We start from the raw sequence: 288358 nt of genomic DNA, 5'->3' as shown, positions 1-288358 counted from the left end.
TGTTTATTGTGTCTTGTTCTCTGACCGTCTGTGACGGCGTTGATTAGTTTACCAGCTTCTTCGCTAATAGCGGGCAAAACATACCTCTCACTGTAGCTAATCTAACCCATGAGTTGTGCATCCTTCTTCGTCTTCTTCTCCCCACACACCCTTAAAGGGCACATGGGCTGTTTTAGTAGTATCATTCACTTATCTATGGGGACTCTGTAGATTTATGTTAATAATCATCAGACTTTCCGTAAGTTCTAGCTTTACATCTTTATTTATTTTTATGTCAAGCTTTATTTGCATGGTAACAACTTCAGCAAGTCTAGCTGATAGTGCAATCTGATCCTCAGAGTGCAGAAAATGTTATTAACTGTAAGCCTGAAACAACCACACATCATCTTCTGTAAGAAACCAAAAAGATTCACGTGTTCCTAGTCTATAATCACATACATTGTCTGAAAAATAATATTTTATACATTGTGATGCTTTCCACAGCATCAGGCCCCAATGAGAACTTACACAGCCTGAGGGGGCCACACTCTCCTCACACCCAAATGCAACCGGACTGCTACGATGACATTGTGGATACAGGATAGGATAGGTACAATCGTGATCAAATAGAAATAATCCTGCCAAGGTCCCAGTCTAAATCCCCCCTTAAAACATTTCTACCGTTGTTTTACTGACAGCCTTCCCTTAGAATTCTCTTACGTTCCATTAAGACCCTTCTTCATGCCCCACACCCTTTGTGCAGCCTTGACATCGGGTTAGATATTTTTGTGTGCCTGTTTCTAACATCTTGTTCCACCCTGTTTGGTGTCTTCCAAGTTTTTGAGAGAAGCACGACACTGGGAATTGAGTGTGAGCAGAACGTCTTGCTCCAGTGGTGAAGTGAGGTGAACCACTTGCACACCTGAGAATCTGGTGGATTCTCTGGACCCCCGCGGAGTCCAGAGCACAGCTTTCTGGAGAGGGAGGAGTGGGTAGTGAAGCTGGATGGATTGCAAGACATCTCCTGCAGGGTCATACTTGAGTTCCCTCGTGGGTATCCAGTCTGTGAACAAGCCCGGGTGCAGATTGGCAGTCCTTCCCCTTGTCTACCCATCAGGAAAGATTTCCAGGTGGAAATGAGCCAGCCTAGTTCCCTTGCTTTTTCAAATACCCGCTTGCCTTCTGGAATGCCAACAGAGTCGTCCCACGATGGGAAGCATTTTTACTAGCTGCCAAACACAATCACAATCCAGCGTAAGAACCTCAAATAATTGCATGGCTCTGCTGTGTGAATCCTGCTGCTCAGCTCTGAATAAATGAACAACTTTGTTGCTCTGAGGGGCTTCTGTGATTGCCGTTGCCTGGAAAGGGGAACCTTTCCTCACTTGTCTCGTCTATGAAATTCAGTAGTCCCAGCTGAGTTTTATTTTTATCTGAAATTATGTTTGTGAGAAAGTAGCATCTATGAGAGGATTATGTCTAATGGGTGAGTTATGTGAAATGTTCATTGTGCATAGCTTAAATTTTAGCACCATGTCTACAAACATCAAAGGGATACTTCTGCTAAACTCCTCCGAAGCCACATAGATAGATATTACCACAGAAATCTAATAGTTGTGAACACTCAATGGTCACATCTATTTGATTGTACAAATGTTTTTTTCTCACTTTAAATGATCTGATATCCTTCACAAGAAATGTAAATTGTTATTCTTTATGATGAAATTATATTTTCTTAGTGGAAAGACCATGCTAGAGAGAATGCTCATGGACTGGTGGTAGAAAGAACTCCTGAGAGAATTAAAAAATAAAGATAAATGACTTAAGGCTAATTACCTTTAGAGAATTGCTAAGGAAGGTAGCTATTCACTGTCTGGTTTGGTGTATGATGCTCTTATGAACTGCATCTATTTAATAAAGAGATAATGATTCCATATATGTTTTGTGCTTATGCCATAATTTGTAGTTTGCTGCATTCCTCTGTATATGGAAATTAATTTCCCCACCCAATATAGAATATTCTTTTGTTTTTCATATTAGTTAACTACATAAGGTTTAATCCATCAAAGTACCAATCGATTCAGTCTGAATACTTACCTTCTGAGTATGACAAAAATAAAAATGAACCAAACATTCCATTAATCCTATTGGATTTCACTCACATATTTTCAATACTCATTTTTGTTGTTGTGGCATTGTTTTATTGATTTACAAGTATGTAGATGTCTTACTGCTTTCCCCTGACTCTTCACTGGTTCATATGCATGCAAATTATGCAAACATTTCCTTCTACTCTGTTTCTGTAGGATACTGAAAATGGCAGGAGCCTTCATTTGTGTTCAGTTTCCTTAGAGATTCAACCATTTTGTAGGTGACTTGACTGATGGAATGGTGTCCAGAGCACTCCTGCAGGACCTGCACAGAGCTGATTTTGATAATGGGTAGTCACCTGCAACGTTCTGGCTTGTGTAAATTATTCACATTGATCTGGAACATTGGATGATCGTCAGGCAGCACTTTCCAGGGCACTGAGGAATGCTTCACATTTGTGAGGAGAAGGAGAGATTCTGAGTTATTTCAATATTAGGAGTAACTTCAGTTCACTGGAGCAACACTTCACAAGGGCCTGCAGTCCCAGCCCGGGGGGGTATGGGAAGAACTGTAAGTTCAAGGCCGGTTCTGGGTGGGTGACAATATACTGTTCAAAACCAACAAACCTTTCTCCATAACGCTTTCTGGATAATGGTCCCTGAAAAGTTAAGCAACAAGAAATCCTCAGCTGCAGCTTCTCACTTCTACATGAAATTAACAGAATCGAGTGAAAACCTGGGGTTAGACACTGGCAAATCGCTTTTGCCTTACCTTTTCGTGATAAAGCAGTGAGGATTTCTTAACTTCTCTAGAAACAATAGATGGCAGAGGAGTAAATGTTCAGTGATTTCAGGCAAAATCAAGTCTTCTTGATTTTTCTTTAAACATCACCTCTGGAAATGCTAACACATTTAAAATGAACAGTGCGTTGAAATGGTCACGGAAGCCCAAGTTCCTACCACCAAAGAGGTTTGTGCTTCTATGCTTGGTGCAAAGTGTAGCTTTCTCTTTGCTTCCTTGCTCCCTCCCTCCCTACTCGTTCTCTTCCTCCCTCCCTCCCTTCCTCCCTATTCTCTTCATCTCTTTCCTCCTGCTCTGTCCTCTCCTGTCCTCTCTGCTCTCCTTCTCCCTCCCGTCTCCCCCAGTTCCACAAGATTCACAGGAGGGACTTGGTCTTTTACACTTGTCTCCCCTTCTTCCCTCATGTTTTAGGTCGTCCTTGCGTCTGTATTCACTGCACTGCGTGCACGTCAGGGGGTCTCCCTCACCTTCCAGACCCCTGCATCAGTGACAGCACCAGTCTCCAGACTGGAATGATTTGAGCTAAGGTGTGGCACCCACAGACGATCCTACCCTCGACATCAAACACAGCCCCCCAGGCCTGCGTGGTTTAATACGGCCATGAGCAGGTTTACCTAGCAGGCATTGTGAAGAATGGCCAGAGCATTCACAGATGTCACATGGGAAATCGAGACATAGTCAGGCTTTTCAAAGAATAAAAGGCCTTTATTCGTGCCATTTTTGGAGTGGTCTCCTCCAGACACGCGGGGCCTGTGGTGACTGCATGCTGGAGCGGAGGGCAGGAGGGAGGGCGCCAGGGTTCTCGCAGCATTTATGGCTGGCTTCAGGATGGGCTCGGCGTCGAAGCTCACAGCTGTTCAGAAGTGGCGAGCGTAGAGAGAGTGATGAAGTTTGAAAGGGTGTTTGGGCTCAGTTTGAAACCCTCATTTACAGACAAAAGTGGAGCAAACGTTGGCAGAGCCAACCCAGGTCCATTGCCTGGGGTTGAAACACAGGGCGCCCATTTAATGATTTCCTTTCACAAAAGCAGCGTTAAAAAATTAAAATCAGGACCCTCGAATCGAGCTACAGGAACCCCCGGTATCTTTCACAGAGAAGAGTGTGCATAAAGGACCCCTCGCTATAAATAAAATTTTGTTCACTGGGTATCAGAAAGGTCAGCGAGTGTGCAGACATTTTTCACAGAAGTGGAAACCATGGGAAGCAGCCAGCCCTCTAGGACTCAGGGCCGGGGAGTGGAAGAGAGGGAACTATTAACACTCCACAGAGCACGCTGGAGGCCTGCCTGGCCAGGCGGCTGGGCTGAGGGCTGGCTGGATTCTACCTCGGCTGGGCGGGTATTTCTGTGGAAGAACACAGGAAAACTCGGTTTGCAGAGCTCTAATGTGACTCCTGGGTAGACGGCTGGCTGCCACCAGACGTTTCTGCGTCAGGGATGACGATGTCTGCTAGACAGCTCCTCCAGGGCAGGGCTGAGGAATAGAAGGAACAAAGAGGTTGAAGGCCTCCCAGGCCCGCACCCCTGCACTTTCCCCATAACACCCCGGGGATCCCAGATAGGACTCAAGAGCAGTCTGTTGTGGCATGTATGGAAGTAGCATATCTAATGTGCACTGGCAGGAGTCATTTGGCATGAGAATCTCCCTGGAGTCCGTGGGATCATTAAAATCATGGTGTGTAGAGTTCTCCATTCTGGAATCACAAAGCAAGTGTTTCTTGGGGAGCTTGGGGGGCCTGGTGAGGGGGGAGGAGGGAGCCTGCATGAGGCTCTGCCCCCCTCTCTGCCGAGGTCTCTGTTGATCCCGGTTGGTTGTTGAGGCTTCTTTTTCAGCTCCACAGTTCTCATTTCTGGGGTTTCTGAAGGGGCCCCAAGAACGCACTCTTTTAAAAAGCCGTAGGGTCGTGAAGTGGTTGCACAGAGGCCCAATCACAAAGACGTCTATGAATGCAATGCATCTTCATCAAGGCCATCCTCTGGGTCGTTCTCACCACGTCCCCTCTCCAGCCCTCCCCTCACGGGTGGCCTGGGCGTCTCTTCACTTGTCCAGCCTCCTTCCCTGACCCCACCTCCTCCAGTAGCCATCTCCATGGCTTTGCTGAACTTTGGATGTTGCCTTTGGAAGAAATTAGAATATTTGTGTTCTCGCCCTGGAATCTACAGTGTTTTCATGAACACGTTGTCATACCTTTGCATCCGTAAGCTGAATGCAGCTGGCACCGGGGAGGGGGACAGAGGCCTCCCCTGTCTCTCGGAGCCTGCACACATGGCACCATGGCATTCTCTGGGTTTCCTGCCGGGGAAGATCGGAGGAGCTTTCTGGTTCTCCGCAGACTTGAATCTTACCAAAAGTCACCTGCACAATTCTTCAGCGGGGTCGGGGGAGCGCAGCGGGCTCTGCAGGGCTGGCTTCCTCCGTGTGTCCCGAATCCTCTGGGGTTCCTCACCAAAGGGCAGCCCCGACCCCGGCTGCCCGCACCGGCCGCCCTGCCCGCCCTGGCCCGGGTGTCACCGGCTGCCGGGCTGGAGAAGCGGGAAGACCTGGCTGCTTTCCTGGGAACCCGGACGGGCCTGGGCGCTGCAGGCCCTGCGCGTCTGTGCCCACCTTTCCAGGTGTCCCTGCGCACCAGAGCGCACCACCCGCCAGGCCCGTCCCTGCAGTGTCTCCAGGTCCCCATGAGGCTGTCCTCTAGACTGTTGTGTTCGGTTTTGAACAAGGTTTTCACCACTTGCTACCACCGACCAACGCCTTGGAAATCCCACCAAGTCAGTGGCCAAACCCCAGGACTGAAGACGTTCCTGGACGCTGGACTTGATGAGAAGGGAAGGGAGGTAAATGAGGACAATGGCCAGTGGAGAGAGAGCCTGCGCAGGGCCGGGAGGCGAGGTCAGCCCCAGGGAGAGGAGGCCATCTCAGGACATTCCTCACGTGTGTTTGCAAACGCTGAGAACATGAACACGGAAGAATCCAGGGCCTTCAAATGAAGAGGCAAGCCGGAGACTTACCACGACGCAGTCAAATAAAATTAAAAAAGAACACATTGATCCTACAATTTCAAGTATTAATTGGTTAGTGAATTATGTGCATCCTAGTTATTTGAGACTAAACACTGAGTCATCATCAGATTTATTGCAATTTTTCAGAAAATCTGCACTTTAGACAAGGGAACGTGTTTTAGATGTTTCTTCTTTGAAAAATATTCACAACTCCTAAGGTACTTAAATCATGAAATTAACTTCCATTTCCCTGCACAATGACAGAATTAGCTTATGTAAAAGGCAATTTTTAAATTCCACAATTTTCAGGGAAGACCTTTGCCCTACAAAACACCAGCCATTGCTCACGCAAAGAATGTCTGCCAGTTTCTGGGGTGTTTAATCTGATTAACAGTATGCCTGTATATAAAGAACACAAAGGCTTATTATTATTGCATTATTCTAAAATGCTCTTGAGATGACTGACCATTTACACTCCTAATCCACCCTCAAGAGGCTTGCTAAATAAACCTGTTGCTTCCAGTTAACCCTTGCTTTTTGGGTGCACCTAACAATCAGCTAAAGAGTCCATAAATGGTTCCTAATCAGCGGGTTGGTGTCTTATCTATTAAATTAATTTGCATCTTTACCCACTCCACTTTGAAGTTCTGTTGAATCAAATGGCCTTATTTAAAAAAATCAGGAGGGATTTCAATATTCAAATTCACAAGGGCTTTTGCTCATTAATTTAAAAGGAAGCTTGGAAAACTAATTTAAATTAATTTCATAGAAAAGCCTTTCATTGATTCTATTATTAGAAATCAAAACACTTTTAAGAATACTTTTTGGAAATAAATTCTCTGAGTAACTGACAATATTTTAGGGATGCTATCATGATGAATCCATTTTTAAGATAAGAAGTTTGTTTTCTCTTCAAATTCATATGTAAAAAAGAAAAATATTCAAATCAGGTAAGAGAAGGCGCCCCGTGGACCAGCATGGCAGAACAGTGGGAGAAGTGGCTGTACCTGTTACCAGGTGTCAACCCAGTTACCAGGTGTCTACACGGTTACCAGGTATCTACACGGTTACCAGATGTCTACACGGTTACCAGGTGTCTGCATGGTTACCAGGTGTCAACCCAGTTACCAGGTGTCTACATGGTTACCAGGTGTCTACACAGTTACCAGGTGTCCACATGGTTACTAGGTGTATACACGGTTACCAGGTGTCTGCATGGTTACCAGGTGTCAACCTAGTTACCAGGTATCTACATGGTTACCAGGTGTCTACACAGTTACCAGGTGTCCACATGGTTACTAGGTGTATACACGGTTACCAGGTGTCAACCCAGTTACCAGGTGTCCACATGGTTACAAGGTGTCTACACGGTTACCAGGTGTCAACCCAGTTATCAGGTGTCCACATGGTTACGAGGTGACTACACGGTTACCAGATGTCTACACGGTTACCAGATGTCTACACGATTACCAGGTGTCTACACAGTTACCCAGGTGTCAACCCGGTTACCAGGTGTCTACATGGTTACCAGGTATCTACACGGTTACCAGGTGTCTGCATGGTTACCAGGTATCTGCATGGTTTCCAGGTGTCTGCACGGTTACCAGGTGTCTGCATGGTTACCAGGTGTCTGCATGGTTACCAGATGTCTCCATGGTTACCAGGTGTCTGCATGGTTACCAGGTGTCTGCATGGTTACTAGGTATCAACACGGTTACCAGGTGTCTGCATGGTTACCAGGTATCTGCATGGTTACCAGGTATCTACATGGTTACCAGGTATCTGCATGGTTACCAGGTGTCTGCATGGTTACCAGGTGACTACATGGTTACCAAATGTGTCCATGGTTACCAGGTATCAACATGGTTACCAGGTGTCTACATGGTTATCTGTTGTCTACTGTTACTATTGTCATCTTCCTACTGGACCCCGGGCATACTTCCACAGTTCATCTGTAAATTTCAATTACTTTTGTACTTCTCATCATTAATTGTCTTATTCTTACTGGACAAACAAAACTGTTTTTTCCAGATTAATTATTTATGGCCTGGGATACATCTAGACTCTGAGTGAAGTCAAAATCCCAATCCCAAAACAAATGATAGAATGTCCATCTATAATAAGCTTTTCAAAGAATATTTTTCATCTACAAAGTTCACTAGCTTTGGCCTACAAAAAATTTTAAATATGTTCTCTTGAAAGCAAGAAGCAGGTTGAGATGGAAACCAGGATGTGGTTACACACGCCTGTGCTTGGGTGGTGGGGACTGTCCTGTCGTGTCTTCTTTGTCCTAAGAGGAGACAGTGCACTCACACTCCCCGTTCTCCAGAATCTAAGTGGGGAGTCATGCCATCTGAAGGGTCTGGCTGATAGGTGAGTTTATTAGCCAAGGCTTTTCTTTTTCCACAGTGGGAAATGAACAGACACATTCAATAGTCATCTGTGTAGATAGATGTGAAAAAATAGAATGACCTCCACCAAGAACTCATTGGACCTGGGAGATATATCAGATAGGTGATTATATGTATATATCCCTAAATGGAGATAAAGATGGGGGCAGCATATGACAAAGCCCTCTAGCCAGTAAGCCCTTGTTTACTAACAGTTCTTAAAGATACCTGAATCCCTACAGTTAATAAAAATCAAATGAAAAATGTCCACACTTAAAAAAGAGTCCACACTTAAAAAGCATCATATTACCTATAATAGTCATAACAGGCACACACACACACACACACACACACACACACACACACACACGCACACACACGTTACCAGGGGGATGGAAAATGGGGAAATGGTGTAAGGGTGACAGTGAAATCTTTTACAAATACTTTGTCATCAAACCTGTCCTTTGATGGAAGTGTGTTGCCATTATATAATTAAGTCCCAGATTTCACTAAGCACCCTGTAGAGTCTTTCATCATGTTAGCGTATAAAGATAACCCATGCATTGGAAGACTGGTATTGGTAGAATAGTTTCAAGCAATATTCAGACTTTACATGTCTTGGTACGAAACTATGTAGATCTAACTCTTCTCTCAATAAAGAAGAAATATATTCAATTATAAAACTAGAAATCTAGACCTCATAGCAATTAACAATGTGTTTGATTTCAGTGTCTCTAATCTATATGATAATACACAGCAACTAACTTTACTGAAAATACAGAGTTAATGAAAAACACATTACTATCATAATCCAACTTCAGATTTCATTTCAAAGCAGTTATTTTGTAGAATTACAACATGATATTGGTAAGAAGAAGTAGTCTTTAACCTATTATATTTTGGTCCACTGAACTATTAGACTACAATGGGTTCTCAATTATGTTTAACCTGATGTGAAACTGGCAAATATATTAGAGAAGCAAATAAAAGTGTGTGTGTGTGTGTACTTGCGTGCCTGATTTTTAAGATGCACAAATGAACTCCAGTAAGTCACCACTTCAATGATATTGAAAGAATGAAATTCAAGTGGGTACCTGTCAGAAACATACCATTGGGATTCCATAATGAACCCTTACAGAAATTAAATAATACTGGTTCTTATAGAAGTGAAGCAATAGGGCCGGGAGTTTGGCCTAGTGGTTAAAGTGCTTGCCTAGCATGCATGAAGACCCGGGTTCAATTCCTCGGTACCACATACATAGAAAAAAGCCAAGGCTCAAGTGGTAGAGCTCTAGCCTTGAGAAAGTCCAAGGACAGTGCTCAGGCCCTGAGCTCAAGCCCAGGACTGGCAAAAAAAAAAAAAAGATTAAGAAGTGAAGCAATAAAATAGTATACTTTATTATGTAATTGCCTTAAATTGGCATATTGAAATGATTTTCAAAAATGATTCATCCAGTCAACTCATATTGCTGTAATGACCAAGGCATATTACCAGAGCAAATGACTAGAGATGTAAGAGAAGAGCCAGAGGCACCAAACACCCTCAGAAAATTCATTTCAGCTTTCCATTAAAGATCTTTCCGATGAGAAGGAACTCCTTCCGTTCTGTATAACTAATGGGGAAAATGTCTATCTAACACGAAGGTACTTTGGAAGCAAAAAGAACAGGTGAACTGAAATAGTTTATTTTCCCCTCATTTATACAAATCTAGTCTGAAGTTGCCCCTTTGTTTATGTCTGCGGGTGTGACCCTGAAATGAGCATCTACAGGAACCAGAGAATATCCTTTCAGGGTAGGCGTTCCTCCTTCAACAATTCTTTCATAGCCCAAGTAAATTTTTGTTTACTTTAGGAAACATAAGAAATAGTTGCTTACTTAAAAACAAATTTAATCTCTAATATAATTTCAGGTGAATTTTTTACAATGGCTGAATATGCCTAATTAGCAAATATTTATATCATCAAGATAGAAGAATATATCTTTTAAAGTATTTGACAGGAGGTTTTTGTATTTCAGATATGAATTTTGATAATGATAAATAGTTTGAGTACATTAGTAACCGGCCATGCCTTTTGATTTTACTCAAATCCAAAAGCCAGGAAAATAATCAGTTTCCCTGACCTTTAATTTCTAAGTGTTGTTTCATGTGGTGAAATTATGACTTGTGTAACACAGAGTATGTGTAAAGACATTCTCTCCAAACCTACTTTTAGCTTTCCTAAGTGCACTAGAACTCTACTCAAACAAGTAATTCAGAGAACCCACTTTTTCATAATTCAAAATATATCCATGACAAGGTATTTTATTCCTAGAGTTTATGACCACTCAACTGGTTATCTAATATTATTTTTGAAACCTGTCTCATTTTTTTGTTTTCATGTTTGAAGTATTTGTAAATCATTTTATATTCAACATAAGTGTATTCGAACATATACATGCATATATATTTACATACATATATGTAATCACAAAGCCCACCGTCCTCAAGGTTATCAGCTATGTTGTATAAAGGAGAATATTTGATTGCATTTATTTGAAAACCAAAGCTAAATCAACTTGGTGTGGAAATTGGGAAAAGTGCATGAATTAAAACCACAGGACTATACTTAAGCCCCAGCTGCGGTGCTCGGGTGAGCAAGCAGTTCAATTCTCTGATGCGCTCCTCCCTCATCAGCGTCCACATGATGAAGGTCATCCTATCTCTGAGCAAGGTCACTGGCAAATGTTCCGCATCAATCCAGTAGGATGTGTTGTATTGAAATTTACCAGGACTATCTTTGGTAAACGTCACTCCCTCATTTAGATTGCTAAGGAGATACAGCCAGACACATTGGACTATTTTGTCTTATTATTTTGTACTACAACCAAACTAGGCCTACAGGTTTATAACGACATCATCTCCCTTAATCTGTGCATTTTCTCAACATAGAGATGATTTTGATGATAGTACCTACTATGAAATTCTTCTAGAATTGGCTCATTTTAAGTAGTTTGGATGACATTAGGGTGATGGTGAAATATAAATGTCACTAAAATATTAAATCGTTATCTACACCCTCCATTATAACATTCTGCATAATTTTGTACACAAAGAGAACAAAGAATTTTACATGGGAAAATCATAATTTTATGCCAAAAATTGTAACCCACTGGAGTGAAATAATAGGAATATAACTCATCTTATTTTGAAAAATATACATTGAAATATTCCACATTTTCCCTGACCAATGCTTTTAACCTCTTTAGATAGGTGGAAGAATATTTCTTTGTCTAAATCATCTATAAAGACATTAAACACTACTCATTGAAGTGTGTTAAAGCACTCAGTTTAGCAGGGCTTTTAAAAAAATTCACAAAAAAGCACTGTATTAAGAAGACAATGCTTCAGAGACAGCAATGGAGTTGAGATGCGATGCTCTGTTAATTCTCAATTTTAATTATTCATTTTTCACAACCTAAAGTATTATTAAAAGCAATGAATTAAGAAGCAATGTAAGCTCGAAGCAGTGGCTACTCAGGAGACTGAGATCTGAGGATCAAGGTTCAGAGCCAGCCCAGGCACCAGAAAACAAGAAGTGGTGCTGTGTCTCAAATGGTAGGGCAGTAGCTTTGAGCTGAAGAGCTCAGGGACAATGCCCAGGCTCAGAGTTCAAGTCCCATGATGATGAAGAAGAAGCAATGTAAAAAATTAAATATATTTTTCGCTTAAATTTGAAATGAAAATTCATGATGTGATGCATTATTTATGATTCACTGTTTATATATATATATACTATATGCTAATATAGTATAATTGATTGTAACAAGAGTGCTGGTGTACTTCTAATGTATAAGTGCCAGGATATTAGTAATTTATTAAACTATTATTTCAATAAATTATATTTCCTGGGCTTATAAAGCAGGAGTTGAGATTGTTTTCCATTGCTTTGGGGAAACTAACCAATCACTGGCATGTTCCCTCATTTCAGACCTTTAGCACAAGTCCCTTCAACCTCTGTCCATATCAGAGTGTGGAAGGAGAAGAGAAATCAGAAAACCTTTTCAAAATTGCTGCTGTCTTTTTTTTAAAAAAACAGGAGTTGCAAGCACCGATTATGGGGAACAGTTCTTCTCTTGAACAGTGGAGTTGAAGACATAAAGAATTAGAAAAGTCGCAGCAGACTTCGCCCTGCGAGAAGGGGAGGTGAGGGAAGGCCTGGGATACGAGGTAGATGAGTGGCTTGCCCTCGGCTGCTGCGACACAGAGGGTGTGCATTGGTGAGCAGGGCCCACACACATTGCCCGCGTGTGTCTGGAAGGAAGGAGGAGGTCTGGACCACACTGTGAGCTCAGGGCCACCAGGCCTGGGAGGGCAGAGGACATGGCCCTGGGGACGGCCTGGGGCTGGCCCTGCACCGCACAGGGGGCAGAGGAGCCGGACTCCAGGACGAAGCTGGGCTCTCAACCAAAGACGTCAGCTACTAGGACTTCTGTAGTGGTTTTAGAGTTTACTGATCCACCAGTAGGCACATCATTTTAATGGCTCAAAAGGCTGGAAGCCGGAGTTAAATAACAGAATTGCTTAAAGCAGATCTCTAGGCTTGGTCTTCGAATTTGTTTTTGCCAGACTTGCCTGTCCCTGTTCTAATAAATTATTTTTTTAATCACAAAGCACTCAAGGCATAATACTCATATTTCAACATAATAGATCTAAACAATTTCTCATCATGAAGTGCACCAAATGATATTACTTTTGGTATAAATTCCCTGACTGCTAATTAAGTTTTCAACAGCAATAGCAATGCATGTGACTTATTTCTGGAAGAATAATGTCAAGCTCGGTAAAAGTTATTAAACTCAGGTGTCTACAATGTAAGATGGCACCTGTACATCTCACATGTCAGGCGACTCTCGAAGGAAGCCGAAGTCTAATACAATCATTATTAAATGCTTATTAGTCATTGCTTAAAATCTCATTAATTGTATTCCAATAAAGAAACACATAGTTCCCTAACACAAACACCCGTACGTTTTGGTAATAAAGACTGAATATCAGTTTGCTTCTAGCTCATGGTAGCAAGGATTACTGAACTTACCTAGCAACGAATGTGCATTTTCAGCATTTAAGATTTCCTGTTTATATCTTGAATTAATCCATGTCTCTCCTTTAAAAATTATGCAATTGGGTATATATGCAATTGTTACCTATTCATGGAAACAACACAACAGTAAGGAATAAACTACAAGGTAAGCAAGTCAGACAAAAGAAATACATTGGGGAGGAATTTGTGCTGCAAATTCAGACCGTTACTTGATTAGTTAGAGCATATACATTATTTGTAGTTTTCCTTCCTCATGATAAATGTTCAATGATAACTAGAGAAACCTAAAGAAATACTTTGATGATGTCCTCTATGTGGCTATTATTGACCTTCGTATCAGTAAATAGCATTTAAATGTGACTCCTGAATCAAGGTGAGCGCTTTCCCTTACAGCGGCGCAGCCCTAAGTACTTCTCTGTACCTCAGGAAGGCCAGGCAGGCTGCTGGAGGGGATCCTGAAGCCACAGCCTCAGGATGGCCAATGGGAAGTGGACAAAGTGTCCCTCCATTCCTGCGCCTTCTTTTTTCTTTTTTTCTTTTATATTTTTTATTGTAATTAATAAAAGGGTTACATGATATTTGCCAGATAGATGGTGCATTAATTCACATATATTGATACCCCTTCACATGTCTTGATCCCCATTACCCTCCCCTCCACACCCCCAGGTCTTGGTTTTCCCCCCTTCCCTATCCAATTTCAAATAACCAAATACAAATAAATCCAATATATCAGATAACAAAGTGAGATGCTGTAACACTATGAGATAATCAAGGGATAGCAAAAGAGATGAGAGATAACCTAGTACATTAAGGACAACAATCATTCATTATATGGCTTTTGTTTTAATATCCTGGAGGTCTTTTCAATTAGCTTCATACTATATGGCCTTATGTATCAAGGTTTTGCTCTATTGCAGATCTCTAATAGTAGAGCCCATGGTTTCTACTGATTATGCCAAATGAGGGAAACCATTGAGCTTAAGTTCCTTTGAGTCTGGATTACTTCACTTAATAGGATTTTTTTCTAAGAATTTCCATTTCCTAACAAATGGGGTGATGTCGTTTTTTCTGACAGCAGCATAGAATTCCATTCTGTACAAATACCACAACTTGTTGATCCACTCATCAACTGAGGGACATCTAGGTTGGTTCCTTATTTTTGCTATGGTGAATAGTGCTGCAATGAACATTGTTGTGCTAGTGGGCTTAGTATGTCCTTATTTCTGGATGGTTGGGTAAATGCCAAGTAGTGGAATTGCTGGGTCATAGGGGAGCTCTATGTTTAGCCTTTTGAGGAACTGCCACACTGCTTTCCATAGTGGTTGAATGAGTTTGCACTCCCACCAACAGTGTAGTAGTGATCCCTCCTGGCCACATCCCCTCCAGCATCTGTTGTTATTCGTTTTCCTGATCCTGGCCATTCTAACTGGAGTGAGGTGGAATCTTAGAGTTGTTTTGATTTGCATTTCTTTTACGACCAGAGATGTTGAGCATTTCTTCATGTGTCTATAGGCCATTCTTATTTCTTCTTCAGAGAAGACTCTCTTTAAATCTTTGTTTGGCCCATGTTTTAATGGGATGGTTGTTTCTTTGGAGATTAGTTTTGGAGTGATTCAATTTTTTGAGCTGTTGATATATTTTAGATATGAGGCCTTTGTCCGTTGTTTGGTTGGTGAAGATCTTCTCCCACTCTGTAGGCTTCCTAATTAATTTACTAGCTATGTCCTTGGCCATACAAAAGCTCTGCAGTTTAATGCAGTCCCACTTATCCAGCCTTTCTCTGATTTGTTGTGATTCTTGGTCCTTATTAAGAAAGTTTCGATCTGTGCCAAGGAGATGTAGTTTATCTCCTGTTCCTTCTTGTAAAGTTTTCAGTGTGTCAGCTTTTACCTCGAGGTCTTTGATCCATTTGGAGTTAATTCTAGTGCAGGGTGACAAAGAAGGATCCAACTTTAGTTTTCTGCAGGTGCTTCACCAGTTCTGCCAGCACCAGTTGTTGAAGAGGCTGTCTTTCTTCCATTCTATTTTTTGGCTCCCTTGTCAAAGATTAGGTGGCTATAGGTCTGTGGTTTAATATCTGGGTCCTCAGTTCTATTCCATTGGTCTTCAGGTCTGTTCTTGTGCCAGTACCAAGCTGTTTTGATGATTATAGCTCTGTAATAGAGTCTAAAGTTTGGTATTGAAATTCCTCTGGCGCTATTCTTTCTGCTAAGAAGTGTTTTTGCCATACGGGGTCTTTTATTATTCCATATGAAATTTTGGATTGCCTCTTCTATTTCTGTTCTGATCTCTTCGATGACCCATTGGTGATTCAACAATGTGTTGTTCAGTCTCCATGAGTTACAGGGTTTTCGTTGGTGGAGATGTGTGTTCAGTTCCAATTTGATGCCTTTGTGGTCTGAGAGCGTGCAGGGAATAATTTCAGTGTTTCTGAATCTGTCCAGGTTTGTTTTATGGCCTAAGATGTGATCTATTTTGGAAAATGTTCCATGTGCTGCTGAGAAAAACGTATATTGTGTTGTTGCTGGGTGGAATATTCTGCAGATGTCTGTTAGATCTAGTTGGTCTATATAGCTGTTCAGTTCTAAGATTTCTCTGTTGAGTTTTTGCCTTGTTGATCTGTCCATAGGTGAGAGTGGTGTGTTAAAATCACCAACAATCACTGTGTTTCGATCTATGTATGGTTTCAGTGAAAGAAAAGTTTGCTTGATGAAGTTTGGAGCTCCGGGATTGGGTGTGTAGATTTTTAGGATCGTTATGTCTTCCTGGAAGAAAGATCCCTTTAGTAGTATGTAGTAATCTTCTTTGTCTTTTCTTACTAATTTTAGTTTGAAGTCTATTTTATCTGATATGAGGATGGCAACTCCAGCCTGTTTATGGGGGCTGTTAGCTTGATAGAGTTTATTCCAGCCTCTCACTTCCAAAAGATGTTTGTTTATTGGGTAAGATGTGTCTCTTGATGACAGCAGAACGATGGATCTTGCTTTTTGATCCAACTAGACAGACTATGCCGTTTAATTGGAGAGTTAAGTCCATTGATATTGAGAGTTAGGATTGAGAGATATTTATTAGGTCCTACCATTTTTAAAAGCTTTCATTAGGGCCTGTGTCTTGACAGTTCTTGTGGTCCTTAGATGGTATGATGTTTAGGTGCCATGTCTTTCCCTATATTGCATTTATTTTGGTTTTCTATGTGTAGAACATCTTTGAGAATTTTCTGTAGTGTTGGTTTTGTTGCTACATATTATTGCAGCTTTTCCCTGGAATGGAATGTTTATATTATTCCCTCAGTTATGAATGAGAGCTTAGATGGGTACAGTATTCTTGGTTGGCAGTTATTTGACTTAAGGGCATGACATATATGCTTCCAGTCACTTCTTGCTTGCATGGTCTCTGCTGAGAAATCTGGGGTTATTCTTATTGGTTTGCCTTTATAGGTTATTGATCCCTGTTCCCTGGCTGCCTTTAGGATCCTTTCTTTGGTCTCTATTGATCCAGTTCGGATTACAATGTGGTGGTGGGATGATCTTTTCTGGTCAGGTCTGTTTGGGGTTCTAAAAGCTTGTCGTATCTGGATGGGCCTGCCCTTCTGGATGTTTGGGAAATTCTCTGAGATGATTCCCTGCAGAATATTTCCAATACCATTGACCTCTTTCTCCAGACCCTCCTCAATACCAATTAGCCTTAAATTAGGCTTCCTAATTGTATCTTGGACCTCCTGAAGCGCTCTCTCATTTTTCCTAGATTTGGATTGACTCATTTTCTGTTCTTTCTCTATAAGAACTAAATTATCTTCAGCCCCGGAAATTTTCTCCTCTGCATTGTCTAACCTGCTCTCAAAGCTATCTACTTTCTTTTTCATCTCCCTTGCTTCTAATTGCTCATTTTTGATGGCTTGCATCTCTTCTTTTAGATCATGTATGGATTTCTTTAGCTCCTTGATTTCCATTTGAGTGGTTAGCTCAGTAGCTTTATTTTCTTTGGACATTTCCTGGAGTTCAGTCACCTTTTTATTTGTGGATTCTACGAATTCATCCATCTTTCTTTGAAAAACCTTTATTATGGCCTCCTTTATGGCTTCTTCTTTTTCACTTATCACCTTGTTTATGGTTTCCTCTTGTTTAGTTATGGATTCCTCCCTTATCTCTTTCTTTATATTTTCACATTTTTCATTAATGATGTTTATCAATTGCATTTGTACAGCACTTGGAAGACTCTCCTCTAGGTTTGCCAGTGACTGTTCCATTGTCTGTTTATATTGGGTTGGGGATATTATTCCTTGATTGACATTTTTCTTGAGTTTCTTGTTCTGCCCATTTGAAAATGGGAACAAGATTAATACTAAACACGATTATAGTTTTTCAGATATAACCAACCTACACCTCTGTAGCTGGCAGACACTAGATGTTCACAAGTTTTGATTGGTGTTATCACTCTTTCTTTTTGTGCACTTACAGACCAGTCTAATACAACCACTGATAAGTGATTTATGACCAGAACAATAAGCCTCTCAATCCAATCTGTATTGTATTTAAGGCCCTCTGAACCTAGAGTATAATTCAACATCTAGGTATACAGTATTGCACAACAGCCATCAAAGTGTAGATCCATGCATTATAAGGGTTGAAAGATGAACAGAGGACCAGAGATAGAAAAATAGAATGAGAGAGATCAGGGGAGGTACAAGAGGATTAACGTAGGAGTGTAAGATTATTATAGTAATGAAGAAAGGGCATAGCGTAAGGATACCTGACCTAAGTTGGTAAGTAGGTAGCATATTTGAGTACAAAGTTTGGAAAGTATTAGAGAAAACTTATGTGTTGCTGCACGCCTAGCTCTCAGTACAACCACTGTCCTCACAGTGGGCCGTGGGATGGATCTGTGAGCTTCAGTCTAAACGCTCTGGACAGACGCTTTCCTGTGCTGCTTCCAGGGTCGGCCCCCGGCCAAGGATCTGGGGTTTCCAGGGGCTCTCATTAGGACCAGCAGGAGACCCCTCTGTTCCCAGGGGATGGTCCCAGCTGAGGACGTGGGCTCCAAGGGCAGAGCCTCGCCTTTCTGATTCTCAGAAGGCCAGCTTGGCTGCTGGGCGGCCCTTCAGATCCCTGCTGTGTTTCCACTGCTTTGTCAGAGAGTCTGTGACTGTGGGGGGCCCCTTAGTGCTGTCTTGCTCAGGATTCCCAGCTGGAGGATGCCCCACTCAAGATTTGAGGGGGGGGCAGATGCTGGCTCCTATTTTCCCGCACACCCCACCCGCTATTGTAAGGCAGGGTCCCAGCGCCCTCCACTCTCCAGACCCAGTGGCCTGGGAGAGGAGTCTGATGGGTGGGTGGGAGTTGGGACAGCCCCACCTCCCTTGCTGGGGTGCTGGGTCTTAGGTAGCCCGCCTGTCAATCTCCAGTCAATGGCCTGAGGGAGGGGGCTGTTGAGGGGAGGGACAGGATTCTAAATTCCTTGCCCCCCTGCTCCCGCCAGTCTTTCTCGGGGTGGGGTGCTGGGGTCTGAGTTAAGTTCTATTGCTTGGCACCCGCTCCGCTTTCCTGATGTGTTTGGGGACGCGCTGTATTACTCACGCCTCTGCGTCCGTCTGCGGGTGCTCCACGGTGTTGGGGAGTCTTTCGCTCCCCTCGGGTCTCCACGGCCGCCTGTGGTCCGCGTCTGGGTTCTGCTGCTTGCTGTTCTGGTTCCGCGTCTGGGTTCCGCTGCTTCTGCAGTTTGCTGGCCTGGTCCTGTGCTGGTTTCTGCGGGTCGGGGCTGCCCGGCCCGGCGCCCTCCACTGCTGCCGCTTTTTGCAGCTTGGAGCCAGCAGCGAGGGATGGGGGGGGGGGTCCTCCCGTTCCGAATTCTTTGAGAAAGTTGGATGTGAGCTTTATCTGGATTTCTTTTCCGGTTTGAGTCCTTCTCCGTTGCTTCTTGAGTTTGTTGTGGTGGATTTCTTAAGGTAGTTGGCTCGTGGGACTCCCTGGTTCTCTCTTTTTGTCTCGGCGCCATCTTCCATCCCTCCTGAGCCTTCTTTACCTTCCTCCAAAACCAATAACCAAGACAGAAGAAAATGAAACAAAACAGCAACGAAGAACAAAATAAAAACCTATTGTTTCCACTTCCTACAGTTCATTTTAATAAATATCATTTTATATGGTCACATGCACAAAATTTTTGTGCTTATGTGATCCTCTCCTGAGAATATCCTCCTTTGGTTTCACTGTGTGTGTGAATGCCTAGAGACTGGTATAATTTATCATATCCAGTGTCTTTTTTTTTCTTTTACCATCCAGTGTGTTTACTTGTAGATTTATAGGCACATTCTAGTTACCACAACTGAAGGAAACCATGGAACCTACATTTTTTATTATAGCTTTAATGCTGATAATTATATAAAAGGAAACAGACTTCAAGTAAAACAGTTGAACAATGGGAGCTGTGGATCAAGAGTAAGACCCAGTCCAGATGAAGGTATTAAAGAAGAAATAAGCTAGGTGCAATAAAAAAAATCAATTTTCTTTAGATACTCCTATTCAGATTAATGAGATGAAATTTCTCTCATCCCAAATCTGAAAACCAACTCAAACTGGATTGAAATATTAACTAACAGACCTTAAATGGACAGCCTAAATGAAACAGAGAGAAAAGTTTGCACAAACAAAAGGCATGGAATAACAGCAGTTTAAAAAACTTTTCTGCAGTAAAGGAAACAATCAACAAAATGAAGACTACAGACAAAATGGGAGACAATATTTTATAAACCACATATCCTATTAGCAATGGAAATTCAAAATACAAAATTATCAACAGAAAGAAAATAAAATGTTGATGAAAAATGGGGAAAGGCCCTGCACAGACATTCCTCAACCGCGGGCAAAGGAAAGGTCATCTCCGCATAGAGGGCCTAGCACCATTAATCTTTAGAAAATATGAACTAAAGCCACCATGGGGTCTTACTTCACAAAAGTTAGGAAAGCCTTTTAATCAAACAAAGAAGCCACGATGAAGGTTTTGAGAGAAGAAATTCTTGTACTGTGTTAGTGCAAATGTCTGTTAGTCAGTGCAGCCATTTTGGAAAACAACAGAAAACTTTCTGAGAAGCTGGAAAATACAGTTTGACCCACCCTTCCTGCCACTCTGAAGAACCCACGGAACTGAATGAAAAATCCGATGAAGGAGTAATAATGGCTTACTTTCTTTCAGGTACTATCTTGGGACTTTACAACAACAACATAAAGATGGAGTAATGAGAGTTTCTACATACAACACTATATTTGACATCTTACCAAAATGGGCCACACTCCCACGGGGTCAGTATGAAAAGACTGAAGTGTCTTGTGAGCAGGTGGCTATGAGGTGGCTTGTGTGATGTGTCACCATGTATCTCAAAGCACTAAGCCTGTAGGAAATTTTAGGGAACAATGAAATTTCTCTCCTGAGCAGCATGAAAACAAGAGCTAATTCTAATCAGTCCATAAACCTATACCACACACACACACACACACACACACACACACACACACACACACCATGCTTCCAAATTAAAAAAAAATCATATGTAATTAAAATTTAAATGTTCATATAATATTTTCCACCAGGTATTATCAGTCTTCAATTAGCCACAGTGCAGATTTGAATATCTTTCATAACCATTTTTCATTTCATTTGCATTTTGTTTGTTTAGGGCCTTCCCAGGACTTTATATGTAGACTATAAAGGCAACGCCACATTAGTGAAAGCTTCACAGTGTATCAGTTCTTGATCAGTAGTTACTGTGGAAAAACAGAGCTGAATACATTAATTAGTAATCCAGAATAATTTTCAATAGATATTTGATCTATCAGAATTTATTAGGCAACTTGCAAGAGAATTTGCGCCTGGGTTTAATTAATTCTTTCCCATTAGTAGAACATTTTCTTCAGGCAGATCAACCATAGAATAATATTTCTAAGGAAAAACTAGTGAACTTTGGCATTCAAAAAAAGCACATTTTTTGTCAACCAGGAAAATATGTGCTGTAAAGAATTCTGTTTATGGTTTTTTTCCCATACTAGAGTGGACTAGAGAACACAAGACAACATATATTTCTATCAATTGTTGTATGTTAATGTTGAAGAGGACAGATCCACAGTGAAAGGGCAGTTGGGCTCAGTTTGATCTTAATTCTTTTTATAGATTCCCATTGATCTGCGTCTGTAGTAATTACTTGACAAGGACGTAGAGAATTGAAAGGGAGCTGCTCGGCTAATGACAGTAGAAAGACACTTTGGGTAAGTGGTCAGAAGCATGATCAAGGGCAATTTGGGTTGCTTTAATCATGATGAATGAAGTTTTGAATTGTCTTAATGATGATCTTGTTCCTGTGTTTTTGAGCTTCATTTTATATAGGCAAATGCATGCCCAAACCCTAACACTGAAGTCAAAATACTAAAAATATAATGATTATCTTGTCTTTTAAGTGACACAGATTTATATTCTAATGTTGTGGGAACTTCTTGGCACATGTAAAAGCTAAGATGCAAATCTGAAGGAAGCTAATATTTCAGTTCAGAAGAGATTAGAGTAAGTTCAAAAGACTGGACGTGGTTATTTTGCATTTATCTTGTTTGGAAATCTCAATGTCTAGCTACAAACTTCTGGTGGATGATGACCATAAACACTGATTTCAGGTGATGTCATGGTGGGGTACTGAAGCACGTTCATGTACAAGGAGAATTCAGGTTCACCTCCTGTGGTTGAGTTCACCCCCGGGGTGGACTCACAGCCTCCGAATGCAGAGTTCTGTGGAGATTTACACACCCCATGAAGACTAGAGCACATCTCAGTGCTCTTGTGCACTACCACATCTACCCATAGTCCTGTGCACTGGTCATAACTTGGCATGGAGCTGGGTGCACTGCAGCCCCTGAAGCATTGAATTCTCAGATGCCCAGGAAGGAGAAATTCTGCTGCTCAAAAACGTTGTCTGTTCAGGCAGCACTTAATAGGGTGCGTGGTGAATTACAAGCCACATCCAACACAGGAGGCCAACTTGAATGATACCCTCCCTACCTTTTATACATAAGCAAATAAAACGCTGACTTCTTTCCTTGAGACTTAAGATGTTGACAAAAAGGAAATGTTGTTTCAGATAACTGTGTGCTCCGTTGAATAGTTCTCACCCTGCGCATTTTAATGAGCTTTGTATGTTTTGATCGGATGCATTGTTTACCCTTGATTTAAACTGAGGCTCACTTTGTGACTCTAATGAGATGAATAGAACAGGCATCATCAATCCACATCTCAGTTCCCCAGACCCCAAAAGAAGGAGCATCGACTCCCAGAAACCAAATGCTAATTTTTATTGATGGTTTCCATTGCGAAATTAGTTAACAATGCATTCTAGGTTTCATTTTGAAGATCATAGAAAGTAAAATAATGAGCATAATGATGTTCCATTGTGCTTCCAAATTCAAGGACTATGTGACTGAGATACTTTGTAGATATCAATGGTTTTAAAATGAAATGCAAAAGAAGCAACAACGTGTAGAAGCATATTAATATTCATATACTAGTCTTCATATTTATTGAATACACATGGTATTACTGATGCTAGTTCACTATAGTAGTGTCTTATAGTGAACTTTAACTGAACATATTTTACCTTCATCCTCCTCGTATTAGTACTGTACATTTTATTTGGGTATATACCCATCCTAACATTTAATGTGTCTTTCATTTTTCCCAGTTTATTGCTTTAATCTATATAAAATACACGATTGGCTGGGCACAGTGGTAAATACCTCTAATCCCAATCCCAAGACTCATTATGTGCAGGCAGAAGGTCAGGAGAGTGGAGGCAGGCGGACAGGTAGTGGGGCCACCCAACTTATCTTCAAGCCACCTATTGGTCTATCATGAGTCCCAGGCCAGCCTGAGCAAATTACAAGAATCTATGCCAAAATATCACCCCAAACAAACATAACAGAAATGCCAATTATATTTTTTCAAACTTCATTTTGAGTAGTTTCTAGCTGGTAATCATAAAAAATAACACATTTTTAGAAAACTCCTCTGTATAAAATAGGATTCTATCACTTAACAATTAATCTGAAATAGTGAGAAAAGAATTCTCTGCATGAGACTAAATAGCCTTAGAATTTGTTTCTCAAAGTAATTCTAGTTCAGTGTCTAAGTGAATTCTGAGTAAATAAACAGATCTGCTGTGTTTTATTTTTTGTAAAATTCTAAAAACTTTTGTTGCTCTCAAGATAATTTTGTGTTCTCTTTCTCTACTGAGTGGGTATCTTTGGAGGGAAATTTAGACATGCAATCACTTAGGTTGAAAACAGCTATGGTTAGTCATTTGTATTGATGCACATTCCTTGTAAAAAGAGGTTCCATGATGTTATTTCTATACATAATGGTTTTTTACTAAATTAATTCACCCCTTCTGATATGCTTTCTTATTCTCCCTCATCCTTTTATTTATTTATTTATTTTTGCCAGTCCTGGACTTGAGCTCAGTGCCTGAGCACTGTCCCTGGATTTTCTCAAGGCTAGAGCTCTACCACTTGAGCCACAACACCACTTCTGGCTTTTTTTCTATGTATGTGGTACCGAGGAATTGAACTTGGATCTTCGTGCATGCTAGGCAAGCACTCTACCACTAGGCCCAACTCCCGGCCCCTCCCTCATCCTTTTATGTATGTATTTACCTTTGCTTTTTCTTTTTAGCCAGACTGGTATGGGTTTGAATTCAAGATTCCACATTCACTTGGTGGGTGTGCACGCCCAACTTGAGCTCTCCCACTTGACCTATGCTTCTAGAATGTGATTGATACCTGAGCATCTAGTAATTATGCTTACTCTGTGTACAGTAAACTACAACAGCATGCACCTCCTAAATCTGGTATTCAAGTTAGACAATAGCCCAGGTACTTCTTTGGATTAGGAGAATCAAAACAAATATGAAAACTTGTCTCAGTTGAATTTTTCTCACCGTGTCATACAGAAATGTATTCAGATTACATGAAGCATTTTAGTGAGATGTGGTATCGTGGGGGAAGAATTTATGTATTTCATTTCAGCCTACCAAAGCTGGAGACTCGCTTGCACTTAAAGCAATTACCACCTTCCCAGTGCCTTTGTTCTCATTCCTCACAGGTGACAGGTCAAGAAACATCATCATGTATCACGTGCGTGCATGCCACTGCTTTACGGGTCAATTATACAACACCATTGGAAATATGATTGCTGCTCAGAGAGCTGCTCCCTGGTCTATCTATTTCTAAAGTCTTCTTCCTGTATCATGTTGAAAGATAGAGTGCGAACGCTGGGTCTATGTATCAAATCAGATGTTTTCTTTCTTCCTTTTCTTTTTATCTTAAATCATTTTCAATATGCCTAAATGGAAACCAATGATCTGTATTGATGTGAAGACCAATTATTTAATTAGGTGAAATTCCTTCTTGGAGAGAGGTATGAATAACTGTTCAGGGGAGAAAAATCTTCATTCATAAGAAATAGATAGATTTTTGCCTGTGGTACGTAAATTTAGTCATTCCTGATTCTATATTTTTATCTGAAGAAGTGAAGTGTGTAAAAATTAGGACAAGATCTAGAATGAACCCTTGTTAATATCTACTCATAATGGGAAACTTTGACCTCTTCACAATTCAATGAAGAATTTGCCATAACTAAATATTCACTGATATTGGATCTCAAATTCCCAATTAACTATTTTGCTAGAATATTTAATTCTTGAACTCTCAAAGACAAATTGTCTTCAACTGCACAGAATCTAAGTTATGATTGACTCAACAAAATTACTTTCTGAGAATCAGATCATTTGAAATGACTTAGGATTATCAGCAGTTTCAGAAATAGAGCTCTCATCCCTCTTTTCTTTAGGGCACTTAAACAGATGTTACCATTTCACTGAAAAACAAATGCATTTATTTTCTTGTATAAAACACTCAAACACACACACACACACACACACACACACACACACACACACACACACACACACACAGTTAAAGTCCAGAAAAGTTTCTGCCTTTGGATTAACATAGTAATGAGTTTGACCTATTTTGTTGCCCAGGAGCTGATTGTGTCCTGGTTGTAGCAAAAAGAAACAGAGCTCAGGGCAGAACAGCTTTGTAAATTCCCACATTTGAAGACCAGCCCACTGGAGGACTAAAGGACTGCCAAAGGCTGCCCCGTGCTTCCCACTTTCCCGAGCTATTTACTCCATTGCTGGAGGCATTTCATATGATCTTCAACCTTCAGATCACATGGTACATTTCATTGAGGATATCTGGCAATGCTTTACTGGGAAACCCTTTGCTAATCACTTAACTGATGTGTTATCCCACATGAGGACTGTCTGATTTTCAGTATCTGAATGAAAAATGACAAATCAGCATAATTGGGTTCTACTCATTTATGACAATTTAACAAAACCATAAAATACAACGAAACCCACCTCACACTGGCAGACAGCACCCTGGTATTGTAGAAATCATAGCAGTCGTAAAATGTCAGCATTCTGATCTCTACTCACCAGTGGGATAAGATTCGTGCGTCTTGTAGATAGGTTTAATTAGCAAGTTTGATATGTTGTGATTAACTGATATGCACTCTTAAGACAAGATGAAATATAGAACTAAAATTTTAATAAGAAGAGAAGACTGGGGGAAAAGGGTTAGAAATCAGATACTATTGTTTAAAAATATTCTTTTGACATCATAGCTTGGCTCTTTACGGAATTCCAACAGGCATTTGGGGGGAGGGTCACTTAATTAAGACATGTCAGAAATGTACTAAGATAATATAAATATTGAACAACTTGTCATAATCAATCATAAATTTATCTGGATAGGTGCCCTAGTCTTTCTACCAGATGTCAAGGAAAGAATATCATGACATATCAATTAGTCCCTTCCATCTTAGATTCACAGAGACTCTGACAACCTAACAGGCAGGGAAGGAGAAAAGGCAAGGGGGTGGGGTGGGGTTCAGATGAACCAGCTCCATAATGGCACAGTGAAAACATTCAAAGGTTGAAATTTGGTTGAATTATAAGCTCTGGGCAAGATAACTCACATTATCACCCACCTTCTCTCAGAGCAGCACTCTGGATTCTTTCTTATCTGCCTATGTTTGCACCAGTTTTCATGAAAGAGAAAACACCCTTCACCCAATGCTAGATTCTGTGTTGAGACAGAGACTAATGTTTTTCTATTGTATATTTGTACCTGCTAAGCTTTCCTCATTAACATGAAAAAATCAATTATTTAAAGTCTGTCAATAAGTTTCATGAAATCTGATGAGGAGCAGTAAACAGTCTCATGCTTCTCCCAATCACACTCTCCAGAACGATGAAGTATGCACATAATAACACAGTATGTGGGTGGAATGAGAGGGAGTCAGTCGCCATGTTGAAAAGCTGGGAAGATGTTATTTCAAAGCATCAATTAAAATAATCTGACACGTGCTATGGCTTCTGCTCATTGAATCTACACTAGTGCATTTAGAGTAAAGCTGTAATTGTTCTGATCACAGCAGTGGAAAAAAGCATAGAAAATTATATTCAGGCGTGGTTCCAGCCCACTGACTCGGTAACCTTTATACCATGAGTGAGGTCACTCAGCTCCCAAACGAAAGGCGGAATGCCAAGCGGAGAGGTCGGCCCTTAGCCAAGCATTGTGGGTGATACGACTACAAAAAATAGATGCTTCCACTGATGATCCACTGACCACTTTAGCTTTCAGAGTAAAAACATCATCATTTGAAAGTGTTCTTTTTAAACACTGGGAAAAAAAACTCTCTAAGTTTAAATAATCCCAGGGGAGGCATGTCATCTAATGACACAGCCTGAAATGAACGGAAGCTGCAAGATCTTCCCTTCAAGTTGGGATTCTTTGTCCTCGTTGTGCAGAGTAGAATGGCCCCCGCCAAAACAAAGAAAATATCACCTTTCCAGGCGGACTCATAGTTTCATTTTCTTAACTGATGTAAACTATTTTCTTCTAGCATTTAATGTCCCCAAGAAGTTGCATAATGTTTATTCTCCTTCAGATGATATATGTGTCTATAACTTGAGCCACTGAAAAGCAGATTGCGTCATTAGATATTAGTAGTTGGGTTTTCCTTTCAGTGTAGGTACATTATTTCAAACAGAGTGGGATGGCTCATTATCGGAAAATGAGAGGAAATTGTTACCTTCTTCAGGTGTACACAGCTGCCAGGCTGGGGAGATGGGCCAAGACTGACCCTGTGGCCACGCAAAACTTCCACACGGCAAGCTGGGCAATGCAAGATATCTGGAAAGGAGACCTTGCCTGGCCGGAGGAGTGCATCATACCCTTGGTGAATTCAGCATGGACTGCTCAGTGCATGTCACATGGCAAACTCTGGAACATTCCAACATTCAAGTTCTTACTGGTTGATCATTCACTTATTCTGGTCCATTCACATTTGTAGAAAGTTTAGAGAAAGATCCGCAAAACTGTATTTTGCATTAGAGTCCTGAGTTAGAATTAGAGAGGCTCGACAGATGATATTTCAACAGGCATGCGCACCTACCGGTCACTACGTGAATGCATACCTCTTCTGTGCAAAACCAGGTGGGACTAGCATCAAAAAGATGAGATCTCCATGTGCTTCACTGTGGAACCACTGAGGCTTCGACAGTCATTCGGGGTCAGTGGCTTTCCCCCAGTCCGTGACATGAACTGAAACGCACTATAAAATAAAATAACTGCTGATGAGTAAGGATCTTCATAAAAATACAGGTCACAGTGGAAAAGTGCTTGGCTGGGGATGGAAAACAATGTTAGTGCTGAGGACGTGGGTTCAATTCCCCGCACCGGACAAACACACTTGTGTACACATTGTGCATACACACACACACACACACACACACACACACACACACACTCGTATACACACACACACTCGCAGAGTTCACATATAGACATTGTAAACAGTGGGGGATTTTTTTTTAACAAGGGATATAACTTAGCATAGGAGAATGAGAAAGGCTCCAAACATTACAAAAACAAATTTGGTGTTGTGTAAAACTAGTGGGAATATTTTTGGAGGTACAAAATAAGAAAGGAGAAAGTTCGTATACACATATATGCTTGTATACAGATACATTCCATTTTTGCACTCGTGTATTGTCGTAGTGTAGCTCTGATCTTGTGGTGAAAATCTAAGCAGACTTGGAGTAATTACATCTTGTGAAACTCCCATTCCTGTAGAAAGAATGGATGTGATTGTTGTCTTGTTTTTAAGAAGTTCTGCAGTCTCAAGTGCTTGAGAGCATACTCGAGTGGCTAAATCACATATATTATGGACATGCAAATTAGGGCTTTCTTTCCTTGAAATCCTAGTTACAAATTGGAGCTTGACCACACTAAATACAAGCAATTATGTTTCTCACTTAGTTCAACTTCAACAAATTTCTTTCCTAAAGCCAGTAGGAAAAAAAATGTAATCAGCGATGATCTTTAGAAGTTTTTTAGAAATGAACCTTGTACATTTTTAAATTAGTTTTATATGCCCAGCTGCAAGCTCTCTGCTGTGATTTCTCTGGTTGCTAAGTGCCGCTGAGCACGGCGGGGTGGCCCCACTGGCTGGTGGAGGCCGGGTCCTCGCAGAGCTGAGCACTGGGGGCCATGCACGCTTCAGCGGAGGCCGGGACTTCCCTCCAAGGCTCAGAGGCCAAGGAGGAAAAGTCCACCATTAGAGGACTGGCACCTTTGGGAGGCCTCTGTGGAGAATAGAGGTAATTATCTGGAAAATTCAGTCCAACACTTAAAATGTGGAGGACAAACAAACCTGGAAAAGAACATTTCATCCAGGCATCCACATTTGTTCCCAAATGGAACTAAGCTTCAGGTCCCACATTCCATCACATTCTTCCCAAGGACAGGGTGTGTTGCTGCAGATTATGACTTGTCTGTATGTTCTCACTCAGGCACTTCGAGTGTGTGGCTGCTACCTTAATAAAAGCTGAAGCTGGAAAGTAAATGGATGGAGCTAATTAACATTTAAAGACTATTCAGTATGAATTATTAAAATAAAGGACTTACACGTCAGGATGTTTATTATTTGATCAATCAATATAAAAACATATGACAGGAAGTCATCCTGTATCTAAAAATCTATAAGATTTTAAATGGTATTTAAAATGGTATCAAGATACCATTTTAGTGGGATGGAAATATGTAGGAGAACTGCCCTGAACACAACATCCCAATAAAAGATGAAACCAGTAATCTCTTGAAAAAAAACATTGTATTGATTCCTTGTGGCCCCAGAGAGCATATTTCTCAATGATAAAGTTGGAGCAAATATAATCAGTATGACTTTTTAATATAAATATTTTTTACTAAATTTTAATTAGGGTAAGAAAGTGTCAAGCCAAGTAGCCTAGTGATATTATAGTCCATGAATTTATTCTTTTATGACTATGTCTACTCTCTTCAAAGAATAAGATGAGAAAGAAGAAGAAGGAGGAGGAAGAGGAGGAGGAGGAGGAAGAACTAGATTTCCTTAATTGAAAAGATCTTGTATGATAAATAGAAAACCAGTGTCATTTTTTAATCACATCCAACTTGCAGTAAAAAAGAAAAGGTAGGAAGGAAAACTTGAATATCCCTGAGGAATGATGAAGAAACAGAATAGCACCAGTCTTCAGTATTTTATGTAAGCTTGCACTTACATGTGCATGCACATCCAGGGATGAGTGACATGATACTATTTCTACTGTACTCTTCAAAGAGGGATTCAAGAAAAAATAGAACAACTTTAATAAGAATTGACAGGGAATCCAAAACAGGATCAAAGCACAAGAAACCATGGTAATTATGGTTAAATATGGTCAATTAAATACTTTAAAACAGTAAGGTGTGGGCTAGAGTTGTGGCTCAGGGCTATTGTACCAGTCCAACCAGGAAGAGTTCAAGCCACATTGCCTCCAAAAATGAAAGAAAAAAAAGAAAGATGAAGAAGAAAATCAAACATTTTCCAATCAGTTGTTAAGATGCATTGCATATCTACCACTGTGGGACGGGCTGTCATGTACTTGGATACGTCAATCAAAGGCAGATTGTGGTGTGAGGCAGAGGTCGCCACAACCTTGATAACTGAAGAGAGTGTCGTGGATACCTTTCTCATTTCCACAGTTCAGGATAAGAAATGCCTGGGGAAGGAAAGCCCTGAAAGTTCTGTTTGCTCCCAAAGCTGTGGGCCCTGTCTGGGGCCTCTCAGACTACTGTAATAAACACAAAAGCTCTGGCCTCTGCGGAGTAGCTGAGATTCCTGGCCTTGAGACAGGTCAGCTCTCTCCCAGTCCAGGAGCTGGCCATTCAAGGCAGGTGACCATTTACCAATCAAAACTCTGGCAGCAATCCTATCATTCTCCAGAACACATAGGCATCAAACCTGCCCCTCTATTTGTACTCACCCATCTGTCCAGCCACAGTCTCCTCCTTCTATAAAGAAAATGAAGTCCCTTCAGTTATCCCCAACTCTTAATAAGAGTTGTTGGGTTGGCCTGAAAAACACTATGAGGCAGAGAACAAAAAAAGTAATTAACAGTGTAAAAGTTAATACAGGGTATAGAAGGAATATTATTATGGTTCAAGTGAGCATTACTTTTTCAACCAAATTTGTTTAAATGTAATGACATTGACAGATGGTAGGAGATGAGGTTTATTTTTGTGACATTTTACAATGCTCTTTTGACTGTAAAACTTGATAATCACAATATATTGAGTGGCATCATTGCAATCAAATCCTGGCCACCACTAGCTTACTTCACCTATGAAAAATAGCACTATCCTTGCACACAGGAATAAAAGTTAGGACTAATATTAGTGACCTATCCTGCATTCTTCTACCAGCGATTATTTCCATACTTTATGGGGCTTTTTATTGGGGCTGGACGGGGGTGGATGCATTTCTAGCCTGGTGATGGTAGTTCACGTGGAAATGTGTCTATCACGATGAGGTGGATCTAACCATCCTTCCCACTGAGTATGAAAATGAGATGCAAAACAGGTCTTCAGGGTTCTCCATCAGGATTCCTTGAAAGCCTCTGAGTTCGACCATAGTTCTGAGGAATTGTGAGGTCAAGATTCCAGTAGTAGGAAGGGTGCGGGGTGAAGACGGGAGCTTCGGAGGGAACTCTGGGCTCAGAAGCTCATCCGCCTTCAAGGCGAGGGAAAACAGTAGTGAAAAAAGCCGAGGGGACAAGATGAGCTTCCATCGTTCCAGGGGTTTGGATTCTAGCACCAGCAAAGGAAACGTCTCACGTGTACTAACTCTCCCTTGAACCTCATCAGCCCGCGAACTCTCCAGCACGGTTTAGATCCTACATATGGCCTTGTCAAGAGAGAGAAGCTGGCAGGACAGCTGGACAGGCATTGCCTGAGAGGGTCTAAATGAACGCATACTCCACCAAACACAGTTGTTTAAAGAGCAGTACATGAAGAAGAAGCAGAAACCTGTCCACAATACTTACCAGTGGACGCTGTGTCACAGACAGACAGAATGAAAGCTCAGGGCTTCATGCATGCCAGGCAAGCACTCCACCTGAAAGCCACATTTCCTGCCCCTCATGGGTTTTCTCTGACTGGCCTGTAACCTAGAGCTTCAGTCCCTCCAATCCTTCCTTCCTAAGCAGGTAAGAAGATGGGTGTGGGCCCTTTGCCCAACCACTTTTCTTTTTTCTTTGGATGAAAGCCTGAAAAGGAGCATTTGTGATCTTTGCTGCTCTAAAAATAACCACAAGTTCACATGGCACCTTAGTGCTAGAGAAGAGAGACAAAGAAGCGTATCTTGTTTATGTGAATTAAGAACCCGGGGCAGAATAATTATGACCCTTTATCGCCATTAGTCACATGTGTTGGTAACATAAATAAAATATATTTTGTGGATTTAGTATATTAGCAATAAATGAGAAGTTGTAAATGGTGATAAAGATTTAATTGTTAGCTAAATCATGATCACATTCACTTCACACAGGCACAATCGGAATGAGAGCAAATTGCATGGAAATGGATGGCACACTGGAGTGAAAGTGCCACCACTAATTCACAAGTGTCTCAAATGCTAGAAGATTCTATATGGACTATCTACACCAGGGAGAAAATATAAAGTTTCTCTTGATGAATCATGGCATTTAAATACATTTATGTTTATATCGCATGTACGTGATAACATTAAAAAAAAGTTTACCTTGCAACCGTGTATAAAAGAGATGTGCTAATAAAAGTTTAAATATATGCTTATATTTCTGTATACTGGTATGTGATTTTTAAGTCCCAGGGTGTTTGGAGATTTGTATTTTCTGCTGCTGGCCTTTGTGCATGTCACCCTTCTGTTCATTCTGCCTGCTGCAAGGGTTTTCGGTGCTCAGGCTGTTTTCTTGAAGCTTCCAGGCGTCTTTATCACACTTGCAGTTGTGAGCTTTTATCACTATTCGGTAACTATAGGTATCCTTACCCATAAGTGAATTCCAAAGACCATGGGTATCCTCCTAAATACTCCAAAGAAGACAAAGCAAAGCCCAGAGGTCACACATTCAGCATCAATATAAATAACTTTTAAAGACCTTGAGCAAAAACCTACCTGAAACAGAAAGACGATGCTTTTGAGTAAGTGATAACCAGTTTAAGATGATTCCCACTGCTGCAAAAAAGCAGAAGCAGAGTCAACACACAACCCCCTGCACGCACACACATTCCAACATGCACACCCCTGCACAGACTTTCCAAAATACACACCCCTGCACACATATTGAAACATACACATCTCTGCACACTCAGCAAACTCAACACCCACACACGCACTCCACGTTACCTTACATAAGTTCAGCCACATCTAGGCACCCTACAATTCTTGACTATATCCAATGTATATCACCTGCTTCTTCAGGAAAGGACCAACCATCACCAGAAGCCTGCTGATGAAAGTACCAAAGGCAGGCAGCTTTCCTTTCCAGACCCCACAGCTAAGGGAAAGCATGCCCCGTGGTTTCTCTGGGTCTGATCGCCCTCGCTTGGCCCCAGTGAGCCTGCAGCCCCAGAAGGGCCCTCCCTGCTTGTTAGGCCCAGGGGCCCAAATGAATGAAGTGAAGATTCTGTGGAGAAGAGTTTTCTCTATTGCCCCACATTATAGCAGAAGAAAGAAAAGAGTGAGGACAATATTGAAGGGAATGGTTTAGGAGGCTGGTGTGCGAATCTCTGGGAAGACAATTAGGCATAGACAGGGCTCTCTGATAAAATAAAGGCTCTAGTCATAGAAGATTGCTTGTGGGCTGAGGTGCTGCAGGAAGTACTGTTGAGAAAGAGATGTACTTTGAAGCACTGGAGTCATTATATTTGTGTATCGTTCTAGTACAATGTATAATTTATGCAAAATAATGATCCTCATTATGCCATTTTCGTGCATAACTTATCACTCACCCTGCATTCCTCTCACCCTACATGTGAGCATGCTTCAGTGAGTGTGTGTGTGCGGCTTTATTTCCCCCTGAACTGTCTTATAGAGATATGAAGTATCACTACTGAATTTCTGGGTGAGATAAAAACTACCTTGCGTGAAGAATTATAGTAATTCTCCATTTCAATATCAGATGTTTTCGGTATCCTATGTATTATTCATTGTGGAAAGGCATCAAAATATAAATTCCGAGCAGAGTGGCTATGGTTTGCACTTTAGTCTCCACCACAAGGCGTGTGTCCGTCCTGGCCCAGTGCGCTCTCTGGGTCGGCCCGGGGTCTGGGCGCGGTCAGGGCCAGCTCACAGAGGGCCAGAGGCCGGGAGGCTGGAGGCAGAGCCGGAGCCGGAGCCGGAGCCGGAGCCGGCGCCAGGCACCCCGAGCCGGGCTAGGGGCTCCTGGCTGGGCCTGTCCCGCTGGCCTCGGGGCTTGGGCAGGCTGCGCCCAGGGCGGAGCTCCAGTCTCAGGGCGCCAGGTCCTGATGGCCCCCGGCCCTGCCTGTCCTCTGCTGTCCTTGGAGCCTGTCCTTCCCTCCTTTCTTGCAGCCCACCACAGCTCACTGCTCTGCTCCACACCACGCCAGGGCCCACGGTCCCATCCTCGACCTGGGAGGCAGCATTTCGGGGTCCCCGCGCTCCTGGGCTCTGCACGCTGCCCACTGTCCACCGGGCCCCTTACCTGTCATCTTCTCGCCACACAGAGCGGCTGTGCCATGTGATGCCAGCCCTCTACGAGGTTTCCCACAAGTTACACCACGCAGGAAGGGAAAGAACCACACCTGAATGGCACAAAGGCTACCATGTATCATCTGGCGATGAAGCTGGGCACTAGGTTTCCTTCTCATCCTTTGATCTCCTCCTGGGTTTAACCGGTAAAAATGCAGTGAGTGCATTTCCACTGAGCCCTACAGGCAATAACTTCAATAGGAAGGGGTAGACGCCGTCCCAGCGGATGTTTCAGAATATGTAAGCACCCGGGGCGCCCCTCATGATGGAGTGGGAGACATGGGAGGGCAGAATGTGGATATGAACTGCTCGGAGGGGGTGTGAATGTCCTTCGCCTGTCTGTCACCTCTGTGATGTCATCCTTTTATATATATTTTTATTGTAATTAATGGAAGGGTTACATGATATTTGCCAGATAGAAGGTGCATTAATTCACATACATTGATACCCTTTCACATGTCTTGGTCCCCATTTCCCTCCCCCCACCTCCACCCCTCATCTTGTTTTCCCCCTTCCCTATCCAATTTCACATAACCAAATACAAATATATCCAATATATCAGATAACAAAGTGAGAAACTGTAACAATATGAGATAACCAAGGGACAGCAAAAGAGATGAGAGATAACATAGTACATTAAGGACAACAATCACTCATTATATGGCTTTTGTTTCTATATCCTAGAGCTCCTTTCATTTAGCATCATACTATATGGCCATATGTATCTAGGTTTTGCTCTATTGCAAATCTCTGCTAGGAGAGCCCAAGGTTTCTACTGATTATGACAAATGAGGGAAACCATTGAGCCTAAGTTCTTTGAGTCCGGCTTACTTCACTTAATAGGATTTTTTCTAAGTCTTTCCATTTCCTAACAAATGGGGCGATGTCATTCTTTCTGACAGCAGCATAGAATTCCATTGTGTATAAATACCACATCTTGTTGATCCACTCATCAACTGAGGGACATCTGGGTTGGTTCCATATCTTTGCTATGGTAAATAGTGTTGCAATGAACATGGTTGTGTCAGTGGATTTAGTATGTCCTTGTTTCTGGACGATTGGGTAAATGCCAAGTAGTGGAATTGCTGGGTCACAGGGGAGTTCTATGTTTAGTCTTTTGAGGCACTGCCACACTTCTTTCCATAGTGGTTGGACGAGTTTGCACTCCCACCAACAGTGTAGTAGTGATCCCTCCTGGCCACATCCCCTCCAGCATCTGTTATTATTCGTTTTCCTGATCCTGGCCATTCTAACTGGAGTGAGGTGGAATCTTAGAGTTGTTTTGGTTTGCATTTCTTTTATGACCAGAGATGTTGAGCATTTATTCATGTGTCTATAGGCCATTTTTGTTTCTTCTTCAGAGAAGACTCTCTTTAAGTGTTTGGCCCATTTTTAATGGATGGGTGTTACTTTGGAGATTAGTTTTGGAGTGATTCCATTTTTTGAGCTGTTGATATATTTTAGATATGAGGCCTTTGTCCATTGTTAGGTTGGTGAAGATCTTCTCCCACTCTGTAGGCTTCCTAATTAATTTACTAGCTATGTCCTTGGCCATACAAAAGCTCTGCAGTTTAATGCAGTCCCACTTATCCAGCCTTTCTCTGATTTGTTGTGATTCTTGGTCCTTATTAAGAAAGTTTCAACCTGTGCCAAGGAGGCCTAGTGTATCTCCTATTCCTTCCTGTAAAGTTTTCAGTGTGTCAGCTTTTACCTCGAGGTCTTTGATCCATTTGGAGTTAATTCTAGTGCAGGGTGACAAAGAAGGATCCAACTTTAGTTTTCTGCAGGTGCTTCACCAGTTCTGCCAGCACCACTTGTTGAAGAGGCTATCTTTCTTCCATTCTATTTTTTGGCTCCCTTGTCAAAGATTAGGTGGCTATAGGTCTGTGGTTTACTATCTGGGTCCTCAGTTCTATTCCATTGGTCTTCAGGCCTGTTCTTGTGCCAGTACCAAGCTGTTTTGATAATTATTGCTCTGTAATAGAGTCTAAAGTTTGGAATTGAAATTCCTCCATCGCTGTTCTTTCTGCTAAGAAGTGTTTTTGCTATACGGGGTCTTTTATTATTCCATATGAAATTTTGAATTACCTCTTCTATTTCTTTAAAGAATGCCATTGGGATATTGATGGGTATTGCGTTGAATTTGTAGATAGCCCTTGGCAAGATTGTCATTTTCACAATGTTGATTCTTCCAATCCAGGAGCATGGGAGGTTTTTCCATTTCCTTAGTTCTGCTTTAATTTCCTTTTTCAGGGTTTTAAAGTGTTCATCAAAAAGATCCTTTACATTTAGTTAAGACTCCAAGAAATGACTCTCTTTCCGTGGTCACTGGATCTGACTCTCTCAGACACTGATTTGTTTCCAGTACAGCACTAAGACACAGGATGCCAGAGTTGTGTTTGATAGTTCTTTTGGGGATTTTTATGTTCTTCCATTACCACAAAAATCTATTTTTAAAGGGCCTACACTAGTCCTTCAAAGTAATTCAAGAGCTGAAGTGTTTATGTTTGAAAGTGAAAGGTAGAGTGGTAGGGAACTCTGCCTATGATACAGGAAGAAGACAATATTTTCATCAACCAAGTGTAATTATGACACAAGATGGGATGTTTCTGACTGATAATTGTATAAAATGCTCCCCAAATTAATTCTTCTGCCGGATGACCTTCTGTCTTCTGTTTATCTGGTAAACCAGTGGTTTGGTTTATAAAAATCCAAGATTTCAGTTAACTTACTTGCTCATTGGTATTTCTTTTATACTTCCTTTAAAAATCATTTTCTTCTTTGTGCATTCCTTGAAATTATTTTATTGTTCCATTTCTAGCTTTGTTGACATGAGAATTTGGGTAATTTATTCTCATTCTTTCATGTGTTTCCACAAAATGCACTGAGAGCTTTACATTATCCTCTTATTTCAACCCCATGAATTCTAGTCTTTTTACTATTTGAGTATATTCAGATATATTTTTCCTTTTCATGTAAGACTGATTTAAGGGACTCTATTTCTATTTTTATAAGGTTCTCTTGACTTAGTATTCATCTTGGTTTATCTGGGCTGTGGACTCTTTCCAGTAAGATAGCAAAGCCATTAAAGATTGGAACCTTTTATTTCTAATTATTTATGAGACTAGCATCATTGTCTTAGGAAATTCAAAGAGCTCTTGCTTATGAGGTCATATTTTAATTAATTTATCATCTATGATAAAATGTTTAGCTTGTTTGGGATAGTGGTTTTACTATTTCATTGGCCATGATTTTTATGCAAATCGATCATTTGGGTCTACCTTCTTTTTTCTGTTTTTTTTTATGGCTATCAATGCAAATTATTAATTAACGTCTATTATTTTAAGAGGCAGGATTACTCTGGGACTAAATGTGTAATTTTTACCTTTACGTAAGTATCTTCTATACCATCACATGCATTTATGCATCTTTAACTACATTTAGAGTGTTAGAAGTTACTGCTACATTGCACAGGGAATGAAGTTGGTTTTCTCTTTATTTCTGGTAATCAATTTTAGAAAACAATGAAGACAATAAATTGGCATCAAGCTTGAAGAAATGACACACTTTGTTTTTCCTAATTTTTTTCACATGGTGTCTTTGGCTCCTTGTCAGCTCTTTTTTTCCCCACCCATCCCAACCAGGAGCAAAAACAGACTTGTTGACGTAAAATAGAGAGACGCAAATGTACAAAAGATAGGGTCTGAGGTCAAAACACTCCTCAATGAGTTATATATTTTTTAACATTGATCTATAATGAAGCAAGGAGTATCTGTTTCATATCATTTTTACATAATAGATTCAGTTATAATTCAATGTAATATTGCACCCGGGGTAAAATGTTTCAGCTCAAGAAATGTTTCAAATAGTCTTTAAAACACTTTTGTAACTATAAAAGCATTATAATAGTTTTCTAAAAGTAAGGATTATAGAAATTCAATTCATTCCTAAGCTAACAGATCACCTTACCATTTCCCAAGTTAGTGAAAGATGTTTAGATTACTGAAAAGTATATAGCAAGATATTTAACATACAAATTGCTATTAATAAAATTATAATGATAGCAGTGTTTTTCTCTTACAGTAATGTTACCAGTAAATTAATCTGTTCCACTCTAAAGTTTAGTTTTTTGGTTTTTTTTTTTTGGTTTTTAGGGTATTTTTTTTCTTTCTTGCCAGTCCTGGGCTTGAGCTCAGGGCCTGAGCCCTGTCTTTGGACTTTCTCAAAGCTAGAGCTCTACCACTTGAGCCTCAGCACCACTTCCGGCTTTTTTCTATGTGTGTGGTACTGAGGAATTGAACCCCGGTCTTTGTGCATGCTAGGCAAGCACTCTACCACTAGGCCAAACTCCCGGCCCTAAAGTTTAGTTTTATTCAGAAGGTAATTGATCCTTTAATCTCACTGGGAAAATGTGAAATAAAAATTGACTTTATTGGGATAAAACACTGTTTCTTCTCTGTAATGCCTTTATTTACTGGACACAAAACTTGTATTGCAAAAAAATATTGCTACACAAAAGATTGTAGGGGATTTTTATGAAAAATTGAGTTAGCATTTTATATTACAATCACCAATATTATTTAAGAACAGTCCATCGAGATGGACAACCATTTACAATTTGTTATTTGGAGGTAAAACACTTTCATGGACAGCCTTTTCTTGAAATTTCATTGGCAGAGTTAATCCAACATCTATGCTCTGTCCTCCTATCTCCTTTGCCTAATTGCTTTCAGATTCAGGAGGAATCTGTGATAGAGGTGTAGATAAAATGTCCGAGCATCGTTCTGAGTGTACCACGACCCACTGAGTGCACAGCAGACTCACGTCTCTGTGACTCCAGCCATGCTTGATGCAGAGGAGATTCCTCAGCTTACTGCTCCCACGAGGGTCACACAGCAGTGCTAGGTGCTAAGCAGAGTTAGGAAAGTCATAAAGAACATGTCACCAGCACACAACCAAACACATGTATGTTTCAGATATGTGTCCTTCTCTGAGTGTGCTCAGTTCCTCTCAACACTAACGCACATGAAAATAAAATGCTGATTAATTACACGACAGGACAGTAATGGTAGGATGCGAAAGCCCTCCTGGACATGCGTCCTCGGTGACAGCCACCCTGCATTAAATCCTTGGATTATGTTGTGCATTACGTTAAGTCTTGTGCTACATTGCAACTCTGATATTCAAATGTCAACTTCTAAACCTGCCATGGTCTTTCCTCATTGTGAAAAAAAAGTCATTTTTCACAAATTACCCTTTATCTGGACTGCTTTATGTTGTTTCATGATGTCTGAGTTAATAATAGTCATTGGAACACGGCGATCTCTGTTTTGCAGAGAATACAGGATGGAAAATGACTGCCCTTGACATGGTAGAACTGGGAAAATAGACAAAATTGATTCATCATATATAATTATGGGGCAGCAAATCAATAAATTCAAAGGTAAGATTATTTCCCTCCACGCTGAAAATGTCTCCAAAGCTAATAATAAGATTCTAACCCTGACCAATTGCTGAAACACAAAGCTCTGCCTGGCAGTCTCTGCTGCCTTTGGCTACTCTCCCCCCTCCCCTCCTCCTACCCACCCCCCTCCTGCCCCACCCCCAACCCAACCCCCCTCAGCTCCCTTGTCCTCCTTAGCACACAGAGATGCTCCTTTCCAAGAGCTCCAGTCTGCTGCTTCCTCCAGGAGAGGCTTCTGGGGCCTGCCGCCCTACCCGGAGCTTCTCTAGTGACAGCCACCACGGGCCATTCTCCTCCTCTGACTCTGGTTGCTCGCCTTCAGCGTGACCCACCACGAGCTACGAGCTGACACGCTTTTCCCATGTGGAATATTAGTGACCACCCTAACGATGATTCAACCTCATCCAGAAGCTTTCCTTAGCAAAATCGATGCACCTACACCATATTTAATAAAGGTCAGCAGCACTCATTGATGGTCTGGTTAATTGACCTGAGAGGCAAGGATAAAAAAGGAACAAGTCATCTGAAAAGAGGATGAGGTGAGGTCTTCAGAGAAGTGACAGACGGAAGTGTCTGGATTCAGGAGCAGGTTCCAGAGGGGGTCAGGTGACTCACCTGTGCAGAACAAGTTTTATTGACAAGAACAAAGCCCTCGAGTCTGCACAGACTTCAACTCTGCATGTTCAGCTGCGTAAGGAAAAGTAAATATGAGCGTCAAACCACAGAGTCCAATTCTTTCATGAAAATACCAGAAGACTGTACTTGTTGGACTGACGTTATTTTCAGATAGCAAACCTCAAGCCAGGTGGTACGTTTTTTTCACATTATTGACTTCTATATCAGAGCATTTAGGGAATAAAACTATGTCTACACTTCCAAAATAATGTCTGTGTCAACTCTAGAAGCATCTGTCACACTTCCTCTGAGATGGCAGACTTTTCATAATCTTTCCATGTACTTCATTCTAGCGCAAAGCAAGGACTCAGCTTAGCCTCTAGAGAAGCAGGCTTCAATAAACCACAGCAATATGGCCAAGAGGAGCAGATAAATGTGGAATGTGTCTTGTTAAATCGCATTTGTGTTTTTAATGGAATATTTTGTTTTTGCTGGACAGTAGTAGAATTTGAACTCAGATCCTAGTGCTCACCAACACACTTTTAATAACACAGAATGCCCTGGGTTTGAACTCAGGGACTCTATCACCACTAGAATCCTACCCCCAATCCTAGCCCTTAAAAAAAGATTTAGATTGCATCTGATATCCAGCAACTTTAACAAAGCTCTATTTTCGGCTTTTTCTTTTTTTTGTCACTTTTTTTATTGTAATTAGTAAAAGGGTTACATGATATTTGCCAGATAGAAGGTGCATTAATTCACATACATTGATTATTTGTATTTGGACAAAGCTCTATTTTCATATGCAGATTGTGCAGAAAGGCTACTTGCATAAGATGTTGGGAAGGAGATTTAGAAAGTGTTGCATTCTAAAGATCATTTAAATACAAGGTGATAGATCAATTGTCTCTGAAGTCCTAATGCATCAGATGGGGGAACATCCCTTACCCTGCTCAGTGGGAACAGTCCAGAGATGAGTTGTAGTCTGTGTTGGAATTGTTTTATTAATTTTAGTAGAGGAGAAATTGATTACTTCTCCTAGCTTACAAAAAAACACTACCATTCTCTCTCTCTCTCTCTCTCTCTCTCTCTCTCTCTCTCTCTCTCTCTCTCTCTCTCTCTCTCTCTCTCCCACCCCCCCCATGAAGAAAGCTATATTTTAGACAAAGAAGTGTTTAAATTCGATTTGTGTATGATGACAGAAGACAGCTTAAAATTAGAATCTCAGAGAATCTTGACATATATATATATATTTTTTTTAGATTCAAAGATTACACTGAAGAAGACACTCAAAGGAAATTCCTGTTGTATTCATTAACATCTGAGCACCAGACCTGAGAGAGAAAAACAAGTAGAATTTTATTCTCCAGCTATTTTATCTTTGAAACAATTTAGACACAGAAAATGGAAATCATTTCACACACACACACACACACACACACACACACACACACACACACACATATATACTATTTTCCAGCTAGATAAATCAGAGGAGAAGGCGAGAGGAGAGCCGAAATCACCAAGGGAAGAAAAGAATGGGGATCTAGCTAGAGAACTCACCCAGATTTCCAGAAATAGGTCCTCCTTTTATTTATCTTTTGGCACTTAAAAACGACATCAACCCATTATACAAGGAGGTTGCAGCGCGGATGCCCCACGTGCATAGCATGCACTTGGATGGAACTCACTCCCCCTCCGTCATCGCCTGCTCCCTTCTCACTCTGCCTCTCCCTCTCTTTCCAAACCTCAAGGAGCTTCCGTGCTCCATTTTCACCCCTGAGGAATTGCAATGCTATTCACTCTTCACGCTGGGCTCCTCCACCAGGCGCGGTGGTAAACTGAGTCAGCACAGCAGCGCTTTTCTTGATGAATTCTCTATCCCTGTTATTCATGTGGACATTCAGAAGGGGGAGAAAAAATATACCACCATCACGATGATGCTTAGGTCGGGGGAAAGCGAGGAGTTTTACCACACAGCAACCCCAGGCATTTCTTGTTAACTTTTTCTCCTTTCCTTGATGGAATTCATTTGTTTTCTGTTTCTGTTGTTGATGATGTATTTTTCTTCTTTTTATGTGGTTGTGTATCACTGAGAAACTAGTTTAGACTTATTAGCGCTGTTATTCGTGTCTGTCTGACTCCTCTAAGAGCTGGAACAATGCACATATTCATTGAATACTGGCTCTCTTCATACTCAGGGCGCTATCAAAGCTTTCCGTGACTTCTAGGAGAAACCTGAGACTGGCAGTCGGCCTGGGAAGAGGCTAAGGTACTTGGATTTGAATGCATTTGCTTACTGTCGAGCCATCTACCTGAACACACAACGCTAGCATTATTGTATATTGTATACAGTGTAATCTTAACTGCAGAAAATTCCTGGCAGGCATAAAAGTAGGATAATTTTGTGATTTCACAAATCAGATTTCTTCTGTCAATTGAGAGTTAATTGCTTCAGGCACATCATACTTTGTATTTTAAAATGCGCTTGAACATGTTTTATATTTCCAAGCATGATTGTACCCCATGATGGGGCAGCAGTGAAGAAGAAGAAGAAATTAAGTTTTCTTAACCCAACTTTACTTATGTAAAGTTCCAAACAGAAATTTCAGGCGTGCATGCTCCCACACACACACACACACACACACACACACACACACACACACACTCAGCAAACTAATTGGAGATACCTAGGTTTAAGGAAGCAAAACATCATGAGGTCTTATGATCACAGAGGTGACATTGCTATCCTAAGAAAGGTCACTCCCGAGAGAAGAGAGGTTGAGGTGGTGGTTGGACGAGTCACAGGTGAGAAGATGGACCCTCTGCAGAAAGCAGGGCCAGGGGACTGAGCAAGGCCTCCAGTCAGATGTCAACCACAGAAGGAACAGCAGAGCCATAGGGTCACAGAAGTCTACCAGAGGGAGACGTGAGACGACAACCCTGCCCGACACCTGTGTCTGACCTGGAAGGACACTCAACCAGGCAGCAGAAAGAGGTGAGGGGATGTGAACCCCGTCAGGAAATTCAGGTTCCTCCTCCAGTGACAGCTCCTTGGGGTGCTTTCCTGGAGAGCATAGTCTACAATATGCGGTACCATGCCAGGATATGTTCTCGTGCTTTCTTTTTACATTGTGGACTTCATCTTTTTTTTCCCCAGCAAGTAATGCGTTCTTTATAAAGCAAATCCACTTGTTTTCCTTGTATTTTATATTAAGTGCATCATTCCAAGTCAAATTGGCTGTCCTCTCCCCAGCCACTAAATTTTATAACTGCAGACTAACCAAGTGTATGAATCTTAGGAAAAAATATACCTAACCTTTTCATGTTTCATTTTTCCCCATTTACAATAAACTGTTGGCAAAATGACTTGCATAAAACCCGGATGTAAATATCAAATGTTTGGCTCTTGTTCAATCTTTCAAGAATTCCAAATGATATACATAAACACAGGGTGGATTTTTTTTTCAAGCCATCCTGTTACTTTTCATTTCTTCGGAGCCTTTAAATACTTATTTGAAAAGAAGAGTTTTCTATTCAAAACTTTTCAAAAATCAATTACACGACTGAGATTTCAATTTCGGAGTCAACTCTGCGATTGTGAAGGAGTTTCATTTGGAAATAAGCTTGACATTTGGGCCTCATAGTGTTGTTACCATGGGGGAGGGAATCCTCGTGAAAATACCATTTCAGCCCACAGAAGGGAAGAAAGGAACCGGAAGGCAGAGTGTGGGCTGCTGCCGAGGAATGGAATGGAGGCCAGCAGCAATTCTAACACCTTCCCAGCTTCAATTTCCTAACATCTGCAGGCACCAATCTGGAAAGGGTAAACATTTTAACGCCAGTCCTGCCTACTTATGCATTACCATTTCCAGTATTATCCCTCATTTCTACCTGGCAAGAGAAACTAAGAGGTGACAGATTGCTGTGAATGGAACAGAAGAAGAAGCCATTAGCATGCATCTTGGCCACAGCAAACCCGTGGCTTCTCTGTCTCTGCTTCTCCTGCTCAGGTTCCTCCCTGCTCTGGAAAGTTTCAGGGTCAGGAGCCACATTTTAATAATGCACGGCAGGCCCACAAGGATGCCTCAACACAACTCCACCACTGCAGCTGGTCTCACCACTTCCCTCCCTCATTCTGGTGGAATTAAGAGCAAAACCTTATCTGAAGACAAACCTATACTAAATTCAAAAATCTAACACAGAATCAAACGCTTCATTTCCCAGTACACAGCCATGAAAATTCAGAAGCTTTGATTTTTTTTTAATCACTGTTCGTAAACCTGATGAAATGTGACTAACCCGGACCCTTTTGTTTGACTCTTCTTTGTGTGTGTGTGTGTGTGTGTGTGGACGCGCGCACACATATTTCTATTATGTAGGATGTATATCCAGAAGCATCCCATTTGGAGGAAATTTCACTGTGTAAACTAAATCCATTAATGAAATTATGAAGCCTTTGTGCATATGAACTTACTCTTTTTATAAAATGGCTAAAAAAAGGGAACAGTGTTTTCTATTATTGGCTGTTTCTAAGTGTATCTTCAAGCAAATCAAATGTCACTCTGTGGGATTACAGGTGCTGGGCTGAAGTAGCACTTGTTTAGTTGGCCAAATTTGAGGTGAAAAGGCAAACGATTTTAACAAACACAGACTATTGGGAGGATGCATATGATGTCAGATTGTTCTCTGAAGGAAATTCCTCTGCTGTTTTTAGTATTTACTGAAGTATTTGAAAAACTATGTTTTGCCAATCCTGGGATTTGAACTCAGAGCTTTGTGTACATTTGGAGGGGATCTGCCACGTGAGCCATGTCCTCAGAACCTTTTGGCATTTGAGAAAAAGCAACAGTGTGAAAAGGGAAGTATCTCAGAAGGACTGCAGCCAAATTCTAGTCTTAGATAAGACTTTTGGAGATATGCTTTCTTGATCTGCCTTTTGACTTCTAAAGAAGAAAAAGGACACATTTTTCTTTTTATATGGCTCTGGGAATCAGGAACCAAGGAAATCACAGCAAGCAAAATCAAGTGCAGTACTAGCTCCTTCTGTGGCAGCTGTCAGTCAACTGTGAGTTGGGATTGACTGGTAGAATTATAACAGTGCCACTTATTCAGTTCCTGTTTCAGACAATAAATTCTATCCCAAATAAAGATGTGGTCAGGCTAAAGATGGGGCATCCCTCTTCCCACCCATATCTTATTCTAAGTCTCTAATAAAAATGCAATATGTGTTTTCACTTAGATTATGTCAATATCCAGGACTTACCCTATCTTATTATACATTGTTAAAAATATTCTACTCTTCCACAACTATGTTTACATCTGATTCAACTGAATTTAATCTAATTGTATTTACTTGTTAATGTTTAATTTTTTATTTTTTTGGTAAATCCTACACAAACCAATGCTATCTCTTCCACATAAGATAGTATTAAGTTATACCAGTCTACTTGTAAACAGACACACACTCTCCTTCTGCGTCCCGGGCTTCTCACCGAGGTTCCAGGCTTGGCGGGTCTGCTACCTGGCTTGCCCTGGGACCCTGGGCACAGCACCGACAGAATGTCAGCGCTGCAGACCATTACGGGCGCATTATGGCACAGAAGGAAAGGCTGAGAGGATGTGGAGAGGAAGGCTGCACATGCGTTAATACCGCAGTGAAGATCAATCCCAGCTTCCCATTTGTCAGAGAAAGACTCCCCCGAAACACGGTGATGGATGTTGACCTCTTAAAATCACAGAGGTGGAAAGTGTAACAAAAATTATTAATTCAGCAACTGGATTAAGTAGCTCTCTGTCAATGTACCACCACAGACTACATGCAGGAGTGAAAAATGAGGAGGCAAGTGAAATAAAACGCAAGAAGCACCAGATTCTGCAACATTCCTCATTACGTATTAAAACCATTTCAATTTACAGAGACATACACAGTTCAATTTTAAAATATAGCTCTATGGTGAGAATCCTGAAATTTTATTTACACATTTAAATAGGCCTGAATATATTGCAAAACAATGCACTGAATACCTTAAAATGAATGTTGAAAATAAATAGCACCTAAAGGTTTTCACTGTAGTGTTTTCTCTATATGCTAGAATGGGCCTCCAGCTGTGAATATTCCTGATGTCAGACTTGCTGTCTTTCCATCAAGTGTTGATTGCATTTTAAAATGGAAAACGGTTGGGCATTGAATTTGAGTTACATCATTAATAGATTTTAATACTTAGGCGTTCTTCACACAAACACTCACACACATACAAACATATACACACATGCACACATATACATACACACCACACACACACACACACCACACGCACACACATACACACACATATACACATATACATACACACCACACACACACATACACACATATACACATATACATACACCACACACACACATACACACATATACACACATGCACACATATACATACACACCACACACACACCACACACACATACACACATATACACATATACACACACACACCACACACACACACCACGCACACACACATACACACATATACACATATACATACACACCACACACACATACACACATATACACATATACATACACACCACACACACACACCACACACACACACACACACCACGCACACACACATACACACATATACACATATACATACACACCACACACACATACACACATATACACATATACATACACACCACACACACACATACACCACATGCACACACATACACACACACACACCACACACACACACCACGCACACACACATACACACATATACACCTATACATACACACCACACACACCACACACACACACACATACACACATATACACATATACATACACACCACACACACATACACACATATACACCTATACATACACACCACACACACATACACACATATACACATATACATACACACCACACACACATACACACATATACACATATACATACACACCACACACACATACACACATATACACATATACATACACACCACACACACACACCACACACACACACACACACACACACACACTAAGTGATTATGGACTTCCATGACCAACACTACCAGCCAAGAGCACACTGTGGAGCGGCAAGGGACTTGTCAATCAAGTAAAACAAGGTGATGCTGGAAGAATGTTAGTGGTCCTTACTCTGTGATTTATGTATAATCTTGGTGGGTTACTTAGAAAGAAAAGTACAGGACATGAATTTTGAAATTTTAACTTTTGACTTATTGTGCCCATTGTTGAAATCATGCTTTTGTAATAGAAAAGATGTGATTCACATATTTATTATATTAAAGCATAAGATGCTAAGGGAAACATCTCAAATTTTCACCATTATAATTCAAGCTTTCATTATGATCCTGTTATTATTTACTTTTAAAACTGCACTTGTTTGTAATTTTCTTTTCTTTTCTTTTCTTTTCTTTTTTTTTGCCAAACTCCGGGCCCCTGTTTGTAATTTTTTTAAACTTGTTTGTTAAACTTGATATTTGAAATGTGATGTAAAAATCAGTGTTAATAAAATCTTTCAATAAAAAATATGCAGGGCCGGGAATTTGGCCTAGTGATAGAATGCTTGCCTAGCATGCACGAAGACCCGGGTTCAATTCCTCAGTACCACATACATAGAAAAGAGACAGAAGTGGTGCTGTGGCTCAAGTGGTAGAGCTCTAGCCTTGAGAAAGCCCAAAGACAGTGCTCAGGCCCTGAGTTTCAAGACCCAGGCCTGGCAAAAAGAAAAAAAAAACTGCTAAGCAAAGTTCCACTTTATCGGATATTGATTTCTTGGTTTGTTTTGAAAGAGCTTTATCCATTTGTACACATGCCTTGTTCTTCATGCCTCATTTCAAAGCTCAGGTCCTAAAAGCATGCTGGGACAGGGTAACACTTTGCCGTGGATATACCAATGAAGTTATGTTTCAAGTGTTATTCCAGTTGTAAAACTGTGTGTTCTATTTGATATTACAACAGTCACCAAGGCTTTCCAGAAAGGGGTCAGATAGTAGATTCTCTTAGGTTGTAAAATCTGTGTTTTAAGTACATACAATTCTGTGGTTGTACTGTGAACTAGTTGTTTTCAGCCATAGATACACAGGCCCTTTAACACACACAGGTTGTATACATGCATTATATATACACATTACATATTACAAATTATATACATGAGTGATATGTTGGTTGTTTTCAATAGGATACAAAGATAATTCTTTTTGCTTTGGCCGCTACATGAAAGTTGACATTCAAGCTGAATTGGGCTAATAAGTGTGTGAAATTTTAAACATTTAAAGTCAACATGTAAATATATGTGCGTAAATATTGATGCTATCCTGTTGAACTTAGATAGAATGTACATTTTCTTTAATTGAATTTGTTATAAATTGTAGATTTCCCTTCCAACCTGTAAAATTTACTTTACAACAGACTTTCAATTCTAGCTCATTGGGGAACAAGGAAGTTTAAAAAGGAAAAGGAAAGCTGCAAATGTTCATAATATAACAAGATGCATTGATATTATTTTTCTCTTCCCTAATCACTTGAGTCTATAATAGAAACATTGCAATTACTTTTATGTGCAGAGAAACTAAAAATTTTAATGTAGACTTTACTCCTTTTGATTGCTCCTTTCTTACCTTGGGTTTGTGCTTGATATTGACAAAAGACTCTAGTCAACTACAAGAAAAATCTTATCTTAACCTAATGAAGTTGGGCTGAAAATTGAATGTTTATGTCTGTCTTACCTCCATCGATAGCCTTGCTGGCACTTGACCACTTTAAAAATAAGTGTGAGAGAGCAAAGTGTCTATCTGTCCCTATGAATCAATTTAGTAAGTTCCTGCAAGGGTATACAGTCAAGATTAGACAGACTTGCCTTTACTTTGCCTTCCAGGTCTCCTATCTATTACAGCCTGCGATGGTCATCTCTGTCCCCAGATATGAATTTGGGATTTTTGTGAAGCTCACTTTTTGAGATGCCTCCATTGTCCTCAGCTCAAATCTTCGCTTGGTCCTTTTGGTTTTTCGTTAACTGGGCCTTGAATTCTCACACCACCCGTCCTCCGGAGCTGCTGTTTGTACATGAGTAGACAGCATAGCACCTGCCGACACAGTTGCGTTAACCTCTTACCTTCGCTGTCTAATCATGTGGTCAGCAGAAACCCCAGCTGACTTACAAGCATCCTCTGAACTTTGCCTCCCAGACGTTGCCTTTAGACGGACGATTCGAACTTGAGAAGCAAACAGGCCCACAAGCTAGTCAGCGGACTGAAAAGTGCCAAAACCAGAAACTTTTTGAAGCACTCAACCAAACTGTTTAAACAGACCTCTCCTAGTTGACTTGTAAAGTGTATGACGTTTGTGGGGAAAAAAAAGTTAGAAGAATAAAAGGCCAAAGTTCAAATACCAGCTCATTTTGTTTAATACATATTATATAAAAAGACGAGAACTGGGCACAGTGGCTCACGCCTGTCATCCTAGCTACTAAGGAGCAAGGTCAAAGCCAGCTCGGACACAAAAAGGGCCCGAGACTCTTATCTCCAATTAACCCCTAGAAAATGGGAAGTGGGGCTTGGCTGAAGGGTAGGATGGTAGCCTTGAGCGGAGGAGCTCAGGGACAGTGCCCAGCCAAGTGCAAGCCCCATGACCCACAAAAAAAAAGAAGAAAAAGAAAGAGAAATGACAGCAAAGTATCAGGGACAAGGTAGACAAACGGAGGGGAAAGTAACACATGGAGATGGCACAATCACTACTGCTAAGAAAGAAAAATACATCCGAAATAAAAATGGTCTGACTATGAAATTAACTGATATTATTCTAGGCTAGCTTGATGGGAAACAGGACAAAGAGTGTGAGAAATTCCGAAAAGAAACCTTGAGGATTCTCAACTCGAGGAAACATATTACCATGAAATGTGCTTTATTCTTGGTCCATGAGGAATTGAGGGAGTGTAAATAACATTTGCAGCTACGAAGGGTAAAGTGCTGTCCCCTGGACTCCTGGAGCCCACAGGATGTCATCTGTCAAGGTGCAGGAAGGTCGCCCTGTCCCTGCAGAGAACCACATCCATGGCTCCTGCTCCCTGCAGAAAGGCTTGACAAAGAATACCCACAGAGGACCAGGAGAGAGGTGCAAGAAATGGACATGCAAGGAATCAATTCCATAACAAACAACACATCTTCTGCCTCCTCATAATTACCATGCATGAATAATTCCATCCAAAGTGGTAAACACTGTAGACTGGCCTGGAGCCTGCAGGGAAATAAATCCATGGAGAGGGAGAATCCTCTTCTAGTCCATACAATACAATACAAGAATAATTAGTTCCAAACAGATAAAGAGTGTGTACAATACTATTCCTGAATATTCGTCCATAATAAATAAATTGCTATGCAAAAATAATAACAGCTGTTAAATAAAGTGAGATGGTAACTAAGAAAATTTTAGAAAACTTTGATTTGATCATGGTTCTGAAAAGGGACTCTGAGACAGAGAAGCAGTGGGGAAGGTGTAAGATTAAATAGATGATAGATAGATGGATAGATAATTACATATAGATACTATAAATTTGGTCCCTCCTCCACTCTTTCTCTCTGTCCCTCTCCACATACACATGTACACACACACACACATAGTGTGTGTGTTCTATTTATATTTGCCACAAGGAAACCTTTGACATTTTAGTTGAAGTTTCTCTGATTTTTATCTCCATGATAATTTAGGTAATAATACAAGACACAATCATAATGTCGGTTCAGCCAGGCACAATACGTCCAGGCAGTTGTCCTAGCTCCTTGGAAGTGAAGATCAGAGCACCGCACTTCAAGGCTAGCTGAGGAGAAAAATAAGGTGTCAAGCTCCCTCTCAGGCAGGTGTGGATTCAGTGCCTGTCCCTATCATTTGCAGCAATGGGAGAGAGCATAAGTAGGAAGTTCACGGCTCAGACCTGTCGGAGTGGAAATGTCCAGGGCGGAGAGGGCCTGGAGGTCCCACCCGGAGCAGAGTTCTGGCCTGGTCTGCTCAGAGTCCCGAGTTCAACCCTCAGAACTCGAACAAGACAAACAGCAACAGCAAAGAGTTAGTTACCCAGAGAAAAGGAAGGTGGGACCGAAGGAAGCATGAAAAGTGCCTTTGGTTTGAATTTTGAGGGGTACTGATACTTACATCTGAAAAAGGAAAGAATTAAAATGAATTTCTCTCCTTTGAAAGCTAAAGAATCTGAAGTCACAGTGTTGAACTCGGGTCTAGTCAGAAATATTCAGGACGCATCAATGGGAGCAGAAGCGCACTGCCAGGCCTGGCAACTGTGTGTAACAGGGAGAAAAGACCATAACTCAGCGCAGGGTGGAGAGGAGGGGCCGCATGCTACACCAGGGAGAACTATAGAAAAAGATCCTGTGACGCCTGAGTGGAGATGGCTTTGAACTGCATCTTTCCATGTTAGTGGCATTTAACCAAGCGCCAGGTGTGTGAGAAAGGCCGGCTAGACAGAGAAACCTGGACAGAGGTGCTGGGACGTGTGTGGGGGGGAACAGGAGGGAAGGGAGCAGGAGGGGAGGGAGGGAAAAGGCTGGGAGGGAGAAGGTCATTTCCACGCACCCATAAATAATGGAAAGGGGAGGAGGAGAGGCAGACATGAGGGGAACAGAATATAAATAAGACAGGCAACAAATTACACTCAACCTTTCCATGAGTGCAAAGTGAAGTCACAGGAAGATTTAAAGCGGGATCTTATGATAAATTTTACATTTTGCAGGAACACTCTAGAAGTACTTCAGAGGGTCTGAAGTGGATAAGAAACAAGTGGAGAGGTATATGAATGTGGCTTGAAACTTCCCTGGAATGAGATAAATGTCTGTGTGAAGCAGGAGAAAGGGGGAGAGGAAGAAGAGGGAGAGGCTGGAGGTTGTCAGGTGCAGGGTCCCAGGCTGAGGTCTGGGGAGGTGGGAAGAGGCCCTGACCACACTGCACCTTGATGCTTTCAACACATCCAAGCTATGAGCAGTAAGACGTACCCAGGCACCTGGCCGAATTCAAAACTAGGAATGCCTTTGGCGTTCCTCTTATCAGGGCTGAACTTATTCCCATGGAAATGAATTCCTCTTTGACTTTTATGCGTTGGGTAATAGCTATCTTTCTGTTGCTAATACATTGAAGTGCATTCATTGCATCCATCTTTTGGAAGAAAAAACAAACAGTTGCCTGGGTAACTGGAAGCGAGCATCCTTCACTCAGTCGCTCCTTGTCTCCTCGCTAGGAAAATGAACACAAGCCCCGGGTCTCAACTCAGCCTTCATGTTGTCACGTACACTCTCCCTCTGTCACTGAGGGCTCCATGCTTTTGACACTTTTTCTCTTTGCTTACCCAGGTCCTCTTTAACTCTTTTGTTCCAGAGAGCCTGTTCCCAAAGGGTAAACAGAGACAAAGAGCAAAGAGTGATGCATTCCTTCAGAGTCCAAGCTCTGTTCCTGGGCACTGGCAGTGGGTCAGGTGTGGTGCAAAGTGGCTTAAGTGGTAGACTTTTCTGTCCTCTTCAGGGCTTTGTGTGTTGTATTAGGGGTGCACTGAGCAAGTGCTGAAAGTATGTGCATGCACAGGTGTCGGCATATGGGGGGGGAGAGAGAGAGAGAGAGAGACAGACAGACAGACAGACAGGGAGGGAGGGAGGAAGGGAGGGAGGGGAGGAGGGAGAGAGGAAGAGAGCATGAAATGGATGGAATTTGTGTGGATCACAGAACTGGAATAATGCCCAGGAAAAGACAGCACCAGTGTAGAGATGCAATAGTGAACGGAGAGTAAAGTGTATGCATTTATTTTGGAACAGAGTGACTCACGGTTAAGCCATGCAATGATTCCGATGCGCTTTTAAAACCTTGACTTCCTATTCATTAATAGAATTTGATAGAATTAAGTCATTTGACTTCTGTGATTATTATTTTGCACTCCAGAGTTTCGAGCTTGCAGCAATCTACCACATGGACCACAAACCCAGTCTTTTATCTTTTAAACTGGTTTTCTGGATAAGAAGCTGTGCGTTTTCCTGATGTGGCTCTGAGCCACGTTGCTCCAGTTTGTGAGTAGCTGGCATGGTGGGGTGACTCCATGGCTCTGTCACAGCTCCCGAACACGGGGCATCTTTACTTCCAAATAAATTCATTGAATTATGACCCACAATAAATTATTCCTGCAATTCCATTTCTTTGCTCTTTCTGTTATTCCTGTAATTATAGGTATTTGCTAATTTTATTTTGTCCTTCCCTTTCTCCCTCTCTGCTTCCTGTATTTCTGTTGTTCTCCCTTTCCTACCATAACAGCATGTAAAACAATATGACAGTTTTTTTTTAAATCTTAAAACACAGCCATAACAATATAAATCAATCAATAGTCTGTCCAAGAAATACGAACTTTGTCTCCCCGTGTAGGAGTCAAGCACACAATCAGAAGCGATTTCTGTGGTGAACCATCAGAGCACACACTCTTCTCTGTCTGCTGTCCTGGAGGCTTGGGCTTGAAGCCAGGTCTGAGCCCTCCTCCGCTCCGGGAGAGGAGAGGAAGGAGGCCTCCAGGGAAGGTGCCCAGGAGATGGAGGGAGAAACAGGGAGGGGGCTCTCCAGAGGAGACCCCCCTGCGGCCAGCACCGAACTGTCCTTAGTGAGCACAGACGTGCACGGAAGGAAAGCAAGCTCACACTCCGGGTGTGGAGGCCACAAGAACAACGGGGACTGTCCACCACCACTGGGCAGAGCCAAGGTCGCCAGACCTCTCCAAGACGCCCCTCCCCCTCTTCACCCCCTCCACCCCTCCACCCCCTCCATCACCTCCCCCTCCTCCCTCTTCCTCCCCACCTTCACCAACACCACCACCTCCACCCCCCCACCTCCACCCCCTCCCCACCCCCTCCCCACCTCCCCACCTTCCCCAACACCACCACCTCCACCACCTCCCTATCCCCCCACCCCCTCCACCCCCTCCACCACCTCTCCTCGGCCACCACCTGGACCTAAATGTCATCATCTGTACACATTTATGAGAGTCCTGGGTGGAGTTCATGACAATCTAGGGCAAGACTTAGACTGACAGAGTTGTTTTAACAATCGTAACATCGTTCTTCATCTTGTTTGAGAATGGATTTCAAACAAATCGACAAAATGAAATTCAATTCTCCCTTATTTTCAGATTTGGGGGTTATATGAGCCAGATTCCATCTGCTGCCGTGAGAACTCACAGAGGCCTTCTTTCTGCTCCTCCTTCCTCCACTTCCACCTGCTGTTTGGAAAGTGAATTCCCTGAAAGCCCCCTGTATGTGGCAATCCTCAATTAGTAACTGACAGCTACCGTCTGTCCTGAAAGGACCGGGATTGCTCTCGCGTGGGGAAATAGAGACCACAGGAAATGGGTGGAGGAAATTTCCTCAAGTTCATTACTTGCATCTCAAAGCAATGTAAGGAGGTCTGTTGTTTCATAGCATGTTTACACTGTGGTTTCAAGAGAGAATTAAATGACAGTTAAAATTCAAATTACAATTTGGGGGTCTTTCCATAAATGAAGAGACAGAGATTCCATGTTCTTTTCACTTAATGATTTGATTTTAATGTAAGCTACCTAGATGGACAATATTGGTTTAAGATCATTCTTTGCAGCTAAAGTTCAGAGCTTTAGTTTTTCCATAGAAGGGATTTGAAATAATTTGATTTTTCCAAACACTGAAAAAATTTGCTCCTGACATCAAAGTCAGACCAAACATACTCCTGTTGTATAATATCTTAAACAATGCAATGGGTTTGTTAATAATAATATCATCTTGGGCTGAAGTTGATCCAAAAATACAATTCTACATCTGTTTAAATCTAAGGCCTTGGCACATCCTCAGTAAACAAAGGCAGTTTTTTAAAGTGTTACATTTTCTTCATCAGTCATAAGAGAAATCGTGGTACAACTCTTTTTATAAAGGGAGCCAGGTGACGTGTAGAATATGAACACATTTATATGAAATAGACGAGTTTATCTTTCATGGCATAATAATTGAGCCCACCAAAATAGTCATTATATGTGTTTTGAGGAAATTCACTAAGAAAGTGCTTCTGCTTGTGCTCAGCCAACTCCTTGCTGGGACTTGAACTAAACATAATGAACACCCGTCTGGTGGGGGTGGAATTGCCCAGTATGAGAGGTAGGATTAAATTTTAGGGCTAATCGTGGACTTTCAGGCATGAGGAAACAGAATCTAATAGAAAAGAAATCTGCAGGTGATACTTCATACTCCAGGCCTGACTAGTCAAGAATGAGAGCAGAATGAAAATGAACCAGTGACATCATACAGATACAGCACAGGAAAACCCTGGCCTCTGCATGGTGTGAACATCTCACTAAAGGAGCAAGACAACACACTGGGCAGACAAGGAAACGTTCGTCAGCTGCTTCTAATAATATCATTACTTTTTGCTCAGCGTTTTCAAACTACTAATCAAGGTTTTGAGCATTATCGGATGTTTTATTCTAGTTTCTGCTTCTTAAGAGCAGCAAGTTTCCGTCCCCAGTCATTGATATTTTCTTTTTCTGGTATTTGGGAATCACTGTGCATTTACTAGTCTTCCTTGTCCTTGTCGGTCAAACACCTAGCAAGCTGGGTTCTCAAACCGTGATCTTTATGTACCCAAATGCCTGGAAGTACTCCCACTGACACGTCTGCACCCTTCCTCTGCTCACTCGAGTGCTGTCGTCCTACCGTCTGGATGCTCAAAACAAATTAATGAATACCAGAAACAAAAAGAACACTTTTCCATTTTCCCATGAACTGGTTTTAGTTTCTAATACATGAAGGAGTGGCAGCTTTTCCTGTGGTTACACAGACATCGTTTTTAGTACAATAATAAAGCTCCTATTATAAATTCATAAGGTGTAATCGCCGACCAAACTTTCATTGATCCAAGCCTTACCATGTATTTTTAATACACCTCTGCCGTCACCAAGTCCAATATTAAAGTCATGTCTTATCTGACCAGATGCCATTTCCAGACGTGAGCCTCGCCGCCGCCCTCCCCCCGCACGTCCAGATGGAGACCTGGAGACCGCGGTCCGTGTGTCCTGCCAGAGGCAGCAGAGACAGCAGACCTTCTCCTAGCGGCTTCGCGCTTATCAGCTCTTCGTGGCCGGCTCTCCCTGACTTTCAGACATTGATACATTGCCTTCTGGTCTTAATTGGATTTATTAGTCTCTTGTGTTTCTTTGTTTAAGATATCTGAGACCAGTCTTACCACTATTGCTTGATTAGTTTTCTTGCCTCCATTGCCAAATGAATCCTTTTGTTTTCCTCCCCTCTGTCCTTCCAAATGCAGTCCCCCTACCGCAGGTGTCTTAGCTTCAGTTCTACATTTTAGGAAAACCAATGCTCTTTCCTGCGAGTCCAGCAATGACATCAACCCTGTGCCCCCCTTCCCCCCCCACCCCCCCCACCCCCGCCTGCACTGGATAATGGTCTGCTACCCTGACCCTGTCTGAGAGAATAAGGTATGGGAGTGTCTTGTTTCTTGTCTTTGAGTAATGCTTATTCAATTTCGTCTGGATATTAACTTGGCTCAACCTCTTTCAAAGTCAAATTCCATGACATTGCGAATGGCATTCTCTGTGATTTGCTCCAGATTGACCCCACATGTACTAATTTAAAGGAACTCAACCCTGCTCACACCCTGGGGTACATTGCTGTTTTCCATTCCCGGTTCTCATTCCTGGGAAGCAGCTGGTCCCATCCATCAAGGTACATCGATTCCATAATTGGAAATCACTCCCCGTTTTCTTAGCTTTGTCCTGAATTACGCATTTTCACTTCAAGCCTCCCTTCTCCGAGATGGACTGTGGAAAAAAAAAAACCCAAACCCTCTTACCTAGAACTTCAAGCATTAATCCCCTGACCTTCTCCAATAATGAAGAAATAAGCCTTCACTGAAATCCACTGTGCACAATACATTTTATTTCTCTCTCTAATCCTCAAACATGGCTTTCATGTTATTATAAATATTTCCCAGATTATACAGCTAATCATGGAGAGATCAAGAATTGAGCCAGATGTGACTCTAGCTTACCATTTACCTAGCCGCTCTCTATCTATCTGTCATCTATCCTTATCTCTTTCTATCAGATGCTCTCCATTTTCAATCAGGAAAGTTGATTTTAAAACCTATGTCTAAGAAAGTTTCAATCAAGAGAGTATTTTAAAGCTGCTTTTCTTATCAGATTAACAGAACAGCAGTAATAAGAGAATAAAAGTAATTATCTTATTACATGTTCTTCCTGACTGTATTCTTCAAGATAATGATAGTAACTTACATCAAATGTCAATAAGAGGACAAACTCACAGTGATACTCAGAAGTTTGTTGATATTAAGAAATCCTGACCGGTGCCTCTATTTCTACAATTCAGAATTTCCATTAAAATCCATTGAATATCTGTTATTTTTGTAAAGAACCCTTCTTCCTCCTTGTTTCTCCCAGTAGTTAACGTCAACTAATATAATATCTAAGAATAAAACAATATAATTTAGTTTTGCTAAAGATATTTTAATGCTTTTTTAGGAAAGTAATTTTGGATCTCTTTTCCTCTAATATTTTTATTTTACAGGGCAATTTCCTAGGGGTAGGGATGTAGCATTTCCTGGGTTAGATCTGTGTTTTCCAGTGGTCATGTAGCATTTGCCAGTGTTGCTCATAAACTATAAAATATAAAATGCCCTCTGAAGTTGCACAGCTACACATCTCAGCCAGATCCCACTGCGGTTATCTTTGTGACTTTCCAGATAAGCAGAAATGTTTTGTTTTAAGTGAATAGCAGTGACAACTTAACCTTCAAAGCGCTGCAATTCCCTTGAAGGCAGATATTGATAACCTTTTACATCTGTTTTATCTTCAAATGACAAAAATCTCTTGCAGGGATGCTTAGTTGTCAATAGGAAGTTTCTACTGAATATCAAAATGAAAGGAAGGAAGGAAAGAATACATAGGGACCCAGAGGTAGAGAGAGGAAAGGAAAGAGGGAGGGAGCGAGGAAAAAAAGGAAGGAAGGAGGGAGGAAGGAAGGATGAGAGAGAGGGGGAGAGAAAAGGTTAAGGGGACGGAGAGAGGGAGAGAGAGGGGGGAGAAAGAAGGAAGGACGGGAGGGAGGAAGAAAGGAAGGAGAAAGGTTTATTCAATACTCAATGCATGGAGAACAATAAGCTGAGCTCATTTCAATCTTATGAAATTCTTACAGGAGAACCAAATGAGTCAGAGTTCACAGAAGGAGTTACTGAAGCAAGCAGAGAACATGAACAGGAATACCAAAAGAAAACGGTGAAGGGAGGCTCTGAAGTCAAGCCTGAAAACCTCTAAGTCCAGAGGTGGTGGCACTGTGTCCATTCGCAGCTGTCCCCAGGGTCAGTGGTTGTCCTCACTTCTCCTTAGATATGCCAGGCAGGACGTCCTCAAGTTCCAGAACTCACTAAAACCACACAACACAAAGCACCACTCACTAGACAAACAGGTCCGCTTATCTGAATATGCCTCCTCACCCTAAGTTGATTAACTGAACAGCTCATAATTAGCTTTGACACAGGGACACTTGTGCCTTAATTTCTATCAGAACCAGTTCCATAAGCTTGAGAAGATGGCTACTGAAATACATCATGGCTGCTGGGTCCTGATAATGGCAGGGTTTTCAAGCAACTTCTTCATGGAATGAAGGAATTCAAACATATACTGACCCCCCGACAGGAAGCCTGGAGACTGCTGCCTGCTGGAAGCCAGCATCAGTCAATCAGGGCGACGCGCAGCAATTAGAAAAGAGGGAGCTGTAATTGCATAAATGTGTCAGCCAGCTTATAAGGAGAGTAACAGGGGCACAGAAAGCAGCAAGATTGGAAAGCACTGCACATATTCATTAATCAAAGGCCATCTTCTTCCTGTACTCTGCACAAAAAGTTCTAAGTGATGCCTTTTGTTGGGTGTCTACACGGGCTACATGTGTACTTCATAAGCAATGTTGTACAGGCTGAGCCTTCACTCTCTTAAAACCACACTGAAATCAGCATGTTCTGCTGGGAAAACTTTCAAACAATTTTATTTAATATTTATGGAGCCTGTTGCATTGAGCATGTAATTCTTTTTTTACCAAAGAGTATATTTTCAAAGGTAGTATAAATATTAAATTTACTCTGATGAATTGAAATGAGCACATTTTATTATAGTATTAATTCTATTAGTATGTCTTTAAAGGAAATAAGAATCATATGTCAAATAGGATTGTGTATTATTTACAATTTTATGTATTTATTTATGGTGTAGTTTGATCTTGAAGATCCAAAGGTACAAAACATCAGTTATATAAAACAAATAAATCCACATATCCACAATATCAGAAAGACTATAACTATCAATTAATTGTAATATATAAATTTACAAAGAGTAGAAAGATATTTTCATCACACAAAACAGTAACTAGATATGTTTATTACCCTGATTCGAGTAATGACTTCACTATGTAAACTATATCAAAGATCACGGATTTATTGTGCTAATGGTTGTCAATCATGCATAATAAACATGGAAAGTTTATGTTCATCAAATGTGATTTAATTAGTTGTTTGCATAGAGCGCGTGGTCCCTTTTGAAAATGTGCAGGTTTTCTGAGATATGCACGAGGCCCCCCTCCCTCATCTTCCAAGAAGATGTCCAGGCGGGAAGGGGACAGTCCCCCAGGGGCGCTGGGCCAAACTGCGACCATCCAATCCAGCAGAATCACTCCGGAGGCTGAGATCTGAGGATCACAGTTCAAAGCCAGCCCGGCAGGAGAGGCCGTGAGACTTTTTATCTCCAGTGAACCACTAGAAAAACAGACGAGGCTTGAGGGTCCAAGCCCCGGAGGGCTAGCTTCGAGCACGAGGCTGAGGGGCAGCGCCTGGTCAGGAGTTCAACGCGTGAGGGACACAGAAGACGCTCAGGGCCCTCATTCTGCATCTGCAAGACTTCCTTCAGCGAGAAGGGCTGGTACACACAGGACAATTGCCACCACTGAGATGGCACCGCAGCCTGAAGAGCCAGCCAGCACAGAGCTTGTGCCAGGTGTTCTTCAAGCATTCTGATGGCGACGCGGTGACACCTTCTCTCCCGGCCATGGCACTCAGTCCATCAACTCCAGACACATTTTGTAGGCATGGCTTTCTCAGTTACTTAACTGGACAGAAGTCATTCTTCTTGTCAGGGCTGCGTGCCATTTTCTCTTCAGCCAAGCTGCTGCAGTCGCCTTCCTGCCTTTCCCCTGTTTTCCCTGTTCCTCGGAAGCCAGGGTGTACCCTGTCACAGGACTGGAGCACAGTGGGGTACTGCCATGGCTCCTGTTAGCCTGGAGGCTGCCGGCTGACTCCGCACACCCCTCCCCTGCTCTCCTCCTCACCTGACAACCATTCCAGAACTATTCAAAGTTTTAGGACCTGCATCCCTAATTTGCCCCTTAAGGCAAAAGGCTTCCCCACAGCCCCTCCCCACCCCACCCCACCCCACCCCTCCCCACCTCCTCCTACTCTAATAGCCTGAGGCAATGCCTTCTCTTTCTGAGTTTGCTTCTGAAGGACTGATCAGTGGAGCCTTAGCACCCTTCAGAGATGAAAGGGACACCTCAGCCTTCTAGTCCCCTAACATGAGTCAAGGGAGGAAAGCAGCAGCTGGTAGGTGGGAAGGAGTAAAGAAAACCCTAGAGGAGGGGTTTTTTTAAAAGGAATTTTACAGAAACTATAAATTATATTAATTCTTAGCAACATAGGGTCCTTTGTTGGTCAAAATGATTTTTGGGTGAAAAAAATTAAACAAACTATAACATTTTTAAAAATGATTTGGAAAAGTAGCTGCTTTCCTCCCCTTAGAAATCAGATGTGGACAGCCCTTGCCCATCTAATTAATTCTCTTTACTGGCCTTTAGTATTAAAGCCTACACTTAGGGAAGATCCACAAGTCATTTGTATGCTCATGTAAAGCCTTGTTATACACTTTATAAGAGTTTTGAGTTATTTCACAATACAAATTAAATGAAAAAAATCAGTAAGAAAAACGGAACTGTTAAAAAATTGGAAGTTAATAAAGGTTTTGGAAAAGTAATTGAGGAAGACAAAAGTAGTTCCCTTAAGTGAGAAAGGATTGGAAGAGTAAAAATTGCCTTAAATGTTTGTTTCAAAATGTAAAAAAGAGAAAAATTAGGACAAAGCTCAAAATGTTCAAGTACATAGCAGATGGTATGAGCATGCATTGAGCTTTATAGGCTAAAGCTTAGGAAACATTAATAAAATTGGTATGTAATTAAGTTGGCTGTGATTTAAGAACAGATCTAAATTTTTTTCCCTAAGGTTGAAATTAATATAGGAATTAAAACAAAGCAGCAACTAAGCCAGAGTTCATTTAAGTGTTTTTTTATGTCAGGGTTTTTTGAATGGTCACCTTTTAATGAAGTAAAACTAACATGCTAATGATATCCATGCTCCCCAAGGAGAGAGGCCGCCTCCCATGCTGATGAGAAAGACAGCCGCTGCCTTTGCACCTGGCAGTGGACGTAACATTCCCTGCACACACGCACACGCACACACATGCACGCACACACGCACACACGCACACACATGCACATACACACGCACACGCACACAGCACACGCACACATGCACACGCACACACGCACACGCACACTTCCAGCCTGCAGTAAGGGAGAACTCACAAATCCATCTCTGGAGAGGTTGACTCAATGGCTCTCTCTGGCTTTCCTCAAGCCGATTCAGGACTGGCCTGTGTTGTCCCCAGGACTGTCCCCTCAGCTGACAGACATCCCCCTCCCCATGCTTCTGTCCGACTCTTCCTACCCCACTCTGTCCTTTGGAATTGCAGTGTCTTCCCTACCACAGCTTCTCCCAGACTTTGCCTCCTCTTCACCTGGAGACCTAGTCTTTCTCTTTTCCTCTTGTCCCGATTTGGGTTCCAAACTGGACCCATCCTGGGTCCCTCTGTCCATTAAAGATGGCTCACCCCTCCACTCCATTCACCTTCCCAGGGGCTCATGCCAAAAAAAAAAAAACAAAAACCACGCAAGTCTCCTTTCCACTCTTTTCCTACTCCAGTGCTTGCATTGTTTCTTCTGTTTCCTGTGTGTTTCCAGCTTTCAGGGTGATAGATTTTGGATTTTTCTGGAAGCTGTCCCACAATCTGCTTGTTGAATAAGGTCTGAGCATTCTGGACTTCCATTGTGAGAGTTAAGGTTAATCTGGCTAGAAGTTGAACTGATTTTAACGGTTAGGCTAGCTAAAAGTGTCATGAGTTTAACATCCTCAATGTTTATTTTTTTTTCATTTTCTTCGTTCTCAACTTCTTATCATTGAGTTTCTATAAGAACGTTCCTTCCCAGCTTGGTGGCTCACGCCTGTAACCTAGCTAATCAGGAGCCTGAGATCTGAGGATCACAGTTCAAAGCCAGCCCTGCACTAAAATGCTGCGAGACTCTTACCTCCAATTACTCTCTAGAAACTGGGGAGTGGGGCTGTGGTTCAAGGGTAGGGAAGTGGCCTTGAGTTAAAGAGCTCAGAGACAGCACGCAGGCCCAGAGTTCAAGCCCTAATACCTCCTCCTCCCAAATAAAGAAAGAACTTTCCTTCAGATGGACTCCATCCTCTCTCTAAGCAGTGATCAACTGGTTGATTTTGCACCCCATCAAGGTGGTGGCAGGATGGGGAAGAAGAGGTGTCCTGTAACCACACAACTAATATCTCCCCATCTTTGCACGACACAAAGGCCGGCACCTGTCATTGGAACTTCAGAGCTTCACAAGTCTCAAGAGGCTGGAAAGCATGGAGGGAAAGCAAAGCTACGAAGGAGTAAACAGAGTGATCCATGCTATGGGTTGTGCATGGCACAGCGCTAGAGGAAATGCCATGCTATACACTGCAATTGCTGCTTATAAATTCTCCTTCCCCCCTTTGATTAAGAGATGAAGATTAGGTGCCATCAAAGTTTCTGAAGCAGCTAAGTCTGTGGATTCTTATGCCGATGAGGAATTAAAGTTCAGCATTCCTGCAGTATTTAAGGTGTGGGTGACAGGCACCACACTGAGAAAGGCAAGCTGAGATTTCCTCAGGAAGGGCACCATTAGCCTCTGAAGAGCAATTGAGCAGGAGCAATTGAGCAGAGGTGGGAAGGCAGACAGCTCCCCTCTCCCCTCACCGCCCCATGAAGCATTCCTGTTGCAATATTGAGACAGAATTCGCACAAGCTACTGAGAATTGCCGATTATTTCTCAAACATTTTGTAAATTAGTTTGGCTTTGTGACAATGTCTTTTATTCAGATAATGGCTATCTATATTCCTTTTGTGAAATGCTGTTTTGTTTTTAGGCCAAACTTTATGGACTATGTTTTACCCATTTTTATGGTTAATAGTTGCAGTTTCGATGCCACAACTTAAATCGGTCACTCCAGGTAGACTTCCCTGCCATGTTTTAAATGCCACTCCTTTGATGTGCAGCTGGAGTCATGAATCACTGCTATTTCCACCTCATGTCATTTTATTAATGCTTAGGGAAAGTTTCTTCATGTTGGAACCTTTAATCTTTCATTTGTGTTTACTTATGTTTTTTACATCTCTGTTCTATACCTAACTCCAAACCTTGTAAAATGTTTTGTTAAGTGATGCTATCAGTAGACTTTGCATTCATAATTACTCAAAATACCAAATGACTGAAAGAAACTTGAATCACCTTTATTCTCAGTGACTATTTAAAAATCGCCAGATGAAACAATGATATTTAAAACCAGTATGACATAAATAAAGTAGGCCATTTCTTATTCAGGTTCTGTCTCGAAAATACCACATCCCCAAACAGAAACCTTAATGAACAATTGAGAGATGTACCCTAAATCTTCTGACTGCAGTTCCCTGACCTCACCGCACATTGGCCTTCCATTTCTCTTGTTCCCTTAGTGCTCCTGTAAGACAGATGAGAGAGAGCCCTTCCCCTCACCCCAGCCACCATCACTAGCACACATCCCAGAATTCTTGGGAGAGCATCACTCATGGCTCACGAGTTTCTGGACACTCAATCTTCCTTCTGTATTTGTCAAGGGAAGCATGAAGGGCCCTAATGCAAAAATATAAATCATCCCTGCCGCTCATACATTTGACCTGAAAAAAAGTTATAGGTAATAAGCATCTCTCCTTGTTGCGTGGCGTCAGGGCATGGCTTCCTGAGAGTTCTGTTTCATGGGTCCTCTGCACATGGATTTCATAACACTGAACCTTTCAAAATATGCGGGGAGTTCTACTGTGCTAAGCCTCTTTACTGATTTATTGCTTTGTAGTTGTTACTTATTTATCGTTTCTGATAGATTTGGAAAGTATGTTTAAATCTAACTTATATGCACTTGGAGTTTTGGAGAGAAATGAATTCAACACCAAACAGTAAATCCATTCTTTCTTTTCTTTTCCACAGGCCCTGGGGCTTGAAGTTGGGGCCTTGGCACTGTCCCTGAACAAGTCTGTGCTCAAGGCTCTACCATTTGAGTCATAGCATCATGTCCAGCTTTTCTGGAATACTTCTCTGGAGATAAGAATCTCATCGCCTTTTATGCCCAGATTTGTTCTGAACCCAAACCCTCAGATCTTAGCCTTCTTAGCTGCATTTTTAACACACTTTTGGCTAATATATAACCTCATATAGTTTCTTGTTAAATTGAATTTTTAGTGGCAAAAACAGAAGCAAGCTAGATAGAACAGAAACGTGTAGATAAGGCTTCCATTAGCAATCCAGTTCGAAGCGATGGTGATATGACTGTCTTCTTCACACAGGCTGACACACACCAGCATTTTAGCACAAACACTGAAATCTTATTTTTCAGTAACCCCGGCTGAATAAAATGAAGTAACCAAACTTCTCCAAAATGATTCTCATCAATATGTCATAGAAATATTTTTGCCAATATTTTAACTACAGAAATTATCAGGAAGAAACCAAACCCAAAGGAAAGACATTCAAAGGAAGATGCAGATGATTTTTTTAAACAGGAACCCCTTCTGAGAGACAGTGGATACATTGTCCTTGAAAAAGTAAATCTGGAGAAAGATGTTGGCACATAAGTCAAAGGTTAGTTTTTTGTCAGGGGTCACTGCAAATGCTGATTCATGGTGGAATACAATTGAAATCCTTGGCTTTATCCATCAATCTTATCTGCAGTTATATATTTCTCTTACAGAATGCAAATAAAGTTTTTCAGTATTTTCCGTTCTATTGCAGTCTGTGCTTGCATTAACAGATTTATTGAGCATAATTACAGTGTGATTGTGACAAGACAAGCCTCATTTTATTTCATTCACAACATTAGCAAGACCGTCTGACGTTAGTGTTCAAGAAGCTTTATTGATGGGTCAGAACTGTACCCTAACATAGAAAAGATAAATAGTATGTAATAATAAACAATGTAATTGCAGCCTGATAACGAAGACTACGACGACAGCATCTCCGGCGACATGTGGAAGTTTTCTACAATAATCCACTTCCAGTTTGCAGTGGATACTGTGTTCAATTCAATTGGGTTCTGAGACTAACTACTCAGTACAGACAAGTCAGGGCACAGCTCACAGAAAGGCCTGCCGGCTTCAAAGGCAATGGTCAGTGGTGGATACCTGGACGCCTCCCTCACGGCAGTGAGACTTGGTGTAAGTGAGATGGCCACAGCCCTGTCATCACGGTTGATGACAGAGACAAGGGTTTCGTGTTGACTCTGTGAACCCGCTCAGGGCCTCGGGCCGCCCAGCTCCTCTCAATGTTGTGCCCTTGTGAGGTAGCCCACTTGTGCCACGCCTGCATGTCTTCATCCACCCACAGCCTCCCCACGCAGATGGCCCGAGAGCTTCCTGGGGAGTTTATTCCACAGGCCTGCTGGATTCTCCCTGACTCTCAATCCCCTTTCCACCTGAGACAAGGAGCTCCTGGCTGGGAGCTGAGAGGATCCTGTCACGCAGGATCTGCTGGTTCTGGGATCCTCTTCCCAGGTGAAGCTGTCAAAGCCCACAAGCGCCCGGCTCGTTCGAGTCAGGTTCTGAATCTGGATTATGTTCTGCACATGGACATCGCGCTGGGCTCATTAAAGAGGGAAGTGTCAACCTCTCCACTTCCTCAGGTACTGCCAGACACTGCACAAGGCTCATAAAAGCAAATGGGCCAAGCCTCTCTATTACAGGATCAGGAGGGACCTCTGTCAGGAACCAAGGAAGAAACGCGGGGAAGAAATGTATTTCTTATTGCTGTACAATGTGTTAAAATGATAACTCAATTTCCTGATTTTTCTGTTTCTAAATAAATCCATTCCCAAGCATATTTAACTTGAATCTTATTCTCTGTTTTTTCCCAATGAACTATAAAAAATAATCAACTCTAAGACAATAAATGTGCATACTATAGCTGAAGAAAGTAAGGCTCATGAATCAATGAGCTATCCATTTCAAATGTGTTTAATATCGGCCATCATCACAAAGTTGAGGAATAAGCCTGTTTAGTTACTTTCATGAAATTTCACTGGCATCGCTAAATTTTAGTTCATTAATAATTTATATTTTGTACAGCTGGAAAGAGGGCTTGGGTTTCTGACATTTCTGTTGTTATTTATGCATTTTACCTTCATGTCTGACCCATAGCAACTGAAATATTCTTAAGGAATATGCAAAGCAGATTTTCAGATGACACTTGATTTTACTTGAGAAGATCATATGCCTTTATCCCACAAGGAACCTTTCTGTCAAAGCCTGAAATAGCACATGTCATATCCGAATTCATTTCTAAAGCCTGTGAGGTTAACTTCCTTTTCAGTATTCAAAATAACTGAAATTCTCCTGAAAATATTTGTAAGATTATTGAGCATCACTTCCTGCAGGTTAGCCAAAGCTTTTCAAAAGAAGTAGTCACATTCAATCAAATAATTACATTAGGCAAACTAGCAGTTTTTAAAAAATAGTTTTTAGTTGTTTGGTCGGTCATGAGGCTTGAACTCAGGACCTGGATGAGGTCTCTGAGCTCATTTTGCTCAAGGTTAGTGTTTTACCACTTAGACCCACAACCACTCAAAATAGCATTATTAATGTTATTATCAGTAATTTAATATTGCTAGCACATATAATACAAGTTTTCCTTTGATTTTTTCCAGATGGCCTATACAGGCAAGAAAAAAACTAATTCTGTATATACTTAACACCATCAGTGTAATGGATTAGACAAATTATAGTTAAAGGTGCAGATTTTCTCCACTGTGTGTTTGTTGATGTATTGATAACTAAATCGCCATCCCTCTGAGGCAGGTACATGGCATGAAATAAAGTAGTCTAGCGAGTTTCTTGAAGCTCTGTGCTGGAGAAAGTATGGTGGTCTCCTTTCCATGAAAGAGAGTTCCTCCTTCAGATGCCCAGCAAGCTGCAGAGCAGATGGGAGGGCTCTAATCTCCCCATCAACCCCGTGCCTTCCCTCACCACTCCTGCTGTGATTCCAGATCTGTCTCTTGTTTCACTTTCATCAGTCTTCAACATGGGTTCTGAGTATCTCAATTCAATTACATGACAATTATTTTAATCAAAATTGCATCTTTCATTATTTTTCCTCCCCTTCACATCTGAATCATTCTGCTCTCATCTGTGTTTGGGCTCATGCTGGCACTTTTTTTTCTTACTTATAATTTCAGAACCAACTTTGATCTACCTAATTAAAAACTTGTGAGACCAACAAAACATAAAATGCCTGATAGGAGGTGTTCTGATGTTGTTTGAACTGACTTTTAGCATCAGTGGTGTAATGTTTCTTGGTACCCTCCCGTGTCTACAAACCAAGTAAACACAGCGGGGCCGGATGGCATGCTAATAAACTTCAGACAATGGACAGATTTCTGGAACTCTCTAAAATGTCTGTTTGTACACAAAATGACACATTTTCAGCATAGTATTTCACAGGGCCTATAATAAACCATCCTCATGCCCATTACATTACACGGCATACACTGGCTATCAGATATTAGGAGGCATTTTATCTGGGGTATTTAAACAACAGTGTAAGGAAATAGTTCCAAAAGTGTCTGTGAAATCATGTGAAGCCAATGGGGTCATAGCATGCACATCTTTATCGGGCACTATAATATCATAATACAGGGTAGATTGCATATTGACAATAATATTATTTACACAGCTAATTAAGTTAGTGACATATAAGTGCACCTTCTGTAAGTCACGTCTGTCAGAATTCTGTTGGTTTGCTATTTAAGGTTCATGTTGACCTTGTGTATGATTTTGTAAGAGGAAGACATCCATTATCATCCTTGTGAAAGTTTTGAGTGGAAACAGTTTTAATCCAAGCTTCTCCGCAGGCTGAGATCTGAGGATCATGGTTTAGAGCTAGCACCGTCATGCCAGTCTGCGAGACTCTCTTCTCCAATTTACCAGCAAAAGGCAGGAACTGGAGTGGGGGCTCAACCAGTAGCCAGTCAACTTTGAACAAAAATATTCGGGGAATGAGCCCAGGATGGCTGAGTTCAAGGTCCAGATTACCTCCTACACACACACACACACACACACACACACACACACACACACACACACAGAGAGAGAGAGAGAGAGAGAGAGAGAGAGAGAGAGAGAGAGAGAGAGAGAGAGAGAGAAGGTTATGACCATAAAATATTAAGTAAAATAATAAAAACTTATTTTATTAAATAAAATAATACTTGATGATGTTTTATGTCTTTCCCATCATTAACAAGCAACATTTACATAGACAATTTGTATAGAAAATACATGAACTTTCCTTTAGCGTCACACTGTATGGCCGTATGTATCTAGGTTTTGCTCTATTGTAAATCTCTGCTAGGAGAGCCCAAGGTTTCTACTGATTATGACAAATGAAGGAAGCCATTGAGCCTAAGTTCCTTGAGTCTGGATAAAAACAAAAGCCATATAATGAGTGATTGTTGTCCTTAATGTACTATGTTATCTCTCATCTCTTTTGCCATCCCGTGGTTATCTCATATTGTTACATTATTTCACTTTGTTATCTGACATATTAGATAAATGTGTATTTGGTTATTTGAAATTGGATAGGGAAAGGGGGAAAACAATGAGGGGTGGAGGTGGGGGGGGAGGGAAATGGGGACCAAGACATGAGAAAGGGTATCAATGTATGTGAAGTAATGCACCTTTTATCTGGTGAATATAATGTAACCCTTCTATTAATTACAATAAAAAATATATATAAGCAAAACCAAAAAAAAGAAAATGCATGAACTTTCTTACAAGTAAAAGTATTTACCTAAGTTTATTGTTCATAATACAGCTATGACAAATTAGCAAAAATGATAAAACAACTTACCTCTAATTAAAGTTTGGCTAATGTGCAGCAAAGTGATATTTGAATGTTTTTCTTCTGTATCAAAGTATTTATGAAAAGAGAAATTTAAGCCCCAAGTGTCATCAAGTCATTTATGGCCACATTTCTCTTCCTGTAACCGGCATTGTCATGACAGAACAGGACTCTTTCACTCTGGCTCTCTGTGGGAGGCACGTTGTTCATCCCATGAACAGAGAAATTACAGTCACAGCTGGGACAATTTAGAAAGCAATCAGCTGTGATTCCACATTTTTAATCACATGCTGGCTAAATCTGAATCTTTGAGAGCAAAGTCTTCATCAAAAACAATGTGAAAATAAGTGACATATACACTTAACTTGAATTTAAAGTGAAAACAATGTCTTTCAATAAAGGTTATGCAATGTTTTAATGTTTCTTTAATTCTGTGACATACTTTTTTTTTTTTTTTTGCCAGTCCTGATCTTGAGCTCAGTGCCCCTTGAGCACTGTCCTTGGACTTTCTCAAGGCTAGGACTCTACCACTTGAGCCTCAGCACCACTTCTGGCTTTTTGCTATGTATGTGGTACCTAAGAATTGAACCTGGGTCTTTGTGCATGCTAGGCAAGCACTCTACCACTGGGCCAAACTCCCAGCCCAGTGTGACATACTTTTGATACTACTCATTGCACAAAGGAACTATTAACTTTTGAATTACTTGATTTGGAGAAATGGAATTTGAGAAAGTTATCTGAGTTATTACTATTAACTATAGTAATAATCATGCAAAACCTGTTTATTGTATGAACCTGGGTCAATAATACAATATTTGTCCAAGTTTATACATTAAAAAAAATGACGCCACATGAACTTAAATAGGAAAGGACAGTCTTATTCAGAACCATGAAAGGACAGGAGACTAATTTCTAGTTGGAATTGAGTTATTCAAGAACCTTCTAATTGTTTCTGGGTGATTACGCTAGCAATTTGCTAACTTGGCCACTGAAGTCTTACAGAGACCAAGAGAGGCAGTGTTACAGTTCTAAGACATGGCTATAAAACGTCCAAAAGTTAGAAGAATGCAAGTGAACATTTTCTGAGTGAGTATTACGGGCATGGCAGGAGAAAGGTCTCTAGTGGAGATGGAGTCAAGCTGAAGAGAGAGGGAAGAGCCTGAACCAAACCCAAGGGAGAGTGCGAGGCTCCCTGCCAGCCCCCAAACTAGAACAATAAAATAAAATAAGACCACACACTCCTGAAATAAGTTACAAGCCCCTTTACACATCCGTTAGGGATGGACGAACTGCAGTAAGTGTGTATTTGGGTTTGGCTAAAACTGCTCCCAGGCTGGGAAACGCTCTACCTCAGTCCTGGACCACAGGTCCTCTAAATGCCCCAGTAAACCGAGAGCATCAGCCACGCAGACTTTCAAGAAAGGCTACAGAGAAGCATGGTAATGAGTCTACTATGCAAAAATAACTCACAATTTTGAACTCACCAAATGTCCAAAGATTTCATGTTGATGTTAAATTAATTTAATTGCTTATGTGATAATATCGAACTGATGTGCAAACAAGTTATCTTCTCTAAAGACCATATGTTTTAGATATACCCCAATTTCTAATGTGTTTAATTACAGGTTTCCTTACTTTAATGAGCCCCTGCATGTCTTGAAAACTTTATAATTGAGACTAGTACTGGATAAATAAAAAAGAATTCAAAATATTTGATCAGTTGCAATGAAGAATCCAAAGATGTTGAATCCTGTTTAGTGTTATGAAAATGGACTAGATCCCTAATGGAGGTAAATTACAGTCAGGTTTAGAGAAAAATTAACTACACCATAAAGAGAATCTACATATTTACCTATCTACCTATTTGTCTACCTATATTATTTATGTTAAAATCAGAGCTATATGTATGAAAATATTAATTCCATAATAAATTTCTCATCTTAAGATATGATGCATTTTATTTCTATTTTACTTTTACCTGTATTGGCCCTCAAATGGACTTTTTGCCATTGTTTTCATTATATTTATTTAACTTTCCTCTCGTTTATGTTTGGCTTCCTAGTAAGCTATAATTTTTTTGAAAGTCATAGACATTATTTTAAAGAAGGATATTAAATTCCTTATTATACACTTATAATTCCCACTTATCTACTACCTAAAGCTCTAAATTATATTTTCAACTATATTACCCCTACTTTATAAAGAAAGAATGATACTTTGTGTTGAAGTTCATGTGTTAAACATTACAAATATACTAAAAAACTTCTTAGGAATATACACTGTGCTTAAAATCGTTATGGTTTATGAAAAGCTCTCATTGTTTCAATATTTGTCATCAGTGTGATACCTTTTAGAAATATTCTACCCTCATTTCTCTTACTGCAGAATTCATATTCCAGAATCAAGTAATCATGTTCTGTTGATGCAGACTGCGGTGATTAATGTTCTCATACTTTCCTATCTGGCGATGCTCAGAGATAAGTCTCCTCACATCACTCACAGGTGTTGGTTCAGTGAGAAAGGGCACCACTTGATTTTTATTTATAGAAATTATTAAAATTGAGTTTATGGTATGAGACAGCTAGTTTACTTATGCCTTCAAGACATTTGCAACAAAACAGAAAGTGTAATTATGTACCTATGTTTGCCAGCATCTTAGGATGTATTTCCTGAACCCTATAAAAATTTACAAAGTTTTCTTGTATATCCTTGTTAAACTATGTAGGAGATCATTTCTACCAGTAAGGAAATTGAAAGGATTAGCAATTAAGAACTGCAAGTTAAACGAAGTCCATTTAAATATCTATGATCTTTCTAACCCGTGATTTTTCTTAAAATTTGATTTTATGGTCAGGGTGCTATATAGAGGGGTGACAGTTACATTGGTAAGGTAGTGAGTACATAATTTCTTGAATATTGTTACCTCTTCCCACTTTCCCTCCTTCCCCAATTTGTTCATTTCCAACATACTGTCTTGTGGCTTTCGCTGTTACATTGCTTTACCCTTTTTCCTTTGTTACATCATCGTGTTTTTCTTTCCCTTCCCTAATTCAAATAAACAAGTAAATGTTTATACAATACACCAAGAACCAAATCCATAGTCTTTCACATAACTTCTCTGTCCCCAAAGGGACTTCACTTACATAACTCTTAGAATGCTACTTCAGAATCCAGCACAGAAGATGAACAGCACTTTAATTTATAACCTGCAAGCTGAAAGAATACATTGCAAATGTAAAAATTAGTTGAAAATCACCCTTGTACAAACCACAGTTGACAATTATAGCCTTTATTTTGTTTGGTTTTGTGTTTTGGTCTCCATATGTGGAAAAATTAAAGAGCTTTAGGAAGGATCTCTAAATTAAGCTAATGACATACGAAGAAGTTAGTATAAATATGTACTACCTTAAATATATAAAAATATTAGGATGTTTAAGTTGTTTCATGTGAGTTGGTGTGTTTACTACTTTGAGCTTGTAGGAGTCCTTTGGTTGGTTATGAAAAATAAGGTTGTAAATAGAAGTAGAGCTATTCATTATTTGCTTATTTCTCCAGGATCAGAATTGAAATCTCTGCAGGATTCTTTTTTTTTTGTTGTTGTTGTTATGAATGTTGGCTCCATCTACTTCCCCAGAAAACCCTAACTTACCATGGAATGTTTTAAAAACTCGCTTTCATCATTCCTCTACAAATTCCTTCCATTGAGCTTTGCTTTAGTGACATTTCTGAATGTTTGGTCTTTCTTGACTTCAGGAAGGAACAAAAGAGAAAAAAGAAAGAAAGAAGGAACAAAAGAGAAAAAAAGAAAAGAGACATGAATGAGGAAAGGAGGGAAGAAAGTTAATATGTATCTAAAATAAAAACCTGTGTTAGGAAGAGAAATGGAGCATTGTATTCCAGTCTGTTTTAGTAAAGGCTATCTCCCGTATAGTATCTTGATTGCTTTTCAGAAATATCATATTTTTAAGGCTGGGATTTTGGCCTAGTAGTAGAGTGCTTGCCTAGCATGCACAAAGACCCGAGTTCGATTCCTTGGTACCACATACATAGCAAAAAGCTTGAAATGCTGCTGAGGCTCACCGGTAGAGCTCTAGCCTTGAGAAAGTCCAAGGACAGTGCTCAGGCCCTGAGCTCAAGCCCAGGACTGGAAAATATATTATATTTTTATTATCTTGAAGTAGTTGTATAAAACAGTTACTGATTCAACAAATTGGTTATAAATACAACTACATGTTGGTTGATGTCACTCCTTTACTGTGTTTCTTTTAAAATGTACTTGCATCATTGTGTGATTAAGTATGTACAGAAATAGTGATTTGACTATATTTAAAACTGTTAAAGCTAAAAAAAAAATATGTGGCTGAATTTTTGCCATTGGCTTTGGCATTTGACACCAAAATGTGGAAAAAGGTAATTTACATACCACAAGTGAGATTTCCGGGGGTGACGCCATTTTCCAGAGTGCTATACCGCTCATTGCTAAGACCCAAGCCAAGTAAAATTGCCTCTCCATCTCCCCCAGTTATTAATGTTGATACACATGAAAGCTGTGCGAAATTTATCTGTTTTCGTGTGTAAAACGGCAGGTAACTCTAGGCTCCACCTAGACTCCGAACCTCAGCCACCCAGTCATACAATAACTGTTTATTCCTCCTGTGGGCCCAGATAATCAGTCTTCTGACTACTTGGGACCAATTTCTCTTACTTAAAACCACATCCACACTTACACATCCATTGCAAACAAATCAACAAAAATAAATATATTGGTAGGAGAAGTCACATGCCTGCTTGCTGTGTGTCTCCTCGCCATCGTGTGGTCTTGAGAAGTATGGCCAAACCGAGAATCTTCATGTACGCCATGCCTTCAGAGTGAATTTTACATATAGCTTTAGTACGGAGTCCTGATGATGATGAGAGAACAGTTCACAAACACTGAAGAACGATTAAAGGCCCCTACATCTTGCAAAATTGTTCTGACTTTACAAAAAGATATTGTGTGGGGGCCAGGAGACAAATATTTTTGAAATTTTAATTTCTGAAGCAAAGCCGAAGAGATCCGCACTAATAATTAAACAACAGGTTGTCTACTTACTAACTGTAAAATATTGACATTTTTAAGTCTGTCACATAAGAAAGAGCGGTGTAAGAACATGAGCCACGGTCGCTGGCAGCTGAAACGGTGAACAGCAATGAGCTGAGACTGCTCACGTCCACACATTTAGATTAATAGTATATTTCTATGTGGTTTGTCCTGTAATTGGAGCTTAAGTAGCATTTGTACGTGTTATCTGTCAGGGAAGAAAGAGATTCAAAAGGAAGGTAGGTCATTATGCAAAAATTACTAATTGAGCACAAGTAATTTAGTAGATAATTTTCATGTTCATTTTATAAGAGAAATTATTTAGTTTTTGAGTCCTCTTTTTATTTCAAAAGTAATCTTGACCCAAGGGATTCGAGGCTGTTGAGAAGAAGCAGAAATTATTGAACGAGACATATGTTCAACTGACTCATAGAGCTTTTGTTCTGTCTAATGATTCTTCCAGCAGTGATTTCACAAGGGACCGCTTTCTTCTTAAGTAAATAATGTTCATTACCTCCTAAAGCTACTGTCACATGGAAACATTAATGCGGAAATATTTCTGCCTTCTTGATTAGTTCTCCAAGGAGACTCACCAGGCTTGAATTTATATTGATCAAACAAAACCATCATATCATCAGAGTGTTCTCACTAATGTGCAGGAATATAGGGACCAAGATTTTAACAGAGAAAACATTCATGACTAAAGCACACTATGAATAGACTGCAAGACAACCACATAAACAAGCTTCAGCCAGGCCACACAGCACCCGAGGGGTTGGCAAGGCAGGAGAAAGGCGCCAAGGTCACCCTGGGACACAGAGAGTTCAAAGCCAGCCCGGGCTCCACAGCAAGGCCTTGTCTCAAGAAGGCGAAGCAAAAACAACCAATTAGGTTGGAATTAAGTAGGTATTCTGTGTCTAGTGAGGATCGTTAGCTGTGTCTATAAATATTATTTTAACCTTTAGTTTCTTATCCATTGAATTGAATGTAGTATATATGAGTACACCCTTTCCATCTTCTCCACTCTTACGGGTTGATTATTTTAGGCCTATTACACGAATGAAACAATATATTAGTTATTTAAACTCTTTGAATTTTGGTCCAAATGACAAATTACTCATATAATTCTCTTACATATCTTATATTTTAAGTATTTTATTCAGATATATGTCTACAAATATACACAGATATTTATATAATTATGTAGCCATTTCCTTTTTCCTTCCATTATATATTTTGGCAGTTAGAAAAGTTTGAAACATTTGACTAATGGTTGTTTTTAATATTACACTTATAGAAACAATATGCCCTGATCATTTTCCTACCCTTTTAAAACGTTTTTATTATTTTTAAGTAGTTGTCCAGAGGAGTTAGTAAACAAATCAGTATATGCATAAAATGCTCTCTGTTACGTGGTACTTGGGATAGAACTCGGGGCCTGGTACTTGCTAGGAAAGCACTCAGCCACTTGAGACATAGTCAAGGCCATTGCCGGCATGTTCTTGAATTCTGCCTCTGTGGTGAAAGGTTAATATAGATGGATAGGAAATCATCTGTCTTTCTCCATTATCATAAATGTAGTATTGTGTTGCTATGGTGCATATCATGACTGTTGGAAAGGCTTATTCCAGTCTGATTTCATTTCCATTTATTTATGCTGTCGATGAGAATGTTCAAAGATTACCTTTGTCCTTGCTTCGAGGAATAATAGTTTTTCTAGAAATAGTCTAGATGGTATCCATTGTAAGTTTATTTTACCGAGTACCAGGATGTGTACATTGGATATGCATGCTTATTTTTATGTATAGGCATACTCATATGCCTATACAATTATATATAAATATATCTCTTGGTAGTTGTGGTATTCTCTTGATTATTATTTGCATTATTATTTCATCACTTATTCTTGAAGGATACCTCTTCTTTTAAAACATTTTACTGATACACATTTTGAGTCTACTCATTTCTGACATGATTAAATCTTTTTATATCATTTTATCTCATCCCATTTTAATTTTTCCAGTAGGGACTGATGTTATATTCCATCGCTCCTTGTATCTTCTGATTCTGATACAACGAGGCAAAATTCACATTTTGTGTGGCTGCTAACTTCAAATCTCGGATTCTTAGGCTGGATGGTGGATAGGAGATAGGATGGGATTTCTAAGATGATGCTATTAAGTAAATTGACCACGGCCCCCAAGAGCGGCAGTGTCACAGCAGGGGAGGAGGCACAGACATGCTTCTCCACAGAAAATGCACCATGGTGGGGGCAGAAGAGAAGGTGGCCAACCCAAGCCACAGGGAGAACGCAGAAGGGGGCAGTCGTTCCGCCATTCCAGTTTGGGAATCTGGCCTCCAGAACCATGAGAAAACAAACTCCTATTTTCTAAGGCTCTCCTTCTGTTGGGCTTTCATTTCTGAAGTCCTGGGAAGTGAACACCAATTCTGCAAGAAAGTCATTAGGTAAACATTCACGTGTGCACATCTCACAGTCCACGGATCCTCTGGCTCTCTTTCCTCTTTCTCATCTGTTTATACAAAATCTTACCCCCTCCTCCAGCATTCCCTTTCTCTTCCTTCTCCTAGCTTCTGCTAAGAGCACATTCTACGCCTGGGTAATAACGCCTGGTTTTGTTGGCCACCGCATGGCTTGCCCGCCTGTGTGTGTCACCCAGTGGGGAACGGCCAGTGGATCCCTTCCCACGCGCACGAGTGTGCTGTGCAGCCCTTTGAAAATAACCTTTCCTCTGCACTTCTACGTCCTCTGAACCCCTGTCCGTAAAGGCCTTTCAAAACCCCTTTACAGTGGAAGGAAATGGGGGAGGTGGAACTTTCCAGACATCACCCATCTGGACACACACGAGGGACAGAAAAGAGTGGGAAGCGTTCTGCAGTAAGTCCATCAGCTAGCCCTGAAGCAGGTCCGGGACTCGTCGTCCCGTCACGGCTGCCAGTGCCCGAGCTGTGTGGCAGGATTCCTTCCTTAGCTACAAACTTGGGAATGTGGCGGGATTCTCGTCTTTCAGGCTGCGTGGAGAAGGGTTACACAAAAAAGTACTGGTGCGTGGACAGCCAGCCCAGGGTGAGAGGGGCTTCCTGCATGGGGATAGACCGCAAGCTCATCTTCCTGAATCTGCAGACATGGATAGGAAAGCGACAACGGATTTAAGGACTGTGGAAGGGCTTTCTGGTTGAGATTGTCAGTGGGGTGTGTGTGGGGTGTGTGTGGGGTGTGTGGGGGGGTGTGTGTGGGGTGTGTGTGTGTGTGTTGGGGGGATCTCTGTACCAGTTTGCACACTGACCCTACTATCCTGAAGACTTACCTTCCTCTCAGGCAAGGCTCTGCTCACTGCTGGAATCCGTTCACCACTCCCCTGACCCCCGCGTCTTCCCTATTCCTAGGTCCTGCCATCGCTCAGACAGGACCCAGGCAACGCCCTGAGAACCCGCAACCAACCGAACCTGCTTCCTGACGCCACACTCAGAGGATTTACTGTCCTGAATGCAGTAACCGCACCCATCTGTTCTTCAGTTAATCAGCCAGTTGAAAGTTATGGTTCTCCCTTGCACATTCCAGAGCCCAGCCTCTGAGAGTTACAAAGCTCTGAGGAAAGAAAGCAGGGACCATGGGAAACACGAAGGGGCTGGGACAAGATGAATTTATTTCCAGAACGTTAGTCACGGGAAATAAATAATAGTAGCATAAAGATAGAAACAGAATCGAAAAACAACAAAAGGGTCAGCGATGTGAGGCCTTCTACGACACCTGGCTTTACCCTGGCGGAAGGCCCTGGATCGTGCTGAGGTGGAGAATTTACTAATGCAAGTTGAAATCAACACAAATGAGAAAAATATTATTGTACCCCTCAGTGCCATTGGCGTTTGCCAATTGTTTCTGTACAATGCAAATGTCATTTGCATAAGTACTAAGAGTGAAATATTAGTGAGCAGAGCAGTGACTAACACGAGATTATAATTTCTAACATCTCACAAGGTAATTTGGCAAAATTATGATGTGTCAAAATGGTCTAATTATAATTCTAAGATTCGGCTTATGTTCCCATTGAGGCATTTCTTTAACAAAGATTTGCTGAAATTGCTCTTCTAAACACTTGAACTTCAAGGAACTAGGGCTGGCAGTGCATCAAAGCAGGCTCTGCCTGGCACGTGCATGGCTATGAAAGGGAATGTAAGTCAAACTTATGACTTTACTGGCCAGCAGACATAAGGGAATTCTACAGAAAATGTTGATTAAAAGAAAAACAAAAAACTGGACAGGAATGAATCATGACTACTCACATTTAATGTGAGTAGCTCAATCGTTCAATAATTTCACTGTCTTTGGAACTCTGAATGTAAAAACGGGGATTTTCTTAGTATTTAAGTGAGGTAAATGTAAATAAGCACAAACTTCAGCGTTTCTCAGAATCAAAGTTCTGTTGAAAGTAAAGCAGCCCGTTGAGGAGAAACTCTTCCTTCCCTTGCTAGATGGATTCAATTCTTTCATTCAGAAGAATGCAAAAGCATTCTCCAAACCCCAAAGGCTTGACCATAAAACTCCATTATAGCTGCAAACACCCAGTCACAGTAGATGTGTGACAAACTCCGACCTCAGGACATGAGATTTCAGGATACTTGCACCCAGGCCTTAGTGGCATTAGTTTTACACACTGGGATTATTGCATAGGGGTGTGCATCATTTCGAGATTGTCTCAAGATTTATTGTTTGACAGTTATTTGCACAATTTTAGTTGCTGATGATGTACACAGCAAATTGGTAACCAGTGAGACATTCCTAGGACACATGAAAACAGTTGAAAGGAGACTACACTGAACTGAAGGTGCAAAATAAACTTTAGAAAGTTAGAAATAATTTAATATAAAGTAAGCAAGAATGGCTTTCAGACATGCTTTCTTCATTGAAATATAATATTTTATTTACTCCATGGGTATATTAGAAATTAAAAATGTTAAAAAGTGAATAGTTCAAAAATGGCATTTTTATGAACAAATTCCCTTTAAAGACTTGTGAAAATGCAAAAAGGCACACATTTGTCCCAGGAGGCATAATATGAAATCAGGAGAGACATAGGAGCGTGTCAGAGAAGAGCTGGATGTGGGCATTCAACGCTGCAGTTCCTGAGAGAAGGAACTTCTGCCAGCAGAATGGGCAAAGATGTATGACACAAAGAAATCTACAGGCTCCATATTTTGCTAGCTGACTATGAGTTCTTATAGCAAGTACTGGAAATAAGCCATTTCTATGAAGACAGAAGATCACCGCCTTACGCCTGACTGCAATTCACACAAACACTGATCACCTGTCTCATTGATTTCCTGTGCCCAGGAGAGAGAGGAGATTCAGATAGTCTGCAGATAACCTATAGACAGCTGATCAAGCAGAGCTCAAATACATGGACACATTTAGAGATTGGATTATCTGGACACACACCCTCCCCTCTCTCTCCACTCCTGACCTCAAAGGGAAAACACTTGCAACACAGACTCCAGAAGCCAGAGAAACACAGGTCGCGTGCAAGTATTATATGTATCAGAACAGATCAGTGTTTACTCAGACACATACCATTTGATAACTGAAAAGACATACTGAGATTTGTTAGACGTTTCATGTACTATGTAAACAAAAGTTTTCCTTAGAAAACGTTTGAAATGTGAACCTCTGAAAGCAACAGAAGACAATAAAGATGAATTATATAGTTATGTTTATAGATGTGACTAGAAATATATATATATAAATATATATTTTATTTAAAAAATTGTAGTCACCTAATACCTTGACAGTTTTCTGTTATTTATTTGGCAAGACTAGGATTAGATTCCAGAGCCCCCTTGCGTTTGTTATTCCAAGGGTTCTACTCCAGTTACACTCAGCCCTTTTTTGCTTCAGTTTTTATTTTCCAGGCAGGGCTGTGGCTTTGTGCCCAGGGGCAGCCTGAGACCCCATTCTCTGGCCTGTACCGCCTGCGGCCTGGAAACACACTTGTGATCTATAACACTTGCTTTTGATTTATTTTGGAGGAAATGATGGTTGACCTCTTTCTCGTCTTTGTGACCCAGGGTGACAGGAGAGCACCACTGCATCCTGACATGCTCCTCCCTGGAAGCGGGTTTACAGAATGCACCCCGGGGCCAGTCACTGAGTGACACTCACTTCCTGGGGAACTTATGTGTGGTTGGCCTTTGACCTCTAGCACTTCCCAAGTAGCTTGTATTACAGGTAGGAGCATCTAGGCCAGTTTGTACGATGAAAATGCGATTACAAAAAAAGAGAAAGAGAAAGAGAGAGAGAGAAAGAGATGAAGGAACAGGTTTTTACATTTTCACATCGCAGAACTAGGACCAGAAACTCAACACTTGGTTGTTCCTTGGAAGTAGATGAAGTACACACTACAACAGTGACGTGAACATGCCGCAAGACTTCCAGAGAGCCTTCGCAACACATTTAAAAATTGTCATTTATTCACCATTTATTAATTTTATTTCCATTCATTTTTTGAGGAAATAAGTAGATATATCTGAATGAATGGTTTCCATCTTCAAGGTTTCAAGCACAGAGAAAAGAAGACAGAAGGGAGAGTTGAACTCAGTCAACATCCTGACAGCCAGAAACAAAGCAATGCCTGGGGTCATTATGGGAACATGAAATCCAAATAATTAAAGCAATTTTGCACACACGTGATATAACATTATTTCTTTTGATTGCCCAACCTCTCTCCGTAAAAAAAGATGTGGAGAGTATACAAAGTCTAGCAAAAGCGTTGTCTGTGTAGTACCTTTGCATGCTACACTTTAAAGTTTTTCATCTTCCATAGCTTTCTGATTGATAAAAAGAGATGTTCAATTTAGAATGTGCAACGAATATATATTTATAATATTATATACGCACATATAATTTCTTCAGAAGTAAAAATGACATAATGTTTTCATTCATGAAGATTAAAGTACAATAAAAAACAAAACTTTTAATGAAATGAGAGATCTGAAAATAAGGCCACAAGAAATAAAGCAAAAGAGAAACAGGTAGCAGCAAGGGAAGAACTTTTCTTGAGTCTTTGGCATGGACAAATAGGTTACTTAAAGCAATGATTTCAATATAAAGCACCTCTTGCCTGCTTTCCTGGATGGATTTGAACCACCACATAGAAACGGCCACACCATTTATCAAAGTCTTCAAATGATCTCAGGGATACAAAAAAGTAGATGAAAGGAAGCAGAGATACAAAAATAAAACTTAGACTGGAAAAAAGTGCAAAATATATCACTTCAATTTATCAAAAAATCAGGCAGCTGGTTCCTGATTCATCAAGGCTCTGGTGAATCTTAAGGCACCATGGAGTCCAGGCGGCTGGGCAGGGAAAGGAGGAGGAAAACTCCAGAAAACCAAGACACTTACCTTTCTGCCAGCACCTGGGCTCTGTAGAAAGCACACTGAGACCCACACAGATTGTAAACAGGCTCTCTGCTGGCATTTGGCAAACAGTGAAGGCAGAGCCTTGAGCTCCTGGAGAAGAGGGATTACCCTACGGCCAGGCCAGCAATGCGTGAACTGTGTGGATAGATTAATAGATAAGGATTCGCCACGGCAATTACAACAAGGATACCTGAACCACGCGCAGCGAGCAGAAGCCAGAGCCCAGCGTTTCCTGAGGCCTGCTTGACCTTAAGCCCTGAGAAAGCCATCTAGGTTATACGCTGAAAGCAAGCTGAGTCTCCCCGTGCCAGGACATCCATCCAGGGTGAGACTCCCATTTAACGGAAGGCACTTCCATTCCTACACGTCTAAACTGTGGCTGAAGAAAAGAAGGAGGAACAGTGTCCAGAGAGAGAACAGCACTTATGGTGAAAAGCAAACTCCTGTGGAATCCTTCTTTCCGGCCTTTACAGAAATGTAAAAAGGCAGCGATATTATAAAACCAAGAGACAAGATGCGACAGAGACAAGTGATCAGCTGGGGATCTCCTGGGCACACACCCACAGAGACCTGTCCTACAGGCTGGGGATGTGGTGTCAAGACAAAGGAAGACAGGATTGCAGGGCTGGGAGGCGGTGCCGCTGCGGGGAGAGGCGCGTTGCTCCCGGGCCTTCACGCAGACCAAGAGGCTGCGAGGGGCCGCGAGGGGCCGCATCCCGTCCCGCAGTTCCACCAGAACCCGGCGTAGAGGCGGAGGGGCCCAGGGAGGCCCGAGACCGGGTAGGGCGCACGGCCCCTCGAGCCGGCCTGGGCCTGGCGCGCTCCCGCCGGCTCAGGGCCCCTGGGCCAGGGCCACGCTGACGGGTCTGGAGCCCAGGACGCGGCCATTCATCGCGGCCACGGCCCGGGCCGCCTCGTCAGGGCTGGAGAAGCAGACCAGGCCGAAGCCTCGACTGCGCCCGTCCTCCCGCGGCAGGGTCACCCTGCCCACCGCCCCGAAGGCCGAGAAGGCGGCGCGCAGGGCGGCCTCGTCCACCTGCGCGTCCAGGTTCTTCACGTAGAGCTTCGCCTCGCCGGGCCGCTCTGCCGGGCGCTCGGCCGGGCCCAGGGCCGGGCGCACGGCCACCCGCTGCCCGTCCAGCTCGCGCCCGTCCATCGCCTCCACCGCCCGGCGCGCCGCCTCGTGGCTCTCGAAGCTGACGAAGCCGAAGCCCCGCGATCTGCCCGCGCCGTCGGTCACCACCCGGGCGCCCAGCGTGGCCCCGAAGCCGCGGAAAGCCTGGCCGAGCCGCGCGTCGTCCACGCCGCGGCCCAGGTTCTCCACGCAGACGGCGGTGAAGTCCCGGGCCCGGCGCCGGAGCTCGGCGTCCCGGGCCTGGCGACTCTGGAAGGGGCGCACGGAGACGGCGCGGCCGCCCAGCACGCGGCCGTCCATGGCGGCGATGGCGCTGGCCGCGGCGCTCGGGCTCTGGAAGTGAACGAAGGCGAAGCCCTTGGGGCCGCGCTGGTCGGCGGCCACCTTGGCGGACAGGATGCGCCCGAAGGCGGAGAAGCAGCGCAGCAGGGCCTTGCCGTCGACGGAGCGGTCCAGGTTCTTGATGAAGACGTTGCCCACGCCCGAGCGCCGCAGCCGCGCGTCGGGCTGCGCCCACATGAGGCGCATGGGGCGGCCGGCCAGCTCGTCGAAGTTCATGGTGTCGAGCGCCCGCTGCGCGTCCTCGGCGCGCAGGAAGTTCACGTAGGCGTAGCCCAGCGGCCGGCGCGAGCCGCGGTCCCGGCACAGCCGCACCGACAGCACGGGCCCCGCGCGGCTGAACTTCCCGTACAGCTGGTGCTCCGTGACGCCCGCCGCCAGGTCCCCCACGTACAGCGACGCCGCGCGGAACTTGTCCGCGCCGTCCATGGCGCGCGGCGCGGCGGCGGGGGCCGGCGGGGGGGGATCCGGCGGGGATCCGGAACCTCGGGGGCCCCGCAGGGGGCGGCGCGGCGGCGGCCGGGGCCTCCGGGCCCCGCGGTGGTCCCGCCCCGCCGCCCGCCGCCGCCCTGCGCCTCCGGGGAAGGCTGCAGCGCCCGCCGCCGATCCCCAGGCTCCCCGCGCGCGGCTCCCGGACTGGGCTGGGCGGCCTGCGGGCGGACGCCGCCCTCCGGGCCCGACCCCGGGGCTCCCCGAGCCCTCCGGGCTCCGGATCCCCGCCCGGGACCCCCAGGCCCGGTCCTGCGCACGGCGCGGCTGCCCAGCCCGCGGCTCCGGGCGCCCGGAGGCTGCGCTCACTGGGCTGCAGGAACTCGCTCTCCGCTTCCTGCGCCCGGCAGCCCGGACTTCCCTTCCCAGAGCTGGCGCGGGGGTCGGGGTCGCTCTTCTCCCCCCACCCCCACTCCTCCTTCTCCTTCCCTCCCCCCGCCCCTCCCCTCGGCACGCCCTCCCCGGCCTTGGGATGCTGGCGCCTTGGCAGGCCTGAGGCCTGGGGTGGGCAGGCCTGGGGTCCCACCTCCCGCTTCCTGAGCCGGGGCGGCCCCCCCTCTCCGGGCTTCCTCCCCGCTTGGGGCCCCATGCTCCGCCGGGCGGGTCGCCCCCGCCCCCCACCGCCCCCTGGACTCTGCAGTCACTGGCTGGAAAGAGTCCAGGGCGGCCGTTCTCAGCCATCCGGACTGGGGCGCGTTCTGCGGGGACGCCTGGCTGGAGCGCAGGCCTGGTCACCCGCAGGAAACTTCTGCTGGGCCTGGGAGGGGGCGCCTCCTCGTAATCCCGGCTGCTCAGGAGGCTGAGCGCAGAGTTACAGGAAGGGCAGATGCAGAAGCATCTAAGGCCAGGCCAGCGTGAGATTAGTGTCAGGAAACGCTGGCATCACTGCTTCCAGAAATGAGTAAGATTGCTTCGTAAAGGCCCTGGATAACCTTCAAATCGGAATTAAAATGTGTTCTAGGCAAGCAGTATTAGTTACATCAACGAATGAGCTGCCCAGGTCAGTTCACTGGAGCAAATTTGGAGGTCATCAACCCTTGGGGACTCTTTCCAGCAGGCCCTGACTTGAGTGTTCAGGTTCTGGAGGCCTTGCATCCTCGCCCCTCTCTCAGCTTGGGACGGTTGATGGAATTAGACTAGATTTTGTCTAGATAACCTAAGCAAGGTTCTGTTCAATCAACAGTGTCTGCTCTTTCACATTTATTACATTTGGCTTCATGTAATCTTGCCTGTTGTGTTGTGCAGTCTTAAAGGAGAAAATTAAGTCTCACGGATTTAGATCTGTAGAACACCCCCACACACACATGCACACACACACATTAATTTGTCCAAATACTTAGACTATGAGAAATTATGAGCCACGCAAGGCAGTGCCCAGCTCTAATCTCAGCAGGCAGAATGTGGAGACAGCATTGCCAGTTTGAAACCAGCCAGACTCCCTTTTCATGTGCTGTTCTGCTGAAAAGTTCATTTTCAAAAATGTGAGGATTTTAAACCAGCTCTCATTCTTAAAATTGCACTCCCAGCATTTGTTAATATTGCAACCCCTTTAAATAATGTATCTTGCTATGGCTCTAGTTTAAAAAAATAATGTCTGCTTCCTGGGGAGACATTCTAACCCCCCAACACAAACAACAATAACAAAACTTTGAGAACTTCCTAGCTTCCAAGCCTGGCTCCTGTGTGTTGATTCAATGGAGGGTCGTGCACAATTTTTTTTTTCATATTTCAAATGACATGTCTAACAAACTAGTATTCAGGAAGGGAATCTCTATATACAATCACTGGCACTTAGATTTTAGAACATAATTAAAATTAGGCTGAGGGTTTGTATGTCATAGATACATAATAATCTATGTAATAAAACATTATGTCTATATGCTCATAAACTTTTATGTCTAGGTAGTTGTGTTTATATTTTTTCCCTAATTTATCTTGGTACCACAACTCTCCCTCCCTGGAGCTCGCTAATTAAAAGGTCTAGGACAGGAAGAAGCCTATTTCTCCATAGATAGTAAGTCCGCGGTGGGTGACTAGACACTTTCAGTTCTCGGCTGAAGTGTTGGGGAGGAGGAGGGTGGGCCATTTTGATAGACAGGCATGTTGAACTAATAAAAGTCCTTAGCGGCCTTCATGACCTTCTGGAATTTGCACACATTCGTCGCTGGAATCCTCTCCAGGTGTTCTACTCCCAGAAGAGCCAAGGGCTAATCCCAGTGACCCACAAGAAGCTGGTACTCAGGAAAAGGATGGAGGGAGAGACGCAGAAGACCATGGAGGATGAGGGGCAAGGATGGCCTCTGTCCTGAGCTGGGAGAGGTGGGCATGGAGTCCTGTCTTCGGTGAGCCAGGCAGAGCGGGTTCTGTTGTCTCTGTGAATGGTTCTACAATTGGGTTTTGTTTTCATTGGTGAAAGGAAAATTGTGACATATGCGTAATGTCAAATGATCTGACATCAGAATGAGAACAACAGTTTCTACCTCAGGAGCCAGCAGGGTTTAGGAGTGTCAAGGGAATGGTCTGCGGCAGCCATCCTTTGCTCCATCTTGTGGGTGGAGGTGGTGATCTCAGCACATTCCCAGGTTGAGCAGTGACTTTCTCATTTCACACACGGCTGGTGGACTGCTCTTTAAGGCCGTGTGGAGAAGCAGGCTAATGGGTCCCCAAGCCCTTCCTCCTGGTAACCTCCAGGCCTCCCGGGTCTCAGGGGAACACTGGCCGAGTTTCCCTCCTGTTTGCACCTTCCTCTCACCAGTCCCATTTTTAGACCTGGGACTTCTCTGTGCTCGGGGGATCCACCATCCGATGCACTTCCTGTCTGACCCGGCACTGCTGGCCTGTCATCCTCCCCAGCTACTCAGGAGCCTGAGATCTGAGCATCAGGACTGGAAGAGAGCTCAGGCAGGAGAGAGCCTGAACTCCCATGAACTGCGCGAAACAAATGGAAGGTGGTGCTGTGGCTTGAGTGGTAGAGGGCTGGCTTTGAACAGAGGAGACCCAGGCCCTGAGTTCAAACCCTAGGCTAGCATAGAAAAAACAAGGATAGGAATATCCGCATCGCTCCCCTCTTTCTGCCCCCTGTCTAGCGATCTCTCTCTCCAAGCCCAGCCTCTTCTGTACTCTACTCCTGAGTCTGAGCCTTATCACCCTCCTCCTCCCCCCTCCAGACCCTGGATAAATGGTATAAACACAAACTAGGTCAGGGCTCTCACTGAAAGACTCCCCCACTGCAGGCGCACTGGAAAGATAAAAGGCTTAGGCACAATTTCTGCTGGCACATATTGTACACGGTGACAACTTTTGTGTATTCAACTTGTTTTATTGATTTTGTGCGTGTCATGTAATTTGAAAATGTCACCAACAGCCACTCATCTAGTCTCTCTCAACATATTTTGTTTTTGAAGACGTTTTAACTTCTTGCTTTTCCTCTAGTAATCCACAATTTGTGTTTTTCTTCCTTTATTGATTATTAGTTGAGACCTTTAGTTTTATCTATGCTTTAATCCTTTTATGGTCATTGGAGTACTCAATTGAAGTGGTTCTTTATTCTCACTCATGCTGAAAGAAATACAACAAGCAAACACCATGTGCTGGTCTTTGCTTCATTCTCCTTGCTGCTGCCTCTTTGGTGGTGAGCATACTCTGCCAGGAATTGAACTCTTGCGAGAATTCTCCTGTCATATAACTTTTCTACTGACAGTCTTAATACATTTCCTTTCTCATGTCTGAATTCCTGCTTAAGGCCTTATATGCATGGTGAGTGGCTATTATAAATATTGAAGCACCACCAACATGCTTGAATTTGTAAGTCACAGCCAATTATTACAGTCAGTATGTGTCTTTGTTTATAAGCACTGAATGGTGCTTACTTTTCCTTTTGGAAATATTAACTAAACTTTATAACTTATTTATCAGTGTAAAAAGAACAAGATAAAGTCTGGGCTCGCTGGACGATAGATACTTAGAGAAGCAGAGATTTTTTAGCCTGAAAGACAATAAATAGTTTCCTAGAGAATGTTATAATTCTTTAGAAAGTGAGGTTCAACTAAATCTCCACTAAACAACAGAGCCAGTAACAGTTGTGCAAGGAGCATTCTAAAACATTTTGATCAATCACTAAGAGTCAAGTACATTACAACATAAACCCCCTGGCTTTATTTTTACAGTAACAAGTTTAAATAGTAAGCAGGTGCTGAGTAACCACTCTGTCGAGGAATGCTGAAGAGAATGCTCTGAAGAACATGCGAACACTATCTCTAGACTAAAACCTGCTTCCCTGTTTTACGGTGTCACATCCAATTTTCTGTTGCCACCAGAATCGAAACGCATCCATGGGATTTTCCATTTCCACCTGTTATTTTTAATCATCGCACAAGAGCAATGTTTGTTTTCATGTGTGAGGTATGTAATTTCCCTTCCCCTGAAGCTACTTGGTTCTGCTTTTGCCTCTGTCTGTGGAATGGGACGTCTGTCTTGGTCCATCCTTCCTCTCTCTGCTCCTCTGGCCCCCAACCCTTGGCCTCAACCCCATGTAACAACCAGATTCCTGGGATTCATTTTGTGCAAAGGAGTCACACCACTGGAATTATCCCCTGCACATTCCGTAGGAAAATCAATGTTTTGTGTAGATTTTCCAGTGGCCCTGCCCATGTCTTCATACATGATTTTCATTTAGAGCTAACTCCCATGCAGGAGAGAACTCATCCCCCCTTCATCCTTTCAGGGTGACTTGTTTCACCAAACATGATTTTTTCCAGGTCTATTCACATCTCTGTACATGATCTAAGATCTCTTCATCTTCATGGATGAGGATTCCACTGCAGGCATGGATATGCAAATATATGAATTTATATGCAATTATAACCTTAATTAGATATTTTTTAAGATTTTCAGGGCACATCTGATAAAAGTATTAGATTTATGAGTGCAAAACCAGAAATATTTTATGACATACCATAGTCTAAATCTTTGCTTCTCTACAAATTAATTATGAAGTTTTTAGTAACATAATGTAAGTGGAGAGTGTAGTTCAAAGTGGAAGATGAATTAACTATAACATTTTCTTCATAAAAGGTCATATTAGGAGTATAGAAAATACATAAAGAAGAAATAAGTAAATAGGTTTTAAAAATCAGAAGGTCGAGAAATGTAAAAAATTTGGAGAAATTCCCAGAGGAAAGCAGATGGTGGCTGACTCAATTAAGTCAATTAGTTTATACAAAAATAATATTTATAGTTATATAACTAAAAATACTGCTTACCAAAGTTTTGTTTTAGAGGGAATATAAAGAAAAGTTCTAGTTAATTAAATTGTAGATAAAGAACAAAGTATGATATGTTATATCCTCAATTGGGAAAGTGGAAAAAAGCATCAAAGAGAAAAATGTACATTGTTTATATATCCTTTTGCTTATTTGAGAATCAATATAATAAATTAAAGGCAATTATTAAAAGAGATAAATTGTGAAGAGGCAACTAGAGTAATCAGAATTTCTGTCCTTGGATGGTCATTTAACTATATAAATGAGCTATGCAGTCTGGGGAACACACCGCTTTTCCTGGTCTTCCTGAGTTTTGTACATTAGAGGAAGGCACCAAATTATTAAACATATTTACAGAATATTATTATAGGTTTCAGCTTGGTTTTACCTGCTGTAGTTCTGAGAAGTTACCTTAGAAATGTCACTATGCCATAATTACAGGAAGCATATATTGTCAGATTTATCAGAAATTTGTGGTATTATGCTATTAGTTGTAGTCACTTAATTGGAATAGTACAATTCAAATATGAAGAAGACAGACGTATTGCAAAAGGCATTGGCAAGGATTGAGAGCTAACAAAACACAATGTTATGGGCTTTTCAGGGGAGTTGGGAGCAAAGCGCCAATAGAAGAGTCACGAATGGAAAGGTAAGAAAGGATAGATGTAGTCCAGGTGAAAAGACAACAGTGAAGCCTGTTAAAACTGTTGTAAGAAGGAAGAACAAGGGATGAAGAAGAGAGAGGAAGATATAATTAAGAGAGGATCACAGAGGCACAATAACTATGTATACATGATCATGTAAACTTGCATATTTTCATGCCTGGAATATATAAAACAGAGCAATATATCTAAGCAGAATGCTTGATTTCTAAACAGCAGGCAATTAAAGAACAAAAACATAGCTGACAGGATACCTGCTTAGCTAGTGTGAAACTCAAGACTTATCATTCTTTTACAAAATCTCATTAACTTTAAAGAAAGATTACTTTCTCTAATGAAAATGGAAATAATATCAAAAATGAGAAAATGATCTTTGGAAAATCCACAAATATTCTAAAATTAAACAAAGGGGAAAATCTCTGAATGGAAACCTAAAACTAAGAGCCGAATGTACAGGAAATACTAACATATAGAAAGTGATGGGATGTGTTTAGAACACCAGAATAAACCAGTAGCCCTAATCATTATTAGAAAAGAAGAAAAATATGAAATGAATCATCATAGTCAAGGGTTGGCAAAAATTTACAGAAGTGATGCGCTAGATATTAAATAATGCATCTTGGTTTCAGTCACAGTTATGCAAACCTGCAGCTGAGAAATAAGAGAAATCTGGACACCACCAAAATAAATGGGCCTGAGTAAGAAACATTCAGATGTTATTAACCAGATGCAGGCAGAGGTCATATCTGGGCATGAATGACTTATCATTCGTCTAGGCGCCCACCACAAAGGATAGGACTTAATGAGGCTAGGAGCAGAAGTCAATTTAAAAAGAACAGAAGTAATAAACGAGCAGAGCAGCTACTTCTGCAAATGTTCTTTCAATAAGAGCAGGTTACAGGCGGCACATTTGAAGACTGCAAGGACGAGTGTCCCTGCGGAAGCCCCCGGCGTTAGAGGGGTGCAGAGCAGTCAGTGAAGGCCTCGTGTCCTCGTGACAAGGTGGACTGCAGGGCTCCATACCCCCGAGTCCAGGCCCGCAGTGACCACGGCCAGCCGCTGACCACCGCTCTGAGTCAGAACTGTGAAGGAAGATGGGCAGCTCGGAATCCTGACGTTGAAGATCCGAGGAAAGACTGGGCGCCACTTTCACGAGTGAGGGAAGAGAAGGGGACGATCGGAGAAAGAAGGCGTGGGCCAGTATTTTGTGTTTGTTTTTAGTGACGTTTTCTCTTCCAGACAGATGTAGAAGTGATTGGTTTGAATGGGTGTGACACATTTCTGGTGGGCAAAGATGACGCGGAGATTAGGCAAACCTTTCACACTGTTGAAGGCTTGCGGTAACCACACTGTAAGGAGCTCCGTGGGGGCTTCTGTCACCTCCAAAGGGCTGTGACACACCATGTCCCCCACCTCAGCCTGCTGGGAAGGGGGCTTGCCCGTGGGAAGCCCTGGAGGACAGGGAGGGAGGGCGCTACGCTTCTCCTCTCTAGCTGTGGGCTGGGGGCTGCATTCTGCCAAGGGTAGAAGGTCATTAAGGGAGCCTGGCAGATTTGCTATCTTCTTGTCTCCCCACTCCCACTCTGCACCTCCATTTTTCTGTCTTGTGATATGACCCAGTCCTGTCTCTGTGTGTGTGCATATGTGTGTGTGCGTGTGTGCATGTGCGTGTGTGTGTGTGAAAAGGGGACACTGTCTCTCCCCTGGGCAAGGCTGGCCTCAAACCTCCCATCCTCTTCCTGGCCTCTGGTGTGCTGCGATTCCATGTCTCACCTTCTTATGACAGAATCCCAACTTCTGATTGCCAGCTTCTACCATAACCCATCGAATCCAGACCACAATAATTAGATGAGAAGAACAAGACAAAGAGGGAGTTGAAATCTATTGTGTACCAAATATGACATCTTTTATGTCCCTTTTGCCCTCACAGTGTCTTACGAGATTTATCTCGAGGAGACCAAGATGTAATTAACGGTAAAGAGTTGAAGCATTTTTCTCAAAGCCTCTGCTTTTGATATTTGTCTTACATTTTACCAGCTTCTTTCAAAGGGAAACAAAACATCCTCAGCACACCCAAGAGTGTCTTGGGTTGTTGTATTCTATGGTCTCCCATTCTGCCTTTTCTGAGTTTCTTCTCACTCTGGATAGGATTATTGAACTGTATTGATGACTTTATCGTATGTCTCATGACACAGCCAAGAAATTGAGGCTGAGATGTCTTCCAGAGATACTTCTCAGTTCATCTGTGACAGGAAGTGGGAGTTAATAATGCAGTTTTCTTCTTGAAAAATGCCATACAGTAGAACAGCTTAATTTACAGACAGGATAAGTGAGGCACAGAGATATCAAGCATGATATGCCTGGTAAAATCCATAGTTTATAGCAAAATTCAGTCTCCCTGACAGTTTCTTGTCATTTCTCTGGGGAGGCCATACTGGTAATCTACAGCTATACCTTTTACCTTGTACGCCACAAGACAGACTGCACAGGCAGTGGAGAGCATCAAGGGGTAGCCCGGAGGCTTCTCTCCTCAACCTGTGCTGTGGGGCGGGGGTCAGCACAGGAGCAGAGCTGTCCTCACGGCCGTCCAGTCCTCGACCAGGGATCCAGAAGCAAAGCCTCTCAGCGGGTCTCAGAAATTGCCTCAGTGTGACTGCTCTCTGCGAGAAAGGAAACTCTCTCCCTGCTCCCAAATTCTAGGGTGGACCCCCAGTTCTCCCCAGCCCAGGAGCTCCTCCTGGAGCTGCTCTGCAGCAGACTGGATTACAGGCATTTCCGGGCCTGTTTTTAAGGCCTCTTGGCCAGTGGCCCCAGAGAAGGGGTGATCTCAATATTCAGGGAAGCAGTGTCCCCATTCACCATGTCTCTTCCTTCTCCAGGCCAGGCCGTGCGTGGCCACTTTCTAATAAAAGAGCACAAGAGGGAGATTAGGATGCAGTGTGTGTGTGTGTGTGTGTGTGTGTGTGTGTGTGTGTGTGTTATAGTTCCGGTGCTTTTTTTTTTAATATGTCAGAATCTTATCTATCATGCAGGGAAAGGTAGAAAAGCTAAAATAAAAATCCCAAATTTCAACTGTATCACAGAGCTAAACTTGTTGACAGTTAATCGTGTCTGTCTGTCTGGCAGTGGTCCGTCTGTCTGTGTGTATTTGGGGGAGCGATTGTTCCCTTGGCTCCTCCATTTTAAAGACCACAGACTGTAAGCATCCCGCGCTGACCTAGGTGACCCAGCTCAGGCGCAGCAGGGAAGAAGGGGTTTGTGCAGACATGCCTGCCTTCTGCACCTTCGTTGGAAGTAAGATTGGTCTTTTTTTTTTCTTTTGCCAGTCCTGGGCTTGAGCTCAGGGCCTGAGCACTGTCCTTGGACTTTCTCAAGGCTAGAGCTCTACCACTTGAGCCTCAGCACCACTTCTGGCTTTTTTCTAAGTATGTGGTACCAAGGAATTGAACCCGGGTCCTTGTGCATGCTAGGCAAGCACTCTACCAGTAGGCCAAACTCCCGGCCAAGATTGGTCTTTTCAACTGTCAACTACCTTCTTGCAAGTTCATCATGTGCTTACTATTGACTAAGACACGAGTTTAAAGAAAAACCCACCACCTTGCAATGACTTTCCCTGCGGCGTCTACGGCTAACAATATTTTCAGAAATAAACCCACAGTTTGTGATTTGCTAAAGCATGAGCAGAGCTGTGTCCAGAAACGTTACTGGGTAGTCTTTGGTGAACAACAAATAGGTGTAGAAGACAGCAATATTATTGTGACTCAGAGACAAGTAGACCAAAAGCAGAATTCCGTGTATACATTCTGTTCACTACGTGTTCTGTTAGCATTTTTAGTTACTGCTTTTGTAAATTTTAGTATTGAAATTAGCTGGTTAAATTTGTATAGGATGTCAAAACTTTGACACTGGAGTAGAAGAATTTTTAGAGAATTAAAATGTTGATGAGCAATACTTGAAATAGGAGACAGATGTTCTCCACTCTTTAATATACTCTATAATAGTTTTTTATATCCTTCCAAGTTATATAAAATATAAAACTATGGTAGCTTTATCAGAATATAAGATGAGGACATTTTTATGCAGGAAACATGAAAGAAAGGGAAAGCACAGCCTTAGTCCCCAGAGCCTCAGCATTTGGGCAAAAAGACCCTGAGCAGAAATCACCTCTGCCTGTTGATGAGGTAGGAACTTTTTCTCCTGGGAGGCTATAAAAAATTGGTACTTGTCACAACAGTGGTGGTGAATAATTACTTCTCCCATTATGGCAGTACAGGAAAAATTAATGTCCTCAGCTTATTAGATAAAGAAAACCTGAGCTGAATAAGCCAAAAATAAATATAGGAATAAAAACCATGTTGGCCTCTAGAACATTAGGTTGAAGACATTTTGGGACACATTTTACTGTATTGTTCTGCACAGTGAACATTCGTTGATTATAGATGCTGTCAAAAGTCACATATTTTTGAGGGTTGAATCTTTACATTATTTTGCATTGAACATAAAATTGTTGGTATCATCATAACTTAAAAATTCATAATGACAGATTTATACTTCTAACAAATTCAAACACGGTTTACCTCAATGCACACAGTTCAGTACAGATTTGTTCTATGACAGTAAAATATTAAATAGGGGAAAATATTACTTGCAGCAACACACACAATGGTTATAGGAGGGTTACTTCTGATCACAGGTGATGTAAGCCATTCACTGTATGTATAATCGCATTGCAAGTTTTAGAATATTTAAGAGAGAAATGCCAATGTTCCAGAAGTTTACCAACATGTGCATAAATACTGGGCATCAGAGTCCAAATTGCAATCTAGATATTTTTCTCTAATACAAGTTTCTAGACATGGCCTGAGGTATGTCCACAAATTTCAACATTAATCCCCAGATTAATACTGCACTTTTAAATAACAGAAAACAGATGGGATATTTGATATTCACATGGTAATGCTTTGGTTTTCATTTTTCGTGGAATTTTTGTGGTATTTGTCATATGTCTAGAATAAGCTGCTGTACATTTTGACACATTTTCCATAGCATACAGTTTTTAAAGAGTTTTACTTTAAAATACATGAAAGTTTGTCACTGGATGCTCATGGAACATATCTGGTTGGTTTCTGGGTTCTGAGCCCTGTCTTATGGATCTGTCTCCAGCTTTGTCTCTCAGATTTCACTTGGCCATTTTTTATCTCTTGTGTTGTATTATGCATTGTAGAATTGTTTTTAACTACTTCAGTAAACATAGGGGGCTTTTTGTTTTAAAAATTTACAAAAGTATTACTTTATATTGATGAATACCAATCATTTAAATTGGAAACTTACGTCATTTATCCGATGTAATAAAAAGCTTTCTTGACAGTGACTACAAATATTTGTCTACTATAAAGCTATTCCTGGTCCTTGGAGCAAAGTTAGGGAAGCAGAAACATACTGCAGAGTGATAAGCAACAAGGTAGAATTTTGCCTTATTTGAGGTGAGGTTGGTTACACTTAAACACAGCCTCTACTGAATGCACCCAAAATACCAACTCATTCAACAAAACAAAGCTATTCAGAGATCTGGAATATAGCAAAAAACTTCCACTGAAACAAAAAAATGAAATAAAATGAAGTAAAAGTAATTATGTCCACATTTAGTTAATATGATCTTTGCCAAACTATATTCATATATTCAGATATTCAGTGGAGAAGTGAGGGAACTCCAAATGTAATCTGGTGCCAACGTTTCTGGATTTTGTCCCTGATTGTGGAAGATGTGTCATGATATTGTGAACCCTGGAGAGAGGAGAGGAACGTGGAAGTGTTGCTGCCTTTAGTCATGATGTAGTTATTGGCTCCGTGGCCAGGGTCACCTGGACCAGTGCCCAGGCAGCAGGCAGGCAGCTGAAACCTGGCAGTGCATCACAGAAGACCCAGGAAGCAGAGTTTTGCCCTTGTGAACTCACAGGCCAATATGGGAAAGGTTTTCTGGTCACCTCACAAAAGGCAAGCGCACCTAGAAACCCCAAATAGTTTAGTTTTTAAATATGAATGGCAGATTTGTTATGGGAAGACGGGTTGCTAAGAGACCAATTAGGAGAGGAATGATATTCACATTTTTAGAGTAATTGTTATTCAGCTCCACACAGAGGGGAGTTTCCGGTTCTGGGTGTGTGATTCGGTGACAGCTCAGTGTACATGGCAAGCTTCACCAGTCCTGGCCACGCGTGAACATGTCAACCTCTAGAAGCTTCTCATTACCCTTCACGGAAACTCGGCACCTATGAAACTAGAATTCCTGATCTCACCCTCGCCCCGGTTCTTGGTGAGAACCGATCTACTCTTTCTTTCTAGTCATCTGAGATAAGTGGAGTCCGGGAACATTTTCTGTCTGACTTATTTAACTTAGCATGATGGTCTCGTATTACACGTGCTGGAATATTTCAGGAAATTCTTCCTTTTGGCTGAAACAGATTCCATTCTACTTGTATTCTACATGTCACTTGTCCACTTATCTGGGCCTTTGAGTGGTTGTTGCTTAAAAATCAAGGTATTATGTTTATTGAACACAGCCATGTTCTCATCCTTTGGCCAGGTACCAGTAGTAAAGCCATTAGATAACACATGGATGTATTTGTGGTCTACTGTCATCTAACCAATGCTCTCCTTAATGAAAATTATTTTTTTCCTTTCTTAGGATTATCTCAATTTGGAAAAGATGTAACACATTAAAATAACCAATTTTTTAATTTTATTTACTTTTCCCCTGAAAAATCATAGAAAACTGAATTATGAAAAGAAAAGCATGATATCAGAATGTACCTCTAGCCTTCCTTTCAATGATCATTTTATTTCTGAGATATTGAAATGTATTACTTACAGTTAGGTGCTTAATTTACCCTATGTAATGTGTCAAATCTGGCCATTCAAGCAAAATATGTTCTGTAGTTTGAGTATACTTAAAAGCTCTGGGCGATTTAAAGAGCGAGTTCAGTCGTACACATTTTGTATCTCACCATTTGCTTCCTTTTACAGGTTTAGTTTGAATTTTACTGTCCCGTCTTTCAGCAGAGCTTCTCTGTGTGTTAGAGTTCAGTGATTAGCCACTTCCATGGCTGATTTTGGGATGGGATTTAGAAAGTGCGTTCCTTTTCCTTAGCCCCTTGCCACATGAACGGGATATCCCCGACCTCTACTTATCACCATTGTCAGGATGGCTGGACTTGCAGTCTCGTTTGGGTTCATGCCAGCTCATGGGCCGCTTCTTTGCTCTAGTACTTTCAAACATAACTATCTAATCTGGCCATTCTACTTTTAGGATCTATTTCCAAATGATAGGATTTACTTAGGTGCTCAGGAAGACTGGAATCAGGCCAAGACTATGTCCTAATTTCACCGAGGTAAGTGTTGGAGGGAAAAATGTCTTTCATTGGTGATTTATGTGCCTCATCCGCCAGGATCCTGATCATTCTGGCCAGGTATCTACCCTTGCCCCATGTGGTTGCTGTTATTTTGTCTTTTCTTTCATTTCTCACCGTCTGGTGGTCCTAGAACTCTCACCAAAGGCACTGAGTTGGTTAGGCAATCAGTCTATTACTTGAGCCACTTCCCAACCTACTGTGCATTTCATTATGCTTCCTTCTACAGATTTACTCTGAAGAAAGTTTTCAAAGAAAAATGCAGAAGAAGGCGAGGAGAATGAAGAGGGAAAAGAGGCAAGTAATGTTAGCTAGATCTAACATTTAGTCATATTCAATTACATTTTCTCCTCTAAGACATAATAAAGTGTGATTCACGATAATCACATGACTACAGTCACCGTGATTGTGAGTTTCAATGTACTTTCCTGTATTCTCTAATTATTAACAGTGAGCAGGTGCCCCTCCACGGATTAGAAAAACACGTAAAAATTAAGGAAACTTTCAGCTGTCATTTAAGTAAAGCAGTTATCTGGTAAAAAAAAAAACCCTTCAAGTTCAGAATGAAGGTTGAAGAGTGTAAGTTCAGCGTTGAGAAGTTGTGTCAGCATTCTAGCTGCTAGACACTGGCTTGGCAGAGAAGTGCGATCTCCTGAGCTGCAGCAACTTCTCTGTGGACTGGGGACCACAATTTACAGCGCAGAGTGGCAGAGTACTGCCTGGCTAATGAGCCCATGTCATCTCGCTTAGACTCGCCACCCATAAATCTCAAGCCAAAGACCAAACCAGCTAATAAAAACTGTCGAATAATGAGTAATGTCTAAATTTCATAAAGATGATTTCATTGCCTCTTCTTGCATTTTTCACCAGCTACAAAACCTCCTTTGATTTGCGATTTTATAACAGGATTCATTTCCACTCCCTATTTCCTAAGTCATTGTGCACATAATGTTTAAAAACCAAGAGCAAACTTCGAAAATTACTCTATGGGTATTAGCTCCTGCATGGTAATCACTGAAAGAACTCAAAATACTGAAAATAACAAGATGATGATTAGATTCCAAATGTACATTTAATACATATAAATATTGATGAGCTTGTTAGATCACCTTTATAATCTCATCCTGGGTAAATCTTTTCATGCTTCTGTAGGCACAGAGTATGTATGCATATGCAAATATGCATATATTCCTAAATATAACTAATGCAATGTTATTGTAATTCATAATACTCAGGAAAAGAAGTGCTATTAATACAATGGTGTCACTTATTGTGTTACATCTGTAGTCATTATAGATTGTTGTATTCCTCACCTAGTAGCTTTCCAAGACATCTGCATTTATTTAGACAAGGAGATGTCAAGTACGAGGACATAACCAGTGATATTCCTTCATCTTAAACAGCTTAACTCTAAAACATCTGGAAGTTTCCCAAAGTATTTTCCATAAGAACAAGTTCAAGTTTATTTAAATGCTTTCCAAAAACTTTTGTTTAATATGTGTATAACTTTCCTCCATTTTGAAAGATGTGTATTGCATACTCACATTTTTATGAAAATAACTTTGTGATCTACAGCACTGCATTTGTCCCCAGGAAAATAATTTCATTATGAACTTCTATACGTGCTAATGATCTTTAGAGCATGAGCACACTCAAATGTATTTAATGAAATGTAGTTGCTGGGGAATATATCCTTAAAGATAAATAATTTCATGTGAAGATCTCACAATGCTTGAGATACATAACAATTGTGCATGCGTTTACACAAAAGTACTATTGCCATGTCACATTTACATTAATATTTGCATATCCGTTGAAGATATACTCTGAGCAAACATTGACAAAATAGCTAAAAGCAGGAAAATTACAAATTTCCTTGATATGGCTCAGTGTATTTGTAAAGATAAAAAAGATAAACACAAAGACCAGTCACGATATGTGTCTTATGGTCTTATCACACATAAACACATACATGCACATAGAGTGCGGGGAAAAAATACCCTCAAGTGCGGTGAACGAAGGGCATGGCCAAGCACAGTTGGGTAACGTGAAGGGAGTTCTAAGTGAAAGGTGGAACTGGAGGTGGATTTTACCAGTGGATTGCAAGTGTCTGAACTTCTCACCAAAGGGAAAAGGTCTGCAGAGATTAACTGGCAATTCAGGGAACAGATTGGTTTTCATCTGTGCTGTAGCATATGGTATGTGATAAAACCCAGACAGGGATCGAGTTTGAAAGCCATGTTGCAGCCTGCAGTGCCAGAGAGTTTGTATTTCATATGGCATGACAAAAAAAGTTTTTTTTTCTGTGAAGGTAAAGCATAATCAGAAATTCCCACACAGAAATTTGTCTTGCCGAAATTTTACATTGAAAGTCAAATAAAGAAGTCTCTCATCAAATTTTATTCTCCTATGTACACTGTTACAGATATTTAATATCTACTTACACGTATTTTTCTTTCTGTGATAACAAATGTTGAGTTCTGGCAGTCTAATTCCTTTCCCCTGAAATAGGAGTTATTCCTGGGAACACGTGAGCTCATTCGGTGTTCAGTGCCTGCTGGTAGCTCAGTGAACACAAGCCAGGTATGTGTGCTGAGCTCTCTTCTTCATTTTCTGTGATAATGTCAGCATGGGTGTGATGGCCAACAATACGACAGCCACCGACATCTGAACTATATTTGATCATTGGCATGTGCCAAACTGAACATCCAGGGAGGGCATCCTATACCTGCTTATCAGGTGAACTTTTGTTTCTTAGTTTCTGGCCTATGTTCAAGTGTATTTCCTGTCTCTCATTTTAACCAAATTCAGTGTCTACCCTACCTCGTAGGTAGTGACCCACTGCGTGAATCCCCAGCTCTCGTGACTGATCTGTCATAGGAATACGGTCTCAAAGCAGCAGTAGCAGATCTTACGTGTTCCAAATTCCCCAAGGTTCTCCCTTCCTCTAGGATAAAGAACCACATCTCCTAGCTTTACAGGAAAGGCCCTGCGTTTCCTGGCATTGCCATGGCTTTCCTGCCTGGCTTCTTCTTGCACTTTGCCCTCCAACACTAACTGGCCTCTTTGAGCTTCCTGACAAAGCTCGCACATTTTCTCCTCTCTGGGCTTCGGTGTTCAGCCATCCCGCTGCTGTCACTGCCCCCGGCAGGGCAAAGCCTGCTTCGGCCCTTGCTGCTCAGAACTCTGCTCTTTAGCCAGGACCCCGAGTGCTTCTTCATGCCTTTGCTGGATGTGGGAAGTGTTTGTTAAGCTCCTTTGCCTGATCAGGAGGAAGCGGAGAGGTACGTGGACAAGTTCAATTGTCACTCCCTGTACAGCCATTTGAGAGTTTAAGCAGGCCAAAAAGGAATTAGCTGGGTGCTGGTCGCTCATTCCTGTAATCCGGGCTATTCACAAGGCCAAGATCTGACCGGTAACAGTTTGAAACCAGTCCAGGCCTAAACATTCACGAGATTGCCTCTCAGTGAAACAATACGGCATCAGACTGAAGGCTCATTCATGTCCACGCCTGCTCATCAAGGAACCCACTAAGCAAGCCTGACAGCCTGACTCCACGTTCACACTCTGAAGATGTGTGTGTGTGTGCACGCATGCTATTACACACTCGATAGACCTGAGATAAGAGAATTGACACTTTCCCAATTCGTTTACCCTCCCTTATATTTGTTTTTAATAATAAACCTTGATTAGATTATTTTTAATGCAATGAGGAATTTATTCCATAAGAAAAATGGGCATGGAAGTCAGAAGATTGAGCTAAGTTATTTTCAAGAGAAAACTGCAAGCTGGCACATTTATATTATGGATTATTATTATTTCAGTCTGAATAATTTGCATGAAATACCGCTATGGAAAAACAAACCTTTGTATGGAAATGCAAGTTAATTAAGAAAAATACCTAGAAAATGAGGGGTTGATTAGTAGTAAATCCGAGTTTGGTTAATACCAGTATTAGAATGTTAATATACCATATTTCTATACAATAAAATATTTGATAAATATTGCATGATTTATTCAATTTATTGATTTTGCTATATGTAATTGAGAATAAATATAACTGGAAAATAGGTAATTTCAGTAGCTTTCATATATTATAGGGAAATACCATCTCCCCTTAGCCAGAACATAGTCTCTTATAATATCTCCTGCAAAACAGTTCTGTTGTTTTTAATATATAATGCAGTTAAAAAACAAACAATAAATAGTCATTTGTATTGCATTGTTTTAATTGGTGGAAAATCTTTTATTTACTTGTCTCATTATGCTTTAACTTTTTAAATTCAAGGACTATTTAAAATAAACTGCATTAAATAATTTGAGAGATGGATATATTTCAATTTTATATGAGTTTTGATTTATTTAAACATAGTTATTATGCAGAATATTATAAATTTGAGACCTCTTGAATGCTAGGTTTTTTGTTTTTTGTTTTTTTTGGTGGGTCTTGGGGCTTGGACTCTGAGCGCTGTCCCTGAGCTCCTCAGTTCCAAGTTACACCCTACCCCTTGAGCCTCAGCCCCACTTCCCATTTCTAGAGGTTAATTGGATAGGAGTCACATGTTCTTTAGTGCCCTGGCTGGCTTGGGATCTTGATTCTCAGATCTCAGCCTCCTGAGTAGCTAGGATTACAGATAGGAGCCACTGTGCCAGGCCTGAATACTGTTTTAAAATAAGATGTTTTTAAATAACTTATAGATGGGAATTTAATAGATTTTCTAACAATTTTTTTAATCTTTGAAATAAAATACTGTGGCATTAAGCAATACTATCTTTTGTTCTTCACAGTAAGTTTTTATAGAAATCAGACACCCTAGGAACTTTTGAGATGTAGCGGTTCTTATCCTCAGACTCTTACGTGCATTAAAAAAAGTTTCTTGTCATTGCTTGGTGAAACTTCTTTTTCTTTCTCTGTGCTGGCAACGGTAGCACTTCTTCTGGGTTGCTTGCATTCAATTCTGCCTGGCCATTGGCTTTGAACTTCTCAAAAGGAAAATGACATTATTATTGAGGTTCTTCACAACATAAAGTCTTGCTAGTATCTACAAGAAAAGAGAAAGTTTCTTGTAAAAGTGTTGGTAGATTCATAACTACCAGACAATTGAAGAGAATTTTGTTGTCAAGCCTGTGTATACAATCACATAGTGAGAGCAACTAATTGAATTTACACAAACAGTTCTGCAAGAACTGTCATCAAATGAACTCCCTTGCAAGTTGTAAGTTCATGTATTTATTCTTAGCCTATTAGCTAAGAAGTATTTCCTGATATGCGTTTTGTAAGGAAATTTACCAAAATACTACGATATTTTAACAAACAAGCATTTTCTTAATTACAGAGGCAGCATCCAGCATTCAATTACTTCATGTTTGGATATTAATGGCAAGAAATTGCCTCGCTCAATTTATAACAGACTTCACTGTCAAACATCGTGTCGTCTAGATTTGACTTGTCATGATTCCCACTCTTCGTGAAGTGAACGCACTGAGAACCACCAAGGAAATGACAGTCTGCGTGGAGAGCCATGTCTTGGGCACTGCGTGCAGGTTCTGAATTCTCTGCATGAAACTTAAGCACACACACTATCACCAGTTCCATGACAAGGTCAGAACAGTGGTGATTAATAAAGAAAACCTTATTTTAAAGAGATTCCTAAAAAGCCTACCAGGAATGCAAATATGAGAAACATTTCATAGTGGAAACCGTAAAACATCATGAAAGAGTAAAGAGGAATGCGTGAATAAAAACAATCATCTTTGACAGGAAGTGTCACAGTACAGTGACTTCTGCCCATCTTAAGAACAACAGAGGTCTTTTAGGCCAGGATGACTTGGCAGGCGGTGAGGGTAAGTGGCTGTGCAACTGTTAAGAATGCGTTAAAGTGTGCAGACACGGCATGATGTGCTGCCTGGCAAAGTGACCTTGTGGATGTGCAGGGGGTCTCCAAGCAGGTGTGCTGTGAAGGTCTGAGCCAAACATAGGGGCCCAGCTAGGAGGTGACTGGGTGATGAAGACCCTGACCCAGCCAGGGGACTACTCCATCCTCAGCCAATCAGTCCATTGCCAGCCCCCCAACCACCACCAGAGATGCTTGCTGACCAGGCCACCAGAAGGCTGGCACTCTGCAGATGCGGACAGTGGTGGGCCCTCTTGGCTGCTGGCCTCCTGTCCACCATGAGGTAAGCACGCTTTCTCTATCACGCATTCCTCAATTCCCAGATGGCTCCCTGGGGCCGAGGGACGATGTCTCTGAAACCACTGAACCCATAACGAAAATAAGTATTTCCTCCTTTGAATTTTCCCCCACCTTTAAATCAAGCACGTTGTCGAAGTGGCAGAAGGCACAGTAAACACAAGCATCGTGGAGCTGGCGGCACAGTCTTGTCTCCAGTACCACTGTGCATATGAATATTCCGATACTAACCTAATTACGTGTGTAAATGGATACCTATTCCTCTCTAGATTTACCCCAAACCAATGCCAAGGTTAGAGGTAGGCTCAACAAGACACATTCAAATGTAACTTTGGTTTAAAGCTTTCTGTCTTGGACTGGAAAAAAAAGCGTGTGTGTGTGTGTGTGTGTGTGTGTGTGTGTGTGTGTGTGTGTGTGTGACAGAGAGAGAGAGACAGAGACAGAGACAGAGAGAGACAGAGAGACGTCAACAGGGTAATTTATTTGTAATATGCACACAGTCAGTCTAAGATGAGAATGGTGATGGTAATGATGAGGGCTAATACGTATGGGGTCAAATAAAACTCAAATAGAAGGTTCCAATCAGCTAGCATCACGGTAGCCTGTGAAAACCAAATAAAAGCTGGAAAATCTGCTCACATTTGAAGATTATCCTTGCTGTCACTTAATAGTGACTATATTACACTTCAATATATATTAGTCGTCTGGTTAAGAGTAGCCCAACGTAAGAACTTTTAATATCAGCTCATACAACTGATAGATATATTAAAAATGCATGTCAAATGGATAGTGTTCTCTTTAAATCCAGAGGACCGTTGTAAAATAACTCTGACAAGAGTCCAATTGATTTCTGGTAACAAAAGGGAGTCAATCTTTGCACTAATTATTTTTTGTATAAATCATATCCCTCTCAATATCAGTCTACATCCCTATTGGAAAAACTCTGCAAAACAATCCCTCAGATAATTAAAATCAATAGTACATTTTTCATGCAGTCTCTGCTCTGACACAGGCTATGAAGAGTAGAAAATATTCCCACTAAAGATCAAAGTAGAAATTACCTGGAGCCATTAATACCTCATCAAGTTTATACTTTACAAACACATATCAGTTTTTTTTTTCAGAAATCAAGTCAATGGATTTGAAAAGGCAGCCTGGAATTTGCCATTAAAAACATTATGAGCATTATTTAGCAAAATACCCACACGAAACCATGGAGCGTCACAGTCCATCTGAAAGCCCGTATTATTAAAAGGGAAATGAAATAACCCAGGCCACTGAGGGAGAGGGAAGTGGGAATTACAATGTAGTAAGTGAAGACTTCGGGTGTGTTACGATGAGAGAATTCTGGAAGCAGATGGTCAGGCTGGCAGTACACATTACGAATCAGAACTGGTTAAAATAATAAACTTTTTGTGTTTTATCAACATAAAAACCATGGGCAGTAAGAAAATCAGCACACCCCAGGGAACGGCCTCTACCTGGCTCCTCCGCGCTGGCCAGCGCCCCTCCCTTCTCTCTTCATCTCGCCAGCTCAGGTGCAGGGGCATTGCCCTTCTCCCATCTGCTGCTTCTGTCTTGGCATTGCCCAGGAGCAAGGCCAGGCCAAGGCCCGGTGGAGAGGTGGAGAGGCCCTGCTGGTTCCCGCCCCGAAGGCCAGCTGTGGGCTGGGCTGGGCGCCCTGCCTCCACTGCTGCCCAGGGCCCAGGTCAGAGCTTCCAGTGCAGGCCACCCGGATCTGTTGTGGCGAGTGCATGGCGCCCTGAGCTCAGGGGAGGCTCCACTGGTGGTGTGCTGGGTTTCAAAGCTTGGGAGGACTGGAGGCTGTGAAGTGCCACAGCACCCCTCCCAGATCAGGGGTGCTGGACAGGCAGATTCCAGGGGCACCCTGTGCAGAGCCAGCCTGGCTGCAGACCCGCCTGCTGAGCCTGAGGTCAGCCGTGCACCCCAAGCACGCAGGGCTGGGGTGGCAGGTCTGCCCTGAGCTCGAAGCCCAGGGAGCCCAAGACGATGTTTGGTGTTATTCTCATCCCCAGTCTCCTTGCTTTCGCACATTTCCTTTTACAAACATACCACACTGGAACATTTCCCCCTCTAATACAAGTATTTGTATAGGGACTGGTTTATAAGCTCGGTAAAACATCTCCTGCTGTGAATTATGGGGCAATAATTCATACCGTGAGTGTTAAATAGAGCTCACCACAGCCTTATCTCTAACAATGCACACGATGAGAATTACTGCATCATAATTCACTTCCTGTTGTGTAATGCTACTTAAATTTCAACTCCTTTCCTGAAAAAAAAAGGCCATTTTCTAACCATCTATCTAATTCTATGATTTGGATCAGGGTGCATGCCAGGGCTGCAATGAGCAGAAACGCAAGACAAACTGTAATTGTGCGCTGCACAGGGCCGGACGCAGAGCTGAGATTACAGGAGGTCTATCACCACCGGCTGATGTAAGTCAAAATGGACAGCCATAAGAACAAAAGCACCGAATGAGGAAATCACACTTCTCTCATCTGTCAGGCTGCCTTCACGGCGGTCCTTAAGAAGGTATTTGTCTTCTTGCAACATGTTGAAGATTGAGGCATGGTTTGTATACAAGTTATTCAAATGTCAGAAATGTGTCCTTCGCAGACAGAGTTTTCTCAAGGTGAAGACTTCAAGAATTGTATTGAATTGTTACCCCTGGACCCACTCCCATATTTTCAGTACATTTGTCAAGTTGCAAGCAAGAGAAATCTTTCCCTGTGCTGGGACCTGGAGAGTGAGTTTTTCAATAGGTGACGGAACCCCTAGTTCTCAGGTCTAGTGAAGACATCGATCCAGCAGCATTACTAGAGTTTTTTCTGCCATGTGCTCTGGATAAAGCCTGCTTTCTGTTTCCTCTTCCTCCTCCTTTTCCTCCTCCCCTCCTTCTCCCTCCTCACTCCTTCCTCCCCCACCACCTTCCTCTTTCTCTCCCTTCTTGCAATTCTACCAGAGGAAGACATGACCAGTGGCCAGAGACCCTTCTCGGGTTCCCAGTAGCCAGCGAGGCATCTTTGTTCTTTGTAAGTTTCCTGACCTCAGCTATTCTATCACTGTACAAAACGATGGGACACGAGCTTTTGCGGTTCTGCCCATGTCTCAAATGACAATTATCCATTGGGGGAAAAATGTGAAGATCACTTTTGGAGTAGAAATTCCCCTACCATTCCTGGGATGCGCCTGTGTGGCTCGAAAGCCAATGCACAGGAGCTTTTGGTCATTTGGATGTCACAGAAGCTTTGCGAAGGAGGGGGGATTCTTACCCTACTAGAACATGGGTGACTCACACCAGCCAACTCCTGCAGAGGCTGGGATCGTGAGGGTCATAGGTAAATACCAGTCTGGACAGAAAAGTTTTCTCTACTCTGTCTTCCACACAACCACAGAGCCCACGGTGGTTCTACTGACATCTTCTCACAGAGGGAGATGCACAGGCTCAGTCACTTCCTCAAGGCCAACTCCTCAAGGAGTTGAGTCCAAGTTCCGGCCACGGGGACCCACAGCATTCCCTCCAGGCTGTGTGCAGATGCAATAGGGAATACTGCTTTGTTTTCTGTCTAAGTTCACAGAATTTAGCATCCAAAAAAATATTGACTTGTGTAAAGATTCACAGAGCATTCCCGAAAGAATGACATAGAAAGAACAAGCTAAAATTAGTCTACTTTATGTAATTGCAATCGAATTAGCTTTTCTTCACCCCAGAGGCACATCCTTCTTGCCTTACCCTTGTTTTCAAAGGGGCATTCATCACACCCTATGGTTTGTGCCTGAGTGTATGCATTTCTTAATTGCCTGATTCCGAAGTACAGTGTGCATAGTATGCTGGCATAAAATGAGAGGTGGCAGATGAGACTGCCTGACAGTCTCCTGCACCCTGACATTCAAGCAAAGATGGGTCATCTAAGGTTAATGTAGTCCCACTAATCCAGGTAGTCTGATGTGCTAATAGTAAACAGAAACAAAGACTAAATAGGCCGAAAAGTCATTTTGGAGCCAGTAATAAGAGTACATGTAAAAATGAAGGGTTATTACATTTTTTTCTATCAAGAGAGCCAAAATAATAAATGCAAATCCTCTATCACAAGGTGATGGGGCAGAGAAAGACAGGAGAAGTCTAACTGCACTATATGCTGTAATGGAATTGTGGTCTGTGTAGAGCTGATGAAGGTTAATTTGAATCCTTTCCAAAACGAATGACACCTCAGAGGTCACATGATCAATTAGTACTTCTAACTCCATACATCCACCTGGAAAAGGGAGATTGATTAGTTCTCAGAACAACATTTTAGGATGCAAATCCATGTGACTTTGTTTCCTCTAACCCTTCCCACCTGAGCACCTGTGAAGTCTCAGGATAGTGTGTCTTTCAGTGACTTCTTCTGTAAGGCTAGTAAGAAAAGAAAGGCCTGAATTGCTAAGACGTTTCCTTATCTGTGAATATTGTACAAGAAGTTCAAGTTTCCCACTTCTGTCAAAAATCATAATTCGGGACACAGAGTGCCTAGCTACCTTTTCTATTTTTATTTTTGTTTTTATTTTTTGCATTTCAGATTTTAGAGTGCTCAAGTCCTTTAAAATATGGCGTCAATTGTGGTTTGTTTAGGTTTCCTCATGGATTAAGAGATGCAGTAATTTGGCTATAGTAGTGCAGTGAAACCGGGACAAATTCAGGTCCTAATAACACATTTTTTCATCGCATAATTTAGACTGAATTGAATATTTTATGCCAACTGTATACATGCACACACAGACCTGTTTAAAAAATTCTAGACTTTAACAAATAACCAGTCAGTTTATGCGGTAGCAGCAGCCAGCTTGCTTCCTAATGACATTCTGGGCAAAGTCACCTTTCGCTGGACTTGAAGAAACTCCCCGGAACGTGGCCGATGCCGGGGAGGCAGTGCAGCCTCGCTGACAGGTGTGCTGGGCGGCTGCCTGCAGCCTGGGCAGCTGGCTGCTCCGTCCTCTGCTGGCCTCGCCTCCGCCCTGGCCTTCTGCTCCCCAGGCCTGCGCCCACCTTCCGAGGCAGGGCCTTGTCATCGCAGGGGGACACTCGCCATGTCAGCCCCAAACCCAGGCCCACCACCGCGTCTCAGTACACGGCTCCTTGCAAGGCTGCAGGAAAGGGGAGAGGTGGCCCGTGGGGAGAGGTGGCCCTTGGGGAGAGGTGGCCCTTGGGGAGAGGTGGCCGGCGGTCTGCCTGCGCAGGCTGGGCGCAGCCTGGCGAGGTGCTGAGCCCCCACAGGGAGGGCGCACGCTTACTTCAGTGGCACCCGAGGGACAGGAAAGCCAAGCATGGGGCAGGGGTGGGGGGGATTGGGGAATAGAGGAACCCTAGCAGAAGCAGTGTCCACGACTCAGAATCTCTGTCCAGAGAAGGCAGGGTGTTCTGAGCCAAGGAGACAGAGTGGGTCTCCAGAAGAGAGAGGGCTCTGTCCGCGGGGCGGGCTCTGCTGCTTTCTTGACAGCAGCTCGCCTTTGTCTCATGGAATAGGTGACTGCATTTGGCACTTGTTTGTGTTGATTCCTGTACATCTTCCCAGCTGCAGAGGCTTCAGGGCCTCACAGAAAGACAAATACTGGATGAAGCGAAATTTTCCTTAGGATGAAATGTCAGGACTGGACGGGGAGAGGTATTCCTCCAGCCTGAAGCCTAGAGCCCTGGCCAGCTGTCCCCAGGGCCCACTGCCTCCCTCTCCCTTTCCTTCCTTCCTGGGAGCCATGGCTGGGAACTTTCTGAAACCATGAATCCAAAGAAAATGTTGCAGGATAGACAGTGAGTTGACACTTCATAAAAATCATTCCTTAAAACTGATGAATAACCACCTTTAATGCTTCCCTCCCCCCTCCTCCCTCCCTTTCTTCCTCCTTCCTTCCTTCCTTTTCTCTAAAGCAGCAGGGATGGCTTTGCTGTACATTCTTCATACATGTGATAAAGAGAACCAAAAGTAGACGAGGCACACTGGACAATAAAACTTGCTTTGGAGTTCAGAAGGCCTGCAGACTAGACATTTTCAAACTGAAAAAATAATTTCACATACCATATTTTGTATATTCACTTTAAAAAATCTTCAATGTATTGAGAACTGGTTAGAGACAGGAAAGACCTCCATGTCCACTAAGAACTGAAAGGAGAAGATTGTGTCTGGCTTTAGCCACATCTTGGCCTATCTTCACTGGGATTTCTCAATTAATTTCATTAGCTTTTTATTTCTGCTCATTAGGTTGAGAGCTGTGAAAAAGATCTACTTGAAATGCATCCCCAGAGATAACTTTCTTTTAGCTACAAAGTCATTATAATGTGAAATTTATCTACTAGACACAATGCTTGGTTACAATAAAAAACTCAGAAAATATGTATATGTGTGTATATATGTATATATATATAGGTATATATATCACAAGGTAGAAAGTTTATAAGAGAGGTAGAGGTAAAGCATATACCAAGGAAAAATGACTTCATGTGGCTAAGAACTGACCAAGGAAGCCACAAGCTTAATGAGGAGTGAAGACTTAACATTTCCCACCTGAATACAGCAAAGCCTGCCATCAATGGAAGGGCTAAAAGCAAGCTGAAATGGACATGGAAAATGAGGCCCACTTGTGGCCTGGAGTCCATTCTCTGAGATGGGACCCTGACAGAGGATGCTGGAGGACAATGCCCAATCAACAGCTCCCTGCTGGGCAGATTTTCTTGCCCTGAAAGTTACTATAAGTGCTGCTGTTCACACAGCTTATTGGAAGCATACTTGGTGTATAATTATGTAGCATAACACAAAACAAATATTCTCATCATTATTTTTTATTAAGACCGCAGATTTTTGTAATACTTTCTAGCGGTAGATATAAATGTTGATAAAATACCATGAAAATACCCTTGAGCAAACAGTAGTTTGTGAATTTAAAATATTGACATCTAGTTTTGAAATATGTTGACATAAACTTGCTAAAATTAAAATTGTCACAGATGATCATCTGCACTCTATTTGCCTGAATATTTTTCTGGTTTCTTTTAAACTTGTATCCAAAGAACATTCATGACTTTTAAAAAATCTATTTCCTGTCACTTTCATTTAATAATCACGGTTACTGTTTCTTCATTTTAACTCATTTCATATTCATCAATGCAAATAGCCTGTCTTTATTTGTGGGACTCAAAATGTTGTTAGGGTAAAATATTGAGTGCTTTATTTAAGCCAACAAATAATTGCTGCATGTAGCTCTGCCGTTGCTACTCTACATTTAAAATGTACAATTTTGTGCGTGAATGTGTGTATGTATATACGTGAATATATATTTATGTCCAAAGAGGAGCACATCGGTATGTGTACTGGAACCCATTTGCATTGTCTTTTCTCAATGTCCATTTGATACGCTCTCCAGTATTGAGCTATTTGATACAACGTGCCATGATAGTAATGAGTTATTCTTGGACAGATTTGAGAGAGTATAAGACAAGGTTAAAAACATCATGGAAAATAAACCAGTCAAGAAAACTGAAAGGTAACTGGAAAAAGAAACCAAAATACAGTACCACTTGTCAATGTTCATATGTGAAAACGGGATCAGGTAACTAGACAGGAGTGGGATTGCAGAGATGGGGAAGAGAGATGGGGAGGAGAGATGAGGAGCAGGATGAAGAGGTGACAGTGCTCAAGATGGATGGTACTCAGAGACAGGTACATTAAATGGAAACCTGCCGCACAACTGCCGAAAGAAAGTAAAAGTAACTACTTACATGCAAAAAAAGTAAATGTTGGTGCTGGGACAGTTGTTAAATAATAATATTAGCCGCATTAGCTTAATAGGTGATTGAAAGTCTACTGTCTAAATAAAGTTGCTTGCGGTTAAAATGAGTTTCTATTACTTTTATGAACATTTCTCTATTGGCCATCTCATGTTTTCAAGATCAAATGTCTTCAAGACCAGTCTGTCTACAACACACAGCCTGGCATTACAGAGGCTTTGAAAGTCCTCAGAGTCAGAGCTGTAAACTTTTCCAGGGCCTTCTTTCTCTGGAGCCTCAGTATCGAATCTGCTTCAAATCAATCTTTAATATATATGTATATATATATACACACTATTTTTTATTGGTAGTGGATTTGACTAGGGGTTTCAAACTTGCCAGACCTGTACTCTGTAATGTGAGTTAGGCCTCTAGGCCCCAATCAGATGCTTGGAACCATCTATCTCCCTACCTTCTCTTCTAATAGAGCATCTGAATAGGTGATGTCCACCAAAAACGTTCTACGATATTTGTCTTCTTCATATTTATGCATGCTAAAACTCTTCCCACATGTCAGTATGATCAGAAGTATATGAAAGTAGTCAGTTTATTTTCCAGACTGAAGTGACAATTTTAACACGGAAAGAGCTGAGATGACCAAGTGGCTCCATTTTAAAGAAGACTGGTCCAGAGAAAGCTTGATAAGGTAGATAAGTAGATATGGGTGACAGAGATAGAAAATAGGAAGATACTAGGTAAATACGGAGATAAGGACATAGATAGATAGATATCAAGAGATAAGTCATCTTTACTGACATGGGATGGGTTCATACTCTCCTGGCCTGACAGTTGCCTGGGAAATGGGAAAGGAGAAAATCTGACACACACGAAGGCTCAAACACATTGCACACAGACAGATTTTTGTCCCATTCCTCTCGGAACTCCAAGACGAGCAGGAGTGCTTGGGTGCAGAAAAGCCTACGTGCATATGGCATCTGATCTCCCATCAGTGACTCAGGCCCACCAAAACGGCTGCTCTGGGCTGAGGGGGAACTGCCAGATGGAAATTTGCAAAGGGCATCCTTAGAGACCCAAGGGCAGGAGGCTGAGAGAGGAGGCTGTGAGAACACTTTCCTCATTGGCTGTGGCCAGCTAGACGTGTCGGTTAGAAGCCTGACTGCCTGGCCAGTCATGGAGGAAGCCATCCAGCAAGAGCATCCTGGACAGCTAAGGCTGTATGGTCAGCCATGGGGGGGGATCCGACAGTCTTCAAGGCTTGGGGGAGAGGGGTCGTTCAGTCCACCAGGAATAAAGGAGAGTAGCCTGTCTCCACAGTGCAGCCCAGAGCAGAGGCTGGGTGAGGAGTCCAGAACAAGCTGGGCAGAGTGAGAGGGGGAAGTCACACTGTACACACACAGAAGTGTGGACGGCTCACTGAGCCCCACACAATGTGGACACGCCCGGCCTGGCTGGTGCTTGGTTTTGTCACCAGGGCAGGCAGAGGAAGTAAAGATCTGTCGCCAGTGCATGGATCAAGAGAGAGAGGTGCAAAGCTTTTACTCACGGGACAGGGAAGGAAATGTTGTAGGCCTCACAAGAGAAAGGGCAGAGAGCGCTTTTGTTTTCATGTAATGTGGAGAATAAGACCATTTCCTAATCAGCACAGATCAGTGCAATCACATCGTGGAAGCAGCTTTCTTTACACACGTACTGATCTGTCACTACTCCGGTGCATCATGATATGGGTGATGCTCTTTCCTCGTTTCAGAATAATCCCTGAACAAGTCTTGGGCCGGCCGGGAGCAGGCTCGGGCACACGGGCGTGTAAACCTGGCGCTCACGTGTGCACACTTCCTGAAGAAGAGGCTTCGTCTCGGATCTTCTCCCTCCTGTTTCCTGCTGGATGGCCCAGTTTTGCTGATCCCTTAAAGAAGCTGATAAACAAACAGGATACCGCTTGAAAAATGTAATTCTAGATTAAGCTTGATTTTGTAACGTCGCAAATAACCCAAGGGGAAGGAAATACAAAGAGAGGATTGTATGAAATGAAAAGGAGCAAAAAAGCAAATTCAGCAGGCCAACAGGTTCACTGGACTGAAGACCTGGGAAGGGTGCTGGCTGGGAAAAGGCGACCTGCCTGTCACAACCGGGGTCCCTGTAAGTATTAGGCAGGAAAAGTGAGGTCAGGGCAGATGTGGGGGTGAGATGGGTGGAGAGTAAGCTCATGGTGAGTCAGGATTCAGGGCTCAGCTGGGGCATCAGAGCCAAACAAGGCCTTGGTCCCAGGCTCTCCTCCAAGACCCAGGGACCTGTTCAGGGAGGAGGAGATGAGTCAGAGGGTGGCAGTGAGGACGGTGCCACAATATGGCTGTCAGGAGGAGGGAGCCCTTCCAGTCTATTTTCCATCAAGGGTCACATGGGAATTCAATCAAAATGAAAGGAATAGTGCGGTGTATTACACTGGCTTTGTGATTGATAGGTTATCTCTCCCATTATCTCATTTTATTCCTAACAACCCCCCCACCGCGAAAAAAGTCCTTGTAGTTAGATATATTCTTTGCATCTGTTTTCAGGTAGGATAACCAGAGCCGGCCTGGCAGTCACAGGCTGGGGGAGGACGGACTGCTTGATCCTGAAATGTGCACATCTACTCTCAGTGAAAACCCATTTTCAGCACTTTTCCAATTGCTTTCCATTTCTGTAAGCAGTCTTTCCCCCGTCAATTTTACCCGAGAACTGAAATTCTATCAAATCCTCCCAACTGATCTGAGAGAGAACAAACACGCCTGGTGAGAAATCATATCAGAAACCAGATTCTTCTGAAAGGAACTCTTTATTTGATTTGTTCCAGTCAGTGTGGCTCATAGGCCACGAAGAATCTGATAATGAATGATGGAAGGATCATTGTGAAAATTAGGGAATAATCCCAGCATATCTTTTATATATTAAGCATTCATAAATATGTACTGAGCAAATTGATTTCCTTATTGTCACTGAGTGAATGGAGTTACTTTCATGCATTTATAAAGTGGTGGGGTGGCACTGGGATTAGAGTTAACTTCTGCTTCTCTTTGTTAGAGAATATGACACCTTGAACTTGATCAGACTTTTTTCATTGATCCACTCGCATCCACTGCAGCTTCAGTAACATTCTTTTTTTTTTGGCCAGTCCTGGGCTTGAGCTCAGGGCCCGAGCACTGTCCTTGGACTTTCTCAAGGCTAGAGCTCTACCACTTGAGCCTCAGCACCACTTCCGGCTTTTTGCTATGTATGTGGGGTACCGAGGAATTGAACCCGGGTCTTTGTGCATGCTAGGCAAGCACTTTAACCACTAAGCCAAACTCCCGGCCTCTGCAGTAACATTCTTAAGGTCTACTCTCACCGATGGAACAGTAACACATGGATAAAATCTCATGCCATATTTTATTAACATTGTAGATAATGAGTTTAAGTAAAATGATTTCTATCCTTAAGATCTTTCTCCCTGCTGTTGCTGTCCTGAAGCTTTAGAGAAAACTGAAAATATATACAACTAAGTATTGCCCTCTCTTAGTCATGTTACCTTGCAACCTGTCATTTGTACACCTTTTAATATAAATTTGTTTGTAAAGTTGTAGAAGGGAATATAGTACCAAAATTATGAAACCAATCAGATGCCACGTTCATTTTTCCTATCATGCTACCCCACTTGCACTAAAGGTGTGTAAGTTGGGACAAATCTCAGATTTTCACTTTGCCAATTTACTTTTTAATTAAATCTATCCCCTTCCCCTCTGTCTTGTCCCTGGGCCTTAGATATTCACACCAGGAAGTCTAGGAAACACTGATCTGATCAGCCAGTGACTTGCACACCATTGACAACACATCAGGTGGGCATCAGCTGAGCTTGCAATGCAAACACCAGAAATCATGCCTACTTTTTATCTTTGAAACTTGTCTAAGTTTAAAAAATTCATTTCTCTGTTGCCCATGCTGAGTTTGTTGCACTGTGTATGCACATGTGTGCATGCATGCACACGTGTGTACATGTGAATGAACAGCATGTGGCTTGAACACCCCAAACACTAACATAGAACATGCTCACTTTCTGAGAAAGACATTGATAGACCTGGCGCCTGCAATGACTTGGCCAAAAGTAAAGAACTCAAGAATCTATGAAACTTTTGATGATCTTTTAAGAAGTTACTAAACACACTATTTAAATAGGTTAGAAGAAACATGTCAAGGAGTAAAATGCAAATGGAGAATGGAGTAGTTATATGAAACTACTGGGTATAGACATATGTATTGGAAGTGAATTTAAAATTTAAATTCAAATGCATGAAATACAATCTCTCATTAGGATAAAAGCACAATGATATGCAATTTGAGACAGAAACTTTGAAGATGAAAAATAGAACACCTACAGTGCTAATTGAATATTTTCTAGCTTATCTCAAAGCATGTACCAACAAAAATAATTTTATTTTGGAATGCATGTAAAAGTTACCTCAAACATGTATTTAGAATCTAAAGTGAATATAAGCAGAAATAAGTAAAAAATTTTGAGAGCTCGAGGACTTCAGTACAAATAGCGATAAAGTAACTGTTATCACCAGAATGCCAATTTGATTGTCCCTAATGGATCAGCATTTATGTCTGTATCAAAGACTGCATAGGAGTTCTTCAAGACACAAGTCAGAGGCTCCCTCCCCCCAGGTAAAAGCCAAGCAATCAAACCTTGATAATCTAAGTTCCTAACACATTTTGAATATATGTTCAGAACCACAAAGCCAGTTGTGTTGCTGATAATAACTTACTATAATATGGGATTCATTGTGAGAAAGATGAGGCTGTGTCTAGAGGCCCTTGTCCTGCATTGATGATATCAGCTCACTTTCTAGTAAGAAATCTAAGTAGCTGTAAAGCTGCGTCTTCTACTCTTCTCCTTTCATTTGTTTTTGCCTCCAAGCTAATAGCTGGATTTATGCGCTTTACTTTTTTATTCCTTTGAAGATTAAAGACATGCCTAGCTTTGTCCACCATGCCTGGACAGTTGGCAGCCCATTAAACTAAAGTCGTACAAGCCGTACATGTTAACAGCTGATTGCAAAGCACAGGCAGAGAAACTGGGTGTTATCTGGAAGAGAAGTGCATATCTGAAGTATTTTGAGATGGAGAAGTTGCAGTTTCATAAAGCCCCCTTGGCCTTTTGCCTTTAAAAAAAAGAAAACATCTAAGTCAACTAAGCTGATTAAGGTCTTTTTAAAGAATATAAGTTTTTCTCTCTTAGGACTTATAAAGGAATTTTAGCGATAGAAAGTTTGCAATTCTGATTCATTATTAACTCTGGAACAACATGGAGAGGAGATAGAACTGTAGAAGTCAGAGGTGACATGGAATAGTGCCATCAGAAAAGGAAAATAACGCTTTTTTGGTGTCCAGTCCTGGGCCTTGAACTCAGGGCCTGAGCACTGTCCTTGGGCTTTCTGAAGGCTAGAGCTCTACCACTTGAGCCTCAGCACCACTTCAGGCTTTTTCTATGTATGTGGTGCTGAGGAATTGAACTCAGGTCTCAGGTCTTCGTGCATGCTAGGCAAGCACTCTACCATTAGGCAAACTCCCAGCCCCGGGAAAACAACTTTTTTTTTCATATATTTTTATTGTAATTAATAGAAGGGTTATATCATATTTGCCAGATAGAAGGTGCATTAATTCACATACATTGATACCCTTTCTCATGTCTTAAGATAATGTGTTAGGAGGAACGTGGATCCAGAGAACAGAGCCTCCACGAATCAGGGGAGAGTCTGCCGACTTCCTTAAACTGGACACAAGCTGCCTTACGAGCACCTGCAAGGCTGTGACTTAAACGTCTTTCCCATCACAGTTTAACGCAGAGCGTGCTTTCCCGCCTTCCAGCCACTAACTGGCGAAGACCTGTTTCTTGAAGGAAGCATGTCGTGATGCAGGGCAGAGCACAGGAGTCCTGGCTCCCTCTGCAAGGCTCCATGAGGAAGTGAAATCAGCCATAGGAAAAGGCCTGCCAGGCTACTACCAAGATCCTAATACAAAGCCAGGCTTGAATGGTGGAAGCCATTCTCGAAACCTCCCCAGCAAGGGCTGCTGCTCCTGAAACCACCAACATGTGAGTGCTGTGGGAGGGTTGGCAGGATGGCACGTGAGGACCAGGGAGTCTCCCCTGCTCTGCCGCCTTCTGCTCCTGGCCTGGCCTCTCTCCACTCCACTCCACAGCCACCGCACACTCTCTGCCTGAGCACATCTCACCGGGAAGCCAAGCGAAGCCGCTGCACGGGATCCAAGTGCCACATTTTTATATGCTGGCACTCCATAGATAAAAATTTACATAAGCAGATAAAAGGAGCCGTTTGTTTTTTTATTTAAGTGAATAAGTGCTAAGGAAACAAGTAAATTTGACACAAATAGCAACGCTGTAAACACGAGCTTAACAAGTCTAAATTATAATAGCGTATTTTCCAAAGCAATGAAATGTACAAATTGATTTTTTAAATGCTTAAAGTAAATAGAGGACTCGAGAGCGTAAGCTAAATAGTTTGTGGAAAATGAGCAAAGCATCCTGCCTTTCGGCTTCCGCTTCTACTCATGAAATGAGTCAAACAACAATGATAAGGAACCATCGGGCACTGATTGGAATTTAGCACATGCAAATGACCACATGTTATTCTGGGGTTGGACATTTCCTGTAGGGGAAAATAAAATGTTCCTGCAGACTGTTCTACAACAACCATCACATTCTTTAGACATTTGCTTGTAGTCCATGTCAATTGATTCTATTAAGCTCCATTTATAAATATTTTCAGAGTTGTTCCTTTGTGCAAGACATAATGTTCAGAAAATTACCGACCAAAATAGCCTCCACATTTTCTTATTTCTGTTACAAAATTAGGTAGCAGCCTCAATTAATGTTAACTATACCTGACAGGCCATTTCTCTCTGCAAAATGTAATGTGACTCAGCTTCCTGGAAGGCTGCATGGATTCTAAAGCAACATATATTTTTCAAAGAGGGTCTCGGGATCCTATTTTATATTTTAAGAATAAAGTGAACTTTTAAAACCTATATTGAACATCCTGGGGTAATACATATTATATATATATATGTGTAAATATATATATATATAAACCTGTAACATGTATATTCGAATTATCCACAGGGTTTTGTATGCATTTTTATTACTAATGAAAATGATTTTTTTTAAATCTTGGCTAATTCTAATGATAAGTGTTGGAGGAGACCTATGTTTAAATTGAGTTAAGTATTACACAATGTATACTTGTATGGGACCATTGTGTGGTAATTCTATAATAGTCACAATTGCATGTCCAGGAATTGAAAAAGAGCCTTGGGATTTAATCATACTGCCAAATTGTGTATCCATTCACAGTTATTTCTATAAGAAACCACAGAAAAGCAAACAAATGGTGACAGCAGGTTTCAACAGCTTCTGTATTTTGTGTGTTCCTGGAGAGGATTCACAGCCATGTTTGACAGCATGAACTATGATGGTCAAGTCTCAAGTCTCGCTGCTGATCTTAACAACCTCAACCAAGAAAAGGCCCCTTTTCTACTGGGATTGTACTGGGTCTGGGTCCCTCCACGTCAACCCTCTTGCCAGCGATAGAAGCCAACACAGCGGTGAGAAAGGAAGGCATTGACTGAGTGAGAGGAACGAGGGAGGAGAGACATCTTTGTGCAGGCAGAAGGTCCTGGAAGACGTTCGCTTCTGAAGCCTGCCTGGCGTCTGCTTGGTCACCACGAGCAGCTATGGCTCAGCCCCTCTGGCTGAGCTCCTGACATCTGGGATGCACCTTCTTCCACACCGTCTACCACCACTTCACCTCTCCTGAGACAGCTTCTGCAGAGAGATATCTTTGCCATCGTAAGGCAAAGGTCGTGATGGTTCACCTCTACACGTACACAAGAAAGGGCCAAATATTCTGTATACTTTAATGAGTGCATTGTAAGTTTGATATATGAATACTGCTTCAATGTGTATGTGTATATAAACTCACATAGTAAAGTTACACCTGTATGGATATATTACATATTTCCCATTTCCATGTATATGTATAAGCTAATATATGAAATTTGCATATAACATAATATTTGTTTCTATAAAAAGATGATGTATACATCTAAATTAGATAATAATAGAAATGATTAGATAAGCTGACCATTTCTTTCCCTCTATCTATATATGAACAGAGAAATACACAAGTGGCAAGGTGTTTATGTTGGTTCTCTCTAACTTCATGCTATAGGACAATGTCTGTCTGGTCACTTTGGGAAGGGGGCACTCAGAAGGATGGCATGGCTGCTGGGGACACGCCACCTGCTTTCTCAGGAAACGTAGGGTGCAGGTCAACCCCGAGGAGCTTTTCCAGCAAGGTCTCTGGTTTGTGGTCCAGAGTGGCTGAGGTTTGGCCTGGCCCTCCTGTCCCTGACACTGGATCGGCATGCTGGAGGAGGGAGCCCACGCCTCTCTTCCTGACTCCAACTCCCGAGATGTAAAATAACTCCAGGGGGAAAGAAAGGAAGTGGGGAGCTGCTTACTGCTTCTCTTCTTAAAACAACCATCTTTAACTTGCGTGTGGCAATCTTTTCCTGACATGGTTGTGGCAAGACTTGTAGGAGAGATATTATGAGGAACTGATAGTACATTTTCAGGCCTAGCACACTATAAGTCTATTTTTAGTGAGGTTATTTCCGTTTTTAGTTGATTTGTTATCTACAGTTGGAAAGGCTTGCATCTTTTTACCCAGTTCATGTTTCTTACACACATCAGGGATGGTGATGGCTTTGCTAATAGTGTATCTAAATTGTGTTGGTACATTTCAGTTCCCTACTAACCCAGGATGGACAACTGTCCCGAAGTGTGACCGAAACCTAATGGAAAGGGAAAAACCATCGACCTAACAACAACTCACTGGCATTGCCGGTTCTGGCTTTCATTTGGAATGGAGAGCGTTCTAAGATTAGCAGCTCTGGAAGGCTTCCAAGGGGAATTGGGTTTGATGGCCCCGCACTTCACATTTCAAGTTGAAAGCCGAATCCAGTGACGCTTGGTGCTGTGCTTCAGCGTGTGCTGCACCTAACGAGAAACCGAAGGCGAAGGTGTGCAGAGGTGCCTCCAGGAAGCCCCCAGGTCCTCCCCTGTCTTTAGGCTAACATGGCAGGCCCCGAATGGCACCCATGTGTCAAGCAAAGCGTGTGCTGTCACCCATGTTAGCAGAAACTGCTTAGGCAGGTGACGTTTGCCTTAAACACACAAGAACAAAACACCATGCCAGCTCTCTCACTGTCTCACACACACTCACACACACACACACACACACACACACACACACACACACACACACACAAGAATGATGGCTTAAAACCCACACACTTAGCATCTGCTCTCATACTCTCTGAAGCCTTTGAATCCTGCCTCCCCCAAGGGTCTGAGCCGAGGCTGAATTGAAGGTTTGTTCTCAGCGCCCTGGCTGATATTTCAGTGTGTTCCTCATTCTGCATGTGACTCAGCTGCCAGTCGTGAGAAACAAACCCCGACTTTCAGGGTAGTTCCTCATTATCACTGCTCTGGCAACAGTGATGACAAATTATTGTGGCTCTCACTGGCTGATTTGCTGGGAGTGGTTTTTCTCATGGATAATATAGGAAGAAGGACAGCAAACACTTGCTGACGTCACATCAGTGAATACAGAGCTTGATGGAAGGCCGTCATGGGAGCACGGAAGGGCCAGAGCAGCAGAGGGAGGTGAGCACTCTGTGGATTCGTGAGGCTCCATGTGGGAATCAACACTCGGCTTAATTTTTCCAGTCCTTGAACTCAGGGTCTGGGCACTGTCCTTGGGCTTTGTCAAGGCTGGTGCTCTACCACTTGAACCACAGCAGCACTGTCCGTGTGTGTGGTACTGAGGAATCGAACCCACAACATCGTGTATGCTAGGCGAGCACTCTACCACTAGGCCACGCGCCGGGCCCTGACTCAAATAATTATTATTCTTGCATTTTATGACTACAACCACTAAACCATAGATAGGGAAAATACAGAAAAACTAGTGAACATATCAAAAACATGGAACATTTGAAAAATATGACAAGCAAGCAAGATGAAAATTGTAGTGGGCTCACGGACTTGAGCGGACCTCATTTATGAAGTTGTAGCTTTAGAATAGAATCAGTGGTAAATAAAAGTAAATGCTGTGAGCAGGGATATGTTGTAGTCTTGAAATTCCAGAAACATTTTCCATCAAATACTCTTAATGAATATTTTTTGAATATAACTATACATCATCTAAGTACTAAAATTCATAGTTGCATCTTTGCTCAATCTATCTCACAGGGAAAATACATTTTTTCCAACACTTTGGAAATCCTGTGTCCATTCCCTTTTAGAATCAAGTGAAAATGTTTTTGACATTTTATTCTCAATATGAGAAATATATATGAACTTCCTTTTATGTTCCTTTTCCCAAATTATTTGCTGTTCTTTAATTGGAAGTAAACACATTTGGGTGATGCATGTATATCATGTACACCTATATGTGTATTTACATGTATATATTAATCAAATTTTTAGATTTATTGTATTTCTCACACCTCAGTTACTCCTGAGATGTCATAAGACATTTAATAGAAAGATGATTTTAGTTTAAACCAACGAAGTTACTTTTGTTTCCAACACTAAGTTTGATCAGGTTAACAAATAGTCTGTAATTGTTTTACATTTCTGGTAACATGAAGAGGAATTTAATTTACAAACCAATGTCAGAGTTGATATAGGATAGCCAAATCCACATTCTCTAAATAATGCATTCCTCTTCTTCACCACAGGAAGAATTCTTGAATTCTTGAAGAGTTTATTGAGTATTTCTTGCCTCCTTTTTTTTTTTTAAAACCTGGGCATTTTGCTGCTGTTAGTGCAATACATTCCAGGAGCAACTCAGGTCAATGTGCCATTATTATCTCTCAGCCCCACCTAGTAGTCCAGAAAGAAAGTAGAATTAGAAATGAGGTGGACACAGTGGTGAAAGTAGCAAAGATTATTTCTTCTGACTAATATGAAGCGAAATGGTCCCATTCAGCCCAGGGAAAGCAGGAGTAGTATTTGTCCAATGAAACTGGTAAGCAGGTAACTGGCCAACACCTAGCTCTCTAAAATGAAACTGGTAAGCAGGTAACTGGCTACCACCTAGCTCTCTAAAATGAAACTGGTAAGCAGGTAACTGGCTACCACCTAGCTCTCTAAAATGAAACTGGTAAGCAGGTAACTGGCTACCAAACACCTAGCTCTCTAAAAGGGACCTTGGGATTGTAAAGCATCATTTTTTTGCAAATTTTCTGTGCTTACTAGTCTCACTTCCCCTTTCTACATTAGGGACTATTTTTGTATAACCTCATTACTTAATATCTGTTTCACATTCTACAGTATGGATGATAGACACCTGGGAAGCTCGATGCAAGCTATAAAAGAAGAAGTAAACATTCACTCTTGGAAAGGCAGAATTACAATGAAGTGAGCACACCAACCTTCCTGTTTTATGGTAATGCAGCCTTTAAGGTGTCACAAAGAGGCATAAATTCCAGGAAGAAAATATTGTTGAAAGCGAGCAGGGCCTGAAGGAGATAATAATTAAAAAGTGAAGAAAAGACTACAGTGCAGAACTTCCTACATAGTCCCTGTGATAAATGTGCTCATTCAGGAAAAGATGATAGAAAGAAAAATCAAATAATAATTGAGCTCGGAACTTGTAGGCCAACTTTTAGCTTGGAGCAAATATGTAAGGCAGATATATAAATCTCTCCAAAAGAGTGTTTAATGATGAAAAACCCTTAGGGTTAGAGTCTACCAGTGGTAATTTACTACTCTATGTAAAGGGTTACATTGTACTTTATTTATATCAAGTCATGTCTAAAATACTCAGACTTTTTTGATGAAAGTGAGAAGAGTGCAGGAGGCTGTTTTTCTTGGAAGACAAATATGATTTATTTCACCATTACCTAACCATGCCATTATTATTTTTTCTTTGTAATTTCCACTTAATAGAATGATGGAGGAATACCAGAGAAGAGCAGTATTGACTCTAACGAAAACCAGTAGTTTGCATTCCTGCAAAGAACTTCCTTTGTTAATTTGCAAGATGTTTTATATCTCTGCATTTCAGTTTTCTTAACTGTAGAGTAGAACAGTAAGGAACTCTCTGATTGGAGTGCTGTACTAACAAATGTAGACACTTTTCTCATTAAATTTCACACCATATAGAAACTTGAGTTGTATTATGTTTCTATTTATACTGAGTAAAAATCTGGGGCAGAAATCTTCTAAATTGCGGACTGAAAGTCACCAGGACTAGCAGAAGCCTGAAAAGATGTGGTCTGGAGATCTGATACCTGAGCTCATAAGATGATCTACTACGTGCGTGAGACTTGCTGGAGAAACACACAGACATCAAATGCTAGTGTTGTGCTAAGTGCTTAGCAGGTCAAGTGACACCAGGTCCAGTGTTTCATTTCTAAATGCCCTATACTGAAGACGTGTGCTATTTGTACTCAACATGACCATTGTGCATATTCTACAAGGCATTTTTTATCTGGTTCATGAGATCCTTTATGGGACACGCAGAATAATAAAAACAGAATTAACAGGAAGTAGGAAGGCAAAGTGAGAGACAAGGGAGACAGGGAAGAGAAATATCCGAATTGAACGTACATAAATAGCAGGACCTGTCCTTCTGCATCAGCCAGCTATTAAACTAAGAAGGTGCCCTGTGGACGCACACCGCTCTTCTCTGTCACCTTCTACAGCTGTGATTGAGGACTAGATGAGTCTTTGCATAGAGTCCCATCTTCCATCATGGCCTGACAGGCCCGATGCTGACTCAGTGATGAGTTGCTCTCTGATTAACTTGAAATAAAGAGGACTACCCTTCCAATCACCATTTATCAGAGCCTTGTGGCTCAGCCAAACAGGTCTGTGCCGCAACTATTCTTGAAGTTAATTGCAGAAATTCTAATCTGTCAGCAGAATTCGTGTCTTGGGATTTCAGAGCTGTATTCTTGAGGACTTTATCAACTTCTGCATAATGTTCTCAAGCACGTTTTCTGAAAACATGCTTTACCTTGATCCATGCAATTATCCAGGTGATATACAGAAGTGAATTAGGACTTCCGGTGGCTCGTATGCTCATTTTACACTCAGAACTTTAAAAAAAAAAAGGTTACCAAAGAGTGACCTTCTAAGGTAACCCTTCTATGAATTACAATAATAGAGTGACCTTCCCATGGTTAGATGATGAGGGTGCACGACTGCATGCTGACAATTCTGCACCGCCTATATGTCAACAAAGGACAGACCACAAAGCATCATTAGAACAACTACAGGGAGACGATTTCTGAGCCCTCGCCACCATCAGGTCACATACGGTTTGAAGGTCGTGTTGAGCCCGGTTCATCTCACCTGGCTTTCCCCACACAGACTCTGGGATCGCAAGTGCTTTCTCCTATGGCGCTTGCAATCGTTTTCCTTTCCTTTTGCTCTTAAGCAAGGGGTCAAAGTTGGAGTTATTTCAGAGATAGAAAACAAAAAACTCACCAATTTGTGCCGATGGATGTCTGTGTTCCAGACATAAAAATTGCCACAAAATCCAAAGTGGCACCCCACACCCCATCTTACCCTGCTAACGCTCTGCATGAGGCCTTTTGAAACATTTCCTCTGGACTCACTGCCTTGGAGATGCTGCATGGTTTTTGATCTGCTGCAGTCAAATGGACGTGGCCCTTTGTTAAACTTTGACTGAATAACCACTGATGATCTCATCCTTTCTTTAGGATATAATAAGTAATAAAAAATGGTTGCAAAGGCCATCTCTTGGTCAAATTTCACCAACCGCGTTGCACAGTGTTTCCAGTGTGAATCACCATGGGAAGGCATGTGGCCAATGCTGGTAGAGGAAGCTGAGGGTCGGGTCAGTGCCAGCCAGGGTACGGAGACTTCTGGGGACCGAGGCAGAGCTGGCCTGCGTGCCGAACGTCCTGGTGAGTGCAGGACACCGATTCTTCTCTGGAGTGAGATGGCCGGCTTCTCTGTTACGTTAGACTGAACACATCCACTCCTAAACAAATTCCAGTATAAGATCAATAGAAGTGCCTAGCCACTCTATGATTCCAAATAAATGATTTATAGACCTGAAATGTCATGTGGTATATCTTAACTTACGCTCAGTACCTGGTAAATAAGTATAAAAGATGAAGAGAATGTAATGTAAAGGTTGTCTGGAAAATAAAACTACAAGTAAGAGAACTTAAGGTGAACAGTTTCAATGCATTTGATCATCATATTGCAGAAATATATGAAGCCAAATGAGTTTAGAATTCCCACAGGTAAGACTGAAAATTACTTAAAGAGATGACGAGCAGAAATATGCTGAGCTGGCAGATAAAGGAGGAGCCTTCTATGAAAGAAATTAAAAAAACTGTCAGAGATTGAGAATTAAATAGAATATTGAAATATTGTACTTGCCAAGAAGTGAGAAACATTTAGGAAGAACTAGAATAGTAACTCTCTTCCAATGGCTCATAAAACACAACAGCATGAAGCAAGTGCCAGGGGCTCAGGCCTGAAATCCTCGCTACTCAGGAGGCTGAGATCTGAGGATCACAGGTTGATGCCACTGAGGCAGGAAAGTCCCCGAGACTCCTTTCTCTAGCCAGAAAAAGGAAAAGTGCAGCTGTGGCTCAATTGGGAGAGCACTAGCCTTGAGTACAATCACACAACGAGAGAGCCTAGGCTCTGAATTCAAGGACCAGGACCAGCACAGAGCTACATGAAGTCTGAACAGTGTTAGAGTGTAAGGCAATGTCTTCAACGATGACCTCTAGAGAGGCTTCAACTATGTTGCAGACAGACACTGCGTGCCATAGAAATTTGAGAAGGTAAGTATTAAGAGGAAAGGTAGTATATACTCTTTGCTGAGAAAAGTATAATTTTAAAGGGAGGAGAACAGCTTCAAGACAAGAGAGATGCCGATTTTTTATTTCAATGTACAGCTACCTCAATAAAAGAAGCCACACCTGGAGAGAGATAAACTGAAGAAAGAGAATGACTGGCAAAGCTAGAGTGAGAACGCACAGTCACGAGGAAAGGTCTTCAGGAGAATAAATTACGCTTGGCTCATGGAGATGGGAGCAGCCACCAATCTCAGCGGGGAGCAGAGGAGAACAGTTACAAGCATGAGATCCAAGGGAAAGGAATTTGAGATAATTTCTTCTGTCTTCCTCATATGCTATGTTTTAGACATTGTGTCACCAATGCTCTGTTTTTCCAGGGTAATTACATGTTGATTCATTGCAGGAGCTGAATGAACAAAGGGACATAAAAATCGAGGCCTGCGTAATTTCATGAGATTGACAGAATCCTAAAAGGACTGGAGTAGAAAGTCAGTTTAGAAGGCAGACAAGGGCCTGAGGGCTGAACACAAATGCATAGCAGGCTGCTTCTGCCTCCCCTAGCCCTTTGAATGCCCTGCGTCTGGCAAGCTTAGGGGGTTGGCTCTGCCGCTGATTCCTTCTAACTTTCAATGTCTTCTTTCTAAAACTCCTCAGTGAATCTACAAATGACATTCGCCAGACATTGCTGAGCTGGTCAGCATTTGAGCCTTGCACACTTTCTTCAGTGCTCCATCAGGAGGAGCTGGTGATGGGTGCCTTGAGGTGCTTTAGCTTGGACGCCTCTGCTCCTATCCAAGCTAGGAGCTTGTCGGTGGTTGGAGAGATAAACCAAAGTGAACTGACTGAGACACACGCTTTGGAATGAAACAGGGAACTTCAGGGAGAGTCGGTGTAAGGAAAGCTCTCACAGAGACACAATGCCGAAGGAATAACACAGGGATTTTAATTCCACATTCTCTAGGAAAACCCTAGTAATAATGACAACTTCCTATCTTTCAATCTTCACATTTATTGTCTCCTTTCAGGAAATCTAAATTACAGTGTTTCCATTACTCTGAGAAAACATTTGTGTTCTGACATTCCTAAGGAATTCCTGTCATGCCAGAATGACAGGACAAAGCCCATTTTGAGCTTGGAAGCAATCCAGAATATTCCACCACCATGAACTATGTTTTGCTCTGTTTACTGAAAATAATTTTTTTAAACGTACAGATGGCTTTTTGTGTGTGTGTCTTTGCATTAGGAGCCAGTGTAAAACCTTTATAACTCACTTAGCCAGCGATCCTAGCAAAAATTACTTAACATATCCGCATTTCAGAGTCGAACAAATTAGTAAAGCTTGTTTATAAGCCAAAGAAAGACTTACTAATGGTCTTAACTGAAACCCTGGGGATATTATTGTAGATCACAGAGAAAAAAAAGCCCTTGAATTAAACACACGGAATGGTGCAGAAAGTCAACTTCCACCCACTTTTTAGTAGAACATTTAAAGTAACAGCAATTATCAAGTGGATCAAGAAGTGATCCAAGGAAAAGATATTCTCAAGAGTGGAGACCACATTTGGTGCAGAGGCACGGAGCGCGGTGACCCCTGAAAGTCAGGGCCTTTCCAGGGACAGCATTGTGCTGGGTTGCTGACCCAGCGTGGCAAGACTTCCATTCATGCTCAAAAACAATAGCACTGATCACTTCTCAGTCCTTCATGGAATGGGCTTTATTTAAAACACTCAGCTTCTCTTCACAGTTCACATTAAGTGATCAGAACTGATTGGAACCCAGGACACTGACAGGATGGGAAAGGAAAGAACTTTGGAGTGGTTCCATTTCTGGTTTGACTGCAGACTACTCTTTCGTTGACTGGAAAAATTAAAATTTCCATGCATTGCATTTGAGACTCGCAAAGACTGAATGTAGATACTCAGTAGACTGTGGATGCAAAATGACAGCCATATTAACTTCCCATGAGGTGTTTATCTAGGATTATTTTTATTTTCTACCCCTCAACTAATGTGCAGGAGAGAAATTATGGATACGCAGCTCTTTCATTTCCAAGGAGACCATTCATGGAGGGAGCCACGTCATGAGTTGTCTGTTATCTAGCATGAACATTTCATTAAACTCAAACAGGCCAACGTTCCCGTGTCTTCTCCTCCCTACTAGTCCTTTCTTACGAAGTGTGCTCACCCACCGACCCAGTCATGGATTGAACCTGTGCCTCTGGTTCTCCTAGAAACAACGGGGCGTTTTATGGTAATGATCTAAGAATTGGGAAATTTCTCTTCCCTATGGAAACTGGGTACATTTTCTTTTTAAAAGTATGTATCACACAAGTACGCTCCAAACTGTGTCGATTTATGATTGCCAAGGATGTCAGCTATGTCTTTGCTGCAATCTTCAACTTAATTAAACTTCTGACAAAAATCAATGAGATTGGAGCACTTAAAAGGTATCGACATTTATTTTCAGTCAAGAGCAAAGTAATTCTGAATTTGTGAATTGTGCATGTCCAATTTTCTACATTGGAAAGAATTTTCTTCCCACTGAGCTAAGAATGAAAGAGAAAGTTGTATTTCTTATGCTAGAAATGATTTGGTGATAGATAACTTGCTTATTCAGAATGAAATCCTTACCGAAAATGGTGTGCATTTAGTGAGCAGAGCCGTGCTCTAGAGAAAGGCGAGCCTTTAAATGCTTTTTATAAAGAAAGGTAAACTGCAAGTTCTGCGGTCGTTCATGGAGCCAAGGGTAGGAGGGGCTAGAGGCGCTGGGCAGTGCAGCAAAGCCCACCGTCTCCCCAGCCCGGACTGCACCACCGAGGAGATGCAGTCTCTCAAACCTATGCCGGAGGACCTGGCCTGGCTCTCAACAGAGGAGCTGGGCGTGGGGTGTGCACGGAGACCACCAGCCAAACCCAGCCACGATCCTCCCTGGGTCCTCCCCGGGTCTCCCCGGAGTCCCAACTCCGGTCACTGCCCTGACTGGGGTGGCTGGGGTCAGATTCGCAAATGTGCAACCCAGCCACTTGCCAGGCACATGTGATGGTGAGGCCCCTGCACTGTGTCTCCTCACATGTGGGTGGTGAGGACAGACGTGCAGACATATTGGGGGAGAAGGAAAGAGTCTAGTGTGTGCCTACACAATTCTTTTGTGCCACTATCCTCATGAAGAAGAGTAGCTGTGCATTCATAATTGCAAAATTGATCAAGTGAAACTATGGACCTGCGATTTCCAGCCACACTCAGATAATTTGTCCTAAGTTTGGGAAAAGAAAAAAAATGAGCATATTTGACCATGTCTTATTTTTTTCCAGAATATTTCTGCGGCTCAACAGATGGGAAAGCAGATATAACCTTTCTGTCTCTTGAGAAGTTTTCTTTCTGGAACAAGAGAGCGAGAGAAAAAGAAAGATGAGAAAATAGCATGTGTGGTGGTCAGCTGAGAACAGATGCTCTCCCGTCAGCTGCCCGGCTGCCCTGGCACTTGGAGAAAAACAAACGAATGGACCATCCGGTCACTTCCTGGATTGCTCCTGAGTTCATGGGTCATGTTTGCTGTTTCTCTATTTTGTGTAGCAAGAGGGTGAATGATAAAATGCCATTTTGTGGCTCATGAAATGCTTTCCATGCAGAAATTTATTATTCACGTGTATACAGTAATTTTCCTTCCCAGAAGAGCAAGCCTGACAACCTTCAATAGTCATTCATTATTAACAAAGTTACCAGGTTCTGGCATAAAACTCTCTTTTAGGAAGAAAGCTAATTACAGAATCTCCAAAGCGTTCCTAACTGAGCTAGAATATTTAATGTCTAGAAAATAAGATAACTGGTTTTGTCTCCTAAAAATTCCTCCCACAAATGCTTTCTAAATTAAACTATAATCCCTGCTTCCTCCCAACCATTTCTCTTCTTTGTAGAATTATGAGGGGAAACTGCTGTACTTACACATGCTAAGATATAATTTCCCAAGGCTTGTGTCCCATCCAATTTTTCTAATAGCTCCAAGAGCCCAATATAGTTCTCATATTCAGGGTATATAAAGCCTGTCAACATTAAAATGGTCTCTTTCTTTCTCTGTCTGCCTCCTACCCCAGCCTAACCACCCTCTCCAGTCTTAGTTGAAAAAGTATTTAGCTCTTAAAACACTTCTTGAATTTTTTATTCTTCATGGTATCTCATACCCAAGAATTTGCTTTTTTAGAGCTTACAGTCATTTAACTCGCATCTCTTTCCATTTTTAAAATAAATCACTTAGTGATATACTTAGATTTCTTTGTATTAAAGTGAGATATCAGACAGTTCTCATTGTCAAAGATGAAGTGATATGAACTTCTATAGTATTCTGGATTCCACCACCTGTACTATGACAAATGACTTTATTTTACTTTTGTAAAAAAAATGTACTTATAACGCAAGCACACTTGCATTGTTATTACAGATAATTCATATTGAATATTTTTCACTAATACTTTATAAGAAAAATATCCTTAGATCCGTACAAATTCGTTAGGGGGAATGGTAAGGTAGGAATATATTCTGAATTCTTCATTTTCTAGATTATATTTCCAGTCCCAGACATAAATGACGTGTTACATTGTTCACTCATACTTTACATGTCAAACGGTTCACCAGCGAAGTTCTAGAGTTGTTCCTTTAGAAGCTTAGCTTGAATTCTCAGCCCAACACTGGCTGTGATGTAAACACAGGAATGTCCTGTAGACCCGTAAACACTGCTCACTGCCCTAACTCACTCCCAGTTTTATAATTGCAAATCAAGGTAGATGCTATTAGTCAGTCATTCATTTATCAATGTTCCAATGTCTTCAGTAATGACAGTTCAAGAAAGAAAGAAACCGCAATCTCTAAGCATGCTTCTCTTGTTCTTGTGGATTTCAGGGCCAGGATAACCACTCCCCACATCCCAGTTGCATTCATGCAAGAGCCGAGAAGAGCTTGGATCAACTGCACTGGAGATGGATGGAGGAGCGTGAATGTCTGGGGTCACGGGTGTCACGGTGTCACCCGTCATGCGTGTGAGATTCAGAACTGGGATGGGACGCCTCGCCTGGCTCCCTAACTCCTCCACCACGGCTGTGGGTGCAGCTTGGCTTTCTCACACCCTCAGCGCGGGAAGAGCGAGTCAGACCCCGGGTCTGCCCTGTGTTGTGAGGTTTACCGGGTCTCCCCTGGCAGTTCCTGATGCGTGGCCTCCCACAGACACTGCGCCACGCACAGACGCGTGCTTCATGTGTTTGGAGACAGTCGAGTGAAGGTAAGCGCCAAGGACAGCCATGGATTGATTTATGCACACGTTCAGTCAATTGCATTGGCTTATTTCCAGGTCAGAGATCTATCCGAATGTAAAACCTGTCGCCTGCTCCAGTAGCTCACCAGGACCGTTCATCCCGCATCCCTCTTCCTTCCATCCAGGCGCTCAGCCCGCTCCTCCTAGGCCCCGCTCTCGACGCAGCTCCGTGCGCCCTGTCTGCTCCTCCGTCCTCCCTGGAAGGAGGGTTCAGTCTCCCCACTTGATATTTCTTCCACGTCCTCCTGGACTCAGATTTCCAGCTCCATTATGAACTGATGGCCAGCTTCTCACAGACTCCCCCGGTTTATTACAAACCACTTCACCCGAGCTCGCATCCGCCCTCGCCTTCCCTTCCCTCTGCCCCAGCGCGCGCCCTGCAGTCCATCTGTCCCTCCGCGGTTCGCGGAGTGTGCCTGCTTCTCTCCCGGCTCAGAACGCCGGGGATCCGGCCCCTCCTTCCTCCCCTGCGTGTCACCCCTGCGTCTTCCCACCTCTCACCCCTCCTTGTGCGCGCCACCAGCATATGTGCAGGCTGCGGCTGAGACCCCGAGACACCCTCCCTCCTGCCGTTCCTGTCAGAAGAACATGCAGAATGTATAGCTGCATTGTAAAAATAATCCAACACTGCAAAGAAATGCACCGTGCACCATATGCTCTCCTTTCCACTGCCAGACCCGAGCAATCCACAGCAACTTTTTTACGGAAACATATTTATCTGCGGGCTCTTTCAGAAAGGAAGAGTAGGAGTCCATTACTGTGAACACATAACATTCCCGGGCATTAACACTTTTCCTACTCCTTTCTATAAAGGGTGGGTGGAATCAGGTATTTTCATTATCTTTTCACGTTTTCCTAAGTTTATGACACTTGAGTGAACTTTGAGGGACCTGAAGGTGCCAGGAGATCGGCTGTAAAAAGCTGGCAGATAGCAGTCAGGCCGGCAGGTAGGCCGAGGCATGGCAGAGGCTGTGCCCAGGAGACAGGGTGGCGCCCAGGGCATTCCAGCAAGCTGGGGCACTGGGCAGAGCTGGCAGGCCACCCAAAACCCACCCTATCCCAGCCTCAAGGAAACGTTTTCAGTGGAACAACACGCTACCTGCCAAACTCAAGGCAAAGTTAGATCAAAATAAGTCTGCAAGCAAGGAAGGAGAGGCCAGAAAACCAGCAAGAAGAATGCACGTGCTTTTCTTACCTAGGCAGATTTTCTTGGTACCTCTACCTTCTTATCACTCCCGAACCCTCAGCTCCTGCATTGGGCATGGCAAGTGAGGGGAGAGAGGAAAAATCTAGGTCAGCATGCTCTGCTCTCTTCTCTCGCTGGAGACAATGGCATGTTTAATAAGAAACAATGTTGAAGAGGAAGGAGTTTAACAGGAAAGAAAAAGGAGAAACCTAACATTTATTCAAACCGAATGCCTTAAAAATCTAACAAATAACTAGGGAACAAAACATATGCCTCTCAATGTATATACACATATACCTAATATGTATATGCTTAATGAGGTCTGAAGCAGGAAAGTTCATCTTAATTACTAGATTAAATACTGTGACATGTTTGAAGCATCATTAGAGATGGTTAATTCACTTCAGTTAGATCTGTGAAAATAACAGATCCAGAACAGATTCTCCTCCCTGTTTTCTGGTCTAAGTATGTCCCGGGGAGAATGGCCTTCATCTTTGTCATTGCTATTAGAATAGAGATCAAAATGGAGATGGCCTCTGTGACACAAGCACACAGATGATAGCTACCCCGTCCACCTTGCTCAGAACTGAGGGGTTTTGTGTGAATATACTCTGACATGGTTTGGATCTTACGTGCACCCCAAAGCCCATCTGGTAATGACTTGAAAGCAGCCAGCCAGGCGGGAGGTGATGGGCAGTGTGGGAGGAGGCGTCTGGCAGCATCTCCAGGAAGAATGGATGCCGGGGAGACTTGTCCTCCTTCCCACAGCCTTCAGGGGGCAGCAGCCAGCCCCCCTCACTCTTTGCCCAAATAAACCAGGACATTAGATTATGGACTGAAACTTTAAAAAAAAATCTATGAGGTAGAAAAATGTCTTTTTCTCTTTTTAGGATTATTACTTCAAATGTTTGTTAGAGTACCAGACAGATAACCTGCCCAAAGTAAACATGTTACATGGAAACATTCAAGTGGTTTTATTCATGCTTGTGTTAAAGATTCAAATAGTATGAATTCATAGAAAGACAAAAATGACAGTTCAGCAGAACAGAAGACTGGGAAACAGGCACTGACATCAGGTGGGGCGTGGTCAAGGGGAAAGGAGTGGAAAAACTGAGGGAAAGCGGAAAAATTGGGAGAATGCAGACACAAATCCAGTGCACATCTATAAAATGACCAAGACTGCGGGAAGGTGTGGGAAGAGGAAGGAAGGGTAAGAAAGTTGAAAGTGGTGAAGTTGGCAAGATATTTTGTAATTGCATAATGCTTTGTGAAATGAGGACGCCTTTGTACAAGTACTTGGAGACGCAATCTCTAAATAATCCCACTGGGAGTCAAATGTGGAACTATTCGGAATAACTGCAAAAGATATCAGTAAAATAATATCACCTTGGCCCTAAACTTTCTATAACCCAGCAGATAAATGTGACATTGTAGTGGTCCTTGACATATGGCTTGAAATAATAACTTGTTTATAGAAAATGTGCTTTGATTGGTATTGAATTAAACTTCTGAGGCATGAATCTAGAAAGGAACATTGTGGCTTATTAATTTTGATTCAATCCCTGCTACTTTTGATGAATAATACAGCTCCTTGTCTAACCCACATAAAACAGAATCTAAAACTATTGCGACAGAGTGTTTTAATTCTTCCAGAATCAGATTTTTCATAATCCGTACTTTTTTCCCTACATTTCTTTATTCAGCCATCTTCCTAAAAGCCTAAATGTACCGTTCCATGGTGCCGTCAGTCAGAATCTGTGCTTCTCTCAGCCAATGCTCTACACGTACAAGTTTCTAAACCAGCTTCCTTTTGCTTCAACTGTCACATTTTAGAATAAATTAGAGACCTGCCATCCACTGGCTGCTGAAGTTCATGAATTAATTGACTTGAATGTTTTGGCTTTCTTTGATCTAAGCTATTTTCGCAGTAATTCTGTGATTTACCTGACATTAAAGGGCACACTGAGAAATGAGCTTCGAGACCCGCACTCGTGAATGGGACCAGCGTACTAATAGAAAGGCATCGACTTTCCTCAGAGTATTTACATGGGAGCGGCATGCAAGTGGATGCCTAGAGGACGTCCTAAATGTCAGGTATGACCATGAGAATTATGCCAGTGGGGGATGTGAGCATGCGATCCATTGAGTTGGCATTTATTACATGCCTACTGTATGCAGGTATTCTGGAAGGAATCAGAACTAGTACTGGCTGGAAGCAGACGTGCAGAGATGAGAGTGGCTGGGGTCTAAGGTCAGATCCACCCTGGATGCCCTGTCACATCCTCTCAGTATTCTGCTTCTTGTATTAGCTTAAAAAGGCAAAAGAATGCAAGCAATTGAAGAAGTAATTCATCCAGGTTCAAAATAGCTGAAAGTTTAGTGTCTTCATTTCAGCCTCAGAAAGCCAATGTGGAAAATGTAATTCCAATGACATGCCTGTGTGATTGTGCAGATTCCCGGCACATTTCCATGTGCAGTGGTGGGCAGGGCGTCCTCTCTCCTCTCTTCCAGATCTGTCCTTTGACCCATCCTCTGGCTGCCTTGCTGGCTCTTCGGCTCTTCTTTAAGGATTGGAAGGCCTTATAGCAGAACACAGAGAAAGCCCCCGGGGCTATTTGCTGCCCTCCTTTTCTTTGTTATCTTTCTTGGCAGTGATTGGTATCATATATTTTCTCTTTACTCCCATTATCTCATAGCAGACACCTCACAATTACCTGGTAAACATCAGTACATTTATGACAATTCTTTCTTCCTGTCAAGTCCCCTCTTAATGGCCTGCATGAAGAAGGAACCATTTTTTTTTCTGAAGTATTAAAAGGTGGCACAGGAGAAGAGCGTTTCCGTGAGATTTCATCCACACTCCCATCAGCATGGAGGGAAGCTGAGCCCGAGGGGAAGGGGAAGGGGATGTTCAGGGTGGGATAAGGGGCAGGACCAGACCGGTGACCCTGAGGGAGCCAGCACGTTTCTCACATGGAGCAGCCGGGATGGATGGGGCAGAGGGTCTGGGGTTGGTGGTGCACATCTGGAAGGCCAGCACAGGGGCAAGGCAGGGCCATCACAGCGGCCAGTCCACTGCTGTCCACATGCAGAGCCCGCCCTCCTCCAGAGCTCACAGCCTCTCTTCCCAGACGGCCGGCCTGCACCTCGATGGCTTCACAGGCCAGGACTCCCTTGTTAGCACGCACACATTGATTACAGCAGCGGCTTTCCTGGGGCCACTGCTGTACGTGTGTCACGACCCGGGATCACATCTGACCCCCTGGCTTCTACCGCCTCCACTGGAAATCTCAGACGCTCAGGCACAGCTAAGTCAAGGTTTTACACAATAAAAACTGTGGCGTGACGGTGTGCCTTTTCATGGTTTCAAATAACCCAGTTTAGGTGTGGCTTCTTTATCATTAATAGGTGCCACAGCAACTACCACGAATGGAAACTAGAAAGTACGGAGAAGTGTAAGTGTCACACTCTGGTCACATGGCACCCAGAAAATGAACGCAGCACGTATTGGGCATACTGAAAGCTTTTGCAAGCACACCTTAGAAGATGGCACCAGAGTTTGAGAAGAATGCAGGGTCTGGAGCTTCACTTGGGTTTCCTGCTGTCCTCTAACCAAGTTGCACAGGCTTGTCGTTATGAACCAACATGCTTGCCCCGTTGGGGTTTGTGCACTGCGGCGCTGGGCCTGGCTGTCCCAGGAGGCAGACTCGTTGTCAGCCGACCAGAGGCCTTGCTGGAAAGTCACGGTCTAATTCACGTAGGGTGGGATGCAGCTTCTCGTCTTCCTGGCTGCTTTCCCTTTGGATGGACTTCCTTGCCAAAGGCCTCGCTCTCCTTCATGGAGAATGACACTCCTGACTGTCCACAGGAGGTCAGTCAAATCTTTGCCACTCTCAGAGCCAAGGGCCTCTCCTGTCCCAACTCTGCTCTCTCCAGATGGGAAGACTTCTCTGATTTTCAAAGCTCACGTGGTTAGGTGACAGCTACCTTCACAGGAAGACGATTTTCCCACTTCCCAATTCAAATGAAATTACTGTCGCCAAATCCCTGGCCGCGAAGGCCATCTGTCCCCAGGTTTCAGGGCCTGTGGATTTTGAAACAACATTTTGCTTGTCATGCCAAATGGTAATTTTTGCATTTCTCGTCACGTAGAATACTAAAAGGAACATTTCTGAGTAAGCACAGGACCCGATCCAGCATGCTTCTAATTATACGGGGGACATGAACATGGAGGTAGCGCCCGTAAGAAAGGCATTAAATGGCATTATACTAGCTCCACTATTGGCTTTGCTTAAAAATTATTTCTCAAACGAGGTTTTCCGAGTCCAGTTAAAAAAATGAACCCGTTCCAACAGTAGGGAAGATTCGACTCACCAAGTAAAACCGTGCTGAGCCGACGACCATCCAATCACCTTGACAGATGTTTACTCGATGCCCTGACGGCTAAGATGAAAAGACACGCCGTCCTTCACGGGGATTCCCTCAGTGTACTTGAAGTGTAACTAGACTGAAAATAGTTAAAGCAGGTGTCAAACAAAACCACTGCCTTAAAACCAAGCAAAGGAGGCAGTAGCCACTGTGCACCATCACACATTTCCCTGCAGATTTCCTGCCGTCCCTTTAGACGGGTATTTATTAGCCCTTCTACTTACTCTATTTTTCATTCAATCCTGCTACCGGTAGCTGTCTTGTCAAGTGAGCAGCCTCGATGTTACAGTTGGCAGTCGTTAGATCTTTTCAGCCCAACCCCTTCAATTAGTAAGGAAGACCCGAACCTTTTTTATGCTTTTCAAGTTCTTTCAAAAGTATGTACTTTATAGCAAAAGATTTCCTTTTCCTGGTCACCGCTGTGTATCACTGTGTTACATCTCCAAATGGGAAACTTAAAAGAGCAGGGCTGTACTTCACAATTTCTGTTTCACAATACCGGAGGCATGCCTGCATTCTGCATTCCTTAGGTACTCTCTAAATTCCTAAATTTTAAATGTTTTCTGAGTCCCTGAATTAGTGTTATTTATGATATCACATTCCTTATTCTTCATTATTCAGGACTTAATATAACACTTTATCTTACTCTGATTTTGGCAATAATCTGATCTAAGGGCTTACCTTTGAAAAATTAAAGCTATTGGATACAGGTTTTTCTCTTTTTTGCTTATTACACTTAGGTTTTTGGCTTCCATTAACATGGAGAAACTGGTCTCTGACTCCACGGGGGGTTTGAGCAAACAGCTGGCTCACAACTCAGGGATTTTTGACTAATGATGGGAAGAAAGCACCCCCGTGGATGTTACTGAACCAACAAACTGGTAAGTAGGCAGTGAAGTAGTAGAGAGAGATGCATTGCCTCGCTTAGGAAAGAAAGTGAGGAGTGGTTTACAAGAGGCATCAAGTGGACCAGTGTCACGAGTCTGGTAAAAAGGAAGAGAAAGCCACATGATTTGAAGACAAGCAAAACAATTTAGAAGTTCTATTACAGAATAAATGCCACAAAACCTGATGGGCAGCTGAGGTAGGTATGCTACCACAGCTGTGGGGGCTACAGCTATGTCTTTTTTTTCCCGTCCTGGGTCTTGAACTCAGGGCCTGAGCACTGTACCTGAGCTTTCTCAAAGCCAGAGCTCTTGTGCCACAGCACCACCTCCGGCTTTTCCTGTGTATGTGGTACAGAGAAATTGAACCAGGGTCTTTGTGCATGCTAGGCAAGCACTCTGCCTGTAGGCCACACTCCTGAGCTAGAATTGTGTCTTTCAGACACTTATGCAGAAGCAGACAGTTTCACTCGTCATCCACTGACTGACGTGAAGCCCCCATTGGCTTCAGGGATTTCATGTCAGGATGCTATTATAATTATAACTGGGGAGTGAAAAGTAAACAGGAAACACCTGAAGTCCACATGACCACAGATTTGAGATACCGGTCATTTTATAAAGATCTTATAACAAGCTCAGAGCAAATGCTGTGCTTGAAAGAGAACTATGAGAACAAGAGCCTTCTTGAGGGAACCAGCTCATCGGGCAATAACGTAGTTTCATTGCAAACATGGGTCCCTTCAAGCTTTAAAGATCCTCAACGAAAACTAACCGTGCACAGAATGCTGAGGCTGGGAGACACAGGCTCTGAGCTTACAGCTCCTCGGCGTAGTGACACGAAAGAGTTACCCCGGCATTACAGCTCATGTTGATGCCGAAAATGGAGAAAAGCTCATGATTATGACCTGTCAGCTAAATGGCAGAGGCCACAGCAAGCACAGGAAGCTGTTACAATCCGAGATGAGCTGAGGCTGGGCTCTCCCTGTTTCCTGGCCACCTGGGGGTTAATGGATATTCGAACTGACCATATAATCCAGTAACTGGACCATTATCTTGGTCCTTTTAATTCAAATGAAATATTCGAATGAGGTTTACTTCACCCTTTAGAGAAGGACAGAGTAATCACTAGGTTTAACAACAACAAAACAATTCAGATGAAAATGTCAATTGAGGGTAAGAATATAAGCTAAGAGAGGAAAATAGTAGAATAAATTTGTATAAAATGAAGAAAGACAAGTGTTCAAATGTAGAGCACTCACATATTCCAAAACATATATAATAAATTCACATAATGCTTCAAGAGTGCAATCCTGGCCACAGGAGATGGATAAAGAATGAAACTAACCCTAGCAAATCAGAGGCCCCAAGTTGAAACTCTAGTACTGCCTAAAATAAAAATAAAGCACTGTGGAATGTAATATACAATGACACGTCTGTGTGTGTGTGGGGGGGGCTCTCCACTGCTGGAATTAAGAATTCAGGAAACTCTTGCTGGGCCCAGTGGCTCACGCCTGTAATCCTAGCTACTCACGAGGATCTCTGTTCAAAGCCAGCCTGGGCACAAAAGACTTATCTCCAATTAATCAATAGAAAAGGGGAAGTGGGGCTCTGGCTCAAGGGATAGGGTGGTAGCCTTGAGCTAAAGAGCTCAGGGACAGCGCCCAGGTACAGAGGTCAAACCCCATGACAGACAAAGAAAAAAAAAATTCAGGAAACTCTCGTTGAGTTGAATCCTAGAACATCTTTAAGCAGCATGAGATATTTAAATACGCACAAACAAAGCTGCCATGGCCACCACTAGCAAGGTGAATTATGGCAGCGTCCAGTGAGAGGATCAAGTTCTGAGTTAAGCTGGCTGTCTCACAGAAAAGAAGCTCCCCAAGGGCAGGAGACCTTAAACAGTCTGTAGGACTTGCACTGGCCACCACATCCATGCACCGTCACCGGGAGACGATGGGGTGAGTGTCCCCAAAGAAAAGTGACATTTAGAAAGTGTAGACCGGGCAAGTAACAAATGTTCACTAAAGGCAAAGATGAGGAAATGGAGGAAAGATTAGAAATGAATACATGTGTACATGTGGATTTTCCTGAGGTATGGAAAACAAATCTCAGGTTTCTTTTTCTACTTTTTTTTTTGTAGACCTCACAAGGGGAAAAGCCCAAGGGCAGGCAGAATAAATGAGAAATATGAAATGACAGGAAGAATGAAGTCTCAAGTGGCTTGGCTAAGCAAATTTAAATGCCTTGCTGTGTTTTAAAGGGGGAAAAAAAAGATAGGGTTGACTTTGTTCTGTGTTTCCCGTTCTTTTTCTTGGGATTTTGGTTTTGGTCAGTGCTTTGTATTTAGATTCTATTACTGAGCACAGTGTTTGAATGGCTACTTTTATTTAAGTTCGTGAGCCTTCTCAGGTGCATTCACTCACCAGGGCCTCGCAGCCTTCTATCTGGTGAGCACAAATGAGTTCCTTCCCCTGGCACATGCTGACACAAATGATAGGGATTTTCTTTTCCTTTGGGCTGTTCAGCAGCCAGCAGCTGGTAGAATGAGATAGTTTCTTCCAGGTGTCTGGGCTCTTTCCGCTTAATAACAGAATTAGACACGAAATGATTTGGTCTCTGGGAGAAGTGGCTTTCAGTGGAAGGTGACTCCTCACCGGAGTACAGTTCCGTGCTGATTTCTTACCAGAATGTGTTTTTGTCCTGGTTCACTGGGACACGGGAGTAGCCCGACAGCCTGGCTGCCGCTTGTGACCTCGACATCCGGGTTCCTCTTCTCACCAAGGATGGTCTGGAGAGATGACGTCACCGCCTCTGCCTGACAAGAACACATCACTTCCCGAAACCCAGGGCCCGGGGCCTGACAGCAACGTATAATCACCTAAATCACACCTCTGTGTAAATAACATTAATCTATGTCTTACTCTGTTAGTTTTCTATTTGTTTCATTATTCATCATCTGTCTTGTGTTTTACTTTATTTTGCAGATTGCTACTTTGTGAATTTCTATTGAAGATTGATGCAGACTCTTTTTTTGTTGGTGTTCCTTATGCATAATAGCCAAGTAATAAATCTTCATTCTCCATATCAGTAGAACTAGCACAGAAGAGGAATTTGAAAGCTGCCATTCGTAAAGTTTAAGTTACTTCATGGAACGGACAAATCTCTCCCATGTTTCAGCGATCACAAATATGTGTTTTCAAGATTAATAACAGACAACCGAAGGAAAAAGGGAAGCAGAGATCAATTATGGCGCAGATGAAGAGAATTAAACTTTTAAACTCTGCCTTACTCGTATGCTGACAAACTGTGTGCGGACTGAGAGCCGAGGTAGCCAGGCAGTGGGCATGGATTTGTAGTCTCCTTTACCATTCTTGTCGACAACATCATTGTTGGCTTGAAAGAGTCAAATACACTTCATGCCACTTTTTCCCAAATCTGAGAATGCTCCACACACAACTACACACAAATCACGGACGTGGAAGCGGTCATCAATAATAGTGAAAAATGTGAAAAGGGCATTTCTGATCCTCTTGCCTCCTTCTCTCTAGAGCCTCACTCTACTGCCTCCCTCTCTTCCCTGACAGCAAGCTTTCCAGCCAAAGGATGGAGGGCAGTGGTGGGGGGTGGGGATGGAGAGACAGTTATAAATGCTGACCTGAAAACCGCTCACAGGATAAGATGGAAAGCGCAATGTAAATGTACTACCTAGAAATACCCATTTCTTGCCAACGCTGGGCTAGGTTTCTTCCATCTTGCTTATGTTTTCTGTTCTCCCACAATTTTAAAGAGTTATAACACATTGTCAGTGGACACTGAAGATGCTGCTTCACCTTAGATACAGAAAATCATTTCCAAGATGTCCTAAAATTTATACTGGTGGCACTAGAACTCAGCAGACCAGGTGGTTTTATCTGTGCTGAAACCTTGTGAAGGGTAACCAAGTCTCCTTTAGCTGGGATGAAGAGGAGAAGGGGCAAACACCCGTTCCTCAACGCACGCGCGCGCGCGCGCACACACACACACACACACACACACACACACACACTTCCAGGTGTTTGTGTGTTCATGGGGGATTAAGATGGGCTGTGACCTTTGATGGAAGGACACACGTGCATCTGTCCATAACTGAAGACCGGAGGACATCATTTACAGACAACTCGGTCAAGTCTCTCGCCAGCCAAGGAAGTTACTGAAATCTGTGTGTGAGATTCTCACTGCTGAAGTCGCCCCAGACCTCGGGAATACTAGAAGAGGGACAAACCCACTGAAGATGAAAAGCATCTGAATTCATCACGCATCCGTTGTTATCTCAAATATAAGAGGGTTAAACCTTTGACTGAAACCTGTAGAGCCACAGAGGCAGGAGTTATTGATACATACTTATAACCACAGCTCTGAGGACACAGAGCAAGGAAAACGTAGATCTGTGAGTGGGCACAGGTTTGAGTCCTCCGGGAAGGGAGTCTGACAACCTAACCTCTAGTTCTCTTCAGTCCTGTTGTCCCATGCACTTACTGACATGATGTCAGCGAGAAGTTCAGAGCAAAGAACCAATGAGAAAGAAGTTGTGTAGCCCAGAAGAGTGACAGGGAAAAGATTCTTACTGTCCGTCTGGCTGGACTGGCTGGCTGGCTGGACATGGTTTACACAGATTTTAAATGAGGTCAAGATGTACAGACTGGATGACTGGAGTGATAGAAATTCAAGGAACATAACTTGTACAGTCAAATAGAAAATAAAACAGTTGCTAAAACTTCATTATCAGCACCGCCATTCTTTCTCTTTTCTTTGTGAAAAGCTTGTTTGGTTCCCTTTTTAAAGCTTATATAACCCTTGCCAATTTTATATGAAATGAGATGAGATCAAAGGCCCCTCTTCTAGTCAAAATGTGTAATAAACAGAACAAAGGGAAATAGAGATTTCATGTGGGAATTTGGTGTAATTTGATTCTTTTATTTCATTATAATTTGACAAAATCATTATGTCAAAGTAATTTCTCACTTGCAGGAATAGAGTAAAAATACTCACATGAATAATAAAGGATAACAAATTTGTGATAGTTGTAGTCTTAAGATAATTCAATAAGTACAGGGTATCACTAAAACCAAATAATGCATGTGTATTTTGGCAGAGAAACACTGGATTGCTGACATTTGACCCTTTTTTTCTGATACAGAAATGGCAATATCTTATTGCTTGAAGTTAAGACAGCTGTCAGAATTGTAAGTTTCTTGGTTGGTTTTGGCAAGAGATTTAAGTCCAGGTTATTTTAGGCGGTTACATTTTGTAATTACAAAGGAAGTCTGCAGAGTTGGAAGCGGTAAGAAATGAAATACAGGCAGCTGAGGTGAGGAAGGAAGAAGAAGAGGCGGGGAAGGTGGACTGAGCCTGAGGACCCATCTGCAGGCTGGGTCTAAACTCTGAGGGGGATAATGACTCAGATCCACAGGTGCAGTGACACCACGTGGGCCCCCAGTGTCCTCTCACGGTGAGCAACGCACCCCTCTGCTCCTGGCACATTTTGTCAATCACCAGTGAAAAGGGTTGCAATCATAATTAGCCTGCAGTATCAACTCCTCCCGCCCTCCCTCCTCCCACCCCCCTCTATCTCTCTCTCTCTCTCACACATACACACACACACACACACACACACACACACACACACACACACACACACACACACACACACTGTGGCCTGCTCTAAGTATTCCTCCTACTTGGCACATTCTTCCCTGCTCTCAGCCTGTCGTTGGTCAGGTCTCTCACCTGTGATAAAGGCTGGACGCTTGTCCTTCAGCCGTCTTTGAGCAAACTCCCTCAGCTGCCTGGGCTCTCTCTCTCTCTCTAGCCTCTCCATAAATGTTGATGGTAAAGTAACCTGATTGGGTATGGGATGCATTTACCCAAACAGTAGAAGAAAACTATATGTATCATAAAAGGTGATTTTGGTTTAAAGAATGTTTCCTATTGAACGTGTCTCCGTTGTGAGAAAGACGCATTTTCCTCTGTGTTCACCCTGCATCACCGGAGTAGAGCAGAGCCCGCCGGCAGCCAAGCACGAGGCCAGGCCTATCGTCCCCGCTCTTCCTGGGGCCCACCGCTACCAGCCTCGGTTAGCAAGCCCTGTCCTCTGGCTTTCTCCCTGATCGTCTGAGGGTTTCATCTGTGCATGTGCATGCATACCTGTGCTTTCTGTCCCTGGCCTATTTGACTTGTCTTTGTGATCTCTCGTTCTTCCCGTTTTCTCGTGTCATGTGCGTTCTTTCTCCGTGTGTAGTTAGGTCTCACCACCTGGAGTGCCTGTGGTGTTGATATTGACGTCGTCTGCGAGCAACGCGGCCTGGCAGGCGTCTTTTGCGTGGACTCGTTTCACTTTCCTTGGCTACACTCGGGAGGCAGTGGTGCTGTTACTGCTGTGGAACGTTAATTCTGTCTTCCATAGCAATTGCACTAGCTCACACTCCTGCAAACAGTGTGCACAGGTTGTGGCTTCCCCTGCTAACACTTGTTATCTACAGGAAGAGTTTACCACACCGTGTGAATGGTGAGTTTGGAATATTCTGCTTAAGAGACAGAAGTCTCCAAACTAGAACCGATTGAGTGCTTCTCGTGTATTTTATTTGAATCAAATTTGCATCTGTATATGTTATAGTTCCTAAATAAAATGTCCTGTGTCCTCTGTTCCTATGAACAGTAGTCAGCATAATTCCATTCGCAGTGCTTATTCCTATTTTTTTAGAGTGGGATTTTGAAATTGTGACAGAATTAAAACACAAACGTTGAAGATGGAATTGGTGCTGTGGCTCTGGTAGGAGAGTGTTAGCCTCGAGCTAAAGAGCTCAGGGACAGCACCCAGGCCCAGAGTTCAAGCCCCATGACTGACCAAAAAAAAGGGGGGGAAGCAAAGTTGAATAAAAAACTTGTCAGAGATAAATAGGAAAAGGTGAACAAAACTCTGAAAGTAAGGCCTTCTGACAGCACTGGGCGTGGGGCTTAAGTTTTTGCCTAGTAAGAGGCTGGCTCTGAGTTCAAAACCCAGTATAGTAAAAAACAAACAAAACAAAAAACAAGAAAACAAATTCCAAGAGAAAACAAATGCAATTTAACACTTTTGAGAGCCCAAGGACTCAAGATGAGAAGACAGTGTCTCAGCAAAAAGAGGGAGCTAAACTAGGAGACTTGATTTATGTTTAAACCTGACACCCTAAGAGCTCTGTTCCTACTTTGGGTCCCTCCTCATTTCTGTGTTCTGGAATTTTGTATGCAGTGAATCAAATGTGCTTCTATTTTTTCAGAAGGAGAACTCTGCCGTTTTTGCTCCCACCTGCCAGCACTTTTGTTTATATTCTGTTTTTGAGACATCAGTTAGGTACTTCCCCCCAAGAAGGAAGAACACCAAATGCCTCTACAGATGTTCGTTTTCTCAGCAACATTTCGGGCACACGTTCCTGTTTATCGATCCTGGCCTCGAATGCTCAGGGCCTATTTATTTTATTTTTAACCACACTATAACAAGTGCAGTGTTCATAGCATTGACGAATATTTTTATGGGTAAATGAATCTCAAGAACTTGTTGAACAAATAGACTTCATGGAGCTTTCATTTCAGAATCATTCCTAATTGTTTGATCATTCATTATGCTCCAAGTGAATAATTTACAAGAAAGGAAAACTCTGTGGATTGATTTGTTTATTTGTACCACATGAGTCTTAGGACAGGTTCATTAAATTATGTGTTATGATGTTCATAAATATCAGGACATGGTGAAATCAAATACAGTAACGAGTCTTCACATCTCACTAGTGATAGAATTTAGTTTTGTAATTATGATTTATCCATCAGGGAATATTAATCATACTCAATGATGACGTGTGAATACCCATGCTGAAGTTTAGTATATGCGTATTTAATTGAGGGAGGCGATAGCATATTAATATTTATAAACTTTGACATTGCCTGTTTCTCATTGAAAATACCAGTCTTTATCCACAGGTAATCTATTTTGGACTAACCTTTGAAACAGAAAGAGAATCTTTTCTTATTTCATTTTCAATCGCTGGAAATTGTCCTTTATCCTAGAAATAATGGACTTTTAAAAATAAACCTTTCATCTGTATACAATTTTGTTTTAAATTTTTCTATAAGGGTAATTTCTGTCTACCTTATATTATTTATAGCTTCCCTCGGGTGGGATTTAGTAATTAACTTGAAGTAGGCATTCAGTGAAATAAGAATCACATAATCTGAAAAGCTTATTTACTCATCTGTAAAATGATTCCTTCTATCAAAAAAGAAAAGGTGCAAAGAATCCAGAAATTTTTCTCTTCTGAGGAGTGAAGAAAGATACTCCAAAGGTATTCTGAATTTATCAGGGGAGGTTTCTTCTTCTCCCTGAAATAATAGAAAGTCACATAGAAATACACTGGAGCATACCAAACGACACAGCAAAGAACAATTTTTCTGGTTCTACTTTTGCTTACATCTCCTTCCAGTTTTAATTCATTTGGCTCTTCCATCACCCATTTTGTACTTGTAGAACAAGAATTGCTAAGTACACAGTGTCTTCTGCCTGGCTTACAGCTATTGGTTCTGTTTCCTCCCTTGAGCGGATGGGGAGGCACAGTAGTTCATCTGTTAAAGAGAGGAAGCAGTAAAGAAAAGTGGCAGAGAAACAGAGACAGAGGCAGGAGGGGGCAGAGTGACAGAAACATAGAATGAGGCAGAGGGACAGACAGAAAGAGAAACAGAATAAGACAGAAAAACGGAGTGAGAAAAAGAGAGTGAGGCAGAAAAAGTGCTACGGAGAGAAAGACAATGAGAGGAGATTTAGTGAGGCAGAGGGACAGGCGACAGACAAGAAGAGACTCCAAAAGGCCAGCAGAATTTCCCTCAATTATGGGTGGTGCCTGCCTCCTCCTGGCTTCTCCTTGGCTCACTGATGCCCCGTGGCCAAATATGGAGGACTTCTCACCAAGTATTTTATCTCTACGTCTCAGGAAGTCCATGGCGTCTCAGATTTGTCCATGGCATTAGGTTTTGTCCCTGGTGAGGCATTTCTCTTCTGCGTTCTGAGATCATTCTTGACGCCAACACCCAGCTATAGGAAAATAGGACTTCAGTCATCTGAATCCTTTGGTTTTGCCAATGTTCACCCATGTTTCACTTACAAAACGATTTCAACCTTTTTTTATTATTTACACTGGCTTCATATATTTGTCTTCTCTTACATTAGGAAGATGTTTAATAAGTGTTTTGGTTAAATGAAAAGCGCGAGAGGAAATTTATACTAATTAATAAAACTGTATGTGTACATGCATTTCTCTTTTTATTTCCTTCTTGTTTCACTGAAGAATTTGTCTGAAGTTTCCAAATAACCCGTTTTGCTAAGAACAACTAAATGGAAACCTATTGCTTACTTACAAATAAATGTATGCTTGCAAGATGTCTCTCTGTTCTCCCATGCAGAGGTGGGGGGGAAGGGGTGAGGGAAAGAAAGAAGGAGAGGGGGAAATAGAGGGAGGACAGGGAGGAGAGGGAGAGAGACACCCAGGGAGAAGCTCAGAGCCCCACCCAATAGGGCCGTGTGGCTGTCCCCGGAGGGACAAGACCCTTCTCTTGGTTCAGACTTCCTGTGGACAGGAGGAACAGCAGAGCATGAGCCTCTCCTCTCACTGTAATAAATAAATAAATAGATAGATAGATAGATAGATAGATAGATAGATAGATAGATAGATAGATAGATGGGGGATGCTGGGGATGGGAGACCTGCCAGAACTGCAGGAGAGACATTTCCTGATAAGGTTCACCGTTTCTACTCCATACCAAATTTATCGATATGACTACGCCTAAGTCACTTATGCACAGGAAAATACTTAAATATTTGAAACTGGAAAGTTGCAACATTAATATCATTAGTAAGAACGATTTCCAGCCACAAAGAAAACACTCAACTATCTCCAATCCAGAAAAATTTAATTACCTAACCATGCTAAAAGTAAAAGAAGGAAAAAAAGTCATTTTTCCAGCTGCTTTTCTATTGCTTATAAAATAAGCCCTGGAGTACAATGATAAGTTAAATGCTACTTTTGTATTCATGAGAAAGGAAGAGGTTTGAAAAGAGTGCAGCTGTGCCAGTACTTTGAAGAAAACCTTTTATTTTTTGCATAACCACACACATATTTGAGTGCAGGCATGTGTATGTACACACACACACACACACACACACACACACACACACATCTGAGCAGGTGAGAGGAATCATTGTCTTGATTGATCTTTGACCAAAACACACTGCTTTTCTTGTATCAGTTAATGATAAATGGATAAGTCGTATGGAAAAAGTTTTTATTACAGAACATTATTTTCAGAAGGTTACAGAATTTTAAGATTTGATATAATTTTCAACTGTTCCAAAGACAGTAGGTACTTGTGCTTTATGTATACTAACAAAGGTTGTGACTGTAGTATTTTAAAAAGCCTCATGCATATTGCACAAATATTTTCTCACTGCTCAAATGGAATCAACCAATATACCTTGAAAGTCCAATTATATATATACACATTATTCATACATCAAGTGCCACAAAATATAAATAAAATATTGCTGACACCTTTTGCACGTGTGTGTGTGTGTGCATGTTTCACATATTTAACCATCAATTAACAGTGCAGTGAACTTCTCTTCTCTCCTCTCATTTGAACCAAGATATTCACATATGCAGCCAAAGCTTCATTTTTCTCCAGAGATTCCTGCCCGTAAAGGCATTTTCTAGGACATGCTTCAATCTTACACATCAGAAGCCATCACTTACCCTGACCCCTATCCATGCATCATAACCAAGAGTGTACTTCATAATTACATTATTAAAAGCCTCTAAAATTTTGTAAGCATGTCCCATTCCTTTACCTCAAGGCTATGCCCTATGGCAGAATTCCACAAGCTCTTTCCTCAGAAATGTTACCTTCTCCACTTCCATCTCTTGGAGGGATCAGTCTAAATGACTCAAAGGGGAAAAAATCTCTCTCAGATACTATTTTCAGACACTTCTGAGATATTCTTCTACCTGAATTATTATCTGCCTGCAAAATTTCCCCTGATGCCCATTGCTAACAATAATTATTTACCTTCAAAGATTTTCTTTACTCTCTACATTTCCAGGTATTGAAGCAAAATTTTACCTATTTTTCTATTATTGTATTTCCCTATGGGTGTATGGTTAGGTTATTGTTCCTCGTAGAATTCAGTTTATTCATTCTCTGAGGTTTTCCTAAATTTGAAGAGAAGCAACTAATAAATAATAGTTTTATTATTATCTATTGCTCTATTGGCATTGTATCTGGAGTATTAAGAATATTATACTGGCAATCATTGTGAGTTGTTAGAGCCTGCAGATAGTCTAGCCTGTTTACCAGGGATTTTAGGGAAGAAATTAAGTTATTTTTTGTTTATGATAAATAGATCTTATAAATTTCTCTGGAACTAATAAAGAAATATTTATTCCTTTACCTAAATAATTTTTATGTCATACATATATCCACAAGATGGTTTTCATGGACATTCCTTTAGGCTTTCCAATCATTTCTACATACTGTGCTCAGCGTTGCATTTGAAGCTGTCACATAACTTGAGGGAACTTAGGGCTGGGTGTGGCTCAAGGGTAGAGTATCCATCCGCTAAGAGAAGGCTCTGAGTTCAAACCCCAGCTCCACTGAAGAAATTACCTTTTTCTAGATAAGCATCCAAACAAAAGTTCTTATAGTGATTATGCTTAATTCATTCAATCAAAGTCATCTATTATTGTATATTTAAAGAAAAGATGCCATCCAATAATAGAACTAATGCCATAATAATAACATTTATGTTGGAGATTTAAAGCTATCACTAAACTTGTTGGCTCAAGGATGGATAAAACTGACCATTTTTGTTACCACAGCCAGCAACCATTTAGAGGGTGGCTAACCACACACTATTACTCGTCCACGTAAAGGTCTACAAAGGAGGAAATGCGAGCTGCTTTCGAGAGTTCATAAGCTATGGAAATAAGGAAAGTGGGATCTGAGAATTTACACGCTTTCAGGCTATTTCTCCAGGTATTTTATTACAACAACCCCTCCGTACTGAACTCAGTACTGAGTCAGAACAATGCTGCTGTCTGTGAAAATCACAGCTGGCTCCTCTCAGGTCCAGGCACCTCCTTCCTCATCACCCTTTATCTGTCTGTGGAGCAGTCCAGGGCCCACGCCAGTGGAGGCCAGGTGAGAAGGGCGCCCCCTGCCTCACCTGCACCCTGGGCACCCACCGTGGGGCCCACCCAGACCCCGCTGAGCCTCCCCACACAGCTGCTCTGCTAGAAGGACACAAGGCAGCCAAAAGCAACATTTCAGGGAGGAGGAGCCGCAGGAAATGGGCGTCTGACCCCAACTGGACCGGGTCAATCACTCAGCCTCACTTGTGGGAAGCAAAGAACCTCTCCTCTCCGGAAGGTGCATTTGAAAAGCATCCCATCTCCTGTGAAACATGCATTTCTTGACGTACCGATTCTTTTTAGCATTCGATGTTATAGACTTCAGACGTGGCTGGGACTCACATATGCTCTGCAGGTTGTGGAGGTCAACTGTGTGCGGGGGGGAGGTGGTTTCCATCTTATTAAGGTGTTTTTTCATTGTGATCAATTAATCTCATAAGCTTTGCTCATACTAATAAAGAGTGTATATTCCTTTACCCCAAATCTTTTTGATGAAAAAAAGTTTTAAGCAAAATAATCCTTTATTTGGTATCAAAAATCTTAATTCAATAACAAGATATCTAACAACATATAAGTTGCTCAACTAGATCTTACAAAATAAAATTGAATATCCAGGTTGAATTATAAGAAATTAGCTGTTTCTAATGGTTCTTTTAACAGAGCGTAGGAAACCATTGCTATAAATTTTTGTGACAGAAACACTTGAGTGAGTAATAGATAATGGCTAATCACTCTTAACAATTTTATGGTACTTCTACTTATAAATTTGCATTTTGACAATTAAAGTCACACTCTATACATCCATACCACTAATTAGAAATAAAGTAATCTATTTATGCTATCAGATTTAATTAGTTGCATTTTCTACAATTAGAATTTTAACCTTCAGAATTTTAAGATGGAATAGCCATACTAATTTTCATCAAATACTGGCAAAGATCTCTCTTTGAAATGATGCTATGACTTTGGAGAGGGGGGAGGTAGCTGGGGTACTGAGCCGCCTGAGGGTAGCTGACAGAGCGAGAGTCTGGCAGGATGACTATTACAGTGAAGGTAATATAACTGGCTTAGGCATTGAGCTGCAGAGCTCAAGGCTAGCACTCTACTACCTGAGCCACAGCACCACTCTGGCCTTTTTGGTGGTGAGTTGGAGATAAGAGTCACACAGACATGCCTGCCTGGGCTGGATTCAAAGTGAGATCGTCAGCTCTCAGCCTTTGCGTGACTCAGGTACAGGCATGAGCCAAGAGAACCCGGTTTGCATAGCTAACTTGTTTTTGGGTCGGTGGCGGGACTTGAACTGTGGGCCTAGGCATTGTCCCTAAGCGACTCAGCTCAAGGCTACCACCCTACCCCTTGAGCCCATTTTCTAGTGGTTAATTGGAAATAAGAGTCTCATGTTTCTTAGTGCCCAGCTGGCTTTGAACCTTGATCCTCAGATCTCAGCCTTCTGAGTAGCGAGGATGACAGATGTGAGCCACCCCACTGGCTTGCCAAGCTATTTTTTTATGCCTACTGAAGCAGTGAAGATGTTGATGTAAATCTCTTCAGGGTTTTCCAAGAAATAATAATAGTCATTTTGATTCGAATATTTGAATGTCGAAACTATTTGGTGACATTACAAGTTCTTTGAGGATGACAAATTTTATAAAATGGATCTAATATCTCCACGTATTGGAACAAGGTTATTTTATAAATATTCAGGTTTAAGGGGAAGATGAAAGTTCAAAACAATGAGAGTCCAACAATCTGTATAAAATTGGTGGGGAAAAATCCCCTCTTTCTTTGAAAGCATGCCTAAGTAATTTGTGGGGAAAAGGTATTTCTTCTTCTGTGATCTTCTGGAGTGGACATATGGAACTAAATTTAAACCTAAATCAAATGCTGAGTGCAATAACTGTCCTTCAGTTTTCTCTTTTAACCTATTTTTTCTTCCTTTAACCCATACTGACTCTTTTTCCATATGTGGGTTCCTGTTTTAAAATAGCAACGATTTTCCCTAGATTGCTGTAATTTTACATTAACAACTATAGAGTATAAATGTCTTTAGCTGTACTTTGAGCCATTAGTTTCAGCCTACATCACCCAAAAGATGTACCTAACAAGTTTCCTGTGTGGTCAATGTGACTAATTTACCTTTCAATAAAGTAAGCCTCTCAGAATGACTTGGGGGGGGGGGTGTCATATGATTTATCTTAAGGAAGCCTAGCCAGGAAGGGGCAACATTTGAAGTTATAATAGTTAAAGATCAGGCCTGAAATTACTTTTCCTACTTTGAACTTTAAATAAAATACATCCATTAAGAAGAATTTATATGTGAAGCAGGTTTATATCCCAGTTTAAAGCAGCAGACGTGAGAGCAAGAGGGTAAATAGCATATAGCATAGAGAGGGGATATATAGCAAATATGTTACAGGATAAAAAGCAGAAAAAATAACACTGAAATTGATTCATAAACTTCAAAGGATTACATGAGTGTATAATTTTATATACTAACATGATAGATTCTATATGTCCATGTATGATATTCATAATGTTTCATTCTATGTCTTTAAAATTTGACATATAAAAATTTAAAATATGGGGGCCGGGAGTTTGGCCTAGTGGTAGAGTGCTTGCCTAGCATGCACGAAGACCTGGGTTCAATTCCTCAGTACCCCACATACATAGCAAAAAGCCAGAAGTGGTGCTGAGGCTCAAGCGGTAGAGCTCTAGCCTTGAGAAAGTCCAAGAACAGTGCTCAAGCCCTGAGCTCAAGCCCAGGACTGGCGAAAAAAAAATAAATGAACAAATTCCTGTATAAGTTTAAATCATTTAATAGCTATTAGGAGACACCATATTTCAGTTTGGGGAAAACACACACACACACACACACACACACACACACACACACACGCACACACACACAATTTTATCTAAGCATCCAACTTTGTAAATCTCAGCTCCCAAGAGCAAAGAGTGAAATACAATCTATTGAAATGCCAGACCCAGCGAGCTAACTAAAAAAGTTGTATGGAATTTGTTGCTCAAACAAAAGCACATACCAACATAAATATCAAGCAAACAATCAAATACTCATGGAATACTGACAGTCAACACACAGATGGACTTATTTAGTAGAAAATGACAGATTCTTTACTGAATAAATAAATTATTCCAGAAGGCTCATTCGTTGGTTGATGGGTTTGGGAAGAGGTGAGGCAGCTCACAGTCATTTATCATCCATTTGCACAACCAAGTCAAATTGAACACTCAGTATAAGGCACTTGCCAAATGAACTCTGTCCTGGACATGGAATTGCATTTGAAAACAGAGTCAAGTTGGAACACAGTCCTCCAGTGTGCTGTTTTAGCGCATTTGATCAACAACAGAATAATCAAAGTTGATTGGAAGGTCCCTGGCATTCCACCTTCTGTAAAGCAATCATCTGTGGACATACATGTTAATTCCCTGTCTTGCAGTGTGTGCTCTGCCCCAGGGCCATGCTGTCAGGGCCTGGCTTTGCACTGGTGTCGGCCTGGCGGGCTCTAAAGACAGGCAGAGCTCACGTTCTGTAGCTATGCTCACTGTTCTTCGGTGACTGCCCTCTTCCTTTCAGAATATGGCACAACCCATATCACTTACTCTCTCCCAAGCTGTCATGGTGGCAGAATTTTCTTTGATTTACAGAAAACTCTCCAGGAAAAAGCAGATTGAGCATAAAATGGTGGTAATTTATCTTTCCACAGTCTAACACACATGAATTTGAGCCTAGAACTACTAAATATAAAAGGGATTTTTACTGTTTTTTCGTTATACCTCATTTAGCAACACAACTCCACATGTAAGTTTAGAAGATCCCCCACAAGGTCTGAGGAAGTCAAAGATGAATTGCTATTTTTTGGGGGGGGGGCTGTCATGGGGCTTGAACTCAGCCTGGGCACTGCCCCTGAGCTCTTTAGCTCAAGGCTACCACCCTACCCTTGAGCCAGCTCCAGTTCACATTTTCTAGAGGTTAATTGGAGATAACAGTCTCAGGTCCTTTTGTTCCCAGGATGGCTTTGAACCTTGATCCTCAGATCTCAGCCTCCTGTTCAGCTAGGATTACAGGCGTGAGCCACCGTGCCTGGCAAAACTGCTAATTATTTTTATTAGGTTGATTTTTTTAATAATTATAACACTTGCAAATACTTTGGAATAGTAAAGAAGGCAAAGCCTTGAGTGCAGTATAATTTTCTTGTTTTAATTAATTTAGTTGTTCAATAGTTTCCCCAGATGGTAAGATTAGTACCCTTTTCATGGTCTGCATAATGCAAAAGAACAGACTCTTAGACTGATTTTTACTCATCAGGTAGGAAATTGTATAATTGATCCTAGCCTCAGACTGCCCTCCATGTTATTCTATGAAACAAACATCCAAACATATCACCACAGAGATTAACAGTATGCACATTTTTGCAAGACTCACACAAATATCTATTCCTCTTAAGAACTAGTCATTTGGTGCTCTTTGAGAAATGAAATAACTGAAGGAAAGTTTGCAGATACATTATTTCTCTTCCCTCTGTGAATTGTGTATTCTTGAAAAATCTATGTAAGTTCTTGAACTGTTATCTATAAGTAACTCTGGTAACAGGTATGGTAAATATGGTTATTTTAAAGTCATAATATGCTTGAAATTTTGTTATGTATATTTCTACTTGCATCAAGTTTCGCAGCTACAATTTTGCTATGATTTTGTTAATTTGCTAGAAATCATTTAAAGAAAGGTAATTTTCTTTTGTATTTTATAATGAATAACATAAAATGACCTTTAACTGCTTCCTAGATGATGTCTAATTTCTGGCTTAACAGGACCACCTGTTAACAGCTTGAAGCTGTTCTCCATTTGCTTTTTCTATTCTTTAGCCATTTTGGCATTGGCTTCTTCACCGGAGACTAACCAAAGCAGACTAGAAGGCGTACAAATCCAACCCATTTCCTCTGGACTTCATTCACTGTAAAACAGAACCTGCAACCCTACTACACTTGGGTATAACTGTACTAGCTTCTCACAGTTACGCAGTTCCTAACAGTCCCATGTTTGTAATGACCAGCAAGTCCACTCTTCTTTATTCTCTATCTAACGCTCACCTACTTCCTCTACGTCACTTCTGTTGTTTCATGGTTCCTCGCATGCTCGATCGGCACTCCTGCCTCTTGGTGAAGCTAGTGATTGTCTCTTTTGGCCATGTGTACTTTCATGTGTGTTATTGGCGTGTTAGGATTCGTTTCTGGTTTTCTGCTCCTTCCCAAGACTCCTGACTTTTGCCTCCCAGACAGTCACAAGAGAAGGACCGGTTTTAGGTGTTTCTCTTTCGCTTGAATTTTTTTGAGGAACCTTCAGGGTAGGCTTTCCTCAAGAGCTGCCAGTACCCGGTTGCTCTTCTCAATGCTCCTTATTGCGTCCAGGGAATTTAAATGACTTGCATGCTTTTTGGAGTCCACAACTGGCGGCATCTCACCCTGTGTTTATGCAGAGTAATTCAGAGCCTGGAACTGGGGGCCGTGGGGTGGGTGGGCTCTGAATGGATTTCTCTCAGCATTCCTTTCTTTCTGTTTGTCTATGGAATTCCAACATTCTCAGTCTCCCTGGATTCCAGTCTCTATGTCTTCAGAGAAAAACAAGGCTGCGCTCTTTGCTTCTCTCTTCTTGTTTGATCATCAATGAATTATCTCCACATTAAATAGGATAATTAAAACCTCCCGAATCAGCATTCCATTGTTCCCATGGCTCTAAAGAGCCGTGTGTGCTTCATGTACTTTGTCCAGGTATCCAGTTGTTTGCACTGGATGAGATGGATTTTAGCTATTCCTTTATAGAATTGTAATAAGCACTGATTAGAGAAATGTAGCATGCTCACTTCTGCGTATGTTTCTGTTTCAGAGTGGTTGTTGACACGGGGTGGAATTGAGGGAATTGATGGGGAGGCTGAGGAGGAAGTTTCAAGGAAGAGAGAGGTATGGAGTCAGTGCATATCTGAGGAGCCGGTGGCTGAGACATTAAGGCAGTGGGATTTGGCTCAGGCCTTAGCTACATCTTCTCCCATCATTCCAAAGTTATTTTCTACAAATATGAAGAGCTTGCAGAGGTGAAAGTGAAAGCGAGCAAAGACATCACTGATTATTTAAAACATGATGTAATGTGGTAGCATTATTTAATAAATCAATGAGTGAAGGCATTTTCATGTAAATTTATTCTGGAGGGCAGCTCTCGCCACTCGCCTTACCTGGCCTGTTGAATCATTGCACATACTAGTACCTGGCAAGATCATTCCAAGGTCAACACATGCTCAAGGTTGGCTTTGGGGTGAGTCACCATCTTCTGTTACAGAAAGATATTTGAAAGAATATGGAAGAATTTCAAATGTAAACTAAATATTTTACTCTTGGAATCCACACTCAGAGTTCCTTTTCATGAATTTGATATTTTACATTCCTGAGGCAGGTCTCCATACTTTAACTTTTTCTCACACTGGGCAAAGATATGTGGACTAAGAGATAATTCACATAATTACTACTGTGTTTAAAAAACATGTTAGCACTGAACTATCTTCTATATCTTTTTTTTTACCATTTGAAAATTACATTTCACTCATTTTTATCTCTGTGTGATATGTACCTTTTCTTTCTCAGAGGAAGAAGGCATAGTAGTTCTGGTTTTGATTGCCACAGTTGTTAGGATTAATGGCAGACATGCTATTCTTCTTATGGTTTCTCATATATTGTACGAAATGGTCTACACATCTACAAATTTTAAGTTGTATATCATTTCGTATTTGTGAAATATTAGCAATGCAACATAGCTGCACAGGAAAAGTGTGATTGTTGAGAAGTATAATAATAGAAGATAACTAACAGAAATTTTAGCTGTTACTTTTAACCTTTCTTGTAAGAATTTTTAAAATAAATTGTGTACTTAAATGTGAAGTAAAATATTTACTGATTATACTGGTGTGCATAGACAAACAATTGATCCTATTTAGTGCATCACAAATAGCAGCAATAGTTCATGAATTAATCATTTCAGTCAGATTATAAACAACAATGGCTTGGATGATGCTGCAGCGCAAGTCATCAAGAAGGAAGAGGACAGCAAATCACTGCTTGCTGCGAAATCTCAGCTCCCCTGCTTTCATGTGGACAGAAGACAGCGATCAAAATGTCAAGAGACATGCTGTTCAAAGGAAATGAGTGGAAAAGTTTTCTCCCGGTTGATAGACAATTATGGCTAAAGCCATCACAACCAGCGCTTCTTCCTTCCTCATTGGAAAGGAACTAAAATCATAGTCTCAGAGCTGCTCCCTCTTCTTACAAGAACACAGTGTTGTGTGCAGTCTGTTCTCAGAATGCAAAGAGTGCATCTTTTGGTGCCTGCGGAATCGAATTTTGGGGCAGGTTCAGATGCCATTCATCGGTCCTGAACTGGCTGCTCCTGCTGTAGAGAGAGGTCGGATTCTGCTTGGAATGGCAATCCCCACGTGCTATTTTTTTTTTTTTGGCCAGTTTTGGAATTTGAACTCAGGGCCTGGGCGCTGTCCCTGAGCTTCTTTTGCTCAAGGCTAGCACTCTATCACCTGAGCCACAGCACCACTTCCACCCTTTTTCTGTGTATGTGGTACTGAGGAATCAAACCTAGGTCCGCATGCATGCTAGGCTGGCATTCTACCACTAGGCCACATTCCCAGCCCCCACGTGCTTTTTCTTCTAATCTGGAAGAACAGATGCCCATGGCTTTGGTTTCGCAGGGCTTTGTGGATGATTAGCTCCATCTACCCACGAAATGATAGAGCAACTTAGAAAATATCATCGATGATACAGCCTTCGTTTAAATTGGGTAGAGTAGACTGCAGTCGAGGCGGTGGTAGTCTTCAGAAATAGACATGCAATTCCCACTCTTTTCAACTTAGTTTGCTAGATTGATAGAGAGACGGGAGGCTTTTGAATAGAGGTCTGAAGTCAGGAAGACCATGTCCCCCACTCCCACACATGCCATCTAAACAGGATGTTTATTCATTCTGATGTATCCTGAGAAAGGGACATTCAAATTCAGAGTATCTCAACTCATAGACATTTGTGACAGACACAGAAACGGAAGGGTCCTGCTATTAAGTTGAATTTTGATTTTGTTCTAACGTGAGGACATGACAGTCACCCTTGTGGATATTTCATTACTTTCTCAAAAAGTAGGAAAAATGGACCCAATACTGCAGAAACACTAGGGTGTGATAGTTTTGAAGGTCTACCAATACGCTGTGACCGTAACATTGTTCATATGTATTACTACATACTTACCTGCATGTTGATGTGTGGCTACAGGCTGGCTCAGTGAGAAGTTCCAAACTGAGTCAAATGTATTGTTTTCACTTTTCCTTTGCCATACTGGAGACCTCAAGAAAAAAAATAAATCATTGATCTGATTGACTTTAATTTTAGTGGCAAGATGAATTTTAAGGAAAATGTGAATTTTCTGGCTGCTTTCAGTGTCTCGTCTATATAGGCAAACAATACAATCTAAGAAGCAAATAAAACAGGCACATACATTGGATGAAAAAATTTGTTGACATATGGTCTGGTAGTTTCCTCAATAGACAGGGTTTCACCCATAATAAATGGTGTGTGCCCAGATCATCAAACTACAGCCTGTAAGCAAAGCCCAACTCATCATCTGGTTTATAGTTCCAATAACTAAGAATGGCTTTACATTTTAAAAGAATAAACTTGATAAGGAAACAAGAGCCACATAATGTGGGATTGTTGTTCTTAATGTACTATGTTATTTCTCATCTCTTTTGTTGCTCCTTGGTTATTTTCATATTGTTACAGTATCTTACCTTGTTATCTGGTATAATACATGTACGTTTATTTGTTTATTTGAAACAGGAAAGGGAAGGAGGGAAAACAAGATGAAGGGATGGGGTGGAGGGAGAGAAGTGGGGACAAAAACATGAGAAGGGGTATCAATGTGTGTGAAGTAATGTACCCTCTATCTAGAGACTATAACTGTAGCCCTTGTATTAATTACAATAAAAATGAAAAAATAAAGAATAATTGTATTTGTTGATGTGTAAAAATTATGCAAGTGTAAAAATTAGCATCCCACTCTACATGTGCAGTAACCACAGCTATCTGTCCTGCCTCCGTTTCTGTCTACTGGGATTTCCGTGCAGCAGTCCCCGGGCTGAACAGCTGCCTAAACACCATTTGGTCCGGAGAGGCAGAAGGGTCAACTGTCTGGACCTTTACAGAAAAGCTCTGCTGAATTCTGCTCTGTAAATGAGAGTGGCTAAGAAATCTAAGCAATCTAGTCCGCTCGATCTATTCTATTACATTCTAGCCAAGTGCCTACTCCTACCAAACTCCTACCTCCCGATTAGCATTGGATATCTAGATCAGGAAATTAAGTAATTTGCCTACATGTATCCAGTCTGGTAAACATTTCTCAACGTTACAATCCAAGCTACAACAGTGAGAGTTGCCAATGGCATGTGTTTTCTGGCTCTTTTGCGCCCCGATTTTGACATATAATTCTGTAAGTAATTCCCATCTATCTTGGGCAGGCGCTATTATCACCACTCTGTAGCTTAATTAACTGAGCAGTTCTGCGCCATTTCTCGATTACTTAAAGTCAGTAACAGGCAGAGAATTACCCTCACTCATGTCGGTCAGATAGATATGGGATTCATTACACTCTGGTAGATGCCTTCCTTCAAGGGGAGTTTTCCTATTTCTCCTTACGTCTGTAAGCAAATGTATGTTTCATGAAAGAATAAACTTGGTCCTCAGTAATCACCGTGAGGGAGGACTGTGTTGTGGTTCACGGTTTATTGGAGGAAACACTCTGCTCATTCCTGAGAAGGCACTGCCTGAGTTTTGTGAGCGCTGCTGGTGCCATTCTGGACAAGGCCTAGGTCATCCTGAAAACACAAGCGTAACCAGCTGGAATTAGGCCTGCCCTACCCAGCCTCAAGACTTTTCAAGACTCAGCACGATGTTGCAGACATGTGGGCCCAGCAGGTGGGGATAGAAATAGGACTCAGAGTTTGTGGCTACCTTTGGCTACTTAATAAATTTGGAGACAAATTAAGGAAAAACACTGGGAAGTTATCTAAACAAAATCAAGAACAATCCCCACAGAAACAAAGTTACTTTTCAAGAGAAACTTTTTTTTTCTGTACTTCACTCAGTTTAAAAGGAAGGTTTGCATGTGCCTTTGATTGTTGTAACATATCCTAAATATATTCATATGCATTTTATGTTTTTGAGCTTATTAGTATACATTTTTCTTTATTCATAGATTAAAAATAAAGGGGTAAGGTAAGGTGACAGTTTGGTAAAGACTGAAGTTTAGAGTAGTATCCCACAGGGCAGAGGCCAGGCATAAAGACAACTACTTGAACTGGAAGGAAATCCATGTAGAGATGTGTTGTCATTGTTCATGGCAACAAACACACTGTACCAACTCATTTCAAGATGAGAAACAGGTAAATCATGTGACTTTCTAAAGGAAAATTTGCATATTTACTTTTCTGTGATTATGTTTTGGTTTGCTGTTGTAGATTTCATTTAATTTGCTATTTAGTAAATAAATGTACTGTTTTTACCTTCCACCCAGCCCCACCTGAAACGCACACGAGGAGGAGATGAAATCAAAGTTGACAGATCTATTTTCCTGCCACTAATTGAATAGCATGACTTATTCAAATGTGTAGGCAGGGGACGTTATTCAGGAGTATTTTCTTTTATTCTGCCAATCATAAACCCTCCCTGCTCAAGTATGAAAGGTTTCAAATGCAAAACAAATACGTCTTTGATTGGCCTAGTGGGTTCTGTAGTGAGAGTTTCAGGGAAGAGGCAGGCAGGCTTGATGAGAGCCATTGTTCCCCTTCTGAGAGCCTGCAGGTCTTCCTCAGAACAAAGGAGCTGTGCCAGCAGCTCCTTTTCCAACTTGAGCTTCCAGATTGCAACCTTTCTCCGGCAGAGCCCAACAGAATATATGGAAATAGTTCTTGTAGACTATTTATTGCCTTGGGTGAAGAATAAGAAAAGGCATGTCTCTGAATGAATCCAAATGAAGATGAAATCATACAAACGTGGAGTCTCTCCATTCCTTTAAAGCAACAAGGGTCTGTAGCCTGGTTTAGCTGTGTGGAGATGGGATCTTCAGACTCATGCTGGCATTTAACATATTAACTTTGTTCCTCATATCGGTGCTAAGATAGCTAGCATAAGTACATCAACAAATGAGGCTCTTACAAATGTAGAAACCACAAAAAGGTAGATTCAATTGAACTATCAATACTGTCCCAGGCTAACAATCAGAATATTATAGGTTCAAAACTGTCCTAAGAAATGTGTAATTAGTTCAAATAAAGAAGAGAACACGACTGTGAGGAGAAAGGTTTGTTTTAGCTGAGTGGGCTTGGGAATTTTGAAGTATTTTTCTTCAAAGGACTGTTTTGATGATTGAATTCCAAATTCCACATTTCATATGAAAGAAGTGAATAGTAAGGAAAAAAGAGAAAAGTAAAGAAAAAATGCGTAAGGTTAGTGAGTTTTGTGAAAGTCAGTTTTACACATCAAAACTGACCTTCCCTAGGTGGTAAGATTTCTTACCACACATTGAGGGAGGTGGGCTTATTTTTTTTTCTTTTTGTGTAGCTCCATTCTAAACTAGGATTCAAAGTGATTTCTTTGAGAGGAGAAGAGAAAGGGTGAACATGAAAAGTGCAAAAGCTTAAAATAATGGTTGCATTTTTATCTGCCCTCTGCACCCAGTGAAAGCTGTCATTGACGTAAAATTACAGGTAGCATTTGCAGAGCCTGGAGCACTGTGGTCCTGCCATGCCATTTCCCTGAATTGTTGAATCAGTTTGATCAAGCATCTTGTTAATAAGGTCGAAAAGCCAGTCTACCTGGCCATCTGACTGGAAAGATCCCATGCTGAAATGTTCGGTGAAGGGTGCCAAGCTCACATTCAGCCCAGGAGAACCAAGCAGTGTCAGACGTTGGCTCATCCTCGTCTCTCTTCTCCATCTCCACCTCCATCTGTCTCTCAGCCTCTCCCAATCTCCTTTTCATCTGAAAAATCATTCTGTCTGTTCATAACTTTCTCAATGTTTTGTAACTCAAGATTTCTGCTCGAAGTAGGGGAAATTTTATTACATCTTTAATACTTGCATCAGATAAGCATATATACTATACTTTGGGGACCTTTATCTGAATTAGGGAAGGGAAAGGGAACAACAAAATGGTAGACAAAGATTACAAAGGGTTAAACCAAAGCTTTAACACATGGGGGAGGGGGTAGGATGAGGGGTATTGGGAGAAAAACATAGGAGGGAGTAACAATGTTCGACAAGAAGTGTACTCACTATCTTACCTCTGTACATTACTCTGACAATAAAAATAAATTTTAAATAAGAATATAAATACATAAATTTTGTCTATGTTTCAAAATAAACAAATGGAAATCCTACTTGAAAGTTTCCACTGATAGCATTCACTAGTTTTCTTATGAAGAATGATGGTTTCTTAATTCCATTTATAACCTGTGGCAACACTTTCTGTATTGTCATTGTTGATAGTTTAATGATGCATAATTCAACCCTTACAAATATTAAATGGCAGCATTATGGGGCATTTTGTGAGAATCCTTTTTTCCGTCTGACAAAAATTTGGTCACAGAGGAGAAGAGTTGTGAGAAAATTAACAAACCATTCAGAACACTCACAACTCGGATGGACTTTTGTAAACCCACTTACATAGTATTCTAAAAGCATTCTCAAAGTGTTGCACCTTTAACGGTTACTTCTTTATTCCAACAAACATCAACAGAAGTGAAGGGTGCGTTATTAATATGTAAGAACAAGATGCTGAAGGGTAATTTGCCAAGTCTGTTCCTTGGACAGAATAACTTTCATTTAACATTTGGTTAATGCACAGGACATTCCACATATGTGATCATGCACATGTTTAAAATAGCTTTGTAGGTTTTATTTGATAAATCCACAGGCTTATTTTATTGTTGACTGCTCTCACTTGGTCTTGAAGATGATTATTAACTTCAATTCTTGTTGGAAAAACCTACTTCACAGACTTTTGAATGTTTGTTGCCAATCAGTAAGTTACTTGAAGAGTTACTGTTTGCAGATCACACCATGTGAACCCTGTGCTCAAACCCTGGGCTAGCTTTCCGTCGCTAGCTTTTTATTCGTGTACAAGTCCAAAGTCCCTGTGTCCCTGAAGAACCACCACTGTGCCATGCTTCCTTCTCCCTTTCCTCCCTTTGCACCTGGAGCCACCACCGGGGTACCCAGTGATCAGGCCACCCAGTTCCTCCACAGCTTGGAGAATTCCATGCCGTGTGACTCCTGAAGTTTCACATTCTTCTCCCATGAAGTCTCCGACACCATCTGCCTGTACCCTTCTGGTGTCTCCACCATGGGCAGGCACCAAGAAAGTACTAAGTACATCTCTCCATCCACCACAGCAGAGCCCCAGCTGACAGGAGGAAGGAATGCAGCCATGGCCTTTCTCTCTGTGGGCAGCAATTGCCCGCCGACTTCTCCCTTCTGAATCTGGGCTGACGCCAGGCAACCTTCACCTGCATGGCAGTTTTGTAAATCTTGGAGGAAAGGCTCACGTGTTTTCATCTTCAGTGTCTGAATCGAGGTCTGAGCGTGGCTGGAGTTGTAAAGGAGCTGTAACAAAGAAAACTCCAGGCTTTCCAAACCTGAATCTACTCATTCCTATGTGAGCCCATAAAAACTGATGTCTTCGTGATTCACAAATGCACCTGCTAAACAGGGCTACAGAGGGCTATCAGCGATGGAAACTTCCCCGAGATTTCAGGGTAGATATGATCAATGCCGCATAAACTTTAAGAAATCACACTTTGCATATGCTCTATGCTCTTCCACTGCTGCTATGCTCTGCCCTAATCATGGCCAATGGGTTGCTTGATTCAAATATTGTTCAACGTGATTTTTCCAGTCATAAAGCACAGTTTTCTATAACACGTTCGAACGGAGGGCTCATACATTCCTCATTTGCTCTGATTGCTACCAAAAAAAAATAATAAGAAAGACAAGATGAACAGAAGGTTCTTTCTGTGTTCACAATTTTTCATAGAGCAAATAAAATTACAGATATATGACAATTCTATTACATGACCAATAATGTAAGTAGCTCAAATAGCATTTTCTATAAAGTCTGAGTACAAATAGTATTTTCAGTTTAAGTAATTCATGATTTCAAGGAAAGGCAAAGTTAGATAGCAATTTAAAGGAAACTATTAATTTTTTTTTACAAATTTCTGCACTATTATTTGTTACAATGGAAATAAGCAGCAGAGACTCTTAGAAATGAAATATATAATGATTATACTTTATCAAATCTACGATGCCTCCAATTGAAGGATAAATCATGTTTATATTTTCCATCACACCTAAAACACAATTACCTGCCAACCAAGCAGTGACATACTCCGTAAAGACAGTCCCTGGGAGCTCTCATACCAGCCTCTTGCTACTTTGAATTTTCCTTCCAGTTCCTAGGGAATTTTTCGACCTTTCTCTTCTGGTTGTGTCTGCACACATCCTGTAGCCAATCCCCACAGCACCACAGCAAAACCACAGGACTGCTTCCTCCTCTTCTCAGCACCCTCCTTTCAGTCCTGCAAGGGACTGCTGCTTCTCAAGTGACTGCGGCCTGTTACCAATGTGTCACTTGGCCTGCATCTCCTTTACGTTTCTCTCAAACCTTCTTGTTTATCCCTGCATTTTTACATTTCTTCATCAGCATTTGATACAATACCCAGTCAGAGTCATCGTCCTTAAACTATGTGGCAAACATTAAATACAAAAGTGCATGGCAAGACTTATACAAACATTGAAATTAAAAATAAAAGAGAATGAAAAATACTACGATGAAGTCCTTCTATGTAGCTTGCCAACTAATTCACAAAATTCTGTAAGGCAAGCAATAGATCAGCATTAGATGTCATCGGTAGTTATAGTCCCAAATACAGAAAAACCAAGAAAAAAGTGTAAGAAAGGAAAGAAGAAAAGAAGGAAAGAAGAATGGAGAGAGGGAGCAAAGAAAAGTCCCTTGAAAAATTTGAATATATAAAGAAGGAAAATAGACACAAATTACAGTCACTGATGCTGTGTTTATATGAAGACCCTGATTTATTGTTTCTTGTTTTTTTTTTTCTCCAGTTCTGGGGCTTAAACTCAGAACCTGGGTGTTTTTCCTGAGTTCTTTTTGCTCATGGCTATGGCTCTACTATTTTGAGCCACAGCTCCACTTCTGGTTGTTTAGCAGTTTAAAGGAGATTAGAATTTCATGGGGATTTCTCTACCAAGGCTCTCTTTGAACCATGGCCCTCATATCTCAGCCCTCCTAAGTAGCTAGATTTACAGGATCCTGTGGTGAATAATACTTATTTCAATGAGTAGTAAACTATAAAAAATATATGTCTTAAATATTTGGGTCTTCATAATGTGTAGAAAATATGACAAAACATTATTCGAATTGTTGAGCTGATATATATTTTATGCATGTGAGGTACTATATAGAAAAATCAAAATAAAATGAGTGGTAGTAAATATCTGCAGAAATCTTAGCTTTCTAAGGTAGCTGTCCAGATCTATATCTCCTGAAATGTGTAATTTCATACCAGAGCCTTATGAAAAAAATAAAACATCTAACATATGAATAGATTTATTTTTTCCGAGGGGCAAAAATAGCTGTCAAATATGCAATGTAAATTGCCCCATGACTGCGTTGCTCATTCACTGAGAGGATTTACACGGCAATTAGTGTAACTTGTTTACATGATTCAAAATGCAAGCCATATGCGTGAGCTTCCTCGAGCCGCTCATTCTCCACAGACTCTTGTCTATTGACAGTGAGTGATTGTCGAGCTCCAGGGGAGAAAGAAACCACAGTCACCAAGCATTCAATGACACCAAAGGTGTCCAGCTTAATACTTTGTAACACTGGCAAATGGAATCATATTCTATTGTTTATCTTTAAATATGGCAAATAATTCCCCCAAACCAAGAAATCGATAAAAATATTCTTGTATCTTAAGAGGTGGGAAAAATGGATCTCCAAAACACTTCTATAAGAATGCCAAAGCTTTAAAAAATGGAAAGTTGTAGTTTCGTACCGCATGCCCGTCATCCTGTCCTGCTGCAGTCGATTTCCACTTCTGCAGAAGCGCACACCGGACTGCATTCACGTTTCACAGTTGTAGTTCTGAGGGAATATTATTCAATTTCTATCTAGTAGCTCATAAACATTTGCGAGCAGAAGGATCTAGAGTAAGTACGTTTGCCAAATGTTCATCTACCACAAGCAAAAGTCTCGTTTGACATAATATTCACATTTAATATTAAAATTTCAATTACGAATATATAAAAGACATAAAAGTACACAATACCTCTGACAGCTCCTTCCCACGGTCTCCCGAAGCCTTGTGTTAACATACGCTAGGAGCAGACGTAATGAAGCAAAGTGCACATAATGAGAGGATATGGTGCCCACATCATTTTAAGATGCATATGTTTATGTGCATCACAAAAAATCCCTGCACAGTACGGAAATAAGCCATATATTCATACGTGTGTTTGAACACTTGGCTGCTGGGTTCATTCTAGTGTTTGAGATGGGGTATCTTCCTGTACCCTGATGAAATCAGCAGCAAAGGTCAAGTTGAGAACTGGCTTTTGACACCAGAGCTAGAGAAGAAAAATACGATGGCTAAGATGAGAGTACAGGCAAACCCACAGGTTTCCTTTGAGCCCTATGATTTACTTTAACTAAGATGCATGCTTTTGACATGTAAGAAGAAGCACAATTTCTGTTATCATTAAACTAGAGGTGATATATTGCTGATTAAAATATTAAAGGGCTAATAGCATATCAGTGGTCCAATATATAATATCCATGCAGTATGACTTGTGCCCGAGTGGGGCAAGCTTGTCAGGGAAGGTGTTTTGTGCCATGGGAACGAGCTCTGACCTCCTGATGATTTCAGTGCAAAGCACAAACACACACCAATGAAATTCCAATTCCTTTTGTGATAATATAAGTAATTTTTAAAATCAAGGGTTGCCAAAGAAAAAATGCCTGAAAGAGCACTCAGAAACATGTACTAATTCCAAACCACAGATATCAGGTGTCTTAACTGTACCTAAGTCCCAGTGATTCTTTTAATGCCCTCACTCCTAAGTGGAGGCTCATTTAGCCCTCCCATTTTGATTAGTTACATAAAAATCTGAACTCGCTATACCAGACTGTATAAATGCTTAAAAGAGATGTAACAGCTTAGAGTTATCTCTTGACATATTTTATTATGCCTTTCCATTCCCCATAGGTTATTACTCCATCCTAATGTTAAAACCCAGGCTTATAAATGATGTTTATAAGACTATAAAGACTGGTTTTTTTCTTCCTGTGCTCTTTCTTTTTCTTTGTCTTGGCAGCCAGCTTAGTCTCTCACTCTGGAAAAGAAATAGACATCAGCAATACTGGTGAAATGAGACTTAGGAAACAGAATGTTGTCTAAAATTAAATAAGAGAGTTTAGTGCTAATTACTCACAATTACTCAGTCTTTTGGTTGAAATTCATACAGTGCACTGAAAGCATGCTTAAATACATTGTCTTAATAATGTGTGTGCATATGTGTGTTTGTGTGGTGTGTGTTTTGTATGTGTATATTATGCATAGATATGTCAATATGTTTCATATAACTTGTGTAGATTTTATAGACTGCCTAATTTTTACAAATACAGTTATCTTAAGTGATGATACCATGATCAAATTTATATCAACATATTTTTAGAAATATCTACCAATCCACTTTGGACTATTCCATAAAGATTTATATAAATTTGACTAAATTGACTTACAGAGAAACTACTGATATTCTTCAAAGTGTTCATATTAAGAATGTGGGATCTATGAGATGTAAACAAAAATACAGTGCAGATTTCAGCGTTCGACATTTTTTTCCTAGTTATGTGAAATGAATAAGATGAACGCTGGACATCCATTTTTACAGTTCAAGCAGAGGCAGCAAATTCATTGTCTAAGGCAGTTGCATAGAGTCAGTAGGAAGTGTGGTGCTCTAGAACTGAGAATCAGTGTAGTTCTGTTTGTTTTTTTTTCATGTCCTCTATGATCACCACGGAGACTCAGCTGTCCAGTGCCTTCATAGTAAAAGTGACTTTCCTCGGAGACCCCCACGGCGCGATGGCGACGCGTGTCAGAAGTCCTGGCTACTCGGGCTCTTGAGGTCTGGAGGAGTGTGCTGTGATGCCAGGGTGGCTAGAAAAAGTTGCCCCAAATAACCAGCGAAGAGCAGGGCAGCTTGTGTGGCTTCAAAGGTAAAGAGCCAGGCTAGACGGCCAAAGCAACTGACTTCAAGGCCCAGCTCTCCCCTGAAAGGAATTCATGCAACAGGCCTGCGCTAGCCCTTCCTTGGAGAGGGGTCCAGTCACTGGAGTCCACCGAACACACGTGTGTGGAGGAGGGGGGTTGCCTTGCAGCCTTTTTAATTTTGCCAGTCCTGCGGCTTGCACGCAGGGCCTGGGCTCTGACCCTGAGCTTCTTTTTGTCATTTGTGTGATAGAATCTCTGACTCCATGCCACATCTTCTTTTTCCTAATTTCTATGATTGTCATTAATCATACACGGGTGACTCTTCTGTCCCAGAAGCACAGGCAAAATAATTTTTTGCTGGGTCTATGAGTCACAAAATAAAATTAAATAAAATCAGAGTTATGAGCACCATAAAATCGAGGGGAACCAAATCCTACTTTATAGAGAGACCTCACTGCAAGTGCTCGCTGCGCACGACCCTACAGGCTGGTAAATGCCTGCTAAAAAGATCCTTACTAGACAGTCACTTAGAAGTTCAACTTATTCCACATGTGAGAACGTGGCCTCCATGGAACTGTGTTTCCATAATTATGAATGTGAACCACTATTTGCCCTGAGACAATGTTGAATGTCCCTGAAACCTCACAACCCTGAAAAACAGCATGGTTGATCAGGGAAATCCCCTTGCCACTTGGTATTCACATCGGTTTATAAAGAGACCCCCTTTCCCACGTTGTGCCGGAAGACTCAAGGTGTCCTGTTGTGTAGGCCAATATTGACTTCACACTTAGCGAGTGAACTGCCATTCTCTGCCTCCTAACTGATGGAAGACCAGGACACAACATCTGCTTTCTTGAGCTGACTTAACTATTGTTAGCTTGTTATCCCTCCTTCTCCCTCCTGAGCTGGAACACATACCCGAGCTCAGCGAAGGCTGTGTTTCTGCCCTTCACGACGATAGAGAAGGGCAGCTGGGTCGCTCCCTCTCCGCCACGTCCCTGAGCGCCGTGGCTTCTGTCCACGTCACCCTGCTCTATTCAAGACCTCTGTGTTGCCTCAGCTGTCTGTGGGTCTCCTGGGTGGAGCACTGACCTGCACGACGTGTGCCTGCGCTTGTACCACAGACAGCTACATAAGGTCTGCCCTCTGCTGAAGTCCGCATTGTTTAGGAAACACCCTTTAAACACTTAATAAACAAACTCCTTACAGCTGCCATGCTGTGATTTCATCGTGTTGTCAAGGAAACATAACCATGATCACTAAATACATAATTAAAGAGGGCTTCTAATTTATAAAACAATAAAGTTGCAAAAATAGCATACCTTGTCCCTAGGCAGATTTTGCTCTTATCTGCGGTCAGTCATCTTTGGATACCGCCTTTGGCAGGTTGACCCCTGGCCCGCCCTGCCCTCCTGTCCCTGGAAAGCCCCCTGCCCTAGGGCCTGTGTCTCGGGCTCTTCTGGACGCATTGTCCCCAGCACCAGGTCTCTTCACTTTCTTTCTGGTCCCTGAGCATGGCCGTCTTTGTTCTCTGCAGTCCTCGTCCCTGGCTGCTTCCTTCGCGTGGCTTCATTACCAAATGACTCCGCATCACGACCTGTGACCCTGAATTGGAATTATCTCTTTTACTTGCTAGCAGAACGTTCATTCCTTCCAGGGGGAATAAACGCACTAAAATAGGAGGCTGACAAGAGTGTCTTCTGCAAAGCTTGAGTAACTCGATCTAGACTGCCATCGCATCATAAATGCAGGAGAAACGACCAGGATGCTTTGACATTTCCAGTCTGGTCAACTGTACTGTGCCCAAATAATGTGAGTTCAAGATTCCCTGCAGATCCACTCCCAGCCTCCTGAAGAGAAGGCGATTGCTTCTAATAACAATTTACACAGGAGCAAAGCCAAAATTTACAGCAAAGGGGCAAGGTTGCAGAAGGCAATCACTTTTGAAGGATATTACCTATTACCAGGCACACAATAAAGAAATCGCTTCTTCTTATTATGCAGAGCAGTTAGCATCCCATTGAACAAGCTTGAATAGGGTCTTGATTTTAACTTTGAGCAGAGAGGCCAGGTGAAATGTTTGATTCCAGTAAGAAGCCATTTTATTTCAGCCATTGGTCTAAGCAATACAGGGAGGTGTCTGCACTCTTCTTCCAAGGTCTCCTGGCTTGGCCCAGTGACTCTTTCCCCAAGCTTCTCAGCCTTGACAGCCTTCAAACCTCTGTCATCAACTGCTCTGCCTTGTTTCTCCATTTCCTTTCTGAGATGACCCATTCCAGCATTATGCTCAATAAATAGCCACATGTATGTGCACAAAAGGAAAGCGTGGTGTGTTCATAAAAGGACCAGGTTGAAAATTGCAAATTCAAATCTCCAGTTCTTTTCCTCCCAGTTTTTTGCTGGTATAAAGTTCATGGCACCAGAAAACCGGTTATATGAGGGAAAGGCTCAGAACAGAAGTTGGCCCCCAAATTTGAATCTGATGTTTATAATTGGGGACTGATGTCCTTGTGAAATACCACACAAATTGAGAGTACGAGATAGAGAAAGTAAACTGGTGCCATAGCTGTATCTCTTACACAGTGGTTACAAGAGGTTCCCTCTCCCCTGTGAACATGGAGTCTTAGCAGGCTAATGGTTATATCCAAGAATTCATCTAAGTACTCTCTTTTTTCTGGTTGAAACAATAGCACGAAAAATGCACAAACACAAATGTAGGAGTTGTGTTACTTGTCATTTACCCTTCTTTGCTCTTGTTTGTTTTCCAGTATTTTTTACTTAGTCTACTCAAATATGAAATGGTGCAAGTACCTCAAATTTTCTGTAAATTAATTCTAAGTAATCAAACTATTGCTTTATATATGTTGAATTAATGTTTACAGCTTCACAAACCATGAAGTAATTTGGAGGGGAAGAGATTCTGATGAAAGAATTTGTAAGATTTATAACCTGCAATTCCAAAGTAAAGTCTCTTCACACTTTATTTCACTTTCGAAGTTTTGAGGCTCCATTCTGAGTGTGCATTTTCACAAGCAATACTATCCCCTTCTCTCTGACTTGCAGCCATATGCCATTACTTCTCAGTGGGGTGCAGCTCAGCCCGTGTCCTATCAGCGTATTGATTCTGGATGGTCCCAGCTCTTCTGCCCAATGGTGCAGCAGAGTGAAATCTTGTCCTGGGATCTTGAGAGATGAACTATCCTGCTTTCCAGACATAGAAGACTGCTGCACGAAGGCACTCTTTATAGACGTTTAATTTCTAATGAAGTGAAAACACGGAAAAACAAATTCGGCTTCCCTGCACTGAAAATAAACAGTCTGAAAAGCAATGCTGAGGTTGAAGTGACACTGCTGCTCCTCTTCACAGAGGCAGGGGCTTCAAAACACAAATGATCTTATTTTATTCCAGAAAATAACATTAATTACTCTAAGACATGATTTCACACACACACACACACACACACACGCACATTCTATGTATCTATTTCTTTTGGAGAGGGGATATCTCTTGACTGTCCAATCTGAATCAGGATCCTCAATCTTCTTACAGTATACTTCCAAATATTTGGTATTCCAATCACAATTTTGCCATTCTTTGTGTTATCATCAATAAAATAATCAGTTGTCTCAGATAAAAAAGGTACTTTGTAGATTCCAGTGATTTTTTTTTTTCGTTCAAAGAGAACCTGAGCACATAAAACTGAGCTGGCAATCCCAGCACTCCTGGTCTGATTCAGTGGTCTTAAAAATCTAGTAACAATTCAATAATTTTCCTCCATAAACTCTTCGCCGTATGCTCTCAACTTCTGGAGGTACTGTGCCTCGTGTGCCTGCATAAATGGTTTCCTTGTGTACCTGCAAAGCTTTCTTCCTGAACGTGGGTCCCGGTTCACACAATGTTGAAGCCTTCCCCTGGTAAAGAGGCTGCAAACCACAGCACCAGCAGAACGTTAATACCACAGACATGTTAACACTTGCTGACATTTCTTTATGCTTCGGATCACTACATAGAATTAAATACGGTGGGCTGAAGGAAAATTGTTTAACTCTCCCTTCCTTTCTTCCTTCCTTCCTTCCTTTTTCCTTCTTCCCTCTTTCTTTCCTTTCTTTCATTTACTATTCTTTCTCTTTTTCTCCCTCCTTGCCTCCCTCCCTCCCTCCCTCCCTCCCTCCCTCCCTCCCTCCCTTCCTTCCTTCCTTTCTTCTTTTTCGCTCTTTCCCCTAGGTCTATAAAGATCAAATATCTCAAATTACCTAAGTTCTTGAATAGTAGATATAAAAAAGAGTCAGTTTGGGAAATGCATATTCTATTCATTAAAATTTTTATATTTCAAAATTTGTTTAATTAATGTAGAAACTCATTTACCACCCCATCAATATTTCAAAGTTATTTTCATGAAAGTCAACATGCTAATTATATGATCACTACAAAATTTAATGTAGAATGTGAGGAGAAATGTAAGGCAACAGGGATGGGAAATTATCATACCAAATATCAAGATACATTGAAACTATAGTGATTTATACAGTGTGATTTGGCAGAGCAAAGGAGATACCAGAATCTAGAGGAATGCACATGGACATGTGGATATTTGCAGATGTGGAAATTTAAAAAGGGACAGCAAAATTCAGCCTTGTTCTAAAATAACTGTGTGAAAATACTCTCAATACTTGCATGCAAAATCATTCCAGATGGTTCAAACTAAGAAAGCTTTGAAAATCTTGCAGAAAATATTAAAAAGGTATTTAAAAGTATAGTCATAAATCAACTTATGAAAAGAAAATACATCAAGAAAGGTGCATCCAATTTTAAATTTCCTTCAAATGTTCTTTATTTCAAAACACTTTATTCAAAAAATTATCATGCAAATGAGAAGTATTCATGTCATGTTCATTTAACATTAGATACATTATCAATAAATGAACCTTTATTTGTAAAATTTGCAAACCAATTTAACATAATGCCCTATTGGATGAAGAAAATAAACAGTTGCCCAAACTCAGTGTAATTGGCTATAAGTCAATGAATTCATCTATGATAAATTATATTTGCATGCTTAAAATTAATACTCTAATGATGAATGATAGGTTAATAAAAATGCATTCTAAAGTTTAATGTGGGTTTCTGATATTCTCCCCTCAGTATTGTTAATATAATGGCATCAATGACATTATAAAAGTAAATGAGATATGGAATTTTCTGTTCAAATTAGTTATAATATAAAATGATATGGACTGAGTCGGACACCTCAGAAGAAAGGGCTATCACTTTAATTAGGGATAATATCCTGAATATCGTACCAGCAGTAGATATCCTGGAAAACCGGCTCACATGGGCTTTGACTTGAAACTCAGCATGCAAAGTTACTCTTTTACAACTACTCCTGAAAAGTTCTAAGAGCAATACTTTTGCGGATAAACTTATTTTCTCACCCTCTGTGTAGGGCCACTTTTTGCTCCCTATTCTAGAATGGGTCTTCCCACCCTCCCTCCCTCCCTCCCTCCCTCCTTCCTTCTGTCTTCATCCACCTTCCACCCTCGCTCCATCTAGCCATCAGCCCCTCTACCTCCTCCTTCCTGTCGCTCAGGAAAGTGAAGCCCTCCTAGCCATCTGCTCAGGCCTTCCCTGTCACCTTTCTGTCCCATGGTCTGCAGTGACTCCTGCTGGCCCAGCTCTCTCTCCTGTCCTCTCTCTCCTGTCCTCTCTCTCCTGGTCCTCTCTCTCTCTCCTGGTCCTCTCTCTTCTGTCCTCTCTCTCCTGTCCTCTCTCTCCGGGTCCTCTCTCTCCTGTCCTCTCTCTCCTGTCCTCTCTCTCCTGTCCTCTCTCTCTCTCCTGGTCCTCTCTCTCCTGTCCTCTCTCTCCTGTCCTCTCTCTCCTGTCCTCTCTCTCCTGTCCTCTCTCTCCTGGTCATCTCGTGGGCCTCCTCCTTATTACTGCAGGCATGGACACTTGGTGGAATGGACGTCCGCAGGGCCAGCTCTGAGCTGCTGAGCCTGACCTGGCTCCGGCCTCATCCTGGGGCCGCCTCGGGGAGAGGCCGCTACCTGAGTCCTCTGTCCTCATCGAGGTCTGGACTCCCCCGTCCTCCTGGAGGTCTGGACTCCCCCGTCCTCCCGAGGCCTGGACTCCCCCGTCCTCCCCGAGGCCTGGACTCCCCCGTCCTCCCCGAGGCCTGGACTCCCCCGTCCTCCCCGAGGCCTGGACTCCACTGTCCTCCCGAGGCCTGGACTCCCCCGTCCTCCCGAGGCCTGGACTCCCCCGTCCTCCCGAGGCCTGGACTCCCCGGTCCTCCCGAGGCCTGGACTCCCCCGTCCTCCCCGAGGCCTGGACTCCCCCGTCCTCCCCGAGGCCTGGACTCCCCGGTCCTCCCGAGGCCTGGACTCCCCGGTCCTCCCGAGGCCTGGACTCCCCCGTCCTCCCCGAGGCCTGGACTCCCCCGTCCTCCCCGAGGCCTGGACTCCCCCGTCCTCCCGAGGCCTGGACTCCCCCGTCCTCCCGAGGCCTGGACTCCCCTGTCCTCCCGAGGTCTGGACTCCCCTGTCCTCCCCGAGGTCTGAAGCCCTCCAGGGAGACCTGAGCCTGGAGGTCGTTCGGGGTGAGGCCGTCGGGTCACTCGGGGACCCGCGGAGGCCGTCAGGTCACTCGGCGCTGCTGTGCCATCTCGGGGTGGCGGTCGGGGCCCCGGCCCCGGGGAAGGCGGGCAGGTCCGGGCCAGGCCCCGGTGCCTGGGGTGGGCTCAGCGGCAGTGTCCGCATTCTAGACACCTGGACGAGGACAGCGTCGGCCTCGCCTTCAGCCCCGCACTGTCCTCTGCTGCCTGAGCTGGTGACCCGCCACGAGCGACAAAGAAGCCGGCGCTGGGCCAGGGACTCCTCCCGGTCCCCAGGGACTCCTCCGGGTCCCCGGGGACTCCTCCCCATCCCCAGGGAATCCTCCCGGTCCCCAGGGACTCCTCCCCGTTCCCAGTGACTCCTCCCGGTCCCCAGGGACTCCTCCCCATCCCCCAGTGACTCCTCCCGTCCCCCAGTGACTCCTCCCGGTCCCCCAGTGACTCCTCCCGTCCCCCAGTGACTCCTCCCGGTCCCCGGTGTCGGTGGGCAGAGGGCTTTCCTCCCCAGGCACCTGGACTGCCCTTACTTGACGTGGGATGAGGCTGGCACAGTGCAGGTCTCCACATGAAGTCAAAAGCAGAGCTCCCTGCCTGGCCGGCGCTGGGGTCTCGGGTGTACATGAGGAGGGCACCCTGGGCTGGGGTCTGAGGTGTACATGAGGAGGGCACCCTGGGCTGGGGTCTGAGGTGTACATGAGGAGTGCACCCTGGGCTGGGGTCTGAGGTGTACATGAGGAGGGCACCCTGGGCTGCGGTCTCGGGTGTACATGAGGAGTGCACCCTGGGCTGGGGTCTCGGGTGTACATGAGGAGTGCACCCTGGGCTGGGGTCTGAGGTGTACATGAGGAGTGCACCCTGGGCTGGGGTCTGAGGTGTACATGAGGAGTGCACCCTGGGCTGGGGTCTGAGGTGTACATGAGGAGTGCACCCTGGGCTGGGGTCTGAGGTGTACATGAGGAGTGCACCCTGGGCTGCGGTCTCGGGTGTACATGAGGAGTGCACCCTGGGCTGGGGTCTCGGGTGTACATGAGGAGTGCACCCTGGGCTGGGGTCTCGGGTGTACATGAGGAGTGCACCCTGGGCTGCGGTCTCGGGTGTACATGAGGAGTGCACCCTGGGCTGGGGTCTCGGGTGTACATGAGGAGTGCACCCTGGGCTGGGGTCTCGGGTGTACATGAGGAGTGCACCCTGGGCTGCGGTCTCGGGTGTACATGAGGAGTGCACCCTGGGCTGGGGTCTCGGGTGTACATGAGGAGTGCACCCTGGGCTGGGGTCTCGGGTGTACATGAGGAGTGCACCCTGGGCTGGGGTCTCGGGTGTACATGAGGAGTGCACCCTGGGATGGGGTCTGAGGTGTACATGAGGAGTGCACCCTGGGCTGGGGTCTCGGGTGTACATGAGGAGTGCACCCTGGGCTGGGGTCTCGGGTGTACATGAGGAGTGCACCCTGGGCTGGGGTCTGAGGTGTACATGAGGAGTGCACCCTGGGCTGGGGTCTCGGGTGTACATGAGGAGTGCACCCTGGGCTGGGGTCTCGGGTGTACATGAGGAGTGCACCCTGGGCTGGGGTCTGAGGTGTACATGAGGAGTGCACCCTGGGCTGGGGTCTCGGGTGTACATGAGGAGTGCACCCTGGGCTGGGGTCTCGGGTGTACATGAGGAGTGCACCCTGGGCTGTGGTCTGACGTGGAGGAACTGTGCTCAGAGCCCGCGGGGTGCACTGCAGGACTGGCTCAGATCAAGGCCTCTCAGCGCAGTCTGGCTGGAGACTGTAGTCCACCACTGCGTTCTGTCATAGCATCTAAGTAAAATTGCACTGCTGTTCAATGTCGTCTTTAAACAAGAGGACCCAGTTTTAGACAGATGCAACTAAATTAAAAAGTTCACATGTGACATGCATCTTAATGTGCATGTTTAAAGTTCATTATTTTAAGAGCACAGATGATTGATTTCTATTCCTGCAGAATATTGGAAAGAGCGAATATACTTTAAGTTTAGCTTATCTCATAATTTAAAGGATTTGCAAATGTAGAGAATGTTTTATTATTCTATTTTTTTTTTTGCCAGCCCTGGGTTCAGGGCCTGAGCACGGTCCTTGGGCTTTCTCAAGGCTAGAGCTCTACCACTTGAGCCTCAACACCACTTCCAAGTTTTTCAGAGTATGTGATACCAAGGAATCAAACTCTGGTCTTTGTGCTTGCTAGGCAAGCACTCTACCACTAGGCCTTATTATTACCACTAGCCCCTGCCTTATTATTCTTTTGGTTATGATTATATCAATATCACATATGTATCTACATATATGATTTGTGGGCACTTATATGCAGAAAAGTAATGCCAAAGTTTTATTATACAATATTATTTGTATAAGAAAATTATGTTAAGAATTTATTCTGTTCACTGGTTATTTGAACCTCTAATATTAGGCAGTTGGGATGTGAAGAGGAGAAAGGTAGTAATTTGAAGTAAAAGTTCAAGATAGTTCCTCTCAACCAACAACTGGCTATGGTGGTACACGCTTGTCATTCCAGAGACAGCAGAATCGTAAATAGGAGTGTCACTGTCCAATAAGCAGAGCAAGAAGACCAGAGGAAAGGAGCAATTAATAACAACTTTGTCCTGCAAACTCAAAACACCCACTTCAAACTCTAATATTGCTAAAAAGAAATGAAAGCTTTGTTAAAGCTTTATGCAAGTCTTTTGCGTATTAAAATGCACACATGAATTTGTGGAGGACACAAAATTTTAGTTTCATGTTATGTGTTGTCAATGTAGTCACACTTTTAAAATGAAAAAAAAATACAATATTTTCTGACTTTTCCACCTACATAAAGTAAAAATTTTTATTAACCACTCAAAGCATTACTCCCTGCTAGGAAGTCATCAAGCAGTCTGTCACTATGATAAGTTGTATGCAAATACTGGAGAATTGAGTAAGAATAAAATCCATTTTATATTTCATGCAGGAATAACAAAAAGATAGGCATCTCGTCAATATATTTAAAGAAAGCAATTGTAAATTACATTGTTTAAAAACCAATAATTATCCTCAGGATAATTTTCATTAAATGAAATATATTCAATACATGACAGTATTAGTTGAAGTATAATATGACATGCATGGAAAATAATATTTACCAAAAATAAGCAAAAAACAAAAAGTCTCGCATCAATTCTTAGAAATTATTTTCTATTTAATTTAGAGGGAGAGCATGAATGAACTATACTTACACAGAAGGAAAATTAAGGTGAGTACTTAAAATTTTTCTGTTTAAACCAAAGAAATTTTAAAGTAGAGCCCATGGAAGCGGCTGCTAATGATCAAATGCAGAGAGCTCACCCAGGCTCAACGCATGCCACCAGTCGGCATAGCTAACGTGAATGCATGAAGGCAAAAGTGTCTGTTAAGATCACACATAACAATAATTCAAGCGGCATTAATTCTACTAATGGAAGAAAATCAAAATTTTCTAAGGCAATTAATGTTCTTTAAAATTTTCTATGATTAATTACAGAAAATCAGACAAGTAACAGTGACTGTTTCTTATCTTTAACAAAATGGTGATGGTGAAGGGCCCGGGATTAAAAGCACAATGTCCTGAGGTCACTAGCCCAGCAACTCCGCCTCCTCTCCTCTTTCTTTAGAGCCCAGCAACTTTTCAGGTATGGAGCAGTGATGGGACTCATGAGTGAGTTTTATTTCCACTTTCTTAGGAATTTCTTGTCCCATATTTCGGGGGAAAACGATTTCCACTATTAGGAATAGAGGATATTTTGAGGAATACTTGGCAATTTTCAATATACAAGATAAATGCTATTTACCAACAAAACGGTAACATGAACCACATGTGAATTTATCAAGTTTCATTGCCCATATTGAAAACTATATTAAAAAAAGCAAAATAACTTGGTCACAATAGTTCCCTAGTAGAAATTCATTATTCACATGCAACTATTAACCCTTTATTGGGCATCTGAGCTCCATGGAAGAATGGACCAACACAGTTGACAATGAAAAGAAAAAAATGAATCCCACATAGAGATAATGTGTATCTGCTTATGGTTACTTGTGTTTCTAGAGATATACAAGAATTCTTTTCAAATTTGGCCTAAGCATTAATTTACAGCAGAGTTGCTTGAAGTCCGAGGTACATGGTAGCTCTCAGCTGGCTAAGAAATCCCGCCTTTCCCTTCATACATTTGTCATTTTCTTTCTTTTTTTTAAACAGCGTGACCCAATGCTGTTGTGTGATGATGACACACGCCTCCTGAGAAGAAGTCACCATTGCTCTGCAAGTGAAGACCAAGTCTTCCTGCAGAGATGAAGAAATGGGGTCCTAAATAACCAACCTAGGTGAATAAGGAAATAGGTTTGGTGAGATACATAGATAGATAGATGATAGATAGATAGATAGATAGATAGATAGATAGATAGATGATAGATAGATAGATAGATAGATTGATGATAGATAGATAGATAGATAGATGATAGATAGATAGATGATAGATTGATGATAGATAGATAGATGATAAATAGATGATAGATTGATGATAGATAGATGATAGATAGATAGATGATAGATTGATAGATTGATAGATAGATAGATAGATAGATACTAATGCCATAAACCTTTGGAAGAACGGAGATTGCACTATCTGTAGACGACTCCTTCTGTCTCTTTGACGGCTGTGTCTCTCCTCCAGTGCTGAGATTAAGTCTCCCAAGGAAGGCTAGTCCTCTGCAGCCACCCTGACGTTCTGCCATGGGTAACTTTCCCTGGGCCCTGCTTCGCAGCCTGTCCCCTGGACGCCTCCTCCTGCAGCTCCAGGCGCATCTGGATCCGTGCCCTGGGTGCCAGGCCAGTTTGCCCCTCGACATTAACCTGGAGCCTGCGAGTCTGCGTGTCAAGAAGGTTGAGTCATTTACAGCTTTCCATTATGTAGTTCTAACATTTTATGTTGTTTCCTAAATAATAGATGCAGTGCAGCTGGCCCAGCCATGGAAAACAAACTCTGCTGCTGTCTCAATAGCTACAAACCGGCTCCTGTCACCTTGAGTGCCCTGGCTGCTGACCGAAGGCTTTCTTGCTTTGCTGGCTCCTTTTATTTTCTTTCTGGCTCAGCTATCTATGTTGGAACACCCACAGCTGAAAAGCACCTTTTTTTTTACACATCTTTCAAAATTAGAACATGAAAGAAAAAAATGTATTCTACTTTGCTACATTGCAGCTTACATGGTATTTACAGGAGCAAATAAGATTATTTCTACTCAAGCCGGGATACTATAAAGCATGAATTCTTCTATGAGCACACCTGGTTTCCTTGCCTTTCTACGTTGCATCTGTACGAGGTTGTTATAAACAAGGGGTTCTAATGAAAACCGAGGGGGATTGGGAGCAGATGGAGAGAGGAAGGATGGGTGAATACAGTCTTAAAATCCAGTGCGTATGTCTGCAACTGGAACTAGGAACCTTGAGCCAGGTGGAGCTGGGAATGCCAGAGGAGATGATTTGAAGTATGATATTGTTCAAGATGCTTCGTACTCATAAAATGACGTGTCCAATTACTTAACAATAATTTTAAATCCCAGTGTCTTCCTGTTAAGAAACTCATGATTCATTGGTAGCAAATCAAATCTCAACAAAACATCCAGACAGAATGGGAGGTACGTTTGGGTGGCAAATATCTACTGATTAAACTGAACCAGACAATCCCTGCTAACTCAGGGTGCTGTGCGCAACTTGAACTTGAATGCAACTGTTTCCCTGCAATAATCCTGAAAGTGAGGCCCACGAGGGTAAAGGAAATTCTGATTTGTCAATAAAATAGGCACAGCTGTTACTATAGCATTAAAGATAAATGAAAGAACCAGTTGTTGGAAACCCCAGAGCCTCAGTCGGTCCGTGGTCACACAGGAGAGTGTGCAGTGCATCTGCACACGTGGCATGCTGTGTGTCTGTCACGGGAGCCACCTTCTGTGGACTCGCTAAAGCTCCAGAGGAGTTAACCCCAGCTGGCCTGATGGGGTAAGCCTCTGCTCATGCCAGCTGCACACAACCTGAGATCATCCTCCACATGGAAGCCCCAGCAGGCTCCTTGCCGCGCTCATTTGAACAGGTCTGGACTCTGCTCTCCCGTCCCATGCCTGTAGGGGTGGGGATACTTTGCCGGGGTGCACACCCCGGGTGGGGGGAGAGGGCAGCTGGCTCCCCACAGTGCAGTGTGAGGGAAGGCTCCTGACACCCAGTCCAGGGGCTCAGAGTCCAGGCTCAGCCCCCAGCCAGCAGTCACAGCTCCACTCCTCATGGCCGCTTCCCTTCAACCTGTGCCAGAGCACAAAATGCTGTTTTTCAAGAAGACATTCCATTATCAACACTTCTATTGTAATTCAGCTCCTTTGTCTCTTAAGGAAATTACTAGTGAATTATAGTCCCAGATCCTCTCTCTAATAGAAGAGTTACTAAAGCTCATCTTCCATGCATATTCATAACGAAAACCATAAAGGCTTGCAGATTCAGAGCTGGTACAGCCATCACTGTCCCCGCATTCTGCCTAGAGACACGACGAGGGGAAGAAGAGCCTGACATTGTCTTCGTGAACTACTTACCGCACTTTTACACAGGATGTGATCGAAAACAGCAAGCTGTTCACACACACACACACACACACACACACACACACACACACACACACACACACACATCAAAACACAAAGTTTGAGAACTAAGTAAGATGACGAAAGAAGGAGCTTTCTGCCCTTTAAAGCCAATACTTTCTGAGGCAGGTAATAGAGTTCTGAGGGACAACATAATAGAGCTCTAAGTTAGGAGATCAGTGAACTCCATTTGCCCCAAAATACTATGCAGCAATGCAATTGTGAGGTGTTCCATGTCTTCTTGTGATCTCTTGGTAACAGATTTTTCTTTCCTATCAACACTAGGACTTGAAACTAATGTAGGAAATTGTATATTAGAGAGGTTTTGTTGAAACTGCAGGGGAGAAATTGCTTTATCCAAAATTGTTTACTTCCTTATATCCTTAGGAGAAATAATGAACTGAAAATTCCAACATTCTAATATAAACAAGAGTATGTACATAGATATATGATGCTAGGTAATACAGGTAATAAAATTATGAAAAGGAAAATAATGAAAATTCATTATTACTAATAAGCAAAACAAATAAAATACCTATTGATATAGATTAATATTCTTAAATAGTAATTTTCCCATTTTTAATTTAGATTTCACGTCAGGTTATGTAATCTCCAGGAATATTCTTGTTTTTTTTCTTGTGTTATCAAGGTAACGAGGGAGAAAGAAAGATGAACTTTTCCTGCCCCCCGACAGGAAATGAAGTTAATGGCTTTCTTCACAAAAAATGTAGGATGAATTCTTCTCTGCTTTTTCATATATGATTTTGATTTTATTGAAGTGTAGGACTCTACAAGTTCTTATCCACCACATCTCTGCATTCTCAACATCTCACATTGATGAAGTCTCCAACCTAACTTTAGAGCTCCCAGCACTTAAAAAAATGCTCTGAGTAAGGTCAGATGTGGGGTTATTTGCCAGAAAGCCTAGCTATTTAGGAGAAAGATAGAGGAGGTTTGGGTTCTGTCTCCACCTGAACAACAGCATCATGAGACTCTATATGACAAAGCCAACTAAACACACACACACACACACACACACACACACACACACACACACACACACACACAGAAAAACCCAATGGCATGGCTCAAGTGGTAGAGTCCTTGCCAGGGAAGCGCTGAATTCAAGCCCCAGGAAAGTCAACCAAAATCCTAATATGAAGTGTATTTCCTAAAATGTTAAAACTAAGTGGGCTGAGATGGAATTAGGACTCCCTAAAAAAATCCATGAATTTCCCATGGGGAGAAATGTCCCATCATATAACTAACACAAACAAAACTTTCACAAGATTATAGCTATTTGATTATTTTTTACCAGCAGTTAGACATTCAGAATGAAAACATCAGTAAGCAAGAAGTTCTGTTCATAATATGATGTGCATTTTTAAATGATTTTAAAGAAACAATGGATTTTTTTTAAATCACTATCTGTTAACAGGCACAATCTGTGTCCTTAACCTGAATGTCTGAAATCTGAAGTGCTTTAAGCTTTGAAACTTCTTTAGAGCCATAGATCGCTATGATGTGGTAATAAGCAAACATGGTGCACTGGCAACACTGTGCCAACCACTGTTGTTTTATGAAACAAAAATATTCTATTGCCAGACAACAGTGGCTCAGGAGGGGAGGCTGAGATCTGAGGATTGCAGTTCAAAGGCCGCTTGGCAGGAGATTCCACAAGATTCTTATCTCCTGTTAAACACACACACACACACACACACACACACACACACACACACACACAGAGAGAGAGAGAGAGAGAGAGAGAGAGAGAGAGAGAGAGAGAGAGAGAGAGAGAGAGAGAGTCAGAAGTGGCTCTGTGGCTTAAGTGGTAGAGCACTAGAGCACTAGAATTGAGTAAATGAAGTTCAGGGACAGTGACCAGTCTCTGAGTTCAAAGTTCAAGCCCTAGGACCAGAAAATAAAAAATAATCTAATTTTCAGAATTCTATTTCATGCTTAAGATACATCACTGGACGAATAAAAATGCTCAAAAACATGTTCTATCTGAAACATAAGTGGTCTGATATTTTTTATATAACCTCTATCTGACTTACATAAATTTTACAGAGCAAAGCCATTTAGAGGTACACAGCTAACTTCTGTGATGAGAAAGTCAATTGTGAGTAGCAGCAAAACCGTATCTACCCAGAATTCATGAATAAACATCAAATCCTAAGGAAGAAGTGCAATTAGATGTTTTTCTTTTCCACTGGAAGAATCTAACTCGACCGTCTCTGATGAAATCTGTTTTCTCATCCACAGTGTGTATGAAGGTTAGATGGAATGGCTGCGGGGAGGAAACATCACAGAATCAGATGCAAGGGCTGGAATGTGAGAAAATGAGTCATTTCATTCCTTTAACTGTGTGGCGTACTATACAGACCACTTACAATCACTTCTGAATTCTTGCCAGGCCTTTTAATTGAACACTGTGATTCTAAATATGGAATGACTAATAATTGAGGGGCGCCTTACATTACAATCGTAAATGAATCAAATGCCATTTGCGTTTTGAGGTTTTCTCATGAGAAGTCATTGGACATGACTCTGGTTTTGTGCTCCACTTACTTATCTCCATATTTGCAATTGAGCCATGCAATTCACTAAACTCTGTATTTGATGGAAAATGTGGCCACTCTAAATGTCTCCCATCACTCATCTCCTCCAGGCTGGACCAGGAGTTTGGTGAGTGGCTCCATTCCGAGGGTTGGGTTTGAAGGCAGTAAATGCCACCTTGAAGACTCTCCTGTAATGGCAGCGAGTGGAGGCACGTACAGCAGTCACAGCTACTCGGTGGGGGAGGTGGGAAGGATGGAGGACAAAGGCCAGTGGTGGATGCGTGCAGTGTGGTCCCCACTAGGAGAAATTCGGTCAAATGCCAGAGCTGGGGTAGAGTTCAAGACCCTATCCTGAAAATAGGGAAAATCAAAGAGGACCGAAGCTGTGGGTAAAGTGGGAGAGAACCCATCTGACGAGTGCGAGCCTCTCAGCTCAAACCCAGTCCTCTAGCCAAAACCCCACAGACCTCCCGAGCTTAGGTGACAGGAATGGATCTCAGTCTAGCAGAAAAAAAGGAAAAGAATGGTTGAGCCCACAGATGCTTTCTCCCTCAACTGCTCCTTCCCACTTGGTTTTTGTTTTGAATGAGGTTGGAAATCTACTCTGCTTCATAACTTATATAACCCAAGATAATTTCAGTTTTCTAATCCATCACAGAAAAATTTAAGGACAGGCAAGAAATAGAGAATCTCAAATATTCTAGTCACATAGCAGTCATCGAGGTCCCTAAAGAAAGTAGGTTTACACTTCAGTGTTTGGTAGAAAAGCTATGTGAAAGGCCCCAGAATCATGCCAAGAGAACTGCTGAGGGTGGCTTTTCATCTCAAAGCAGTGCTCCCTCCCACTACGCCTGTGATATCTTGGAGTAGATGGTGGTGAGGATTCATAGATGACTGAAGGCAGAGCCTGTGGAATGGCTTCCAAATGACGAGATCACAAGCATAAGGACATTTATCTACATTCCATTTTGAAACATGAAGCAGTGTGTACATGTGTACCTGTGTAGGTGTGTGTACACATGTATAGGTGTAAAGGGCAAGAGTCCAGTTCATATATGTGTATATATATGTGTGTATGAATATGCATGTAAGTATATGTATAGCTGTGTATGTACATACATGTAATTGTGTATGTATATATAGGATGTATACATGAGTATATGTATGTATATGTATGTATGCATATGTTATATGATATATATATATCTACATGCCAAAACAAGTGCTGTATCCCTGCCCAAACACGACCAACAAACCCACTGGACAATTTATCCTTCAGTCTAATTTATTAGAATATGGATGGACAGATGCACAATACGCTGAGACATTTCTGTGAAGCAATACTAATCTTATTCCCCTACTGAAGAATTAAACAAGATACCATTATGTGAAGGCAACACCAGTTTCAAAGCCATTTTCTACCAACACACTAAAGCAAAGAAAATTAACTTTATTCAACACTTCTGTCTTTTAAAAGGATAATGGTAACATCTAGTTAAAGCTGTCCTGGCTTACTTCGTTTATTTCAAGGAAGGAGCCACCTGCTCACTCATGATAAGATAATTTGTCACCTTGTAAATTAAATTACCTGTCCCGGCTCACCTGGACGACATGTGTTCTGTAATTCCTACTTGTTCCATTACTAGCTCGATTCAGGATGTACTCCACCCCTGCCCAACACGCATGCCAGAACCAAAGACTGCAAGGAAGCAAACAGTGGGTCAGTCTATGGCATTACTGAGGCTAAATGAGACATATGTGGGCGAAACCTAAATGCTCAAATATTTCATGTACTTATAGTTGTATGTTTAATAAAATTTATTTCACAACGTCCTCACTGAACTCTGGCTTAAAATAAGTCACATTTTATAAATGTTCATGATTGGCTTTTATTATACTAACTAAAATTATAGCTTATAGAAATTAATTTTGAATGTGCATATCGGATGCCAGTTATTAATATAGCAAATTAAAGGAATTTTTTCTAAAGTGGTATAAAATATTGAAAACATGATTTTCCCCATTGCTTTCCAGCTCAGCGATTCCAATATAGCTGCATAGGCTCTCATTTTGTTTTGAAGATAACAATCTTTTTTTCATATATTTTTATTGTAATTGATAGAAGGGTTACATGATATTTGCCAGATAGAAGGTGCATTAATTCACATACATTGATACCCTTTCTCATGTCTTGGTCCCCATTTCCCTCCCCCCACCCCCACCCCTCATCTTGGTTTTCCCCCCTTCCCTATCCAATTTCAAATAACCAAATACAAATATATCCAATATATCAGATAACAAAGTGAGATACTGTAACAATATGAGATAATCAAGGGATAGCAAAAGAGATGAGAGATAACATAGTACATTAAGGACAACAATCACTCATTATATGGCTTTTGTTTCTATATCCTAGAGGTCCTTTCATTTAGCGTCATACTGTATGTCCTTATGTATCAAGGTTTTGCTCTATTACAAATCTCTGCTAGGAGAGCCCAAGGTTTCTACTGATTATGACAAATGAGGGAAACCATAGAGCCTATCTTCCTTAGAGTCTGGCTTACTTCACTTAATATGATTTTTTCTAAGTCTTTCCATTTCCTTACAAATGGGGCAATGTCATTCTTTCTGACAGCAGCATAGAATTCCATTGTGTACAAATACCACATCTTGTTGATCCACTCATCAACTGAGGGACATCTGGGTTGGTTCCATATCTTTGCTATGGTAAATAGTGCTGCAATGAACATAGTTGTGCTGGTGGATTTAGTATGTCCTTATTTCATGTCTAACAATGTGTGCTAATAAGGCAATAAATAAACTGAAGTCAAAATGTTCCTAAAAGGAGGCAGATTCTAGGGCGCTTTTGGAAATAAACCAAAACCAATTTTAGTTTGTGTTCCTTCATTTGAGATGACTGATTATAGAAATTCAGTATATATCAATGAGGTATGAAATTTAACATCAAATTATCTTTCATTTTGAAAAACTAAGTTTTTATATTTTGACATGATTTATTGTTTAAAAGCAGCAGAGCTGTGTAGCTGTGTGTTTGTGGAATCTAAGATTCCTATTGCTAATGGAATTTTGCTGCCTTACTAAAGTAATACCTTCAGTATTTTTGAAATGAGATTAAAAATGCTCTGCTAAATTCCTCCTGGAGTAACTTGTTCTCCAAAACATAAACGGCACAGAGAAGCTACTTTTCTGAAACTCAAAATGACAGAAAGTTGCCATCTATTGCTAAGATCTCCTATTTATCAATGTGGACTAAAATTATGTCATCATCATTTTATAAAATAACATGTAGTAATTTATATTTCTAACTTTGGGAGGTTTGTGGTAAAAAAAATGTCTTTGCCAATTTTAACTTCTTTTTTCTTGCTGGTTTTAGGGAATTCCTTCTTTATTTAGGAGAGCAAGCCTCTGATGGGCAGATACTGTATCCCAACATTGGGCCTATCTTCTCATTCTCCTAACATTATCAGAGTCATATTTTACTCCTGATATCAGTGATTTCTCTCATAGAAATTGCCTTTACTTTTTCATATTTAAAGGGTCTCATATTACTCATGTTCAATTACAACTACGATCTTTCTCAGCCTCATGGTTTTGAGCTCTCCCTAGAGCCTGTTTCCATACATTTGCAGTGTATTGTAACACTGAAAGGGCTAGATGTTGATACTTCACTTAATGAATATCTTCACAGTTTTTCCTTGCGATGTACTCTACAACAAGTTTTAACATTCATTTGTTTATATTGCGAGGGGTGGATGTGTGAATTTAATGTGACTGGGTTTCTCCTGGCACTTGATGGGCATTGAACTGATCTCTGTAACATGTACATGCAATACAAAGTTCATTTGCAAGTCCTCATCTTGCAGGTTGAGTTGCTACATCACTGCAAACATAGCCTTCTCACCGCATTTATCACTTTGTTTGGAGAGGTTCAGCTCACGAATACCCAGGGACATTGTTCTGTCTCACTTTTATAGCTGTCATATTCAGATGGCTGACTCCTTCATTACTTGGTATGTGACAGCATAGGTCTTGGCTTAAATCAGCTGCTATCTTGTGCTCCCCAAAAATCAGAATTGGCAGTTAGTTGGGTTGAACCATCTCTGAACTGAGCTTCCTGGTGGACTTCAATCCCGGCACAGCTGGGAAGGGCTTCTCTGTGCAGAAACGGGAGTTTCTTTTGAGATTCTCATCACATCAGCTGTTCAGAACCTTCAAAGCATGATGAAAAGTCATGTGAGGTTAGTCTTGTGAGAGTGAGTTACACATTTTTAGAGGGTCCAGGAAAAAAATGATGCCACTAGATACGAACCCTATAATTCAATCTGACAGCGATAAAATGGATTTTACAATTCCATAGAACTACTGGAAAGTATTTTTGTCTTTTATCAAATTACATAAAAACAAAATGAGGAGTATGGTTTTCTGGTGACTTACCAGTGGCACGTGAGTAGAATGTATCTGTAGTCTTTGCCCTTCTATCACAATGAGTGTTCTCTCCCTCTGCAGATGCAGAGTGGTCCACTATTCAACCACACAAAGCCCGCACTCTGCATCTGTGTTTCATTTCGCTCTCATCCCTGTACTTTCAAGAAGATCTGCTTAGACTTTCTCATTTTTCTTCCACTTTCCTGTTTCTGTACCTTTATTCTGTATTTCCTAGAGTTCGTATCTATGCAGCTATCTTTCTGTGTATGTAATGAGAGATGCAGTTAAAGCCATAATTGTTTTGAAAATACCTTGGGGATGATGGGATTCAATGCTACCTGCTAATAAACAGAGAACATTCTAGAGCATAATATAACATAGTATTTATTAGGAAAGGCTTATATGTGTGACTGATTTAGGAACTATTTAAAATCACATGGTGACATTTAAAATAAAATATCTGTGGAATTATAATGACCAGACTTAAACACATTTTGATAAATGTTCATGAAATTCATAATGTTTTAACAATTTTTGAATAGATATAAAATAAGCAAAATTAATAAGAAGCTAATAGGAAAATAAATTAGTTGAATTGTTTCTGTAAACTACGTACTGACTTATCACTTTCATTTGTTTAAGAGTTAATATTGTAGGCCGGGAGTTTGGCCTAGTGGTTAAAGTGCTTGCCTAGCATGCATGAAGACCCAGGTTCGATTCCTCGGTACCACATACATAGAAAAAAGCCGGAAATGGTGCTGAGGCTCAAGTGGTAGAGCTCTAGCCTTGAGAAAGTCCAAGGACAGTGCTCAGGCCCTGAGCTCAAGCCCAGGACTGGCAAAAAAAAAAGTTAATATTGTATTACTTAATTCTAGTATGATTAAATAATACAGAATTTTCTCTCAAAATTAAAAACTTATATTTGGCAAATGCAGAATTTCTCTCTTTTCTAAAGTCATTTTTTCTTTTTTTTTTTGCCAGTCCTGAGCTTGAGCTCAGGGCCTGAGCACTGTCCTTGGACTTTCTCAAGGCTAGAGCTCTACCACTTGAGCCTCAGCACCACTTCTGGCTTTCTTCTATGTATGTGGTACCGAGGAATCGAACCCGGGTCTTCGTGCATGCTAGGCAAGCACTTTAACCACTAGGCCAAACTCCCGGCCCCAAGTCATTTTTTTCTGATTTAAAAGAGTACCGATGAAAAGTCCACCAAGGTCACATATTTTCAATGTGATATAATCATATGATTTTTACTCAAAATGTATTAAATATAGATTAATAGTAGAATTTCAGGATTATATTCAAGAGTGGAAATTTAAAAATGGTGTAGATATATCATAAAGAAATTTTATAGTTTTTTCATTTTACATTTTTGTATCAAGAATCCATTTTGAGTTCTTCTGTGCGTGTGTGCTTGTGAAAATATGAAATTTATTTGCCTAGCTTAACAGTTTTGTTCATGACTATCTATTGTTGCACCAAAATTTACTGTGAAAGATTCTTTACTGATTAATTTCCTATTGCTCCATTGTCAAAGGTCAGAGCACAGTCCCCTCCAGTTGAGCCTCTGCCCCTGCATTTATCATCCTCTCTTTCCATTCAGCTTACGCTGCTTTGAGATACATACAGCCTGTACTGCAGTCGTGTCAGTCTAATGACTCTGCTGTTCTCTGTGAACTCATCAGCATTTCATTGACAGCCACGCAGTAATTTTTGTGAAATTTTCATTGGAATTTCATTTGAAGTTCTGAAAATTTTAAATGCTGAAAAACAAAACATATCATTCTTTGTAACTATGAAAATGACCTGTCAATTTATTTATTCAGGCTGTTGAATTCTCTTATTAACTTCCACAGCATTTGTTTGATATACATCTATGAATTTCCTATAGTTTTATGGCAGGATAAATCATATTTTTAATTTATATTAAACATAAAACTATTTAATTAATTAAAATAATACTAAAAGTGTATATCTTCATAGCATATATGCACACATATGTGCATATTTACATCATATTTTTATAATGCACATTCACATTTTCTAGCTAGAATATTCTACAATATCTGCCATCTGAGAACAAATTCATTTTTTTATTCTCCTTTTTATTTCCTTTTCTTGTCATATTACTTTAGCTAGCTTTTTAAAATTTTATTAAGTGTTGCAGTGAGAGGAACTGTGTTTACCTTGTTGATGATTTTAGAGGAAAGCTGTAAGTTACTCATAAGTTGTAAGATCTTACTAGTAATTTCTATCTTTACTTCCTCTTTCCTCTCTTATTTTAATGGAAACATTTTTCTTATCCTCTTTAACTCACCATTACACTATTGCACACATTTTTCTTTGCCATTAATAGATATTTTCTAGGTATTTAATGTGCATTAAAACTAAGATATAAAATATAAATTCACCAGAAAATTTGAAGATATACTTGTATACAACTCATATTTTTTTCACATTCCAAACAAGGAACTTTGTTTGCACTGACATATTCCCTTGTAAAGAGACAGGCAACAGCAAGAAGACCCTTGCATACTTCTCAGAAGGGTGAAGATCTTATGAACGACCTCATTAAATATGTGAGAAAATAGTGAAAGGACCAGCATCAACTCTCTGCATGACCCCATTTTTGAGACTCCTACACAACCTTGGAATTCATTAGAAACCCTCTGGTATTTTCATGCTTTTCTGGAAATCCACTGTATTACTTACATTGACAACTGCACTTGTGTGAATAAAGATACAGAACATACATTTTCTGAGTAGAAAATGTATCTACTCTTTGGCATTTCATGGAGTGCAATGGTACAGCTTTGTCAGCTAGACAGGGACGCAAAGCTTGGCATCTTGTTGAGGCCCCTTCCTTAGCAGCGCTGCTCTGCTCAGCTGACGGGAGGGTCCATTATTCCTGGAGCCCTGTTGCTGAGAGGGAAGAAAGGCGGCAAGAATTCCTGGCAGGTGAGGGGCCCAAGGTCTGTGTGGCTGCCAAGGACAGCTGGAAGTGTGGAAGGTAGCTGGAAGTGTGGAAGGTAGCTGGAAAGTCACTTGCAAAGCAAACACTCTCAATCAGAATGTAGGGCACTTTCATAAAAAAGAGCAAACCAGGGAGTAGAAGAATATAACTACCATTCCAAGTAATTATTTTAAAAAATGAACAAGCTACATATTCCTATAGTAAATTAGAGGAACCCGATCGATTATTAACACTGAAGTATTGAAATCAGATACTATTTATGATGATGTGGTCACATGTTTTTTGGAATTTCTAGGATGTAGAAGCCTTGTCATCGATTATCACTTGACAGCAAGGTATCAAAAGCACAAGCATGGATGCTGGCATGCCTTGTGTGACAAACTGTGGACAAATGTCCTCTTTCTCACCATCGGGACTGCCTTGTGGCACGAGAGCTCTTGAGCTGAGAGGGCTAACAAGCTGCTTGGAAATACTGAATCTCCAAAACCAGACAGATTATTCAGGGGAATGCTGTACTCTTTTTTTCCTGTAAAATTATTTTGGTTCCTTTAGAGGGGTCATACATTTAGCAAAGGTTAAATCTTAAAATAATTGAGGGAGAATAAAACTATCTGTGGGCAGACATTCGCTCATAGGGAGACAGAATATCTGCACTAGACCGAGTAACCTAGAAAATGCACCAACGACCATTTGGAAGGTTTAATTAGGCCAAATCAAATCAATTATAATTGCGTCTATGGCATCAGATGCCCCCAAATGCCCGGTGGCACTGCAGGGAGCTTGTTGGCATGTGTAAGTTTTAAGAACACTCTGGAAATCTCGAAGCTGACAGTGGAGCTTAGATTCCTGGGATTCTGCTCATTAGACAGGGAGAGCACTGAGCAGAGCTGCCACTCTGCCCCCTCACAAACATCCTGAGGTCGTGGTTTTGCCAGGCAGTTCTTTGATAACTCACTAAGGTTTCTAAGTTCACTGACTTGGGTCTCTCTCTCTCTCTCTCTCTCTCTCTCTCTCTCTCTCTCTCTCTCTCTCTCTCTCACACACACACACACACACACACACACACACTTGACAATTTTACAAACAGCTGCTTAACAGCAGTCTTCAAATTCTGCCTTAAATATTTATAGTACCACTGGGATCCCAAGGTCACTGATCCGATAAAGATGTGAGTGGGACATTCTAAGACAAGTGTCCATTCTAACACAGGTGTCCACTGGGATGAAAATATTAACAAATTATCTATTGAAATCACAAAAGGTACATTCATGGGAAGAATAGACAACGGTTTCCTTAGTAGGTATTGTGACGCATTCAATAATTCTAAGTAATTGGCTCCATCCCACAACATTTCATGGTTTGAGTTGACTACTTATTTTCAGACTTTTTCGAATGTTTCTTAGGAAATGTACACCTTCATTCTATTCCTGTGATTGACAGATAAAAAATGCTCGCCATATTTAAAGAAAATGTATGAAATATTTTAAAGTATGTAGGGTAATAAGGATATTAAGCCAATATACACACATACATCCTAAGAAACAATATTATAAGAAGTCTACATATATACATGCATACATATACATATAATAAGCAACCACAACTAATTTACTTACATTTTTGGCTACTCAAATGGTGATGCTGTCATCCACTCCTCATTCTTTCTCCAGTTTTAACAAGGCATATGTACATGTTCTCTCACTGCTTCACCAGGGTTCATATTTGTATTTTGAGACATTTTTCCTCTACTGTATTGTCAGGCAAAGGTTTTCCTATGTAATTATTTGTTCTGAGGGATTCTTCTCTTTTGAAATGTCATGAAGCCACGATCGTAGCCACAGAATATCAGCAATGGGAAGAATTCCAGGAGGGAGATCCTGTCATTCTTACTGTCTTACAAAAGCTGTTGGGATTCTTGTCACCCACCCTAGCATTCCGTGCAACGCATCTCACTTAAAAGTCACTGATGAGAACGCCATTTAAACAGTTTTTCCAAACAATCAAAACTGACTTAGTCGTCGCTGGGCTTGGTGCTCATGTCAGTCCCTTTTCTAGTGGCTTTCGGCCCACTGGGCCACCTACCCCTGTGCCAGGGGCACTGCCTGGTGGAGCATCCCCCACGGGGTGAGGGCGGGATTCTCCACACTCCCTCCCATACACAGTGCAGCGACTCTCAAGACCTCACCCGGGGAAGGCTTGGAATCCATTCAGTAAGCAATAAATCCCTTGTCAGGTATCAAGTATGCTAATATTCATTCTCTACAAAAATGAGCCACGTTTATGTGAAGATATAAAAACTATCTTTTATCAAAATTTGTATTTTTACTGATCTTTTGTTTTGAAGTAAGTGAAGCAATATACACTATTAATTCTTACTTAGTTGTAGCAAGCATTATTTGACCTTCAGCTACCCTGAACACTTTTAAACAAAGTATTTTAAAGATATTTCAGATTATTTTATTTTTATGTTCCATTTGCTAAAATTTATTCTGACCTCAGTTTGGAATGACTACCTTTGAGGCAATGTATTTTTATTAAAAAAAAAAAGAAGTTTGAATGAGTTATTTTTTTAGGATGATAGCATGCAAGTTATAAATTCTAAAGTTTTGCTGTGACCTATGATTATGTAATTCTCTACAAGTTTAAATGTTAAGTTTTTCAAATATCCTAAAGGTCTTAAAATTAAATATTTAATTTTTAGTTATTGTCATTAATAATAATATATAGTAATATAGCTTTAAGTTTCAACATGTTTGGTGATACAATCTTTTTTGTTTGATAAGTAGTCCATTATTTTTCACATACATTAGTAAATCTAGAATCATAAAGTAGTACATCAAGTTAAGAAATTACCAATATATGGCTGAAAACACGAACTTTTAAGCCTCTAATTTAAGGTATATTTAAGTAAACAGTATTTCCTTATGTTTGCATTTATTGTTATTAGATGGCAAGAGAAGTTATAAGATGATAAGAGATCCAGAAGAAAAATAAGGTTATATTAAAAAAGCAATATTATAGCATAAATTTTATTTTATTTTTTTTACGTTACTGTATATTGACATGCTTTTCCAGAGTCCATAGGTCGAATTCTCAGCAATCCAATTGAGGAAGGAATTGCTATTTTATTGCTCTAGCTCCTGCATCCTCAGAGAAATATCTAATTTAAATTGCATACAAAGCTTTTCCCCACTTGTGTGAACTGTATGTGTGTGCACATGTGTGTGTTCAATGGTTTTTGGAGTAGTCAGATTTATTAAATCCTTTGGACACATATTTTTAGAACTTGGAATATTCATTTTACAAATAGCCTAAGGATGTTTCAAAGAGAATAATAGCTTTCCTTACGTTAGGAACACTTGATATAAAACCAGACAAGAATGGTGAGCTCCTTAGTGTGTGCTTTAAAAGTTTGTAAGTGATTTTACCTGAAGGGAAATATATAATGCATAGTCGCATGCTGACAATTTGGTAACTAGATACAGTAATTCTATCAAATTGATATATCTCTAGATCTGCCAGGGGTTAAAACCAACATCAGGTCACTAAGAAACTGAGTCACACAAGTAGGATAGCAGATAAGAGTCTTCCACTTTCCTACTGGATCTCTAGATTAAGGGTGAAGGGAATACAATTATGTAATTTAAAAGCATCCATATGCTATGCTGGATCTTAGGAGTAATCTGTATTAGTTTCTAATATGTGAGTAGTATTAACCATGAGGAAAAAGTGACAGAAACTAGCCACATATGTACATGTGTGTGTATGATAATCCTTGCTCATTCACAGTTACATGACAAATATATTTATGTACGCCATGTAACTAAATACTTGGCAGGTTATTTCTTGATTAGATCATCTGAAGAAGAAAATTGAATATATTATATATTAATTACATTTAAAATTCTTAAGGAAACTTACTTACCTAAGGGCAAGTCCTCCAAATCGGGCTTTTAATTAATTTCAGTAGATCAAATATTACATTTTTTAAAGAAAGGAAGGAGAAAATATTTTGCACCCTAAGGCCAACTTCAAACACACCAAAAGGTAGGTTGGCAGAGAAGTGCCAAGCATATAATTGAATTGATAGGAAGATTTCTCACGTACTTAATTAGGTGCTTTTGATTGCCTCGGCACTCCTCACCAGTTTCTTTGAGAGCAAAGAAAATGTTATGATTCACTGTTTTGAATTTCTCAAATCCTAGTGACAACTCCTAGGCTGTCACATCATAGCGAGTCTCGGAATGGCGTGAGCCTCCCTTCTTTCCTGCAGTGCTGGCCTTGCTCGTGGTCTACTGAAAAGTGAGCTGGTCAGGCCTTGGGGAAGACTCCAGTGCCTGCGGCCAGCCCCGGAGCTCTCTTCTTCAGCTTGGTCTCCCATTTTCATCTCAGAACAATGCAGTTGTTGCAGACAACTCCCCTTAGATAAGAAAGGTACGCAGAGAGCCATGCCTGAAGCCAGCCACGCTCTGGACCTGGCTCTGAGTGACAGGTGGATTCAGGGTCTGGGGAAGGACCCCTGAGCGAGGGCACCTCTGCGCGCAGCCAGCCTCCGGATAACTCCAGGGCTGTCCATTCCCTTCCTGCGGTGGGGGCTGAGCTCAGCCAGGAGTGAAGGAGGAAAGGGGCTCCCCTTCTCCACGCGGGCTGGCCCGCCACCCCACTTCCAGTGTCCTTCTGGACTGATGTAGTTTCCTCTTGCATGAATCTTCCTTCCAAGAACCCCGCAGAGCGGGCGTGGCACCGCGTGGAGCCCCACTGCAGAGCTGGCCTGCCCCTCTGAGAGGACTGCAGTCTCCTCTGGGGAGAGGAGATCAAGGCGCCTCCTGAGGAGAGCCTGCAGGGGGGAGACAAAGCCCGGATCCCAGCTAGAACAACAGACAAAACCGAGGAGAGAGAGCGGGGTTTGTAGAGCAGCTTATAAAGTTGGGCGACTGCAAAAGTCAAATATGGCTCCCAGGACACCCAGAAGGCTTGGCTTAAAGGCTTTTCCTACTGATGTGGAAGCAGCACTGGGTTTGCACCCCATCCCGGGTCTGGAACATGCTGACCTCAGTGAGGGCCGCCTTCCTGGCCAGGCACACAAGGCCTGGGAGACCTGCTGGCCTTGTATGCCACGCCTGGGCCCAGTCTATGTTGGTGGGAAGAGAACAGTGCAGCAGGCTCTGGCTACCGATCCACCAACAGCTCTCATGGACGAATACATGGGAAAACCTGCAGCTGGCAACCTGTACACGAGTCCATGGAAGCAGAAACGCCTGGACTGGGAGGAAGAGAAAGAGAGGGAAGACAGCAGACAGCTTCCCTGTGGAGCCTGCTCTGATTCGAAAATGTACCCCTTCCCTCCAGCTCAGAGTCACCTGCTGTACTCTGTAAAGGAGTGGCCTCGCTGCCGGGGGCCTCCACCCAAGTCCCTTTCTTTATCTCCTTGCCACACCCCAGCTCATGAGCCAGTGGTGTATTCTCAAGGTTCACTTTCTTCACCCAGATACTCAGGATGCACCAGTATCCAATTAGTAAAGGAATTATTTTTCTTCTTAGTAGAAAAAGACTAAACTTGGTGTGTTGATCAGGTAGACAGTGATTCGTGAAGATTTTTTTTTTGAATTATCATGCTTTATCTACTAAAAGTAGCCATTGAGTTTATAACTTAAAGATGGCTTCAATCAGCACATATCAAAGAGAGCTGAAATGCTCTTCAGTATTTTGCAGGTTTTTCGAGGAAATAATTTGGGATTCTCTTTTTGTAGTATTTGGCTTTATGACAACAATTATAGAAGAATATCATAATAAATTTACCCATTCTATTGATAGCAATTTTTCTCATGACTTAATAATGAAATGATGCTTTGGAGAATTAAGTACTTTTGGTGGCGCTGACAACTGAGCTCAGCATCTCTTGGTGCTTAGGCAGGTGATCTATCACTCAAGCCAAACCCCGAAACTTGTCATGCTGTCTGCATTTTCAGATAGTGCCCTGACCATCTGACCGGGCTGAGCCTCGGACTAGAATCTCTCCACGGGCTGGCCTGGGAAGCACGACTTGGTTCTCCATCTCGCTGGGGGACAGGGGTGCCCCCCTCCCAAGTTGATGCTTTGATTTTTAAGCAGCCCTCGAAGTTCCACTGTTTTCAACCTCAAACACATTGTATTTCTGTTGCCCAATTCTGTCAGAAAAAAAAAAAAGCCATTGCGTAGAGGGGCATGAGAAGCGCCAAGGGGCTCTGTCCACCGCGCTCCTCTGCTTGGCCTGCGCTGTCTGTCGGGCCGGGCTCTCCTCCCCAGGGTCCCTGGGACCGGGCAGCCCAGGCGGGCGCAGGCCCGGGAGAGGCGGGCATGCACACTCCCTCGGCAGAAATGAACGTTTAGCTGGACACGGGCCACATGGAACCGCCACTACCGCCCTCCAGCTGGGTACCATGAAGGTGGGCCCGGCGTCACCCCGCGTTTTCCCGGGGAGCCACTCCGGACCTGCCGCTGTCACTGTCACCCTTTCTCTCTTGGGACTCTCCAAGCCCTCTGCGGATGGTTGTGACTTCCTAGGCCGACGGCGTTCTCGGTGGCCCTCCTGAAGGATGAAGTCTCTCGTGGCCGCCAGAGTCCAAGAGCAGGGAAGGATGGCCATCTAGAAAGCGCCCATTCTGTCTACCAGCAAGCTGACAAGAATGATGTGCAGACAGTCGATTCGATCGCCCCCACATTCTGTGCATGCTCTGCAAATTCTTTGGGTAACTTTCAAACGAGTATAAATCATTTGCTCCCTATACCATCTTCTGCATTTTTCGCATTTGGGGGTTTTATGAGGGCCTGGCAATGTTTAAATCTCTCAAAACACGATAGAATGTATTGCATATTTTATGCAAACATTCTTTGCAGGCTCTGAATTTCAATAACAATACATCTACAGAGCTCCCCGCCAACTATCAAAAGGAAAAAAAAAACAGATCTGCAGCGAACAGCTAATATGGCTATTTTATAGCCTATCATTCAGATGCCTGAACTAGGGGGAACTCTTGGGAATAATTAAATTTCCATACCTTATGTGCAGTGACCGTTAAAGAGCAGAACGCCATTGTGAACCAGTTAGAAAGACCTGGGCTTCTAGCACTTTCTATTGTAATTCTGTCAATGTTAAGTTCTACATAATTTGGAATTCATGAATTTAATGATTCTTCCAGCATCATACACCGGTAATGGATATTATATACACAATATTAGTAACAGTAGTGAGAAGAAACTTTAATAGCAAATTGAACTGACAATTAATTCTGAAATGTCTATTGCTGTGTTTTTTCCCTTTTCATTTGTTATGGTAATAGTGAAAATTTTGAAGTAAAAGTATATTAATTCTCAGAGCATATGAATATACCCAGACTACTGGTCATTTTCCAAGCACTCTGAACTCTTTTGTGGTCTTTTTCCAGTTTGTATTGCCATGTGTATGAAATAGAAATCTGTGATTTAAAAAAAATGAGAAGCAACCTTTGTAAGTTCAAAAGTGTTGGAGAAAAAGTTAAAGATTAGGTGGGAAATGGAGCTATTTAAAGGCAATGAAAAATCAGAATTTTTGAAACACCAAGTATATTTAAAACAGCAATTAGACAGTTCTTTTTTCCCCCCAAACAATCCAACTAAACCATATTCTTCCTATCTTTTTGTGTTCTCTAACCCTAAGCATATATATGAGTATGTATGTGCATATTCATATATATGTTCATATATATATTTATGATGCATAAACTAGAAGGGTAGAACACCACTGAATTAATTTCTTTAGTGCAGGTGGTACTTTCTTAAATATTACTTCTACTGAATTTCTATTCATTGTCATTGGTAGTCTAGGCTTGATAGACAGCAGGCTTTTCATTTAGACATTCAATTTTGAGGCCATAATTTTACTGTGGATGGCTATGCTAAATTCTACTGGCTTACAATTAAATGTGGCATGTGCTTATTCTCTCAAAAATGTGAAAAGCATTAGCACTGTTAATTTGAAGTGAATAGGGAAATAATTGCCTAGTTCTTCTGAGCAACACTGCACCAGAAAGAAGATAATATTTTCACACACCACAAAATTTTAATTAATGTGTGGAAACGTTTCTTCAGTAGGAATCCATTGAAATTCTGAAACAAAAAGTAATTAAGATATACTTTTGGGGTATTAAAAGCAACAAAAGGCTCCCAAATCGTGTTTTTTTATATATATAGAAGAAATCTAACAGTGCATAGGCAAAGGCATGATTTTCCTTTTGTGAATTACCTTCTGAGTTGGTAGGTGAACGATCTGCTACGTATGTTACTTATTCACTCAGATGTACTGATTCTCAGGCATGTCTTATGTTATTTATCTGCAATCATTCTCCAGTCCTTTCTCTGGTGCTATTGACATGTTCCTTGTTTGCACATCAGTGTGGTTTTCCATTTAGCCAGGCGATGCACTGGCTCCTGAAACCATAAGACATTGCTCACCAGTGTCAGTTAATGAACACAGGGCTGCTGCCAGTGTGAGCAGAGAGCACTGTCTCCTGCAAGAGTCACACGTGCGAAAGCAATACTAGAAATGGAGATTGAAGCTCTACTGGGAGGGGAGGCAGGCTTCTTTAAGTTTTCTTGTGTTCTGCTATTTGGAAACGTCTCTAGCTGTGTCAGTCAGGATCCAGCTTTGTAAAATCCACTCCTTATTGTGTCCAATGCACACCATGCTCAGATTTTAGCACTGCCAATGATCTTGAGTTTTTTGGTAAGGAGACTTCTAAAGTGTGTGTGTGTGTGTGTGTGTGTGTGTGTGTGTGTGTGTGTGTGTGAAAAAGAGAGAGATAAAGAGAGGGGGAGGGAGGGGAAAGAGAGAGAAGATGCAGAGAGAGAAGCACTGACTCATTTGAGAAGACTACTTGGTTCAAAATATTTCCAAGCATGTTAGGAATTCTGAACCTTGTGGACTCTGCAGGTGAGATGCCAGTGGGGTGGGAAAGCGAGGAAAGCATCAAGAATGACACATGCACAGGTTTGTTGTATCAGCAACCCCGGCATCAACGGCCAGCCCTCTGAACTGCTTCTGGAACGCACACCCCTCCTTCCTACAGAGAAGTCGTGGGTGTGCTTCGTCTCACGAGGTGGGGGTTGATCACTGATTGGACAGTGTATACAAATGAGTTTTGACCAGCATTTTCTGATATTGTGTTATGGGTCTAATCAATACTATGAAAATAAACTTGGTTGGAGTGTTGATTAATGCAAATTTAATTAATTATGGGATAATTGGTCAGATAAAATGTCTGAATCGAATTCAACACTGAAGCTTGCTAAGTGGATTGCAAGGAGATCTCGCAGAGCACGTGGGAGCAGTGATGCGACACTAGAGGATAGGTCACTGCAGGCCAGGGGACCAGAACCTGGCTCACCTCACTGCCTCTGGACAGTCCACCAAGACTGCATGGAAATACCTCCACGCTCACACTGCGGAAAAGCCCCAGGCTCAGACTTCTTTGTTCTAACTTCTTTTCCTCATCTCCTCCTGCCAGTCACACCAAAGCTGTGAATTTTACATCCAACTCCTCATTATCTTTGGATTTCTATTTTAGATTCATCGGTGGAATTTTGCCCAAATGATGTGACAATAAATTCTAGTCTGATCCATATAACCCATAGAAGAGGCACAATTGCAAAGTATCTCACACGCTCTGGTGATTAAATTAAATACTTTGATTAGGGAAAATGTGGTAGTTGGTTTAAAAGCACGAATCAAGTTCAGCTTATACATCTGAAATTAACATTTGTCTCCAACTCTGTTGATCTTCTTATCTTATTTGTGCTAAATGTGGGTCTGTCTTCAAGCTAATGAATAATTTTATACTCTGTAGACTTCAGTTCCTAATAGCTGCAAAAACTAAAATTATGAAAATGAAAAGAGACACACATCAAAGATTCATTTTTAAAGCTGGTATTTACATAGTATTTTAATTCTACTTAAAATGGTTATAGATCATTCTTTATTTTACCTAACATTTAAAAGTTTGATATATGGAAAAACTGCACTGAAGTGTAAAGTAAATGTTACGTAGCTTGTACAACACACTCTTTGACAAAAGAGTTTGCAGATAAATCATGCATAAAAGAAATATCAAACTACATAAGGCCATATATAATGATGCTACATGAAAAGATCTCCAGGATATAGAAACAAAAGCCATATAATGAGTGATTGTTGTCCTTAATGTTCTATGTTATCTCTCATCTCTTTTGCTGTCCTTGGTTATCTCATATTGTTACAGTATTTCACCTGGTTTTCTGATATATTGTATATATTCGTATTTGGTTATTTGAAGCCGGATAGGGAAAGGAGGAAAAGAAGATGAGGGGTAGAGGTGGGGGAAGGGAAATGGGGACCAAGACACAAGGAAGGGTATCAATGTATGTGAAGTAATGTACCTTCTATCTGGTGAATATAATGTAACCCTTCTATTAATTACAATAAAATATATGAAAAAAGAAGTGTCAAACTATTTTATTTGTGTTTCTTTCCTAATGTTTAGGGAAAAAAGAGTAATTGAATAAAAAATAAAATCCAGGTCCGCTACATAGCAACTTGTGGTACAGACATTTTTAATGCAATTTTTGCTTTTTAATTTGCTTAAAATACCAGAATAATTAAAGTGGCTACTTTGGGGTTTGTTTACCATAACAAAAATGTGTTAAGCATTCGTCCTTATTTGAAACTTGATGCATATTTACTTAAGTTATGTAAATATCAAATAGGTGGGCTATGATAAGTTCTCTGATTAAACACACTTCATTGTAAGAGTGGAAATCAAGAAAGATACAAGGAGGTAAATAAGAATAACGTGTGTGTGTGTGTGTGTGTGTGTGTGTGTGTGTGTGTGTGTATCTATTCTACAAGTATCATCTATCTCTCTATCATCTATCTGATGAGAACAAAAAAATACAAGTAACATATGGAGAGAAAACGCATTCTAATTCTGTATCTGAAACACAAATGTATTAAAATAGTGAGTGAAACTCCAAATTCCTTATGACAGAAATTCTAGTAATAACGTTGAAGTATCTTGAGCACTCACTGTTGTATCTAGAAGCTTGAATTTGATATTTGCTCACTTAAGGTGAGAATTTAAAGAATAATGCGATTTGAGGAATGTGTTTACATGTAGGTTTATAGGTACATTCTGTCTTCCCCAAATGAGGGAAACTGTACAGCTGCAGCTTGAGTTTCTCTGGGTCTGGATGACTTCACTTAATCTAAATTTTTTGTACCTTTCCATTTCCTTAGGAATTGTACAATGACATTCTTTCTGGTGGATGAGTGGAATTCCATTGTGTTTCCATACTACGTTTTTCTTGATCCATTTGTCTTTGAAGGATATCTGGGTTGACTTTACATCTTGGCTATGGTAAACAATGCTGCAGTGCTGATAGCTTTAGTGTGGTCTCATTTGTACTCTATTGCATAAATCCCCATGACTGGAATTCCTGGGCCACATGGCAGTTCTATGTTTATTTATTTATTCCTTGGGGAACATCCATACTGCTTTCCAGAGTGGTTGAAAGAGCTTACAGTCTGTCAACAGTGTAATAGAGCTCCCTTTTGGAGATATCCATCCCAGCATTTGTTATTGTAGTTTTCGTGATATTGGCCACTCTTAACTAGCGAGATATGGGATCTCAAAGTTACTTTGATTTGCATTTTTGTTATAAAGCCTAAGTCAAAGCCTGACAAAGTAAATCCCACAGAACTGGGAAACATGAGAACATGGGTGAGTTCAAAGCGTGTGAACAGGTTGAAGGGATCACACAGGTCAAGGGGTATAGTATACATAAATTGCTTTGTTAAATGGCAAAATATCCAACACCCCACCTAAAAACAAAAAGAACTGAGGAAAGGGGTATTGAGAATGTTGAAAAAAGTGACAGTGACAAGAAGCACTGCGGTTATAAATTTCTTTGTTGAATGGCAATCCCTTTGTACAACTACTTCAAGAAAATAACAGTCAAAAAGATGGACATTTAAATATAGACAAAACCACTCCACCAATATTCTAGTGGCTTTATTCATAACTTCAAAAACACAGAAGCAACTAAAATGTCCCCAACGGTGTAACGATACGTTGTCATATATGCTTACAGTGATTTTTTTTCCTCAGCTAAGAAAGTAATGAGCAAGCAAATTATAAAAGACATGAGGAAAACAATTTCACGATGTGAAAAGAGCCAAGGAAAATGCCACATTCTCTGGCTTCCACTGCATGACATTTTGGAAATGGTAAACCTGTAGCTTCAGCCACCTCCACCGCTAGCTTCAGGGTTGGGGAGCGTGGAGGAGGTACTGCGGGGTGGGGTTAGCAGAGAGCGGTTCCCTGTGTCCCACAACTGCCGGGTGCAGATGGCCTTGCGTTTGTCACAACCTTCAGAAACCACAGTGCCATGTGGGAGCTCAAGTTAACTACGGTCCATGGGTTCGAATCCCCTTGATGGTTAGCAGCATGTGAGTTTTGCTGCCCAAGGTTGGCAGAAGCAGCACCGCAGAGTATTTGAGGACCAGGGATTGTGTCAGAGCCCTCTGCCCTCTCCATTCACCTTCCTTGTGGGCCTGGAATGCAGTTTTGACTTGCCTACGTGGATAAGCTGCTAGCTATGTCAGCTGCTCGCTTGCACAGGGTGAAGCTGCCATGTGGCCAGCCAGTCAGAGGCAGGCCTGGCTGACTGTCTCCAGGGCTTTCCGAGCACCCAGCTCTGCCATTACAGGAAGGAAATATCTCTTTACTCCTCAGCTCTTCCTGGTAGAGAAGAAGGCAAAGGAAGAAAATACAGTTACTACATCTATTGTTTTGAGATGGTTTAACAATGTTTTCCAAGATGGCTTTGAGTCCCTCATGCAGAGCTGCTGGGATTATAAGCATTTAGAAGCCCAAGTAGATTCGAACTTGAACACTTTATTGTGAATTCTCTTCTATTGCCCTAACCTCAGCGCAATTTCTTAGAAAAGAAGGTGGCGCAGGGTCAAGGGGAGAAAGGTAGACAAATAAAGAGAGTAAGATGGGGAGGCTAAGGTCAAGAATTAAGAAGTTGAAGGGAGTGGAGGGAGTGGGGAGGATGGCTGAAAGTGTTGGAAGGTGGACACAAATCAGCGTACATCGTATCGTCTTTGTAAAACATCGAAACCTTTGCACAACTAAAGATAACACAATAGTCATAAGAATGCTATAAAACAGGCTTACTTTTCTTACTTCTAAAATACTGTATCTAAAATATATGATTTTTATGCTAGGGTTTTCCTTACATTGGATTTTTTAATCAGAACACTCTTTACATTCTTTTATTTTTCACTCTCTTTTTCCATTTCTATCTATATAAATCGGGAACTTCTCCCCAGGGTTCTCCACAAAAACCTGCACTTTCAGACAGGGCTACACACGGAACCACCACGGCAGATGGTGGACTGTCTTATTTCTATGGATGCTCAGAGGAAAAGCTCATAGAGGCTCCCTTGGTAGTGAACTTCCTGTGTTTAAACAACCCTTAATGTCAATAAGTTGTTTCAAACATCTCACCTGACTCACTCATTCTCAAACACAAGTTTCTCATGCTTTTGTTTTATTCTCAGTGGATAGTGGGGACAGATGGTGAAAATCATTTTTTGAAAAATGGTTCATACACTAGGAGACAGTTGTTAACATGACCTTTTGTGCAATCTTAAATTTAATTATTTCTGTTCATTTAATGCAAATGACAGGAGTTATAAGAAGTTCATCCAGATTAACAACTTAAAATGTGAGGCATGCAATGTTCTATAGAAGGTGTTATGTTACTCTATAGTGTTATGTCTGAAAATATGTTAATAATATCTGATAACTGATGATTTCTGGGAGTTTTATAGGCTTACTTCATATTAACATTCCACAGAAACTAGAGGACAAAGCAAGTCTGTTTTAATTTCCCTGCTCTACAGTTTTCACCACTTTCCTTCTGTCATCTCTCTATTGAGACTCAGTAATCAACAGTCACACACCCATGTCACTGCACATGCTGACATTTAGGATTTTGATTAAAAGAGAAAAGCCTAGAATAGGGAAAATCACTTAACTTGCTAAACACAGATCCCTAGATACAAACATTATGATAATAACCATCAGAAAAACCAAATTAAAACAAAAAAGAAGTGCTCTCTTTCTTCAGATGATCCCTATCACATAGAGAAAACAATATTGGGAGCTTAACAAAATAGGTAAAAACAAGAAAACAGCTCACATAGATTCACGGATATCAAGACAATATACACTTTTAAATAAAATAAATAAAACTTATGCTATAATATTGCTTCTTTAAATATATCCAAACAGGCCTGTTTGGTGGCACCATGGGACGGAACAAAGTAGTGGTGAACCCCCACTTCTGTGAGCCCCACGGTGCCCGCCTTCTCCCACATATACATTCTGAACATCCCTGTCAGAGAAGATTCTACCACTTGATTATTTTTAGACTAAATATCCAATGAGAATTGGTTATAATTAGTTTAAATATGTATAATATTATAACTAGTGAAAACACATCCCGGTTCTAAGAGCTGATAGCTGACTCCTTACAAGGACACTTTGTAGAAAGCACGAGGTATTCTCTATTTCCTTTTCACTTTTATGAAGATGTTGAGAGTGTCATGGGTCAGGCTAAATGTACAATTCTGTATTTGGGTTTAATGTGAAAAGCTCGGCCTCGGTGAGAGAAAAGCCTTGAGCAGAAGAGATTTTCTCTGAATGGGCGTTAAGCCCTCCAGTGGATTCTCTCCAGTATTTGGTTTTCAAATCAGGCACTGGCAATCACAGTTTCAGTGAATACCCAATCAAAACCTCACGTTGTGCAGAGAGGGATAGACATGGATGAAGACGACAGGAAGGGGACAGGTGGTGAACATTCACTCCCAGAGTCCGGTCCCGCGTGGACTCGTGTGCAGTGCCCCAGCAGGCAGGTGGAGCGGTGGTGAAGCACCGGCTTTCCCCAGGGCGCCACGTCCTCTTCTGCTTAGCCCGTCTCCCGGCCTGGGCTGCTGGCTTTGGTTCCCTGGCTCCAGAGCCACAGGGCAGACGTGTCCCCTGCGGTCTAAACGTGGGAGCCACCAGGGCCGTGGCTTGGTCTTCTCCGTGCTGTTCACCAGAGAAGAAGAAACCTGGCTTCGTCTGTTCTGGACGTTGCACTCGTCTCCCCAGCCACGCAGCCAAGTGGCTTCTTTTTTTCCAAATATGAAATGTGCACATAATTGAAAGCAGTTAGAGGAGGCACGTTTAAACCCGATTCAATCACCAGGGGCGGAGGACTGGAAGGCGGTGAGTCTGAGAAGCTTGAGGCTTTTGTGCTGAGCCTGCGAGGTCTTGCAGAAGGCTAGGGAGGCAGGAAGGTAAGCCGCACATTTGCAAGCAGGTGTACGTTCATGCGTTGGCTCTCACTGTACATTTAAGGTGTAGATACACCGTTCACTTTTTAGCTCAGTTTTCAACGCGGAATTTTATATGACTATGGTGAGCGGGTAATATCTAATTAGTTTCTGGTTATTAATTTTTCTCTGAGGTGACCAGGAGCTACAGCAGGAGGTAACATGACTGCATCGATCTTTGCTTGTCTGTAAGTGAAATGTCTTCCTCAGATAATAACCACAGGACATTCACCACACAATGGGGACAGAATACAAGAGTCACAACTTTTCTTTTCACGGTTTCATTGCAGAAAATAAAAACAAAATTAATAGCTACCATAGCTTGCTTTATACTTGCTGATATATATATATATACACACACACATATATATATATATAATGAAAAGTACAATGAAGGAACTCTGGATTTAATTTGATATAAACACATACATATTTCAGTGCTATATTTTCTAACATGATAAATTGTATATTAGATCTATATTTTGTCAGTAGTGGCCCACAGTTACTAGTAACTTCTTAGTTATTTCTCATGTAGATAATATTTGCTTATTCTTACTTCTGAACTGTGGTAGGAATGAGTGAGGAAAAAGTTGCTATTTCTGTAATTATATATATATATGCTACTATATATGTATTTATACAATGACAAATTCACAAATTCATTGCATGTGGCTTTGAGCAAACCTTTTCAAAATAAATATAAATAACTGAAGAACTGACTAAATTTCAAAAGTAAAACTTGAAATTCCCATGTGTGAGTTCTGCAGTTAAGGTGATACAGAGAAGTTTTCAGTCCTTCTGAGGGATGTCCAGTTGGGTTTTGTCAGCATGTGATGTGTTGAAGATTTCTTGAAAATGGGAGTGTGGAAGAGGAAATCTGTGAATTCTTTAGTGAAAGTCGAGTGGCACCTTAGGATGAATGAGTCATGTGTCCACACGGCTTGAGCTAAGGAGGACTAAGTAAGGACTGCTTTTGTTCAGCATTGTTGAGGTATACAGCAGTGGTTTTTCTGGTAGAGGTTTCACTCAGTATAGGTCTCCCTGGAGCGTCAGAGACACAGACACCAAGGGCTTCTTAAGTTAGGCTGCTTCCTCAAGGACAGATTATAAAATATAATGGCGAAGTATCTTTATGCACATTTTCTTCTCATTAACAATCTTCTCTACTCAAAATCTCTAACTGTATCCCATAATTTAAAAAGCAGTTTTAAATTTATTTCAAGATTTTGTTCCTGTCATACGGGACTGTTGTAAAGCAACAACCAACTTGGCTATACCCCACTAATGCAAGGCTCTGATCCAGTGGCATTTCTTTTTAACTCCAGTTATCTTTCCACGGGTTGAAAGTGTAATGAGAGGGGCACCAGTGAGTAAGCTCTGTCATCCCAGCAATTCAGAATATTGGAACTGAAGCTGGCGGTTCAAAGCCAGCCTTAGCTGGAATGTCTTTGAGATTCTGATCTCCAATAAATGAACAAAATGCCAGAAGTGGACACCAAATTAGTTCATGTGTGGTTATTACTAATGATAATGATCCAATCTTTTACAAATTGTGAATTAGAGCATTCCTGCTGTTCACATGAATTATTTTGAATCTTTTATTTTGTAAAATAATTGAGCTGTTTTCAGAACATTATTTTTACATTCGATGACACTTCTATTAAAGTACCAATAAGTACAATTTTATTAAAATTTTATGTGATGAAAGATTAATCTGAACTCACAATGATTTCTTTCAAGTACCATTATTTCTTCCTAATAATTGTCAATAAACATGCAATCTCATTCACAGAACGAATCTAAAGATTCTTTTTTATTACATAAATGTTCTATTCAAGTGTTATATCAAACATCATTATTTTTATTTCTGTTAGTTAAGTAAAGACAATGTTAAATTTTGACATTTAAAATACCAGGCAAGAGAATTGAAATACAATTTTTTAAAAAAAGTAATAGCAGATCTTTTTATGTTTTCCTGCCTCTTTATTATTTAGTACTAGACCTAAGTGATCAAAAGAGTTGTTTTTTAGACGTCAAGAACTGAGAAACGAATAGTGTTTCTTTAAGACACCATGAAGATAGATGACTCATTCCTTTCTATTGCCTTCTTTATAAATTATGTATTCAAAATTTTACTCCTTTATTGCTTAGACAACTTCTGTTGTGTAGGGAGCAGTAGTGTGTGCATGCACACGCATATGAAGACGACACAGTGGTTTTAAGGAGGGTTTCATAGTCTGTATAATGTTAGCATAATTAATATCCTGAAATGCTCGCCTCCTCTGCGGTGAGTGTGTTAAGTAAGGGTAGAGCATGCAAGCACCCAGGTGTAGGTCCTGGTGGGAAGGAGGCTTTCGAGGCGAGCCTGTGAGTCTGGGGAGGAGTTCCAGCCTCCACCTGACCCGCCAGGAACCGAGCCCAGGGTGTGCGCAGACGTCCACGTGTACCAGCGCGCTTGCCGGGGCACGCGAGGCGCAGGGACCCGTGCGCCCAGGACGCTGGCGCTGGCTGCTTTCCTGGATTCTGACCTCAGGCCATAACTGCAATCTGCAGTGGTATCTCTCCCACCGCCCCGGCGAAGGAGCACTGGAGAAGAGTCCAGGGTCGGGGCGCTCAGCCGTGCCCGGTGTGGGATGCGCCGGGGTTACTGAGCCACTGGGGGAATCTGCAGACACCTGCACTTATGAATAAACAAACAAACAAACAAACAAATAAATAAATAAATGGCAACTCACATTTTCCGATTCTCTAACGTACTGCACTGCCAATGAGAAAGAGGATTGGATCTGAAGCCCAACAGTAAATAAATAAAGCTATATTTGAACACGCCTTCTGAATTGTTCTATTCAGACATTGTGCTATTAGAGCTATATTCATAGCTTTATATTGTATTTTATATATTGTAGCTACTTAGGCAAGCACAGCCAGAAAAGCAAAAGTAAATTGCAGGAGGAAAAAGAAGGTAGCAACTGTATTTTCCAAATTGTACCTGGCAGAAAAATGGAGAAACTCACATCTGTTCCTGGGAATTAATACTCCCTCATCACAGAAGAGAACTACAGTAGGTTATTTGTTATAGCTGTCATGAAAGAAAACATAGAAGTGAAACACAAATCGAGTGCTCTATTTTGAGCCCTCTGGGAATATTCACAAGTGGCTGCAGGTCTACAAAACAAAGGAATGTGCTCACTTAGATGAATAAAAAATCTCACATAAACGGCACCCCTTGTCAGGTTTGGAATAAAACAAATTTTTCTAAATCAACTATACAGGAATGGGAGTTGTTATTTTTTAAGAAAATTATTTTCTTTAAATATTGCACCCACCGAATATTTTATAGTTTGCCATTATTATGTTTTATTAATCACTTACCTTATATCAGGTGTCATGATCCAGGTTTTACTGTATAAGAAAATTAATGCCCATATTTTATTAATTTTTGGTTACCAAAAGATGGTGATGGGATTAAAGTCAGAGCAAGAGCTTTTACTTCAAATGCTGTGATATATTGCATTGAGAACATTTAACTTTTCCAGACTTGTATAAAGGAACTAGGGGTAGCTGGGAATGGAAAGTCCAAACCACCATCTTAGTACACCCCATTTAGGCAGTGTGAATCCACAGGAACGGCCTCGGAGGGGTCATCCTACTTCCAATGTCACATCGAAGGCTATCTCCATCAAACGGCTAGGGACACTTCGCCAGAGCCCCCGCGGGCTCATGCTCAACATGGCTTACCTTGACATGATAGGGAGCACAGTGGCCAGCACCTGCACCAGGAGAATGAAAGCCTTGCCCCGAAAGCCCTGGGCAGTCTGTTAGATTGTTACACCGCTGGCGTTTCCCGAGGGGCGATGGTGGTACTGAACGGCAGGAAAGCTCTGTCACTACTTCAGGAGCTGCAGCTGCCACCCTTGGTTATAATGGTCACTTCTGGAACGACACTTGTTAGAATGCAGCCATGTTCCGGCTAGCTGGCCGAGGAGTTTCCCTGGTCACAGGGGCCTTTCCCCACGGGCTTCTTCCTGCCCTGGGCCCTCAGCTGTCCACTGGCTGCCTGGAGGGAGGCAGCCAAGCTTTCCACTCCTAAAAAATACATCACAGTGACGATTTTATGCGGGGAAAATCATTTTAAAATTTCAAATATGAGCGAATATATGAAATAGCAACATCCAACAAGAATTCACCAAGGTTTCCCTCGCATTGTTTAAATTGTTCTGGTGACCTGTACACCTGATTTTGTTTCCACATAGTAAGATCTCTTTGTTACCATTAAATATCAGAATCTGAATGCTGGAAGATAGGAAATACCCAAGATGTAATTAAGTGATAAAGGTTAAAGCATATGCAAAAGTGGTGCAAATTTAAAATTCTTCAATTAATAATGGTACCATCTTTTTCTTCTATTTCACACTTCGTTTATTACTGAATACAGTATTAAAATGACCTCGGCTCACACTGGATGTTGGCTTTTTATCTTTCTCCTGGTGATGAGCAGCGGTGAGCACTGGGGGTTGTCAAGTGCCAACTTCCCTATCTGGATGGAGACTGGGGATTGAAGTTCGTGTCTCCAGAGGATTCTGTTCCGGGCCTCGGGGACACCTCCACCTGGGCTTGGCTTCTGACTGCTTCCTCTCCTGACTGCACCGGCATCCAGAAAAAAGATCCCGAATGAAGCAGCCCAGCAAAGCCGACCCTGTTGTTTGTGTTTTAAAACACGCAGCAGCCTGAATTCCGCCGGTGTTCGAAACACTCCAAGTTTCTTAAGTTACAGCCCTACCTCAACTAAGTTGACTAGGGCAGCTGGCAATCGTTCAGCATTTCAATGTTTCTTTAAAACACCACATATTACAACCCAGCCCCTATTTCAGCGAGTGTTCATCTGACCTTTAGAATAGCTGAGTTCAGTTTGGCATTAAAGCAATTAATCTCAGTTTTGCTGTCACCACTTGTGTGCCTTGAGCAATCCCGGTGTGTTTTGAATATTCACTAGTGCAAGGAAACCAGGATCTGTCACAAGTTTGACGTTTAGGACTTCTAAACCATGTCGTGACTTCTAGTGAAATTCGGGAAGGAGAGATGCAAGGAAATGATAATGTCATATTTATAACTTTTATAAATTATTCTACTGAAATTGGGTGTCTAGGCTAACTATAGCTGACAATTTTCTTTAAATACTTAGGTGCCAGCCATGTCCTCATGTACCACTGGTGTTTTTTCCAAGGCTCTGTGATAACTTCGCAAGAAAGCAATCAGGTGGCATCCAGCAGGGCACACACACTGGAGCGTTCGGTGATACATGGGTGCCTCTGAATAAGAGAGAGTCCCACGCCTGCGCTGAGGGCCGGCCAGGAGGACTCCCCTGACCTTCAGTCACTGCGAGGAGAGGTGTGCTTCCTCTTACCTGCAGATGGGACTGAACAACCTGCTCCAGTTTCACTGTACGTATAGGTTACTGGCATTCCTTCTGGCAGAATTCACAAAGAATGTTCCCTTGACCATGTCACTCTCCATTGTCTGATGTTATTTGTGGATATGGAGATTTTTAGAACTCTCTACCCAAGGTTGTTAGCTACAAAACACAGTGTTTTCATCCAGCATCCACAGAGTATAATGACTTCTGTTTGGGGAAGGCCGGATGCCAGCCTCTCCCCATGGTCTTCTCTCTGACATAAAGGAATTGAAATGCACCTTGGCCCAAAGCTCCCTTCATAATGACAATCTAAATAATGTGTCCTGAATAGTAATCATGTGTAGCCAGCCTTTATTCAATAACCCAGACAACTAATTATATGCCATGCTAGATAAATCAGTGTAAATATAACAGAAGCTAGGCACATCTGGGGGGCTGTCTAGGGATTTTGAAGTGTTCTCTTCTGCAGAGAAACTCGACATTAGCTTCCATCAAAGGATGTGGAACTCTTGGGGAATTCTACTTAAGACAAACTGTAAATGACGAGTATTTACTTATTGTTGATGATGGTGATAACACAATAGAAGCATCTAATAATAAAGGAAATGTGCAAATTAATAAAAGAATGGCTACTATCCTTGAGCACATGAGGCTCAGAGACAATGCCTAAGCCCTGAGTTTGTGCTCCACAGCTGAAAGGAAAATGTGTCACTTTGGGTGTTTTTTACATCATGACATGCAAATTGAATTCTTCATCTGTCCCCCAGTGCACGAATGTTTTAAAGTCTATACTGGTTCTTTGAAGTATGGTTTTGCACAAGACAAAAATCAATCCAAGTAATTCTTAAAATCTTTAGGAGCGAGGGACTGGAGTCCTGGCTGAAGCAGCAGAGCCTCCGCTCAGCAAGTTCAAGGTGTCCCTCCACTCCAACCCAAACATCATACTGATAGGAAAATAAAGATGGAAGTTGACAGTCTTGGTATTGGTGGACTGAGATGTTTAACTACCAGGGTGAGTATAAGCTGGCCGCATGGTGTCGAGAGCCTGTCTAGCAAGAGCACGGTCTTGAGTTCCCCCCAGCCCCACAGGAAACTCCCCCTCCTCCCCTCACCTATGGGTAGGTGTGGCATTCTGCCTGTCTAGGGGTGGCCTCCATGAGCTCCAGCCATGTCCTCGGAAGCACAATGTGTTCTGTACACTTGTCTTCCTTTAGTTTTCCACCTTTATGATTCCTGCAATTTCTTCTCCTCCTCCTCTTCTCCTCCTCCTCCTCCTCCTCCTCCTCTCCTCCTCCTCATGCACCTCCTCCTCCTTCTCCTCCTCTTTCTTCTTTTTTCCTCCTTCTCCTTTTCTTCTCCTCCTCCTCCTCCTCGTTCTTCTTCTTCATCGTCTTCTTTGTTATTGCTCTTTTAAGCAACATATTACTTGAATACGTTTTTTAAGCTAGGGGCTGCAGGAGGAGAGTTTTTTCCTTAGAGCACTCAGTGAACAAAAGCCCAGCTTCTTCCCTTGCTCATCTCTGAGAAAACGAATTCCATTTCCATGGCCCACCCCACTCTCGTGTTGACCTTTGCTGGAGTCATACCCATTTAAAGAGCTTGTCTTAATCACAAGAAAGCTGAAAACAAAGCAATTCATTTTAGCATGGCTGAAATAATTTTCTTGTTCCTAGGATTCAGTCTACTGTTAAAGTTGTGGAAGATCTCTCCTGCTTCTCTCCTCGCGATGTGAATGCAGAAGTTGCAGATGTGTAGAACACTGTCACTGCACATGCGTGTCGGGCAGGGACGCTTCAGAGCAGCGAGTGGGCTGACCTGGAGCCAGCCTGTCCACCTCAAGGGAGAGTGGCCACTCCGTCGTCCCTTCCCTGGCCGGGTCTGACTTGGAGAAGGGAGCCTAAACTGCTTTAGCCTGTTGTTGTTGCTGTTCTCCTAAGTGGGGTGAGGGGCTTTACTTCTTCAGGAAGAAATAGCCTCACCATTAGGTTCAGCAGACATTTTGTGGAACATTTCTCTGCTCCAATCTTCCCCTGAACAGCAGATCTAGCCTGCGGGCCTAGAACGTCCCACTTCTGACACAGGCCATGTCAAAACACTTTTCTGCTTCGTTTCATGGTTTTAATGAGAAATCATTTTGCATCATTTGCAGATTTGTGTTTCAAATTAAGAATGGAAATCACAGCAACCTTGCTTATAGCTCATTACTCCCGGCAAACCTTCACGCCTCTCCTCACGGGATCCAGTTTGCAGCTCTGTAGAACTTACAATTGACCCAACAATAGAATTATAGGAGGGAGCTGTAAAACAAGTGATGATGGTGATGGTGATGATGATGATGATGATGATGATGATGATGTGATGATGATGGTGATGATGATGATGATGATGATGATGTGATGATGATGGTGGTGGTGATGATGATGATGATGTGATGATGATGGTGGTGGTGATGATGATGATGGTGACGGTGATGATGATGATGGTGATGGTGATGATGATGATGGTTATGGTGATGATGATGATGTGATGATGATGGTGATGGTGGTGGTGGTGATGATGATGGTGATGGTGACGATGGTGATGGTGATGATGATGGTGGTGATGATGATGGTGATGATGATGGTGTTGATGGTGATGATGATGATGATGATGATGATGTGATGGTGGTGATGATGGTGATGGTGATGATGATGGTGATGGTGGTGGTGGTGATGATGATGGTGATGGTGATGATGGTGATGGTACATACACAGACAGGTGGAGGGTAGGTAAATCGCAATACAGATAAAGCAGGTAGATGGCATGGAGCCTGACCCATTAGACATTTGACTGTTATTAACTTCCATCTCCTCCTTCTTTTCCTCCCCGCAGCCTTTTCATTTTCCCTTTACTTGCTTCAGTAAACAGAGGATCCGTCTCCCTGGTGGTCACCAGCGCAGTCACACATGCGGTGTACTACCCTGCATCTAAACTAGTTTCTGATGCACTGGCCTCCAATGCAGCTGCAGGCGCTCTCAACAGGGCTTCTTCACTGCTGCTCCAGGTTCTAGTTTTAATCCCGACTGTTAAGACGAAGCCCCCACGCCCTGCTGCTTGTTCTAATGACAGGATTGGCTCACGGGAGGCACAGTCACTCCACGGGAAGGGTTGATGTTGAGCTCGTGGTCTGGGCCCTGCTGTCCACCTCCCTCCATGGACACGCGTGGGGCGGTGGGCCTGCTGGACAGAGCTTGGAAAATGACTTTAATATCCAATCACTCCCTTCCCCCAAGTCCATCCCTGCCGTCAGACAACAACCAGAGACGGCCCTGTGCCAGGGCGCGCTGGCCAGCCAGCCCAGGCCAGCGGGGCCACTGTGTCCACCCACGGCCACCCCATCGCAGAGCTCAGACACATCCGCCTCTGAGCTTGACTTCCTTCTCTAATACAGGCCTGTGATTCTTCATCACTGCGCCTCCTGAATTCCACAACTGCTGCTTGCGGCTCTCTTCACTTAAAGGTAATTTAGTTATTATACATCGTTCCGTTATCTGTATGGATTTTTAAAAACCTAAATCCCATGCTTTAGATTCTCTTATCCCGTCTCTATTTTGTGAAACCTAGTGATGTTTTCTTCATGTACTAGGACATAAATGTTAACCTTTCTGTGCATCAGAATAGCATTTCTGAGGCGCACATTCATTGAAAACTTGAGGGACTGAAATTATGTGTTTTAAAGATGGATTTGATTTAATTTAAATTTTGTCAACTAGACTTGAAGTGAGAATATTACCTTTTTTGATATAATTCTATTTTTTGGTGTTTGTAACGGTTTTTCTGTTACATGGTACATATATAATGAGAAAAACTATTTCATTGTAGAGTGTAGCTATAAATATCAACTCATTTCTCTCCATGAAAGCTTTGTGGCTCAAATTACAGTTTCTAAAAATCTTGCCACCCATTCTTATTTTCTTGTTTACTGTTGTCTAGTAAATAGATGCCAACTCCTGCATTTTTAGTCTTTTACAATGACAGATTTAAATTGCTTTCCTGAAAAAAGCATACAATTGAGTTTGTTTTATGAACTAATTTGAAACTCTGTTTTGTCTGCTTGTTTGGGTGAGGCTAGTTAAGGCCAACTCATATTTATTGGCATAGCTATCTTGTTTGGTCCCAAATCTGTCTAATGTATGATAATTGCTGAGTGTTAGAGTTACTGTATTCGATAAATATTGTCTTGTGTGTTTTCCCTGAAAAATTTCTTTCACTGCCTAGAATATTTTGGATTGTTATGTCAGGAATCACCTTTGGGTAATTTTAGTGCTTTTTTCTTACTAAATCTTTTGCCATCATTTATGATATTTCATATTATATCCTTTGACAGACATCTACTAAATTAAAAGATTCAGTTGTCTTATTCCATTATTCTACTCTATGCACCATAGGTCATGTTGTACAAATAGACTCATTGTTTAGTTTGTTAACTGACACTGTGATGGAGCTAACAAAATTCAAGTTTCCTAGCTAATCATCCTTGTTAATTACCTGTGAAACATAATTCCACCTTGATATCACAAAAGGCATATCCACCACATATATTATGTGTTTAATCTTTGGATTTCTCCTAGGAAAATCAGCAAACAAGTCAGCTCGGTCCTCTTGTCAGTGAATTTCCTAGCATGCTTTATAATAATATGCATTTAGCTTTAAAAATAAAAGAAACAATACATAATAAATTGAATTTTCCCATCCCTGTGTTTATAACAGTAAAGTAATCATGGTTTCAAGATTCCTTGAATAACTCAAGATTTTTCATTAAATATATCATTTCATTAGCTATGAACCAAATGCATAAAACAGATGACAGTTATTAAAATTAGTATTGTTAACCTCCTGAAATCAGAAAGTGTTTTCCATCTTTAAATCCTGAGCTCTAGTGGAGCCACCAGACTTCGTCTTAATTTTTCAAATCTAGGGAAATTCATAGCACCTGCAGAACTAGCTAGCCGTCTTGGACACACACTCTCTACAGATTGTTATTTGCACTGTAAATTTTAATATATGAAGAAGGAATCCAAGGCAAATATATCTGATTCACTTTCAATCACTTTCAATCATTGCTTTTATTCGATGGAACAAAAGACACAAAAAGGAGTTATTTTAGGCTCATGTTAATAAGACTGGCTCATTACTATTTCCACCCCCTGCTTTTAATGACTGCTTTTCCATTCTTTTTGGTTCACCTAATTTTATATGATAAAGTTTTATACGTCAGATTGATGGCTGTAGAATGCCGAGCTGCTAAGGAGTGTGTTTGTATTAGAGTTTGTTTTCTTTTGTCTTAACCTTCGTATCAAACCTAAATTTTGTCAACACAAGAAAATGAAAAGAAACACAATTATGCAGAATTGAGATGGTGATGATAAAGGTATTTGAAAGAATTTTTACTTCATAAATAGATGAGTTACATTTTATACCAACTCTGAAAACAATGCCAGTGTCAAGAACAGGCTTGAGATTGCAGTTTATAAACATGCTGCTGGCTCCAACTTTGTGGAGAAGCTTCAGTTGCTTTCTGCCTTGTCCCTTCCCAGCTCATGGCTGCCAGTCCTCACCAACATGTCACCCTGTTTGAGGAGACTGCACAGCAACACATTTTGGTTTAGTGATGGCTACAGTTCTGAAAAACAAGATATCCACCAATGGGAATGTGCAGAATCTTTTCTGTTTGCAGAGAGCGGCAAAGCGAGGGCTGGCGCTCAGTTATTCCTGTGTCCCAGAGAGCCTTGACTGCAAGTTCACACCCAAGCACGACCACAGACATCTTGTGCTTACTGAACAGTTGCAGTGTCCTCTGGATTCAGAATAAGATACCTAAACTCAATCCTGCCACGCTCATCTTGGCTAGTAGCTATGGTTAATGTGTTGGAATGTTTCCTTCCGAGGAGAATTGTCTTTACAGAACAGTGTGTGGAGTGCTTGAAATACCAAGGCAGACATGTGTTGTCTCTGTCCTCTGTGTAAATCCTATGCCACATAAGCCCAGAACACATAGAGTAAAAGGAGACAGGAGACTCTACAGGGTATAATTTCACTTATCATACACAGAGTGCACTCTCAGTGCCCTGCCATTGAAGGAGAGAACATTTCTCCCACCCTTTCTGTTCATGGTTGTATGTTGGCAACAAAACATGGCTATCGATAAGTGGTGCATTTTGTAATTCAACTGATACTTTCAGGAGCAAGGAAGTCTGGAGGCAAAAACAGAATAATATAAATTAACAATAAATGGCTAGGTTTGTTTTCTCAAGGAACTGTCTATCAATTGTACAATTTCCACGTTGTGCTGGTAGACATGTGCTTGCCACGTGAAAGCTGTGTTATGCCTCGGTGATGCCGGGAAGGCAGCAGAGGCCTGGACAATTCGAGGCTTAGGAGTCACTCTTTAAAGGAAGCTGCATTTGGAAATGATGATACAACAACTGAGATGCACAATGTATATTCTTATAATGCTAATGTGTATAATGTGACATTTAAGTAATTGAAATTGTGTTCTTCTAAAAGTTTCACTTATTTTAGCGCTAAGTGTATGAGTGCATTTAATATGTTGGCTTCATGAACAGATGACAACATTGTAAACAAATGATTTCAACTTCACACAGGGGCCATCAGCTCTTGCAAGTAGGAAATAACGTCATTTCAAAACGGACTGGTATTATTTCCTCAGCTTGGTGTTCCCAATTGTAATAAAGTGTGTGACTCTATGGGTAGTATTGGGTTATTGATAAGACACGAAGTCCACCCGTGACCTGGTCTTGTTTCAATTTTGGAGTAAAGGAGAAAGAAACCACAAAAATCAACAAATCAACCAAACGACAAAAGAAGGCTTCCTCCCTTTTCAGCAATACTGGTATGAATCACAACATAGCTACTCTGAGGAAACAATTCCTCTCGCTCAAGATACCTTTAGAGGGCCGGGAGTTTGGCCTAGTGGTTAAAGTGCTTGCCTAGCATGCATGAAGACCCGGGTTCGATTCCTCGGTACCACATGCATAGAAAAAAGCCAGAAGTGGTGCTGAGGCTCAAGTGGTAGAGCTCTAGCCTTGAGAAAGTCCAAGGACAGTGCTCAGGCCCTGAGCTCAAGCCCAGGACTGGCAAAAAAAAAAAAGATACCTTTAGAAAGGTGAATCAATAGCTGTGGATACTAACACAACACAGAGGTTACGTGTCAGAGCATAGAGACATAGAGCTTTTTTATTTGACAGTTTACACATCATAAATGAACACTGGATGAGTGATTACGATGCAAATGTCCTGACAAAGACTAGGGAACCTCATTTATTTAGCTTGTAGAATTAAAATATTACTGGAGATTTCTAAGGGAGCAGAAGACCTCTTCTAAACATATTACAGTCTCAGAAGCCTGTCAGAATCTGGCCCAGGAAGACAAATACACAGGGGGAGTTTCATGTTACAAAAGAAAAAAAAAGGAGAACAGAATTTACAAAAGGCCTTTGGAATTGGACACCCAGCTAAATTGATTTATAATCATCTATAGCTTAAATAATGGTGCGAATATAGCATTTCAGGGAGCATACTATGATATGAAATTGATTCTCAAATAATGGATGTTATTCCATTTCAAATACATCTCAAAAAATCAAATAACTGTAATGTTCAAGTGGTATTTCCTCTGAACAACTCGTCTCTCATTTACCCATCTGTATCTGTGTCTGGAATAGTAAGCACTAACTCTACCCCCAGTATAGAATTAGGAAGCAGAAAAATGGGATAGAATTAAATAATTTATCTGGGCAAATATTTACATGGATATAGAATATAACAAACTCTAATAACAATTCTGTAAATAAACAGAGCTACTTGGACAACTTGGTTATGCATTCACGGCTCTCTGTGAACGTAGTCTACTAGAGGAATTTTTCACTTCAAACATTCATTTTAATGTTCACGTTAACTTTGCAAGGCAAAAATTAGCATCTTGTTTGTTAGATACAAACACAAGTGCTAAGTCTGAAATTTAAACACAGATTTATATAATTTGAAATTTCTACTGATAACCACAGTGCTAAGATATCTTCAGTCAGAATTTCTGCCCTTATGGAAGATATACTGAGGATACAAAGTTAGCTAACAGTTCTTCAATCTAGTTTAGAATAATTAGTGCTCATGTTTAATAAGAAATTTAAAATATTTGTAAATTTATTCCTACTCAATTCACATAAAATTAGTGTATGTGATTTTGTGAAATTAAGTCTCATATAAATATTTCAGAAAAATAAATCATTTAATCTTGAAATAATTGCTATAAACAAGTTGAATATAAGAATTCTACACGAGAAATTGAATAATGTAAGTAAATAAGCTCTATCAAACAGTTGATTACCAAAAAAAAAGAATTCTACATGAATTGGGTATGCAGGTTGAATTTTTCATTTCATACAAAATGATTTTGTCTTTATATAGAGTTTCCCTTACCTGGGAATTATTAGTTTCAATCAATGCAACACCAATTTTTCACTTTGCTAGTGTTTTTTAGTGACTTTTAGCTTTTGTTCCCAAAAGGAAGAGGCTTAGATATGTGGCTCTAGCTAAAATGTCAGCTATTTTAAAACAAAATTTGTGCATGAAGAAATGCCATTATGCTTTCTCACAAAGACCACTGGAATTGCTACGGATACATCTGATGGTGGAATGTGAAGACATTATGGTTTCAGATGTTGTCCTTGAGTAAAGGGTGTAGAGATCAGATAACAAAAAGATCTGCTTGTGAATGCACACACAGTATGGGCAGGGTAATTACTAAGAATCAAAACACTACTTTTCTTACTTTACACTGCAAAAGCAGCACAAGGTCCTTCCAAAATTCAGCCAGATCACCCTGCTAAAATTCTGTAGGGTGAACGTGAAGCAAAACCTGGATGCCAGGTGTTTGCATAGTGTCCAAGTGTGAGCAAAAGATTAGAGAAATCAAACTCTAGTAGCAATAAGAACTGTGAGGAGGAAAATTAGCCTTAAAATGGACATTTTGTGTTTAAATTTATGGAGTACTTTTCGATCATTGAAGGATTTTTCTGAATGTACATTTAACTTCTAAAAATGAGAAATGAAAATTAATATATCAGGTAGAGTAAGTTGGATAATATGGGAATTATTAAAAGACAGACTATTACTACTGGTCCAGGAATCCAAAGCACTCTAAGATTATAATGTCAATGCTTCTACATTACATTTCTGAGGGAGAAATGGGTCGAGTACTTGAGGAAATAGTCAAAGGACATAAAACCAAAATCAGTGCAACACCGAGAACATGTATTCTCGCTGAAAAACGCATGCCAGTTATATATACATACAATTTAATCAGTTTAAAGCATTAGTGGCCTTGACAAAATTAAAAATGGATAATTCTCAGTCACACATGGTTTCAACACTGACATTTTTCACTATTACCTTTTTTATTTCGCTGAATCAAGTATTTGAAATATTTAAAGAGATGAGATCTCATTTAAAAACAGAGTGAAGAAATCATAAACTGGAGAAAGACAAATTGTCTGTCTAGGAACATTGTACAGAAAGTGACTCTAATATGAGCACATTCCTTGTAATAATTCCTTCCTTTATTAATGAAGACTGGTTCAATCTCAGAAGAGACGGGCTTTGGAAAGTGTGAAAGGAAAGCTCTGGTGACGTGAAATGGGTCCTGAGTGGGTTTTCTGTGAGGTCGTTTTGATTCTAACCTTTTTTGGTCATCAACTCTCCTTGCAATTCCTCCCTTCCCTAAAAACAACCAACCAAATCACAATCCTTGACTTCAAACATGGGCACTCCTACGACTCATTCTGATGCTGAAGAAAGGAGTTCCAGAAAATCTACGGCATTTTCTAACAGCAGCTTATGGAAGTCACACTTACAAAAGGAAACCCGTGTTCCCTGAAACCTCCTTTGGGAATAGGCGGCCACCCTTCTCTCTGGTACCCTCCGTGGAACGCTGGGTCATTCCCATGAAGCTCCTCGCCACCCCACCTGCAGAGCTTGGCTGTGAACTGCTCTGCCCTCGGCCCTTCCCCTGCTTCCATTCCTCTCTTGACTTTGTTTCCATGGCCCCAGTGGGCTCCCCCATCAACCTTCCACCGCCTGCCCCCTCTGGCCTTCACCTGCAGGCCTTCTGCCTGTCTCCTCCCCTGAACACATTTCTCTGCTTCCTTTGTTAAGCTCAACCTTGACTTGTTACCGAAAAACAAGAGGGGTGTGTGTGTGGTGTGTGTGTGTGAGTGTGTGTGTGAGGTGTGTGTGAGGTGTGTGTGGTGTGTGTGTGTGTGAGTGTGTGTGTGGTGTATGTGAGTGTGTGTAGTGTGTGTGTATGTGTGTGTGGTGTGTGTGTGAGTGTGTGGTGTGTGTGTGTGAGTGTGTGTGTGAGGTGTGTGTGAGGTGTGTGTGGTGTGTGTGTGTGAGTGTGTGTGTGGTGTATGTGAGTGTGTGTAGTGTGTGTGTATGTGTGTGTGGTGTGTGTGTGAGTGTGTGGTGTGTGTGTGTATGGTGTGTGTGTGAGTGTGATGTGTGTGTATGTGTGTGTGGTGTGTGTGTTTTGGGTGTGGTGTGTGTGTGTGGTGTATGTGTGAGTGTGGTGTGTGTGTGTGGTGTGTGGTGTGTGAGTGTGTGTGGTGTGTGTGAGTATGTGGTGTGTGTGAGTGTGTGTGTGGTGTGTGTGGTGTGTGTGTGTGTGAGTGTGTGTGTGGTGTGTGAGTGTGTGTAGTGTGTGTGTGTGAATATGTGGGGTGTGTGTGAGTGTGTGTGGTGTGTGTTTTGTGTGTGGTGTATGTGTGAGTGTGGTGTGTGTGTGGTGTATGTGTGTGGTGTGTGTGTGGTGTGTATGTGGTGTGTGTGTGTGAGTATGTGGTGTGTGTGAGTGTGTGTGTGGTGTGTGTGGTGTGTGTGTGTGGTGTGTGTGTGTGTGAGTGTGTGTGGTGTGTGTGTGAGTGTGTGTGTGGTGTGTGAGTGTGTGTAGTGTGTGTGTGAGTATGTGGTGTGTGTGTGAGTGTGTGTGGTGTGTGTGTGGTGTGAGTATGTGGTGTGTGTGTGTGAGTGTGTGTGTGTGAGTGTGTGTGGTGTATGTGTGTGTGTGGTGTGTGTGTGTGTGGTGTGTGTGGTGTGTGTGTGTGTGTGTGTGTGTGTGTGTGTGAGTGTGTCTGTGTGTCTTCCTGACGCTGACTACATCTTAGACTGTGGCTGGCTTGTCCATGGCTCGGGGTGGTGTGTGAGCTCTGGGCCACCCTGGGCCATGCCCTCGGGAGGAAGGAGGAGGGGTGTGTGAGCCCTGGGGAGGAGGAAGCGGAGGCTCTGTAACTGCTGACTACAGTATTAGCAGCAAAGAGAAGAACGAGGCCCTCGGGACACAGGTTGGAGAGCAGTTAGGAGGCCAGGAGGAGGCTGTGCTGACCGGCCTGGCTTTCTCTGCCGTCCACGGGCTCATCCGGTCGTGGTGACGGCTGTGCAGAATGTCCAAGGACTTCTTGCCTACCTCGCCATTGTCGTTATGCACCACAGTCTCGGGGGTGAAGGGAAATGGCAGTTTCAGGCCCATTTTTCCCAGTCTTTGTAGTGAAAAACTTTGGCCGCAAGTTTAATAACACCATTCATTCAAGTACCCTAAGTACTGAGAAGATTGCTTCATTACTTTATGAGAGTCTTTCAGTGGCTTTCGCTATAAATAAATCCAAAACGTGCTATTTTAAAACTTCTGCATAAATACGCACCAACAGATTTCTCTGTGCAAGCGTTAGACAGGGGCCTGAAGAAATTAGAGATCCAAGAAGTATAAACGCAGTGAATAAATGAATACGAGCATTGATAGATGAGGGGAGAGGGAATGCATTTGGTGCAGCTCGACTGAGCCACTCTCCCTGGATCGGTGTTTGTGAGGGTAGGGAATTGTTGTCTAGAGTGGACTGCAGAATCACAAAGACTAATGAAATTGATTCTTCATTCTGAGGCTTGCAGGCCATGAATCTTAAATGTGCAGAGGTAAATCTCACATATTCCTATGGCTGTAGCTCCATCCCATAAAGAATTAAGGAAAACAAACCCACTGGGACTTTGACATGACACTCTTCTTCTTTTCTTTAATCTTTCGGTCACACACAAGGTTTGCCCGAGGTGGGGGACGTGTGTGAGTCCAGGGGCCTCACTGAGACCCAGCCAGCCTTTCCTAACCAACTCTTGGGAAGCCAAATCCCTGGCTGCCCTGGCTCTCCTGGGCTGGGCTCGTGCAGCAGTGTTACAAAAGGAGAAATGTGGTCCCAAAGTCATGGTACAAACTACAGGAAAGGAGGAAAAGGAAAGGCCGGGGTGGGCCGGGTGGGTGAGGCCGCTGAAAGCAAGGTGCTTCACTTGACCTTCCTGAACTGCTTTGTTAAGTGGCATCTTCTTGATACAACTATTTAAAGGTGATTTTTAAAAAAAGGGGGAACAAGGAAAGGAGAAATGTGAAGAATTCAGGACCCCTCACTATGGCTGTCGAGGGTTTTTGAGGTTGGACCTAGCAACTTAACGGTTAAAAAGAAAAGTGTGCTTGAGTTTACCTTTTTCGATTTTCTCTATCCCACGGCACTTTCCAGGATCTTATCAAACTTCTCTGCTCTGATCTTCAAGAAGTTCCCCGATATGAAACTTGGTGTATGCCTTTAATTTAAGTCCATATTATTTCCCCTGGGAAATTTTAGAGATGCTGGGTGGGATGTTTCAAAGTAGATGGAGAGAAATCTGGTGGACAGAAGCTTATGAAAGGGAAGACCAGGTGACATACTTCAACTTGGACTTATTTGCAGTTTAAAATACAGAGATAAGCTTCTTTCTATTCACTTTCTGGAAGAAATAACACAGAGTCTCACAATTCTTGGTCATTAGAAAGTTTTCAAATTTCTTAAATCTTGTATAAAATGTTGTGCTTATGTTTTAAAATAGTTGAGGCATTTGCAGACACCATTTCACAGTGATTCTATCGTATAGGAATCTATCCACATTAATCATATATTCTTCAGTGTTAAACAATTGCAGATAAACAGATTTTTTTTACAATGATATCTCAGTTTTAAAGTATTTTAAAGAACAGTTGTTTTAACCTTGAAAAGTATAAAGGTTCTTCTATTCCTTTCCCATGATTCATTGTTCATTGATTTATTTCTTTTATAACTTGATTATCACTGATAAAATATGGCACTGCTTTAGGGTGGGAGTTTGGCCTAGTGGTTAAAGTGCTTGCCTAGCATGAATGAAGGCCTGGGCTGGATTCCTCAGTACCACATACATAGCAAAAAGCCAGAAGTGGTGCTGAGGCTCAAGTGGTAGAGCTCTAGCCTTGAGAAAGTCCAGGGACAGTGCTCAGGGCCTGAGCTAAAGGCCAGGACTGGCAAAAAAAATATGGCACTGCTGACCTTAATGTTTTTTTTTTAATACATAATGAAAACCTACATGCACAGTTTTTCTTGACCAAAATAGTAAAGTTCATTTGCTGTTGCTTTTGTTTGCTTGTTTTTAAACTGGCACTCACTGTGATGCCAAAGCCGGGCTTCATCACAGAGCGGCCCTAACTCAGCCTGGCCTGCTTCAGCCTCTGCATGCTGGCCTAGCAGGCTCATTTTCAGCTACTTTTTTTCTTCTAGCCAATTTAAACAAAAAATGAGTTTTATAAATGTTCATGACAAGCCTTTGATGGGGGTATTAACATTCTAAAGTTAGAGCCAAGGAAGTCAATTTAGAGAAAGGTATAACTATCTATCTTTTTTTTTCTGCATCACCAAAGCAGAGTTGGATCTGGACTGCCAGACCACAGCTCTGTGCCTCGTGGGGCATAAAGGGGCACACGGCCTTCTCCCCACTCCTGCAGAGTCCTCTCCACTGTCAACACCAGGCTTCATGTATGGAGTGGGGCCCTGAGAAGAGGAGTAGAGGAATGAAGAGAAGGAGGTAAGTAAGGTCAGGAATTCAATAATTTTATTATCTGGAGTTTGGCCAAAAGCAAAATGGTAGTGATAAAGTCTCGGAGAGATTCAGCAGCAATAATGTTCTAAAGTCATTTAACAAAAGTCAATCATTCTGGATTTAGGTCTACTAAGATGAATTAAAATGAATGGCTCAGCATAAATAAATCTCTACCCAAAGAGTAGTTTAGAACTATGGCAGATGTTGTCTCCTGGTGTTAATTCCTTTCATATATGAAAAGCCCAGACTTTCCCTCACTAGACATGCTACATGGCACAAATAGGATATAAAATCCAGAAGTGCCACAGACCCCTGCTTTCACCACAACGGAACAGCTCAGAGACTAGAGAAGAGCTTTCCTGCAATCTCCATTGGTCTTATTATCAAAATACATCCCCAAAGGAGAGTTGCTCTCCACAGTTTGAACAGTGAAGCTAGGAGGTCTGGGGGGTGATGGCACTCTTTTGAACAAAGGAAAAATGTGAAGATTCTGAACACTCCTTTATCACCTACCGTAGAAGTCAGATGCAGTCTTATAAATGGGTCTTCACATGTCTCTCTGAATTCAGGGCAGGCTGACAGGATCTGCACACTGTAGTTCTATCAATACTTTGTAGCTGTGGTAGAGTGAGTAGCACCCAATCTGGCAAAGATACCCACTTGCGGTGGGTTCTATTTCAAATGTTTCACTTCACCCCATTGTATCAGCAACAATGCCACAGAAACAAAATTTATGTATTCGGCATGGTCCTCGGAAACATGTTTTTGACATCTGTGGTTTATCTTCAAAATATGTGATGTGAATATTATGATCTTCTGAAATTACTCAAACTAGTCAATATTCATACCACCATGTAAAACTCATACCTATAAAAACAAAGAAAAAACATTGCTGAACACTTGGTGCCCTCTACGAGTTGCAAATAGCTGAATAAGAGTGAAATCTTTCCTCCAGATGCAGTTAATACGAAATCAGCCACATTTTCCCCATTTTAAAAATATCTTTTCATTGTTAGTAGTATGCACTATTTTTACTATACATTTAAGATGGTTTATCATTGCTGAATATCATGTTGTGATTACCTTTTTCTTATAGCTATGAAGAGGAGATTGATTGTTACTTGTTTTAAACATTCCAAAACTTGCTAACACTTTCTGCAACCTGAGGGAAATGGCCACCCAGGAAGTCTAGGAGAACTTCATAAAGCAAAATGCGCTGAAAATTAGAATCATGGGATATTCAGGCCCAAATTTGCTCCAAGTTAGTAGGTCAAATTTAACTAGGCATAACACACCAATAATGGGTCATATTCTAATATATATGTTTTCCTTTGTAACAACATTGGTTCTACATATTAGGAATAGTTCTCAGTGAGTGGAATAGGGCTATGTGTGGGAAAACTGTATCATTATTGCTACATAGTTTCATAAGTCTGGTATTGGAATATACACAGGTGAGATCCTTTTTTGTATCTACTGAAAGGTATGCTATTTGCTTAGCATTTCACCAATTTTTATTGTCTGGCGATCTTTTTTCAGTTATAGTCCTGTCTTCAGTGATTGTAACACCCACACAAATTGTAAAGAAATAAAAATTAAGGTCTAAAATATCTACTTACCCCACATGTTCAAAGTTCCTCCCACCTTGCATACTGCAGATTTAAAATTCACCTCATTTTTACATAGGCTAATGTGCTTCTTATTAAAATACCAATGTGTTTGATTTTTATCTAAGACCTACATCTCCAAGCAATAAAATACTTTACAACATAATCTTGACATGCCATGAGTAGTGATATTAAATTATTTATGCCTGAGATTCACTTTACATGACAGTCATTTAAGACAGTCATTTTTTCTCCTGTAAGGACAGTAATCCTAGCCTAGCATAATCCATATATAAGGAGTCACACAGCAAGATCAGACTACTTACATATTTTGATTATCGTGTTTCAGAGTCCTGATTTTTAGAAGGAAGCTCCTAAACTGCAATTTGGGCCAAAAGGAAAAGCACCAATATGAACCAATTTTATATGGAGTCACCATATAAAATGTTACTGCGTTTCTGTGCACATCCGCTTAGCTTTGTCCACATGCTGTGAAGAGTGCTGCGGGTTCCTTCCTGGGAGAAAACCGGTGGTTTCTGGTGATCCCGGCGCTGTAACTCGGTTCCCTCGGTGGTCCCGCTTTGCAAGTTGATTACACGGAGCGCAGTCTCCCTGGCTCGTGCAGACCTGTGCTCACACTTCGGTTACACCAACCACTTCAAGTCCCTTTTGTAACAGGGTGTGCAATGTCTGAGTGTGCATTTTAAAGTTTTGTAAATTATCATCTTGATTACAGCCCCGGCAAGTGTACATTACTTTTCTCAAGGATGGGTGGAATATTGCATCAGAAGCCTTAGAGCAAACCAAGGGCCTACCTTTGACTTCAGGGCTCTGTTCTTCCTCGAGGTTATTTTCTGTGTGTGAAATAGTACAGATAACAGGAGGCCTTCCTTACCTTTGGGGCACCGTGACGCCTGCGTGGGTCCCTGAGGCCCTGCTTGGCCGTGGACGCTCCTGGAGGGGACTGGAGCCATGGCCGCGTATTAAACGTTCTCGAATACGACATCCTTCCGTGTAGCCACTGTCTCTCCTGACAGACTTTGTGGTGAGTTGTCAACCCTAATGTTCTCTTTTGCTGTTGAATGTCTCCATGGGCCATGAATCGGATGGTGAGAACCAGACAGTCTGACTCCACAAAAGTAGAAAGCTTTTATGAAAGGATTTCTGTGTGTTGCAAGGATTTCTATTTAGCACATGCTGGCCAGTGAAGAGCAGACATCATTATGCCCTGGGTTAATGGTGTATGCGTGCACAACACAACACACACACAATCCTTGGAAACAGATAATGTGATTATTAGTTAACAGTTAATTTGTGCAAAGAAAACATGTGATTCTATTCATTTCCCAATTGATAGGTTAGCTAGAGTGAAAAGAAAAATATTGCCAGGAGCTGGGATTGTGGCCTAGTGATAGAGTGCTTGCTAGCATATACGAAGAAGACCCGGGTTCGATTCCTTGGTACGATACACATAGAAAAAAAAAGTCAGAAATGGCACTGAGGCTCAAGTTGTAGAGCTCTAGCCTTGAGAAAGCCTGAGGACAGAGCTCAGGGCCTGAGTTCAAGGCCCAGGCAAAAATTAAAAAAATAAAGAAAAGTATTTCTAGAAGACTTTTATCATAAAGTAACTGTTGTTCCCACAGCCATAGATGGTACACACCAGCCTTGTAGAGGCAAATGAGCCCTGTCAGAGGCTGGATCTGAAAAGAACCAGATTATTGCTACACAGACCAAGGCAGAAATAGCAGGATTTTCACATACTTTTCTAGCTAACACATACTGCTCCTGATTCAAACTGTGGGCTTAGGCTGTTACGCATCGAGCCTACAATTTCCACTGTTCCACTTGTTTGTATGGTGCCAATTTACTAATGTCCTGAGGACGCTTCATTTAATATAGGCCTAAATTATGTGTGCGTGTGTGTGTGTGTGTGTGTGTGTGTGTGTGTGTGTGTGTGTGTAGAAACTATTTTGTGACATGGGACAAAAGTTAGTAAAGGAAAAGATGCACGTGATGTGTGATCAGGCCTTGTGTTGGCAGATACACAATATTCTACACCATGGAGAGAGAAGATGAATTCTGTACACGTCAAAATGCTGATAATAAGCACGATCACGCTTAATGGATATTGCTTAACATAGAGTATTAATCATCAAGTTTAATATTCTGCAGTGAATAGCCTGGATATTATTCCATTCATACCATCAGCTACCTCCAGGTAATTGTTGTTATAGGTTCTGAGACAAGCAAACCACAGGGGTTGAGTATGTATGGAAGACATTGGCTCACACGAGAAAAATACATAAACTTTTCAAAAGTGTTTAGATTCTACTTAGGTAATTATGATTCCTTATAGTTCATCTTTAAATATGACCAAATCTCTGGGTTGCTTTTTGATGTACATTTTCTTAATTAATACTTTTTCACACAAATTAACTGGCTCAAAAGTAATTTGGCTGAACATTTTGAGACTGTTCCTCAAATATTACCATAGCAAAGCAAAGAAACAAAATGTTCAAGATCTGGATGTTACTTCATTCCAGCACATTTGTATTCAAATTGTCCTACTGGAGGTAATGACAATTTTAGAATAAGGTGAGATTGTATGCATGAATAGAAATGCCATGGTGAAACCATTACTGTGTTCCATTTAATATATACCAATTAAAATTAAATAATAAATTATAGGTTGTAATTCTAGTTGAATATACATTTGAGAAGTCTTAGATGTCTGTATCTTTGCAATTTTTCCATTTTCCTGCATACATTTTATACTAACTATTGATTAGATATAATTATATCCACCTATAAAAATTACTTAAAGTGTGCTAGGAACTCTCTTGAACGCTGAAATTCTTTTTTTTAATGATGATTTTAAAAGTATTTTTATTGTAGTTAGTAGAAGGGCTACAGTTATATTCACCAAATGGAAGGTGCATTACTGCACACACATTGATTCCCCTTCTCATGTTTTTGTCTCCCTCCCCTCATCTTGTTTCCCCCTTCCCTTTCCTATTTCAAATAAACAAATAAACTTTATATAGAGCATATATACAATATAACAAATAATAAGTTAAGATACTGAAACAACATGAGAATAACCAAAGGACAATAAAAGAGATGAGAAGTAACATAGTACATTAAGAAAAACAATCACACAAGATAAGGCTCTTGTTTCCATCACAAAGACAACATAGGTCTTGATACAAGGCTATTCTCCACCACTGGGAGCTATGGTTTAAAGAATATTTTTAAAGAAAGAAATATCCTCTGACAATTCATTAATTCTAATCAATAATCTAAAAAGAGCAGTAGATCTTATACATAAGACAGGAAATTGGCATATTGTATATTGAGAAATTGGTAAGAACATTCTCATGATACTTGTTTCTGAAATAGTGAGGCAAATTTGACAACTGTATAGGGAACAGGGCTTGGGTGACATGTTGTTTTAAGTACATTATTTTCATATGGTGGTATTACAAATAGTTTCTTGAGTCCACAGTGGCAATGTAACAGATAATACTCCTATGAAAAGACACTTTGGGGCTGCAGACACTGGCCCCAGTAGTTGATTTTTGGTATGAGTGCTTTTGCTTGTGTACTGGGAAGTTACACAAATAGTAGATAATTGTTTTCATCTCTATTTTTCATTTTGCCTAGTAGGCTATTAGAATGTTGTCTCATTATTGAGTAGTGTTATGAAAAGTGGAGGGGGAGGAGAGCTGCCAGTGACAACGTGTCAGTCTAGAGTGTGAAGAGGAGCCATCTTCCCAGGTAGAGAGTGGGGAGCCTTCGCAAGAATACAGACCTAAGAGAAGGTCACCTTCCTTTCATGAAATAAGTAGTTCAAAATCTCTTATGTATAGGATTGCTATGAAGTTTAAAGTAGGCCAGTGTAGGAAATTGAGTGCTTTGGATATAATGCTTTGTTAGGTAATATCCATTGAGATCCGTGTTTGAAGAAGAAATACTTAAACTATTCACTGTACAATAAAAGCATTATCAAGGTAGAACTGACAAAAATAAAGCATTGTAACCTCTTCATGTGCTCTATATTAACAATAAAAATTTGAAAGATAAAATGTTGACAATAAAAATAATATAAATGAATAGAGTAAGAAAAATGGGCAGTGTGGTCTGCCAACATGCTTGAGTGTGTGTGTGGAATTCGTGTGTCTGTGTGGCTGAGTGATGGAATTATGTGAATTTAGTACTTTCCTGAGGAGGTGTGGAGACCCTAAGGCAGGTGAACGAATATCGGGTTCACATACACAGAAGTGGAGAATGAGGGCCCTGGCCCGGGTGAGGCAGAGTGCGTGGATGTGCCAGGGCCCAGCCTCAGACTCTGCCAGGTGGCAGCTCTCTGTGCTGAGGCTCACCTGTGAAAAGAATTCCTCAGAACCTTCACAGGAGACAGGCTGGAAGGGCTGAGCTGAAGCACGCCCTCCACACCCTGGCTGAATAACGGGAGGGAAATAACTGGAGGGATGGTGGGGTGGGACCCAGGGGGGCATGGTGGTCGGGGTGACAGGGGTCAAGATGCATTCCCTCATAAACTGAGTTGGCGGAGCTGAAGCCCGGTGGTGCACATAAAGCAAATATACTGCAGAGTCCATCCTGATTGCCCTAGTGCACGTGGATTCTCATGGACAGTGGAACTGATTTCATTTGTTCATCTGCCAGATTTCTCCTATGGGTTTACCTTTCTTTATTTTTTCTCGCCAGAAACGTTTCCATTTGAATAGCGATAACACAGATAATCCAAGTTTGTTACAGAAGTGACACTAATATGTCCAAGAAACTGTTCATATATTAATGTCAATGTTGTTGTTTTTGGGTTTTTTTGTGCTTTTACAAATTTCTTGTGTCTGTTGGCAGACAAGCTCAGGAAAGCAGGATTCATCAGTTCACAGATCCAGTATCATGTATCTGGCATCACAAAAACAACTGGTACCACTTTTCTGCATTGATTTTAGCTATTCCCCTGCAATGGTACAACTTTTCAGGATTGTTTTAATGATTTTACATAGGCGTTCTCATTTTGATTATGCAGTGATAATGACCCCAGTCAAAGCATATACCTATCTGTATTATTAGTGTTCACAATATTAGACTCAAACATGTAATTCTGGCCCACTGGCCACAATGAAAAGGCATGCCCAATCATTCATAGAGCCAAAATCAATACGTTCCCAGCCATCCATTAACAGACGCGGGCTCCTCTGTGGCTCTCTGAAAACATCTCCTGAGAATCTCTAGCACACAATGCACTCTTGTCTCTTCCCATGCTCCTTGATTTCCATTAAGATAAAGACTGCACCCTAGCATCCTGAGAAGGAGGCAGGGAAGCCAGCGCATCCGCCACTGCCGTGGTAATGAGCGCGGTCGTGCAGCTCTTACCAGAGTCACTTTCTGAGGAGAGTGCTCTTAGCTGATTTTGTCACTTGGTGAACCCCATCCAGTGCACTTACACGCTGAGGTGACATGCTGTAGCTCATCTCTCCCACACGACTGGAGGCCATGACGCTGTGGCGATCGCAATGCAAGGCAACTCCCTGGGCATCCACTCACCTAGACAGAGCAAGAGCGAGGGTTTAACTCAGCTTTCCTCTAATGGGATTGGGCCGCAGCGAGATGTGGCCTGTTATGCATCAAAGCATGGTCAGGTGGTTCAAGGCTACATGTGGGAAGTTCCCTTTTTTAATCAATTATTTACATATATTCAATTGATCATTCTTTTTATTATACAAGTTTACAGGGTACTGTATGACCATTAAAACCTACAATATTTAATGATAAAGTCTACTGCTAATTATTGCAAAAAAAAAAAGCCTAGGTGGAAGAAATGTATTTGTTCTTTGCAAGTAATGACAGACTTGGCCTGGAAATCTATTTGCAACCCTAGCTCCTGGGTGAACAATCGTATGAGATATTTTAACTCTTTCAGGAAATCCTATAGACAATCTGACATGCACGTAGGATGCGGGGATTTCAAAAGTGCACAGGCAGGTGGAGTTTTTCAAGGTTGCAATGTTTACGTAATGGCATATGAGTTGCTTTATGTGCTGAGTGTGTCAGCATGATACAAGTACTTGGAATTCTTCAATATTTTCATTACTGGTCCAGCTGCTAATTTCACAAAAACATCCGAGCTAAGAGAGACAAGCAAAGTCTGTTACCAAAGAGTAAAACAGCATTTCTTCTACTGAGCTGTAAGCCTTTCAGAATCTTTAAAATTAACTTCTTATTGGAATATAAAGTACTCACATAGTCTATTGCCTGATTTATTGGTAACACATCACTGGCTAATTTATTTCTGTCCAGTGATAGAAAACCTTTAAAAAAATCAGCAGGATATATAGTAAACATCCTTTCAAAGAGAGGAGCAATTCAGTGGGCACTCCATCCGATTGCCAGAAGACAATCGTCAATTTCTGCTTCAAAATACTCTGGCTAAAATCAATTTATACCCTCTTTCCTAAAATACATCTTAAAGGACAAAAAAAACCCAGATGTGGCAATCGCACCCTGGATGTGGTGGGCAGCGAGGGGGCACCACGGTCAGGGCTCTGGAAGAGATGCCAGGCGCCGGCCAACCCCACCCCAGGAACCAAATCCCAGCGGCCTGGCCCCGAGGGCCAGGCTCTGCATGGGGACACTTTTATGAAGGAAAAGGAGGCACCAGATCACAAAGCAGTTTAGAAACGCTCGCCACCCACCCTGACTTGTCTTAATTTTGCCGCATGTGCAACGAATTCTGACCTGCGTTCTCACCGGCTTCCATCCCTTCATTGTCCTTTCTCTCTCAGGTCCCAAATGCTCCATAATTTACAAAGAGATCTATCTATCTATCTGTCTGTCTGTCTGTCTGTCTGTCTGTCTGTCTGTCTATCTATCTAGAGAGATGTAGACATATTCAGATCAAGAAAAATACATGGACACAGTAGAATTTTACGCTATTAGAAGGTCTTGGTACCATTCCTGGTGACACGGAAAGACTTGGAAAAACATATTAAGTGAAATAAGTCAGACCTAGAAAAATATATATTCCATGGTTTCCTTTATTTTTTGGCAGCAAAATGAGCCTACAAATTTGTAAGTAAGCACAATGGGTGGTATTCACGAGGTTAAAATTAATTAAATGAATAATAATAAGAGTTCAATAGTGTAATCATTTAGAAAGATTGAGTCAACACCCAACATAACTGTCTTTTTTTTCTTACATGGGTCCATATCTTCCAGTTGCTATCGGCAGACAAATATCCTCGCTCAGCATCACAGGAGTGAGACTGAGGAACAGCACAGAATCCACAATCCTCACAGAAAATGCCTCAGGACTCGCACAGGACTAGCACAACTCCCGCAGATCCCCTGTGCAACTTTCATCCCCTCCAGCTGCCTGTAACACCTGACGCAATGCAAATGCTGTGCGCCTAGATGTCATACTCACTAAGCAGGCAAGAATGACAATATACTCATTAGTGAGGAGTAGCATCAAGCAAAGATGTTGCACACACACACACACATACACACACACATACACACGTACACACATACACATATACACACATACACACACACATACACATACACACACATACACACACGTACACATATACACACACATACACACACATACACACACATACACATGTACACATATACACATATACACACATATACATACACACATACATACACATACATACACACATGTACACATATACACACATACTCACACACACACAGAATGAAGAAATGAATCTAAGCTACAGTCGTAAGTGATATCCACGTTGCAGAGTCTTGTTTTGATTTTATCATTTAGGAAAATACATGTTTGTGAATTATCTCTCGTATTCAGCCAGATATCCATAGCTTGAACTTAAAAAAAAAAACAAGTAAGCAAACCCTTACTGGAGTCATCTGGTTAAAACCTGAACACGTGAGATGTAGAAAAGCTGCCTCTGCAGTAAAGAATGGAAGCATCCTCTACACTATGCAAATGTTCTTCACTCAAGTTTATCTCATCTTCATGACATCACAGGTATGGATTACAAATCAGATGTATTAACCATTTTAGTACCAAATAATAATGGCTAGAGATGAAATATCCCCAGGATTATAACCCATTTTATGTGAGTCCCCTAGAAGTTTTTTTAAACATATTTCTGCCTTATTTTTAGTGGAGTATTTGAAGGGTCAACATTTTTGTCAAATTCTTGCATTTTACGTGACAGACCTTGAGGCTGAACTATTCCTATCTGATTTCAAGTATCGACTCCTAACTACCTTGTTATGCTGTCTTCCCAATTCCTTTGTGGCGGCGTCTCCTAGCCATTTAAAGGAGGCCTTGTTCTGCACCCAGCAGCCCTCCACAGAGGAGGATGTCAATTCCTGCTTACATGGCTCGGTGGGAGTCAGGCTGACAAAAGTTAAAGCAGATGGTATAACTGCCACGAACGCGCCTCTGCCGCTCCCTTCCTCATTTCCCTTTGCACTCGCCTCATCATTTATTTGCCAAGCAAAAAGCAACAGCATTCAGGAAAGAAATATCTATCTCTTTGGTGAATCATCTGAGGAAATAAGAAGAAAAAGAAAAAATGATATATAAAAACTTGGATTTTTTTAGAGTGTTTGCTTGTATAATTTTGCATTTAAAAATTTTTGAAAACTGTTTTTACATAACACTTCCTTGATTGTAGGAAATAAACTCTGAACATTCAAATTAGTTCCACATATCTATTTCTGTATCTAAATAAGATCTATCTTTTAATAGCTATTTTATATTTGTTATCTGTCATATATTTATGTATATATGTAACATTTACCTACCTATGTATCATTTACCTCTATCATTTACCTCTGTGTCATCTCTCTATATGTAACCCCTATCCATCTTTTTATCCTCTTTATCTACCTGCCATCTATATATCCATTGAACTGCCATTATCATTTATCTATCTCATCTATGTGTATCTATCATCTGTCAAACCATTTATCTCTCTCATCTATCAAAATGTATGATGTATCTATCGATCTATCTACCTACTTACCTTCCTTCTCCCTATCTATGGATACATGCATATAGGACAATTTTAGAACCAGCCTACATTTCACCTGCTCTTCCATGCAGCTATTCTTGATGTGAAGATTGAGAAACCATTCTTGTTTATGTAAAGAGGCAGGCGCTGTGTTTAGATGACTTCCTTTTGGGGGAGGCATTTTGAAGGCTATTTTTTTGAAGTAGTAGGAGAAGACACTATACTCAATTATTTCTAAATTGAGATTGGATCTTATTATTTGTGAACTTATCTATAATGAAATTCTTTTGTAATAAAATAGAATGGAATTCCATAAATGGTGGGAGAATGGCAAGAAACCAATTAAAATTTCCTTTGAATGGAAAATTGAATTTGCACTTTTATGAAAATGTATGTTGGAAATAAACCCATTAACAGTACAGTAGCTTAGTTTCATGACAAGCTTTCATCACTTTTGGACTGAATAACATGAAGCTAACTTAGAGTATCTTGGGAATGTTGTTTAAGTCAGATTAAAAGTGTTAAAAGTTGTCAACAAATATTTTCTTGGAAAATGACCGAGAGTATCTTTTGCAATTAGCCATGCGGTTGAGGTGAGCTTTGCTTTTGACAGAAGTGCGGTCAGCGCAGACACTCCTGGACGGCGTTCACCAACTGTGCAGTTTTTCTGCCTAGGATCCCTCCTAGGGCTCGAACGAATGCAATGTTTGCGATTTCCCTTTCTCAATGGGCAAATGTACCCTTCACATTGTCGGCATGCAGAAGTGCCACTGGCTTCAGTGGGGTGATTTTATACCCTGCCACTTTGCCAGAGTTTTGGATTTGCTCACTTAACTTGGGGGGGCAGATCTACAGGGTTATTAAATACAGGATCTGTCCCCAAGGGGCCGGGGAAGGGAATTTCAGCACATGCATTCTGTGATGAAGAAAGGCCTGCAGTCCACGAAGTACAGACGGGCAGGAACCATTCGAGAACCTAGCATATATTTCATGCAGAGAGAACCGTCTGACTAGTAAATAAGCACCCAGTAACTGTCAGCTTTTATAGTTGACTTTATCTTCTGTACTTAAGAACCCTTATCTGTGAGGAGAATTATTCATCCTAGTTCCTGGACACACATTGTAAGTTGTAATGAACACTGAGCTTGTGCTTGCATCTCTCTCTCTCTCTCTCTCTCTCTCTCTCTCTCTCTCTCTCTCTCTCTCTCTCTCTCTCTCTCTCGCTCTCTCTCGCTCTCTCTCGCTCTCTCTCGCTCTCTCTCGCTCTCTCTCCTCTCTGCCACTTGTTTATGTGCTGTCTGGGTCTGAGCAGCTCAACTTCTTAATCTGAAGAAGTACGCTCCCTCTCCATACACCCACATCAAACATTGCTGAAGTCTCCACTCCGGTACTCAAACACATAATGTGTAGAAGCAAATTTCAGTGGCACCTAATGCAGATATGAGGCAAACTTTGCAATTATTAGTGGGAGAAAAAGAAATCCGTGGAGTAATGAGATTTTTCCAACAAAGACAGGACAGAGAACAGCAGGAAAATAAAGGAGAATCAAACCTTGTGGTTTCCACCTGCGGTTATTTCTAAGCCCTTGTTGCACATGTTCCACACATCCTGGGTTCGCGTTTCCTCCTCTACCACTGCCTCTGCGTCTCACAGAACAGGACGTGGTGGTGACAAGTGCTGGCTGGGCTTCCTCTCCCCTGGTCCTGGGTCTCTGAACAGCTGGGAAACCTCATCGTGTCACTCCAGCCGCCTGGCGTCTGTCCTGCTCTTTGCGCCCCCACTCTCACCTTCCATCGAGAACCCAGTGGTCCTGAGACCCCGGACAGGGCTCTGCGTCTGGCTTGGGCTCCAGGCTCCTGTCTCCATCAAGCCCAGAAGACTGTAAACCCCAGGTAACTGCAAAAAAATCCCAAGTGCTATACATGCATATGCGTTTACATGCAATTCGTGTGAATTTCAAATGAGATGTCAGAAAAAATGAAACTTTATGGAGAGACACTGGAACTCATAGGCACAGGATAAAAATTCCTGAACAGAGTCCTAGGTCACAAGAGATTGGACAGAGACTCGATAAATGGGACTACCTAAAAACAAAAAGTTTCTGCACAGATAAAAGCGAAGCCACTAATGTAGAGAGACAGCCAACCAACTGGGAAAAGATATTTACCAATAATACATCAGACAAATGCTCAATTTCTAGTATCTACAGGGAACCCAAGAAACTAATCTCCCCTGAACCCAACAAACCATTCACTAAATGGGAAAGGGAACTAAAGAGAGACTTATCAGAAGAAGAGATTAAAATGGTAGAAAGCATATGAGAAAATGTTCATCATCTGTGGCCAGGAGGGATCACTACTACACTGTTGGTGGGAGTGCAAACTCGTTCAACCACTATGGAAAGCAGTGTGGCAGTGCCTCAAAAGACTAAACATAGAACTCCCCTATGACCCAGCAATTCCACTACTTGGCATTTACCCAACCGTCCAGAAACAAGGACATACTAAACCCACTAGCACAACAATGTTCATTGCAGCACTATTCACCATAGCAAAGATATGGAACCAACCTAGATGTCCCTCAGTTTATGAGTGGATCAACAAGTTGTGGTATTTGTACACAATGGAATTCTATGCTGCTGTCAGAAAAAATGACATCGCCCCATTTATTAGGAAATGGAAAGACTTAGAAAAAATCCCTATTAAGTGAAGTAAGCTAGACTCAAAGGAACTTAGGCTCAATGGTTTCCCTCATTTGTCATAATCAGTAGAAACCTTGGGCTCTACTAGCAGAGATCTGTAATAGAGCAAAACCTTGATACATAAGGCCATATAATGTGAAGCTAATTGAAAGGACCTCCAGGATATTGAAACAAAAGCCATATAATTAAAGATTGTTGTCCTTAATGTACTGTTGTCTCTCATCTCCTTTGCTGTCCCTTGGTTATCTCATATTGGTATAGTATCTCACTTTGTTATCTGATATATTGAATTTATTTGTATTTGGATATTTGAAATTTGATAGGGAAGGGGGGAAAACCAAGATGGGTGGGGGGGGAGGGGGGAGGGAAATGGGTACCAAGAAATGAGAAAGGGTATAAATGTATGTGAATTAATGTGCCTTCTATCTGGCAAATATCATGTAACCCTTTTACTAATTACAATTAAAAAATCATAATAAAAAATATAATAAAAAAAAGAAAAAAAAAGAAAATGTTCATCATCCATGATCCTAAAGGAAATGCAAATAAAATCAACCCTAAGTTACCACCTTACCCCAATTAGAATGGCCAAGATTTTGAACACAGACCATGACAAATGCTGGTGGGGTTGTGGAGAAAAAGGAACCCTACTACACTGCTGGTGGGATTGTAAGCAAGTTCGGCAACTCTGGAAAGCAGTGTGGAGGTTTCTTAAAGAACTGAAAATTTGGGGCCGGGAGTTTGGCCTAGTGGTAGAGTGCTTGCCTAGCATGCACAAAGACCCGGGTTCAATTCCTCGGTACCACATACATAGAAAAAAAAGCCGGAAATGGTGCTGAGGCTTAAATGGTAGAGCCTTGAGAAAGTCCAAGGACAGTGCTCAGGCCCTGAGCTTAAGCCCAGGACTGGCAAAAAAAAAAAAAACCCTGAAAATTGACCTTCTCTACCATCCCGCCATACCACTCCTGGACCTCTATCCTGAACACCATAACCCAGGATATGATAAGGACACCTGCTCAGCTATGTTCATCTCTGCACTATTCACAATAGCCAGGTGATGGAAACAATCCAGATGCCCTACTGCAGATGAATGGATACAGAAAATGGGGTCTATATATACAATGGAATTCTACATAGCCAACAGACAAGATAAAATAATGGCATTCAAAGGGAAGTAGATGAAGCTTGAGTGAATCATGTTGAATGAGACAAGTCAAGACCAAAGGAACAAAAGGCGCACGGTATCCTTAATATCAGGCTATTAGATCCAAACAGTACAAGAGCAGGACTCAGTATTTGTGTACCAAAGCTATGGACATGGTACTGAAAATATAAACACAACTACATAGACATAAAAATTTATGACTCAATATACATAATGTTTTATTACATAGATTAATATGTACTTATGACATATGAGCCCTCAGCCTAAGTTTAATTATGTTCTAAAATTTAAGTGCCAGTGATTGTATATAGAGTTTCCCTTCTTGAATATTTGTTAGTTAAACATGTCATTTGAAATATGATGTAAAAATCAATGTGAATAAATTCTTTTAAAAATGAAACATTAATGATGGGAGAGAAGAAAGAAGTTGAATCTGTTTTATTAGCAGAAAAATCTCTGAAAAAAATAATAAACTTATTCCTATCCTACCTACTATTAATGAAATGATGATTGAGTTAAATTTTCCTTTCCTTAACAATTTCCCACTTCAAAGCTTCTCTGTAATTTACTTTTAATATCATGCTTATTATTTTCTCTTAAAATAAGGTAAGCTTTATAATGAAAAAAATTGTGTGTTCCCTGATACAAATAAATACATAATTGCTCAATATCCCTAGCCAAAGCAAATCAAACGTATACTAAGATTTCATATCACACCATTAAGATGAAAGCAAACAAAAACAAGTATTCCCAAAGAAACAAGTATACGGGAACTCTCACCGATTTATGATGGAAGGAAAACTAGGCATCTGCTATGGAAGTCAGTAGGGGAGATTTTGAAAAATTTAGAATTTCACTCATGTCATGACCCCAACAGTACTATGGGCACATATCTGACAGAATGTGGATCCATATGGAAGAAAGAAAACAATATGCTCATATTTATTGTAGATTTGCTCACAGCATTCATACAGCATAGTCAGTCAAAATGGCCAAATGATGACTGGAGAAAGAAAATGCTAAAATACATACATAACAAGTTATACATGCACATATATTCTACGGAATTTTATTCAGTTCCAAAAAATTAAATAATGTGCAAAAAAGAAGAATCTGGATATGATCATGTTGAATGTGATGAACCAAATATCACACACTCATTGCACATTTGCAGAGCAAAAGCATAATATTCTCATGAGGATGAGAATAAGAATACATGATATGAGGTGAAATTACTCAGCATGAATAAGAGAATCAACTGCTAGATGTCCATGCACACACAAGACACCAACAGAGAGAAACATACGTGCTAAACAAAACCCGCTAGAACAGCTTGAAAAGGGGAAGGCACTGAATAGAGAGAATGTGTCATAGAACATAAAGTTATTGGAAGTTATTTTAACAGTTCTGTCCTCACCTGAAGGAAGTATCTTATGGAAACACTGTTATTTTACAAATGTTTTCTAACTCAAAATTAAAAAGAATGTAAACTAAAAGAAATGAAGTCATACACTTTTGCTTGAAGCAAATGTCACAGTTTTAAGCATCTGAGGCTTCATCAAATTCTGCCCACAGTAAATGAATGCATCAGAGTGGACCGATAAAGATGGCGTGTTTCAGAGTTTGTTCAGCTGGGTATCCTGTCAAGATTCGGTGATATATATATGCTTAGACATAAGATGCCATCTAAAATTATATTTGGAATGGGAAACACAAGAAAATATTAATTGGCCAAGAGATCCATTTTATTATACTGACAATTGAATGCCATTCTGTTTTTTTTTTCTTTTTCATTCCTCAAAAGTGCATCAGGAATACATTTACATGTGTTAAAGGCAGGGATGATATGAATTGCAAGAAGATAGCTGGAGGAATTGTGCTCACATCAAAAGTGAAAAAATAGCATCCTTAATCATAAGTTGAGTCCACTTAATGAGAAGCTAGAAAGAGTACACACACACACACACACACACACACACACACACACACACAGAGCCCCGGATGGGACGGAGGCCCTTGCTCACCTCTCCTCTGGATGGGTTGAGGCCAGCATGAATTTTGGTTCCTATTCGTCTTTCCTTTCCTCTGAGTCACGTCCTGACACCCCTGGTCATTGCATGAGATCTGAGGTGTTGGAGCAAGGGATTTCGTGCAGGAAGAAATGAAGCGGTGGAATCACTGACACGAATGCCAATCACCGCGTCCTACTTAAAGAAAGCAAGAAGAGGGAATGCACACAGTCCCTGGATTCTCCATGAGCTAGACGCAAATTATGTTTTGTTCTAATCAGAAGTAATCACATCAATTTGAAACATTCATTTTCTTTGCACGTATATTAATCACAATGCTAAGAAAGGCAAGAAAGACGCAGTCTACTTCAGATTTCTACGTTTAATTTTAATCCCACATTTCAAACATCAGGAGGAAGACTGAATTGTAGAATCTTCCAATCCAACTAGCTGAAGCTGCTTTTGAAGTTTGTTTATACCAACAGCCCCGGGGGATGGGAGCTCAGAAGGGCCAGAAAGAGCCTATCTCTGCTGCCTCCTGCAGCCCCCTTGCCCAGACAGGAACTACACAGAGCTTAAGTCTGCTCTGACACCTCAGGCCCTGGCCAGTGCACCACGAGGAAAATTACACAGCTATGCACTTTACATAAAACCATTAAACGTATTCGTACAATTGAAGCATGTAAGATTCTCTGTCTTTGCCTTGTGTCGTATAAAGCAAAGCACAGCATGTGTTTTCTTAGCATAGTTGAAGTCTTGGGAATTATGGGAAAGATCCTTCTGGGCATTCAATTAACTCTAGAATATTCTGACACACCTGGTTGACATTCAATGACATCTGACTAGAGAAACTAAAATTACCAAGTTATTCTTCCAACACCCACTGTTCACATTTGCAATGTTTGTGGTTTGTCGGAAAGATCACTTATTAGACAAATGACCAGCTAGAACTACAAACACTTGTAACTCCTGGGTGCCGGCTCAACCCCGACCCCACAAACCCCAGAAAGCTGCCAAATGACACAACCCACATAATGCCTTCAGCTTCCCCAGTGGCGGCCTGGCCTGACACCTGCTGTGGCTGCAATAGAATTCCCTGCACAGCTAAGACAGCGGCCTGGGGTCCTGGCATCTTCTCCATGTCTGGTCGCTGTCTGCACGGAAGAGCAGACATCTTTCTCCGGAGGTGAGAGCTCAAGCAATCTACCAAATCAACCAAAGTGGCTTTGTTGTTTGTTGGTTTATTTGCTCACCCCCTTCTTAAATATACTTGAAAATTCAAGTATAATGTGATGTCTTTGTAAATAATGTATATGAACAGAGATTGGAAGGTACACATGTATGCTATCAACATACGCATTCAGATGTTGATACATATTTCCACTGGTTTATTATCCATTTGGTTACAGCATCTGAGTAATATAATTTCTGTATTGCAAATCACAAGCAAGAGCCTGAGCTTAGGGGATAGATTAGATATGACTACTTTAAGGAAACAGCAAATATCGCAAGAAAAACTCACAAAGGGAATGGAAGGAAAAGAAAGTGCACTAATCTGAAACATGGTGTTTTTTTCTTTTTCTTGTTTTTTCCTCTTTGGATGTTTGAGAAGGAAAAATAACATTTTGGTCACATAAATGTTACACTCAAAGAAGAAACTGTTGTGTTTGCTAAATTCCTCACATCAAAATTGATTAAAGAGCTTTGTCACAAACTAGGGTGTAGTCCAGTGGTAGAGAGATTGCTTACAACCAAAAGTGAGTCAGAGTGGTTGCAAGTGTGTGGCACTGAAGCAACAACTCCAAACTCATCAGATTTAAATGATCTAATGGATTTTTTTCTAAAATACCATCCTCTCTGCAATTTAAGGCATTTCTGAACTGTACCAAAGGAAGGTAGGTTCTCACGTACAAGGTCAGAGGCGTTTCGCAGAAGGACCATTCATTGCTCTCAAAGTTGTCACCAAGAGAACATGTCTGGACACTCAGTTCACGGTATGAAAAGTTAAAACTGTACCACGCATTATCAAGTGTTTTGCTCCACCGCAACAAGTGACACTTGTGAACAGCACTTCTTTCAGCAGAGATTTGGAGGTCAATTTAAAGGGAAGCTGGTGTGTCCAGGGACCCTGGCTGGACCCCACACCATCATCCTGAGCTCTGAAACTACAAAAATTACACCAGCTCCACCGATGTTTCTCACGAGCGCACGAGCACACGACGATAGTGTTCAAAGGACATTTAGTTACACTCTTCAAACAGAACTTAAGTGTACAACGGACCACATGACAGACACTGAGAGGTCGCTTGGCCTTTCAGCCAGGCCGGGCTCATCATGGCTCACGGAGCTCAAGCTTGTTCTCCACAAAGGCTGGCATGCGAGCTTTTGGCAACCTGCATGGTAAACTCGGCACAGGGGCCTGGTTCCCGAAGACCCACCACTGCTCCACGGGCTTCGTAGGCTCAGTAGTTTGGTACAAAGTGAGAGGAGTTTATCCTGGGGTTGCATTACTGGAAGAGCTCTGCAAGCAAGTACCCAGGGAAGTGGACAGATCTGCACAACACTCCCAGCTCTCCCTGCATCCTGCACTTTAGCACCCCGAGTAGCTCCATAAAGCTGTTTCACACTCAGCTTTTCCATCACGTTTCACCTCTTACCGTGTGGTCAGATCTTCACAAACTAATTTCCAGCTTTGAGTGGCCAAGAAGGTGTGCTAGACTCTGTCACTGTGTGAGATGTATTTCTCTATTTCCAGTGGAAGTCCAGCTTTCAAAAACTTTCCATTTCTTTCCACAGTGGCACATTTTCCTCCTCCTCTGAACTCTGGGTTGTGATTAATATATGGTCTGCTCTTTTAGGCCATTGCAAGCCCTGTTATCAACAGCAGTGCAAGTGATGCCTCCTGTGCCATGAGAACTGAACGACCAAAAAAACCCAATAGTAGCCATTTTCATCTGTCTCATGACATCCTTTGAGCTGCTGAGTGTGGATAGAGGAGAGACTCTAAGGAAACATTCCTGAACTGAGAGAGCTTATGTCTAGTATCTCTGAGTTTTCAATGGACGTCCACGGCCTAAGGGTTCAGAGCTCTCCTCTGGCCCTGAACAAGCGTGCATGAGTGCCAGAATGAACCCTCAATACTGAACAAAATAAGACAAAAGGTACAATCTTCCTTGTGCTCCTCTACTATCCAACCAAGTTTATTTTTTTTTCTGCTTTGTACACAAAACCCTGCTAAGGGTGATGTTAAACCTTTTATTCTGTCTTTGACCTAGAAGACTTCCTCCACCTTTCTCAATCCAAAAGGCTAACACACTTCTCATCTTACAAAGATCTCATCCTACACAGCCCCCACCCACCTGCCTGTCTGTGACTCTATCACTTCAGCCAGCCCACGGGACCCAAATGTAACCCAAGGTCTTTTCCACCTCTGCATGGCCTGGATTTCAGTTAGCTCTTCCTGATAACCTTCCTAAATGATGGCTAAAATTACAACCTCGTTCAGTTCTCCCCATCCTCTGCCACCTTCCCTCCCTGGGGTCTTTCCATTAGCACACATGCATGCTGAATTACTCTTCTCTTGGTTTTATATCTCTCTACTGCTCTTTTACACATCTCCACTCCTGTCTACAGGAAAATATAGTCGATTCCTGTTTCTTTGGCCATCAATTGCTCTATTCTCTTCTCTCCTGTACCCAGTGTAAGCACTGTTTACAATACTTACCACTCAGATATGTATTTTCAGTTGCTAATGATTTCTCCATTAATAAGTAGTCAATCCTAAGTGCGTAATTCATGTTCCCTGAACCACCATTTGCATAATTACCCACTGTCTCTTCCTGGAATACTTTGCTTATAACTCATTTAATGACTTTTTCCCTCTGATAGTCTTTACTTATTGTTTACATTTTCTAAGAACGTTCTTTTGACATTGTAGCTATGGAAGTATCCTAATACATACCTTGAATGATCTGTTGCTGTTAAGGATGAACACATCTAGGCTCTTGGATTTACACACACTTGTTATACTGGTTAACTTCTAGTTTACATTTCTAGTTTCACCCTTACCAGTAGACTCATTATTCAGGCTGTTTAAGTAAATGCTAATGTTCACATGATTTTGTTCTCATTGCAATAAATTTATCCTACTATTGCTTTGTCTACAAAATTTTAAGTTCACTTAGATTTTTCTTGTGTTAAGTCGTGCAGTCAATGTCTTAAGAAATATAGAGGAATGTTGTGCAATATTTAAAACTTTTCTTACCAAGTCTATCTCCTTAGTCACTACCCAAGTATCTTTCCAATGAGTTGGAAAATAGTGGTTTCTTTAAACTTCTCATCTATTTTCCCTACATTTTGTTATTCTTGATGTTCTGAAGATACAGACAAAATCCATGCTCTGATGTATAAATGGAAACACCGAAGCTCTGTCTAAGAATAAAAGTAGTAAAAGAAGTTTGTCAGTGGTATCATGCAAACTAACTCCTGTGCTGCAAAGGTAAAAACATTCGAGTATGATTAGACAATGTGACACCTTTTGTTATCATCTAATTAGCATTCCTGACTGTGAGATCATGTGCTCTACGCAACACAGTATGAAGCAGCATGCTATAAGAAAGTAAGGCTCTGTGCCTCGCCATGGGACCAGGCTGGAGTCTGAACTAGATTGGACAGTGAGACTGGAGCTGAGCAGGCAAAGTCCGGCCCATGATACCTAAAAATGCCATGGCTTCCTATCGACGCTCACCTTGCTTCTCCTAACTCTACCTGAGCAGTGTTTCTTATAAGGGAACATCACAATGAGATATTTTGAAAATCTGTGGCCCAAATATTCTAAGGATTATCAGAGAAATCTTGAAAAACAAAAACGGAATTTCTTTCTTTAAATCTAAGCAAAGAAAAGAGCCAATTTCAGACTCCTCAGAAACAAAAGGCATTCATGAAACCCCATTCCTCTACAACCAGTTACAGTAAGGTATCTATATCAGTTTTGATTCTTTAGATCAACTACACAGAGAGACAAACTTAGACACATACACATCCTTTTTTCTTAATAGATTAAAATCATGCTCATTGCCAAATTGAAGCTTTATGAAGCTATGTACTTATTATCATTTGTATTAGCTCAGTATTTTATCATTAGAATTTTAAATTCACAAAATTGATACTGCTTGCTTTTTATTGATGATCAAAGTATAATTTGCTTCATATAAATAGTGGATTTCTAAGAGATATAGTTTTTCATAGCAGTCAAAAGAGTTGTTGGAAACAGTTTCAGTATCAGGGACTGCTTTGACATTTTGATATTATTTTGGATGGGGAAATTGCTATTCTGTTTGATTTCAGTGCTATTCATTCTGGGGGGGGGGAAACGGCTACTTGGATGGAAGATTCTGTATTTAAATATGCAATGAAATGCTTCCGGCAATCATAACTCAGAAAAGGCAGGTTACAGTTAGAATCATCAAGGTGGGGTAGGCCTGCTTGCCTGAAATCCCTGCGCCTGTGAGCTGAGGCAGAAAGGCCAGAACAGAGGCTCCCTTGGGTCACTTGGACAGGCCCTGATGGACTGGAAATTAAGCATAGTTGTTTTGCTGGTTTTCGGGTGGCACCTTGGTCAAAGTCGTGAATGCATTGCTAAAGGCCCTAAGAGATCTTTCTACATTTTGGTGTTGAAGTGGCTTTAACCTATTCTGGCAATATTTTTTATTGTTATTGTAAATGTACTGAACAAAAGGGTAACAGTTGCATAAGTCAGGTAAAAAATACATTTCCTTTTTTATGGTCATCGCTTTATTTTATTTTATTTTAGTGGAGGCAATGTACACAGAGGTTACAGTTACATTTGTCAGGTGGTGGGTGCATTATTTCTCACGCATTGAGACCCCGTCTCATGATTTTGTTCCCATTTCCCTTTCCTTGAGCAGTTCTAATGATCTTATTATCCCTCATTCCCTTCCCTACTTTGAATAAACAAATGTACATACAATATGCCAGGTAACAAAGTCAGATACAGTAAGTACATTTCCTTTTAGACAATATCACCCCTTCCCTGCTCTCTCCCAGTTCATCTCAAGCATAGTGTCAACGAGTGTTCTTAGGTGAAGGTTAAATTCACATCTCTACATCTCCAGGGTACTCAGGCAAAATTCCCTCAATTCTGAATCTGAGTCTTTTCCTACTATGTTGAATCCAAGTCTTTGTCAGAAAGTAACTCCTGTGTGCTTTGTAAATCCTAGAGCTTCTTTGATCCAGCCTGGGTGTGGGTAATGGCATCAGTAATACCACAGCTAATGGAGTCTATAGAAGTGTTCACGGCTGGAAAGTACATTCAGAAGATATTTATAATAGCTGTAGTAATTGATTGTTTTTATTTCATACAAGTTCCCTTTTCTAGTTTATTCAGTTCTTTGAGGCAGGCTTGCTCCATTTGAAGTTGTATTTATCTTATAAATAGCTGTATACATAGCATTACTTTGAATTAGTTTTTAATTTGTAGCTGTTTCTTAGTACTTTCTGGGACCAGGAAGGAGAAACTCAGTCCTCTTTTTCTATTATATTTTTAATGAATTCACAAAGTTGAAAGAGGTGATGATTAGTAGAGCTGAAGATTAATTCCAAACAGCCAAATCTCCAAAACAGGAAAAAAAAGAATCACAATAGAAAAACATAATGGCAAATAATAATACAGAAAGCTAATTTCCTGTTGCAGTCTCGAATTCTGTCTCTAAAAATGTCAGGACAAACTTGTCTCATAATTTCAACACAATGGTGGAGAGCTGTTATAATGGAGTGAGTATTTATGATCATTAGGTTTTGCTGAATAATGTGGTTCTTCAAAGATGGTCGTTGGGGATATTGATTTTCCAAATGGACTGAGTCATTGATTGAATACAATTTGAAGAGGAACAAAATTAGTCTCTTGAATTTACCTGAGACTGCTCTGGGTAGAATCCCTTAGCAGTCAGTCGTTAATAGGTCAAGGACTCTCTGTCTGTGGGCTCACTCCTGGATGTCTTTCCTGGTTAATAATGTTTACCCATAAAACCACAGGTGGCTCCAAGGGTGTTAATCAGTGATTGGGATTCTTTTTTCTTTCTTGAGATAAACAATCTCTGGTGCTGAATAAAACATGCTAAGTCTCTTGAGTCACACACCACAGAGAAGAAGAGGCTGAAATTTATTGTTTTATATTAACATTGCTTTCTCTTTTATAATGGGAAAGTACTAAAAAACAAAAAGTCATAAGTATACTGATATATGATGCAGTAGAAACATGATATATTTTGGAACAAGGACAAAAATGATACATAAAAAATGAACATATTTTGGCATTTGTTCTATGAATTTTTCAGATCATTTTTATTTGACCGAAATTCTATAAAGGAAATGTTAAGCTTGAATTTTACATCTAGTAAATACTACAGTTAAATATTTAGATTGCAAGTCTATTCTTTACTATATTTTTATTACCAATTTGACTTATTAATTATTTAAACTTATTTAAATAGTTGATAATATAGGATAGCTAGTCTAGTTTATGACTACCAACAAAGTGTGCTTTTCTTTACCCAATATGTGTTTGGGTTTCACATGAAATTTTGAGCATTTCTCAAACTTTACTCATGAGAAAGATGAAGATGTTCGTATGTCCATGACATTGGAAATTTAATTTAGCTATGAATGTTTCAGAGTTCTGCTGTACGTGGAGATACATTATATTGTAAAAAATGGTAAAATAGTCATATCAAACTTTCTTTGCCAGGACCAGGGTTTGTACCAGGCCTCACACCAGTTTCACTCTCTTATTAGGCTAGTGCTCTACCACTCGATCCATGTGTCTAGCGAGGCTTTTTGCTGGTTAATTTAAGTATGGAGTCTTGAGAAATTTGTGTTTCATTCAGCTTTGATCCTGATCAACCAGGATTAAGCATGAGAGCTACAGGAATATCGCAGCAATTCATTCTGATTTTCCATTAAAAAATAATAAATGTGGTTGCTTAACAAATGTCTCTGAAGTATATAAATGTTGCCAAGGCTGAAATTCACACATCAAGAAAGCAGATATTGATACTCAATATTGGTTTTGAAAATGCATCCCAGAATACCAAAAGACTTACCCACCTATGCCTCACTGAATTATCTGAGCATGAAAGCATTTAAGCAAATATGCAGTGGAGGTAGAGTCGTGGGTCATCGAAACCGGCTTGCAAGCAGTTGTGGCATGCAGGGCTAATGTTTATGTGCAGAGGCATGCTGGGAATTGTGTACTTTGCAGTGTGCCTCTTTGCAACAGCCGTTTACAGATAATTGGACTTTGTAGTTTTGAGTTGTGGTTGTCCTGGTGACCCAAGCACAGCACGTGCAAGCTGACAAGAAGCAGATATATGTATATATTTGGGACTGAGGTGTTAATTTGCAGAATTCCAATTTTGTTATTAAGTAATACATATTCAGTAATCTGATTCATGTCTACTGCAACACTATGCATGTAATGGGAAAACCTTAACTCTTTTATGGATTTTACCTTTGTTTTGGCATTGGTCAAGGCAATCTCATTCTGACTTAAATTCTACTAGAGAAAATTGCAGCTTTACTTCAGAAAGTCAATAAGACTTATCCTTGGTGAATTCATTTAGTTAACTACTCCATAATTTTCCAGATTTTCTACTGTACTTGAAAATGTGAGTTGTAATTATGGATTTATACAGTGGCCTTTTTGTGTAAAGTTGTCATATATTTGTTTGATAAAAGCCTATTATTAGCTTTGGGTACTGTACTTTGGTGACTGCAGTCAACCATTTTTATCTCAAATATTTTCAGTTCTCATTAGAGTACTGTAAATGACTTTTTTTAAACAAATTCTTTCTTTATAAAGAAATTGTACCTTCTGAATTACAGTGTGTTAATTTTCAGCAAGGAAAAATTACTATTGAAAACCTCAAGTCAGCATGAAATAAATGCATTTTACTTCATTTCAAGTAGAATGAGCATCGTGTCGCCAATTTTAAAGCTGTAAATTTGGAATCTGCTCAGTGTAAACCTCCTGAAACTCTCGTCCTCGCCCTCCTCTTCGGTATCTCCTTTAACAGAACATTGTCTAGCAGTCTTGCCTAAAGCCAGTTTGCTATTTTCTTTTGGGGTCTTTTAGTGCTATTTCTGTTAGAATCTGTACATACATGCTAAGGCACTCCAGGGACATTTCTCCACGCATGGCCGGGAGAGGAGATCAACCTGTCCCTCCACCCTGGCTCATCAGAGTGCTGAGAACCAAGGCCAAAGGCTGCCTCACTTGTCTTGTTGGGACAAAACACTACCAGCAAAGCAAAGTAGAAGACCTGACAATAGCAGGAGAAGTTTTGGAACTTTTGATCCCTTAGGTTTGGTTTAAAAGAAGATTTAAACTAGATTGTTGTCAGTTGTGTGTCCCATGGTATGATTCTAAATAGCTTTGTTCAATGAATCCTTTGTTAACCTTCTCTGCGCTCTCCCTTTTCTTGACAATTTTACCTTACTGGTTGTTATTGACATCATTTTACTGTAGTATTGTAACTACAGTATAATTTCCCATCAGTTTTTATAAAACACTTACATCATTACAAGGTATGTGTTTTCATTTGCGATTGGATTTCCAGAGAGCTTTCGTTGAACCTTCTGCATGGGAACTATGAACCGTATGACAATACTATTATAATGATATGGGTGGAACCAAGGCAGAGTCCTTCTCCCTCTCTTCTCACTTAGTGTGATCATAAATGATGGAGGAGAAACAAACCAAGCATTCTTTGTGAACTACAATCTACCTTGAAACGTTGTCAATACATTTACAGGGGAGCAGAAGAAAAAGTGAGGAGAGAATAAAGAGAGATGGGAGAAAAGAAAAACATCCCTTAGGTATGTTATATATGCTCAGGAAATAGGAACCTCACGAGTTAAAATAGGAAATCACCAAGTGCATAAAGGAAAAATACCTTGGTGGGCATATACGATGAAGGAACTGAAAGAAACAGAAACATTTTGGATACTAGGAGCAGATAACAGCTGATTCGATTTTCTAGGTGCTTATGTATTCACTTTTTCATTACTAATGCCGACATCCATCCTTCTATCCATTCATTCAGTGTAACCGCCGTCAGTGAACATAGTCTTATGGTCTCTGCTTGCATGAATTCATAGCATGTTTTATATGAGAAACACATTTCTGGGCCAGGAGTTTAGCCCATTGCTCACCTAGCATGCAGGAAGCCCTGGGTTCAATTCCTGGAACCACATACACAGAGAAAGCCAGAAGTGGTGCCACGGCTCAAGTGGTAGAGCTGTAGCTTTGGGAAAGCCCTAGGACAGTGCTCAGACCCCAAGTTCAAGCCCCAGAATTGGCAGAAATAATGAAGAAACACATTTCTTGTTATTCTTGCCAACTTGAAGGGTTTTTTTTATTGGGCTATTTTCCTATGCTCCAGTTAAAATGTAATACAAGGTATAGCTTGAAGTAATTTTTTAACTTTATTAAACTATTTTGCTTTGTTTAAAGTATTTTAGTTAATGGAATAATTTGAATTTTTAAGTGTCTTTCTTATAACTTATCATGTATTTAGTCTGAGCATATAATACATTGTAGTAAAAGAGATGACCTTTTCATTGTTGGAAGAAACCATTTGATTATGATATTTATTAAATAGTTATTGTTAGTGGTACTTCGGAATTTTAGATGTATTTCATCTATTATAATGGCAATGTTTGGTACTAAATAATTCTGAGCTATTGAGATGTAACCAACTATGAAGACTAGTTATAAATTAGCCCAAGTAGAATAGGATTCATGAACCCCATTCTGAAAACATGATCAGAGACAGTCTCAGCCAGCACTGGATACTGCTCACCGGCATATTACAATATGTACTTTGAATTTAATGCAATTATAATACCTTCTGCCTGGCAAATTATTTTCCCTTTAATTTTACTGCTAGATTTCATGCTTTGTGTGCTTGTCTTTCTCACATTAAGATTTTCAGTTACATTTCGCACTGTATACTGAACACACAGTAGAGTTTTCTAGCAGAAAGTCAAAACTCCTGTGTAATAAGTGTGTTAGCCTTCTACTTTCAGCAGTGCAGCAAGTGGATGTGGGGCTGTCAGTGCAGCGTGGCACTATCATGCCGGCTGAGGCTTCCGAGGAAAACTGAGGAGGGGAAGCGTGGGGTGAGGGCAGCAAGCTGGATGCCAGTGCAGGCCTGTGGAGAGTGAGTGTCAGTGCTCTGCACAGATGGAGACTAGACTCCAGCAGAAGTGGTCGGAATTGCTTCTGGTTGTACCTTGAAGGTGGGGTCACCAGAGATTATCAACGTACTCTAATCTTATTTGGACAAAAGGAGACGAAAACTGACTTCCCAAGGTTATTTATTTTCTTGGAAATCTGAAATGATAGATAGAGCTGTCACAGGTGTCCCAGACTGTAGAAATAGTACATTTCACAGAAGAGGCTCATGAGATAGTAATGTCGGGATGTATGGTAGTGAAAACAACATATGTTGACTAAGATAATAACTGTAGATGGAATAGTTGTTATCCAATTAGTATGTATTTGGCAGGTATTCAGAGTTTCTCTTGGTAGGAAATGATGACATATATTTTCTTTAACAAGAATTAAAACCAGGAGCTCTCACTCAGGTATTAATTTACACTCATATTTATTAAATGACAACAACAAATATGCAATTATATATCACTCTGAACTATAATGTGAGTCATAAGAAGGAATGTGGCATTTCTATGGATTAATATAGAGAGATGATAATGATAGAGGATGGATAGATACTAGATACATATATAGAAGCATAGAGATAGAAGATAGAAATAACGTGGACAGAAAGCAGAGATAGATCAAGAGCTTATCTGAAGTCAACTGGGAGAATCTTCAGGACTTTATTACAGTGTACAGACAAAATTACATTTTTCCTCAGACGATAACAAAATTTTCAAGGGAGGCATTTTTTTGTCATAATCAAACATATTTTCAGCTCCCCGAATCTCCATGTTTTATCTAGAAATGAAGGCAAAATCCCATTTCCCCTCTTTCTTTGACATTGGAACAGGAATGTGAATGGAAAACACAGATTTCCTACAAACAGCAGAGTGGCTCTAAGCAGCTGTGGAATCAACTCCCATTTCCATACAGACAGACAAGCTCAGGATAGGGCAGTCTTCTTCAGAGTGGAGGTACGCATTGTAGAAAACTAATTTTCTTACTCTAATAAGCTATTGATTAACTGTTAAACTTACTAGAACCTTCTTACTAAGTATAGAATTTGTGTATGTGTACATATTTCAAACACATACGTGGATGGTCAAGTGTGTGTGTGTGTGTGTGTGTGTGTGTGTGTGTGTGTGTGTGTGTGTTCATAATTCATCTGGTTAACCATATTCACTCTCATTCACAGGATATTGAAAGTTTTGGGGGAAAATAATTACATTTACACTGAAGAAGAACAAGCATTTTTTCTTATCATTATTCCCAAACAATACACTAGAGCAACGATTTGGATATTATTTGAATTCTATAGTATAAATAATAGGAAAATAAGAATGAGAGATTATGTATTTAGCCTTTGTGTACACATTGTATGAATTTTAATAAGGAACTTACTTTCCTCATCCTGGGGCTTGAACTTCTCTGTGCTCCCACCTGAGCCATGGCACCACTTCTGGCATTTTTGAGTAGCTTATTGGAGGTGGGTCTCACGGAGACTTACCTGCCTGGGCTGGCTTCAAACCACGGCCCTCAGATCTCAGCATCCTGAGACGCTATGGTTACAGTGTGAGCTTCCACAAGGGGCTTTGGCATCCATGGATTTGAGTATACTCAGGGATCTGGGACAAATGTCATCTGGCTTCTGAGGGACAAATGCATGACATTTAGTTGATAAAAGATCTTCACATAGTATACTCTGCATAATTCGTTCTCATAGTTCGATAACTAATGAATCATCATTTCCTTCACAACTTTCTCATCTGTGTCCTCCATGCATATTTTACATTTTGCATTTAATAGTCAAATGTTATTTTCCATGAGCAGTGTAATAGACTTTATATGAATTTCCAGTATAATGGCAGTTTTACATACTGCAGTTAATGTACTCGATCTGTGCCTTGAAAACCACATTTGATTTTATTCGTGAAGGTCATTGAACATTTCATTAAATGAGTGATGAGATATTTAGAAAAAATATTTATTTATATGTGTCTATTACCAGTATTTAAAGATGTGAAAGTAAATCATTCATTGGATGTTCATGCATGCAAAATCATTAAAGCATGACAAGCTAAATGATTAAGAAAAATCTATCAAAAAGCAGAATGCTATGGGTTTTTCAGTAATGGTTGATACGAACTATTTTAGTATGGGGACCAGACTCATAACGTTACCCAAGAGAATCTAACTAAAGATAGAAAGAACATGTGTATTGCTGAATTGTTTTGTCTTCATAGTGACCAATTTTAATACATAAATTATGAGAATTGATTTAGATTGTGTGAAAACTAGTTAACATTTCTTATTTTATATTTGAATTTTATATATCAGACAGGTAGCATCTTCTTAGATATTAACTGTTCTTGTTCACACAAGAAATATTGTTTCATACATTTTAAATTATGAGAGAAAGAGTTACTTAGCAAGTTACCTGAGAGTTGTTAATCCTTTCTTGTCATGGTCCATTTATAAAGACTGAAATTAGAATTGTCCCTCCATTGAAAGGAGATTGAAGTGTTCAAGGACATGGAGGTAATGATGAAAATACAGCCTGCTCAGACCACATACTTCATGGTAATAAGTTTTCAGTAATTTATGTCCAAAAACTCTAAAAACACCATGTTGTGAAATATAAGTAAAATTGATGACATTGTGGGTTTGTAGTTATTGTGAAATAATGTTTTCCACAGATGTAGCAATGTCATAAAAGTGGAAAAGTGGAGCTTACATTCTGTAATTTCTGTGTGTAGAGAATAGATAATTCCAAAGCAATGAATGATATATTTAAGGTAATAGAAATGCAAGACACGTACTAACATAGCTAATTACATACCTTCACTTCTACCTATTGAAATCTATTTGAAGATTTTCCTTAGGCTAATGTTATTTCTATTATTTTGAAAAAAAACTCATTCATAAATGAGGGGAAGTAATGTATGAATGTAAATACATGTATATAAATGAAGTATGTAAATATTTTACAATATCTATCAGTTCTTAAATCCCTTAAAATGCACATGAAATAAAAAAACAAGTTAAAACTTCAGTTAGAAATTCACGCAACCAAACTACCATCAAAATCCTTGATGTGCAGGTTCAGACATTTTAGACGATGACCAACTCAGCCACTGAAAGAGCTCACAGGTATTTCTCCATGATTATCTTCCCTAAATATTTTTCTGAAAGCTCCCACTTGTGGCAAAGGAACATATATTTTCTGACCACAATGAGAATGCCCAGCAAGCTGTTGGTGTTATGGAGGCAGTGAGGGAACCATACATAGAGAAAGCTTTGAACTTGTCCTGTGCCCTTGAGCGTCCTCTCAGAGGTCCACCAGTCTTCCTCTCTGATTTTTTTGGTGGAGTACTGGGACACAAATTCAAAAAGTCAAATAGATGTCCTTAGGTTTTTGTGAGAATTTTATTAATATCAGCTGATATCCAGGTTCCTTCACGCACAGAAAATGAATGCCTGGGGCTGTCCCTCTGATCACATTTACAACATGATCAAAGGAGGAAACATTTGGGCTAGGTGATTTGTGTGTGTGTGTGTGTGTGTGTGTGTGTGTGTGTGTGTGTGTGTGTTTAGTTAGTTTAACTTACTTGTGTCTTATGAAGGTTCAGTTTTCTTGATGCAAAAGACAAGAGTTACGCACAAAATTATTAAAAATATATTGTCTTAATTTATTCTCTACCTTTATAGAAAACAATGAGAATATACTGGTTAAAATTATCAATATGAATTTTTGTGTTACTATAGGAAGTGAAGTATCTTGCTATTTCAGTTCCAACTATCAAAGTGTTTAATAATCAGGAGAGCATAATAAACATTGGTTGGTTTATAATTAGCCCATAAGAAAACAAAGACAGGGAAATACTTTAATGATTCTAAGAAATCATTAGGTTGAGCAAAGTAATCATTTGAAACAGCCTCTTCATGAAGCATTCTTTAGAGGCTGTTGAGCAAAGATGGTAGGAACAGAAGTTCAATAAATTATTTAGAGGCATAATTACTAATTTAGAAAATTAATACTAGCAAGAACTAGTAGAAAATGTATGGATCCAGGATGGTGAGGCACATATTTCCTGGCAGAAGTTTCTTGTATGGCCTAAACACATGCACCATGAATGCTTATAAATACACGGTCGACAAGAATTGAACCCAGGTGTCCCTTTCTTCGCACTCATACTCAAGTCCACCGTTCCGCTGCCTGGCGCTCCGCCAGGGTCCTTTGTGGACCTGGTAAAGGCTCGGAGGGAGGGGTGGAGGTGCCAGAGCTGCGCCCCTATACCAAGACAGTGTGGGCCACACAGGGGTGGGGTGGGAAGTGATCACCCCGGAAACTTCACCCTGATGCAGCTGGCCTGCTTCTGCCAGCCCAGACGACCCAGCTGGAGACGACCCAGCAGGCTGGGCGGACTGGGCTTGGAGAAAAGCTCCTGACACCTCATCCCGAGTGCATGAACGTGCCTCTGTAAGGGAAGCGTGAGTCAGAGACCGTGGTTAACCAGCCTGCACAACAGCGAGCCCTTTTCTGAAGGTGACTAGCGCATAAAGGATGGTTGTGCCCAGCACAGGACCCTGAGTTCAAACTCAGTACCTCTCCAAAAGTTCCAAGAGCACAAACCGTAAGCTCTGCTCTCTCTTGGTTCATTCTAAACAGTGCCATGCTGAACACTTCTCAAAGTGCATCCTCCTAAGCTGAAAATCATTTTTTCTTGGAAAACTCAGGAAGCACAAATTTGAAAAGCAAAGTTGCTTCCAGAAAAGTAAGAGAATGAAAGAAAAATAAAAAATGGAAAAAAAAATGAGAAGAAACTGGATAGTCTTGGAATGTAATTCCATAGACATGAGAAAGAACTCTAAGTAATTTGGGGTTTTAGGTGCCAGAGATTTGACTACAAAAATAATTTAAAATAATGCACATAAAATTTAAAGGTAACTGACAAACTGAAAAATCTTTAAATGCATAAAGTAGAAACAGTTAATATTCTGAATTTATTAAGTGTTCTCTAAAAGCCAAATCATAAAAATGGAAGGCTGCAAGAGCAGAAAACATCTCAAGAAGAGAATGTCAAATTGTTTTATGTCTCTGGGTTAAATCTTTCTAAAGTGATGGAATCATAGCCGCAGTGCCAGCTTTTTTTTTTCTTTGTCAGAAATGAACAGTGTGTGCCATGGTGGAGAGAGCGCAGAGACGGAGCGGCTCACGGCGGGGCGCAGGCTGCTCGCAAGGAACAATCCTGCTCTGCCTTTGAACATGTCTGGTAACACTCTGCCTTTCCTGATGCAATCAGAAGGCCTCTGCTCCATCCTCGGGGAGGAGACACGCGTGGCCGCGGGGCCGTGGCTAGGCCCGGTGGTGGGTGAAGTCTCCGGTCCGCTCTGTCCCCGGTGAGATGGGGTTCGTGGTCGGGGTCTGGGGAGGTAGGGGCGCTGGTGGAGAGGTTGGGAGTGGGTTGAGACATCCCCTAAGGTGACAGCCCCGGCTCCCCCACCCTCTGCCTGCCAGGTGAGCTGTCCACAGACCTCCGGGCGCAGCCCCTTCTCCCCTCGGGTGCCCGAGGGCAGAGCGCGTGGCAGAGAACCCTGGATGCTCGCTGCAGCCGAGGGAGGCGCGCGTTCGAGACTGGAGAAGGACCCGACCGACAGACATGCTCCATGAAACGGGGAGCTTCTGTTCCTCCGAACAGGTGTCCCACGAACACGCGTGACCTTCTCGCGGTCTCGAGGAGCATCGTCCAGTACCTGTCACCGTCGCCACTTCTAACGTGAAGCGCTCGGGACGACCTGCGCGCACGCGCTCCTCGAGGAAAGGGCAGCTTGTCCCCTGGTGATCCCAGGGGAATCCCGAGCTTCTGCGACAGCTGTGCCCGCCAGGGGCCGAGCGCAAACCCTGCCTGATGGCAAGGCTGATTTTCTGTTTCCCTTAAGAACTGTCATCATACATGGCTTATCCACTTTTCTTCCTTTTCGGTGCTGATTAATGCAGTCTGCTTGCAATGACATCTTATTTACTCTTCATAGGAGAAGAGTTGACCTGTAATGATACTTCAACATGAGGGGAAAATGGCCGCTACCAACACAGGGTGGGTTGTTTTCAAATGACAGTGAATTATTTTCCTAATCTTCATATTTCTCCCACTGTACCTACATGTCAAATTCATCATGAGCTTCTATACTTCTTAAATACAAATACTAATTATTTATTTTTTCTTTATGAAAGAACTTAAGAGAAGAAAATCCTGATTTTCTTTTCATTACCTCTAGGTAAGACAAAGATTAAGGAAATCAGCTTTTCATATATTAATTTTGCATGGATACATGTTATTTAAATGCATACATATGTGGTGTTGGCATAGAATGTATACTGTACCTTGCCAGGCAGGTTTAGCCATAATACACATTGTTGTGAGCATTTCTCAAAATATCTGCAACATTATCAATGGAAATAAATGGTAATTTATAAGCTAGGCAACAAAAAATAATCTTTTCAGTTCCTTACCTCTTCCAATCTCTTTCCAAACTGCCTCTTCTACCTCATGCATATTCAAACAACTTTAATATCCTGCTTTCTGTTGTTTCCTAATCTATTTCCCCACATGCTTTTCCTCTGCATTGCAATCTGAGGAAATGTTTCTAAATTTAAATTTAACCCATCAGTGGTAGTTTACATTACTTAAAATCTTCTTTGGTGTGGGCCCCTGGAAGATTTGGATTAATGTCCAAAAATGCAATCATCAATTACCAATGTATAATTAATATTATTCCACATTATTATGCCATCTACATAGATTTCTGAATGCCTGAAATGTTGTTGTCTGAGTTCATTGGACTTTACTTTTTCTTCTACTCTAAGAATTTGCACATGTGAATTGTAGTCTCTCTCATAAGACTGTATTGTACAAATCAGGAACCCTCAAACACACACACACACACACACACACACACACAAATACAGCACAAACACACACAACACCACACTCACAGAAACCATCTCACACACTCATACACTCATAAAACCACACAAACACACACAAAAAATTCTTAGAATTTAAGAATAAGATTTTTTAATGTACACACAGCCAAGCAACCTGAAAGCCCAGATTATTATTGTTGTTGTTGTTATTATCATTATGTCTTTTTCATCTTTAATTTCATTTTCTTCCTTATAACTCTAATCCACAATCCATCCAGAGAGAGTCAGATAGATAGATGATAGATAGGAAGACACATGGAAAGATTCTGAGGTAGATAAGAAAAATGGGTAATAATGATAATGAAAATAGATACATGATAGATAGTAGATAGATAGATAGACAGACAGATAGATAGATAGATAGATAGATAGATAGATAGATAGATAGATACTGGAGTTTGAACTCAGTGACTTCCTAGAGAAATGCTCTGCCATTTAAGCCACTGTTCTAACCAATTGTTTATATATTTTCCCTTGTTCCCTGCAGAGATCTATGCCCAAGCAAAATAGAAAGTAAGATTATTGTGTAATATGTACAAATGTCTTAGGCTGGGGAAATTAAGTGTAGTCTGACCTGAAAAAATGCTCCTAATAGAATGATTCAGTCATCATTATTAGTGCAATTTATCTGATGAGTATGACTTCACTAACAGTTTCTGGTATCCATCCAACAATATGGTCACCGATTTGATTGTGTGCGTCCCAGGAAGTCAGAATTCAGCCACAGACTTAGGAAGACAATCACCAGGGTCTTTGGAATGGAAGAAAGCGTGGCTGTTCTCAAATCCGACTTCCCGAGTCATCAATCCAAAGCCAGAGTCTGCGGGAGTCAGCCTTTGCTTCTGGGCGATCCCTCTTCCAGCCCATCCTTTCTCTCGTCTTGAGTCGTTTCTCCTGGGCATTATCTCTAATGGAATCTTCAGGTTTAAGGCATCGTCTGTCCCACACAGACCAACTGGAACAATTGCTTCCTACACAGAGAATCTGTTATTCCCCGCCCTGGCTCCCGTCCAGTCCTGGTGCAGCGACAGAAGGACCCCCGCGGGCCCTGCAGGGCGGCCTGGCCGCGGCCCTGGGGACACCAGGCGTCCACTGCAGAGCGCCGGCTTTGTCCCTGGTTCCCGGCGCTCGTCAAGGGAACAGCTTGCGCCCTCGGCCTTGCGCACCACTTGAGTTTCCTGCTGGGCGTTTCTGCTTCTCTGGGAAGCGGCTCCAAGCCCAGGGTGGAGGGTTCTCCCAGGCACGGGGTCTGTCTTCCTCAGTCCCTGCCGAGTCCCCTGCTGTCACCTTGCCAGGAGCCAGGCCAGCAGCCCCACGGCTGACTCGGGACGGGTGTCCCGGCCTGCACACCCTTGTGCTGTGACAGTTATCTTGACAGCACATGGCCCTCCCTCCAGAGCCTGTGGAGGGCTTGGGCTCCCTCCAGGGCTGGTGAAAACCCCTCCTCCCTCACCCTCTGGACGGAGGGCCAACTACTGCAACGTCCAGTCTCTGCTACTAATTAATATATATATATATATATATATATGTGTGTGTGTGTGTGTGTGTGTGTGTGTGTGTGTGCGCACACATATATGTATGTATTTATATATACATCTTGATTTTTGAAAATGAAGTGTCAGAAAAATAAAAACATTTGCATTTCTAAAGATTTTTTCTGGCTCTTATTTATTCGATCCAATCCATTCTAGTGATACTTACATTATTTGTATTAATTAGATTAATTAATGTACATAAATAGTTTGTATTTACTTATTAGGATGGGTGAATATAAAGTTCATGTATTGGTTTATTCCAGTGTAATGTAATGCAGGGGACTAAAATATATTTTACAAAATCACTGTGGTGTTAAAATGGTTCTTTAGCTATATTTGGGATAAGGCTGTGATATAGGTCACTAAATATTATTACATATATTTGCCACATAAATTTCCACAGAGCTTATTAAACAATGCTGTTGATATCAACAGTGCTTTTTTAATTAGGGATTTTATACATCCTCTTTTTGTTAAAAAAAGAAAAAAAAGTAAGCATGTCTAAATATTTTTGTTGTTGGAGGTGGTGAAACAGATACAAACATCCAGGGCTTGAACCGGGTTGCTGGCCAGACAGGCATGGGCCATTGAGCTGGGTGTCCAGGATGGAGCTGCAAGCCCGGCAGATGTCCGTGATAAAATCTGCCCATCCGAGTCCCCCTGCCACAGCCGGAGGGAGAGCTGCATCCATCCTGCCAATCCTCTCTCCACAGAGAGGGGACTTTGTGAACTTTGCTGCCTGGTTCCCTGAGATCCACAATATTTCCACCCTCAGTTTCCCAAGAAACTAGGGTACATACGTGAGCCGCTGGCACTCAGCCACGATGACCACAGCCACGATGACCACAGCCACGATGACCTCTGCTATTCTGTTCCCACACACAGCCTGCGGGCCCTTCTAGCAAGCAATGTATACATTGATCCACTACCGGTGATTTTCTTGGAAGCAAAGCCTCCTTTTTACAGTTGTTATAAAGGATTTTCTAGTACCTTATGCATATAAACATATGAAATATAGCTATTCAAAGCAGACTTTGTTTTCAGGCTTTTTTTGAATGTAGATTAGTGTATAATTCAATCTTTATTCAATATTCCATCCAAGAATTTCTTTGAATTTTTTTTTAGCCGTTTAAAAAAATCTCTTGACAGTTTAAGCTTTCAGTTTGAAATACATTGAGTATGTATGATTTTTATTATCATGCATTTGCCAATTACCTCACGTGTCTCAGCCTTGGTTCCTTCTTAATGGCTCATCAAATGAAGACAGAGTGAAAGATTATGCTGGAAAAGAAAGCCAAACCTACTTATGAAATATCACTTAAAAGTTTTTGAATTTCATTACATGGTGAGTATTAGCCATAGGATCTTTATTAATGCTAAAGTTCTAGAAGGATTTGGGTGAGTGTCTTTAAGTTCTTGATGCTCAGAGTCTCCATCAGGTGACTTTGTCACCTTTGACTTTTCGTTTCTATCAGAAGACATTCAAGATTCTGAACAAGGCCCCAGGACCAGCAGGACGGAGGCTATCGTGACATGGAAGGCGCTCCAAAATCTACTTCTGTCATTCAGTGAAGTGACTATTTCTGCACAGCGCTGCGTTACACAGATAAAAGTAGGAAGGACTTAGGAATGACTGCAAGAGGAATAAAGAGGACATTGTACCTTTAACTGAAGTATGGCTTTTTAACTGAATTAAATGCATACTTAGGTGTACTTTAGGAACCTACTTGATATATTAAACTATAACAACTCTCTTCACTAATTTTTAATTATGCAATGTTTAGATTCATTAGAAACTTTCTGATTATGTGTCAATTCGATTGGTAAATTCAAAAAGCATTCTAAACTTCAGGGGCCACTGAGAAAACTATTCCTCATGCAGAAAAGAGCAAATAATTCAATTATGTTTCTCTTTCATGTATTATTACATTACAGTACATTATTGCATTAATATTTCATTCATATTCAAAATTAACTGTAACAGAAATTAGCATACTATTCATTATTTCCTGGAAGTGAGGCAGCACTTCAGAACATTTACTGAACTTCTCAGGTCATTAGATTACTGTTTCATTAAATTCTCAATTTGCAAAATAGTCCAGACTTATTTCATTTACTGGAAGAAAAACACAATGAAACTAGAAATATATTTTTGGAAATGTCTAGTGCTCTTGCACTTTTAAATGCTCTGCCCCAAATGCAAATCTGTTGGTAGGATTACATTACTGAGCAGCCCAAATCTCTTCCCCAGGCCTTTGGATATCGGGAGGCCAACTCAGGCCGTCGTCATTCCATTCCATTAAACACCATCCTGTAGCAATTCTGGATTTGTTCTGAAGCTGCTTTCCAGGTACCAAATGGAGCCGGACTTCTAGTGAGGATGTCCACAAGGGCATTTCCGGGCTCTTCAAAACTTTACGAAACAGCACATTTGATCTTCCTTTTTGTTTAACATTATAAGCCAAGTAAAATAAGAATTCAACAATTTTATCTCACTAAAAGAAGAAAATGAGACAAATTCTGTGGTTATAAAGTCTCTTCTAGTACTTTAGTACTCCTAAGTTCTTTTATGGATATGCATACAAAAAAACCATAGTTCTATAAAGCTGATTCAGCAGAGGAGTTGTGTGATCTTATGAGGAGATAGGAAATCCAATCACAGTAAGATGGACAGCTTATGTGTAAGTTTACAAAGATAGGAATTGATAAAGGTATCACAGTTATTCAGAAATGCACAGCAGAGGCCTGGGCTGGTTTGATAATAACAAGAGTAAAGAATTATGTATGGTTTATTATCTACTGAGTGAAGTTAAAAAGTTAAGTAATGTCAGAAATATATCACAAATTACTTTATATATGAAATAATGTTTAGAAATAAGGGGAATTAAAAACTTGTTTATATCTAATAGAGTCAATTATAACAGGAGGAATGTGATGCAATCCTCAATGTTTGAAAAAAAATCTGAAATGCAAATAAACTAGAAACTAATGACAGAAGCTTTGCAAGCATCTACATCTGAGTAAGTTATTACTGCAGCTTACGCATAGAAAGTTTTGATTATTTTGCTTTTCTGCCTAGTATATCAGCATGTTGGAAAATAGCTTGAATGTAGTTACTTAAGTTCCTAAAATTGGACATAGCAATGCTTCTTCCACAGAATAGTATTAACAGGTATTGTGTATAATATATTAAATAGGGTGATCAATACTAGACTATTTGAACAACTTTATAACAAGAAGATCAGTCTTGGACAGCTTGTGCCAAATAATTCATAAAAACAAAAATGTGTGTAACGTAAACGCAATATTGAAAAGGGTCTTTGGGATTGACTACAAGGAATATATATAATTTCACGGTCTTTATAAAATATTTCAATAGATTATTCAATTCTATGCTTTGTCATATAATGTGTTACTTTTTTATTCTGTATAAAAGTCATTTCCTCAAATGGTTGATTTCTACTACTGGCTTCAACAGTTTCTGTCTATAAGACATCGGTAATAATTTTGGGGTATAATGCCACTTCTTCTGAAGAAAGTGTTATATAATTTTTATAACACATCTGGTGAAACTATTACATAGAATTTGTTGTTATTGGGTTTATAGTTCATTTTGAAAGCTATAAGCCACTCATTCATGTTGCAATTCAAACTCATTGAAATGTTTAATAAAGATAAAGATATAAATAAGAGCCAAGAGGGATGATTGGTTTTCCATAAGGAAAATAAATAGATTCCCCTAGAGGAGGTGTAAGTAGGACCTTGAAAGTGAGCAGAACTGAAATAGCAAAGAACGTGAACACGTGATGAAACACAGTTTAACCTGAGCTCAGCTTTTGCCTGTCCAGCAAGTTCCCTAGGAACAGTATCTAACCATCTGGTCAAGATGCAAGTCTCCGTGTTCATCCATCCTTCTGTCTTACCATCTGTCTGTCCATCGTTAACCCACCTAGCCTCTATCGATTATTCATCTTGCTCTATCTATCCTGTGTCTTTCTATCTAACACTTACAATCTTATTCATCCTCTGTTCCACCTGTATGTCTCATCTATTTATCTATCATGTACCTATCATCTATCCATCCATCTTCTGTCTACGTACTCAGCTCTTTAGCCAGCATTGATCTGTCCATCATCTACCTAACTACTTTTTCTACCTGAAGAATGTACATATTTAAACTGAAGATACAAAGATAAATAATAAATTACCTTCACTCAAAAGAAAGCTAGATAAAAAGAGAACAGCAATTACAGTTCAGTGAACTAAGAGCTTTGATAGAAATATGTTACTACTGCACAGAAAACACATAACTACGTTAAAACGGGACATTCATGGTAATCAAATAAAAGCTATGCTGCACCTTTGAATTATAGATGAGTGGCTCACAGCTAGTGTACAAAGAAGGACAAAGAAATGGCATACATAGGAATTGTGAATTATGCTGATGAGGGAAGTGAAAAATATTTTTATAGCACAACCATGGCAGACTCTTACAGAAAGGGGGTGATAAATTTGAGTTTACTAGGCCATGGATTTAGAAGAATAGTTATAGATCTGTGACATACAATAGGACTTGCACTCAAAAGTTATTGTTTCAACTTTGCAATTCATTCCTTTATTGAGTCATTGTATATATATATATATATAGAGAGAGAGAGAGAGAGAGAGATACACACACATATATAATATACATTACAGTTTAAACAGTATTATTCAAGAAAGAACACAAAACAGGTCTTGCCTTTTCTATTATGACCTCCATATTCTAGAATGAAAATACAAAGTGCTATATGCAGAAAACAATAGAAAAGATTGAACTGACCACTCATTCACGCACAATATGTCAGGATTACCAGGATTTTACCTAAGTCTGCTGAATTGAAGATGAAAAAAGAGATAAATTTGAGGACAGAGTTTATCAGTTGTGTCAACTGCTACATTTCTGATGGCTCTGAGAAGAGAAGAGAGCAGAGCAGTGTTTTAGTTGATACTCCAGCTCTCTAGGGTTGCGAGAGAATCTGGACGCATAGTGAGAAGAACGAAGGCGTCCTGATGGAGAATGCACACTTCAGCGTAGTGAGGACGCCCAGCAAGATTTCTCCTCCATCAGCACAGGGAAATGTCCTACAAAGTAATGGCCAGCACACTTGAAAGACATCGAAATTGTGAAAGAGAAAGAAAGTCTTAGGGACGGAAGTGAAAAGAATTCAAGAACTTACAGCAAACTGAGAAGATAATGCATGCAGATACACTAAACCAAATACACACCCAAGGGCAAAGGGAAAGAGGAAATTTGAGAAGACCCGAATGTTCATTAGTAAAGGCAGGGGCGGAAGAGCTCCACTCTGGAGGGTGGTATCACCACAGCCTTTAGCCTGGCTGCACGTGGTTGTCTTCTAAATACACCATGCTTCAGAAAAATGTTATCAAGAGCAACGACAGGCGGGATGTTGTGTTCTAAAATCTGATCCGTAGACTACACTTATTATCTCCCAAAGTAAATTGAACAACTTTGTCATGTCTGTACTCGACGTGAAAACATTTCAGCATCTGAACACCAGCAGAACCACTCTGCTAGTCTCTGTAGCACTTCATTTAAGGTTCTGGCCTCGGAGTGATCAGCTGTTTTAATAAGAAAAATGCTCTACCATCCGTTACATCAGAAAGATCCTAACCCAGAAGAAAGCACACTTATATTATCTATAACTAGATAAAGATATGATGGCATTCTAGTTAGAACTTCTAAAGCAAAAGTAACATTTTAGTGAAACAAAAGACATATTAAGTAATATAATGGGCATTATATTAATTAATGGGCATTATATTTTAAATGAGGGTTATATTTCAGAGGTAACAGTATTTCTTTAAGAATCCAGGCAAGTGACACACTTGATCCCTAAATAGACCTGAAATTACATTTGAAGAGGATTTCTACTTCCCTGATAATAATTTTGCTGTTTAAAGGACTGACTTTTATGTGAATTTGTGATCAAAGAGCTTTAAGGACAGAAAAACTAGGATTTTTATCCAACCCCTAGATTTATGAGATATTTTTATTTACTCAGTAAAACTTGCTTGCAGTCTGTGAGATGGCATTTGTTCTGGGATTTATCTGTGCGTTTGTGGAGTAGTGAAGTCCTTTCATAAGAAACTTCTTTGGAAACTTACAAGAAGAACCTAGAAGCTGGGCAGGCACAAGTCCTGGGAAATGAACAACTCAGCAATACCCACCTGAAGGAGGAACAGGCAAAAATTCACCAGACTCTATGGCTATAGTCCTATCTATTTGAGTGGCAGCAATCTGGAGGATTGCAAATAGACACCACCCCCCCATCTCAACCCATCTCAAACAACTGAGGCCTGAAGCTGTGATTTAAATCACACACACACACACACACACACACACACACACACACACACACACATACACGTCCTGATCTATCTACAGGCATGCGAACGCTCATTGAAATCTCAGGATGGCACTGGGATCCCAGGATGATAAAGTATAAGAGACAGGACAAATCCTTTGGAGACTTTAACCCAGGATTCAAGAGTCCACTGGGCAATACTCCCCCACTGCAGATGTCAGCTAGGGAGCAGACAATTCCAGATGATTCGAGATTGGGTTTGAGCTGTAGGATGAGAAAGAGAAGGATGATAAAAGAAAATGTGTGGATGCGTGTCTTCTTAAGAAGGGACCCCTGTTCAATAAGGAAAAGTCGAACAGAAAAAGTCTATAGAGCTTCCCGAGAGAAGGGCCAGAGTCCTTGGGCTGGAAACCCTTGTGGATTCCTGAGTCCAGACTTTAACTTGGCCCCTGACTTCAACACAAACCCTGTATTGTAAAGGTGGAAAAAATTCACACAAGAACCACCAAGAGATCTCCATAAAGGTTCTGAATTAAAGAAGCTCAGAAAACACAGAAAGGAAAGGGGGAGGTTAAAGTGTATACATTGAAAAACCTACAGAATTCAAAATACCATCCCCAAATTGTGGGAAAATGCGATCAGATGCCAATGGAATGAAAGACAATATGTTTTGTCTCTAGAAAAAGTCCAAAGTGTGCGGAGGAAAAGAATGCCAAAAGCTAACTGAATATGCGTGACAGTCCTCCATCTTCCCTGAAAGATGGAGAGATTGTGGTGTTTAATCATTGCACTGTGAAGATTTCCAAACCCCCCCCATATTCTTCAAACTTATCATTTATTGTCAACTCAGAGGGCTCTACCCCAAGAATGCTATAAATTCAAATTGGTTATTCTCCCATGATAATTTGGTAACTCTATAACCATGTCTCTTTTCTCCTCTAGATTACAATTTAAGAGTGTTCAAAACATTGAGGAAATTAGCCTGGGTTATACCCGTATCTTTGATGCATTGTTACAGTGTGGGTGCTACTTGGATAGAGGGATTTATTTTGCTCACTTAATGAAGTCTGTTTTATTTTAAATGATTTCTCAAGGACGTAATTTTAACTCATGGGATTGCTAGGCAATTCACTTTTCTATGAGTAATTTCTAAATTGCTTTTTAAAATTTATTATATGCGGGGGGAACAATTTGAAAAGTTTATAATAAATTTAATGCATGCCAGAAGCACACTCTTGTGAGAGAAAAAGTACATGTTATGTAGCTATTGTGGCAGTTCATTTGGAATCTTCATAAATTCCTTGGCATAACATCAGCTTCCATTTTTGGTTTAATAAAAAAGGAAGATGTAAAGCTGAAAATATTAGGCAAATAAATACAATGATAAATGTAGAACTACCATCCTCACATCATCACATACACAGCAGAATTTACTTAAGTGATTATTATCTGGGGCAGTTCAGACCCATGAAGTCTCTATGCTTCTGTGTTCAGTTAACCGACTGGACAATTACAGAGCACTTATGATCATCTATTTTTTTTTCTCTTTACGATTATGCAAAAAATAGGAAATTCCCAACAAAGCTGGCCAGCGGTCCCGCTGCACGGGCGTCCTTGTAAGCGGGGGCCTGGTGAGCTGGACCGGGAGTCAGTCAACCCCGCCGGGCCCGGCCTGCCTCTACCTCCCTTCTGGACATTTGGGGAGAAATTGCACCTGCCCTGCAAAGCTAGCTACCCGCTTCCGTGCTGTCTTCCCCGTGGGCTGGGAGTTGATCTGAAGCCATGGCTGCGGCTGTGAGGGGAAAGCCCGACCTGCCCCTTCCTGCACCCAGGCTTTGGGTCCCTTTAGCAATTCTAATTGGGGAATGGTGCTCAAGGACGCTTAGCAGCTGTGGGGAATGAAGCGTTTGTAACGCTGAAGGATGCTTCCCGCTGGTGACAATGATCAAAGACAGCAAGAGACACTGAGGGCTGCCTTTCCACCAGTGGACTGGCAGAGGAGATGGGCTACCGTTCACATCTGGAATCGCTGAAATAAGCAACCTAAAGATTCACGAACCTTTCATTAATTCATAGAAAAACTGCATCCAGTCATGGATGTTCTAGGGTATCTTAAGGAATAACACATGTGGTAGAATATTTCATCAACTCTTCTGTGCAAATGGGAAGTACGTTTCCATGGAGGAATGAAGAGATAGCCAGGCAACATGACAGAAGTTCACACTTGCACTGGATCTTCCTCCACCTCAGTATTAGAGAGACAACCAGTGAGGAAAGTCCTTGTGTGTGTGTGTGTGTGTGTGTGTGTGTGTGTGTGTGTGTGTGTGTGGATGTGTGGATGTGTGAATGGGTGCATGTTTTCTTGATGAGGGGGAAAGTATTTGGGTCGCAGTTTTAGTGCAAGTGTTCTTTTTATCACAGTTATCTGGCTAGGGCCTTGGGCCATATGAGAATCAGTGGAAGCAATCAGAAGGAGATGATTCAAACAAAACTCTCACCAACAACCGCTATCCTCCACTGCATCCCAGCATGGCAGCATCAAAGGAATTGTTCTTGAACTTCCCATTACCAGCCCAGAGTTACTGTGCTTGGTGATTTAGCATTTTCTGATTTGGTAAGAGAATTAGAAAGACATAAAATGTAGGCCTACAGAGGAAACAAGAGCCAATTCCAACGTGGAATGAAGTCATTTAGACGTAAACACGGAAGTGGTTTCCAGATTCTCATTATTTGCTGACCTGTGTATCCTGTTCTCATTAGACTCTTCTTACTTTCCATAGACATACATAAATTTATTTTGTAGACATACATTTTACGTCTTTTTAATTACCTTAACAAATTATATACTTCTGTCAGTCACCTTGTATTAATTAGTTATGCATTATTTTACTGAAATAAACAAAATCACAGACGAAAATGGTAATATCATGACAGAAATGACCAAGATCCAGAGCATCATGAGGGAATACTTCTCAAACTTTTACGCCAACAAATTTGAGAATCTAGAAGAAATGGATGAATTTCTAGCCCATATTAACATACCCACACTGAACCAAGAAGAACTAAGCCAACTCAACAGGCCTATTTCAAGCTCTGAAATAGAAATGGCAATAAGAGAACTTCTACCTAAGAAAAGCCCAGGGCCAGATGGATTCACAGCTATGAAGTCTTGAAAGCAGAGCTCACACCAATACTCCTCAAGCTCTTCAACGAAATTGAAAATGAAGGCTCTTTACCAAACTCATTCTATGAAGCCAGTATAACCCTCATCCCCAAACCAGACAGAGATTCATCAAAGAAAGAGAACTATAGACCTATTTCTTTGATGAACATTGATGCAAAACTTCTCAACAAAACACTGGCCAAACGTCTACAACAACTCATCAAAAAAATTATACACTATGATCAAACTGGATTCATCACAGGGAGGCAAAGCTGGTTCAACATATGCAAATCAATCAATATAATTCAACACATCAACAGGAGCAAGGACAAAAATCACATGATTGTCTCAATAGACGCGGAAAAGGCATTTGACAAGATCCAACACCCCTTTATGCTAAAAGCTCTGGAGAAACTAGGAATCCATGGAACATTCCTCAGTATAATAAAGGCTGTGTATCACAAGCCCACAGCTAGTATTATACTTAATGGTGAAAAGCTAAAGCCATTCCCTCTAAAATCAGGAACGAGACAAGGATGCTCACTCTCTCCACTCCTCTTTAATATAGTATTAGAATTTCTAGCCAGAGCAATAAGGCAAGAAGCAAGCATAAAGCGGATCCAGAGGAAGTAAAACTATCCCTCTTTGCAGATGACAAGATTCTGTATTTAAAGAATCCTATAGACTCCACTCCCAAGCTCCTTGAGCTGATTCAAAACTTTGGAAAGGTAGCAGGGTATAAAATTAACCCTCAAAAATCAACTGCCTTCCTCTATGCCAACAGTGAGAGGAATGAGGCAACAATCAGGAAAGCAACTCCTTTCGCAATAGTGTCAAAGAAAATAAAGTACCTAGGAATTAGCTGAACTAAGAATATGAAGGACATTTTTGATGAAAACTTTAAAACCCTGAAAAAGGAAATTAAAGCAGAACTGAGGAAATGGAAAAACCTCCCATGCTCCTGGATTGGAAGAATCAACATCATGAAAATGACAATCTTGCCAAGGGCTATCTACAAATTCAACGCAATACCCATTAATACCCCAATGTCATTCTTTAAAGAAATAGAAGAGGCAATCAAAATTTCATATGGAATAAAAAAAGACCCTGTATAGCAAAAAGACTTCTTAGCAGAAAGAACAACACAGGAGGAATTACAATTCCAAACTTTAGACTCTATTACAGAGCTATAATTATCAAAACAGCTTGGTACTGGCACAAGAACAGGCCTGAAAACCAATGGAATAGCACTGAGGCCTCAGATATTAAACCGCAGACCTATAGCCACCTAATTTTTGACAAGGGAGCCAAAAAAAAATAGAATGGAAGAAAGACAGCCACTTCAACAAGTTGTGCTGGCAGAACTGGTTAAGCACCTGCAGAAAATTAAGTTGGATCCTTCTTTGTCACCCTGTACTAGAATTAACTCCATATGGATCAAAGACCTGGAGGTAAAAGCTGACACACTGAAAAGTTTACAGGAAGGAATAGGAGATACACTAGGCCTCCTTGGTACAGGTCAAAACTTTCTTAATAAGGACCAAGAATCACAACAAATTAGAGAAAGTCTGGATAAGTGGGACTGCATTAAACTGCAGAGCTTTTGTATGGCAAAGGACATAGCTAGTAAATTAATTAGGAAGACTACAGAATGGGAGAAGATCTTCACCAACCTTACAACAAAGGCCTCATATCTAAAATATATCAACAGCTCAAAAAACTGAATCACTCCAAAACTAATCTCCATAGAAACATCCATTCCATTAAAAGATGGGCCAAAGACTTAAAGAGAGTCTTCTCTGAATAAGAAATAAGAATGGCCTATAGATACATGAAGAAATGCTCAACATCTCTGGTCATAAAAGAAATGCAAATCAAAACAACTCTAAGATTCCACCTCACTCCAGTTAGAATGGCCAGGATCAGGAAAACGAATAACAACAGATGCTGGAAGGGATGTGGCCAGGAGGGATCACTACTACACTGTTGGTGGGAGTGCAAACTCGTTCAACCACTGTGGAAAGCAGTATGGCAGTTCCTCAAAAGGCTAAACATAGAACTCCCCTATGACCCAGCAATTCCACTACTAGGCATTTACCCAATTGTTCAGAAACAATGACATACCAAATCTACTAGCACAACAATGTTCATTGCAGCACTATTTACCATAGCAAAGATATGGAACCAACCCAAATGCCCCTCAGTTGATGAGTGGATCAACAAGATGTGGTATTTGTACACAATGGAATTCCATGCTGCTGTCAGAAAGAATGACATCGCCCCATTTGTGAGGTAATGGAAAGACTTAGAAAAAAAATCATATTAAGTGAAGTAAGCTAGACTCAAAGGAACATAGGCTCAATGGTTTCCCTCATTTGTCATAATCAGTAGAAACCTTGGGCTCTACTAGCAGAGATTTGCAATAGAGCAAAACCTAGATACATAAGGCCATACAGTATGATGCTAAATGAAAGGATCTCTAGGATACAGAAACAAAAGCCATATAATGAGTGATTGTTGTCCTCAATGTACTATGTTATCTCTCATCTCTTTTGCTGTCCCTTGGTAATCTCATATTGTTACAGTATTTCACCTTGTTATCTGATATATTGTATATATGTTTATTTGGTTATTTGAAATCAGTTTGGGAAGGGGGAAAACAAGATGAGGGGTGGGGGTGGGGAGAAGGCAAATGGGGACCAAGACATGTATCAATGTATGTGAATTAATGCACCTTCAATCTAGCAAATATAATGTAACCCCTCTATTAATTACAATAAAAATATATGAAAAAAGTTATTAAATGTAGTTACTTTTTGAACTGCAGATCTTGATATATTTGTCTCACATTTAATTTCTACCTTCAATTCTGTTCAGTACAATATAAATTACTTTCCTATGTACCTATTAAAATAGAACAACCAAGGAAAATAAATTAAACAAAAATAAATTCCTTATTGATAATTGGAAATTTTTGGAGAGAATCAATAAACACGTTAGTTTTTCTTGAAATCTACACAGGATTTTCAAACAACTATATTGATTCTTATTCTGAGATTCACATTTGATATTAAGTGAGATTATGAATCACTTATCTATGGACCTTCCATTCAGTGGACAGATGAACAACAGGATGATTCGAGAAGATGAGCTACACACTGTTCATTTCACTGAGGTAGGGGACTTAATGTTACTTGTAATACTCCACAGCTAACAATCTCCGCATTTCAAGAATAAACATGCAAGAGGAAGCTACAAGTGGCACTTATGGGAAAAGTCATGTACAAACTGCTATTCTAGAAAATAAAATTGTTGAGAACTCCCCCCCCTGTGTGGACAAAAATGAAGTATGAAAACCTTTCCAAATGAGTTTCTAGGAAAGATGAGGAGAGCACTGTCTCACAAAAAAGGATGCTTTCTTTTACAGGTAACCAACGTTTTGACACTGCTAGTTAAAGTTCATGAGTATATCCCCTCCAGAAGAGAATGTCAGAGACACAAACAAGAAAATCTTGGAGTGATTCCTTTTTAGTTAACTCAGAGGACATTATATTTGACTGGAAACGTCTCTGTAGAACAGAATGTGCATGCAGCAGGCTCAAAGTAAACCCTGCTTGGGAAGATACTCAGAGTTGTGATCACAGCACAGAATTCCTCAAATGTTTCCATTTCTAGAGAATATTCATGATTTTCTCTATTCAGGGGAATAATAACGTAGACTGTGATGCCATTGATTTGAAGATGAAGATAAAGTCGGACTCCTAGCTCACGAGGGCACTTTTGGCAAGTGGAAGGGTTTCATTTGAAATGTGACCAGAATTAAATTGTGTCTTCTCCTGGAGTCTAGAACCAGACACTGTGATCAAAATGGTCACCTGGTATGACGTCATTGCTCCTGAGAAGAATCGCTGTGTTCCCTGATATCTTAAAATCCAAACACACCGAGGATTCTAAAATTTGAGGGAAACTTTTAAATTTTTTAAAGGGGAGCCCAGTCGTTTCACCAGAAAGGCTGGGATGCATACAATTGACAATTTAAGAGAAGAAACCAAACAGCCGGACCCTGTGAAGAAGAAACTAGGCATATTTCATGTGCATTTGATGTTCTTGTGAGTGAATAAAATGTTGAATCAGACATGCTTAGAAATGTTGGCAAGGTGCATGGTGATAAGTTTAAAAAGCTGTATTTGTCAAACAAAAGTCAGACTCTTATGGGCTAGAGAAAAATATCCCATCGTCCTTATGTATGGAAATGAGGAGGTTCAGAGAATGAATGAAACTTACGTTGCCAAAAATAATAGCCAGTGACAACAGCCCTCACCCTCTCTTCCTCCTCACACAACATCCCCTTATCTCAGTCATGGTATTTTGTATTTCATTTGAAATAAGCATAGTCGGGTGAAAAATTAAGTTCAGAAGTATGTTAGTCAGTTAAAAGGAACAACAATGACAGAAAAATCCTCTCTTGGGGCCAGCTAATACACGGACTGTGTCTGTTTAAAAATGTGCTCACTGCTGGCCCCAGATGCCCACAGCCCCGAGCTGGGTTCCACACACCCTCCCCTGGGTGATTTCTGTATTAGATATCACCGCATAAAAACATGGCGCCCTGAGAGCAGTGTTCGTTCAGATGACTTCTCAGCTCTGCTGTGAGCACACTGCATCTCCGGGGTGGAATGTCCTGGCTTGCCCGGGTTCACGACTCATTTAGGAGATAAGTAATCATGTCACCAGGATTCATATCATTACCTATTCCATTCCCAGAGTAGTGGTTCCGCTCCGCAGCCAGGCAAATATTTAGTTCACATTATGGTGAATATATTGTGGAGACTCTGCTGTTTTCTTAAAGGAGCAACTGCAAGATTAGTGTTGTTGACGCTAGCAGTCATCTAGTGAGTGGATTTACAAGCTGACTACATTTCTCTGCATAGGAAGTGGGAGACAGGAGGAAGGACAGGCTGGATGGAGGATCCCATCTGAGGCCCAGAGTACTGTGCTGAGGCATTCTTGGCATTTCCATCCTTTTCAGTATACAATTTAAGTTCACAAGCGAGTTTATTTTATAATATTATTCATTTTCTGTGTTCCTGTCACTATGCTGTTATTTTCATTTTTTAATTTTTGTGGGTCATGGGGCTTGAACTCTGGGCCTGGGAGCTGACCCTGAGGTCTTCAGCTCAAGGCTACCGCCCTACCCTTTGAGCCACAGCCCCACTACCTGTTTTCTAGTGATTAAGTGGAGCTAAGAGTCTCAAATTCTTTAGTGCCCAGCCTGGCTTTGAACTTTGGTCCTCAGATCTCAGCCTCCTGAGTAGCTAAGATTACAGGTCTAAGCCACCATGCCTGGCTTACTCTGCTCTTTTAAATCACATCACAGACCCATTCTTAAGTTCTGGCATCCCAAGCATTGAGGTCAGTTTCTGGGCATGCTCCCTTTTCAAAAATTTGGAATCAATTTTTTTATTGTGATTAATAGAAGAGTTACATTAGATTCACCAGATAGAAGGTGCATAACTTCACAAACATTGATACCCTTTCTCATGACATGGTCCCCATCTCCCTCCCACTCTCCCCCTGCTCAACTTGATTTCCCCCTTTCCCTATCCAATTTCAAATAACCAATTAAGCACATATAAAATATATCAGATAACAAGGTGAAATATTGTAATAATATGAAATAACCAAGGGATGGCAAAAGAAATGAGAGATAACATAGTACATTAAGAACAACAGCATTCATTATATGGCTTTTGTTTCCTTATCCTGGAGGTCCTTACATTTAGTGTCATACTATTTGGCCTTATGTTTCTAGATTTTGTTCTATTGTAAATCTCTGCTAGAAGAGCCCAAGATTTCTACTGATTATGGCAAATGAGGGAGACTCTTAGGCCTATGTTCCTTTGACTCTGGCTTACTTCACTTAATATGATTTTTTTCTAAGTCTTTCCATTTCCTTACAAAGCAGTTGCTCAAAAGACTAAACATAGAGCTCCTCTGTGACCCAGCAATTCCACTACTTGGCATTTAACCAATCCTCCAGAAACAAGGACATACTAAATCCACCAGCACAACAATGTTCATTGCAGCACTATTTACCATAGCAAAGATATGGAACCAACCCAGATGCTCCTCAGTTGATGAGTGGATCAACAAGTTGTGGTATTTGTACAGAATGGAATTCTATGCTGCTGTCGGAAAGAATGACATCGCCCCATTTGGAATCAATTTTTTCTTCCAACAACGACATTTCTTTGTTGTGCTAATAAAATGGCACGCAGTGTGTTGAATACTTCCAGCTGTCCACCCTTAGAGAGAAGACTGTCCAACACCATTTTAAGTATGGAATGCTTGTTATTTATGTGATCAACGCCAGTTATCTATCTCATTACTTGACTCTAAGTAATGCATATGTTTGCTTTTACTGCATTTGAGTTTGAGCAGCACCTCAGACTTTACCTTTCCCATAAAGAGTATACACAGGAACAGAGCAAAGCTTCAAATAAGTAGCCAGGCACGTGTGTAACGCCGTAACTTTTTACTTCCATACAGAGGCACAAGGCACAATATTTAGCATCTCTGGTAATTTCTGCTTTTGTAAAAAGGCATGAGAGGACCAGGTGGCCTGGTGGTTTCTCCTGGGCATCACCAGCAGCAGGGCCCTCTGCTGTGCCCAGAAGCTGGGTCTGATCCTCCTTAGACAGGCAGATCACAAGAGAGCTCCAACTTGCCTGTTGGTGAGTTTTAGTAAATCCCATGTCTCTTGCATCTGTCCTTTGTCCACATCTCCAAATGCTTCTGCTGCTTAGACTCTGGATTGCACAGACATGCTACCACATTATTAGATGTGGATGACATTATCACATATTGTCATTATGACGATATGAATGGTAAATTAAGAAATCTATTTGTGAGGTATCTAGTGTAAATTACAGAGAAAACCATCACTGAACAGCATTCTTTCTAAATGCTCTAATTTGTTAAGCATGAATAAGTAAATACAATTTAGGAAAACAACACAGTCTTCTTTGACCAATGGTTGCATGTGTCTATAAATAATAATCGAATGTTCTCATCAGGAAAACAAAGCTCTGTGGATATATTTACACATAAGCATGTGACAAACAGGATAATCCCTTTACTATTTCACCTGTCCCTTCTTCCAACTCTTATTCTTTTCTCATCCCTCCTGAGTCTTTGACACATAGACATGGCCTCAGAGAGATGTAATTAACTCTTTGATTATTTCTGAAAAACATACATAGTTCCTTGAGTTGGGAATGTTTATTAACTGGTATATCATTTAAATCTGAATACAAATGGTTGAAATCAAATCTTCCACCACATTTCATTTTTAGATCATCACCATCATCATTCTAACGAATAGTAAAAAGAGATTTCAGCTGAAGAACGGGGAGTACAAGCAAAATGAATTTTGATTAGTGTCATCATCCTTTTCAGTCCCATCCAAATCCTCAATTCATTACATACTGTACTGTGAACACAGCGACTGTATGTATGCATACACATATGTATGCATTCATCTTTTCATGAAAAAAGAACTGGCACAATGATTCTGTTCATAATCATAGGAATTTTCAAGTGTTTAAGGCTATTTGGGGAACACAGAGGTGTGTTCAAGATAAAATATATAATTGGCAGGATGTATGGTTTATTTAAAAATTGTTCAGGTAGTTTCCATGGAAACTAAATTCATAAAAAATTTAATTATTTAGAATTTGACTTCTCCTTACGTATGGGTCAGAATCAGTATATCTTAAAGGGAAGAAAGACTCACTAAAGTTTAGTGTACATATTTAAAGCTTGTTAAGAAGTACACTCATATTTTTAAGTAATCACTCTTATAGATTGAATAAATATTTTCATACAAACCCCAATGATGGTAGCTGCCAAGAGGGATATGTATTATATTTGTAGCCCAAGTAATATACTTGTTTTTCCCCCTACCTTACAGCCCATCGGCGAGCACCTCAGTCGCTATGGCAACACCTTTTATTGTAACACAAGTTGCTATCCATGACCATATAATCTTGAACAAGGTTCATAAATAATCCATATAGAGGAGAATCTTGCTGTCACATTAGTTTCTGATTAATCTGGTTTTGGCAAGTATGTAATTGTATTTCTGAAATTGGTTAAATAAATTGCTCACACTGTCTTCAGTAATGATGTCCCATGTAGTGATAGAAACAACTAGAAAATGAGAGAAAATGAGGCTTCTGTGGTTTAGGATTAGATTGCACTGGTGGAGCTAGAAGGGGGCTGGCAAAGTCACAAAGGTACTAAGTCAGGTTTCCATACTGAAACATGACTTTGATGTTTACTTGTACGTATTTCCAATGTTTGAAAATATTCATTTGTATGTGTATCCAAAGTATGTATACTTATAGAAACATGAAGACTATATATGGGATGTGGGTGTATGTATGTATGTTCATCTTTAGAAATTATATTTATTTTGTCTACAAAAGGACATAGTTGATAACCTTTTCTAGACGGTTCATAGTACCTCCATAACTTTCAATTTTTTAACCTTAGCAAAAATAAAAACGTATTATCAACTTCACTACTGCATAGATACTTTCCTTGTCATATAATGAAAGGAAAATTTCTTCATGTAGTGTCCTCAGATTTTTATTTTAGATTATATATGTATGTGTGTGTGTGTGTGTGTGTGAATGCATGTGTTTTGTTGGTTGTGGGACTTGAATTCTGAGCCTGGGATGTGTTCCTGAGATCTTTAGCACGAGGCTACCACCCTACCCCTTGAGCCACAGTGCTACATTCCATTTTCTAGTGATTAATGGAGATGAGTCTCACAGACTTTTGTGCCTGGGCTGGTTTTGAACTGTGATTCTCAGATCTCAGCCCCCTGAGTAGCTAGGATTACAGGTGCGAGCCATTGTGCCCAGCTTGATTTTATTATATTTTAGATACCTTAAGTCATAATGACCTTAAATAGTTGAACTATATACCAAACAACAGGCAGAGCGATTTTCTCAGAAAGTAAAATTGGCATATAATTTTATAAATTATATTAAATTGTTGAAAAAACTGAGAAAGGGAGAGAACATTTGAGTTAAACATTGTATTAAAACCACTGTGTTGCCACTAACACAAATAAGCACATTAAAAGTCAATTAAAATGCACCTGTCAAATCTTCCATAAAGAATTGTATAGTTCTTTACAGCTACTGAATTTGATGATGTTTTGTGAAGAATTGTGACCTTCTTAGGTGATAGTCCTTGTTAGACACCTGGAAATGTGTCCTCTCTTTTACCCATTGTCACATGAAGACTAGTGGGTTCTCCAAGGGTTCTGCAAAGACAGAATGCTAAGTAGGTTTTCAAACACTGAAAAACCCACTGAAGAAAGCCCTTGCAACATCCGTTACTTTAAGTATGTATTATTGTTATGTCTTTAAATCTACCTGCTAGGAACATATTAAGCCTAATATGTACTAAAATAATCCAAAACCATAATAGAATATGGCTAGTGAAATAGGCACAAAAAGTCTTTACCATGTGTTCTCTCCTATTCAGATGGACGTCTCCTACGGTGTAGGAATCGCTCTCATTGAGGAAGCTGATGCCTTTGAGATTCCTCCGAGTCCGTCAGTGTGGTGAGAAGTTTTCCATTCTCTACTCACAGCCCCCCTGACTTTCCAGAGCCGCACATTGGTAATGCTCCCAGTGTGGAGTTACGTCATTCTTCCACACTCTCCACGTGCTCTGTTGCTGGGTAGCTCAGTCAAGGTGGACTGAATTTTTCCTCTGGCAGACAGTTCACTGAATGTTTTAACCTCAGTCAATATCTTCCCCCCTTTGGGAATCCTTGTATGATCTGAGGGGGAAGAATTGATGGCACGATGAGAAATTAGTACACTATTACTTATTCAATCACAATGTCATTCATTTGCTGGTTGTGCAGCTTGAACTTAGGGGCCATGCGCGCTCCCTGAGCTCATTTGATTAGGGCTAGTACTCTAGCATTTTATGAGCTACAGCTCCAATTCCTGTATTATTGTTTATTCGGAACTCACTATTCAATCTCAGACCCCAGGACAGAAATCCAGAACTTTCTCTGTAATGGTGTTGAGTGTCTGTGGATTTGCTAACAGGACTCGGGACACAGTTTAGCCTATGCTGTGGTTGTGTCAGAAGGGCAGAAAATCAATATCAGCAGAAGGGTAAAGCCAGGTGAAGGCGCAGGCATCCTCTCTGCACAGAGCCCAGACTTCCTTCATTCCCACAGCAAAGAACGGTGGTGACACACGCACTCGTGCTTACCTGCGAAGCCTGTGTGAGCCTCTGATGCTCAGAGTTTCCAAGCAGTGTCACTCACCCGGCTGGGCAGCGGGTACAGCATGGCCTGACCGCGGCCTTCCTCCATTCTCACCAGGCAGTCATGGAAAGGCTCATGCTGCACGGCTTCTTGGACCTGGACTGAGAGCTGTTAGAGAAGGATCACCTGGCAAGCAGGACGGTCAGAGTTCACCTCTCAGTCAACCTCCCGGTCACAGTGCTATATTTTTCTCCTGTCTCACTTTTTGACTGTGATCTCTGGAAGGGGTGAAGTGGTTTAGTTTTCTGTTGTGTGAGTACACTTCACACTGAAGTATATATGCAGGCAATGTGTTTTAAATCACTTGCTTATAAAATTAGGTTGTATTTCATGCCTGACCTCTGGGTATTGTTTCTGTGTCTGATTCTCTACCCCCCTCTCTCTCTCCTACTCCGTCTGTAAATTAATGCTTGTGTATCTATTTCTAAACTTAGATTTTCATCACCATTTCATCTCTTTTCAGCACATTCCAGTCTTGGGTGTTTGCTTCCCATAGAGTTCTCTTTCTAAGTGCAACCCGTCTTCTGGAATTTCATTCTTCACCAGCTCAGTTCTTACATGCAGAGCACACACAGAGCTGGATCCTTACTATTTGCTTTTAGACAGGGCTGAAGCTCCTCTTTGGAGTTAGAGGCAGAGAGACTCGTGTGCCTGCACCTCTCCCTTCTTCCTCTTTACAGTCTCCTGTCTATTCAATCTCTCTTCTCCAATGTGATCAATTCTGCCTCAAATGTGCTGGATCCTGAAAACAACACTGCTTGGTATTGGGGAGAAATTCTCTACTTGATAGTTTCAAGAATAAAGAAAATATATGTCATCTTAGTTTTCTTATTTCTATTTTGTATCGGTTGTGGGGCTTGAACTCTGGGCCTGGGCGCTGTCCCTGAGCTCTTCAGCCACCACTCTACCCCTTGAGTCACAGTGCCACTTCTGGTTCTCTAGTGGTTAATTGTAGATCAGAATCTCAAGGACTTTAGAGCCCAAGATCGCAATGAACCTTGACTGATTCTCAGATCTCAGACTCCTGAGTAGCAAGGATTACAGGCATGAGCCACCACCACCAGCTAAAATAGGATATGTCTACAACATAAAAATGCATTCACAATATTCTGTTGTGTCTTTTATTTTCCAGTCTGGTTTGTCATTCACATTCTTACAAAGTATTTTCTTAACTTCTCAAATAAGTTCGCAAATTCTACTCATGGCAATGAAAGATTTTAAATGCCTAAACATGCATCCAAATCTTCTCGACATCCTAATTTGTCAGTAGAATTTCCTTTTCCAGGAAATTCCTGGAAATTTTCTTTCCAGTTCTTACCTTCTGAGCCTCTACACACCGTTATCTAAGTCCAAAATGAAACTGTCATCTCAAACTCATGTTTGAAACTTCCATATGAAACGTATTTATAAAGCCATCATCCCAAACTTACATTTATTATTTATTTGAGCTACACATGAAAGCCAGTATACAGAATGTGCTATGAAGATCCTTGAACACTTAGGAACTTGTTAAATTAGAAAATAAAGTGGTAGAGGACACTGTAAATGTCACAGAGGTAGAAATAGCTCCCCGCAACTATCATGAATGATTTCATAATTTTCATTCTTCCAGAAGGCGACTGGGAGCTAATGAATACCACTCCTGGGTGCTACTGGGGAAGGAAACAAGAAGTAAGATAATAATGGATACAGACAAATCCACTGTGGGCAAACAGAGCTCGTTCCAGTGGGAGAATCCCAGGAAAACTTTCAGAACATAGCCTGAGCACAAAACACGAGGGCCAGCCTGGAGACGCGTCACCACTGGGGCAGGCACAGGCATGTTTGGTCCACGTCTGACAGGCAGTGGAAGGTATTCATCCCCAGGAACTGCCAATCTGCTTCTCTCCCAGTTGATTGACAGAGGGGATTTCGGTTCACTGAGAAAGCCAGTAGGTAAACCTCACCAGTGGTGGAAGCTACGTTGAAGGGGGTGTAGGAACAGGTTCCACCCATCTGCTCCAGGAAGGAATGGAATCTTGGAATGATTTTAGAAATGCAGCTAGAACGACAAAAGGTGTTACTAATTTTATTCACTGTGATCGTTGAAAGACCTTTGAGGTAAAGAATTTTAAGTAAGACCTCTCTAGAAATAGCTACAGAATGGCACATGGTGATCATTTTGTTGATTCACTAATAAAATTATGCACCGTTCTGCGGAAGGATTCTGAGGGACAATTTATCCACCTAGAGCAAAATATAAGACTAAATTAAGCATGGCTCTTGATTTGTTCATCTTCACAGGAAGTTTACCTATAATCTAAGAACTGTTTGCTGAGCAAGAAGCATGGCAATAGAAACATATCTTAATGATGCGTGATTTAATCTAATATTTTATTATTAAGTAGTTACTTTATGAGCACAGTGCTCCATGTCAGACCCCCACCCCCCATCCTTCCAGCCTCACCCATCTCCTCAGCTTCCTTAGGGTTTACAAAAGTAGACAAGAGCAGACAGAAGCATAATAGTTTCATGAATTCCTACTTCTCCGAATAACTGGTCCGTAAATTCTTTTTTTCCTGGCTCAGGGAGATAAGGAATTTGTGGCAGAACATAAATTGAAATGTCAGATGACTCGAGTACTCTCCTAAATTATAACACCAGCTCCATCTCTTACACTTGGTGAGCTCACTGCCCAACACACGTAGATGGCATAGAACAGAAGGGGACTTCGTGATTCCCAGGCTTCCAGGAACAGTGAACCGGATCTTCTGAATGGCCGTGGCTGTCCATAACAGAGCCTCAAGCATGGTTGTCAAACCTCTGAAACTGTAATGGACACTGAAGAACAGCGACATGCAGACTTCTTCATTCTTCTAGAGGCCAGCTTAACCCAAGCATTTATGGATCCTAGGTAAACACGGATAGAGTACCTTTGAAATCTCATTCCAGGCTATTAATTGGCAAATAAAAGATTGGTAGCCATCGAGGTGGAATTCTTGATATAAGTTCATTTAGTTAGTTGAGGAACTACATTCAAGCTTTATTAAATCCCTTCCCAATATGTTATCTATTAACTCTTCTCAGTAAAAAAAGAAATGGATATGTGCATAATATGCATATTTTACAATCTTGGACAATATTGTTTCAGATTTTGCATAGTGAAACTGTGGCTGTATGGACGAGACAGAAATTATACAAATACACATTTTGGAACACTTAGTTTTATACCAAGGGACACCAAATGCATGGTGGTTTAAAATCTAGGAGATAACTTACAGTCTGTGAGTGACTCAGACTCTGGGAGTGAATTTGTCACAGCGGTTCCCAGTCTAAGGGACAAGTCCCTAAATAGATATTCATTAAATATACATGATGATTTCTCAGCCCAACAATATGCTAAAGTTTTCCAATTTAGTGTTTCCACACTAATGAAAGACCTTCCGAAAACCTCTTATGTAACATCCGAAGCAGCCACACAACTTTCAATGGGAAAAAAGTCTGTTGATAAAGATGAATAGTAGTGAAATTTAAAAATTATGCATGCATCTAGTTCTCCAGGACCTCAGTTTCGTACGTGAATCACCAAAGAAGTCACTGTGCTGATTACTCCCTTATTTTCTGACTGAGGAAATTCATGGTTTGTATTCACTGTCATGGGCAGCCTCAGGATAGACTCACTGAGTGGGATGGAAACACCAAAAATTAACGCAGGAGTTCCAGGTGGATGGCTGGGTCTCACTTTCCTAATTTTGTTGAAGTGAAAAGTGGAGCATGCTGGCATTTCACGATTTTTCCTAAATCGCGTACGTTGTCACACAGATTCCATCTCTATTGATGTGGATCTGACCTCGAAGAGTTTTAAATGGGTTCTGTGAGGGATGGGAAGCTAATGGTGTGTGTGCGTGCTGATGGGTGAATATTCAGTAATACGAAAGTGTCAAAGAGGGAAGCGTGTGTGTGTGGAACTTCTGCCCTCAGTAATGGGAGCGGTTAGTAAAACCAAGCTCATCACGGGCTGGTGGAGTCTGGGTTATTCCCCAGACTCCAAGAACATTCCCAAAGGAAGACCAAGAACAGACAAGACATAGGGACTGCTGGCTCCTCGCCAGCACCTCACACCAGGGTGGGGGGGGGTAAGGAGAGTCAGATACAGGAGCTAACCTGGCCTGTGCTTTTCTACTTAGAACCTGCTAGCTACAAAGTCAGAGTAGGTATTTGATGCCTGACTTCCTTTATTTCTCTTAAACTTTTTAAATTTACTTAGTCCTGACAGAATATATTCCACACTTACACTCACTAGAAAATCACACACACACACACACACACACACACACACACACACACACACACACAAAAAAAAATCAGGTAAAATAAATTCTCAAAACTTTTACATAAGCTCAATATAATGAACACCTCATACACATTTTGCTGCCAGTAATTTAGTAGTTCATTGTGAGGAAATATCAGAAAATCACATGAAAGTGTGTAAGCCTGAAGTGCTCTTAATGTTTATTTAGCTCCTCATTGGTTCTAGAGCAGATTGAAACACTCAGAGAGACCGTAAAAGGGAATACAAACTCAAAATAAAATTCTAGGGGAGAGAGCTGCAAGATACCTGAGAATTCTGTGAGTAAGGGTGAGTTGTCTATTTTGATACTAAATGGAGGGAAAAATGTGTTTTCTCATGTTAACTTATTGTATGTGTGTGTGTCCGCGTGTGTAATACTTCGTTATCTCTTCCTAGCTAAAACGCACAGCCAAATGACAAGGGAGAGCCGCGTGGGAGTGCTGGCTGTGCAGACGAAGGTGGAGTCTGAGCTGCACACACGTGGCTTTCCTGGGAGCAGAAAGCTTTCTGAGCCTATGCACTGGTGCGTTCTCAGTGGATTCTGTTTCAATGGTTATGACC

The sequence above is a fragment of the Megascapheus bottae genome, chromosome 23 (assembly GCF_031878675.1).
Source record: "Megascapheus bottae isolate mThoBot1 chromosome 23, mThoBot2.hap1, whole genome shotgun sequence".
Taxonomy (NCBI): Eukaryota; Metazoa; Chordata; class Mammalia; order Rodentia; family Geomyidae; genus Megascapheus; species Megascapheus bottae.
Note: the sequence above shows the minus strand (reverse complement) of the source record.